Genomic DNA, 279,292 nt, shown 5'->3' with positions numbered 1-279,292 from the left:
AGTCTTTCCTTTATTCCTAAGCATTCCTGGTTCCTTCTTCTAGAATTCTGAGATTTCACATATTCATTTCTTTATTTTGTTTTCCTAGTCTACTTCAAAGCATTTGTATGCAAACCTGGGAAACTACCACATACCAAGCCTGACTCCCGCTCGCTGAACCATTCAAGAAAGCAGAGTTAATTGAACGCTAATTGCCTAATCAAGTAATCAAGCTATTCACTGGTTTCTTCTTTTTGGAAAATTCAACAAATTAAAGGAAATATGGTGACGTTAAGGTTATTCGCTAGTGTAGCAAGCTAGAAACCAGCAGAATACTTCAGAGTGGCTTATTTTTTTGAACTGTAAGTTCTAGTCTGCATATTTTTGTGTGGACTGCCCATGGAGGTTCGGTTTGAGCTATGACGTGGTCATGGTCTATTTGGCACACTGGTATTTTTCCTGAGTGTGTCTTTGGGCTCATGCCAGAGCAAGTGCAATAATTCTTATGTTCTAAAGCTCATCCAAAGACTTCCAGAGAGTGGAGCCATTGAGGGTCCCCTTAGAAGCACAGAAGACAGTTATGTTGTGATACATACTTGAGATTTCGCTGTTTGATCTGTAAGCAATTCATATTTTTCTTCAGCTGCAGAAATCAGAACAAGGTTGATGTGTGGCCCTCTTGATTAAGGGAGTAAGACATTTTAAAGATTTTTTTTTTTACTTTATATGTTTATTGGAATAGCAGAGATAAATTAAATTTTTTTGTGATTTCTGTTTTATAGATGTTTGGTTAAAATAGCTTATTTTTAAGCTTAACATTACTAATTTTTTTGTATGAAAATTATCTTTGATATGATTACAGCTTTTTCCTCAGACTAGGAAAAATTTCCAGCTTTTGGTCACCAGAAGATGGCGCTGTGCGGCGCCATTTGAAAAGTCCGTATCAGAACAGCCGCCTGGCGATAATGGCTTTTATGTCTTGGGAGGCTGATATTACCGGTGCCTTTCCACAGTGCTTTCTTTCGTTTAGCAGATGATTCATATAGGCAGTGTTTCTAATACCTTTACTGTAGAGTTAGTAGCCAGTTCCAAAGCCTGGCTTTGGAGCTGGAAATCTGGGAGTACCTTCCTGTGCTGCCAGGAGCTAAAAATTGAGCAATCTAGAACTATCAAGTGGCTGAGGCTGGAAGATGCCTCTGGAGATTGGCTGGGTTAACCCACCTGTTCAAAACACATTCAGCTAGAGCAGATTGCTCAAGAACACGTGTACCTGGGCTTTGGAATATTTTATCCCAGTGCTTAATCACTTTCATGGGAAGAAAGGTGCTTTTATTGATAGTTAAACTTCCTTGTATTTCAACTTGTGTCTGCTGCTTTGTGCCCTCTCACGGATGCCACTGAGAAGAATCTGGAACAGCTGGCTTTACCTCATCGGGTGCTTATACACACTGACAACACCCCTGAGATTTCTCTTCCTTGGGCTAAACCGTCCCAGCTTTCAACCTCTCCTTGCACCAAAGATGTTCTGGTCTCTTAACCATGTTTCCAGCTCTTCATTGGACTTGCTGCAGCATGTCCACGTCCCCTCTAGTGAAAAATGGAGCAAAGGGCACAGCACTGCAGCCCTGGTGATGCCACATCTTCACATCAGTGGAGCACCACCTCCCCTGACCTGCAGCTGAAGTGGTTTCTAGCACAGCTGATGATGCTGCCTTTGCCACAAGTGCACATTGCATGTTATGTATTTATTGCTTACAATTCATATTTATTGCTTTCCTGTAGATACATCACCTAGGAAATCACAATGGTTAACCTGTTTGCACAGCTACCAGGGTAGCAGACTGCAAATACCCACTTTGAGGAGCCACAGAATAAGTACAATATAAGCACTTAGAACACTTTCTGATGAAATTTCAGGCTATGTTTGATGGGAAAATAAGGGTAAAAATAGATACCTGGATTTGCTCCTGAAGTTAGGAGTATCTTTGATTTTATGAAAAAAAAATAATTGGGTTTTTTAGCATGCTACCCATATGTATTAGAAATCAAACTGTGAAGGCTCAAAACTGTCACATACTTGGAAAGATACTCAGCTTGACTATCTGGAGGAGCAGTAGCACAGGTAGGTAATAAAGGCATCAAGTAAATACAAGTGTGGGACTCTGCTTCATCCTTGCTTCTGCACAGACTGTACTGCAGCATTGCCTTCAGGAAGGCAGAGCTGCACTGGAGTTGGTAGGACTCTGTATCAAAGGAAGATTCACATAGGAGAAAGGTTAGGGTCAAGGTTCCTAAAAACCTTGTGACACACCTGGATTTTTTGGGAATGCGACTCATCACGCCAGGGGCCATCTAGAAATATTCAGGTGTTCACTTTGGAATTTTCCCAAGCTCATCCACTTTCTCCTGGTTTGAATTTTTGAGATATTGTTGTAGAATATTTTCTAGATTTCTCTCTGTGAGCATGCCCTAAGGCAATGATCTGAGTGGAATCTTTCACAATGCCTCTGCTAATGAAGCAAAATTATTCAGGAAAAAAGTCTCTAGCTCCTTCATACAACTGTTTATTTCAGTTCATGCGGACAGATTTTCTTAGTCCAATTTTGAGCAATTTGGGTCCATGCTGACACTTAAAACTTAATTAGGTGGGCTAATGGAACCTTATCACTTTGGTTCTCTGAGGTACTGTGCAGAAGAAATACTAGGTAGTCTACTAAATGCATACACATAAGAAGAAACTAGTGCTCTGCTTTTCTCATATGAAGCAGATAACCTCAAAAAAAATGCCTACAGAAATAGAGCAAAATGGCTGTGCTCTGAAAATCTGGATATTTGGATCTTGATTGCTAAGATTTGCTTGCAGTGGCAGAGCTCTACTATGATTAATGCTACCTGATGAAGAAGTAGGGATCCATTGATGAAAAGTGGTCAGGCAAAAGAAAGTTTTCATTTTAGTAATTATTGTTGAGAAACATGAATAATTACTATTGGTACCATGAAAAAACATCTGTGCTCTTCCTCTCTTGTGGCCTGTATTCTCTCCAGTGGTTTCTCCAGATGAGAGATTAGCTTGCCCACAAGAGTTTACTGCCATTATTAACATTGTGGGGACAGTTATGGTAACCAAAGGGGATGCTGGTACTTCTGCCCAGAAATTCTTATTTAACTGTAGTGTGCTCATGATGCAGCTGTTACCAGGTAACTAAAGCTAATACATAAGGTTGTAGAGAGGCTTTCATCTTCATCCAAAATGTTACATGAATCTTATGGGAGAGCACGGAAATTAGTCCTTGTAGTCAGAATTCAGACACGCACAGTGATTGAAATTGTGAAATGGACTTTCTTTTGGTTATAGGAAATAATGGTGTACATGACCTGTTTTTCCCACTTAAAATAGAAAGCACCAATTTATTCCTACTCTCAAGAAGATCCAGGAAATCTTCTGTGGCATATTATAAATTTTAATGGAGACTGATTGCTCTGAGTTTGCTTCCAATCTTTGTTGTGTGGCTGTTGCAATACGTAAGTGGATTCAATAATTGAGTGTATCAATCCGTACACATATCACCCAATGAGGGCATGAAATACTGTATTTTTGAGGGGCCTTTGTCAGCCTTCATGTTTGTCCTTTTCTCTGTGATGCCTCGTGTCCATTCTCCTATTTACTCATTCTTTGCTTGCTATGCCCTCTATAATTGCAAAAGGAAAGACCTTTCCTTTTTACATGCTGCTTCTCTTACCATGTGTTCTTCTTTCCCCACAGCAGCCCTCACAATTTTCATATACCAGAACAGTCATGAGTTGACCTCTGAGTTGCTGGTAAAACAGCCTGTCCTGCATGTGCAGTTCACTGCTCATTTTTCCCTCCTTCTGTAGGTTGGACAGGGAAGTAAAGCGTATAGTACTTTTTCAGACTTTGCAGATGTCTACCCATACATCTCAGGGAGTTTGACAGAAGGAATGTGTATCATGGTTGATTAGCAGTGATGAGAGACGTGCATGTAAAAACCAATTCCTCTGGAGAGAACTAATGGCTTACTCACCTTCTCAGTCTCTGAGTTCCCATACAGACCTTTGGGGCTGCCTACAGGGTGGTTAATTAGTTTAACCTGTCAGAGGCAGCTGTATCTGCAGTTTCTAAGTAGAAAGGGTACCACAGCAAAAATCGTCTTTATTACACTCAAAGCAATTTTTCTGAAATTGGCTATGTTTCATTGCCTTTACAGCATGTATGCTAATCCTGTGCTTCCATTCAGGGCATATAGAAACAGCATAGACTAGAATTGAGGTTGTATGCATTTTCTTAGACCAAGAAAATAATTTTTAGTTTGTTTTAATCATAGCCCTTACACTAAAGCATTTTAATAGGTGCTTCACCAAAAGTCTAGATGAAGAACAACTGTCTGCTGGTGTGATATCTTTGGCCAAGTATTTAATGTATTTGAATTTCTATCTCTTTATATGTAGCAGCTGTAGTATTTCAGAGGAACGTGCTTCCTGCCCAACTGATGTGCAGTGTACATATATACATATTTGCATATTTCTGTATTATATTTCATATTTTACTTTCCTTTTAAATGTTTTTCAAAACATATGCATTGAAATTGCTAGTTTGCATTTTGGCAGAGGATTTGAATAGCTGTGAAAACACCTGTTAAATACTGATAGAAAACTCCTTAGCAGTTGATATGCACCTGTGTCCTTCACTATTGAGAGAGAGTGCCAGGCCTGGCTCATCATTCTTTCAGGTATGGTAACACTTCAAGGACTGAGCTACCTGCCTCTGTGGTGAAGTGTGCACAGAGAAGTTCCCAGTGCTGCACAGTGATGAATGCCTAGGTCTTGGCTTGTAGTTTTATTAATGGCAACAGTTCAAATGAAATTACAGCTATTATGCTGCATTTTAAGTACTAAACAATTTACTTCTGCTGAAATTCCTGACAGCTCTGCCTGCCATCATCCATCTTTTGTGTGGGTATAGGTATTCAGGAGATCATAGCAGAGAATAAATCACTCTCTGGGCAATTTACTGAGTTCTATGAAAGTGAGAATAAAAGCTTTCCGGCATGAAAAGTAAATCCATGTTTCTTTTATGTCAGCTGTGTAGAGAAGCTGCTAAAATAACAGGGTGTATGATCTCATTTTGGGTTTTTTTTCATGCTGAAAAAATCAGAATGTATAAAGTATTTGGAACCACTACTGTTTAAAACAACTTTTTCTCTTGTTCTGTTTTCCTGTGGAAATTGGTTATGTTTAATCATGCATCTGTCTACCTTTCTAATACCTTTCTATCAGTCATTTTCAATGACTCTGTTGGCTGCTGTAAGCGAAGAGTAGGAGTTGCAGAGCAAATAACCTGGAAGTATTGGGAAAACCGCTGAATTAGTGGATTAGGATGATTCAAATGAATGCGTCTGCTGAGGGAAAGCTGGGGGGAATTCAGCTTTTATGCAGCATGTTTGAACATAATAGGCTGAAAATTTGGTATGGTGACTCCACACACTGGAGCCAGCATGTGCTGTCTCTGTCCTGCTCCAGTGCTCAGAAGACACGGTGGGTAGAAAGGGCTGGAATTACTTTATGAGAAAAATTAAGAGCAAGGGGCATGAGTCCCTAAAAAAACTTTGGTAGTTCTGCTGTTCATGGAACACATACTTAATGACAAATTTCTGTGCTTCCCAGTTTGTCTAAGTTTACAAGAAACTTGGGACTTAAGGAAGTTCTGTGTTGCCTGGTATAAGTCAATATAAATTAGGAAATCTATTTGGGATTTAAAAGAATGAACAGTGGCTGAAGGAGGGTAATAGAAGGGGATTTTTTTTGCTTAAGGCATTGGGCAAAGCTCAGCTGCCTAATAATTTCTGCAATCTGAGGTTTGGCAGTGAATTTTTGGAATTTTGGCGCATGTGTGCTTGTATCCCAATTTCCCTTCTCTCTTCTTTTCCTTAGAATATTCTGGCTTTGTTGAGGGTTATACTGCAATGTATTCAGCATGAGACTAACTTCTGCCATTCCTTTTTTTAACTTGGATTGCTTCATGCACAAAAATAAGGTCAGAATTTGGCCTCAGACAGTATTTTTGCACCATGGGTTTCTGGAATTTATACCACATCCACTCGTCTAGTTTTTCCTTCCAAAAAGTGGTTTGAGATGCCTCTTGCATGGTACATTACACAAACAGCAGGCAAGTAGGTCCTCAGCTTGAATTCAAGTGTTTGTCAGAGAACGGTATTTTCTTAGGAAGAGCACTGGAAAAGCTCAGGACTCTGTGCTAGCTCATTTGTTTATGGGATGCTGACCTAAAAAAAAAAATTCAAGTAGAGTATGTTTATATGAAATAAGGGACAGACTTAGCCATATGATACCAGTGGATACAGATTCTTCAGCTTCCAGTTATATTCTCCCATATGTAATGACAATGGAAAGCATGTAACAGACAATGTTTGTTACTTTACATTATCAGGCAATTCTTCATTCCTCTTAATGCAAATAATCCTGTCACAGTCAGTGCATCATGTGGATAAGGAATATCCCTTTTATTTGCAGATAGACTTGGAAGATTTCAGCACATGTAATATATATATAATGCTGGAAGTAAAGGTATATCTGACTTAAATTATTATTAATCAAAGTATTAAAGCACCTGCTTCTGTTCAGCTTTATTGAAAGATTTGTCTTTAAATGCAAGCAGAAAATTATGTATATGTTTGTGTGATATGGAGAGCTGAAGTTTTTGCTATTTGTTGCATACTTGAAATCTCAAATTTTTGTTTTCCTCTAGGGCACAAAAGTAGTCAAGTAGCAATGCTAAGTATATCTCCTGATGATGCCTATAACAATCTGTTTTAATTAAAGCAGCTCCTTTTGATATGTTAAGAAGGTATCTAAGTTTTTTTATGTTCCTAGAGAGTTTTTAACTCTTGTCGCAAAAGAAACTTCTGTGATTAGAAGCTGAGGCTTATTTCCCACTTGTCTGATGTACAGGAAGCTATATCTAAATATAAGGAAGCACTTCTTTTCTGTAAGGGTGATGAAACACTGGGCCAGGTCTCCATACTTGGAGATATTCAGATGTCCTGAGCCATCTGCCCAAGTTGAACCTGCTATCAGAAGTTGACTTGACTCTAGATGTCTCAGCATGCCCCTTCCAACTTCAGCCATTGTGTGATTCTCTAATTCATCTTGAGCAAGCACATGTGAAACCTGAGACTAGCAAGCATATTGCAGGCCATGTTGACCTGAAGCTAAATCTACCTGTGATACAAAACTTTTCTAATCTTCTTACTTGTAGTTTTAAGGCCTTGTGATGTACATGCAGAATGATGTTTTGTTCTGTTAGGAGGTCCATACCCAGACTTCACACAGCTGCATTTGGAATAAAAGTCCATCTTCAGAATACCCAGTGACATTCAGTGTTTCTAGCTGGCATAGGTTTGCCCTTTCATGTTTTTCTGAGGAAAAAGAACCAACTAAAATCACAAATCAAACAAACAAAAAAACCTCTCCTTAACTGATTATCAAGATTTATCTGACGCCATCTTGTGAAATTTAATTTTTGTTAGATCTACCAGGGGAAGCAATGTGACTGATAGCAATATGAATTGACAAATTTCTGCAGCATGCTTTGGCAGAAGTGGCTGCCAAAACACCCCCACAGTGAGAAGATAACAGGGTAGATGTTTTCTGCCTGCCTGGACTGTGGTTTCTCAAAGCCTCTAGTTTGGCTGTGTTCAGTCTTGTATGTCCTTAAAAAATTCAGAGTAGTCACCAGAATATTTCTGTGTGCATATCTCACAAAAAAGACTAAGCTGTAGGACTGGTTTTATACAGCATTAGCAAACACTACAGAACGCTTCAGTAGGAGCTGGCAAGAGAACAATTTCATATAGTCCTACTTTAGCCACTTGCAATAGATAGCTGAAATCCCTGGATCTCAGTGGAAGGATGCACCTTCAGATACTGATTTAGAGCCAGAGATCATTTTGGGAGACTGTCCAGTAAATGGTTGCCTCAGTTCAGTGTGAAATGGTTCTTTAAGTTGCAGGCAGTTTTCACTGTGTCCCTTACTGAACTTAAGAAGCCTCAATTCTGTGATTTATTTTTTTAAGATACAAATTCTTAAACCTGAGTTAATAAATGAAACCATAAATGCAGCTAGATAGTACCAATTTATTTAACCTGAAAAATACTTGAGGAAAATAAACAAGAAAGGTACTGAACTATATTTCTCCCTTTTAATAAAACAAGGATTTGCATATACTTTAAAAATAAATCCTCTCAGAAATTTAGTTTTTATTGAAAATGTCAGTGTTTGGATCCATTTTAAGAAATGTTATACATAAATAACTTTCTGAGAGGAGAATACATGATCTTCTTCTGTAATCACTGTTTTTAATTTTCTTAATGCACTTTTCACTGTTGCTTTGTCTGAATACATTTTATTTTCGTTCCTCCAGACAGGATTCTGCCACAAGCATTTTTAAATCAGACATTAATAGCATAGTTCACAGTTGTTACTGCCAGTGCTCAAACACAAATACTGCATTTGTGTTTGGAGGAAAAAGCAAACATCAGATCTTAATTATGTGCATTTGTGCTTCTGTGCTTAAGCAAACTGGCATAAGGAGTTTACATCACTATCAGTTAACTGTAGTCTGTAACTATGATGATCACCAGCTGTATGGTTTGCAGTGGTGGGGGGTTTGGCCTATTTTTTTGCCTGTTTTTAAATGGCAGAATTGCCAGGGAAACTTGAAGCTTTGTGTTTACTTTATCCATAAGAAAATTAGTAGGACTTTAGTACTGAATACCAAACTAAAACAATTTGATTTATTTGCAGGCTGTTTTAAACAGTTTTGGGGTTTATCTGTGGGATTCATTAGGATTGAGTAGGCTGAGCATTAGAGCAGAGATCAGAATTGTGGCAATCTGCAATATAACCTCTTGTGTTTTCCGTGAGCAGACAAATGATGAGTGAATTGTCAGCTCTTTGGAGCATGGATTGAGTTTGTCTGCCACAATAGGACCCTCTTCCTGACATTTTTAGGCACGTTTCTAGTGATAAGCTTTAAAACTTAAAAAATGTACATAGGGCATTCAGGCTTTGTATTGCAGGTCAGTTATTAAAAACCATTATTGTGATTCATTAGTCTCTGATGGATCACTAGAATCACATAATAATTCTTTCTTCCATTTTGTAGGGTGTGGGAGGCGCTGAATGTCAGCATAAGTAAACTCTCATATAAAGACATTTATTCTTTGCAAAGTAATAGAAACATGAATTCTTTATATGCTGAAAAAGATAAGAAAGGTCACCGAAAAGGTTCTGTTGTGGATTTTGGCCAGATCTCATTTGTAGAAAAAGAATAGAATTGGGCCTATTAGGAGTTAAGTGCCAGGGAGTGCTTAGAGAACATCCAATAAGGACCTCTGATCGAATCACTGCTGAGAACAAAAGAAATATCAGCTAAACTTAAAAAGGACTTCATGCCATGCAGAACCACAGGCCTTTACCAATAGAACTGTGGCAAATAAATCAGGAATGCTGTTACCTGAGATTCCAAGTAGATGCAAATTGTACCACTGAACAAATTAAAACTTTGGTGTATGCTTTTGGGTCTATATAAATCCACTATGTTTGGCTCTCATTTTAATATCTGGTCTTCTAATGTACTAGTATTTTGGTTTAGATCGATATTGTAAACAGTTGAAAATATTTCAAATTATTTTTTAATGTATTTAACTAAGAATATGATGCAGTTGACAGTGAACAGCAGAAGATTTAGAACTGGTTGACTTATCCCACTTTTCATATAAATGGGAGTTAGCATTTATTCTTTCAGTTAGAAGCTTGATTATGATCTGCAGACTCTTGTTAAAAGTGTTTGCTAAAAGGAATGTTACAAGCAAGATGTTTTCATTTTTTGTGCAGCTAGGAAAGTTTTGTTAAATGTGCTGTTGTCCCGAAGCCATAGGAATAGTTGCTTTTTTTTCTGCAGTGTGAAGTTGAGTCCAGCAGACTGAACTTTAACATCTTATTCTTGAGCAACAAGCATTGGTAACTTGGAGAGAGAAGTGCTTGTTAATTGTACTTCAAAGTTTTGGAGATAGAATGTTGAACACAGATTCTGTTTTGATCATTCTAAACCACAATGATACATCAATTTTATTGTTCTTGCCTGAAAAAAAGTATATACCAATCATTATTCACCTCTGAAAGGAATTTGTGTAGATACATCGTAGACTCCATTTTTGAGTAGTGGAAAGTTTAGTCTTTCTGAAATCAGTTCATTTTTCTTGCTCTTTCATGCGGAACACTCAACAGGAAGGCCAAGAGGCCCATCTTTGGAACATGAATTATTATTTAGGTGTTACTTTATAACATGGACAATGAATCTGATGTGGGTGGATAAAATGGGGCTAATGAAATACATCTTGTCTGTTTTCAATAAATACCTTTGTATATGCAGAAGACCTTTATTTTTAGCATGCTGCAATAAAGGAACAGAAAAAAGTAGCAATGTGAAAAAAATTAAGTGTGTGTATACTGGATATTTGTGATTAAGAAGTCACCTGGAGACAAGAAAGTTTGAGAAAGTAATATAAACTGAATTTAAATACTGATGGGGCAAGTGGATGCGTTATCAGTCCAGAAACTGTTAAGGTCAGATGGGTTCCAACAGGATAGGTTTGGAACAGCTAGAAACAGCCTTTTTTTTTTTTTTTTTTTTTTTTTTTTTAATAAAGATGTAAGAAAATGTAGAACTGATGAGGATTTTTGTTCTGACAAACCTGTTTTTCTGAAGATTATAGGTATTGGAGCCAGCTCATGTGTAATGAGTACAATACAGCTATGGACACTCAGGAATTGGCTTCACAAAAAGGAGATAGCAAGTGCTACCCAAGGCAGCAGGACAGGTGGTGTGAAAGACCTGTGGATGATCACTTTTTGCCCATGATGTGAAAATTGAACAAATGTGTGGCATGAAAAGCTTTAAGGATTAATACACTGACTTTGCATGAAGACCGAATATTTTTAACCCCATGTTCTTGAAAATACCTCCCATGTGTCTGTCCTCAGTCAGCAGAGATGTACTTCAAAGAATTGGCCCCTGACCATGGGAGGAAGGCTGCTTGGATGGCACTAGCTGGAATCACTCTGAAGGACTGTCAGCTTTGTGCTCATTAATGAAAGGCACTAGATAATTTTGCAAAAGGGAAAGCGATTTCCATCTCACTTTATAAGATGCATATATGTATAATCATGTATCTTAAACATATGGATTTTAAATCTTGGCATTGAAAAACTTTCTTGTATTGAATTGTGAAGTATATGAACATAAATAGTCCTAAATTGCTGTGTTCGTGGAAGCACAAATGAACAGTGTGAATCTAGAATAATTTCATGTTAATTACTGTGTTTTATTCCAATGGTTTAATTAGGGAATGGTGTCACATATTGCCATAGAATATCACAATTTACCTGCCCCCATCTGACAATCTTTTGGCTTTAGTAACAAATGAAAGCATAGTCCTTTTTGGAACTGCTTTGAAGATGTGAGATTAAAATCTTATTTAAAGATGGATAAAATTAATATATCCTTTTGGAAATTCACACAATGAAGTTAACTGACCTTCTCAAGATAGATTAGCAAAGTGTGTCAGTAGTCAAGAGCATTTAAAGTCCTGACTGTGTCCCTCTTTCTAAATCATTCTTTCCAGATCAGTCTACAGAATAGTGTTCTCACCAGTGACACAGGCAGTCAACAGAATGGAATTACTGGGTAAATGTTTTTCCTACAATGAGCTTTCTTCTTGTAAGTAACCTACCTCTTTAGAGTTTTCTGGTTTGCTTTTTTTTTTTCTGAGAGGAAGAGGAATGGAGTAGATAAAAAGGGTGGCAAGCTAAATCTGAAAGAAAATTTTTGCATTTCTTATTGATACTTATACTTCAAAAGGAAACGGACATCACTGCAAGTTAACTAAATGGAAATGTATGTATATTAAAAAAGTTTTTGTTGTTCTTGCCATGAATAGAATGCCTTGACTAACCATAATTGGTTTCATGTCTTGCAATTTGGGTCAGTGGCCAGGAAGAGCTCTTATAAGAGATTTGTAAGAAATTTATTATTTCTTCTGGGTGTCTAAAGCAAGAGATCATATGTTACACCTCCTTCAAATAAGCTCCATTGATGATTTACTTTTTGGGATATAAGATTGTCAGTCTGTGCCTTAAGTCCATGCTTTTTGGAGATACTTTTGAACCTTTGTTAGTTATAGTTTATGTAGCAGTGTTGAATTCTCTGCTGCACAGCAAATTCAAGTTGCTGTCTAAAAATCAGGCTTTGAATTCTGGATGATTATCTGTGAAAGTAGGCGTATGACCTGAAGTTCTTTCAAAAGATCTTATTTGCCTAGAATTACATGTAAGAATATAGTTTTGCTTTAGAGAATCTATGCTGTGTTGCTGTCATTTAGCTAGTGCAGGAGATGTTCTTGAATGTACTGCTGAAAAAAAAAATTGTTATAAATAATCCTGTGTTTAGTAGTCCTCTAAACCAGAGAGGGATTACAGTTAGGTGAACTGGATGTTGTATTAGCAAGGATACAATGACCCAAATTACATTTTCTATTGAAATACTGTTAAAGATTTCTCTGTTTTCATCTGTACAGCAAACTTAGACTTATTGAATTTCTAGATACTGATTCTGATAGAACAAAAGTACGATTTGCAGCATGGCCAGGAGTTCTGCTGACTTTCCTTTTGAATATCTGACTCTAATATTTTTTAGTATCACTGCTATTGGTTACTTTAGTTTCTTTTGGTTGTGAATGTTTAACCTATTTTTGTTTACTTGTTGTGTTTATTTTAACACATTGTTTACTTGTTATGTTTATTTAAACACATCCCTTTGCAGCTGCTTTTTAGCAAACATTCAGCAGATAAATAAACACCAAGTAGAATGAATCCAACAAACCTCTCAATATACCTTGGCATCTGGCAAAGTTAGTGCACTCCACGGCACAGGCACAGAACTCATTGATCCCACTCGTGCTGATCTCTGTGATGCTGTACCTCTTGTGGGACACTCCAATTCCTTACCATTTCCCTATAGTTGATCTTACCTGCTTCATCATTGTTTCTGTGCCACAGGTACTACATCAATTTTTTTTTTCTCTTGTCTGGTTGTTTAAAATAAGAGCCATATAAAGGCTAAAGTAAGAGACATGTTTTCTAACCTGATTTTGGCTTGCACTTTGCTTTTGCTTTGTCAGATCTGATACGAGTATTTTTCCTGAAGTCTATTCTGTTTAAATGTAGCCATTACTCATATTTTCCTCTGTAAACTTGGATAGCCGCTGTGGAACAAGCCACAAAAAATGCGAGTTTTGTGACAAAATTGTAGACCAAGAATTTTAAAGTTCAGGAGTCATCTTGAGTACTTAACTAGCATTAATTGAGGAGCTGGAGTTCCGAATATTTCTATATTGTCTGGTAACTCAGGCACTTCTCATACAGCGTGGTATGTTTGCTCTAAAACTAATCAGTGAAAAAGCATCTGAAAAATTGGAAAGATAGGGTTGTAAAATGGATCTAAGTTTTACTTCAGAATTCAAAATTCATTGAGGCAAATATAATCTTCTCAGGACAAATAAACCTCTTAGTGAAATCGTGCTTTTCAGAAAAGCACTGCCTTGAACAATATTATGCAGCTTCATGTACTTCATGATTTTCATCTCCATGTGTTTAATAGTTAACAAGCTAACACAGATGAACAAAGGCTGATGTGTGCTTTTTGACAACTTGGAATGAAGTGACTGAAAAGCAGCATAATTCATATGAACAGCTTACAAGGAGACTTTGAGTGTTGTCATAGCTGTTACCACTCAGCTGATCTCAAGAGTTATATCACCCTGACTTCAAGGGCTGGATGCATTTTGTGTCAGACATTCTTATTCTAGAAGTAACACGCAGGATATTTGGTTTCTCGGAGGAAATGAAATTAAAGTGTGAGTGGGGGAAGAGCAGAGAAGCTTTTTGTTTATTAAATTTGTGATGTACAACTTCTATATTTCTAATAATACAATTCATGGAATTGCTGGTCCCTTATGGTAGTACTACATTTTCTGAATCTTTATTTCATACATAAAAGTTGTCTTGTTTGCAGGTCATGTTAGTTCCAGTCATCTTTCCGTTTATACTTGGAGCATGGATCTCTCAATTGGTTATTAATCCTTTCTAAAACTAACCTGACCAGAAGAATAATTTGTTGCTGTGATCTCCTGAGCACTTAAGCTTTTCTGCCTTTTCAGTAAGGGAAGCAGAGCCTGGCTTTTACCCTCTTATTCCCTAGCATAATCAAATATACAAAGAAAAGCCAAGTAAGTGGTTACACTCACCCTAAGTGAATGCTGTTAACTGCTCCAGTACTTTTCCCAGTACCCTAGCCTGTGTGGTTTTCTCTAAAGCTGCATTGTCAGAGTTCAAGTCAACAAAAATTGCTTCTATTTTTGCAGTTTCTACTGCAGGATGTGGTTCCTTAGCAATATGTAAGTTAAAGCTGGTTATAGTACTGTGCTCCTATTTCTATTATTTTACCCTTTCCTACCAGTGGTCCTGGCCTTTGTGTGATTAGGGTCTCATTCTGCTCAAGATTAGTCACTCTTTTGTTGGTTAGTTTTCTCCACTAGAATTGAGTAAGTTTCTTGGGATGGAGAAATGTGTGGGGCAGAAGCAGTTGAGATTGAACTGCTGTGGGACCTCTCACTGAGAACACACTGATGTTATAACCATGGGAGAAACTATTCTCTGTTGCAGCATGGCATGGCTCAAACTTAAGAAGTTTTATAACAACATCTTTCACTGAAAAGGACTTGATTAAATTTGTACTGAGCAGTTTGGGGTTCCCAAATTTTGCTAAAAGAAGAGTAAAAAGAACAAAAAACAAGATACACAGATGGCAAAGCTGCAATTTGGAGAAAGGAATTTAGCTGTTCCCTCTCTTGCCATGTTGTGAGCAATTTACTTTCTATAGCTTAGAATTCAGAACCATTATTCAAATAGCTGTGAGCATTTGTTTGTGGCATGTACTTTGCACATAGGCAATTGCATGCATTTGACAACTCAGATTCTGAGCTGATATTTTTGATTGAGTGTTTAGGTCAGGTCACCCAATGTATTTCCTTTCTCAGACTGAATGACTTCCATTTCTTTTGACTAAAATTTCCTCAATAAATGCTTGGATCTTAATTTATCTATAAATAATTTTTTATACTTATAAAATTCCCTGTTAATCACTTGCTGACAATTGAAAACACTGCTAAGTATCCATAAACAAGGGCCATGACTGACAGACTGAGACAAATTTGAGCTAATATTTGTGGGTGAAAAACTAAAATGGATTTTCACTTGTCTCTACATTAAAGTGTGCTCTGGTTCTGCAGTGCATTTTCTATGCAAACAATTTGGTTTTCTGTCCTAAACCATTTTCTGTCCATGGAACACCTGTGGATTGTAATAATTTCATCTGAAACTTTCAGCTTAATATTGATTTAAGATTAAAATACTACTGTTGTGGCATATGGTATAAATCTTGCTGTTATGCAGTCTGTTACATATGTGCCTTGTGCATCTTCACATCTGCCACTGCAGAGCTGTCTGATAATACCAAGTTGAGATATGAAAGGTGAGGAACGTCCTCAGTTCTTCCTGACTTCAGCTGGAGCTAACACTACTCATGCTTTTGTTGACCACTGCAGCATGAGCAGAGCCATGCAAATCACCATTCTGTGTCTCACTGAAAGTCATCACTGTTTCACTGTCTTCATAGACTTTGAAGTAAAGAAAATTTCAGTAAAGTGTATAACAATGTACAATGACTTAAAAAAAAAAAGTAAATTTATATACAGCTTTAAATTTGAGACCGGGGGATAAATAATTTCTAAAAAGGAAGAAGTACCAAAATGCATGCACTACATTCTGCAGAAGCCATAACTACAGGCCTAAATTTGCACATGTCTTGCAGAAAGCATTTTGCACTATTTAGTGAATGCTTGGAAAACCAAATTAGACTAACGCTTCAATTTTATTCAAACAGCTGGGTACATTCTGACATGTATGTCCAAGCAGGAGAGAATGCAAAATCTCCATCTCATTATGACCTTCCCAATGAGATCTGGTCATGCAAGCAATTCCTGAATTGCGGTTCTTGGTTGTCTGAGAACATGGCAAACTGCTGCAGACTTATTTTGTACCGTATGTGGACTAAAGCAAACACTTGTTTTCCTATGGTATTTGATTTTGCTTGAAATTTTACTCTATTTTGATACTGAACTGTATTTGTAGTAGTACTTGCAGGGCTAACGTGGCTTAAAGCAGAAAACCTTGTGGTAGAAAGGATCACTGTGTATTCCATATAACATAGCAGACTTCTCCTTCAGGAAAGGTTTGTTTCTCATTTGTGTCTTATCAGCACAGGATGAGATGCACCCAGCTTTGCAATTCTATCTATTACTCTGATTACTAATTTTGAAGGTTGTTTGTGGAGTAAGGCACAAAGAAATGAAAAGCACTGGCCACAGCCAGTGCTTTATGAAATCATTAGAATATTCCATGTTGATTAGACCCACAGTTGGAACAGTTTTGCAGAGATTAAAGGAAAGGTAATGACAATGTCTGAATTAAACATGGCTGTATTTGCTGGCATTGTTGCAGCAAATTGTTTACCACATTGCACTGCAAACAATGTTTGAGCATTATGGAAGAAATCAAAGGTTTAGGGAACAAGAGGAATGCCAGTAATGTTTGCATTCTATATGCTGGTTACTTTGAATACTATACCCTGTGAGGATAGTGCATCTAGCCTGAACTGCAAGAATTGTAAGTTTTTCTAAAGAAGAAGAAGTGGAAGAAGAGTATATGCCTAGCTTAAACATCTTATTTTATTGATAAATTGTAGTAAGAGGCATTGTGTATAGGCATTCCTTTTATTGTTATTCAGTTTAAAGGTCCTTCAGACTTTCTCTGCTCAATCTTTCTTTTCTTTTGTAGATATTTAAGTCTCGTCCAAGCATTACACATTGTTATGGATAATGTCATTGTAGAGCTGATTCCAATGTTACGGCAGTGCAACTTGACTGATTCCTGCTTTACAGGGTCACTACTCAAAGTGTTGTTTCTCACATGCTGCCTGACTTGCTCAGAATATTCTTATTCTTTAGATACTGCCCTTCAGCATCTCTTTGGAGGAAAGTGCATTAATTCACCATTTGTTCTTCCATTCTACTTGCAGGTAAGATCTGACAAAAGCATCTGAAACCAAATAGAATTTACTTTTTGTAAAGGCTTTTTTTGGTTTTGTGACCTCGATTAGCTGTATCTTATAGAACATTGCTGGTAGCAGGGGTCTTAGAGTTAGTCTTTTGGTACAATACGCTGTGGTTCTGGAAAATGGAGGAACAGGTGGGGAGATAGCCCTCTAGACCAGAAACTTTGTATGATAGAATTTTTTATTGAAATAATTCCCCAAAATTATTATTAAAAAATATCTTAAAGTTTTCAGTAGCAAGAGGGGTTTTGTTTATCTTTCTTTTCTAAAAGATACTCTCCTTTACAATGGCAATTAATTCTTATGTTTTACTTAAAATAGGAGCCCATGGACTTGGGTTTCATATCAAATTCGACATTCTAGGAGTAAGCATTTAGATAAGTTCAGCAAGGACTCATTGGTAATTTTTTCCTTTATCTCAAATTTTGGCTTCTGTTTTGTCACCTGTGTTTTTATTTGCATGTCCTTGTTCCACTTCTGTAATTGAATTGACTTCAATGCCTCCTCATTTATATTTTTGCAAATGAATATTGGGACATATTTTGGGTTATTTTTGCATATGTTAGACTTCATTAAGATCCCAAAAATTAGGGTTGTCTTCTTCTCATTTTGCTCCTTCGTTGTGTCTTTTCTGGAGCTGAGTAGCACCGAGCACTTAACTGTGTATGTGGGAAGATGAGTAGCATGCTACTTCAATTGCAGTGCAGACTGCAGTATGAAACCCTTGCTTTGTCAGTCATTTTATAAATTGGTTTGTAGAGCTATGTGCAACTGTAATTACTTTCAGCTTCTCAGCATTTAGTAAGTCTAGAAAATGTCATTATTCTGGGGTCTCCGCATTTATGGAGCTGCCTCTCCTTTCGTTACATCAGAAGGCGGCAGCTGGCTCCTCGTGTGAGTCACACGGGCTCAGCAATCCTGCCTTTCCCCGTTTGTCTCCTTGCCACCTGCTGGCAAAAGGTGGAAGCCTGCAGCATGTGGAAATCAGACTTCCTGCTTTTAGGAAAAGCCTCTCTCCTGCTTACATTGGGCACAGTGGACCGAGTCCTACCTGTTTCCCAACAAATCTAGGCTCTTTGTCTCAAAGTAAAACACTAATTTAAAATCCACAAGGATTTCCAGAGGGATTCAAAGGTGTTAAGCCTTCAGCTTGAATGAAAAAAAAAAAAAAGCTTTCCTAGCTCTTTTCTCAATATCAGTTGAAAATGGTTTTGTGTTATGTTTGAGAGGTAAGTCTCTTTTTGCTGAAATAAAAAGTAAACTTTATGGTTTTGTGCAATTTGTTTGTATTAGAAACAAGTATAAAGTTTGCTTCTAACGGTTTCCATGTTGTGCAATAAAGTGGTCACATTAAATATTTTCTGTTTTTTTTTTTTAATGTTACCACACAGTAGCAGCTGAAAAGCATTGAGGGAATTTTTCTGAATTGAAACAGACAACAAGGCTGGTGTGCAGGATAGTGTACCCTGAGTTTGGAGGTGTTTTTTTTTTTTTAATGGCAACCACCATAATATTTTAATTCTCATAACTACTTCTAAACTACTTTTAAATGCAGCCTTCAGTTCACCCTCAGTTCTTTAGAGCGTACTAGTGAATCAGTTCCTTCACACAGTTGGAACAAATTCTCTAAATGTAGAATAACTGTTCCAGAATCTCTTGTGACATTTAAAAACTTAATGTTTGTTAATTTTTTTTCTGATTTTTTTTTTTTAATTACAGTATCCTATTGCTATTTAATTTTAACTGCTGTTCATACAGGGAAATAAGCTGTATTATTTTAATAATCTATTTGTTATACTACATGACTAACACAAGCCTTATCCCTTCCCTAAAGATGCTGTTACTAAGGCAGTTATAGGATATGCATTAATGACTACCAGTAGTAAATATATACTTATCTGATGCAATGTAAAAATGAAGCATGATGCAGCTTCTCAACAGTTTCCCGTATGCAAGGCTGCATTCTTTGAAATTTGGAATATAATGAAATGTGTGGTAGAACTTTTGGGTTTATGTGTATGTATAAATCCAAAGCATATGGGTAAGCATACAAATATTCAAGCACACCTCCTTCAGTGAAAACTATTACTTCATCATATGCTCAGAAATGCTGCCTTTAGTTAATGCTGTTTTGCTGTTGGTTCTGTTATGATGCTTAATTTTTAATGAAATTTAAATGTAGGTTTCTTTATTCTTGGACTATTTCACATTGAATTCCTCAAGGAACTGTGCAAGGGCAACATTAGGTTTGCATTAGTGTTATTTTTCAGATCATGCACATTTTGCAGTCATTGAGGGTTCAAAGCCCATGACACTTTAAATAAGGTGGCCATTTAAATTGTAGACCTGAGAGCTTTTCAATTTTTAATGTTTGGTTTCTGACTAAGAAGATGCTGATATAATTTGAGTTATTGGATGGAACCATCATGAGCGAACCGCTCATGATGAAATAGGTTTCACTGAGGTAACCTTGGCAGTGAGGCTGATGGGATTCTTGCCAGTTAATCAGTCTAAGTATATGAATTGGAATCCCCAGTTGTGTGCTGAAACCTGGACATTGGCTGTGTATAATTGTGTCCAAGATCAGATAACTGGATAACAATTATCAGATGGACAGGCTTTCTAATTACAAACAGTTACTGCCAGAAGGACATTCATTCTTCCAAAAGTATATAGCCATGCTGCTAATCTGTTACATTTGTTTGAACAAGACTTTCATGGCTTCTCAAAGTACTAAAAACATCTTCAGCTTGCAAAGTAACTTTGTAATTCCACAAACTGCTTAAGCTGACAAGAAGCAATGCTGCTGCTTGGAGGTAATTATACTCTCATTCCAACCATCTGATCATTCCAATCATTTTTCTCTCTCTTGCTCTATTTCTAACCAACTGTTTATGCACATAGTTCTCTCTGAACTGATTTACTATCTTTAGGAAGAGTGAACTGGCTGATCCTGGTATAAAAGGAGCTGAAGAAATTAGAGCTTGTAGCACGAATGGGGAGTTGCTTTCATCATGTGAAAATAGTGATATGGCCAATTTTTGAGTCATTTGTGTCATCAACAACCCCCTAAGATGATGGTATAATGATTAAAACAGTATTCATGCTGGTCTTAAGGAGACACATATTAGATAAATCACCTCAAAATGAGTTTTCAGTAAGTGCATGCAATAACTGACAATTCAGTTTAATGCTGCAACTACTTCATCTTAATATGGCAGGTCAGAGCCCAATGAAGGCATGTGTTACGCTCTGTCACCTTAATTGTCTAATTACTCCTCAATAGCAAAATTAAATTTTTCTTGACTTCTGCAAAGGGTAAAAACAAATAGAAATTTTGCTCTTCTTTGTATTTGCTGAGGGTGGGATGAAAACATACATGGTATACTGCAAGCATTGTGCATTGTACTTCCGTTGTCCATATTTTTCCAATATCTTTCTAAGTAATTTAATCTGGTGTAGCATAAATCAAATGACAAAACTGTCTAGTTCAGTGGACCCCACTGAATTGAATACCTGTTAGTTAAGGGAATAGCTCTGCTGTTCATTTTCACTGTGATTGGTTGGAGAATGTTGACTACTTTCATGCCAATATCAACTGGTAATTGTGCTTTTCTATTGGTGACAATGTAGTAAAACTCATCTTTGATATGTCTGAAACACTCTTGCAAGTCAGTCCAGTTGCAACCTAGAGTAAATTTGAAAAGTGAGCTGAAAGCTTGCTCATTGTTGAGCTGTATCCCAAAGAATAAAGAAAATGTTACATTGCACAGAAGGAGAATAGTATGTAAAGGTTAAAATGCCGTTGTAGAAAACTAAGACTTGCATTTATTTGAATTGCTGTGCTCTGGTTACTTTTTTGCATGAGAAAACTAGTGGGTTTGGAGATGAAACAGTTAAAAACCACAAAGTTTTTCACAGGAGAGGAGACTGGAAAATATTGAAAATACTGTCTTTAGTTTCAAATGTAGATGAATAAAAAAGTATGTGGTGGTCTGAAAAGAAATAACTATCATAGATTTAGAAGGTACAATCTTGTTTCCCATTTCTCATATTGAGAGGAATCCACTTGGTGTTAAGTAATGCCCTTCAAATGTGTAAGAGTAAATTTGTAATTAAACCTTGGAATTCTGTTACATGGTACTGAACAACTTGAGTCTCAAAATTTGAGGCTATTCTTTGGCTATGAGAATTATTGTTCCATTGCAGTGGGGAGGGGTACAAAGAAGAGATCCCTAGTTTTCAGGACGTGAACAGGATTTAGAGATCTTAAACTTTTATTGCAATCACCTTTTCCTGAAGTACTTTGAGTTCCAGCTACTATTAGACATAATTGCCTGTCCCAAACTTGTTTGAATCCTATGACAGTTGTATGTATAAGCATCTCATTTTATGGCTATGTGCTATTTTATTCCAATTGATTGACTTTAATCTCAACCCAAGCAATGAAAATAGTCTATAAAACTGCATTTTTTGTATTTGAAAATACATATTTTTCTTTAGTTATATAATCTGATCTGACCCAATCCCATTCCTTCATAATTATGTACCTGTGTGCGAATATACACTTATATTAGTTAGATATTTTTGTGTGTATATGTAGTTTATATATATTTTTATGTATGTGTGTATTTATTTTCTTGCAAGTTATTAATGGCTTGTATAGCATAGCAAAGTAAAAATGAAGAGAGAGTGTGATAGCTTTCTGTATGGAGAAACTAGAAATGGAATAAACACCAAAGAAGAAAAGTTATTTCAACTGAAAGTGTGTTGGTAAAGAGCAAAAAGACAATATGGAGACAAGTAAGTTCTGTCAGGTACTTTGTAGAAGGCTACAAACTGCCATTAGAGTGAGGCTTTGGAATGACACTGTTAGGGTAGTGAGAGTATTGAAACCCTGCTAATTTTAATTGAGGACTTGATAAATTCGAGTAGGATAAGATTAAATCAGCTATAAAATGGACCTGTGACCTAAAAGGTCCTTTCCCAATTCCCGTGTCCCCAAATGAATAGCTTCAAGTGCTTCAGTATGATGTGGATGTAATGTTAAATTCACATTTCATATTATACTGCTCTTAAATTAGTTGATACAACATACTGAAATTATAATTTCTCTTTAAATTTTATTGTTCAGCACATTTTTGTTAGAGGAGAGAACTGCTAGAACCACTCTGTAAAACTTCCGTGCAAGTTGCCATAGCAATTAAATCAGAGTTCTATGGTGTTCCTTTCTAAAGTCTTAATTTTGTTTATGATTTAAAATAACAAGCCAGTATTTCATATTTTATTCTCATTTTTCTGGCTTGTCAGAGAATAGATTCAGAAATTCTTGATTTCTTGTGTTCCTTGCCCTAAATATGCTTAAATATAGCAACCATTTTAATTTACACATAGTTTGGATTCTTTGTCTGCTTAGGTTGTTGGACAGCACAGGGCAGGGCCAATGATTTCCAAATATCTCTAAAAACTTGGGGATCTGTTCCTGTACTTTTAACATTGTCCCTCAGTGTGGCTCCATTTGGCAATACTTCTAAGCCATATTTCTAATTAAAAATAATAATTGACAGGTCTTTCCCCGCCCCTTTACTGTTGATCCTAACAATTATGAACTTTATTATGAAGAATTTACTAATAAGTCTCTGCTTAGACCTTCACTTATTGTAGCTTTTAGCAGAGGCTACAAATTAGCACAGAATAACAGGTAACTTCTCTCCTGGAGTGTTTTAAAATCATCAAAGAGACTGAGGGAGGGAGAAGGGAGAGTGATAAGGTCTGTATTCAGTATTTCTTCTGTAGTGACCAAGGGGGAGAAAGGTTTCCTTAGTTCAAGCCATCCCAGTTCATGCACCCTTGTTCATGGGGATGAGGAGCCCTGTGTTATGTGGACAGTCACTTGTGGTATGAATGGGACACAAACTACAACTGAGCATGGCCCAAAGAAACTGAAAGGAGAGTTAGTGGGAATTCAGACTTTTTGTTCTATGGAAAAATCCCCAAGAATTTCAGGAAGCTGCTGGAAGTTACGCTGTTTGGGAGGAAAAACAAAGATATCGTAAATCTTTCCACAGAAAGGGAATTCTAGAAAATTAATGTTCTTGAAAGCCCTGAAAATACAATTTGTTTTTTTCTTGTTACTGAAGTGGAACAGATAGATGTCCCCAACTCCTGGGAGACATCTTGTGAAATCTCCTTGTGTAAACAGATCCTCATAGCAAAACTGATTCTGAAGATCCCATTCTTCCAAGGTGAGCTGTCAAGAGAGTTGCCCGTGTTACAGCAGAACTTTGTTGAACATAAAATATTGTTTGAGGAAATTGTTTTTATGGATCAGTATTCTCCAATGAAAATCAATTAAATGAAAAAAATCTAGTTATATTTAATTCCCAGTTGAAATTAGAAATTTTCCTAAACGCCATTCAACAAATTTCTGTCAAGCTTGAGAAATGAAAGAAAAGCTTTTGGGGGTCCTTGCCTTCTTGGCAAGACTAATTCTAAACTGCAGGAAGTGAGAAAATAGCAGCTTCCCTTTGTATTCATAAGGTGATTAGTGATGACCTTTGTTGGAAAATGCATTTAATAGAAAACCTTTCCAATCTTATGTGGTAGGAAAGCAATACTAGGTTTTTTTCAGTAATTTACTCTGTATTTGGTTCTACTTAGCAGTTGCCTATGGTGCTCCTCAGAACCTGAATGGGTTGTTCAATTTATCATTCTGTAGGTTTTTGGTTGAGAGATTGTATCTTTATAGATAACAGAGCTCTAATCTTGTTTTCTAATGAGCTACTGTGTGTTAGTCATAGCCTGATGTCTTCTAGGAAATAGAAAGTACTTAATTTTGGATTTTGATTCAGAAATTTTTCTTATTGAAGTGAGAGCCTGTCTGGCGAAGAAGCTTCCTTGTCATATCTCAGATCTACATCTGTTTTTGGAATGGGTTAGATGGAAGTTCCTCTGATTTCCTTAGTTGCTGATATGGCCTATGTATTCTGTCATGTCTGTGGATCCCTTTTTGGCTGTGGAAAAATGGCTGCACTTTGCTCCAAGCCAGGCAGAAATGAATTTTTTTTTTCCTGTTTTGAATCTCAGGAGCTTGGTATGAGTGGCTCGTGTGGTTTCTGGCACAAATACTTCCAGGTGTGCGCCTTTGCTATTAAGCCATACCAACTGAGCAACAAAATAGGAAAGATATGTTTTTCTTGGATTATGTCTTTAGGAGGAGGGATAACTTGTACAAACCTCAAATTCTAAGCAAGAGAGTATCACGTGCCCTCCCCCTGCCTGAGAAAACAGGTAGGAAAGGCACTGTGTTTTGGCTTCTGGAGGGCCTTCTTTAAAAGGCTTTCAGCCCAGCTGGGATTCTTGGAGACTAAGCCAAAGAAGCAAAAGTCTGTTGGTGTGATGTGGTTGACCTTTGTAAGGTTAAAAATGGAAACCTTTTGTAAGGTCTGAAATGGAAATCCTTCACACTTGCCTATTTCTAAACTTCTATGTTGTTGGGCTTTTTGGAGTTAACATGAATTTTATCTGTAAAAATTATCTGCAGTGCATACTCAGTGTTTTTCTAGAGGCTAATGGTACAGATGTGTAGTGTTGTAAATATCAGTGATATAAAAATAAAACAAGGAACCATTTCAAGAGAACCATATGTACATTACTCTAGCAAGAATCACATGTATGGGATAGGTCCTGTTTTTATTGATGGCATTTAGGAGAGAAATGAGCTCCAGCTGGAACCATGCAAGTAGTCATTTCAACAAGTCATGTCTGACAATATTTGCTTGACAAATAAGGCACGTGCTTCTTTTCTAGCATTAACAGTGATGATCAGCACAAAAAATGGGGCAATTCAACTACTGAATTTGTTGTAAGAATAAAAACTGCTCTTTTCTGTCAGAACAAAAAAATTTCCCCATGGCAGTGCCAGAGAGAAATTCTTCTCTGAGATGTGGGAAGTGGCAGTCACCAGCCTCAAAACAGTGCCTGCATCATGTGGCCTCTGCTTTGCCATGCATCTCAGAAGTGCCTATTCCTGACCTCTTTCAGAAAATGGCTTAACAGCTTCCCCCAGTTTGGCCTAAGCACAGCTGGTGTTGCAGTCCCTGCCCTGGCAGGCCTTCAGCCAAGATATGGAATAAAAAAACTGGTCTGTAGAAGTGGAATACTCTGTTAGCAGAAACCAGAGTATGTAGCCACGTCTTCCCAAAATAACATTGTCTTTTAATGAAGTATCTCTACTGAACAGAGAAAATTTCTTAGCATAAAGTTTGGTTTTGGGAGTGTCATAGTCTGCTGAAGAGCCCAGATACCTGAGTACTGTATATTGCACATGTGTACGTGTTTATACATAGTTTTACATGTGTGCCTATATATGCACATACATACAAAACCAGATATAAATCATCATGTGTATGTATTTAGGCATCATCCCAATCTGTTTTCCCAGACTTTTTCTGGGAAGGAGTGGGAACTGAGTACGATTATGATACTGATGGCTTGGAGGAACCATCTGTTGGCTCCAATCCATTTTGTAAACACTTTTGTATTGTTGCTGTGCCAAATGTAAAACACATGTAAAGAGAGTGACAATTGATGCATTTACAGTAAGGGCATTCTTATGTGTAAACTCTGCTTACAGTTTAATTTTGAAATATAAGAAAATGTCTCTGCAGTCATCCAGTATAATTTTCTTAATCCAAATGAGAAATAATGTACTCCTCCATTTATACAGACTGTCAAAGGGCAGCTGATACTGTAGCACAAGGCTGATGGAGCTGAGGAGTGTTATATTGGCTGAAGACTTTGTCTTCAGTTTGATGTCATGCCAAATGCTTGGGTTGTTGCTCACAAAATAATTCTTGTGCAAAGATGCAAGCTCCAAGAAATGTCTCATTTAATAATGTTGTGTACGATCTTTTGAATTACTAAGGAGCATTCAGAACTACTCGTGAGCTTACATTATTTTATTTCTATTCAAATGATACAGTTTATCTCTGCACTGTAGAGAGACCATAATAGTCAGTGTGTTGGAAGTGACAGTGAACGCTGAATCATTTCCAAATAACTCTTCCATTAATAGGACAGAGACAAAAAATAGTTTGGAAAATGCAAAAAAACCCCCAAACCTATTGCTATAATATCCTTTCAGAGGTAAGTGCAAGTCCTGGTTTTCAGAACAAAGGAGTAGGCAAACAACAGCAGGCAGCTTCCTTGAGCTAAACAAATCCTCTTTCAGCTACCACCTCAGGAAACGTTTTTTTTTTCCTTCAGAATCATGGAGCTAGTGGTTATTTGAGACTACACTTGTCTCTAGAACTCTTTCTTTTCCTCATTTTTCATGCTTTGCTTGTCTTATACCTTTGTTCACAATCCCAATTTTGGATCAATGTTTCAATTGCTCTTGCTGAATAAGGTGCCATACAATTTTCATTTTGTTAAAAAAATATTGCCATTTCATAGCATGAGAGCAGCAGTCTTAACTTCAGCACTCTTGCACGTCACCCACAATGGCAATGTATTTTTGCAGGAATTTCTCAGTAATGGTGTGACAGTGGAATGGGAGATCTGATTTTTTTGAGGGATTTGACTTGACTCATGTTAGACTGGAATGCCCTTCTGTATTTGAAGCCAAAGCTTTTAAGGGAAAGCCTACTGGAGTCTGCAATATGAGAGGCGTGATCCAAAGCCACGTAGCTTGAAGAAGTAACACTCATTTGCAGGAGGCTTTGGGTCACCCACTTCAGTATCTTGGAGTGGTTAGAAACCTGGTGCAAATTCTTAATTTGGGATAGCTGGTTTTAAGGGCTTCTTAAAATCTCCTTGGTCCTTCTTTTGTGCTACTGTAAATTGTGCTTTTCAGTACATGTTTTGAATTTATAGCATTATTTTTCCAAATGGCAGTTTAACATCAAGCCAGTGTTGCATTCTGCAAAGCACAATACCATAATTATTAAGCATTTTTAAGGTTTTTTGTGTTACTGCACAGTTCAGTAATGTGAAGATAGAAATAGTTGTTGCAGGCTGTAGTATCAGTGGTGATATGCTGCAGACAGCAGTGCCTTCAGCACCATGTGCCTCTGAAGTGCTTTATTGTTAGACTGGAACTGTCATCTCCATCGGACAGCTATTTAACTGTGATTAACAGCCACTACTTGAGATGTGTTGTTCAAATATATCCTTTTGGACTTGTGACTGGCTGACTTAATAATTTTTCTCTCCGTGAAGCTTGTGCTCTTTTCAGTGAGCAGAATCAGTTGTTTAATGATGGGGAATCTAGGAATGAGTAATTTGTAAGGCAAGTGACCTTGGAGTGCTAAAATACCACGAGCTGTACAGTCTGCTTATGCTGTCAAAATACTAGGGAGTTTTGTGGTGGTGTACTCGACATGGCTGGTTCACAAGCTTGAAAGTCTTACCAGTATGCTTTATCTCCTGAGCAGAGTGAGGAGAGAATAAAAATGATACAAATGATGATGTACTCACAGCTGGTATTGAGAAGGGACTGAAGCAGTATCAATGGCCTGATCTCACAGTAGCTTCAGAAAGAGATAATGTGCTTGGTTGTCCTACTGCTTGGGCCTAAAGAAATCTTGATTTGTCATTCTATAGCAACAAAAGTGATCTTCCAGTGAGCTGTTTTCAGAGAGTTTTAGTTCTGATTTTTGAAAGCCTGTATTAGCAAAATGGATTGTATAATGACGGCCCCCAAATGCTGAGAACTGAAGATAGAAATTATTATTACCTTCTTTTTAAAGGCTATTGGTTTCAAAGCAAAATACATTATTTCAAGTTGTTCAAAAAAAGCCATGCCTCATCATTTTCCATTACAGTAATTTGTCCCAATTTTGGAAAGTTAAAGGACTTTCAATATAAAGAATGACTGTTTTCTATTAGTTCTGAAGAGCAATGGATGTTGTGGGTCTTACCATCTATGTGATAAAGGGGAATTTGCAAAGTTGGCTGGGACACAGGAACACTATAGGAAACCTATTTGTGTTGTCTGGTGTGATGTAACTCTTCCAGTCCATCAGGCCTGGTGGTTTAACCCCAGCTGAGAACTAAGTACTATGCAGGCACTTGGCCACCCACCCATTTCCACCCCACCTACCATGGGGAGGAGAATCAGGAAAAAAGTGCAACTTGTGGGTTGAGATAAGTACAGTTTAATAACAGAAACAAAACATAACTATTCTAATGATAAAAATAATTGCAATGAAAAAGAGAGAGAGAAGAATAAAACCTAAAAGAAACAAGTGATGCCCATCACAATTGCTCACCACCTGCTGACTGATGCCCAGCCCATCCCTGAGCCATCAAACCCTAACCTAACCCCCACAGTTTCTATACCAGTCATGATGTTCTGTAGTATGGAATATCCTTTTGGACAGTTTGGGTCAGCTGTCTCAGCCATGCTCCCTCCCAGCATCTTGTGCAGCTCCTCACAGGCAGAGCATGGGGAACAGAAATGTCCTTCATTTGTATAAGCACTACCTAGCAACAACCAAAACATCAGTGGGTTATCAATGTTATTGTCATACTGAGTTCAAAACACACCACTGTGCCAGCTAAGAAGAAAATTAACTCTCTCCCAGCCAAAATCAGGATGCCTGTCCTAGTGGCTTGCCCTTCTAGTGACTGTTTACTTTTCAATTTGAAAACTACAATTTGTAGCCTGCTTCTTCTCCATTCTTTCCCATTGCAAGTAGGAAAACTTCAGGCCAGATCCTTGTACAACAGATGCTGTTGAACACAAGCACTATAATTGTAAATGGGTCTATTAACTGTGGTTATTAATGGGTCATAATCTGTGAAAAGTACAGGATTTATCTGTTCTTCCACATGTGTGTTATGTAAGGGTCAACAGTGATCAAGAGCTGTGGAACCAGTAAAGCTTTCAGCATCTAAGCATTGCTCAGATGAAAGTGGCTTTAGAACCATCAGAAATGAGTCCCTAGTTTAACGTCCTTACAAGTCACTTTCATATAGGTTTATTCACTTTTGAAGCATTATAAATAATGCAAATTTAATGTCCATCTGGACACTAGGTTTTTGCCAACTGCTACCAGACCAGCTGCAAAATTCACTGACTGCAAGCTTTGCAGCTGCCATGTGCAGTCAGTGCCAAGAAGGAGCACGCTGCAAATTCTCCTTCGAGTGCTTGGACTGGTATGCTGTACTGGAAAACAGGTTAACAAGGAGTGAAACATCAAACAGGGAAAGTAAAGCTTTATGTATGGGCGTTCACCTTTGTTTTAAGAAGGCTGCTTGCAGAGAGAAGCCAGCTGAGATCTAATCACCTTTGTTTGCATTAGCCCCTGTGATTCGTGTTTACTTGTTTCCTATTGTAATGCATATTATGTGCACTTTGTGTTGCATGTTTTAATAATAAGAGCTACGAAAATGCATAGAATCTCTGTACAGCTATGGTTTTGATGCCTCCATCTGGATGCTTTTGTTTTTCAGTTTTTTTAGTCTTCCCTGGCTTGTAGGCTGCTTATCTGAATTAACTGGTAGACATTCTCTCTTAGGGACAGTTTCCTGTCAACATCTTTAGACTGTTTTGGCCTCTATGGTTTTGGATCTACCTGGTACTCTTAAATTTTGAGGAAACATCCCATTTCCTTGAGCAACTGGTCTGCTTTGTTTGTCACTCAGGATTTGTTAACTTTGATTTGTTCTTCCAACTGCTCAGCATTTTGGAATGCATGTCCCAGTAGACCTGAAGATGCTGATGAGGAGCCTAGGGCTAATGCTCTGTAAATTGAAACCCAGAGCTCATAGCAAAGGCGATTGAAACTCTGACAACAGGGGAAAATACAAGGTCTAAATTGAAGATGGATCTAAGATTATTGCAAGTTTTTTTCATTAAGAAGGTGTTCTTTACCTTCAGGGAGAGTCCATGCTTTTTGACCATTGATATTAAGTTGGCTAATACATTTAGATCTCTCCAAACACAAAGCCTATGCTTTGGACAACCACCGTATATATCAGTTTTATAAAGCAGTGCTCAGTTACACAAGGAATAGAGCTTTCTAATAAAGAGCTTAGCTGGACAATGGTAGGTAACTTAAATTGAAGTTGATATTCAGCCATGTTCCCAAGCTGCTTTAAGGTTCAGGGCAGATTTTCAGCTGTCAAAAATCAGTGTCAGCTTTTTCTACTCTATTGGATCTATGCAGGTTAACATGAGCTGAGAAGCAAGGCCTTACTTTTTCTTGGAGAGTGTCCCTGATGATTGTGCTGCTCTGTTCATGTCGTTCAGCAACCCTAGCACTTCACCTGGAAGTTTTCAAGGGCAGGAGGAGCAAGCATCTTGATTATTTATTCTGTCTTCTTCCAGACCACACTGCATGGTCTGATGAGAATTAGTCTTCTTTGCTGCAGAAAAGAGCATCATAGTGCATTAGTGGGGAGGCTTGTGTACATGTGTGTAGTTAACTACGAAATTCGTAACTATCCTCTTCAGCACTAAACTTTTTTAAAAGTCTGGGTTCTGGGAAGTTGGTATGTTATCAGTGAGTGATTCACAATTTTTCTTAATGTCAGTTACATACTTCATGAAAAGAGGGATTTTGTGACAGGAACTAGGCTAGGCTAGCATAAAGCTCTGGACATTTCAGATTTTGTGTTCGTCTCTCAGTTGCAGTGCTCTGGCTTTTCATACACTGATGATGAGGGCTACCCTGAATCCTAGACTTTAGAAAATACAGATCAGTATACCTCATGTTCATGGCTTGCGTCATTTCCACATTTTCTTTTTTCTTTAGAAGTGTATTAATATTTCATCATGTAAATACTGTGTCACAGCACTATTAATCAAATTATTTTTGGTATTATCTGGGTTTATTAATTTTAATAGACCTTTACAGCTAGAGTTGTATCCTGAATGTTTATAATTGAATTAGATAAATATTTTATTTCACTCAGAGAACTCAGGTGTTTATGCAGTGTCAGTTGATAAGCAGATGTGTAGCACAAATCTGACTTTACCAATACACAAAGAAAGGGGAAACTATGGGAATAATTGAGCTAGGTTAGTGTGAGTGCCCTCAGCTTTTAAGTTCAGGATATGTTTGCCTGTTACACTGAATGGGAGCCCCAGTTCTGCTATGCAGCTCAGGCTGAAGTACATTGGACTTCTCATTTGTGTAGGCTCAGTGAGGAGAGCATATAAAGTGTAGTCTGGGTAATACAAAACATGCGTATCAAAATAGAAACCAACAGGCATAAGCAGAAGTGATCTATTGATACTTCAAAGAGTGCAATATGGAGGTATTAAGAAATAATTTCAGTGAAGGCAAATCTTTCATTAACTCACTGTGAGCATAGCTGAAATGTTTACGTGAGCAGAAAAAAGGAAGGTGGAAAAGTTTTCTTTATGCAAACTAAATTAGACTGTTTCAGATGAACTTAAGTCTCCTGCAATACATGCTATATTTGCCTATTATTGTAACACAAGTGACTATGGGGAGAATGTTACTTTCTAATTAAGACATAACAAAATTTTAGTTCTTCTATTATAGTAATATTCTATTATAGTCAAGTAAAAGCACCATATAGAAAATCAACAGAATTCTTTCAAAACTGAACTCAACCTCAAAGCATTTATCCCAAGAACTAAGTGCTGGAGCTGACTGCCTTTAAAGATTCAGAACTTCAACTACCTCCAGTTTTATGGCATTCATACTTACCTGTCCAGTGTAAATGGAGAATGAAAGGTACTTTGGGCTGGTCATTCAAATAGTTTGTTAACTGAAGTTCAGTGACAAAACCGCTAAACCTTGAGATCTGTGCACACTGAGATTTTATAAAACCTTCTAATGTTTATGAGGGACTCAGCCAGCCCTAAGAACTGAACTTCCCCAGATGCATTCAGCTTGGCCCCATTTCTATTAAAATCCATTTTGTGACAACAGGTGCTAACATCAGCTTATTACTAGGTACAGCTAATTAGTTGGAGACACCCATCATGATGATGGGGTGAGTGTTGTAGTCCAGCCATGTGCCATTATGGTCTCTAATATGTGCCCTAGAGGACTTTATTGCAGCTGTAAAAATAGGACTTTTAAAATGTGAAGCTTATTTCTAAGAATTTGCAATTAGTCAAAGATTGCTTTTGAAGAAAATACTGCAATATAAAATAGCTAATTGAGCAATATAAGCCATAAACACCTCAGGGAAACTCTTAAAGGACACTTTTAAAGCTGGCTTTAGAAATCTGCTGGGCTTTTTTTTGAAGTATTCCTGCCTCTAGCAACACATCTTTCAAAACCTGACAGGCAGTGAAGGGACTGGAGATGGAACTTTGTTTCCATGAAAGGAAGTGGTAAATTCCCTCTGACTCTTACTGCTGGTCCGCTTTCAGAAAAACAAGGAGGTAGGGAGAAGGAATAACAGATATAGGGAATAGCTTTGGGAGCCTCAGGAGGCTTCCTTTTTATGCCTTTGTAAAATAACTTTTATAAAGTTATTTTCACATGAGCGGGGTGGTGAGGACAAAGCATGTGTTTTTCACTGCTCATTTTTGGATCCAGGTCTGTATGGCAATAGGACCAGAGATGATCATGGGATTGATATATGAATTTGAGGAAATCTTGCCTTCATTACAGTCATTGATGAAACTGGCTCTTCATCTCTGTAGAGCCAAGGCTTCACCTTTAGTTCATGCAGTATGTGTACCTTTGATCAACTTGCTTAATGTCTGCCTGCAGCACATGTAAAATGAAACCATATTTATGTAGTTCCCATGAACTAGTTTGCTGGCAACATTCTCTGCAATCAGTAGGTTGAAGATGTTACACTGTTTACAATGGGGAGTTTTTGCCAAACAGACCATTAATCCAAATCAGTGAATTCTAAAGCTGCTCAAGATTATCTAGTATTTTCCTCAATCTCTCTGTTCAACAGAGTATATTGCAAAAATGAATCAAAGTTTTTAACGTGTGCCTGTTTTTAAAGTATTTCAAAGTTGACTTCACAACTTCTAAAATATGTTCGCTAAAATTTTGCACTGTTTTCATTTTGTGGTTTTATTCCTTTAAAGTTTGTTAATTTTATATATTATTCCTTAACTACAGTAAGCTTTTAAAGTATATTTAAAATTTGTTCAAAACTGCTTTTCAGTTTTTGAGTTCTGTCATCAGTGAATGAACATTTTTGGACCAAATTTATCCTGTTTTCATGTAATATACGAAAAAAATAGCACTTCTACATCAAGTAATTTTTATCATACTGAAATACGATGGGCAAAAACATATTTTGAAAATGTTGACTGACATTGCTCTTTTCATGGAAAATCCTGTTCATTGTAGTGTACCAAAGTGGTTACTTTGGCCTGAACTGCTTTTCAGGAGTCAGTGTGGCTCCTCATGGGAGTACAATCAAGGCATTCCGTGGTGAAGCAATTCTTCCAATGGTGATTTTTATCACTCTTAAGGTTGAGATGTGCAAATCATAGAACACCCAGTTTGTTTGCATTCTTCCAGCTTTTGCTGAGTACAGGAAGGCAAAGAAGGTCTCTATGGAAATCAGTATTCACAGTTTAACAGCTGCTATGGGCATATTCAGAACACAAATAGAAGCTATAGAAGCCCCTGTGATATGCTGGCCCTGGTGTGGTGGTTAAATAATTCACCATCAGTTTAAAGACCTGATTTGATGAACATGAGGAACTATGGGGAATTGGGTGAGATATTGCTGGTGTATTTGACCCATGTAGTAGAATTAACTATAAATCTCAATCAAGGTCTCTTTGGAGACAATGCAAATTTCAAATGGGCCTAAAATGAGGCCAGAATTTGGGCTGAGATTTCCAATGCTACTTAAAGTATTTGTGAGTTCAAATCCTATTGAGATGAATAGAAACTGGGCATCAAACACTGTAGGTAGCTTGCAAATCAGAGTCTTGAATACTAACAGTGATCTTTTAGTCCTATTGAGTCTTACAATATGAGGTATTATAAAGGAAATAAATGGGCTCTGATCCAAGTCTGGCATCTTTGTTAAGACAGGCTATGCCAGAACACATGTGCAAAATGGCAGGCACATTCACGTACTCTGCCTAATGGTCAACCCCTTTGACTTCCAGTGATCTACTGTCTTTATTACAAAGTTTCTGCTTGGGCAAGGAGCTTTAATACATTAATAATCAGTGCCTTAGGCTAGGTATCAGGTGGCTTTTATTATGGCAGTCTGTGTGGTCCCACATTTAACTCAATGGGTAAAAAAGTAGAAAAACTACTCTCACCTTCATTTATTTCTCATATCAGATAGCTGAACAATTTCAAACCTCTGCTCCATTTCTTTTGGTAAGCAATTCCCTCCTGTGTTATTTCAACAAATTTATGTCTGGAGATGGTTAACTATTTGAATGCAGGCAATCCTGTTGTTAGCATCAAAGAATTGCAATTATTCTGTCTTTATTCTCTTTTTTTTAATCCCCAAAAGCAACTTTGCACTGTTTGATTTTAGTGCCTGTTAGCATTGGGTGGACTTCAAGAATTTATATCAGTTATCACTATATATGTCATGATGCATTTATATCTTGAAGGAAGCAGATAATGCCTCATGCCAAAATAATATTTAATTCAGAAAAATAGTAAACAAAATTGGAAATAAAGTTTTATTTTTAAATTAGTGCAGAACAGCACTAATTGTGTTGTTCTTGACTGTGTTGCTCAAGAACCAGTTCTGTAATGTGGGGCAAAGAGGGGATAACAACACATTTAATGTGATAATATCTTAGCAGTAGTAAAATAAGAGCATTTTTTTAGCAAGACTATTTCCTTTTTATCTTTATCCCTGGAGCTGCACAAGAATTTAATTTTTCCTTATGAGAAGACTCTAGTTCTCCAAATAAAATAAATTAATCTTGAAAATGCACATGGAAGTTTCCTAGTTACCGATTTATTAATTCCAAACTTGAAAATGTTGGCTTTAGTTTTCCAGGTTTGCGGGAGGAAAACGAAATTAACATCCTGAGGAATGTTATTGTATTTCCTGTAGTGTTAGGGGCTAGCCATTTCCTTCTCAGTGAACACAGTAAGTTAAGTTCCTTCTTTAATGATCTATTTCTTCAAATGACTCCTTTCATCCACTTCACTTTTGCATGGCAGTGCCAGAAAGTGCCAGGGAATTCAGCACCAGATGTGTCTCTGGACTGTTGTTCTCGCTATGCTGTTACAACCCTTTTTCAGAAAAATTACATTTGGAGCATTTGCTTGCCCTAACTCTTCAGGCTCCACTTTAGATGCACACAGAGAAGTGCCTTTTGGAAGACTGTGGTAAGGTTTTCACCTCTATATTGGTCTAAACACTTTTTGTTGCAAATAACCTCAAAATTCAGTGTTGCAGATGATACACAATTTCTAAGATTATCTGGGCTGTGTATTAAAAGGCATTAGTATCTTGTCAGAACAATAGCTTATTTTCAGACGATCATAATTTGGAGTTTATTTGAAAATGTTTCATAGTTTTAAACTGTCATTTTTCTTTGATTATCAGGAACAAATTTTGAAATAACTGGTTTTGCCACAGGTACAACTTCCTACTGGTCTGGGCAGACATTTGGTCATGTGAACTGCACTTAGCGGTCTTACTGCCATAAAAATACAATATTCCATAACTGGCAGCCTAGAGGTCTGCTTCTCCAAGTGCTTGCTGTGAAGAAACTGCTCCAAAGAGATCAGTAAGCATTGGGATTATGTGGGATTGGTGAGGCCGAGCCCACCAAAATAAAAACATTTGTGTGCTTTATGAATAGCTCCCATGACTATATGGCCCAGGGCGTAAGAACCTTGGTGATTTTGGCATATTATCAGTTTGTTTGCACATGAAACTCAAAGTAAACCTTGTAGGCTGTGAACACAGAAATAAAACCTTCATAGTACCATTTTAGGGAAGAATCATAGACATTGACAATTACTTCTGAAAATGCAATGATCTGCTTTGAGTGGTCAAAGGACCACTAAGGAAGGAATAGTGTCAATTTGGGGTCAGGAAAGAGTCCTCTACAAATTTGAGTGAAGCACTCTCAAATTATGATTCACATTCATGCAAGTCTGCTTCAGTTTAAATTCTTGCACTGGGTGAATGAGAAACTCAGATTCTGGATGGTTCAAAGGTTGACATTCCAACTGCAAGTTGGAATAAAAATAGTTTCTTAGCCTAGTCCTTTCTAATAAATGCTGGTTAAATTTGAATTATGTAAGATTAAAAAGAAATGTTTTGGTTTTCTTATTTTTCTTATTTGGAGATGGCTGTATAACTAGCTGCCTGCTGTCTGAGTGTCCTGAAGTTTCTGGGTAGGGAATGTCATGATCTGCTGTATTCGGAAGAGGGCAGCATCAACCTGAAGAAGTGGGAACACATTTAATTTAAGGATTTCAGTGTAAACGGGAGAGGCTCCAAAAGGTGATACAAATACAGTTAAGTTCAAAAGCAGAATTTAGTTTGTATTCTGATATAATAACAAATAAAATTCTCAATTTAGAATTATTTGAACATTATATTGTCTCTGCAATAACGTGTTTGTTGTCTTCCAATAGTAACACGTTTCTCAGAATATTGGTTACCACACCTAAGTTATTATGACACATACAGCCTTCTGTTTACAGGTATTTTGAAATAAAAATGGAACAAACTGAAAAAACGACGAAAACTCTGAGCATTTTGTGACTGATATGTTCTGAAGTCACAGCTTATACAAACTAGGTATTGATACAGGTGATGACACAGTGGCCCTGAAGATCTCAGTTAATAGGAAAACTCAAGGGCATCAGTTGCTGATGTATCTAGTTGCTTTGGATCTAGGATTGAGTCAGATGCAAGATTTGGACTAAAATGGGCAAGTATTTGTATAATTATATTATGGCCTAAGGCTTAAGGGAATTTGCTCAAAGTTTTGACTGAACAGGGACTGCACTGAGTGCAGAATTATTAGGTTAGCCACTCCTCACCTAGCTGCCCATGACCAAATTCTGTCCCAATGGAATGGGCCCATGTCAGATTTAGTCATTTTACGACGTGGTTTTGCTCAAACAAAAAGCTTGCAAATTTATGCACAAGTCCCATTGATGTCAGTGATGTTTCTGTGTGTGCTGGAGTGTTTTGCTGAGAGGAGAACTGCGAAAGGAAGTCCAAATGGTTAGGTCTTCAGTACAGCCAGACTGTCAGCCTGCACAGTGGCAATAGGTGGTCCAGGCAAAACATGTGCAGGGGCTTTTTTTGTAAGAGTTAGCAAACTGTATTCTGAATCAGGGCACTAGGAAATAAAAGTGTATATTGCAAACACTATTTTTCTCCTGCTGACAACGTTTTTTAAAGTATCTGGGTGATTACAGCTTTTTTCTCTGGATGTATTTAGAGTCCTTCGGTTAAGGAAGATGCATCATATTTCACTTGATTCCTTTCTTACAGGCTAAAAGAACTGGAACATGTAAACTCTTCTATTTTTTGAATCTCAAGGTGGATTGTTTAACCTTGAATTGTGTCAAGATCCTGTTTCAGCATAAAGACTACATGTGCATATGCTTAATGAATAAGACCCTAAAGATTTGTAAAGAGCCTAAGTTTATATACCCCATTAAATATGATCTTCACAGGCTAATTAGTTAGAAATTTTACCCTTGCTTATACTATACAACATTTTATGGTCAATAACAGTAAAATCTATGTAAACCATGCTCTCTATTAATAAACATTATATGCTTCTGGCTTTCAAATAAGGAAATTGATTACTTGTTTTTCTCCTGTGACTGGACTGCTGGCAGAGTAAAATCCAAGCAATTAACATTACGGGTAGATTGCTTCATGTGAGACATGAAGGCATTACAGATAATTTTGCTTTCTATCAAAATAAGGATACTAGTACTGTGAAGAAAACTTAGATCAGCAATATCCAAACTCAGAGATTTCAGGGAGGGTCCAAGGTCTCCAGGGGTTGATATTGCATGGTATTATTCCCCTGTATGTTACAGGTTTGTATCCAACCAAGATTACTACTAGCTAGAACTGGTTGTTAGGTACTTGTTGTTGGATAGCTCTTGTCCTGTTTTTAGCAGTCATGTGTATACTCCTAAAACCTCCTCTGTGAAGGACACTCTTGACCTTTCTAAAGGAGGCTCTGAAATTGAGTGAGCGGGGATGTGCACCACCCTCTCCATCCCTGCAGGGGCCTCTCTGGGTTAGCATTTGAAATACCATGGTAGGATGAATGATCTCTATGGAGCTGTAAGCTTATGTGATAAACTGTTGTTCTGCCAACACACACAGACATAATCATCTTCTATTCCAGTCCAGGAGCTCCCCAGATGATGTGTACTTTGGGGATGTATATAAATGAGCAACTCATTTTAACTTTTCGACTAATAGGATTTCCATTATAAGCCAGAAGAAAATACCTGAGCCCTAACATTTATGCCCCTTACGTTCCCATAGAGGGACATTGCTGAAACAAAACAGCCTCTCATCCTAGAGTGACACATTTGATACGTGCACTGTTGTATACAGAGGCGTACAAGCCTGGGACAGAGAACAAATATGTTAAATAAAGGTCTGCTGTGATAGAGGTCTCTTCTTTGTCCACACTTGATAAACAGATGCTGAAAATATTTTAGTAATTTTGTTAGAAAACTCAATCTAATGGATCTTCTGGTCATGAATAAGAATTTAGATTGCCTTTGTACTTTAAAAATGTAGTTGTCTCCAGAGGAAATCTTTAGACTAGATGAAGAACAATTGCTGTTTTGCAAAGAGCATGTCATATTGGTCCTATCTGAAGAAAGCAGAATTTTCAACTGATTTTTTTTTTTTAAATAGTAAGGCTAGCACTGAGTGCAGCTCCTATCTCCTTCCAAAGGTGTTGCCTGGGCACCAAATAGAGTTAATAAATATGTGAGACATATCTGATCTAATATCCAGCTGAAAACTAATACCTTCAATGCTTAGAAATGGAGCTGTTACATATGTGAGACTTCCCTCTCTCCTATATTTCGTTCTTCCGTTTTTGTTTTTATCAAGTACAAAGTATATTTAAAAGGATAGCAGTTCAGGAAGATTTTCCTACCTATTTCTGTCCTCTAGAAGTTCCTCCAAAATACCTATGCTGAATTTACTTCACAGATCACAACTATTATTGAGTTGAAAATCTTGAAAAGTATGAAAGATGAATTAACTTTTTCTGTGAGTGCTTCTCCCTCAACAGCTTTGCAGTCCCCGGAGCATCTGAAGATAATTTTTTGCATTACTGTTTTACTAGGCTGTGCAGTGGTCAGGCCTAGGCAGAACTGACTCATGTGGAAATGAAGATTTCACTCCTGGGTGCTTTGAGCCGTGCCTAGTCATGAAACCAGAATCTGCTTCTTGTATGATCTGTTCTCAAATTGGAGTGAGTCATTAACCAAGCTGATTTGATGCTCATCAGATTTAAAGGAAAGCTGCTGATTCTGAAAACACATTTCCATAAGTAAGTCACTTTTTCTCTAGAGAAGCAAAGGGAGGTGTTCAGCTCGCAGAGTTGAACTTCTATCTACAATGGAAGTTCTCTCAGTGTGCTAAAATGCGAGGGTTGGGGGCTTGAGTGAAGGCTTTTGTTGCTGAACGTGAAAGCAAAATCCTATTGCTACTTGGATGGTGGAGTTCCCTTAGGCCACCATCTTGTTTACAAGGAAATCTCAACCATTAGGATTTGTGCAAGCTGCTTATGGTTGGCTTTTAGCAGGAATGACCCAAACAACAAATGAGACATACATTGGATTGAGGTAAGCAATCTCTGTTACTACAACTGTATTACTAACTTATGTTTAATTGCTCAGCGTTTATGAGGTTCATAGTTTATTGTCTTTCTTGCCACACAATACGTTGAGCAAGTCAGGAAAGCTCCAAGTTTCAAAGGCTAGAGTTTTGGGTGCCTGCCAGCACTGATCTATTTAGCAAACAGGCAGCAGGGTGCTTTTTAGTCGGTTGTGGCTTGCAAACTGTGAAGCCTGTGGTGCCAGATGCACTGATCAAATAGTGAATCTATAGATCGGTAAACCCATTAGATGAAAAAGGGGAGCACCACTGAGTATAAAAATATTTTTCATAGGCTTCAATTAGCTACCATAAATGACTTTTGTAACTCCCTCTGTTGACCCAGCAGTCTAAATATTAAACATCAGTATAAGCAACATTTTTTCCAAATTGCTTCTCTTAGAATTTCCTAATGACTTATAATTATATACCACTTTACAGTAAAAGAAAAGTGCCAAATTGCTCTTGTTATTTCTATTTATTTCAGTGTAACAGATAGTGCCTACTTGTAACTCAAGGTGCTTATACAGTATTCATAAAAGCACAATAAAAATTGGTAGCGAATCAACCACTGTGTAAGAGCAGGTGATGAGCTGGTCTGAATCTGCATGGTTCTGTGGAAGCCAAGACAAGTCTGTGAGTTCCCTGAAGTCACTGGGGTTATGAAAATTTTCTAGTTGCTAAGGATCCTACAAAAAGACTCTGCAAATGACATTTCATCCTTTGAATTGTCCCGCTTCAGTTGGAAGGAAGGAAACATCAGTTGCTGTAACTTCAGCCTGAAGTTTCCAAGAGCAGACTTTACTATTTTAATTACTTGAACTTCCCTGATTGATTTTTTTAAATATGTTTCAGCCTGTGAATCACTTGTTAATTTTCTGGGATGGCTGCTCTTAAAAGTAGTTGATTTTTATGGTGTACCTCATTATTTAAGTCATGTGGCAGGATTCCCTCTTCCTGACCATTTACCTGCTGAATCCTGGAATGACTTGAGCATTCCCAGTCCTGTTCCTTTCTATCAGTGTTCTTGTGAACAGTTTTACTCCTATCAATGTCTGCAAGGAAGAAGTGAAAGATGTTGTAATGCCACTAAGCCATCACTTTTGTCATGCAAAATTCTGTGAATTCTTTTTGTAGAGAGGACCCAGTTCTGGTTTCAGTTGCCTCCAGGAAAGATCAATAGGAAAAAAAATACCTGAAAGAGTATTTTGAACATTAATCCAAGATTATTTACATAATAAATAGGAAAAAAATTAATTTCTACAGTGGAGAATCTTCTGCTGAAAATGCTCAGAAGCATAGAACAAAACTAAAATACTCTCAGCCTCAGAAGCATAAAACAAAACCGAAGTACTCTCCTATCACCCTTTTTCCACTCTGTTCTCTTTGTTTTCTTTTTGTTGAGTAACTCAGTGCTGCCCTAAATTTTGAGAAAAAAAAAAACCACGAAAGAAAACATGATGGCAGTATTCTTTCATTTATTGTCTCAAGCTTTGCATAGTTGATGTGAGTTAAGTTAGAAGGTACTAGTCTTTGGCAAAAAAGTATTCCTCATCTGTGCTTTCTATGTGAACAAAAGCACTAGTTTGTAAAGGAATTGTTATGAATATTATTGGTAAGGTATTTAGTTTCAGGTGTTTGCACACTGCAAGAGAAGCACATCCATGTAATATAAAAAGTAATCAGAACCCATTAATTGATTTTGCAACTTACCAGGTTGAATCTGTTTAAAAGTCTGCAATGACCTTAGTGGCATGCAGCTTTATTTTGGGTCTTGCACTGGCAAGATGCTTAAGTACATAACAAGTGTTATGTATTTCAGTAGTTCCATGCTGACATGCTGAAGAAAATGATGTGTATAAAATTCAGTGTAACCTTATATTGCTTAGGCTAGTGCAAACTGAGGCTTTGCACTACTGAAAGTGATGAGAGCATGTTTAGCCACAGCTCAGCAAAATTTGGAAAAAAAGTCAGGTTGGCATTTTCAGAATGTGTGATTTATTTGAATGTTTCTTGCCCTTCAGTTACAAGTCTACTTTAAGTCATATCATCTAAGGGCTACCTTAGCTCTTTTTACGTGGGAAACCAGAGTCTATTGTTCTGAGACTAAATTAGGACTAGAGGCCAGATTAATAAATAATATGATTCACTTTTTGGAATTCTTAAATGTCACCAGGCAAGCATACATCTGTGAGGTTTATTAGCCTCATTATTCCTGTACAGAACTGACATCTAAGAGCACAGACAAGAACAAAGACGTAACTGAAAAAGAGACTGGTGCTAATGCAGAAATCTTACATACCATTGAATATAGGGCAATCTAAAAGCACAGGAATCTACACTACAAGCATCTTTATTTTTCAAGCAGTAACATTCCAGGGAAATACAATTACTCTGTAACCCTTACATTAAGTTGGTCCTTAAATAAAGGTATTTTGATTTCCATTTTCTCCTTTTGAGGGCCAAGGTCTATAGTCCAAAGCCAAAACAAGCACTCACTCATCCATGTGCGTGAACACTGACAAGCCTGTTCCTCAGTCCAGTTTACAAAACATCTCCTTTCAAATCCTGTGGAGTTTCAGGTGCACTGAGTGGGAGAAGGGTAAGAGCCAATAGCCCTCACTGTGCTGGTATCCTTTCTTACAATATTCCCAAAAAGAACTGGAGGGAACAACTTTCTCTTTTGTTCATAGCAGAGAATGTCTGCAGATGGAGAGACTTTCTGCTTGTACAGCTGGAGCAATAGAAAGTCCTTACAAAACAGCTCTGCAGGAGTTAATGCTTTCCAGTTATTCTGGCCCACTGAAAATTATCCAAAAGAAAAAGCAGTAGTAGTTTTTCTCTGCTAGAATGTCTCTTCAGAATGAACAGGAGAACATTAGCCCCACACCTCTTCATGCTGATCTCTATACCTCTGGCTGTAGCCAGCAGTCAGTCCAGTATGAGAACCTCAGGTGCAGTAAGAAAGTGATACAGAAATTAGCTCAACCCATAGTCTCTCTCCTATCTCAGGCCTTGTTTGCAAGACCCCACACCAGAAAAGGGACAGAACTATTGTGAGTGCTTGGATAGAAAAGTCTTACACTTGTAAAATTTGCTGTAGCCTATGCTAACTCAGACTGGCTCAGCCAGGTTATCTACCTTAATTTAAAATGCCAGAGAAAGAAGGCATCTTGGTTTTTAGCTTGGGATAGTGCTTGCTTTGAGCTGCTCAGTTATCTGTAACTTTAACTGATAAGCTCAGTGTAAATCTTAGCTGTCTTCTTTTTGCTGCTGTTGTAGTCTCAGGTATAGCCTCAGGCAGGAAGTTACAGCAACCCCAGATAAGAATCTTCTTTTATTATTATTTCCCCCACAATTTATTTTTTTCTTTCTGGTAAGACATATCATTTGGCCCAGATTTGCTAAGGGGTGTTTGCAGCTCTCAGGGGTTTTTGCTAGGCTGGGGATGCTCAGGATTTCTGAACTTCAAATCTTAAATGGTGTATGGGAAAACCAAGGGAAACATTGACACTCTAAGAATGCCACATGCTGCATGTCTATAGAGAAAGAAAGATGAAAACTCTTTTCTTCTGCTAAACCAGTGGATTATAGCTAATGCCATGAAACTGGACCAATGTTTTCATGAAAACAAGTATTCTTTTTTGAATTCACGCCATCTTGCTTTGCCTCAAATGCTCTGTTTGGCTGAAGTTCAGCAGGGGTATTAGGAACTGCTGCTAGCTGAATGCAGAGCAAACTCTCACAGCCAAAATTAAGAACAGTGCTGTCTTCTGCAGGGTTTTAAAAACCTAATTAAAGTAAATACTTCTGAATGATTAAAAGGCACACACCATTTTAAGATAAAAGTTTATTATAGTTAAAAAAGGAAGCTCTGTAATTTAAAATGGAAAGTTTATGAAGCTTCAGGATAAACCTCAGCTAGGAAAAATAACAGGTTTCAGATGTTCCGAATATCATACGTTAACCCCAAATGATCGTTCTATAACACCAGTTTCCTTAGTCCATGCTGGTCGGAATTAGAACACCCACTCTGCTTAAAGGCACAATGCTCGCTGCCATCGGCCATTAATCACCCTGTTCCTGTCCCGTGTCAAGGCATCATGATTTTAAAAAGGGGTGATTGTGTATCTATCCCAACTAGATCTGATTTCATCATATCTAGGCCTGCTTTGAGCAGGAGGTTGGACTAGAGACCTCCTGAAGTCCTTTCCAATCCAAATGATTCTAGGGTTCTAGTAAAACAAATGACTGCTAGAGCAATATCTAGTGAGACCAAACAGCTAGGAAATGGCATGTTTTGCCATTCCATGTAATTCTTACATATGACAGAGAAAGGGGGAGGATATTCGGATGTTATTTACTTAAGAGTAGCTGTTATTTAATCTGCAGAATCAGATTTATTTGGATAGTTGCTATAATTAAATTCCAGCTGACTATTAGAAACACCGGAAGTTAACAACTATGTAATAATTCTAGGCAACAATTAAGTGTGTTGGGGAGACAGGTCTACAAATCTTTTAAAGGTACTATGAGAAAGGAGATGGAAAAAATAATACCAGAAAGCAGTATAGTTTAAACTATGGATTAAATTTTAAAAATCAGCCCTTGGTTTGTCCTTATGGGAGCACCTCCCTGATGGTATGCAACAAAAGACAGTGCGGGAGGGTGGTAATGGACGAACCTGCAACCACTGTTTGAGGCATTCCTTGTGCTGATTGAAATCTCCTAACACAAGTCACTGGAGCCTACCTGCTGTAAACAAAAAGGAGTAGTTAACAGAAAATTCCTATTCGGTAGGTTACTCAAGGTGTTTCCTGGCTCAGAATTCACTCCTTCAGCTTAGACCACTAGTGCCTGCCACTTCAGGTTGCGGCAGAGTGCAAACCCCATTTCTCTTTCTTTCCCTCCCCTTCACACTGCTTGAGTGAAAACCACCTCTCTGCTTTTAGCATCCTGTTGTTCTATTAGGCCTGAACTCTTCTGTTTCTACAGTGACACTTGATCAAACCCTCTAAGGAGATCTTCTAGTGATAGCCATTTGGTTTACCTTGCTTTGAGAAGGTCTGGCAAGATATATCGTTTCTTCCTCTTCCCATATACTGCTGGGATAACACTTGTCTGCCTAACTCACTTGGAAATACTTGGTGTTTCTGCATGGTCTTATGATTGCCACAAGTGGGGTTTTTTCCTCTGCCTTTGAAGGAGAGAAAATTACCTAGGCTAAGAGAAGCTTTTGCAAGAGTGAGATTTTATGAGTGACGTGCCAATTTTCAGCAATTTTTGCACTCATTTTTATTGCCCTTCATCATTGGTTGTTCCACTGACTATGCCTAGCTTAATGCTGTGACTGCTTGGCATTGGGCATTGTACTAACTGTGGGGAGGGACATCCTCACAGTAGTGAGGATCTGTATGAGTTGGCCTTTAAAATGTGATGTCCTTGTGGTTGCAACGTTCTTTCCATCTTTTGCTTCACACACTATGCTGTTTTTATAAGCAGTAATACACAGCAACCTTTTGCAGCTACAGAACTCTATAATATGTTGTCAGTAATCAATTACAGAAATGCACAATATTCAAGCACGCTATTTGTGTCATTATTAAAGTAAAATAAGCTCTCTTGCTTATAGGATAGTAATAGTAATGGCTTCTTTTTAATCCAGCCATTGCATTCCTACCTCTTTTTTCTGTGCTGCAGTCCCTGGAAAATGTGCTGCAAATCCACAGTCTTGAAGAAAGACTGTGGCACTGTGCCAATACGAACTTTATTTAAGGATCAGACCTTAGTCACCTGAAATTTTTATTCAAACTTTTAAATAAATGAACCCATTTCTCTGTACACTGTTTTAAACAAGCAGTTAAAATTGGTTAGGGTTAGGGTTAAGCCAGCATATCCTGACCTATTGTATCCACCTTCCAACTGAACTTTATGATGAGCCATGAATAATATTTGTTAAATGTGGGTATCAAAACACTTTCTAGCATGAGGAACTTGTGTGATGAACCCTGGAGATGATATAATCACTTCACAACAGACTCTCTTAACCTGATGAAGTTACCTATTGAAAGTACAGCCAAACATTACAATTTCTTGACTAAAACTGATAACTAACTTGAGCTTTTTTAAGTATACAATAATACAAATAGATGCTGTAAAGATGGTTCTGTGATTATCTAATAAGGCTACTCATTATTTGACACTGAAAATTATCCCTACTCAGAAAAATGAATTCTTATAAAGCAAAGGAGCAAGCAGTCTGTCAGATGTTTTTTCATACCTTTATGGATGATTTATTTTACAAATTAAATTTTCTTGTGTTTTCAAAATGTTTTATCATGAGAAGATGTGCTGTATAATTGCTAGTATATATTGTGGATAGTATAGTGGAGGCTAGTACTGTGTAAATGAATCTATATAAAATAGTGAAAAAAGGATCATCTATTTTAATTTCAATTTAAATGAGTTCCTTATCAGTCAGAGAACCGTACAAACTTGTCTCATGTACTTCTGTTTCACTTTTATAAATATTTATTTATATTTAAATGTTACACATAGTATAGAGAAAGATTTAATCTTCTTCTTTGTTGAAAAACATGCAATATTATGGCCTCCTGTTCTCTCTTGGCATGAAGGTTATACTAGCATCACAGTTTGGATGTGCTGTCAGAAGAAATGACACTGAGGGAACTTTTATTATTCTGGTTTTTAATTTGACCATTCTCAGTTAAAGTAGGGTCTTTGGAAAGTTGCCTGCTTGTCACTCAGCTACGTTTTGCAGGAGGCAGAAAGTTAATTTTCAAAACTGTTTTGTAAGCTCCACTTTAGGTTGTGCATAAGCATGTTTAGAACAGCTGACAGGTTAGATGAAATTTGGAAGTAGCTTTCCGTCTCTCCCATTCACAAGAAAGCAGGAGGAATTCACATGGAAGCCCTTTCCAGCTTATGAAATGTGATCAGTTTACTGTTCAATACCTATCACGACATATTTCCGTAGGCTGCTGACTTGAATTCTAAAATCAGCCTCTTTTATTTTTTTTGTCCTCAAAAAAAAGTCAGACTTCTCTTTCTCTTGAAAATCCACTTACAGACAAAAGGCCTCTGAATCTTTCTTTCAAGAGCAGCTGCTGTGCTTTCTTTAGTACTCAAGGAAATAACTTAAAACTAGAGGGGAAAAAAAGATCTAGCTAACCTACTTTGACCTAACCAGACCCTTCCCACAACTGCCTGCTTAGCAAACGGATTAGCTGTATGCAGTCTAGTTTAATGAAAATGTGAGGAATAGAGGTTCTTTACAAATTGTTTTAGAAAGCCAGTATGGTTTGATGAAAAATTAGTGTAATCATTATTAGTGTCTCTGCTTGTTGTTAATTTCCTCAGGTGTTTGTCTTGTCAATGGTAACTTCTGTGTTTGTAGTTGTTGGTCCTAGATTTTTGGCTACAGCATTTCTTTTAAAGTAGATCATCTATCAGTAGATGCTGCATGAGCGTATCACCAGTCAGTTATGATTCTCTTAGGGATCATTAAATTTTGGTTCTTTGACACTATAATGCATCTTTGGTGAAACAGCCTAATAAATAAGATACAGGCAAATTAATTGGATGTAGAAAGTATCAACATTCACGAAAACAGAACTTTTCTAGGTTTATTCTAATAGTTGCTTAAGATGGGCTGGATTGGGTTTTCGGACTATAACAACTGTAGCATTCTTTAGGAATTATCTTCCTGAATAGTTTGGCATCACTTATGCTGAATTAACTAATGAAGTGTAATTTTCTCTACATGTAATTTTGTATAATCTGATAATAAGCACAGTTTAAAAAATTGGCACATGCATCATGTTTTCAGGCATGCAAGGTAGTTTTAACAGCACTTCATGACCTGCTGTGAATTCCTGTGTGTCTGAATGGGACTGAGGACCATTTTGTCCACAGGATCTCAAAACACTTTACAGTGTCGCACATTTTTTGAAGTAACTCGATATGAACTGAGAACAGAACACTAATCAACAGGCTTCTGAGTTCTCAGCTTTATCCACTTGACTTCTCATGGCCTTAAGCATAAGGAGGTTTATTGATTTCTTGCTAAGAGCTTTGACACAGTTTGTATTATCAGTAGTGTTCACTGTGTTTGGAGTGGACATCAAAGTATTGGCCTGCAGCAGAATGAGTAGAAAAGGACAGTCACTTCCCCACCTCACAGATTCACAGAGAGAGCTTAGTTGAAGGTTAAGGCTTACAAAGTCCTTCTTCCTTTCTTATCCTGGAGTTTAGTGACAGAAGAAGAGGTAGTATTTCTGTCTTGGGAAAAGAGCCTAGGCAACCTGCTCTGTTGGCCTTGCTTTGAGAAGCAGTGTTGGACTAGGTGATATCCTGAGGTGCCTTCCAACATCATCCGTTCCGTCACTCCTTACCAGGGAGTAGGACTGATCAGTCAAGAAAAAGAACTTTGAACAAGCAATGATCAGGCTTTTGAGAGATGCAGTTAAAGAGAGCATCTCTCTAAAGGCTTACTGCCTGCAGCCCTCAGCACTACCAGATAATGCAACTGGAATCCTTTCTTCACACTGAAATGCTACTATTCTTCTACTCATTAATTTACCAGTTTTCTGGTGCAAGGTTTCTTAAGGTGTTTTAATTCAGTTTATATTACAAAGTGACAGAAGTTCATCTAAGATGTTTTAATTAAATTTGAAGTGGCCTATATCAAGCTGGCTAGAGAAAAGTGATCCCCAAAGGCGCAGCAATCTTATGTTGCTTTGTTTCCTGTATAGGAAGATAACTCTTGCAAAGGCTGAGCTTCACAGCCACATGAGCTCTAGAAGTCAAAAGCATAAACTCTTGTCTGACACTGCTGACAAGGAGTATCAACCATTATTATTTATGATGTCTTGTGTGTTAGAAGCTCTGTAGCAACAGTGAGATGGCAGTTTTTGTGCTTTGCTGCCACAGAAAGATCCATCTAAATAGCCATAATTTTGTAAAACAGTGTCTGCAGGGTATCATGACAGGCTTGCCATTTTTGTACTAGTTTTATGAACTAAATGTATGTCCTTTCATTATAAATCTGTGTTTTTATTTCTACAGTGTATTTATCAGAAAACAGCAAAACAAGTACCATAAAATAGGTCAGAGGAGGAAAAGGAAGCAGCGTTCCTAATCCCAAAAGGAAAATAATTATGGTTTAAGAATGACTAGGTCATAAGCTAGTTATTTGTTTGGGAAAATTTTTTAGGGACTTCAAAGTGTGAGAAAATTCTACTTTGAAAATTTCATGTTCTTCCATAGCAGACCTCAGCACAAATATGACTATAGAAAAGTTGAAAAAAAAATACTTCCACCGCATTCATGGAGAGAGAGAATAAATATAGTATATAAGACAGAAATTAATGGAGTACTTGAACTAATTTACAGAAACATAATAGTCCTTATAGTCCTCAATGCTGGGGAAGGGAAATTATGAACTTAATGGTGAGGAGGGCAATCCTAAGTGCTGGTAGATCAACAATATTTACAAGTTTCTTTCTGTCTGTAGTCCTCTGATCCCTGTAACATTATGAAGCTAATTCCTTCGTAATTATCTACTTTACCCCCAAACTCTAATAGCAGAGGGACATGATCTATTCCAGACCAACTCCCCTTCTTATTTCCAAATGGAATGACACAGCAGGAGACAGACGGCAACAGTGAAAGGGTATCCACTGTGGCATATAGAGTTGCACTGGTGATTTTGATTTAAATAGGAGTTGGTTAACTGACCTTTAAAAATAGCCACAAGGTTATATCTATGGAAGCTTATGGTTTCTGATTTAAATACTGGTTGCCACTGTTAGCTTATCAGTAATTGTTTGTTTGTTGCTAGCCTGGGAGGTTGCGAAGTTTTAAAAGTGCATAGCTACACCCTTGAAATTCCTTGAAGCAGGTTTTATGCCTTTCTTCTCTACCAGTGTAGAGCCTAACACAACAGTGATCTCTGACTTTGAGATCCTCGGTGACGTGGCCATACAAATGAATAGTTGACAACAGCTGGTTTGTTTGCATTTGAAATTAGTAGTTAGACTTAGTGGTTGAGGAGTTAGTATGTACGTTTATCTGCGTGAAAATACAGGGCAGGCAAGATGGAAAGCTGTTCATACTGCATTTACAAATAGTATTTGAATGATATCGGGTCTGAAGGCACAAGCAGACTGAGCAAAGCCATATATTCAAACTTCTCATGCAAGGATGCATGACCTTGCCTCTACCTTTTGTATGTAACAGCATTTGGATTTTCCATCTGCTAATGTTCCTAACTCATTTGAAGGAGTAGTTCTTAACTGTGCTGTTGCTGAAAAATGAGGGTTTTTAAAGAAAAGGATGTAGTTATGAGGCTGTGGTTAAAATCTTACTAAATATTAGTATAGAACTATTTATCTGGGTGGGAAGAGAACTGAGAATACAGGCTGTTTGTTCTCATTGGAAACCCTCCAAAATCCTGGGTCAGGATTTCATGGCCTCGGGCCTATGTGCAATCAGTGGACTTAGGCTAATATGGAGGTCACGTTTTTTGGCAGAATGGTTTTGTACTGCCTCCTTGGTGTCGTGGAACCTATGTACTTGCTCCCTAACTCAACTTAGGAAGAAGAAGAAGGTTGCTGGGGTTTTGAAATACTTTCCATGGTTAGAGTTTTCTTACTATATAAAGCGAACCATCGATAGCAGTGCCTATCAGCCACCAGTGCAGCTACAAAAGACATAGCTGCAGACTTTGGGCAGAATGCACCCAGTTCCACTTCATTCACTCCTGCTCTTTCTGTCAGTAAGGGGTTTATTACAGGTCAATGCTTATGCTTATCAGCCTTTGATCTGTGGACCCTTGGGAGGGTCTTTAAATATATGGAAAACACCTGCACATACACCTCTGCCCACAAGCAAAAAAAAAAAATGAAATGGGAAAAGAGAGGCAGAGGGTGAACCCTTTCAAATTTGTATTGCTTTGTAACCAGGAACAGGGTAACTTTACACAGGATGATGCTTGCTATTCCCACACCCCTGCCCCAAGGGTTATAAGATTTCTAAATGTTGAGAAACCCTGTGCTAGAGTTTGCTGGTACTTCAACAGCCCTTTCCATCTGTGGATACTTTTCCAGAGAGACGATATTTTAAAACAGGTGTACATATGCCAGAAGGCACAGAGATTGATATGACGAAGACGGCCTTGCGGCTCAGTGGCAGAGAGAGGTTTCCTAACGCTTGCCACTAAAATGCCCAGTTTTTTCAAAGAGGATCTGATAGTGTTCTCTCTTTTGTTTGTCACTCAGTAGACCTTTCATCTCTCTGCAGACTGGACAGCTGAAGAAATTGCAGTTCTCTGCCTGCCTTAACAAAAAAAAGCATTTCCTTACCCTCAGCATACCCTTAACCCTGGTGTGGAGGGGCTGCTAAGGGCAAATCAGTCTACATTGAGGATTTGATTTTTGGTTTCTCAGATGAGGCTGCCAAAGCAGGGAACAGTTAATGCCAATTATAGTTAATGCAAATTAGAGTCATGGCTTTGTGTGAAGAGCATTAGTCCAATAAGAGCTGTCCTGGTTCCACCAAGCTGTTTTACAGAAACGAGCAAACAAGCCACCCAATGGAAATGGTTTTTAGTTTTGAAAGTACAGCATCTTGCCAGAGTCTTTGAAAAAGCTGTCGAAAGCAAGAAATTCCTTGGTAATGTCTCCACCTTGAATTTTTTCCCTCATAATGCACTTCTGGTTTTTTACAAGTACTTTAACATGATCTTCTAAAATGTGATTAACTTGTGTATGTGCTTGAGGCTTCCATGAACAAAACATATTTTAAAGCGACTTTTCCTGTTAACATAAAGTTAAATGTAACCAAGAGGCTGTGGCACAGCGTATTGTGTGAAAGCTTCTGTGCCAGGTAGGTTCACATTTCATCAGGGTAGCACTGATTTCTTTTCACTCCTCGGTTTACATTTCCAAAGATATCAACACACAAGTACTGGACAATTAACTTTACATCTCATGAAGAGGTTGGCATTGGTCATGATAATACACAGCCTTTGGTATAATTACAGCAAGTCATGAGAAGGTTCAACTGTTTCATTAGCTGACTGGAAACAACGAAGCCTTGTGTTTCATTAAAATCAGATGTAATACTTGTGTTCCAAGATCAGTTGGAAACTAATAGGAATAATCCATTCCAACTAAGGCTGAGCTGTGCTAATCACACTGGGGATCATACCGCAGTGGTTCTGCATTAAAATATGTCATATCACAATCACAGCTTGTGGATGTAATCTCCTGGAGATATGAAGAGTTAATGCAAGATGATGTGTGTTTGCTTATGAAAGCATGTATGTGGAGCTCTTTCCTGCCTGACAGATTGCCTGAAGATGCACCAGCAGTTTGTGGGCTCCTTAGTTTGGAGGCTGCACAGAACCAATGCAGGGGTTAAACCATTAATGCCTGAGATGGCCACCTTAAAACAGAGACTAGACAAGAATAAGGGAATAAAGGCAGCTATTTATTTGAAGGGCCTTCAAGGTACACCCTGGGGAGTTAAAAGGGTACACCCAAGATGGACCCCAAGTCATGAGTTCTTAATAGTTTTTTAAGTTTGGTTCATTTGCATATCAGGGTTAATTCTCCAATTAAAACTTCTGTTAATGATGCAATTTCCCCAAGTTTACCCCCCTTCTTAGGATGTTAGTTCACACATTTTGGGCCTAGGACAATCTGGGTGTCCTTGGAGAGCAAGCTTGGAGAGGCTTGTAATGTCTAACCAGCATGAGAGAACAGTAGTTAACAGGCTACAAGAAACTTCAGAGTTACACACTAGGCAGTACAGGATTTGAAAAATATAGAAGTTAAAACCTAGGGCATCACCATGAGAGAGAGGGAATCCCTGCATCAGCTCTTTATGTTTGAAAGTCTGGACCTCAATAGCAACTCCTGATGATAAAGAAAGAGGATGGGGGATCCAGTTACAGTTACCCAAAAAAGGCAGAATCACTTGAACAGCAGCAGTGCTCAGCACTAAGCTTGTAGTTCCCCTTGCTGGAGTGGGAGTCATACCGTTGACACTAGCACAGGAAGAGGGATACACAGCTGAACAATTATGATGGACTCTTTCAACTGGATTTCTCTTGTCACTGTCTACTAAACTGAGGCAAGAAATATGGTTAGGGGTTAAGCCAAAAATTTAAACAGATAACTTTTAACTGGTCCCTACAGAGGAGAGAGCAAGGTCCAGTTTCCCCACCCCGATAGTTCAGGCAATATTTATCCTCCCTTATAGAAGGCTCGGCCTGTGAAAAGACAAGCTTTTAAAGTAAAGAAGGCAGAAAGATGTGGTTTTGTTCCTTATATTAAAAGGATTCAGGCTTACCCAGCCTGAAAGACAAGGCTATAACTGTGAAATGAATAAAATAATTACATATAACCTAAGAGGGGAAAAAAGAGAGAACCCTTTAAATGTTTTGCCTGGTTTTTTTTGAATATTTATTTAGCTTTAGTAGCTAGCACAGTGGAGGAAAGAGTCCTTGTTAGAGAGTGGAGAACCACTGTCTCTTGAGCTAAGTTATAAAAGCTTTCATTTTACATGTTCTAAGGAAATTCAGAGAAATAGGGAACCCCAGGAAATAAAAGTTAAACCATAACACATTTAAAATGAAAAGCCATTCTGATAGGAGGCGCAATAACCATAGCAATAATGCAATGACATTTGAAACACAACAGAAATCAAGAAGCTTATGACCAACCTTGTATCTCTTCCTTTCAAAAAGTTTGTGTGATTTAACTGTTTGGCCTTTGCTATCTGTCTTCTCTCAGGAAATCTCTAGTGCTGAAGTAATAGAGGACAATATAATTCACAATCTACCGGCTTTTTCTAGAAATAGATCGAGAACTCAGTGGAAAACTGTCTGAAATCAAGAAAAAAATATCCTAGAAACTGCAGAGGCTTGAATCAGATGCAAAATCACTTGGGGTCTTTCTTCCTAAAACTTAGGAGCTGGAATCTTTTCTTTTCGTTAGCTCCTACTAGGAAAAAGTCTGCAGTGAAGTGGAATGAAACACAATAGAACAAGTTGTGTCTGAACTTCAGCCAAAAACCCCCTTTTGGATCCCAAGGGAACTTTGATGTGCTGGTGGAAAACTGATTTGTTAGAAAGTGTGGCTGTGATAAAGGCATTTACACAGTGAAAGAGGCCTGACTGCGTTAGGAGAGAGCTGAGAATATAAAAGCAATGCAATGGAACCTGTGTTTTGATTCAAGAAGCCTCGCATGGAATGAGCTGAAGGAATTAAATTTCACAAAGTGTTACAGCCTTAGTTGTGTCTTGGTACCTTTCATCACACAAAATGATATTCTGCCCAGAACTAAAACATTAAATTGGGAGATATGAAATGAAAAAATAAGCAGCAGAAAACATGACTTTTGACTAAATGAATTGGCTGTAAAAACAGGGGTGAAAATGTGGTATAAAATTATCAAAGCTCTGTGCAATTTTTGCAGCACTTTCTCAGTCACAAATATGCTTTCTCACATAAGACAGTAACTTATTTCTTTGTAGAGCTATCATTAAGTACAGTAGAATGCCAAGTCAACGTCAAAGCTTTGAAAGCAAACTATTAGTGTTTTCTTTCGTCCTTCCTTCCTTGGGAAAAAAATGAGAGATTTGTTTCAATTATGCATTTTTAACAGATTCAGATTACAAAACAATCTATTCTATACACATATGAAAATGAAGATGCCAAGGATTTCTTTCAGTAAGATCTTTCCAAAAGATCTGTTCTTTCCTTCAGAATGTGTATATGAGACCTTTGGAAAGGTGAGGAGTATTTTCAGCATACAGATGGCAGTCTGCTTTCTAATTCCATTTTGCCTGACTGGCCTGGCTGAACTTTCTTACTGATCAGTAGTGACTGGATCATGCATGAAATGATGCTAATGCACAGTGCTGAAGCAATGGTAGTTGACTGAGAACAAGAATTACAACTGTATATCTGAGGTGTGTTTCAGTCTGCCATTTTTGGAGTCTTGTTAGCTTTCTTCTTCATAGTAAGATGTTGTGAGCAGCATGGTCTATGAAACGTAATCATCATAATTCCATCTAGGACTGAGATTGCATTACCAGAAATGTGAGTTATGTCTACATGACACTATGCAGCATTGTGTAGGTGTAGCGAGTTAGCTCTGGGGACCAGAAATATGGCCTTGTGAGCTGCAAATATATCGCCAGTGCTGTGCAGCAGGGGAAGCTCAGGAATGCAGGCTGGTGGCAAGGTAGCTGCAGGGAGGGATACTGGGCACTCTGTGTAGCCATGACCTCCCTCTTACTGCTCCGTTGTCCTGCACGATTTACTTCGATGTTTGAAATCAGAGAAAATGGCAGATACACACGCATGTTTTATCCACACTAAAGGTAAACCCTAATGCTGGGCATGCACTGAAAGGAGGTCTTCAAGAAGGTTATATGATATAGTGCTCAAGAAGAGGATTCTCTGGATTCATGGCCTGTGTTCCTCATGGTTACTTTGTGTAGCCCTGGCCTCTAAGAACTGACCTGGGTTTTTCATTACCTCTTGAGCTCACTGTAAAATCCAGTAAAATATGATGTGTTTCAGTGTCTGCTACTGCCTTATCTTTAGGAAACACAAAAGTTGAAATCTTTTATTAACGTACTGTTCTATTGGAACTGAAAAATCTAGCTGCTTTACTCACTGCTCCGTGTACAGTTTCAGCCATTAGACAAGGAATCGCCTTGCTGGAGAGTAACCACTTTGGAATTGGGGTTTTTTATGCATCAGGTCTCATCTGGAATATTTTAGAGGAGGATTAATCACTTCCCAGTTTTGTTGAACCTGAAACAAGACTTTCTGACTAAAATTCACATAACTTAATTTTCCTGTGGCTGCCTATAAAAACCACCAAGAAATCATGCCATCCAGCAAGGATACTTTAATTTGGTTTCAGGGAGAAAGAGACTCAGGTTGGCACAGAGTCACAGTGTAGTGTAAATATACAAAAATAATAGACTGACAATTTTTTTCTATACCGTATGCCCCTTATGCAGTAAGCTTATTTCTGTTTGTGTGGACACTTGTAGGGATCTCCTAGTTCTGAGGGAAGGTGGAATCAGTTGGCAACAATCAGAATCTTGCTTTTTCAGTTCCATGTTGCTCACAAAGGAAGAAAAACAACACTGATTCAGCACTGGAGTGAAGTAAGTGATTTGAACATGAAAATGATGTATTGAAAAGAGAAAATAATCACCCAAAATTTGGGAGTAGAACCTAGGTAATACAACAAAATGCTCTAGGGAAAAGGATGTTTACTGCTGAAATGTGCTGCAATACTCTTTATGCAATAAAGCACACTACAAACTGCTGGCAGCTCTCAGACTTTATTATTATTCTGCACCAATAAAGGATCAATAAGCTTCTAGGAGTAGAATTGGCCAACAGTTTCCTGTCAAAAGAATTTTAAACCTAGTATATTCTATTTTTTGTTAACGAGAATTTTCAGTTTCTGTTAAATGTCTAGTTTTTTTACCAAAGAGATGTGGTCTTAAGGAAAAAAAAAAGAAATCCTTGTTTTTCTAAAACAAGTGAGTATGAAATATCAAAACCTTTTCAGGGGAAAAAATGAAATAAAAAAGACAAATTGGATTCTTTGGTTTACCCTAAAAGATAGAACTGAAAATCCTGAGAAAACTGATTCTTCAAGTAACATGAAAAATATTTTCAATATTTGAACTTTTCCTGTTACTCTGTGTTGAGAGCAAGTCTTTATTTCATGATAACAATCAACAGGCATATGTGTAACCAAAGTGCCTTAAAAGCAAATGATAAATAGTTTTTATATCTGGATGATATCTCATTAACAAAATAGTATTTTAAAAATTAATTCTTTACCAACAGTTTTCCGTAATGTACCTGCTTCCATAAAAACCCAAAAACATGTCAGTAACTCGGTTTCCATCTCTTAAACTGCTGGGACATTTGTGGTTTAGTGTTAATAGCTTTATAGACATAGAATTCTAACTCAAGCAAAGTATCATGTTAAAGGATTTATACATTTAGTGTACTATCAAGTGCAAATACTGGCATTTAAACCTAGCATTTTCCAGACTGCCAGCCAAACCTGTGTTTAAGATGTCTGGATATAGTCATGTTGGGATTTTTCTACTATTCTGTCACAGGTTGGCTTCTATGACTGACTCTTCAGCTTGTTATGTCAGTATGAACATTGCTCTTTAAGTTTGGAATATTTGAAATAATTTTCTTGTTTTAAGCAAGCTGGATTTTAGATATCTGAAATAGATGGGTTCATGGTGTGATGCATATGGTGTGGTTCTGAGTGTCACAACATTTATGCCTAATCTGAAGTGCTTGAAGAAACTTAAATTTAAAATGTTTCAGATTGGCCACCGCAAAACTGAAACACTAAATTTACTTTATACACTTTCCATATAAAACTTTGCCTTGATCTACTATGCCTTGTGTTGATAAGTCTACCTGGAATGAAAAGATAAAAGTGGTGTTCATTACCCAAGGCAGTAAGTAGTGTGACAGCCAAAGGGCACATTCCGAACATAAATGAACTCCTTTGGCTCAGGATAATCGTGGTTGAAACAGGGGCAACTGAAGAGAGCACATTATGAGAAGTGAGCCTGAAACACAGATGTGTTAAGAATTATATGTATGTAAATGTTATTCCTTATGTGTGTCCCATCGGTAATGAGGGCCTTCCTAGCTTCCATAGTGGTGATCCCTTTCCAGAAGTCCAGAGTGTGGAGAGGAGGACTGTCCTGTGACTGTATCTGTGTTGATCACTGCATCAGTATCAACTCAAATTTCCTGCTTTTCATATACCTGGTATTTAGGTATGATGGCACCTTTAAGCAATTCAAGCAGATTGTGATGCTAAAATAAGATGCATTTCTAGATCTTCTCTCTTTCCCAGAACTATGCAGGGTATTCTTAGTGGTCATGCATCCTCCATATACATGGATAGTTCCATCAGACTCTCATCTACCCTCTGACTTCACATAGATTATTTGAGGTACAGATATACATGTGAAAGTATGGTAAATATTCTTTTTAATTGCATGAGAACTTGTACTTCTGCACAAAAATAAGAATATAAATTTCCGTGGGACATACCATATGCTTGCTTTGTTTCTGCCCAAGTCTCTGGACAGGTTTGACTGTATTCAAGAATGTAACAGATGATATTTGAAAAAAATGTTATAGCATTTTTAATACCCAAGGATCTCAGTATGAATGCAAATACACAGCACTTTGCTTGCTTTCTGCCCTTTTTCCGAAGTTGCTAAGAGCTGTTCTTTTAATAAGCTTTACATTAGTGTTACTGTAGATAGAAACCAGAATTTCAGAAGAGGATTATTTATCTTTTTAGACAATACCTAATGAACATAATTCCCATATGTCTTCATGTAGAGCCTTTGTGTGTGGCTTCCTTACTATGTTAAGACAAAACCCTTGCATTTCTAATGTACTGTGTGACTGCCTAAACAATGTTGATCACAGCCACTGTTGGGAGGTGAGAAAGCACCTCTGCCATGTTCTCAGCTGTAATAGCAGAAGCATGGGTTTGCTCATCAAATTCCTTCTGCAGCTGGTCCCTCAGGGCACCCTCCAAGTTTGCTAGTACTGACACAGCTGCTTTGAAAGTGGCAAATTAAAACATCTGCATGGAATCAGACTGCTGCCACCAGGGCACATGGCTTGCATGTGTCGTGGTGGTCTTGGGACCTCAGATCATTCTTTACAGGGTGGTAGCATGGGCCAGTCCTCTTTAGGATTGATGCAAGCAGGAGTTTCTAATGCTTGCCAGACAGCTAAAATGTTACAGAGAAATAAAAATGTCTGTGGCTTCCTGGAAAGTTTTCTGCATTGCCCCTAGCTGGTCTGACAGACCTCCAGTTGCTCCCTGGGAGGAATGTCAATGTTCTCCTAGCATCCAGCCTGCCTCTGGGTTTGTAAACTTGTGCTAGAGACATTAGCTGAATAGGAGGCCTCTAGAAAGTGCCAAAAGCATGATTTTAAAAAAATCCCCTTGGTTGCAGATACTGCAGATACTTCTTCCTGCTGGAGGGCATGAGACACTTGTGATACCAATTCAGTGATACAAAAATGCTTTAACACCCAGAAAATATCTCTGTCAATTACTTGTTGGAAATGTGTTTAGTATCAAATTAACTGTTCATGACAGTTCACCACAAGTTATTATATGTTATTTGATGCCACTGCTACATTGAAAAAGCCTCACTGATGACAGAGTAACATGACTTCATAGCATTTGATACAAAGAGTCTTTGAGAAGAAAGACGTGCAAAGACTTTTAGCTTTAAATTATTTTATTCCTGTCATTTCCTTAAACAGATATGTGAGGTGAATTAATCCATCGTTCCTCATCAAATCATTTCTTCCTATTCAGCGGTGGAATTTTAGGATATTAAGAAACTTGTGAGACAGGGGTGTTGATTGCCAAGCCAGCGGAAACTTTAGAAGTCTATGTCAAAACTAAGCTTGTTTGACATGCAGGACCAAAACATTCACAGTTGTATAATGATGAGGAGGCTTTGGCTTTTGTTTTCAGTTTGTTTTTTAAGTAGTTCTGGATAGCAGTTGATGTCCTGTTTTGCAAGACACTAATATTAGAGGTCTCTTTGATGTGGGGAGAAGACTGCACTATTTCTTGGGCTGAAACACTAGAGGTTGTTGCTTCCTAATGATGAACAAAAAGTAATGAAAACTATAGCAATCAGTGCGCTGGGATGGAGGCCTCAGACATATACAGTTCACAAACGAGCATGTGCTGCTTTGAACATTGCTTGTTATTGTATGTGCACTGCCTGTCTGACTCACACATTCCATGTCTGCATGGCTGACCCCTGGAAGGTGGAAGCTGGGGCTAACTGAAGGACATGCCAGTTCCTTGATTGGATTGCCTAGGCTGTAGGTTTTTAGTAAACAGCCATGAGGTGTTTTTCAGTATGCTAAACCATGAGGATTCTTAGTGACTGGCATGTTACTGGGAAAGCTAGAAACTAGTCTGGCAATGGCACAAGAAACTCTGGTTTTGGAAATTTTGGCCTGCTTTGTTCAAGTTTAAAATGAGTGCTTTTTAAAATTGTAAACTGTTAAGAAATTGTCTATCATAGGAGCTTCTCATGAGACACTACCTGAATTCCTGCATCTAGCTCTGGAATGCCCATCACAGGAAGGACATCAAACTGATGGAGTGAGTCCAGAGGAGGCCACCAAGATGATTAGAGGAATGGAGCACCTCTCCTTTGAGGAAAGGCTGAAAATTGGGTTTTTTCAGCCTGGAGAAGAGAAGGGTTTGGGGTGACCTAATTGCAGCCTTCCAGTACCTGAAGGGAGCCTACAAGAGAGCTGGAGGGGGACTTTTTACATGAGCATGTAGTGATAGGACAAGGGGAAATGGCTTTTAACTGAAAGAGAATAGGTTTATATTAGGTATTAGGAAGTAATTTTTTACTGTGAGGGTGTTGAGGCACCAGGCAACCAGAGAAGTTGTGGATGCCCCATCCCTGAAAGTGCTCAAGGCCAAGTTGGATGAGGCTTTGAGCAACCTGGTCTAGTTGAAAGTGTCCCTGCCCAAAGCAGGGGGGTTGGAACCAGATGATCTTTAAGGTCCCTTCCAACCCTGATTCAGCTATGGCATGTGTTCCAACACTACCTGTAACAGCAGTCATACCTGACACTTATTCCAGGCGACCCATGTATTCCGAGGGGAAGATGTTCTGGGAAAGGGAAATGAGTAGTGGTGGGTGTTATCCTGTCTGTTTTCATTGTTTCAAACAATGCTATCTTCAGACATATGACTAGTGGGATTCTGCTGCTGTTCTTATCTTCTGCATCACCCTCTCTCCCCTCCCTCCCACTTCCTAAGGAGCTTTCTCTTGGTGAGAGACTTGTATGAGGAAATAGGAAAATCTATACCCGGCATTTGTTCCCCTTGGCAGCAATCAGCTGTCAATCCAAGAAAGCCACAGTATCCTGCAGGACTCTGCTTGATGGTGGTAGGAATAGAAAATACTGTCTACAGTCTTTCAAACATCAGTCACCGATCCACCGACTCTGGGATTGAGCTCTGTTGTTCTGGGTAGGGGCAAATCTTATCACTGCTGGCATCAAACTGATTAAAACTCTACAAAAACAAAGTGGCAGAAAGGTCCCCAGGAGCGGTATTTCATCCACCAGATAGTATATGGTCTTATATAAGCACTTTGGTTAGTTTGTAAAAGGATAAAGTCATGCTGGTTCAAGTACTTCTGACTGCTTAAACAGAAGCAAAGCTTTGTAGCTAAGTTGCTGAGGTAGGATTCAGAAGATATGTGTTCATTTTGTTCTACTGCAGAATTCCTAGGTGACCTGAACAAATTCTTTAATCTCTGTTCCCATGTAAAAAGATATAGTGATTAGGCTCTTTTTGTGTAAGTTTTCATGTATGAGGTTCGACAGCAGGTATTTGCCTCATCCTATGGGGATACAAGGTATTCTTCAGGAGGGAACCTCATTTCAGCTGAGCATTACAACTGTCCTTCTTTGTTGCACAGCTAATCCGAGTACCTGCGAAATACAGTTGTCCTATTGTATAAGTTTAAGATTAAAGGAAAAGTTACATACTGACTCCAAGGCTTTTCACATTGGCAGGGCATTTATTACACAATTCAGAAACCTGTATTTTTACAGAACTGGCCAGAGCCAGAGCCTGAGAACCTGGAACTGCCCAACAGGGAAAATGAGAGAATAGACTCTTGGACTGAAGCAAATCCCATCATCTTGTCTGTGAGAAGAGAAGGGAACTGCTGTGCACACCAGAGCAGGTGGGTTACTGAATTTGGTGCACAAAGAGTCAAGATACTGCTGGAACACAAGCTGGCTTCCTTTCATGTTTTAGGTGGTAAATGCAGATGTAATTTGAGAGTCAATGTGTGGCTTTTGATTGAACATAAAGGGACAGGCAGTTCCACTTAGTTCTGAAATGAGATGCAATCATATCTGTGGATTGCATGGTGGCAATGACAGTAATCTGCCTTACAATGCCTCGTGCTGCTCGAAGTGCAGAGTCCTGCAGCAGCAGCAGCAAACCCTCCTCACTGACCTGGACTGTGTCTGCCCAAGGCATGGTGCCATACTGAAGCAATAACATTCAAAAAGGAGCACTTTCTGCCACAGCAAAGAGGAGTTGTACCAGAGTCAAACCTCACTAATCCAGGACTAGCATTGTTTTATTCAGTTTGCATGGCTGCATTTCTGAATAGTCATTATTATTGCTGTTGTTCTGCAAATAACCCAGCGTTTCCTAGGTTGGGTGTTTGAACATTAGTGGGGTACGCTTCCAGAGTAAATTGTGCTTCTCCTGTATTAGCTGCTACTTCTGATGTCTAGAGACACTATGAGAACAAATGGTTAATGAATCCTATGTGATCAGGTAGGAATAGGATCAGAGAGTACCCCTACAATTACCTTTGTAGTCTCTTCCTCAGAGCACTTATTTAAATCATTAAAACAGTAAATTGATGTCTGGTAAGCAGAATGTAACTAACATGAAAGCCAAGAGAATGAGTAATGAAGATCACAACCCTAAATACCTGCCCTTCTCACTACTTTCTCTAACTCTTTAAATAGTGGAATGGTATGTAAATATTACAGCACTGAAAGGAAGAGAACAGACTAGTCATCTAATTTCAAAACCTTGAACTCTTGAAATAAGAAAATTGAGTAGCTAGCAGGTAGGGAATCAGTCACAGAAATCTAGAAGAAATCTAGCAGGTAGAGAATCAGTCATAGAAATCTAGAAAAATCTGTTATTTTCTGATTCTTTTAACTCTGATATTTAAGATTATAGATCCTTAGGAGAAAGATATTGGTAGAAGTTTGTCTTTTCTCCAGACTGAAGATTGGTTAGAGAATTTTTCTATTGGAGTAGAATTTAAAATTATTCTGGTTGATGGAGTTTGTTGGAACATCAGGAATTTATTCTCTGGATTTTTGACCAAGTGTTGCACAGAAAAGTAGCTTTTGTGCAGAAGGATTCACATTTTAAAAATAGCAACATATAGGAATAGTATATATGTAAACCTGAATTTTCTTAATAAAAATACAGGTGTAGTTTTTTTAAAGTTTTTGAACAAAATACTTCATTGTGAAGTAAATATGTCATTTTTTTGCATTTGGCTTGATAGTGGCTATTTAAGGCAAAGAGATATATGGATTAGTGATGTAGAAAACAGTCCTGTGGCAAAGAGTACAGAAGATTTGTTTGCCTATGGGTAGTAGCCCTTTCTGGGTCTGTGTACCTAAATAAATGGCTAACATTTTTAGAAATATACGTGTATTCACCAATAATACTGATAATTAGCACTTGATCTCCTGCCTCCAAAACCCCCATGTCTACTATTTAAGCAAAAGTGGACATTGCTGTCCAGCCTGGAGGCTTTATATTTATAGTCTTTAGTCTTAATCCATGATCACATTTCCAAGTCACTCTGTTAGAGAGGATTGTACTTAGCACAATAAGAAACCAAGGTCTCCTACGTGTACATCCTTTTATGTTCTAAGCACAAGCCAAATAAATTGAAACTACAGATTAGGAGGGTGGACATTTTAGTACTACTTCTTTATTTGTATTAAAAAAAGATGCAAGTTAGCTAACAGCAAAAATATTTAGAGGTTCTAGGATATTAAGACAAAAGAGGGAGAAGTTGAAAATCTGCAAATAATTGTGAGAGAAGGTGTGATGCATTGAAGAGTACATTCATATGTAGTTCTAGATCCATGGCAATTGCCTCAGCCTGTTTGGCTTCACAGTGGAAAAAAGTATTAAAGATCCCATTCCAGCCTAGTCAGAAAGGTTGTCAGCTGTTGATCAGTCATCTTTGATCAGAGGTCATTGATCAATATCTCCTGCCTGATGGAGGAGAGAGCTGGAGAAGAGAGAGAGCACGTGACTATGGGTTTGAAAGGAAGTCCGCAGGACTGGCTTCTGATCCCAAGACCAAAACAGGGATGAATCTAACAATGCTGAATCTAAGCTTGTGGAGCTTGGTGATTAGTCCACATACCTGCAATGTCCAAACAAAACCAGGCCATTGCTGCCAAACTGACTTGCCTGTGCTGCAGCGACAGGAACAACCTCCCTGGGAGCCACAGATGGCATTTCATGGAGGCCACAGACTGTGTTTGGGCTGAGGCTTGCCTACTTCACAGTGTTGACATCAAAACAGTAACCTGCAGGTCCTGTTTTCTCCAGTGGGAGATATAAGGGAAGACGTAAGGAATAAAAAGTAACTGAGAAAGTTCTATTCTTGACTGGAATCCAGGATGTTACATGAAGGTCTTTCAAAAAGGAAGTTTTCTGTGGGGTGTAACAGAAGTACACTCCCCTAGAGGGGATTCTGAAGGCTCTCTCTGATGGTGGGGGTGCCTTTGGCCATGGGATGCTCACTAAGAATCAGACAACCACACTAGAATTAGAATCTGATCAACTGTTTTCTTATTTCTAAATTACTGACTGGGATGATTAACAGGCAGCAGCTTCATTACTGTGACTTTCTTTTTGTCCTTCCTTCCTTTCTTGAATGCTGACATGTACTTTTAGTGTGTGCTAGCAGTGCTGCTTTAAGCTGTTGATATGATGTGAAGTACTTTCTGATCCTGCAAGTAAAAGCAAGGTGTGCCAAGCCAGCCGTGTGTGATGAGCTTTTGACATGTGCTCCTCACTCAGGTCAGAGGAAGAGTCAGTGGCAAAACCTTGTATAACTCTCTGAAGGTGCAGTGTTGACTGCTGGTAGGAAAGCGGATGGAGAGTGGATGGCATTTACTACAGATGGTAAGCACTGAGGCTTTATGGCTCTTGGAGTGCACTACTGCAACCCTGCAAACTTGTACAGTTTTGTCAGGCCACTGCAAGGCATGTTCCGTACCGGTGTGGAGCATTTGGTGCTGTGGATGCTGGAGTAGCACCCTGGTGTAGAGATGCTGTCAGCTGGGAAGGGTGCACACTTCCACCACTGAGAAATTTTCTGTAATGAGGCAAGCAACTATTTTATCTGTTTAACTACACAATACAAGTGCCTCTTGCCGAGAGCCTGTCTTCTCAGTTTAAAGATGTGTTAATTGAGTAATAGACAATATTTGTCAAGAGGGAACTATATGTCTCAGGAATGTCTGCCACTGAAACACAACAAGTTCTGCAAAGCTGTTTTTTTTTTTTTTTTTTGTAGCACATCCTTGCTGCACTGTGTGGGTTCTGTTGTGGCTATTGTTCCAGACAGTACTGGCCCTAACCCCTGGAATAGATCAGCAGTGTGAGCCTTGTTTTGTTGTTGTGGTAACCCTTGTAACCTAAGAAGTCAATAGCTGACTTTTTTATTTTAATCTATCTTATAATAAAGAAATGGCAATGTGCTTCTGGTAAAGAAACCCAATTCTGTTTATTTCTTACAGTCCATAAAGAAACATTGTGTTCACCAGATCTTGCTTCTTCAATAATTTTGAGACCACAGTCTTGAGATTATGCCCCTCAAAAATCCTATGAAGGATTGCTCTGTCTAAATTTTCACGGAATCTCAAAGTAATTATTGTGTGTTTTTAGTGCCTGTTTCCATCTAGGATATTAATTCACTAATCTTAAAGAACTTTTGGAAATCAGATTGCAAAAGACTATCTTGAAATGTCTTAGGCAAGTTTGGCTCTCTAATTATAGATACTAAAACATAATACAGTCAGTCTCCTTTCAGATAGATCAGATCAGATACTCAAAATCACTAGTCAGTTTTGAAAGCTAGAGACCCTCAGTGAGTGCTTTTCCATGATGTATCGTGTTGAAATATTACTTTCTAAAGCTCATAATAATTTAAGACATCTAGAATTATATGAGCAATAGTTCATAAAAATGTATTTTTAAAAATTGAATTTAAATTAAAATCAGACTACTTTTGCTTCTAGCATACATTTAAAAAGCATTATACTGAGTTTCTATGAGCAAAAGTCTCAGCTGATTTTTATGTTAACTTCCTATCTGCTGTCTGGAAACATGGAGGTGTGTTTACTACTCACTAAAAACCACCTTGCTTGGCCCAAGTAGCAAACTATGAACAAGTCAGTAGATTTCTAAACCAAATTGGACACATAGGCACAGTTCTGAGGACCTGTGAGGAGACAGAAACAAAATGCAGAGTCGAGTAGGCTTTGGCTACAGCAGGAGCATTTGGTCAAACTTCACAGCTGTTGTCACTGTTTCAGTCATGAGAAGCTTGTGGGGCAAAGCCCCTGTTACTGACAGTGCCTTAATTTCTGCAGGGATGTGTTACTTGACCTTGGGTATAGCTTGATGTGGGGAAGTTAAAGTAGAATCACGTTGCTGGAAACAATGAAGGCAAACTTCTTCAGTTGAAAACCAGACTTGCTTTTATATGGCTGTTCCTAAAACCGGCTTGTTACTACGTACATTTGATTTTACCTTTTACCTAATCAATACTGTCCTAGAGGATGTAATGTGTTCTCATCTCTGCTTTCATGGTGTCTCTAACGCGGGAAAGTTTTGATGTAGATATTTAAATGTTGTTTTACAGAGAAAAAAACCCCACAGTGCATGTCTTTTAAAACACAGGAAAAGGAAATCACACTGCTGTGTAGCTGGGTCAGCCATGTAAAATGAATTGTAAGAATTTTCCAAAATCACAAACTTAGAGGTTCACCAATTTCTAATATTAAAGCTCTGGTTTGTCCAAGGCTGAATGTGTTTCTGGTTTGTGTCCTGGCTGACAAATTGAGCAAGAGCTTCACGAAGAAAGAGCTTTACTAGATGACAGTATACAATCCATTTTAACACTGCATGTTTTATATCTCCTCTTTTTGAGACATACTATTTTTCTTAAGAGTTGTCTAAAGACCACAAATATTCAGTTAAAATAATTAAGTCTGGAATGTGCTGATTATTTCTAGACTGTTCATAGCTGGACCACTCAGTTAAACAATTACAAATTTGAAAGTGTGTAACCTCTCCCATTTAGTGTGCCTGAAAATTACACATCGGTCCTAGTAGCAATAGTTCCTTTTTATTCACTTTTACCTTTCATGTGCCACTGACCAAATGGCTTCTATAATGCAACAGAGATTATGAAATGACATCAGGGCAGTACTAAGAAACATTTTGAGGTCCTCTCATTTTTGAGATTTGTTCTGAAGGCTTCCATGGTAGGTATAGCTGTTTTATCAAAAATACTTTTGCTTTAATTGAACCAGTTCCTTAATTCATGAAGGAAAGAAACAGGCTTTTTCCAAGCTACCCTGTAGCAATTTACGCAGAGAGAAGAACTATACTATCTTAGAAAAATTCACTATTGCTGTTTATTATTTTCTTTAATCCTAATTAAGCTCTTCACTCAAAAATAACTGATATTTTAAATCGGCCTTATCATTGAGGTGACAGAAAGGTTTCTGTTGCCCAAGAAAGTTTTAGTGGTATCATCTATCTATTAAGATCTGGTGTAACAGAACAAGCTTCTTGTCTTTCAAAGGGAATTTCCTGCAAGACCTATTAGGTTCTTTTTCTTAAATCATACCCTCGAATGAATGATTAAGAAAATTATGAGATTGGGGGTTTTCCCTCACACACTAGAGTGGCCTAGATGATGATACTGTGAAATCTGACTTCAGAAAAAGAATCCTGATTTTCTATTTTAGCTTGGTACAAGCTGTCCACATATATTTTGGATCCAGATAGATAATTGAATTACACAGGTGTATCAGAGACTGATTCAGTTGCCTCCTGAATAGTCAGAGGAACTTAAGCTGAGAGGGACCTTTAGAAATAATTGTCACCAAGTTCTAGAGCTTCAATTATATTCAGAGTTCGAGAGAAGCATCAAAGGTGAAGAGATGGCCAGCACTACTGCAGGAGTTACTGTGCATTATTCCTTCCAGCTGTGCACCTACACGAAACTGGCTGCTGGTGGAAGTGGAAAAGTGGGGAGCAACAGAGTGTGGAACCTTTACATTGTGTACCGAGGATGAAAGGGAAAGAAAGTGTGAAGTAGCTCATAACATTGCTGTGTCATTAGTGAAAGTATAATATATTTAGAGAAGAAATTATATTTATTCTAATACTTAAACTAAGGAAAATGGTTTAGTTTGATGCTGGAAGTATGGAAGCTGTGGCTGCACCATTCTGGAAGGGATGTCTAGGACCAGTGCAAGGGGCAAAATGTACATGTCAAAAGATTAGCTCTTTTCTTCCCCCTGCTGCCTCAAGTCCTTCTTTAGATTTGGGCAGTTAGACAACACTAGTGGGAGTCTGGCTTTTGAATGTGTTCTTTATGTTTTATTACACACAAGCATTTGTTAAATTGAGAGCTATCCGAGGCATGCTCACATTTTTTGGACCCAAACGGATCCATTTCCAAATGGCTTCTGACACACTTATTAAGACTCACAATTTGAAAGTCATGAAAACTCAAAGCCATGCAAGGTGTTTCTAAAAGATGTGATCTGTTTTACATGCTGTGGCGATAATTTTCACTGAGAGAGAAAAATTGAGTCCAGAAACAGCTGTCTGACTCCTGTGACACTGCTGGGCAGACTTATAAGTGATTTTGCTTCCTTTGTGGTTCATCTCTGTGCTGGCCAGTATTGCTAAATTTGCTCTCCAAATGCACTGGAAGCACTTCAGAGGCCAGCAGAGCAGGACTTGAGCTTCCAGAGAAGCTCAAAGGTATTCACCAGCCATGCAACTTTTTTGGGGAATGCAAGCCATCAGATCTCATGGCAATGAACAATAATGTCTCAAGCAAAGGGTTGGATTGTGTGGAATGGAAATGTATTTTGTGAAAGGAAAAAAAAAAAAGGGAAATAGTTTTGTGCCAAGTCAGTGAGGTGAATTAGCTCACCAAGGAGTCCACCAAAGGGTCCCTGGCGAGGAAGGAGAAAAGTCTGTGTGGTCAAGAGCAGCGGCAGGAAGGAGTCTGGTAGGATGAGCAGTATCTTTCCTTTTCAGTGATGCAGAGCAGCTAGAATGGCATCAGCTTTAATGTAGCCCTTCACCCTGGTATAACATAAGGAACATAATAACTGATGGGAATGAATCCTAACGGAAAAATAATGACTGGAAGCATTAAGATGCTGGGAAAGCAGTGTTTCCTAGGCAGCCACGGAAGATACTTGCTGGTTCAGAATGTGTAAGGTCCCTGAAACCAGGGAATGGAAAATGGATCCACAGCCACTTCTCCATTGATGGACTTTATTATTGCCGTCTTGATTATAGATATGAAAAATTATGTGGTTACAGATACAAATCTGACACATGGAGGAAACATCTTCAACTCTCTCTTACCTCACATATTTCCAGTGCTGCCTTGAGGAATTCTCACTCGTTCTTTACTTCTTCCATTGACAAATGGTCACTAGAAACCATAAAAATTCTCTGTTTCATGGAGTGTTCTGAAAATAAATGCATGAGAAGTGGAAGGCACTCAGACCCTGTGCTAACAGTGACCGTACTAGGGCATTAGGTAGCTAGCACTATGCATTAGTTTCTGCTCAGCAATGATGAAGAGGATTTATTTCTCTAACCCTTTTAGCATTTTTGCTTAAGTATTGTGTTGTCTCAAAAAGACGCATTTCTTTCCATCAGGACTTTCTAAGCTAAATGATTCATGGAGGAGGGGAACAAAACCCCATATTTTAATATGATTATAGATAATTCAATTTCCATGCTGGTGATCAGCAATTAATTAGTAGCTGAAAACATTAATCCAGTCTGTGAACCACAAAGCTACAGTCTATTCCAACGGCTCCAAGATAGAGCAAATCTTTGGAGCCAGTTTAGTAATATAAGTAGACCATAAATCTGACCAAAGTGATCTCATGAAAAGTTCAAGCACGACCCAATGGTCTCTAGAAAGTTAGAATTCCAGAATAATTGAATTCAGAGTAATTTTATCCATTTGTGTGGGCTTCTGTGAAGTGGGAGATGGACAAGAGTTTTATTTCATTCTGGCTCTTCTAAAGAAATCTTAGACATTTCCTTACTGATCAGATTACTTTTAGTTTTCTGTATGACATTTTATTAGAGTTTGCTGGGACTGTCTGCTATTGTTCCTCACGTAATCTTATGGAAATTCTGGGCAGCGGTAAGCACAATGGTTTTACCACCATGATTGGTACACATTTTCCACACATGATAAATGCAAGTGATTTGCTAAATGCCTGCCAATTAAATACTGTAACTTTCCCTTTTTACGCAATTATTCATGTAAGCTAGAGACTTCAATCATCACTAGTTCCCAATTCTGCCTTTATAACAATTAAACCAGTTATGCTATTGAAATGGCTTCTTGTATCTTCTACTGGCAGCAACAATTTTGGTTAAAAGGATGGCGAATATAATCTACAACAGTTCCAAAAGCAGGAAATACTTCAAGCAAATTCCAGTGTAGTTTTTTGTCTGGTTATTTGTGAAGTTCCCAGCAACTTCCATCTGTCTCCCCTGGCTTCCATGTAATAAGTTAATAGTGCAATAATAGCTGATGAACGGAGAGGGAGCAGAGGAAACAGCAGAGTTGTGCTAAGAATGGAACGATGTGCCCTTACGATGATAAACAGATCCCATTCCATTAAATCACAAAGCTGTCTCCACTCCTCTCTTCATCCCACATGAGCGGCTGAAGAAAAAATCATGGAATTGCTATCGCTCACTGCAGCTGTCAGGAAATGATACTAATTAGTTTAATTTGCAATAACACAAACACTTAACTCTCCAAATAATCTAAGTTAGTAAGTCAGTTTTTATATTATGACAATGACATGTTTAAGAGCCTCTGGAGCAGTGATTTCTTTAACCTCTGACTCAAATGTCTTTCAAAGGAGCACAACAAAACTCTTTGTCCCATGTTATTCCAGTACCTGCCTGTGAGGGCAATTACTTGATAGGAAATCGTGGCAGCATTGCTTAAAGAGGAGAAAACCTGACAGCTGGTATATGCTGGTATTTTGCAAGGCAGTATAACGAAACATTATTTTAAAAAATGCCTGTCCTATGGAATTAATTGCCAGAAGATGATATCAAAAAAAAGACGGTCAAACTGACTTGGTTTCCTCCTTTCATGTCTTTGTGATGTTCCTGGATTTGGCAATACCTTATTTGTTTCATTTTCTGACATTCATACAATTTTTTGGTATTGTGTATGAGTTTCCAATGCTTCTGGACAAGTTAGAAAATATTGATAAAGCATTTGGAAATACTAGTCAATTGCAAAAGAAATAAATATCACTATATTGGCTTGAAAATAATGAAATTTTTAAAACCCACCTATAAATAAAGTTGGGTTTCCTTGCTTTCTCTCTTTAGACCTCTCATATTTCACTCTGGACAGTCATAGGAGGTTGTTTGACATCAAGAAATTCACTGATATAATTAGCAATTTAATGTAACATCAACATGCTAGCTTTAAAGTTGTAGAGTAATCAAACCTTGGAAATGAATGGGACATTTATACCTCTCCAAGCTCGTGTTTCAGGCTCTATGCAAACTCAAATAATACATTAAGGCACAGCTTCTGATTTTGATGATTACTTTGTATTGGCTTAACATATTGATGATAATGATGGTGTGGAGAAAGCCATGACAGTGTATGCCCATTCCTTCTCTATCTTCACTTTTTAGTAATGACTTACATTTCAAAACAGAGTTCTTTACAAAAAGAAGAATTCAGTGATAAGTTCCTCAGTGATGGAATTGTGGAAATAGGTGTTTCCTCAAAACAAACACATTAAGCTGACTTAGAAGTCTTGACTGAATTGTCTTTTAAAGGCTTCAGTCAGACCTTGGATTTTAAGACCTTTATGTAATCAGTACAGTTCCACTGTACAGAATCAATCACCTCAGAATCTCCTCTGCTTCACAGACTTCATTTCAAGACATCACTTCGAGACATACTCGTCCCAGTCTTTACAGTCCAGTGAATTCCTGAATTCCAGGAACAGTGGTTACAGTTTTAGAAGTGTATCAGTACAGTAAAGAGGAAATAAAGTCTCTGTAACTGGGGAAGGGGGGGGGGAGGGTGGGAAACGGGGACAAGAAAACAAAAGCTTATTTACTTAAAGAAAAAAATCCTAGAACTCTCAGTTTCTTCAAACTTCATAATGGAGTTTATCAACTGTCAATAACCAAATGCATGTTTCTCTTTTCCCAAGAGCTGATTAAAGCTGTGGTCTCCTCCTGTAATTCATGGCATTCCACTGTGTTTGTTTCTCCTGGAATTTTCAGGCTGAATTACTGTAACTAATATACCACTAACTCTGTACTGCAAGAGCCCTGACCTCTTGAATCTCTACTTCTTAGCAGAAAATTGACATAGAAAATTTCAACACAATAAATGCTTTCAATGTTTTACTTTATTTTGATCCAGAAATACATACACACCATCTTATTAAGTTAGTTTGCCACCAGTATCAGATTGGGTTGGAGAGTTCTGAAGATAAGGGGATGGGGAAAGACAAACTATTCCATTTGCAGTGGATTAGCAATACCCAGGAAAAGACCAAAAACTTAGTCCTTTTGGCCTCACTCTGAAATGGGACCATACTTGTGTACAAGTATCCATACACACTGATCACAAGTCCTCCCAGAAGTTCCTTCCTTTTGGAAATATTCAATTTTTCATGTATTCTTCAGAAATGGGGAGAAAGGTTTTGTAGCTTAAAAAATTATTACCTGAAATGTGGTTCTGATTATTCCTTGAATTCAAATAATGACATTACCTCATTAGACCCTGCACAAATTGAGAAAGTATTCGAATTACAGGCACTAAGTATCTTTGCAAGGCAAACAGATACCATCTTCTTGTGGTCACTGGTACCATGTCAAGACGTCTGCTTACAGCAGAGCCTTAGAAACACGGTGCTGCATGATATGAAATGGAGGCACTGGAGGTTTGCAGAGAAGAGAATGTCTGTGGTAACTGGAGGGGGTTGTAAAATTATGATTATCTCGGGATGCTTGTGTGCTGGCTGAAGCAGTTTAGGAAGTCCATGTTTCTGTTGAGGCTGCTTTCTTTTCTCCTAATGGTGTGAAGCAAATACTGGTATTTTTCAGGCTGTAGTTCTGTAGTACATTGCTTTTGCAGACACATCCTACACTGAGACAAGCACAATAAACTTTTGATAAGGGTGGCAAAAAAACCAAAATGAAATTACCCTTGGCCAGGGACTTCTGTGCTTTCTTCAGGCACAATGGCACATATTTTCTTGTGGCTTTTGGATAGATGGCAGGCATGGTGTGTGGAGAATAGCCAAGTTATCTCTGTATGAAAAAGCGATAGCCGGATTATGCTGGCTCTCTATGGCAGCACAGAACCACAAGATCCCTGTGAAAAGTAAAACCTTGCTCAGAATGTGACATGGAACCTTCAAACTAAAGGTGGGTTGCCCCTGGAGGACCTCTCTGCAGAGGACCAAGAATAACAATATGCTACATTTTTCCTAAAGAAATAATTTTTGACACTATCCTCTTTAAGCTGAAGCTAGTAATTTCACATAGTAGTAGGAGTAGAATTGCTACTTTTCCCTCACATCTCTTCTTATCCATTGTTGCTGACCCTCATCCTCAATATACCTGTTTGCCAGCGCTGACTTCAATGTTACAAAGTATTTAGCTTTTTGATGCTAGATCAAATAAAACAAATAAACCACAGCTACTTTGCAGCTAGACTATACAAATTCCTGTACAGATGGATGTTATGAAAATGAACAGATCACTCAACAAAATTAAAAATAATAAGATTGTTGACCAATAACAAAAAAAACATTCTTTAAATACAGGATTTTCAAAATTCTACATTAAGCAGAGTTGGGTATTTTAAGGGAAAAGCTTATTGTAGCCTTTGCATTTCTTGTACATTTAGCTAGAACCAAAGTGAAAAGCAGATTTTTTTAATGAGTCTGAGGACAGCAATGTAGCTGAATTGAAATACCCACATTCTTTCTGCTGTTGTTTTTTTTTTTTTTTTTAATAGGTTGTTATGTTCTAAAACCACAATGAAAAATATCTTCTTCTAAAATGTGTAATTATACTCTGTTGCTCTCAAATCTCCTCTGGTTTCTGAGCTCATTTAATAATAGTGAACAGATGAGCAAAAGTTACAAATAAAGGTACTATCAATTTGATGCTTAGCACATAAATACCTATAATGATAGTGTGCTTGTCAGCAACCATTGTTTCCAGTTCTGCCCATTTTCTATTTCTATGGAAGTTCCATCCTCTTATGCAGACAGTAAGAGATTATCAGGGATTTCAGACTAGGCAAAAAGGGCCCCAAGAATCAGAGAGTGTGTATATTAGTCTCTGTATTCCCTGAGGTTTTAGATTGCCAGATCAGAAAGTTTTGCCTTGGAGATTCACATCTGCACAGGCTGCCCAAGTCTGGCAAGTACAGATTGATTTGCCTACTAACAAGAAGTTTGTTGAGTGAATTGGGGCAAAAGGTACAGGCTTACCCCTACTTTGTCAAAAGCACAAACCCATTTTGTATGTCACATTCCACTTAACCAATTTTGTATCTAAATGGACACACCACGAGGAAATGTTTGTAGAAGCGCAGTGGAAATCTCTGACAAAATGACTGTAGGGAGATTCATGGACAGCATTATGTTGTATAGGAAGGAGGGAGTGAAAAGATACAAGTCAAAGGGATAAAACAAACAATCCCTCATTATCTCCCTTACAGATATTTCGACCTATGACTATTGTCCTGTTCTTGCCACCTTTCAAAGCCTCCTGGCAGCCACTATGCAATTGTAGCAAGCAGTAAATTGTAAATATTAGAATAGTGGTTTTGCTGTAGTAGGCTGCTCCTCTGATAGCTGTGGGAATGTTTGGCTTGTTGTGTAAGTGCCACACACTTAGAAAGTTGCATGGGCATATGGAGTTTTTCTGTATGCTCAGTGCAGGGCTGGGACACACTGTGGTAGAGGGAACCATGCTGCCTTGCAGATTATACACAGGAGTAATGCTTTAGCCAATAGATAGACCTGGAAGGTTTTGTCGGGACAAGGTTTCCCATAGCCCATTTCAAGTGTCTTGGTCTATAGAGGCAGGCCTGATAAGGATCTTGGCCTCTCATGTCATCCTGGCAGTGCTGTACAGCTTTGAGTTTATTCTCCCTTTCAGACATGCTAAATTTGCATCCATATCCTACAGTCTGTTCAAAGAGGAAGCCGTAAGTTGCACTCCAGAGTTCGCTGGAAGTGAAGAGACATCACAGACCCAAACTTATTTTGCTCTTACACTTTAGATCAAATGGGTTTTATGACAGAGGGACCATGGGGCACACATATGGGTGTTCCTGGACCCTACCACACCCTAGGCCTCCCTTGCTGGAAGTACTTCTTGTGCCAAACCTCAGGTCTTCCTACATCCAGTAAGGAAACAAGGTGGGCCAGGCAGGGCAAAGTTACTGGCTGCAATTCTAGTAGAAACTGTGTGGTTTGTGCGAGTGTATGCAAGTACACTCATCATTTCTCCAGCTGAGCCCCTGTTTTCTTTAACCTTTCCTTTCAAATGAAGACAGGCTCTGAATCTTTGCTGATCTGGCCCTGCTACATTTTTATGGGTAAAGCACCACACTGTGCTCTGCTTTTAATATATCGATTTCTTAACATTTTAAATGGGGAAAAAACCTGCCACTGTTCTATGTAACATTTAAACATCACTATTTACAGCACAGGCTTCTCCAAACGGGTTGCACTGATGTTGCCCTGAGAAAGCACAGTACAGATGGGACAAGGCTAGGCTGTGACATTTTTTATGAGCAGTGGGAAAATCCCCTCAGGGCAATCATTTGCTTTGCTACACACAGACATTCCAGGGCAGACTCAACAGCAGTCTCTAGAATACCTTCCTCTGGAATACATCCTTGTTATTGGGATGTAAAATGGAGGGCTTAATCAGTGCTATATAGGCAGTGCTCCCATAAAAATATTTATCCATTATATTTATCCATTATACTATAATTATATACTATTTACTCTAAGGAATAGTACTATTTATACTATAGGGAAATACCCCATGTATCTTAGTTTTGAAAGGAAATCCAGATTGTCCTGGGTTGTTTGCCCTATTGTGTTTTTCAGAATTGAAGGTACTTTTCCCTTGCTTTTAGTAGTAGTCCCTTAAAATGTTTGCTATAAAGCCAAAACTCCTGGCAATTAAACAAAGGGCATTCCTGCCTTCTGATTGAAGGCAGATCATTTCCATTGAAACCTGCCCCTGCTCCCTACCCATCCTTTCCTTGGCTGTCAGAACTTCAAGCTTGTGATTTCTATTGTAGGATTAAAGAAGGATGTTTCAAGGAATCAGGCTTTGAATAAATCCTTGAATTTTGGTAAGAGTGAGGACAAGGATGAGTCCTGCCTAGCAGCAGTCCTGCTCACAGCCCTTGCTTCTCCCCATCTCTTTGAGGGTTCCTGCGTGTGGGAATGTACACTCTTGAATGTACATGCATGCACCGCCATGGGAAATTGAAGCTGTTGTGTTCTTCATTCACTGTATTCTACCAACTTTAATTTAATTTCATGCGGTGCACGAAAGTAACATAGATAATAGACTATAAGATATATTCACAAAAGAGAAGGATGAATAGCAGCCTTTATTCTGTTTCTCTGTCTATTATATCTTCTCTCATTTTGTATCTTTCTTCATTTTCAGATCAAGTATATTTTGTAAAAGCTCCCTCTGCTTTTTTTGTGTGTTAATTTTATAAGAGAATAAGCTCTTTGGACACTTAAGTGAGTTGGAGTGAAGGTTAAAAAATTAATACTCTGCCTAATTTGATAAAGATCTTTTTTCATATCTGTTGGGATTATCATGCATATCTGATTAGCCTGCTGGGACTAAATCCAAACTCATGGCCTTGTCATGCAATCCAAAAGCAGCCCAGGTTGTAAATTCCTGGTCCCAAGGCCCAAAAGCCACAGACTTCCAGTGCTTGCTGCTATGCAAACACTCCTTACTAGTCCTGTTTCCCCCACCCCCTTTCATTGCAAGTTTTGACCAGGAGGAAAAGGCTGTCACGAGCTCTTATCTGAAGAATTTCTCATTCAGCATCTGTCCCTGCTGGTTAGCACAGCAGCACCAATGGCTCAGCTCACAGTGTGAGAAAGGTGATAGAACCACACTGTTCTTTGTGCATTGAGCCGTTCCTGCTGCAAACAGCATAAACTGCAGTGCTTCAATTCATATGTAACGTAAGGGTCAGCAGACTCTGAGACTAGGTTATGTTTTTTTATTGAAATAAACGACTAGGTTATGTTTTTTTATTGATTGAATAGATGTTCAATCAATTTAAACCTGAGGCCAGATTTGTGTTGTAGCTGAGCCCAGTGATTAGTATCACAACTGTGAGTGCCACAATCAAATTCTCACTGATTTTAGACAGTCCTTAAAAATAACTTGTGAAACTACAAGGTGATATTAGCTTCCTATAGATCTTTCACCTTATTGGTTTTTAGGTTTAATTATATTCCTACTTCTTCTATATCTCTCCCAGGCCTGCCTCCCCATCTCACAAACACGTGTACAAATGATGTACACAGTATATTGAAGACCCAAAGGTGCTTTGCAAGTTGTGAATTTTATTCTCTCTTTTAAGCCGTTACCTTTTCACCTGTGGACGAGTGTGATGAGCCGGCTAAGCCAGTTGTCTGGCTGTGCCACATAACTGCAGCAGTTCAATGCATTTGAAAGCAAGAGAAGGTTTGGTACTTCAAATCTTGATGTCTTTTCCTCCAAAGAAAAGGTCTTTTCCATCCCCATTGAAGAAATGTGCCTAAAGAAATGGCTAGAGTTAGCGGCCTTTATATGTATGCACACATGGGAAAACAGATGCCAGGTTAAAAAAATAAAAAAGCAACTGTGAAAAATGATGGGAAAGTCATCTGTTTCAGTGACCTTCTAATTCTGCTGTACTGGTCCTCCGGAGGACATTTCTGTCAGTGGCATTTACATCTCTGAACTGAAGGGGGTGTGTGGCGTTCATCTCCTCCTTGAAAGCGTTAGTTGACTCAGTTCCCCCAGTTCCCAGTTTGCAGCAGAGGAATACTGGTGTCCCAGAGCATTTGTAAGATCTAGTTTTGTTCTCTGCAAAATGTAAGTGCATGAGAGACAGCTGTCAGGCTTCATCGTGGTCTTACAAATAACAATTGACCAGCAGTTCTAGGATGAAAACAAAGCAGCTCAAATGAGGGTGGGGAAAGTACGACAAGACTGTCATGACACAGGCGTGTCCCAGGCTGGCCACGAGGACAAAAGCCTTATCTTTCCAATGGTAATACTGTCATCAGGTGCTAGCCAAGGCAATGTACAATTAGATTTTCCATCTTTCAGAAAAGAAAATCAGAAGATAGAATTATGTTTCACATGCAGTTTCAGCAGTGAATTAAATCTGTTTCTACTGATGTATTTGATTTTTCTTTTAATTATCCCACAGTTTTTATGTTATGTAATCCTGTCTCCTGTGCCACAACAAATTCCTAATATTCTCTTTTAGGTAATTCTTTCAGAAATCTTGTTTTCCTGTGTAAAGAAACCAATATAAACATCTTTTGGGGTGGAAAGTCCAAACTCACTGTACAAGTCCAGGTAAGGTTTGCTTTGTAACAATGACCAGATTTTGCTAACTGAAGCTGGTGTATGTCCAGTATATCTGAAAAGAACAGTTCTTGCTATTTAGAGTTAATATTTTGACATCCCATTTTACTCCGGGAAGAAAAAACAGTTTAAGATTTATTTGAAAAACTCTTCAAATATGATTTATCAACTAGGAAAGCACTCAGCTATCATTTGAGATTATAAGGTTTGTGCAAGTTTGCATATTAATAAATAATAATACATCTGCCATGCAGGTCTTGTTTCTGGGAGTTGGAGTGGAAGAGCTTATATTGTAACCTCTGCAGTTTTGCTTTTGCCTGAGGCAAGATCTTGGCTCCATGGAAAGCAGTGGCAAATCTTGCAATGACTGTAGGGACACAGGATTTCATCTCAGATTTTCAGTATTATAGTGGGCATCATGCACCACTGATCAAAGTCTGTCTTAGCCTCCACAGCATTTAGAATTGTTTTCTATCGGGATGAAGTTCCTGTGCTCACATTACCAAAGAAAATCCCTCAGGTAGATTTATTAATATTGAGGCTAAAGATCAATATTACAGTGCCTTTCGACCCAAGCACAACATGCTTATTCACATGTACTCCGCATCTCACCTGGTCTAAGCACTTAATGAGTGCAAAAGTACACATTGCTTCCAGAACACTGAAATTTCTTTTTCAATTTTACTCTTCAGTTTCTTTCCACAGTTTAGTGCTAGATTAATAACTGTCAGGGCCCTGAGTGCCAAAAGGGTTTATGCACCATGATCAGCTTCACCTGGGGCTTCCCCTTACATGGCCTGCCCATAGAGACACAGAACCACAGCAAAGGCCAGGGGGCTCTATTTAAGCTCAGTCCTTACTAGTTCAGGCTGCTTCTTGAGAATAATAAATTTTGTGAATCAGGAAACAAACACCCCACCCAGGAAAAGAAGCACTTAAGATGCGAAAAAATTTTTGTGATGGTTAAAGAAATAGAATTTAAAAAAAAGAATAAAACTAAAAAAAAATATGGAGAAGGTTAGCCTAACGTATTACAAATGAGATGAATACTGAAACCAAAGAGTAAAATTCTTTTTTTTTTTTTTGCTTGTTGTAGCTGTTGGCCTCACTTTTAAATAATTTGGATTTTTATTTGGTTACATTTTAACTGAAAAAATCACATCAAATGAAAAATGATGTCTAGAATATATTGTGAAGAAACAGTTGCTTCTAGAATGGTATTTGTCTCCAAATACCTTATCTGGCTGGAGGAACATAGGGAAAAGGCCAGTAGTGCAAAGATCTCTTCACCTTCCCCATTGTTCCTACCTACAGTAGGAGCTGTATGGGAACTTGATGGCTCCTGACCTGCACACTGCAGGCTTCTATCTTCTCTTCTCTTCTCAAGATTTTTTTTAACTGAAGGCTAGATCCAGCCCACTTCTTTACAAGTTCAAGAATACAGTGTATTATACATTCTGAATAATGGTTTCTCTATGTGTGTTTTAGCTTCTGTTATTCTTCCTATTTCTTCATACTGTGGCTTGTAAGAACAATAGTTTGCAGCACCCTCATCTGCTGCCTCCCTACTTGTCTTTAATAATCTTATTGACTGACCATTCTGGACCTTTTTCACTAGCAACCAAATATTTGTTAAATATGCGAATGGAAAGAAGATGAGAGTAGAAATGCTTTCTTGAAGTAAGTATAGTTCTATTTTTCACATGAAACTGCTTTAGTGGATGTTGTTCTTAAAATATACAACTGACATAAGCCCAAAGCAGCTACAAGAAGTAAACTTCTCGCAAAGGATGCCAGCCTACAGAAACATTACAGTGAGCTAGAGCATGTTTTTTTAATCACAGATACCCCAAACAACATGCAATTGCCTTATTTTTGTACAATACTTATAACTAATGCACTGTCAGGAAAAAAAATCCAAATTCCTAAAAGTAATTTTGAATAATTAATTATAGCCACCTGTTTAAAGGGAATGTCTCAAACACCTAAGGCAGCAGAATCTGCAAGAGAATAATTCAGCAAAAACAATAGTATCCATCTAAAGTCAAGGTGAACACATGCTGGAAACTTGCAAATGCTGAGGAGTTTATCCAGGATTTGCAGCTTGGCCAGTGGCACAAAAAAGAAAACTGATGATGCCTTCAAGGCACCCACGGTGAGGCAGTGCTTTCTGAATGCTGTCTGAATGGCTTCATTTATTATCCTACTGAATAGTCTAGGCGAATAAAACTCTGCATGTCTGTCAAGGAGCCACCCTTTTGAGGTCTTGGATCCCTCTGCCAAGGCTTTGAGTTTTTTCATAGCTGAACATTATTCATCTTGCAATAGAGACTGGTAAACAAGTGGGAATTTCTTCATTGTGTGGAAGATGGCCTTTTCCAGCCCTCCCCCACCACCCCCACTCCCCACCCCCTGCCACTTTGTATCTAGTTAGGTTTACCTGATTTTTCTTTCTTTTTTATTTTCTTTTGCAGTGATAATATTTGTTTGGTGTTTTTGTAGTTTATGAGCTGAGGGAAGGAAGGATGGACACAGCAGTCAATGTGCCTGCAAAGTTTGTTTAAAATCTCTTCTCTTTGGTATTGGCTACTGCTATTCCCTGTGTAGAAGGGGGTGCATATGGTGATACCTACAGATCATTAACTTCTTTGATTTAGTAACAGCAGAAGTAGTTTTGTGTTAGACAGAAATGACTCATTGAGTCAAGGAGGCCTGATGGAGTAACCCAAAATACAACAGAAGGTGGGAAGTTTGGGCAAAACCTTTTTTATGGTGTTACTTATTCTACTTGACTTTCCAACAAGGTTGTTTTCATTTGTATCAGGCTGCAAAAATCCCAGATTTCAGAAACAGAATAGATGAGAAGGGAATCATCTGAATGCTTATTCAAAGTTTGAATGTTCTCTTCAGCAACATTTGTCAATGTAAAAAGTAAATACGACTATATTTATTGTCAATAAACCTTCAGTGAATGGTTCTTAAAATCATTGAAAGGCAAAGTTTAGCTTAGTTACTTGTGTAACAGTGCAGAAGCTACTCCTAATGCAGCTGTAGGAATGGGACTTTTGCCATTGATACATGTAAGATTCAGCCCTATTTTTGAAGCTTCTTTTCCATGTTGAGTTATCACTGATTCAAACCAGGTGATGGGCCAAATGAAATTTTATAATTTTTGAAATGTGTGAAAGAAGAGATAATAAGCACATGCTATTTTTCCTAGGGAATTTCTATATGTTGCACGTTTTATCGGTCTCTTTTTATAATAATCTAAATACTTTTGTCTCAACTAACAGTTCTAAATGATCCTAGATACAGAAAGTTTGCAGATCATTCAAAATGTTCTGAGAGTCTGCGTTCTGCCTTGCATTTTGGAAAAGTTCTCCCAGATTGGGAAGTAGACTGGTCTGGAAGAATGCACAGAATAGGGGGAACCAGGAATGACTGGGGAACCTTCCAGTAACCCGCTGCATAGCCTTGGGAAATCTCTCGGCTCCTTGCCTCTTTTCCTTCTTGTGCTAAATGACTCTCCATGCATGTGAGGGCAAGAAGCTGGGAAGCAGCACAGCAGGATCCTCGGTGCCTTTCTCAAGTCTGCCTTTATGCAGAACAGAAATGTGACTGTTCTGGAGGCACTTGGCTCCTCCTTAGACAGGGAAAGGGTAAGAGCTGCCTTAGCGAGTTCAGTGTTAAGACTTTACAATTTCCAGCAAACAGATCCTTACAGATCTTTCTGATTGCTACGTGGATCAGGTTTGTTTCCTTTTACAGATGTAAAAAAATAAGAGGTGACTTGAGAGGTTCTCAGTTGTCCTTTTGTGTCTTAGGAGGATGTGTCCAGCAGACTATTAGTCATTCTTGTTCTCTCAGATTAATAGTATACTTCTAAAACCACACTCAAGAAGTCTCTCTGTGGAAAGAGATCTGGAGCAAAACTCTTTTCTGTAGCCCAAGCCTCTGAGTAGCTGGTTTGTGCACTAAACTTTAGACCGAATCTTTCAAATAAGAGCTAATGAGCCTTAAGCTCCACCAGACATTAATAAGTAAGTGCTCATGTGAAAGTTGTCAAACATGGCTACTGCATCTCAGAGGATAAGTTCTATCATTCGTTTTGTAGCTTCATCCTTACTAAGCCGTTACCTGTATCTGGTAAATCTTTCCCAGACCACTCTGGCTCTTATTGTGTGGGGCATATACAACCCTTCATATCACTGCTGACTCTGGGGCATTCTTGATATCTTAAGGCCAGATTTCAGTTGGTGTGGGCTTGCTATCTTCAGTGACTTGTGCTAGAGAGGGGAAGAATAGGTCCAAACTTGGACCAGATGCATTTCATCTGCTTTTATAATATTGGAAGGGAAAATGTCATATGTGTTGTTCCTAATTCTTATCATATCTTGCTTTACTGAGAATCTGTGTGCTTTTAAGTATGTGAGATACCTAGCACCTCCTATCTCCAACCCTCTCCTCATCCATCAAATTCTGGAATCCTTCTAATGAACCATAAAACAAAATGAAGAATGAACTACATGTAATGAACTCCCACAGCAAAGTTTCTGCAGCCTTTGCAATCAGGGCCAAAAAATGCACACTAGTCTGTCTCTTCTAGTATGACAGGAGAAATAATAGATCAAAAGTCTCTGAGATGATTTTAAAATGGATCAGTTTGTGAAAAAGGCCTGATTATGTAAGTGGTTGCCAGTGATTATCTGAATGGTGAGAGCATTGACAGAGGAGTGAAGACCAATGAAGCCTTTGTCTTGTCTACGTTTGATGAAAAATAGAAGTTTTGGGGTTTTACTTGTGTTCACAAAACTACTGAAGTAGGTATGTAGTATGTTTTCACTAGACATACGTAACTGCTGTACCTGAGAAAGGACAGATGTTGTAATGACATGAAGAATCAAATATTGATTCTTCACAACAAAGAGCAAAATTCTGATTTTGTCTGCTTTGCTACAGTCGTACAGAAGCATATCACAGCCACACTGAGTGGCCATTTTTGTTCATCTTCAGCCAGTTTATATGCATGGCGCTGTACTGTGCATTTTTACACACTGTGCAGGAGCCTGGAGTTCAAAAACTAGCACTGATATTTGCCTCGTGCTACTCCACCTTCCTTATGCAGGACTGGCAGACACACTGTCTGTGCTGGTGTGTCAAATCGTTCTGCCAGGAGGTTCTGTAGCTTGCCCACAACAGTGTCCATTGACACTGTTTTACAGCCTTGCCCACCAAAACAAGACAGCCTCAGGTGAATTGCCTATTGACATTGAAGTCTGGCCTCAGACAAATCTGGAGCTATGCCCAAGAGCTGTTTCAGATAGTGCCTGTTGGCTTACTCCAAACTCATGCCAAGCATCAATTTCAATGTCTGGTGGCACAGACTATTGTGTTATGGGACCTAGGAACATTCCTAAAAATGCAAGGTATTTCCCATATTGGTGGATCCCAAGCTGGTACAGAATTTGTCTTCAGAAAGGTGTTTTAAAAATATTTAAAGAGTATTTAAAAACGTCAAGCATGTCAACAAATTCAGTTTTTATTGCAGTGGAGATGGACAAGTGTAGCCAGAAAATTGAAATATGTAGAAAGTAAAAACATTAAGAGCTTTCTTGTCACTCTAGAACTCAAATGGGTATTGAAGCTTTCACCACCTGAGCTGATGGTAGGAATAATTGGATGTGCTGCTTTATCATGGCTGTGCATGCCTTTGTGGGAGGGGCTTTGTGCTCTTCTCCTGAATTACAGGAAAAATAGAATAGAGAAGGAAGGATATGTAATTTGGAAAGGACTTGCAGTGCAAATTACTTTTTTTCCCTTAAAATGATGAAATACTCAAAATCTCAACTTTCTGTTGAGATTTGAAATGGAAATTGGGTTTTATTATTCCGAAACTTTGTTAAACCAGGAAAGCATTTTCTGCCCAACTCTAAGCAAAGTATTGCGACAAAACTTCAAACAGAACATCACCAACAGGCCAAAAGTGATTCTGCAGCCCACCAGAAGTCCTAGAGAAACCTTGGTCGTACAGAAAAGGTTGACTTTAATTTGCAAGAAAAGAAAGTCTTCATTACTTTAGAAGTGATGAAAGATAGCTGAGTAAAGGCTCAAGGAGCTGTGACTGCAGCAAGGGAAGTGGGTGGACAGATCCCTATATACAATAGTGCTGTGAGATGTGAAATTGCTAAAATAGCCCCTGCCTAATGTAATCACCTTTCAAAGAATATTTGAGAGGCATTTTGTCAGTGCAATATAAACAAAAGCTATGTTTGAAATTCAAAACTTGTCCAAAGTAATTTTTCTTTCAAAGGCTGTTTCCCCTGCTTGTGCTTGTTCTAGTGTTTTGAAAAGGCATCTTTTTAGAGGACAAGCTATTTTTAATTGTTTATAAAAAAACCAACAACCAAACAAAAACGTTTTACAAAGCAGTAAGGAAAACCAAATGCATCTTCGAACAACTTTACTTTTGTAGGAGCAATAGTAAGCACAATAGAAACTGCATAAAAGTGGCCATTACCCAAGAACTTTTAGGCACTTTTTCTAGAGCAGAGAACTCCTGAGAATATAGAGAGAACAGCAGGCATGGTACCAATAATTTTTTTGCCATTTACAAATAGGCTGTATCAGGACAATAACTTCAGATCTCAGAATGATTTCTCATTCTAAGACATTCCAGATTGCATTACAAACTAGTAGCACAATCCCTTAGCTGTGCCTGTGTAAGACTCCTGTTGGCTTCAAAGGCAGTGCTGTGTTCAGGCTGACACAGGATCATGACCTTGACCCAAAGACAAATTATTTACTGTGGTCACTGCAACTTGTGCTGAACAGGAACTACTGAAAGAAAAGGGAGTAAACTGCCTAATGTTGTCTGCCTAGCTGTTGCTTAAGGCAGGAAAGTAAAAACCATAAACCACAAAAAACCTCACCTCTTTCTGCAACTAAAATTTTGTAGGGTATTGAATTATGGAGGACGTAAGTCAACAGTTGAGCTAGGATTCTGAATACAGTTAAATCTAGGGTGTCTCAAGTATCCCCTGATATCTCTTACAATCACTAATTGGCATACCTTCGGCATCTTGAACCCTGAAGTTTATGAACACCAGGGATAGTGACACATGGTTTCTCATGGCTTGTGTCTGGTGTTGGACTACGAGTCATGACAATGAGTTTTTTGCTGCAGGTGGCCCATTTATATCTGCTTTCCTTTTCAGTTGATTCTTTCTTGTCTAATGAGAGTGTTCATCTTGCAGCTTTTCTTATGGCAGGTCACACTGGGGGAGAAACGACAGGACTGCCCTTCTCTGCCTTTCTCCTTATTGTTCATTGCTGGCAGGGACTTACAGATCCCTTTCACCTCTGTACTTCAGGTCTTTCTCATAAATTTTAAACAATTGCTTGTTTCAACAATTTACAAGTTTTTAGAGGGAGTTGTGAATGTATCATGACTGTGTATAATTTGATTTACAGGAAACTGAGGGGGCAGAAAAAGTCACTGGTGTATTTGCAGGCATTGGTGGAAATTATCTCCGAAAGAAACATGTTAATTGTGGGCATTAGCATAGTTTTTCTTCGTTGCAATGGGAATCACCAAGAAGTTTCCATTGTATATTTTACCCTTGTCTTGCTTGGAGCGTTAAAAAATGTGGGAGTCTTATTCCCCTTGAGAGAGGGTACACACCACACACGTCCTCAGACCCTTTATCATCTTCCTAGGAAATCCTTGATCATACAGAACTGGGGGCAGAGACTGAATTGTGAGCTACCAGGGCCTCCCACTGCCATCTCCAAGAGAAAAATCACCCCACTTCCACTTGATGGCTTTATCCTGCTATACATGACCACTCGGACAGCTGCAGCCTAGGCCAAATCTTTAAGAACTTGTGGAAATGAGTTGCGTGTTATGCATCAGCCATGAATACAGGAAAAGAGGAATCCAGCCTGGCAGTTGAACAGTTACTTTACATGCCTGGTTTCCCATGAAGCCTACCTCCTATTTTGATTCTTTGTTCGCTTTTGTTTCTAATTTTTGTGAAGGCTTCAGGAAGCTTGTTTTAGCTGCAGTGAGTGAATTGTCTTGGCAGAAATGAGGGAAATGTTAAGAGGAAGGGTCTGCTACATTGTGCAGACGTTGTACATTGACTTAATCGAAAATATATTAATATAAATAGACTTCAGACTTCCTCTCCTCTCTCTCTTTCCAAGCTGAAAGCCACCCAAGGCCACAGGGATGCCGAGGGCTGTTGGGCGGCGGAGGAGAGGTGGCAGGGCTCAGGGTGCAGCCCGCGGCTGTTTGCTTTGGGGGTGTGGACAGGCCCTGGGAGTTCGTTGGGATTTTACTGTCGAAGCTTTCGAAAGTGGTGTAAATGTGTGTGCACAAGCTGCCGGGCAGGCCTATAAAAGCAGGACCATACAATCAAGGTGAAAATTGAGAAAGTGATTTATTTGGTTCTCGTCCTCGTCAGCACCTCCTGCTCCGCCCGCCCGGCCGGAGCTCGGCTTCTCCCGGCGGTAGCGGGGCTGAGCGCTGGAGGCGGCGAGGGGCAGCAGCCTCTGTGCCGCTGCGGGCTCGGCCGGAGCACCCGAGCTCCGCGGGGCTGGCGTGCAGCAAGCCGGGCTTCTACCTGCGGTCGGAGCCCGCCGAAGGTCCGGTTTGGTTCGTACGCTTCAAAGTAGTCCGCAAACATGTTTGTCTGTGGGCGCCCCATAGGCAAATGTGCCGGGAGGTGCTCCCAAGGCCCTCCGTTCCGAGCCTTTGGCGGATCTTGGGAACCCGGCAAACCGGAGGGCTCCCGTTCCTCCGGCGCGGAGCCCCGCAGTACACCCGGGACTGTGAGGGTGGAGGGCTGGACCACCTCGGTGCCATGGCTGCTGACGGCACCCTGACACAGGCACGGGCCAAGGCCCGGCGAGCTCTGCCGTGGGCAGGGAGAGGACAAACAGGAGCGAGAAGCGGTGGGCCCGGGCGGATTGCGTAGCAGAGACATCGATGCCTCCATCCTTCTTGAAGATAGACTGGCAGTGCGATCCCCCTGCACCCCTCACCCCATTCTCCAGCTGATACAGCTGCATATTCTGCAGATCGGAGCAAAACACCTGACTGTGAAAACCTGGGAAAACTGCTTCCACTTCTTGATATACAGATGCTGACATAGCCTGCCAGAGGCACGCGGAGGAGGCCGAGGGCAACTGATGGATTTAGCAAAGCTGCTCGCACTCTCCCATCCAGTTACAAGGATCAGCCTTTGCAGGGAGAGTCGACGCGCTGTCATAGTGGCGGTAGCGTTTGAGGAGGTCAGGAAGAGTCCACACGAGGGAGAGAGTACACGGGGAGAGTGGGAAGGCCCCGTGCCCCAGGCACTTAACAGGGTCGGGCACTTAACAGCCTGATGGTGCTCGGTAGTCGGGATCTGCGGAGTGCCGGGGGGAGGCTGCCTCGGTGCCCGGGTTCAGCCCTCGGGCCCTACACAGGTGCGGGGAGTTACTTATCTCCAGGGGCTGGGGACAGACCCTCTCCCGTGGCCCTGCGGTGTGGCGGCGTGCGCGAGGAAGGGTGCGGGAGGGCCGTCTGGCCTTCGTAACCTCCAGAGGAAACGACGGAGGAGACATGCAGCTCTCAGCGGGCCGGGAAGGCTTCTTTTACTGTCCGCGCCCCGGCCCACAGCCTTGGGCCACGCCCGACCCTCTCTACTCTTGCCTGAGAGGTGACGCCAAGTGCGAGCGGGGCGGAGGGTCACCACCGGCCCCGAAAGGACGAGAGTCGCCTCCAGCCCTGTGTATCGCCTTGCTGGCCTCTCCTCCGGCCGCGCCACGTCCCGCAGCACCTGCCGCCCTGCCCTGGTCCGGCTCCCGCGGGCAGTCATGTCGCGCCCGTGCCGCCCAGAGTTGCCGAGGCCAAAACTATCGAAGTCCGGATGCTACTAACACTTCCCTCCTGGGGTGGCAGGAGCAGGTCCGTCCTCTCCCCACACCGTAGGAGTCGAAGCCCGGCTTCACCTGCGTGGAGGCTTCCCCGTCAGTCCGTTGCCGGACGAAGCTCAGTGTCCCCTCCTTATTGCGGCAAGCCGGCAGGGCTGTGGGCTCCCTCCAGTAGGAGCGGCAGTGACTGCCTGGGAAGTGATCGCTGCCACTCTCGCCGATCGGCTGTCAAAGACTCGGCTCGGCTTGGGACTGGCCTGAGTGGGTGTCTGGAGCTCTGGGAGCGGGTCAAGCAGGGCTGGAGCCGCCGGGGCGCGGGGTGCCGTCAGCTCGCCCCTCCGAGGCGTGCGCTCCGCTTGCGTCTAGGCGCCCACTCGCGGTCCCTCAGTCGGATCGAGACAGTTCTGTGAACTCCTCGGGGCCAACCGTCAGGGTGACCGGTCTGTCTTGAAAGCGACTTAGGAAAAGCACAGGGCTGAGAAACTTTGAGAAAGTTGGGCAAATTCGTCCCTTTTGTGTGAGGGGAGACTAAAGCCGCACTCCATGACCCTCCCTTGAGTGAGAGCGCCCGCGGGAGCCGCTGCAACTCCGCCTTGTCCTGGCTGCGGAGGGAGATGCTGCAACCCGAGAAATCCCGTCATATCTCGTTCAAAATAGGTTGATATAAAGTCAAGACGCTGACAAACAGGCTTTCCCCGGTAGATACGGCCAATGACGCCCCAGAAACTGAGAGGCTGTTGTTGTTTATGTCCGTCTTAGCGAGGCGGGATGTGTAGAGCTGTTCCCAGGGATAGAAAAAATACCTGCTAAGAACCAAAGACGTCGTAAGTTGTACAAATGAATTGATCCAGTAATCGCTAGGGCTATAACACCCTTATTTATGCTAAAGCATGTGACACAGTCTTCAAAATGTGGTAGCTCCAAGTTGCCACCTCTTTATTACTTATACAGCTAATAGGTGAAGTGACTTCTACCTTCTTTACTTGAAGGAAGCACAAAGAAGCAGACAGGTAATTCCGCGCTGCTAATTATTGTGATGTGATGGGTATGGAAGGGAGAGATTGTAGTGAAAAATGGGAAGACCGATTATGAAATCTCGCAGTTTAGCTAGTAGTGACCATCTCAGATCTCATGATTGTTTTTTCTTAATGTGCCAGCTTTGCCAACATATTGGCATCCGCAGTTTATCTGCCAGAGTGTGAACCCGTTTATTCTGTCCGAAAGGATGAATTGATAACAGGCTTTCGTTTTTGTTTTTTTTTTTTTCCTGTGTCTGATTTTGAATTCGTCTAAATGTTAGCGTTTTAAATCGACTGTTTAGCTGTTGAGTTTCACGGTGCGGAGAGAGGGAAGCGGTAGCTCTCTCTCCCGCTCCTGGGTTCTGCGGTGCCGGGGAAGATCGCACTCAGTGCTGAGAGCGGAGCGCGGAATTTTGCCGTCTGCCGCGGTGAAGTTGCGGTAGTGTTGCAGTTCCGCTTGTGTGAGGCTTGCCAGGCTTTAGGCAAAAAGTGTCCCGTATACAAAACGGTCAGAATATTTACAGGTAATTGTGACTGTCAAATACTCCGTTGCGTTGACAAAACGCAGAGATGTTGGAGCGTTTCGTCTTTCGGGGGGTGGGAGGTTGCGGGGGCTTGGGACCCCTGCGAGGGGCAGCGGCTCGGGCCCGTTCGGCCGGGGAACCGGGGGGCTTCTTGATCCCAGCGAAACGCTGGCAAGGAGGAAGTAACAGTGTCACCCCGCAGAGGCGGCGTGGCTGAAAGGCTCTTCCTGGGGCAGAAGTGCAGCTGTTCACGGAGCAGAGTAAGTGAGAGCTGCTGTCCCCACTGGGGACAAACTCTCTTGTTAGCTGCTGGTTTAGTTGGAGCGGTTCCGTGACGGGGAGCACACGAGCACTGCGTTTACTCTGGTTTTATAATGGGATTTCAAACGGTGGATACCTCTCACCCGTCCCTTTACAAACCTGAAATTTGTCACGGGAACGCACTGACTGCGCGCAGGCCGGCGGCCCTTCCGGAGGGGAGGCGGGGGGGGGGGGGGCGGGGGGGGGCGAGAGGGGGCAGGGCGGCCGGGAGAGACGCAAAGGCTGGAGGAAGAGGAGGCTTTGGGTGGAATTGCTCTCGATTCATGGCAGCGGTGCGTGGCGACAGCGGTGCTGTGCCTGGGCACGGTGGCCGCGCAGCCACCGAGGCCACGGCGGCTCCGCCGGCGGCTGCTGAGGCCGCACTGCGGGGCTGGGAGGTGGCAGCCCCCGCCGGCGGCCGAGCACTTGCTGCCGGCCCTCTTCGCGCCCTGCTTGCCTCTCAGGAACGGGGAGGGGAGGGAGGGGCGGGGGGGTGGCACGGAGACAGCGTCGTCAGGGGCTGTGGAAGCAGAGGGGGATCAGCTCCGCGGAGCCCAGCGGGCGGTAGGCGGTCAGGCTCAGGGCAGTGTCCCCAGTTCCCAGCTGCCCCGGTAGGCTTCTGCCTCGTTCCGTTGCACCGAGGAGCCACGTCCACGTTGAAGGACGCCACCTTGGCAAGGCTACTGGGGCTGCCTCGGGCGGCGGGCCACCTTTTGGCCACCCTTTAAGGTGCTGGGAGCGGCCGGACAGCCCCGAACCCCGAAAAGCTCTTTCACGGGCCAAGTACGAACTCAAGTATCGAAACTCTTTTTAAGTGTTGGCGCATATTGGCTGGTAAAGTTTTGAGGTCAGAGGAAAAGACGATAGGATTGTTTGCAGGAGGAAAAGCGACAGGATTTGGCCCTTTCCTGCCCCTGGGCCCCATGTATGACCCCTCTGCAGAGAGCGCCCTGCTGAGCCCCGTAGGTAGCAGTACAGGGCTTGCGAAAGCCTAAAAAGACTGAGCGTTACTCTGTCAGCCTCTCGCAGCTTTCCATCTGCGGTGATTCCGCCAGGGACAAGCTAGGTTCGTGGCGCGGCCGGGAGGATCTGAGCTACCTTCTGCTTGCTGGAGCCAGGCTGAGGGATGTTTGCGGCTCGTGTGTATTAGGATGCGTTTCCTCGATCTGTTCAACGGCGTTTTCAGCCTTTATAGTTCAATAAACCCATGTTGTTTATCTTCACTCGAAATCCCCTTCACTGTCTGCCGTTTTTTTCTGAGCAGATCCGCAGCCTTCAGTGACTTGCACAGAAAACTCTAAGCCCGCAGCCGGGCACCCCAACTGCCGGCCGGGCTCAGTTTTGTCACAGGCTGACCTGCCTTTGGTTTCAGCCTAGCGGCGGGGAGCGAGAGCGGGAGCTGGGGGCCAGCGCCGGGGCCCCGTGCGGTCCCGCCAAGGCTCTACTCCCTGAGCACCATTTCGTGTGGCAGCAGCCGGCGGGAGCTGCTGCCTTGTGCCGCAGAGCAGAGGGTTCTCCCTACGCGTTTACTGGCGTTTTAATTTACATGGGCATACGAAGATAAGAGTGTCTGTTGAGAGGCAAAGTTTGGATTTAGGAGGAAAATGGCATCCTGCTATGTCAAAAGGACAGTCGCTAATGACTGCCGCCGTCCTGGGGAATGAGTGCGGCGCGACTGGGGCTGAACGCTGCTCGTTAGGAAGCTCACGGGGAGCGCGCTCGGAATCGGCTCTGTCTTCCCGGTTCTGTTGAGGTCTTTACTTGCATATGGTCTCTACCGGCCGTAGGAACTCGGAGAGCGCTTGGGAGGCGATGGTGTCCAACGTGGGCGGGTGATGTTTTACTTCTAGGTCGGAGCCTGGCGGGGCAGAAAGGATGCTATCTTGCTAATTTAAGTTGTAATCGTTGTAATTAAAACGATTCGTGCTTCGGGGTACGAGTCCTCAGCCCTCGGCATGTCCTGCAGAGCTCCGCCGTCACTCGTTCTCATATCGGGCGAGAGGGCGGTTGGAAGGGAAGAGCGGGGTTCCCCGGCACTCCGCGCCCCGTAGGCACGTTAGGGGTGTAAAGGCAGGCGCTGGGCTGGCTCCCGGGCCGAGGGTGACGGCTCTCTGCTGCAGCCCCTTCCCGCATTCGTTCACGCCGCAGCTCGGGCAGTGCGCGGCAGGCGGGACGCTCTTTTTCTTGCGTGGCGCGGCCACCTCGGGGTGAAGCGGGGGACACCGCCCGGCCTGGGGCAAACAGCACTGGAGTGGCCTGAGGCTGCGGCGAAGAAGCAGCCGCAGTTGGTGCTCGGGTGGAGGATCCTGTTAGTCACTTTTCTCTCGGATCTAGGGAACTTTCCTTAATTGCAACGAAGGTGGCAAAACCCTTCCTTCATTTCCAGCTATAAGCTGCTAATTTGAAGGAAAAGGGCCACAGGGCACAGACGCTTCGGTCTGTGCTCTCTTTTATCTGACAGTTTACAAATCGGAACGGAACTATTTTAAAGAATCCATGCAATACGGAAGAGTCTTGCAAGTCTATTAAGCTGAGGTGGGTCGATGAGCTTGATATCTCACGGAGGAAATCCCTTGCGGTTAGCATTGCAGCGTGTGATTGCGGGAAAACGCAAGCCCGTGGCTAGGGGGAAAGCCAAGAGCTGGAGATGTGTGTGAAGAACACGGGGAAGCTGCAAATCGTAGTGGGGAGCCGGAGGGTAGGAGAGAACCTAGCAGGACTCCAGCAGCAGGCAGCTCACCCCCGCACCAGGCGTCCAGCCGGCCCGGCCTGCCGGTGAGCCCCGCTCCCTGCGCCCGCCTCGGCCGGGGCTGCGCAGCCTTCTGGGCACCGAAATACGGTGTAATAACGTATTACGTACTACTCTGCTCCGGCCGTGTCGTTCCCTTTCCTGTATACGCCTGGCTGTAGAGATTGCCTCTCTGTTGTCCGCAGCTCCTTCTCCGTATAACCAGCGTTAACAGCAAAAGGCTCATCAATAAAACCGCTGGGGGGAAGGATGGAAATGAGGGTAGGTCTGCAGAGATACTGCTGTTCCGAAACTCTTTGGTCGGAGCTCGGACGCCTTAAAGACACTTTGGGTTTGATTTTTTAAAATTACTTTTCCTATTCCATTGGTACAGCACGAACGAGCCGCCTGGATCCCGAAGGGGCTGGAGGCGGCCGGCGGTGCTCAGGGGATGCAGAGCCGGCTCCCGCGGGGCCGAGGCGTTGTGCCGCGGAGCCGGGGGATTCGCCAGGCGGCCCGGCGACCGCCCCAGCCGCCGCCGCGCTCCCCCTCCGGACAGCCGGCGTTCTAAGCTTGTGTTGCCCGGGTAAAGCAGCGGCTTGTGGCTGGGAAAGGACGATGGCCGGCGCCGTGCTCCCGCCGGCACTGTCGGCTGGAGCCAGAGTTCTCCCCTCGAAGTGCTGCCGGCAGAGCCGGGCTCCTCCCGCCCTTGGGCTCAAGGACATTTTTGTTTCGTTTCGGCTTCCCCTCCTGAACCTGACGCCGAAAGAGGGATCGCGGTAGCGCGGAGGGACAGGGACCCCTCCTACGGCGACAGGATTAGATGGCTCGTCCCCGACAGCGAGCGCTCGATGGCGGGGCCGCCCCGCAGAGGCGGCCTGGCTCCTCGGCTGGCCAACGCCTTTCCCAGTCCACGAGGGCAGGGCGAAGAAGGCGCGGCTGGGTAGGAGGTCGGTCCTTACGCGCTGCCAGTCGCCGGTCTGCCTGTGCCACCGCTCTGCCCTCTCCGGGCCGGGCCGCGGGAGAGGAGAGGATGTCGGAGCCTCGACGGCATGTGGCACGACGGGCAAGGTGTCAGGGCGGAGCGGCGCTGCAGGGCCGAGGGCGCAGCGAAGGGCGGCGGGAGGGGCCCGCTCAGCCCCGCGGCAGGTGCTGCGCCGTTCCCGCACCGCCGGGGCCGCGGGCGAGCGGGCGGGAGCAGCGGCCGCCTCGGGCTGCGTCGGCGCCAGTGCCCGCGCGATGGCGCTGTGCAAAGGGGAAGGCACAGGGACGGGTCGGGCGCGTAGTCCCGGCCGGGGCCCGCAGGAGCGGCCGCGGGCTCGGGTCCCGCCGCGACGGAGCCCGGGCCGAGCGGGGAGACCGGAGCCCTCGGCTGTGGGATCCGCTCTCCCCTCTCCTGCTGATCCGGTGTCCTGGCAGTGCCTGCTCCAGCCGCCACCCCGAAGGGACCCAGAGCTGCCTCGCCGGTCCGGGGAGCCACCCCCCTCCGATCCCGCCGGCCGCTGTGCTCTCGTGGCAGCCCGGGGACGGTGGGCCGGTGTCCCCCGTCACCGGGCTGCGCCAGGGACCCCGCCTCCGCCCGGGCCGCAGCGCTCAGCCCCGGCCGAGCCTCGCGGTGAGGCTGTCGTCCCGCGGGCGCCGTGGCCCCTGGGAAGTTGTGGGTGGAAGGGGGAGAAAGGAGGCGAGGAGGGCGCCCGGCGGATCCTGCCAGCCACGAGGGCCGACTCTCGGGCCGGCTGCGTGGGGCGAGAGCTGCCCCGGCCCGGGGGGCGGCATCGCGGGCAGCCGAGGCCCGGGAGGTCGCGGCAGCCCAGGCTGCAGCCGCTCGCCTCTGAAGCCTGTGTGGGCACAGAGCTGCGATCACTTCCATGCGTTTTGGCTTTAAGAGCGGTAGTTAATGAAAACCAAACCTTTCCAAGGAGGTGTTTTTGTTCAAAATTTTTTGGCAATCAACGACTTTAGGCGTCCACAAACTTCAGTAGCGCTGGGCACTCGGAGTGCATCTACTCCTGCTCTCATCAGAGTGCGAGAGCAGAAAATTCTCGTACCGGAGTTCGTGTTAGAAAAAGAAAAATAGGTTATTAATATTATTAATAAGTTTTTTTAAAAAATAGGCTTGGGGTTTTTTTTATAGCGACATTGAAGACAGGTGAGGAAAACGATGGGAAATAATCGTCCTTTTTTTCCAGTGTAAATAAGGAAAACGTGAAAATCATGCAACAGGGGAAAAAAAAGTGTTTGTAATTCGAAACAGAGAGAAAGTCTTTTATTGGGAAAAAATATGTAAAACAAAAAAAAGCATCATGCTTCATAAAATCCGTATAAATTAAGTGATGTTTGCAAAACAGAAGTTACCAAACATTTCTACGAACTCGGTTTAAGTTTCCCTCAGTTTCATTAACCAGCCCCTTTGCTTCCGTGTCGAAATTTTTAAATTATTACGGCTCCCGATTTCAAAGTTATTTTCTAAGAGTATTTATGTAAACATTCAGTTTATAAATACGAACTAAACACATATTCGGTAATCCTGATATTCCAGTGAAGGCACAAATGAGAAACCAGCTGCCGGTGGAGAAAAAACGAAAGCAACAGAAAGGTGCAGGGGATTCATTGCAAATGAAGCAATCGCTACATATATATTTAAATGTATTTAATTGTATGCATTATTCAAATGCCCTTCTGACTAGTTTAATAATTTAGAATCGATAGTTTTCCTAAAAACTTTATAAAATATTTACACTTAATAAAATATTAATCGATTAACAAGCCAGTCGTACTCTTATAGGAGCTTTACTAAAGTCCTGTAATCGCGCTGTCGCCACACGTCTCCGCTGTTAAGGAAAGGATCACTGACAAAATGTAAATTAAGATCTTCAGACGGTGGTGTTTATAAAATACCTCATTAATGGGCTTGGATTGAATCTCTCCATCCATCCACATCATCAGATATAATAATAGTAACGAATCAGACAGGGAAGATCCTGGCTAAACCATTGGCATTTTTTTTTTCCAGAAGTACTGAAGTCCTAAATCACCAATTCTTCTAACTTTCTGGCCATTGATCCGCGGGCATTCGTAGTTCAACATCAAAGGTAAGAACAAAACATTATTCAATCATTCGATAGCTGGCGGAAAACGTTAACTTCCATGCTGCTGAGCTTTATCAGATTTTTTTTTTTTGGGGGGGGGGGGGAAGGAGAAAAGTTAGATAGGGTTATTTAAAAAGCAAACACAGAGTTCTCCAAACTTTGAGGCTCCTTTCTGAGAGGGAAGGCAGGAGACCTGGCTGGCGGCAGCCGCTGCGCTCTCTTCTCCGCAGCCTGCGCGTTCCCGGCACCGCCGCTCGCTCCTCCGAACGCTCCCGGAGCCCTGGCCCTGCGGGGCCCCCGGGCCCCCCGCCCTCGGCCTTCCGCTGTTCCCCGTATCTTCTCTGGCTCCCCCAGACTTCAGCCGGCGATGGGACCCGGCTCCCACCCGCGTTCACTGCATGCTGTCCCAGGGAAAGGCTGGCACCGCGTCCAGACTTTGGCGGCGGGTCCCCCTGCCCCAGCCGATGCGGGGAGAGACACGAGTGCTTCGGCCGAGGCGGGGAAAGCCGCACTTAGCACTGCTTTTCGGGGCCGGCCCGGAGGTCGGATGTGGAACGAAGGGATGATTTCTCTTACCCTGCCCGGGGATCCGCTGCTTTTCCCGGCACTATTTTCAGGGGCGGCCCAGAGCTCGGGACACCCGAGCGCTCGGCGGGCGGGTGGGCTGTCACTGCCACTCGGAGGGCAGGAGGGGCGCAGCGGCAGCCGATCTCCTGTGGGGACCTGACCCTCCTCCAAACCCCGAGTCAGCGCTGGGACGGCTGCATGCAGGCTCGAGGCAGCCCCTGCTGCCCACCCTACTCTCCCCGGGCGCTCCCAGGACTAACGAAAACCTGTCGCCAGGGCTGCCCGGTGGCCGTGATGCTCCCGCCGGTCCCCAGTGTTGCCCTGCCCGGGATGGGGGGGCTCTGCTCCCCACTAACCCCCCCGTAGCCCCCTTTTTTTTGACCCTCCGGCGCCACCGTAAAAGGCAGAGCTCTTAAGGGAGCACGGCAGGGAGGGCGGCGCCGCGCAGGGAACCAGCCGCGGACGGGCGGCGGGGGAGGCGGAGGAGGGGGGTGTCGGGGCACTTTGGGTGCCCGCCGCCGCCACCTCCTTCCCCGCCGCCCGTCCGCCGCCCGCCCCCCGCGCCAGAAGGGATTCCGTCGGTCCACCTTAACACGGGTCTCGTTCCACCGCCGGGCGGGCGGCGAGGGCTCAGCGGCGCGGGGCCGCCGGCTCATTCCCCCGCGCCCCCCGGGCCGGGCAGGGGGCGCTGCGGGTCCTCGGGGCGCCCGCCGGGCATGGCCCCGCCGGGAGACGCGCCCGCGCCGCCGCCGGCCCCAGGGAGCGGCGCGGTGCACCTTGCATCAGAGAGAGAGAGCCTGTCTGCCGGGTGACCGCTCGCCGCCCCGGGACTGGTGAGGGGCTCGATCCCGCCCCACTGCGACTTCCCGGCCGGAGCTTTGCCCGCACCATTGGCTGCACTTAGGTAGCGCTGTCATGCTCTACCCGGAGCTCCGCTATTAAATAATTTAGCGGTGGCGGCAGCAGCTCTTCTCTGCCCGCTTGTCACCTTCTCCCGGCCCCCACCATCAATTATTCAGGACCACCCCGGTAACTGCCTGGAGCCGGGCGCGGAGAACAGGGCGACGGCGGGGCCCTACCTGGGGCCGGTCGCTGGCTCTTGGCGGCCCGGAGGAAGCGCGACCGGCCCTCGGGGCGGTAGCCCCCCCTACACCGCGAAAAGTTATTGTCGCCTCGCCCCGGCGGGGAGAGACTGCGGGAGGATCCCTGCCGCCGCTCGGCTCCCAGGGGGACGGGGGTGGGGGGCGGGTGGCAGGAGGCGTCGAGGCCGCACGGGCTGCATCGGACTAACCCGGGCGTCTGGACTGAGCGCCGGTAGCAGCTTTGCTCCTCGTCGGTCAGTTCGGCGTCCCCAACTCCGACTTCCCCACTATCCCACACGCCCCCCCTCCCCCTCCGCCCTTCCTCGTCTCCCGGCTCCTCCTCTCGTTGCCTCTCGGCCCTCCCCCAGTCCGACTGCCCCTGCCCTTGCGCCTTTCTGCCCTGGGTCTCTCCTGTCACCACCGCGTCGTCCTGCCACGCTTCCCCTTCCCCACCCAGCCCACCCTACGCCCTCCCTTCGCGCGGCACCGCGCTCCTTCTTCGCGTGTGAGATGTATTATTTATTTATTGGTGTTTAATTTCCTGCCAGGTGGGTTTCTGCCTCCCACCCTTGCGCGCAGCGGGGCCGGGGCTCCGCGGGGCGGGCCGGGCCGGGAGGAGGTGGGCTGCTGCGCGCCCGTCTGTGCCCGATTCCGAGGTAGCAGCGAGACTTGATTTTTGCGGGGGGGCGGGGAGGGGGAGGGGTGTCAAGGCGAGGAGGGGTGGCGATGTTTGGGATGCACAGCCCTGGGACGGGAACGCCGCGCAGACAGACAGGCAGACACACACACAGAGGCATGCACATACACCAAACCCGAAAGCAAGGACAACCCCAGAAAGGACTCACTTTGCCTCGATGACTCAACGCAACTAATAACCGTTTCTCCGCTCTCTGTGGCGAGTCCCTCCTGCCGCTGCTGTCGCTGGCAGAGGAGGGAGCGATTGAAAGTGACACACCGGGGGCCGCCGCCGCCACTTCCCCGCGCCGCCAGGCACTCGCCGCCGCCGCGGAGCTCGGGAGAGCGGCGCTCCCTCCTCTTCTCCTCCCCCTGTCTCCCCCGGTATTGATTTTCTCCGCTCAAGGTGTGAGAAGTCGGCTCCCTCTCCCTTCTCCTCCGCGCCGCAGCCGACGGCCCCGCGGCTCCCCGCCCCCTCGTCCCGACCTCCCCGCTCCGCTCCGCTCGCCACCCGGGACCCTCCGGGACGGGGCTCTGCCCTTGCCGCCCCGCGGGCAGCCGCCCCGGCCCCGCCGCCCCAGCATCCCCGGAGGAGGGCGAGGAGGGGGCTGGGGGTGGGGGGAAGGAGTAGAAGCGAAGAACGCGGCGAGAGAGAAAGAAACAGGAAAACTTTCCACCCTGGATTCTCTACTTCTGATCCATGGACAGAGCCCAACTCAGCCAACTTACAGACAGACTATAAGCAGTAAGTACAGCGGCAGCTCGCGGGAGCCGCTTGCTAGAGGCTTCCTCGCCAGCCGCCGGCTACTCCGTGGCTGCGCAGCTGGCCGGCGCGGGGGGGCCGTGCCAGCGGGGCCGTCTGGACTGGCAGCCTTTCCCCGCGGCCCCCGGGGGCGGGCCGGGACCGTGGCCGGACCCGGGGAGCAGCACCTGGCTGCGGCGGGAGGGCGGGCTGCTTGCCTACCGAGCGCGATGGGAACCGGGACGCCGCACTGCCTGCCCCCGCCCGCGGCAGGTTGGCGCCGGGCGGGCGAGGCGAACCGCTCGCATCCAGCGGGGCCGGCTCCGGCGGCAGGAGCGGGACGGCATCGCACCCGGCCGGTACTCGCCCGGCTTCACGGAGCTGAACCTCCCTGGAGACGCACAGTGGGGGCCCGGCCGGGTGAGCGGGGCCCGGTACTGGCCGGCGGCCACTGAAGCGCCCCTTTTTTCTCTCGCCCTAGGTCCGTGCTCCTTCTACTGCGACCTGCCAGCGGGAGCCGCGTCTCCGAGCATGGAGCGGAGGAGCGAGAGCCCCTGCCTGCGGGACAGCCCCGACAGAGGCAGCGGCAGCCCCGATGTCAAAGGGCCCCCCCCCGGGAAGGTGGCCAGGCTGGAGCAGAACGGCAGCCCCATGGGCACCCGCGGGAGGCCCAACGGCGCCGTCACCAAGCCCGTGGGAGGTAACCGTGCGGCCGCGCTCACGGCGGCTCCGCCGGCCGGGGCGCGCAGGGCGGCGGGCCCGGGGGAGCGTGTGGCGGGCGGGTCGGCACCGTGCGCGGAGGGACCGGCAGGTCCGCGTGGCAGCTGGAGGGCCGCTTCCCGCTTTCCCGGGCAAGCATTTGTCTGCTCGGCCCCGCTGCGGTGATGGGGATCCGCGGGAAGACTTGGACCGGGCGTGTGGCGCTCAGCCCTCCGGCGTTAGAAGGCCGCCTGCCGAAAGAGGCCACCCCGGGCCGGGCGGCTCTCAAAGGGCCAGGCCTGATCTTGCCGGAGGGTAACGGGGTGAGAGCGTGTCCTGCGCTTGGCGCTTTCTTCGTGCGGATCGCCCTGGGGCAGCCCGCGGGTATCCCCCTGCCGCCGGCGGTCCTGCAGGGCACGGCAGCGGCCGGGCGGAGAGCCTGGGTAGCGCCTGCAGGAGAGGGCATCGTCTCCGGGCTGGGTGTGGGCGATCGGGCTGCCTTCATGGATGCAGGTGACACCACTTAGGTGTGCTACACCCACCATCACAGCTTTAAGAATGGGGTCACCGGGGTGGGAAAAAGAATAGCGTTTATGGTTGCATTTTAGGATTTTATTTTTATTTCAGTAAGTAGCATTTTGTAGCAGTTGTTGTAAAAGAGGACAGGGCAAAGCATGTGTAAGGTTCAGCTCTTTCAGCAAACATATTGAGCATTAGTTTTGCACTTCTTCTGCATTTCTCTAGAATACTTAATCTTTCTTACTTTGCTATCAAGTTGCTGGTCAGTTTTGTGTTAACAGCATGGTAAGCGCGTAGTTGCTTTTTCCCCTCCTTTTCCTCCAAGCAGATAAACTTTACAGTCACTTCTCCTAAATGCTTTCTTTTTTCCTCTTAACTCTGATGCTGTCATGTTTAAGGGAGTGCAGCCTGTTGTTAGGAAAAATATATTTTAAAATCTTGAAATTAGCCAGGTGTTGTGAGCAAAATACTGCAGGAAAGGCCACCAGTAACTTTATCTTAAAAAAATCTTCCGTATTTGTGTTTTAAAATGAGCAGAGTGGTAACACATAATTGTAGTTCTTTATACACAGTTTGTGTAAATGGCATTTCGAGAGATACACTGAAATGGTCGTCACATGACTCTCTATTACGTGAGGTTTATTTAGTGATTTTACCATTAGATGCTTGTTTTAGACTTCTTTGGCTCAATAGGCTTCCTAATTGCTGAAGTTTGCTAAGGAGCTGCAGATTTTATTTTAAAAACTTAGGATTCATTTATATACCTAATGAAGGGTAAGAGAGCTCACTAGTTTTTTATGTTTCTTGGATAACTATGTATCTAGTTTTTAATCCTCTTCTCTATGTTCTTCCAATGTATGGAAAAAGAAGAAACAGCTTTGCAGTGAAAGACTTGTAATACTATTCCACTTAGAAATTGGTGAAGAAATGATTTGTTGAGTAATTGTAAAAAGGAACTAGTTAATAATATAAAAAGGAGTATATGTAGTTTTAGATTACTTTTTCGAGACTTGGGCATTAAAGCTGCTTGATATTAAAAAGAATGTTAGAATTAGAGCAGAAATGTTTTTCCTTGGGGCATTTATAGAAATATACTTTAAAAGAATTCTTTAAAATGTTTTGGAATATGTTTGCTTTCCAGTTGCAGCTGTGTTATCCAAGAGAAATTCAGTGGCTTTTATAATTATATCGGTGGTTCAGCTTGAATCTGGCCTGTTAAGCTCTGGAAGATTTCTTCCACTTAAGAAAAAGACTTTCATTTCTGAAAGCAAACTTTTAAGAGCCTAAGTTTTCGTTCATTACTCTTCAGCTCATTTATAAAGGTGTTGTAGATTGGAGTGTAGAAATGTGGGGGAATAAGAAATGCAGGAGGAATTTTTATTTTCCTTAGCTAGAGTTCTTTAAACAGTCTCAGTCTCTTTGGTTTTAGGTTGTTCATAATAAAGGTTATTCATTACTCCTTATTGCTACTGAAAGCAAGAAGAAAATTATTCTTGTCTGAATACTTACCTAGGTTCTGTAATACTCAATACTAAATTAGTTAAGGTAGATTTTTTTTTTAATAAGATAATGGTACTGTTTAAAATTGATTTATTTTTTTTTCTCCTGGAAATACTCTCACAATAAATCAACATAGCTAATTTCCAGATATTTTTCTTCTGCTCTTTTTCAAGTCTGATCTTTAAGAACCCGTTATGATCAAGTGACCTTTTCCTGAATGCAGATCACACCTATTTCGGGTATTTTTGGAAGTCTGTATCTTTGCAGTGATTACTGTGGTGTTAGTAATTCTTCCACTGGAGTTGTGAAATGCAGCTGTAGACATTTGTGGAAAGGCTTACTTTTAATTTACTGGCAAATTAGTATAAAAATTATTTGAAATAAATATTGTTAGGGGCTCTCCTACTATTGTGCCTAAAGCTTGACAAAAAGGAAACTATTGAAAGTCATAGTGAAGTGGCATCCAAGGCTTCGGTTGTGAGTGTTTCAGTTTATTCTTATTTCTCGGGCTTTAACAAGTACTCATACTTACTGAATGTGAATTGCATTGGGGACAAAAATGGAAATGCTTTACTGAAAACTAGAGACCATTTTAGGTTTTGTTTTGTTTTATTTTTAATTTCATAATGTGTATCTAAACGTTTTGAAAGCAAAGCCAAATGCTAGTAATTCTTTATCTCATCTCATTTTGGGCCTTAGATATGTAAATGCTGAAATTCCTTCCTACTTGTCAAGTGGCTTTTTGTTGTAATAACATCAGGTTCTGAAGTTAATTTCTGAGAACAGAGCAATAAGCTCTCAACTACCTGCTGCTATGATGAGCCTGATGACCTTTGGTAACCAGTTTTATAATCATACTGTTTGCTGCAATTATTTTTCTAGTGACTTCCCTGAGAAATAGAGAAATATAGCGCTATCAGTGTTTCTAGCTTTCTCTCTAATTTTGTGAGTGAAAAAGTGTTTTAAAATAAGCTTTTGTAGTGCAGACAGAAAATCAATTGTTCTCATGAGAAATTTTGCCTTATGATTTTCCTGATTTTTTTATTCCTAACATGAATGTACTTAATTCAAAGGGCCATTACAGCAGGTATAATAATCTAGTGAAGGTCACTTAAAAGATAAACGAGGTCTTAAATGTTGTGTTTATTAGGGGATTTAAAAGTTTTGGTACTGTTTACAATGTTGTTAGCGTCAGTTCAATGTAATAGAGTCCAGTTTTGGTTTGCCTGACTAAGCCAGTGCTTTCTAAAATGTTTCAACTGTTTTCTGACCAGTCTGTTTTAAAACCTGTATGTAATAAAACGCAAGTGCTCAGATTTTAAGGAGAGTAAGGTTCCTTGGAGAAAAAGGCTAATATTGCTTTAAAAAACATATGAAGCCTGGGAGAGAGTTTAGGGCAAGCAAGAGCACTATGGTGTTGACAGCTTTATATCCCTGTTGGGTAACATTCACTTACTAGAATTGGCGTCTCCTCTCAGTTAGTAATTCACTCCATAAGGATTAAAAAAAAGAGGGATGATTAATGACTAGGAAACTTACGTTTACAGTATTGTTGATTGCAGTTCGTGAACCTGTTTGTGTAAGAGTGGATGTGCAGATATATATGTGTGTGTTGATTTGAAGAGTGTAGAAAATAAGCGTCAAAAGCTTCTGAAAGCAACTTAAAATGCCAGTGTGCAGAATGAGCTGTTCTGAAGTTTGGTTTTGCCGAAAAAGAAACATAGAACCAAATTATAGCTAAGGGAACATGTTCAAATTTGGAGCAGGAAATGATTGCAAAACATTTTTTGTTTAGATTAGCTTGATGCAGTCTGATAATATGTTCATATTCATTTAACTGTTAAAAACTGTAATTCAATTTACAAAATATTAATGGAGGGAAAAGCTTTCAGGCAAGTCAAACCAAAGTGTATGATCAGGATGTTAATCAGTAGCTGTAGTTATGGAGCTTTTACAAAGTCAGATGTACCAGAAATGTGGATGCAGTGACTCTTCGGAGTGCTGCTGCTGATTGCTGTAAGCCCCCTAAAGTTCAATGTATTGTGGCTCTGTCTGCTTAGGTGTACTTAGAAATCAGTTTTACTATATCTCTGGGGTGACAGAAACACAGGCTGATGGCTAAAGAGCTGTTTGTCAAAGTCCATTCTAAATATTTCTGCAAAAATATTGTAGGGTTTGTACTACCTTTTATATCTTTACAAGGATTTAAGGTACTTGACTGGAGTGAAAATTCACTTCTGTGCAAATGGAAGAGTACAGCATGATCAAATTTGCTCCTGTGTTCTAAATGGTTAGTTAATATGGCATGCTCAACACAGTAAGGAAGTATGTTTCACTTGTCCTTAGGAATTGAGTGAAGCGAAAGGTTAAAGTTTTAGATTCCTGCCCAGATCCTAGATGAAGAATATGTTCCTACTGCCTGAAAGAAATATGTAGCTGTTCTAAAGAATTAAGCGAATTGAAATACAGAAGCGTGAAATCTGCAAGTCCATGTTAGATCAGGAACCAGCAGAGATGCGCTTTTGTATTTGTGTTTTATATTTTATCTGTGGCAGAATAGTTGGAAAATGTTGCTTTGTACTTTGATATAATTCAGTAGGGATTTGGAAGAAATGTAAAATCTTGAATTTTATGTGTTTCTGATACATAATGAGGAAGGAACCTCTAATTTAACAGGAACAGTAAGAAAAGCAAGACAGTGATTTCTTTTTTGGGACTGATAGTTAAAAATGAGTTTCTGGTCTTTTTGCTGATTTTTTTACCCCTCTCTCCATTTTCCAACCAGGCAATGTCATATAAATAGAACAAGCAGAGCAGTCATTCCTGAAGGGTCATGCAGTGTATCAGCTGTATTTTTGCTGAGGTAGAAAAATAGTCTTTCTTTATGTGTTTTCAGTACTTGGTCTGTTATTAAAATAAAGACACAGTTGGTTGAAGTATGTGTGCAATTGAACATACGCATTAAACAGAATATAGGGTATCCACCCATTCAGTGACCTAGACATAATTTGATGTTTAGAGTAATTTTGGAACCCTTAAGTTGCATCTGCAGAAAGCCACCAACAATTTTGAATTCAAGATTTAAGATTAGCGGTAGTAAGATGTACTTTTTTCCCCCCCCGCAACAGTTCCTAAGTCTTTCAAGTCATCTCCCTGCTTCCTCCCCACACCCATGGCCATGTTAGTTAACTGTATGCTGTTATTCTCATCATAAACCAAAGGAAAGAAAAAGCAACCAACATAATTGAAATAGTCCACATTAATTCTGTTTTCTCCTCCCTTTATAAGTTGGTCCTGCCTTTTCTTAGTGTCACTGGGATAAAACGTAGTGTATTTACTGTCAGTTATTTATAGGGCAATTCTTTGACAAACTCACCTTAACAGGAGTTTTCAGTGACTCCCCAGAACTGTTTTTATGCCTAAAGAAGATGGCAAAATCATATTAAAAACTATAAAAATGCCAAAGAGGTAATATATTTTCAAGAAATTTAATAGTGACATATCTTACACTCAGATTTAGGTGAAGAACTTGGACATCGAAGGAAGGCCAACAATATTAAACTTTTATTGTTATGAATGAACACTCTGAGGGGAAGTTTGAAGATTCCTTTCCCAAATACTTAATTTTGTGGAATCGTTATATCTATTTAAATACTTTTAATGTACTGAATATTTTATCTTGATTCAAAAATAGAAAAAACCTGGTATAATGTAACTGTAATGAAGTCATCATTTCAGCAGACAGCTATGTCATATTGAAACTTTCTAGTTTGTAGCACAGACTTTCAGATGGTACCACTTAACTTTAAAATTCCTTTAAAGTATTTAAGTTTAGTACTCTTCATGGAGATGTAAGCCTGAATATTTATTTTTGCAGTTACTTTCTATTATTGATGTTTTCTTTAAAGCTGTGTATGTAGAATGGGGAGGAAAAGGGCCACAACGGTGGTCTGGAGCTTAAATAAAATACTTGAACCAGTAAGATTTTTGTCACTCGCATTGACACAGAACATGGTAATAGGATATGGCAACTATGGTGCTGTAAAATGAAGAGTTTTATTGCAGTCATGTATTTATATTTCCCAAACATCTGTGTGATCTGCTTAGGAAAATTCTTGTTTTTGTGATTGAGCAGTCCGCAACCTGCTTTTAAATCTTATTTTTAAACTTTTCAAAGTAACTGAAAATCTGTAGAACTTGGGAAGATTTTCTTTTGAATCCCAAATTGCAAGGCATAGCTACGTTAGGCCTTTAATTACTGCCCCTCATAATTTAGTTAAATTAGTAACTACAGCTGTGTTTTTAGGATTAAAGGCCCAGTTTTTCAAGGTATAAAGTATTACCAAGTCCCTTTGAATTGATATGATTGTTCGAGATAACCTGTGCCTGATTCATACTCTGTAACTACCGTTCGAGCGTGCTCTCCTTTTGAAGCTCTCAGTGCCTTTGAAACCAGCCCACTGTGTTGAACGAGGAGCCAGAGCCCTTTCTAGCTCAGAAAAAAAATCACCTTGCGGTAATTGGTTCCTACTGTACAACATGTCCGGGGTCAGCTGCATCAGTCCTCATGGTGGCATGTGTCACTAATGCAGATGTAAGAAATAGTCACAGCAGACAAAAGGCAGCTGAGTATCTGATGGCTTTTGAGAAATGTTTTCTAGCCTCTAGCGATACTAAAAAAAATTGCCCTCCAACAAGCTTTGTACTTGTTGCAGAATGCTCATCAGCAGCGTCTCTGCTGCGGGGCTACAAATGAGTTTACATTGATTAGTGGTATGAAAGACAGAAAATACTCTTTGCCATTTAATTTGGGGGCAGTTGTTAGCCCATCTAGTTGAGGTTCTCATGGCCGTTCCCGAGTGTTGACTGCTTTAATGTGTGATACGTTCTCAGCCAGCAAGGCATGTTGTCCATATTGTCGCTGCTCTATAGTTAGGGATTTTTTTTTTTATCCAGAGTTCCTGCGCTTTGTATGAAAGCATGTACTGCAGCTGTTGAGTATATTTTGTCCCTGTCTTCCATTGCACTGATTCAAATATTGGTAAGGGAAAAAATGTTTTATATTGCCAATGTTATTCCTTCTATTTCAGGGAACTTTAAAAAGGCAAGAAATACTATTTTTAGTTGTTTGGTTTTTTCCTTTTAAAATATATTTACTAGCTCTGCGGGTATCCCCTGAGGATTTACAAATATACAAGATTTTGGGATTTGTATATTAGCAATTTAGGGCTGCTGACATTGAAAAAGTCTTATAAAAGATGTTGGAAAGGTTTTTTTGTTTGCTTTGTTGGTTGGTTAGTGTTGTGTTTTGCTTTGGGTTTTTTAAGTGTAATTCTTACTCTGATTTTTAAAGGTGTGAATGTCGATGTCGCTAGTATCTGAGGACTTACGTAAAACCTCCTTCCAGGAGGCACTTCTACTTAGAATAAAACTACACAAATAATTTGCAGATTGTTTAAAAAATGGAGTGTGAGCCCTGCGTTGATGTTATGGTAAGTTGGATGCTAGGGCAGGAATACTGTTTCTGAGCTAAAGATATATTTTCAATTTCCTGTCAAATGCTGAATGATTATTGGTGTTTCATGCGGCGATGTTTGGAAAAAGAGAATTGTCATTATTTGTAGAAGCTGCATGAAGGGAACAGAAAGAACTTGAAGAAAAAGGACAGGTAGCTCTAGATAAGAGTCTAAGCATATGACTTGTTTTCTAAATAGAAAATTATCTGGCTAATTACCTGGCTAAAAATGTTTAGTCCTTGTGCTCTAGCTGATGTCCTTGTATCAGATGGATATGCAATATTAAACAATTTGAGCACAGCTCTACCATGTTAATAGCAATGTCAGCAAGGTAAAGAAGCTCAGAAAAATCTTGATACCTGTCAGACGCTATTTTATATGAAGCTGCAGCATCTCTTGAGATAACCATATGCCCGCTGCATTTTCGGAATGCAGTAGAAATGTCTCCCACTTAAATATGCTCCCTCATTTGTTCCCCAAAGACACACACTGAGATGAAAAGATGCATTGTTGACAGCAAATCTTTTCAAACGTGCTAAACCTGACATGGAATGTTGGGAGGGGAGTTTCTTATATCAAAAGCATGATTTGTATGGCCGCATACAGCCACAAGGTTACTTTGTCTCTCTCTTTCTCAGCTGTTCCATTCTATTTGTAATGTTGACAAGGGGCTGGATTAGTCTATCTTTACTTGTGTATCACCAACACGTCACTCTTGAGAAGTTGCTGACTTTGTCAGCATTTGGACGGAAGCTTCAGATAAGTGAGGAAACTCACAAGTATTTACCATCTTGGTAATTGAAACTCATGGAGAATGTTTTGCCATAAATTTAACTGACAGGCATATATTGGAAATGAAGCATGTTATTTTCAAAACTATAACCAGCCTATTTTTTGAGAGTAATATAAATTCATATTTTGAGCATATTTTGGTTTATATTCATTTCCATTATTTATATATTAAACTTAGATGTGCACAATTTCCAGCCTTATTATTTTGAATGGTTATTAAGAAATGTAGTTATAAGTTATGAGTTATACAATACTTTGGAGTAAAAGGTGATTTTCATAATGTCTTTTCCCAACTTACAAATAACTTCTTTGCCATAATACAAACATGTTAGTGGAGCAACATGATAGATGTCTCTTTAAGTATCGTAGTAAAAGAAAATGACTTGTATTCTGAGGCTGTGGATAGTTTATGTTGTTTTGGACCCATTTCCCAAGCAGTGATCGAAAACAGATTACAATAACAATTATACAGTCAGAAGATGCAATATCCATTTCTGTTTTAATTGAGTGAAAGAATAATAAAAACATCATTAAGAAAAATGAGGTGGACCTGTCATACACACTACCAATTTTTAGACTTAGAGAAAATGCAGAGTAACAGAAGTGTGGGCTTTTTTTAAAATTTTCCTTCTTTTTTTTTTTTAAGTAGTTTGTTTCTCAAGCTAGAAGTCTAGATAGTAGACTTCATATGGGCTCCTGTGAGCAAGTATGCAGTAAGTAGGCGTATTGCCTGACAGTAGTGCTCAAGTTAGGCATTATCTAAGTGTCTGGGTCTGGCTTAATAATGACTGTATTGAGCCTTTCTGATTGCATTAGTATGATCATAGTGTCATACTGGCCTGCCAGCTAGATGAGCTTTGAGAATGCCATGGACAGGTAGAAAGTAGTAAAAATGACTTCCTTCTTTTTCAAAAGGAAAAGTGGTGCTACTTTATGTGGGGGGGGGAGTGTTTTGTGGGTTTTTTTTGCCCTCTTGAAATCTGTGGGCATGAATGCAAATAAGAGTACTTGATCTCTTAAGCCATCACTACCTGGGACTAACTCTTCTATGGCCCTTTAGCCACCTCACCATCTCAGGGTTCAGATTAAAACCCAAAAGGCAGAAAGGCCCTGTGCTGGGGGGGCATGCATCTCTCTGTGCCTCTTGCAAAGGGACCAAACTGTAGTTGAAGGCCTGAGGTTGAGGGATCCCGGCTCTCCCATTTTCTCAGACTCCTAGAGCTGTAAGCAGAAGTGTCCTTTTGGCTGTACCATACACGGAAAGAGAGAGCCTTGTTACAGTAGCCTTGGCTCTAGTCCTATATCATACAGCTTTATAAATCAACATTTGGAATGGCATCTGAAAGTGAACTGGGAGCCAGTTTGGCCTTTGGAGCACAGATGTAATCTGCTTTCTTTGGCTAACACCTCTCAGTGAGCACATGCATTTGCACTAGCAGAAATATCTAATTCTTTGGTGTAGCTCTGTGTGCATAGTGTAGCAATTCAGCTTGTTGAGCCCCAAAAGCATTGCTGACTTTTCACAAGTGAATCCACACACAGTAGGTCAGCCTGTAGGTAGGTCATTTTCACCCTTGCCCAAAATTATTATTAACTGTACGAAGTGTATTGTGCATACCTGAGAAAGAGAGTGTATCTGTTAACTTTTATTCCTCGACCTCATGACTCATTTGATAAAGATCTGGTAGTTATTAAAAACCTGCTGGCAGATAAATGTAAATATTCCTAGAAGAGTAATGTTCCAATTGATAGCTGTTAAATGTGCGATCTTGTGTTGGTAGAGTATTCCCCCACAACTGCTCTGGTCTTGAAAAAGAGAATACAAGAGAAGGCCACTCTGAAGTTGCCCTCTCTGCACAAGGGTGTGAAAGACTGGAGTTGTAAGTAAAGGCCATGCCCCAGAGGCCCATAATAGGCCATAGGTGCAGACTGTCTGAAGACTGTATTGACTGGTGAATGGGAGGCAGAGAGGGAAATTGGCTGCATTCTGGGGGACAGAATGGCTTCTACTTCTTCTCATTTGTGGTTCCCTCCTCCACTTACTTTCCTGCTGAAGATGTGATGAAGATTTTTGTGGTCTCCTTCTCCTTCTGTCATCTAGCAATGATATTGCTGTAGCAGTAGCCTTACCCTTGCTGAAAGTCAGGCAGGGTGCAGCGCTTCATCAGTAACCATTGAGTTTGACAACGTTTATTCAGAGAGAAAGTTTGATGTGGCTTGTCCTCTTGTGTGCGTACTTGTAACTTTTGCCCATAGCCAGTTCTGCCATATCTGTTGACATTGTCACTTAGAAGTGAGGTTTTCTAGTGCTGCCAGTATCTATAAGACAGGAGGGAGGGAGGCAGTGGTTACAGTGGTTGCGGGTAATTCAGCTTGTCTCACTATTGGAGCCTGCAAGTGGGTTTGAAGGCAGAGTTGTAGGTGCAGTAGTTACTTTAGACTCTCTTGGCAGACATTTATCTTGTAACACAGAGAAAGGGTGAACAATTTCTTTTTCTTCCCAGGGAGCGGTTCACAGAGGGATGGACGTGAAGGAGAAAAGTACTTGCTGGTGGGTCCCAGTGGAGACCCCAAAATAGGCCCGAGTGTGGTCTGCAGCACTTCTCCAGGAATAAAACCTCAAACCAGCTATGAAAGCTTTTCTGTTGCATTCCAGGGGACTTATCCCAGTACCGGGAGACTAGTTAATAGAACCTTCATTAAAATGCTTTTGCTAGAAGATGTTTTTTTGCTTCAAAAATTACATAATATGGTGGCATCTGCTAGCACCACTGAATTTAAGGGCTTATTAGCGGTTCCAGTTTTCAGGGTTTAAAAGTGTCGGTCACTAAAAATAATTTTGGGTGGAACTTGGCACAGAGTGTCTTAGCCCCGTAGGCGAGTTTTGTTACATTTTTGAGAGAAGAAACATAAAGTAGTCCCCCAAATTAATAACCCCTCATGAACCCTATACTTGTTTTTGAGTTAAACCAAACTCTAAAACTTATAGGAAATTAATGGCTTAAGATGATTTTTTTTAACAAAAAGTCAGCTGATTTTAGAAGTGTTTCTTCCACTGATTTTGAGGGAAATGAGTGTATTTTCCATTTAGTTTATATTATGAAGTATGGCTGTGGGATATTTTTTCTTCTTTTATAACTGGGAAACAAGTTGAACCAATTGAGCTGTTTTATTTAGGAAAAATGTAGCTATAGTGTCTTCACCTTTGCCTTTCAACTGATTCTATGATTCTATTCCATGGATTGGAAGGCCTGTGTGTGATTCTGGTGGAGAGCATGGTGCTGGTACCCCACAGGATTCCTGCGTGCCGGGGGATGCTGCTGGCACCGGGGGGCCTGAGCTTTCTGCTGGAGCAACCCAGACAGCTATTTGTGCTGCCTTCTCACTCAGGCTCCCTCAAAACAGTATTTTGAGCTCTGGGCTATCATTGCTCTCAGTTTTGCTCATTTAATTGGAGACGTGGAAGTGCTTTATTCTCCTGTTTAATTGCTCCTGCTTCCTGGCTGCCCTGTGCATGGCTGTCCTTGGGCTAACAGGGTGGCACAAGGCCCCAGTGGGGCTGCTCCTGTTCCTATCCTGTGAACCCAACTGGTGCAACAGGCTCAAACTTTGGGTTGAGTTAAAGCAACTGGTTTAGCGAAGGGGGTTTGTTACCAGAAACAGCTGATCCACTTTGGCCTCATCTCCTGTGAGTAACACTTGTGTCCCAGACATGCCGCAGGAGAGGCTGTGCCAGAGGTAAATGCTTGGTGTTCTTCTGTTTCTCATTTCTTGTTTGTCACAGCACATGCTCTAAATATGGCTTTTCTTTTATATCATTTTTTTAGAAATTCAAGTATTATCAAATCAAGTTATGAGTTTCATAATATGTTTCTGTGGTGGGATAGTGGCCTGAAATATTTTGTGTTAAACAGCAAGGCTGTTATTTCAGCTAGGAGAAGGATTCTTTGGGTAGTTAAGCTGTCAGAAACAGAGGACATCTGCAGAGATGGTAGTGACTTATTTATAAGACTTCCTGAGATCTGGGATAGCTGTGATGGCTGGGAGACTGAAGCCACAGAAAGGACTGGAAGCTGAAGAAAGATGTAAATAATATCTTGTGGTTTGCATTTGCCATTGGCTAAAATATAAAATGTAGAAATGCATTTCCTGCCTACAGATTTATTGAATATGTAAAGCCAGAAAAAATAGCTGAGGAGGAGTAGAAAGATATTGTCCTTAGTTTTACTTCCTCTGGCCCTCCTAAGAAGAAAAATTCTACAATGTAATGTTATTTAACATGATTTTGTTTCTTTGGCAAACATTGCATTAAAATCATCTGTGGACTGAGCTCTTCTTTACCAAATTGCATCCTGGAACAAATTATTTGCAGCGGGCTTATAAACCCATGAAGAGTAGGAGTTTAACAGCATCACATTACCGCTTATATGCAAAATCAGATATCGTGCATTTTGTCTAGAACACACTGGAGAGCAGAGAATTAGCAGAAAGTAGGGTCCTTGTTTTTAAACAAAACCTTTTGCTGTAATGAGGTGCTTGATCGGACCGTACAGTTGCAAAGATCTTGATGCAGTCTCCCGTATTTGACACAGCGATTTCCCGCTGGCCGCCTGTTAGTGTGTGCACACAGCTTTCTTCACGTGGTTCCGAGTGGTTAGTGACAAACAACTGCAAAGTCATTCCTCCAGTCCCCATTAAAAAAGATTTACAGTGAAAGAATTCTCAGCCTCATAATGAGACTGTTGTAAGCTGGTGCGCTTGATAAGTAAAAGGCTGAAACACAGTCCATTTACCCAAACCAAGCATTTATTGTAAATAAGTTAAGTGCCAACAACTTATATTCTGTCCGATTTAATTGTATTCATAATTTATGGGGTAACTTGAAAGTGAGCCTTAATGGACATGCCTAATGCTTGCTGAAATGAGGGAGCTCTGTCTCTTCCATCGTATCACGGAATTGCCCCGGCATGGGCTGAACCTGGGATCTGCTTCAGGCCAGATCCTTCTTGAGTGTGAGCAGTCATGTGTGTGTGGCCCTGTGGAAATGGTGTGATTGTGCTTGGTTAGCCTGTCATTGTGTCCCCTGAGTCTGCAGCCCTCAGCTGGACTCTGGAGGATTTTCTGGAGAAGATCTCACATCATCACCAGCTACAGCTACGCTGTGATTTAAACAAAAGTGATGTTGAGATCAGAACAACCCCCTTTTCATTCAAATACTATTTGGTGTCTTTCCTCTTGAAAAAGCCCCAGCCAACTGGACAAAATACCTCACATTTTGGAGTGTAGTTGATTTTTCTGAGTACAAATGTATCTTCTATTGTTACGTGTGATCTTAAAGCTCTTTTCCAACCAAAATGATTCTCTGATTTTATGTTTGTTCAGCTAGTCAAGTCTTGAATAGAAACCTCCTGATTATTAATGTGTGAACTAGGTTTTAATTTCCGATCGCTTCAGGATTTGCAGTTTTCACTGTTTTGAAGAAGTGGCACACTGAGGCTTTAAAGCTTCCCTTTTTAGTTTCTTTTTTTTTTTTTTTAATTAGTGGTGGGATTAAGTTTTTCAGAAAGGAAATCATGGATTTGTGTTACACTTAGGGTGCAGGATAGCATCTTTGCTGCAGAAATTCAGGTATTTCTGTGTAACTGAAAGCTGTCAAACTTAATTGGCTTCTGCCTTTTCAATTAGAGCTGCAGGATGTGAAAAGGAGAAGTGGCAAACCTCTCCTGTGCCGATTTCTGCCTTTTAAAGCATTTTTCTCAGTTTAGGTTCATTTCTCAAAATCGTTTAGAAGAAAGGGAAAGACAGTTAAATACCAAATCAGTATATGTAAGGTCAGCTCTACTGCAGTGCAGACAGAAATAAATAAATGGACTGCTTTCCCTTCACTGCCTTTGCTGGATAAAGGTCTCTCTCTAAAGAAAAAGCAGAAGCAGATTAGGTTTAGGAAATGTTTGTAGTTTGATTGCTTCCTGTGGTTTCTGCCAGTTGTAGAAGCATGCTTTATTGTTAAATATATGGAATCTTTACCTAGATAATGTCCTTAAGACAATCCATGCTTTGCTAATTGTGCTTCTTAGTTTCTGTTGTAGGGTAAGGGTCTCATCTTAGAAGTCCAGGCAAAGTTGCTTGCACTCCAATGGTTTTTAGGTGTGTGTGGAAATAAACATTTGTGGATTCTTCTCTTGCTATTGCCTAGATTTATTTTAATTTTTTTTTTCTTTTTTTTTTTTCTGTACTGGAAAGGCCAGCTTAGAGAGTGGCCCATGTTACAGTCTCTGCTAGGGAAAATGTTTTCTACATAAAGTAATGAAGAATTTTCAGTAGTTTATGAATTTTCTAGTCGATGTCCTGGTTTCTGATCTCCAAACCATAGAAATTTGCTTTGTCTTTGAGGGAGATTACCCTGCATGTGTGTCTGTGTTCTGTTTAAAACAAAACAAAAAAAATAGCCGACAAACAAAACGTAAAAACCTGAAGCATAACAGCAACAACAAAAACTTTATTTTCCACTTTCTTCGCTTGATAAAAATCTCTCCACTGTAGAATGATTTCCTTTGGGTTTGACACCACCATTTGATCTCAGTTTTTAATAATTTTGGTGGGTTTCACTCCCAGAAGAAAACATGCTTGTGCTGTGAAGTATTCCCACTAGAAATCTGGGAAGTCTTAAAACCTCATGTTACTCAGGGCAAAGAACTGGCTTCTTTATTAATTCCTTGCTAGACAACCCCTGTACAGTAAATCTTTCCATAACACCATGCTGTTGAAATTAATCAACCTGATGTTTGGAAATTGTTCAAATTAGATTAAATTAAATAACACCTAGATGGGACTCAAAACTTGTCCTGATGGAAAGAGATTTTAATCTAAAAAGACATGAATTTTATTGGAGCCTTTTCTTTCTAGTTGATCTTCATTTTATTAGGACACACAGGCACTGCTCCGTATTTAATGGCTGGAGTGGGTGGCTGTAAGAGCAGAACCTGCTCCTCAGCTTTCTGCTCTGCCTGTGATGGTTCTGTGGAACCAGACCATGCATAGAAGTTCAGTGCCAATAGTATCACATTTATCACTTAAAAAAGCATGGACTGGACAAAGTATTATTTGCAAATGAATAAAAGAAGTAGTGCAGGACTTTTTAATAACTGCTCTCTTCTCGTCCTTCTAGTTTGTCATTAGAAATCTGCAGCTTTTACTTGGAAGTCTTACAACTGGAGATGTTTTCCAGGGAGCTGTATGATTGCATATTGATAATACTTTTAACTGTCTCTAAGTATTTTTTTTGTAAAAATGAATGCTTTATGTAGCAGAGTATCTTGGGTTTTAACTTCTCTAATGAAATATCTATTTCTCTTTCCTTCGTTTTTAAAGAATTGATTGCTCCCTAGTGAAATAAAACTATCGATTAAAATGGGCAACGAGGAGAAAATGTGCTTTTGGTCTCTTTGATACATATTTAATTTCTTCTTAATTTCTCAGCCCCTTAGGAGAGTCTTGGCAAAAAATGCAAGTGTGTTTACAAAGACTCTCTGTACATTGCAGCTTTGCCATGAAAGCAACAGCAGAGCTTAAATCTCATCTCTGATTTGCTTAAATGTTTATGTTATACAAAGGTACTGGTTGCTGCTAACCATTCCCTTCTTCTGGGTAATGGTGGGAACAGTTTTTCACTGCTCTCTTTCATGGGTTAAATGGAATTCTTGATGTGTATGGATGTCCTTATAAAAGCCTTTCTGTAGATCTTGGTTTATGCTCCCCTGACGTTTTACGCAGATGGCATCTATATGGGGTCAAAGCTCTGTGGGAAGCGTGAAAGAGCTGTTCATGAGTCAGCTACGTTAATCAAAATCAAGAAGAAGAAGCCTTTACTGTGATTTGTGATTGCTGTTAATGTTTTGTGTGTATAGTAGCATTGTGTTTGTCTTTAAGAAAACAAACTATTTCCTTTTTAGCCCTCGGATTACTCCTCGTTTTCTCTGTGTGTGAAAATCAGTGCCATGTGTCATATACCATGAGCTGTGCAGCATCACTCCCCACAGCCTCTCTAAAGCTGGGAGAGTGAGTGCACACGAGTTCAGTGCTGGGGGACCTCAGCCTGCTCCGTGAGTGTGCACAGGCGAGGGTGGATGACAGGGATTCTGGCTGATTGCTCGTTAGGGAAAGAGCTGAGGAGTTCCAGGATTTATGAGTAAGGCTGGCTTGCACTGCAGTAGCACTGCATGTGAGACTGTTATGGATGCTTGGTCTCCAGCTCTCTGAGTACTGCTCCAAATTCTTCAACTGGAATGACAGTGAGTAGTGACTAACTTGCACTGCTCTTCTCTAAGGGCCCTGTAGCAAGCTGGAGGTGTAATATATGCATGTAGGAGCAAGCCATGGTGTATATCAGCATGTAAAGAGCATGTTAGCATCTGCAGATGTTTTTCCTTTTGATTCCAACATACTGAAAGTATGTTTATTTTCAGATAACATTAGGAAACAGATAAGTTTCAGGCAGTAAATTCATTGGAGATACGACAGTTTAACTCTCTAATGCGAAATAGAGAGCAAAGTGGTTGAAACTTCCTTGGAGTGAGACTGTCTTGAAAATAAGTTTGATTACTGTTGCTTTTTATTTTATTTTTTAAATCAGTGTGAAGATTCCAGATGCTATAGTGAGAAGCATGAGAATGGGTCAGTAATGACAGATGTGGTAACCTGCCCTTTGCTCTCTGTTTTTAAGGTGCTAATAGCAGCTTATCATCAGTTACTCTGGGTCACCGAGTTCAGTGATGTTTTTTCAAAAGCTGTTTTTTAGCAGGGTTCCTGCAAGCATGGGCAGCAGGAAGGGGCAGGAAAGTCATCATGGGCAGGAGTTGTGTGGAGTCCTTTGTGCTATCCATAAAGTGATATCATGTATGGCATCAGTTCTAGCATTTGAGATCCTGTTTGTACTCAGACAGTAAAGGATGAGTGCAGAGAATAGGTGCAACTTCTGTGCTGGAAAGGAGAGATTTTTGTATGACAAGGAAAGCATCCAGCAGGAGCATAAAAGACAGTGTGACATCCTTCTTATCAGTTTGCTTCACCACTTTTTCTGTCTTGCCAAAATGTAATTTACACAACTGATATTACAGCCTCAGCATTTGGCCAATTATCTTAATCTTTTGCTAAGACATTAATAGCCGCATCAAAAGTGCTGTGACAGCCTGTATGTTCGACAGGACTGGAGGTTTGTCACTTAAAGAGACTTATTTTCATTTTAACTAGTTAAATGGTGTATGGAGAAATAGAATTCAAGTTTTAACCTTTGATAGGAAAAGAAATTTTGTCACTGATTTCAGAGGAACACGATCACCCATGTACTGTCTCTTCAGGAAAGCACCTAGAGATTTTTTTTCACTGAGATTCCTTTTTAGCACTGTGTGTTAGAATTTGGCAGCTTGAACTTGAAAAATGCATCAGTTTAACCCAGAGTCAAGCAGTGAAGAGGCAGCAGTATCAATGTGATGCTGTAACCTTCTTTCATGTTACTTTGCGGTGTGTTTTAAAGCAAAGAATTAAAACACATCAAGTGGATATTGTAGCTTGTAGCTCCTGCAGCTAGAATGTCAAACTGAGAGCCACTCTGTGCTAGATAAGTCATTAAGTTAGAATTATGTATCTAAAATATATTTTAAAGTAGATCTCGTCTCTGGAAATTCAAGACAAGGCAGTTGCTGGTATGGCTGGATTTATTTCAGGGCAAGATGACTTCTCTGAAGGGATATATATCTGTTGGTTTGTAGACACTGAAGCTACTGACAGTAGAAGATCTCAAAAATATTTAATAGACTTTGTGAAGGAGAACTGAAATGTGGCTTTCTCCTCTTTTTCCCTTAAAGAAGTGTCTGGTCCAGAAATACAGTGATTTGTGTCTGAAATTCATAAATATGCTCAGATATTTTTTGTAGTTATTGTCTACTGGAAATGGTTATATTTCATTCTGAAGAACAAGATTTAGAGGTGAACTTTCTGGTGACATTATGAGCATTAGATGGCACATTTGGAAAACTGCTTTAGGCTGAGGTTGTTCTCTGCATCAGTATTTTCTAGTTTACCTAGAGACTAACAAGTTGTATGTAACCAGTTAAAAAATTTCTGTGGCTGGAGGTAGCCTGGCCTGTAGCAGGTGGTGGAAATGGCCGTGCAGTTCTGTAGGTTTTCCGTCTGTTCCCTCTTCCTTCTGTGAATGCACTGTAGGGCTGTTTCCTGTAAATTGGCATGTTTCTCTACTGCCTGTAGTATTGAATCCCTTAAAGTTCATGCCTCACAATTTATCTAATGCCGTAGATAACTTGATCCTGTAACCACAAAAATAAATTTAAAATAAAACACAACAAAATTGAATCCAGATGACCCCCTGATTTTTCTACTTCTGTGGTTCCCCCTCATCCTTGATCCTTTTTTGAAAAGAGTTGTTCTCACACTCTTCATGGATGCAGTGGAAAGACACCCATGGGTCTCTCTGGGTCTGTGTGACCGTCAGCTGCCAACACAAGATTATAACTTTCAACAAAATCAATGCGAGTATTTTCCTTGTACAGTGAGAAGACTGGCCATGGTCTGGGTCCCCCAGGGTCCCCCAAGGGGACCAGCCCCTGCTGATTTCTCCATAAGTTCACTGTGTAGAGAGAAGCAGAAACGGCTTTGTGTGTCAGGCTTTTATATGGCTGAATGTGGAAAAATGACCTGAAAGAAATAGGGACATTCATGGAACTGTAGAAAACTTCTGCAGAGTTGAAAAAGTCTTACTAGGAATTCTTGTTCATCTTCATGCTGACTATGATTCTGTTCCTGAACTGTATTCTCTAGAGCTTTTAGTGTGGTTTTTAAATGAGTCAAGTGATGAGACTTTAGTATTTCCCTTGGAAAGAAAACAAAAGTTATCCCACAAGGAAGAAAGGCAGATTTCCACTTATGATGAGTCTTCTAGGTGTGTTAATTTACAAGTTTAATCAGAGATGTATGACACAGTTCTTGTTCCTCTTATTGATGCTTTGCTGGTTTTTTTCTTGGTGTTTTTTCCATCTAGGTTTGATGATTCCAGTCTTTTGTGTGGTGGAGCAGTCGGATGCCTCTCTTGAATACGATAATCGAGAAGAGCATGCTGAGTTCGTTCTGGTTCGCAAAGATGTGCTCTTTAGCCAGCTGGTGGAGACAGCGCTCCTGGCTCTGGGGTATTCCCACAGTTCTGCAGCTCAGGCACAAGGTATTCAATAAAGTTTTTTCCCACTTCTCTGCACTGCAGAAGACAGCGCCTGAGGTTGTTAGATGTAAGGAGAAAGCAAGAAAATTGGTGGCAAATCTTGGAAGTGTTTATATCAGTTGTGTTAATTGCTCAATACTAAACTAGGTGTACAACAAGCCCTACATTTTTAGCCTGCCTAGAAAGCATTAGCCAGATCTTGCTGAAGTGTGAAATCTGGTGATAATGATCAGTCAGGATATTCATGACACACTTGTTCTGTACCATGAGGCAGGTTGCTGCTTCAAGGAAATCGGCATAGAACCTTTAGGTGTACAGCTAGATGGTATTCAGTATTCCTCTTTGTAGCTGGGCAGTTTTGAACAGCATATTGTAGTCGTTGATTTTTTTAAATTATACACTGTAGCTAATGGTTACATATATATACATGCTCTCTTTATGGCAAAAAGTTGTAGGGCTAAATGTGCAGGCTGATTTCTGTTTTCACTTACCTACTATAATGCTGCAAAGCGCTTTGTAAAGCTCTACAGTCCCTTCCACTCAGATGATTCTGTTAGCAGCTAAATCTTAAAATAAACAAAGCTTTCCTCTCTACCCAGAATATCAGCTTAAAAAAACCCCAACCTAAAATCATAATCTTGAGGGAGATGGGCAGGAGGTGGTGGGTTGGGAAAAATCTTTCCAGAATGAACTTTGAATTTCAAGAGGCTTTTTTATACTAAACAGGTTATTTCAGGGCTTATTCTTTTGGATGAGAAACCTGTAAGTTTGTTTTATCTCCGTATTGCCAATAAAACCTGTGCACATTCAGAGTAGTTTAATAGCAATTTTCTTGGGGATTTGGTTTTTGTCTGTTGATTTTAATTGTTCTGTATAGGTAGGTATTTAAATGTGGGAACAGAAGGACCAATGGTGGTGTTGAATCCAGGAGTTCCAGGGAGTGGTTAATCGAATGGGCTCCTTGTGCAAACTTCTTTCCAAGCAGGGTGATAATGATTCATTTCCTCTGTCAGCCTCTGCTCTGTGAGAGAGGCTCAGGTTCTTTATACAGGCAGAGCTCATGTGTTTATTTACGCAATATGGTAGTAAAAGCCCTGCAAGAAAGTAGTTGTTTTGGTTTTTAATATGAAATGCTTTGTGTCATCTTAGGGACTCTTTTTTTCTGAATATAAAAGGTCAGAATATCCCACTGTTTCCCTCCTGGTGAGCCAGCTTTCTGTTTGACAGCACTATCCATCTCAGTTAACACAGTTGCTCAACGTGTTGCGAGCTAACATGTGGAACATGCTGCATTAGGTGGCCAAGATTTGTTTCTTGGCACTTCCAAAGGGGAATGGGCTTTGCAGAAAACCTGCTCCAAGGAGGCATGCCATCCAGTGCAGTGATCCACACTGCCTGAGCATCTCACCTGGGGGAACCTTGCTTTTGTGGCATTGCTCTGTTGTGAGAATAGAGAGGAGGAGACAGATTGGCTCCCGAAGGAAATTAGTCAATGTGCCCAGAGGAAACGGCCACTTCGTTTTTGAGCTTTGTCAATGGGCAGGTTCAGATACTGATCTGTTGCTTGATGTGTTGGTCAAATAACTCGACTAGAAAATAGAAGTTGAATCTCTAATTATTGCAATTTGTCTAAAAGAAAAGACTAAGGTATTTTCATCTTTAAGGCAGCAATTACATTCCTCTAGACAACATCATATGGTATAATGTTTAGAATGACAAAAAATACCTTAAAGAACCATCAGCCAGTAAATCTCTTGGTCAGGTTATTTACCTTCACACTGAAGGGCCAGTCCACCAAAGTCTTTTAGGCATCTTGAACAAATACTGCAGGCCATGCTGATTTTGAGATATGAAGCTGAAGTATGCAGCATGTTCTGTAGTATACTGTCTCTGTGGTCACTGTCTGTAAGCTGAGGGGTGAGGTACAGGCAGGGACAGCCAATAGATTTCTGAGATTGTTTTGTTTAATGAGAAAATTTATAGTCTATAGGGCTCTGAATTGTTAACTAAGGTTGACAGAAGTGTGCTGCTAAAATGCTATTATAAGGATTTATTTGGGAACACAACTTTCTGATATTAAATTGGTGAAAAAACAAAGCTATTTGCTTTATTCATTATGGTTGTAGGACAAGTCTGCTTCTGTTCTAGTGCTTGGAATTGATTTCCATTAGCAATATATATTAATAAACGTCACTTAGTCCTTTTTTATGATCAACTGAATTACAGGATCTGCATGAGAAGTTAAGGTCCTCAGGTGCATTTTTCAAAATGGTAAAGCTTTGGACATCATGCTGTGCAAAACAGTGACACAAGTAGGTGTCCTCCAGGGACAAAGTAAACAAGTTTGTCAAAGGTTTGGTATTGTAAAAGCTGTCTAAGCTGTAACTTCGCATGTAGTAATTGTCACCTTTTGAGCTGAGAAAGTATTTCATTTTGGCCCCCTCTTTTTTTGGATGATGCTGAGAGGAGCAGCAATTTCACTTCATCTTGCAAGAAGCATCTTGCCTTTGCCTGTTCCTTTTAGAGTAGGGTCTTCTGTGGCAGATAGAAGAGCTAGTTAGGGGGGAAAGAAGAGCTGTGGCAGCAGAGAGAATTGCTGTGGGATTTCACCCCACCTTTGCTGCGGTTCCCCATGGCAGCCCTGCAGAGCTGCCGAGGCCGGGTTGGTGTCTTGTGTGCAGGGCCGTGCCTCGCGCTTCCCAGCTGTACAGCAGCACAGCAGAGACTGGCTGGTGGAAAGGAGATGTGGCACGGAGTGGTAGGTGGTATGTGCCCCCCTGAGTGGGCTGCGTGCCCAAAGGGGCCCTGCCATAGGGCTGCTGGCCTGGGCTGCAGCCTGGAGCTGCAGAGCTCCCCCAGGGTGTGATGCTGTGTCCGAACATTTGAGCTGGAACACGCACACACACAGCTGCCACCTGGCCTGGGCCTCATGTACTGACTGGCTTGTGGTCACTTGGCTTATTATGGATCATTTTTATTCCTGGTTCTAGGTAAATTGATAAGTCTTAGCATAAACAATCTTGAGACAAAAATGTATCAGGAAGTATATGTGAAGGTGGCCCCATGCCTCCCTGGAAGAAACTCTTTATTCCCACGCTGTTTGGGCAGGACACATTTATTCCACAAACAGCTGGTTATGATTTTTTGTTGATGGTGGTGGAGCAGAGAGTTTTCCAGCAAGTGCTGCCCTCATGAAACTTCCCTTTTCTGACAGGAGCTGTGAAATGTCTTCTGGAACAGCATGGGAATTCGTTAACAGCTTGGCACTGGGGTGTGAAAGTTGGTGGTGTAAATGGCAACAAAGGTTTAATAAACATTTATGTATTTTTCTTTCATCACTCGAGTCTACACCTGACAGTAGTGAACCTGCTATATGTGCCTTTTAGGGAGGAAAAGAGTCATGCTTTAAAGGGGCACCTGTTCTTATGTAGTTTAATAAAATTTACATGCCCTGATGAATTTTTTTTTTTTTTGTGGGTTAGGTATTCTAACATGGCTATGCAAAAGAAGGGAACTGGTAGGAGGTACATAGAATACACAGTGCTGAGTGCTGGAACCAAAGTAGTATAAAAGTAGCTGCAATCTGGTGTACCCTGTGTGCAGTCCTGTGGCTTTGGGACCTGCTGTGAAAGATGATTCCCTCCTCAGTGTGGGGTGGAAGAAGAACAGTGTTAGTTTGATGCTTTTCGTATCTACTTTCTTAGAATCCATGTGAAAAAGAAAATAGTGTGATTTCCTGTGGATATATATTTTTTCTTTTGACCAGTTCCTTGCTAGCTGTTTTGAGTATGTACGTAGAACTGATGTGCATTGTCTGCAGAAGTTAGCAGAGCTGATTGGGTGATGGAAATGGAGTTTGCCTTCTCAGGTACTTGAACTAGGTGTATTGGCAGGGCAGTGTGGAGTGCCTGCCCTGACTGCTCTCTGGGGGCAGCTTTAGCCAGGCACTGACAGGATGGTTGCTTGGGTTAGTTGCTGTATGTGGCCATGACAAGGAAAGGGGTGTACAGAAGAGTGAAATGCTGCTCAGATGTCAAGTTGAACAGAAGGAGGAGTGATAAAACAGTGGAGGGAAGTTAACACAGAGCAAGAGATCTTTCCCATCCTTGTCACTGTAGAGATTGCCAAGCTCTGGTTCTTAAGCAATGCATTACCTTGAGCAGAGCCATTGGAAGAGGCAGTGCCTTGCGTTTATGCCTCAGAGGCCTCTCTTGTGCTCAGTTTCTTCTAATGCTGTCTACAGACTGGAGAGAGGGGAAGACTTGTGTTTGCAAAGAGCTGTGTGTGGCTGGTCGGAGTGGAAGGCTGGATGGAGAGGCTGGCAGTGATCAGTGGGGAAGGTGTAGTACAAGAACAAGAAAGGAGAAGGGTTTAAGTATCTTGCCTTGCCACGTGGAATTGCAGTAGCTGGGCACAGAGGTGAGTGATGCTCTGTGGAGATTGTGGTTTAGTGAGCAGAGATCAGACGGCTCAGCCCTGTCAGCCTTGCATCACTGCAGTGGGAAAGAGGAGAATTTTGTTGAGCCGATCAGTGCCTGGCCAGAGTAGCTGACACCCAGAGGTGTACCTCAGGACCTACTCCATTCCTACTCCAGCTGCCTCGCCTGTGAAACTCTGATGTTGCTTGCAGCCGCAGGACAGCTTGGCTTCAGTGCTTCTGCAGAGCACTGTGTTCTGGAGCACTGATGCAGCTGTCTTTGCAGTGAGCTGCAGCAAGAGAGAAAGGTGGCTCTCCTGACTGTGTAGGAAGGAAACCAAGGCACAGACATATGTTAAGAGTTCTCCTCTGGATTGATAGTGAACACGGCTGGGGTGGGAAGCAACCCAGACTGCAAGTGTGTTCATTTTCTTAAAGGGTTTAAATGCGTGAACTCAGCCCTCCTCTCTGCTGTTAATTGGAAGCCCCTTTCGCTTGTGGCCTGTGTTTTAGTATTACTTCAAAGCACAGACCAGATCTGTGTGATACGATGCTGTTTAGCGAATCTGTCCAAGCCCCAGGCTGTTGTGTGTAAGAATGTGGCAGCTAGAGTGCTGTGCTCCTTCACCCAGACTAGCCTTTGTGAGAGCAGCATGACCATAGTGCCCCTTATGGGATTATAACCGTGTGTACAAATATTTGAAAGGTGTAAATACCGATGAAAGAATGGATTTGCCTAAGCCGGTACAAGAGGGTAGGGCTCTGAGGCAATTGGAAGGACCTGAGCAGATGATTAGTAGGGAAAGATCCTGTGAAATATTCCCATCTGTGCTGTCTCCAGAACCACAGTAGCTTCCAACTGAGTGTCAGGTAAAGGGAGAACATACCAGCTGGGGGCTGTATTGAACACACACGCACAAGCTGGTTTATTTCTGTATCAAGAAAGGTACAGTAAAAGTGTGGCGAAACCCTGCTGAACTGTGCTTGATATATACAGCCAAGTTTGCTGTAGCTGGGAAGACCAGATATGCTATTTTCTACGGAAGTGCAAGGTAGCAGTATGGGAAAAACTGAGAGGAAACCTGAATTCAAGTTTCTCATGTGAGTAACATGCAATAAATTACAAGGCTGCTATAATCTGGGATCCTCTGACCCTTCAGCCCACTGTCACTTGTGTCTGAGTCGTGGCTCCCTATTCATGAGATCAAAGACCTTCTATTGAGAAGAGTTTAATAAATAGGAGGGACATTGGTGATATAATGGCTTAAATAACAAGACGATACAGTGATCAACAAGCTAAATGGATACAGTGATCAACAAGCTAAATGGATACAGTGATCAACAAGCTAAATGTTGGGTCACTTCCTGACTGTCACTTCTTTCTGCTACTTTTTTCTTTTTCGTTTTAACAGAGACAGTGTATTGGTCTCACCTAACAGAGTTGTCAGTCCATGTAAAGCTGCTGTTATTTCTCTGAGCTCAAACTCTTTTGACACGGAGTATTCTCACCCTGCTAAACCATTTCGATTTAAAACAAAACACCCCAAAACAAATGAAAGAAACCCACCCAGCCCTCTTCACACCTCTTTTCAGCAGTTCCGTCTTACACCATCTCTAATTAACAGCTCCTTACCTTTGGTAATCCCCTTTGTCCCCCTTGCTTCTACTGGGGATACTTAAAATGGGTGAACTCTTCTTTCTTCTCTCCAGTTGCAGATGACATTATAAAAGGCCCAAATCAAATCGTTTAACAGTAGTATGTGTGAGGGGTGGGGCTCATACCGACATCTTGCAGTAAACTCTGCCCGTGACAACTTGTCTGAGATTGCTAAACAGACTGGATTTCTTGCAGTGATACTCAGCCATCCAGATCAAAGTTTTCCCTTGTAAAAGCTGCTCCTTCTTGACCTGTTCATTGCTTGAGTTGTATTCTTTGTCTTTCTCCCTGATGTTTGAAGAAAGAGGGCTAAGAACTTCTCAAATATTTGTTTCCCTCCCTATATACATCATTTACCAGCAAATCACTGTTTTGTCTACCCTACAAAACTTCACAACTGTAAGTGAAATTCAATTAGCCAGAACCATGAGAGAGTCAGATTTTAATGAGAATATTGAAAACCTCTTCATTCTTTGTGGGTTTTGATAGGCATTTCTATGCATAATGGACACAGGAGTTGAAAGACACTGTTGTTAAAGGTTCAGCATCTCATGTCATTTCAATTAAAGTCCTAGAATTCTCTTTAAGAGTTCGTCAGAACTCTTAAGAAATCTTATGTAAAAAATAAAAGAAGCAACAAAGATTGAGGCTCCTTATATTTGTAGGATTTGCTAAAATTAGTCTTGCATTTTTTATGGAAAATGTGACATATAAAGAAATGTTAGAATGTCATATTTATAGATATATAAATGGAATGTATTTTAAGTTTTACTTTGGTTTATATATATAAACACATATATGATGTATTTATAGTTTAGTATATAAACACACATTTTCTACATATACATGCGTAGAAATATATATTTATATTAAAGTATAATATATATGTGGAAGCAAAAGCTCAGAATTAAATTAATAAATTAATCTTTCAGATTGTCATCCTTATTCTCCATTTGTGCCGTTATTTTAAGTAACCTCATTATCCCAACAGCATGAACACCAGTGAATACTTGATTTTTTGATAAGCTCTCTGTGAAAGTTCTTAACTTCTGACTAGTGGTCAGTAAGTGCCTGTCTTTCCTTTTCTTCCCTGCCACCCCCCAAGCTGGTGTATAAAAGTTAGCATGTGGTATTGGCATTCTGATCCCAATATATTATTTACAGGATTCTTGTGATGGAGCAAAACCTTCTACACATAATAATCTATTTTTCTAGATGGCAAACATCTGGGTAGTATAAGTAAATGGGTAATTTATTAGTGTTTGAACAGCTTAAAGGAGGGTAAGTAAAGGTAGTCCTGAACAGCTCAGCACTTCTGACACCGCTTTCCGTCTCATTTGCGGTTTGTGACTGAGCACAGCACGGCTCGTAAGCAGGAGAGGGGGCAGGGGGAAAGGAGGGAGCAGGGTGGACACAATGGGCTTTGGCTGTTCCAGTGAGACACCCTTTCATCCCTCTCTCAGTGAGACCCCACATACCTGCAAAGGGACTTTGGCGTTGTGTGCTTTGAAGCACATCATGTTTTGGTGGCAGCTCTGCGGGCTCCAGTGAACTTGTTGCAGTGGTGTGTGTGTGTGTGTCGTTTGTTTGTTCCGTGGTCATAATGGATCAAACTCGGACTGTGCTATGGGAAGAAATCATTAAACCTTTCGTTCTTGTCTCGTTTGTTTCTGAGCAATATTGCTCAGGCTGTAACAGTGAATCGGTGCTTTAGTTTGATGAGGGCCATGTTCTTTAATGCTTTCCATTCACTTTGTGTTGCAGGCTACGTGCAAAAAGGTAACACCGCAGGACAGAGGTTTCTTGTAGCTTTGTACTCTTCAGGGAAAGATTTTTCTGTATTCTGCCAGTGTTGTAAACCAGTGGAGAAATGCTGGGGAAATTGAGCCACATGCTTTTTTGTGTCACAGCAACCATTACAGTAGTTTGGGGTAAAATAAAAAACAAGTTCACTCTGAAAGGCCTGTGTGTACTCGATTAAAAACTTAGACCAGTGTATAATAAATTCAGATTTTTCCTGTCTCCCTTCCCAACCTCTCAGCTAAACCCACAAGTCCAGGAAACACTGGCAGTTTTGAGTAAAACTGAGAAATGGTCCTTATTAGTTTCAATTAAAAAATTTTGTTGTCTCTTTTTTTTTTTTTTTTTTTCTTCTTCATGAATCTGATAATGAAGCAGTGCTCTATTTAAAAGTGGAAATAAATTAGGTTAGGCTGGGTCTTCCCCTGTCCAGAGAAGGAAAATGAGGTGCAGTTAACAGCCTGTTAGCTAACAAGGTAAATATTTAAACATTCAGTAGGATGAGCAGAGCAAAACCTGGTGCTGGTTAACATGTTAGGGTAGCTTTTTTTTTCCTTCCTTTTTTTTTTTTTTCTCTTTTCTTATTTAGATTTTTAAAAATATTCTCATCTGCTGAATTATTTTTTCCCATTCTCTCCTGTAGATAAGGGAAGCAGCATTTTAACCCAGTGGCATGAGGGGCTTGGCTTTTTGTTCCAGCTGCAGATGGCTGTGCCCCATCTGCCTTCCCCACAGGCACAGAAAGCTGTGCCCACCCCCAGCCGCTTCTTTCTTTAACCTAACAGAGGTAGGGCACATCCTCCAGATCAGCTTCTGCTTATTTAGAAGTAAATCCCAACTTGAGAATCCCTGGTTTGCCTTGGGTGTAGGTTCCCTATGCAGCATTTATAATGGCTGTGCTGCTGGGGAGAAAGCAGAGCTCTTCCTGCTGCCTGGTCCACCTGAAGTCCATTTGTTGTCAGCACCCCGGTCTGGATCTTGCTGCATGTGTTTGGGGGAATTGGTTTGAGCCTGCAGAGAGCAAAGGTGCTTGGCTGCAGGGCCTCTGGCAAGCTTGTGGTGTAGGGCAATACTTCTCAGTCCTCTTTAACCAGGTAGACAAACTAAGCATGAAAACCATTTTGTTCTTAAACTGAAAACCTAACAAAATAGAGGTAGAAAATCTGAAGGAGATAAACAGAAAGTGCCTTCTAGTTTAAAAAAGCAAAAGAGAGGCAAACACACTGACCCCTGTTCCGTGTCTTATTGTCTCTTCAGGAGAGATCCTCCTGGCAGCAACAGCAAGGGGTCAATTCAGACGGTTTCTCACTGCTGCACGTGAGCATTGTAGAAAGGACCTGGCTTTAATCCTCCTGGTCCTTTCTGGAATATAAATGAAGCTGTCAATCAGCAACTGTATTTGATGTTTGCGTCCTTTCATACCGGTTGAATTTTACAAGGGCAGTCTGCCCTCCTGCATTGTTTGTGATCGGGGGTCTGCAGCGGATTAAATGGCTACATTTAATGGAATGGAATGGGAAAGGATGAGCAAAAGACAATGCTATTAGTGACCTCCTTTTACCTCCTATCCTGCTCACTGGAAACCCACTCGGAGAGTACCCATGAAGGTTCAAATTCAAGCTATGTCCGAGAGAAGTGGGTGTATGTGCCCTCCTCCCATCTGCTGAGCTCCCTGATTATTCAGGGTGCGTGTCTCTTCCTTGCTTTACTGGTGGAGGCCTTGTGGAGAATTGCTCACACTCTCTCTGTCTTTTGGCCAGTAAATACCTTTGATTTATCCAGACAATTTAAAATAATATATGTTTATACAGGTGTGATTAAAAAAAGACATTGCATGAGGTTGGATGATGAGATGAGGTTGGGGCATTTTTCACTGTGTATTTATGGGCAATTTTACTTTCAACTGAAATGAAAAATAAATGAAGTTATTCCAAATGAAAAATAATTCTTCCCAATGAAAAATAATTCTTCTAGAATGAAGTAACTGTCAATAAAGCTAGAATAGCCCTGGGATCTGGGGTCTGTATTTTATTCTGTTTTTACTTCCCGTACTGTTTTGTAAGTGTAGCACTTTTGTCTTCACCTGGCTGTTTCCAAGTTACCAACAAAGAGTTAAATTCAAACAAGTAAGCTAGGAGGAGGATGCATGTGCCAGTCAGGATTCATAGCTAAATTGCTTTCATACTTTGTTTTTATAATATATTTGCTGCTTAGCCACATTTTGGCCTTTTTCCTTTTTCTAACAAAAATCATTCTGTGGGGTAGCTGGTAGATAATTCCTACTTTGACAGAGACAACATCGTGCTAAAAATGTCCCTTGGCATAGGGATCGTTAACTGATGGCAATTTGTCTGCCTTTCTAAGTAGGTTTTTCTTCGGCACCAGCTATAGAATCTATGAAATAGTCTGTGGGGGGAAAAAGTGTTTATCTTATGTTGAAACAGAGGATGAACCAAATGCTTGAGGAAAAAATTGTATCAAATAATGAGCTATAGATAATACTGTATCTTTTCAAGATCCTGGAAGTAGATGTTTAGGCAGTATTATGTGGCAGTCAGCATGAGAAAATTGGCATTTTCTGAAAAGCTACCATAGAATGTGCTTCAAACGTCACTCTTTATGTATCCATGTATATAGATAACATCAATTACATATTTTTAAATGTTGATGATGAGTCTAAAAGCTACATGCATTACAAACATAAAAGTTTCCTTTTCTGTGGCTTAACCGTGGAGAGCAAGTCTTACTTTTCTCAATCTGAAAAGCGTATTTGTTTGAATAATAAAATGAAGAGTGGTATTTTGTTAGTAATATTAATAGAGATTTATTAATAATTTATTGTGGTGCTTTCAAATAAAGGACTACACCTACTAGGGTTTTTTTGGGGGGTGGGGTCATTTGCTTTTTTTGATATATCTATTAAAAGAGCATAGCCAACACCATATATTTGCATTTTCTGATCACTAAAATTCCTCCCTACGCATAAATGCGTATGTGAAATTGAGAACCTAATTAAAAGATTAACAGCATGTACAGTAATTTACCCAAAAGGCATGTGTTAATTTGTTAAAACACTAAAGATCTTTATGCTGTCTTTTTTGATGCTATCAAAATATTTTCCGTGGAACTGGTTGAACCTGGTCTCTTCATTAGAAATTCTTCTGTAGAGTTAAAACAACTTAATTTCATATCTAATTGCATAAGGAATTATAAATTATCTTTTCTAAGAGACCTATGACACTAAAACACAGAATGAACAAATAAAATGGATTTGTTCTAGTACAAATGAAGATATATGGCAGTATTTTTATTACAGACACCATTTGTTTGGGCTGAGCATCTGAATATTTTACTATAAGATGCAAAGTGCTATTTGTTGAGCAGTCATTCTAGCAATGCATCTTAAGGTGTTTTGCAACTAATTGCCGTGCAATGAAGAAACCCAAATCAACAAAGCCCAGGCCCACCCATAAAATAAAATCCTATGCAGAACGAGATAAATCTGTTCCAAGGGAAGTGCATTTTATGTGCATTCATAGAAGCAGTGGGATCTGCTTCTTGGATCAAACATACAACTTTTCTTTTGTTCATGAGGAGAGACCTGTTGATTCAAAAAGTGTGCTTTAGCTCAGCAAAAGGGTGACTTGCTGCACGTAAAGTGGTTTCCAGCTAGTTAAAGCATGCTGCAGTGTAGACTGGAGCACACAGGTGAAGGATTTCATGTCTGGTTTCTCTTGGGGATGAGGTATAGAACAGTTTACTGAAGGTGGGGCATTTCCCTCACGTAAAGGGGAATGTAGGTCCTGCTCTGACTCCATTAGTGTCCCACAACCTGAGGGTTGCCATTCTGCTGCACAATTAGGATGTCCCTCCCTCTTGGAGACTTCCGGTGGAATCCTGAACGACTCTGCCTTCCTGCCTTGAAAACACAACCAGTAGGTTGTCCTTTAGGAAACAACAGGGTGTTGAACAGTACGAAGTGACACAGTAATCTGAGAGTTGAGTATTAACCTTATGGCAGAATTCAGCAGAAATGGGCAATTGTTAAAGATTTGTCTTTTGTAAATTCTCATAGAATTGTATTCTGGCATTGAAAGTTTAAAATATTTTATAGTACATTTAGCATTTTGTAGTGCACTGTGTCAGTGTTGGTGCCAAGGCTGTTTGAATGTTGCTGAACGTCTGTTTGACCAGATTAGATTAAACCCTAATACATTATTTAGTGCAAGGAACAAATTAATATTATACTGACCTTTGGAGGGTTGAATTAATAAATTTATCACAAGGATTAGTTTGGAATTGCATAATAGAGACCTTCTTTTGTTTATTTATCCAGAACTACTTTTATTACGAAGTTTACTAACACAAAGCTGCTTCCATTAAGCTGATTGTTATTCCTAGATAGTAAAAGATCAATGCCATATTGTCTATATCCCAATGTATGGATGGATTTATGAATTTTTGTAGAAGGGCACCAAAAGGGTAGTATGGCACTTCATAAAGTCAAGTAGAAAAGAAATGTAATATTTTTTAGCTGGAGAGCTTCTGTGGTCTGGTTTGAGTGGTATGAGACGAAAACTTCGGTATTTATGGTGAAATGTAGATTACCCCTTAAAAAAAATTTGTGCCGAATAATCCCAAGTGATTTCAATTACAAGGTTGAGGAACATTTTTGTAATCATCAAAACATGAGATTTTTTTTTCCCTTAGCTTTCTGTAGCTCTGTATTAAAACTTCATTTTGCAAGAACTTCTTATGCTTCACAGTTTTGAGTGTGTGTCAGTACAGGAAAGTGGGGAGAGAGAAAGCAGAAAAGAAGAGAGACAGACAAATTTTCCTGCACTGTTCGTTATAACAGTGTCATGACTTTGTGAGGGACAGCAGTGTGATTTTTTGGTAGTGTAGTAAGCACCGGCACCACGCCACCGAGGTTCAGCAAATCCCTGTCCCACTCTTCTCCTTCCTGACCAAGGTTGGGATGGAGTTGCAGGTACAGCTGTAGCACTGCATGGCACTGTGATGCCCCAGGGTCACAGTGTCAGTTTTGTGGAAGGAGGGACTGTTACACAACAAAATTGCCATCATACATCTTCAAGGCTTCTCCTGTTTCTTTCTCTTTTTTTATCTGGGTCTCTTGTGCACAAATTCTCATTTTGCATGTAAATGTGAAGGAGATGGAGAAATCTTAGCTGCAGATGGAAAAAAAAAAAGTCCTCCAGTGTCTTCATATTTTAAAAAAATCCAGAATTAGAAGGAGATAAATTTATGTAGCCTTTGCACCATAATAATATGGCAAGACCTGACACAAAGCCATAAGGCTTTTTTCACAGATTTAGTTGTCTGGAAATTGTGCAGTGCTGTTTAAATAGAATGTCTTTTAATAGATTGCAAGAAATAAAAAAAAAAAAAATTAAAAATCATGTTTTCACCAAGGATTACATGATGGCAGTGTTAACTCCCGTGCAATTAATAGACAGCGTGTACTTTGTTTTCCTTTGAGTGCTTAGCATTTTCTGTAGATTTCATCTGGTCACGTATCCAGGAACTGGGTATGGATGCAAGCTGCTGTTAATTGAACTGTATTTAGGACTATTAAAACCATCATATGTGCAGTATGGCAAGATGTGTATCTAAATGTGCATTTGCAGCAATGTAGCCGTGGCATGCATATCCTGTAGTAGATAGGCAGCCCCTAGTCCACATATTTTTAGATACAAAACCTAATTGGTTTATGACAAAATAACTTCCTATATTAGCATAGCATTTATCTTTTACAAAACCTGCAGTTATTTCCCCACAACAGTTGAGAAGTGCAGTTTGTAGCTTAACAGGAATATGTTCTAATTTTGTCGTGGAGCATTGGCCCATTGAGTCAGGTCTTGTGTTGTAGCAATTTCTTTATATAGAGGAAGGCTAGTCCTGGTTTCCCCTATCTCATACACCTACTGAATGTCTTTTTACATCCAGCTAGTTGTGTGATGTAGTATTTGGGGGGAACAAGATGCTGTTTTATGCGAGGAGTGATCAGTTCAAGTCTGGAAGCAAAAAAAAAAAAAAAATTCCTTATTTCCGTGCTTGATGGATTAAGTCTTTTATATAACATGTTTTATAGAAAAAGAGCTATGTTTGTACAGAAGGAGGTGCCAGAACGCTAATAGAAGTATAGTAGCTCATCTGATGGGTGGGACAGATTTCTTCGTGCTGTTTGGAAAAAAAAAATTAACCCCGTGTGGGAGTGTAATATCTGGCATTGTTAATTCTTGACATTTTGTTTCCCATACTTCTGGGGCTCTTGACAAGGGGAGCTTCATCTTCTCTGTAAAAATTTAATTTGTAGAGATAAAAAAAAAATTCTTAGAGGATTCCATCAGAAGCTTGTTAGCATGATCCTGTCTTTGGCATGAGAACATGGAATAGAAAAGAATCCAAGCATTTTAATTTGCTGGGAACAAAAAGAAGCTGGTTGGTAACTTTGGGATGCAGTCTTGCTCTCTGAAGCACATTACTTTGCGGGCGTGCAGACACGTGACAGTGTGATCGTACATGGGGCTGGGTTGGTTTCAAACGCGCCTGGGGCCTCCTGTGGCCCTTTTGTTATTTCTCAGCCTTTGGCACCGAGTGCTGGTGGGGGATGTGTGGAGATGGGGAAACGAGAGAAATGGATATTAGAATTCAGTAGCCGATTTAAATTAAGCAGAAACCTCAGTATGTTATAAACTTGTAAGGCTATATATACACTATGGCATGTGGCTGGACTGTAGTCATGCTCAGAAAACCACTGAATATTATAGGACAGTTCATATGTTTTCTAATTCTTCCCAGAAAAAAAGAGGGTTTATGGGGATATTACTAAGTAATATCTTGTTACTGTATTCCTACTGTTGGCAGTACAGCAATTTGAACTTTCAAAAATTGCAGATTAGGTATTTCCCTAAAACTATATGTACTATTTAGCATCTTACTGATGTTCTGGCAGAACAGCACAGGGATTGACAGAAACTGGAGCTGGAAGTGACTGAAGGGAGCTAACGGAGTTTAGTGAAGGTTATGGAGAAGCAGTTGTTTCCAGCAGATGTCCTGTGAAGAGAGATGGGAGAGGGAGGGAGATGCCAAAGCAGGAACTACTCACCCTGAACGTGACTTTTTCAGCCAGGAGGAATCCAGGCTGACAATGTCATTTGGAACTTTGCTTCCTTAGTAGGAAGAAGTAAGAACAGGAGTGAAAAAGCTGGTAGTAGTAGAGATAATGGCCTGACCTCTTAAAACATAAGCAAGAGGTTCATATATCAGAAGAAAATATTCCTTGCAATGGTAGAAACTGAAATGCAGGGTTCTGCTACTATTGGAGTAATGCCAAAAATGGAACTAGAAAGGTTTGTCATGGTGTGAAGACTATGTGAAATAGAAAAGTTAAATGGGCATCCAGTGCTGTGATGTAGGGTCCAAAATCAGCTCACACAGTGCTGTTAGTGTTCATAGTTATTGGTGCTGTAGCCTCAATAAGGGATTCTTTACCAGAAAATTAAGTTATATTTTCAGTTACAGAACTGTAAATAAAGTCAAATACTTCTGAAGTCAGTGGAGTATTTGATTTCCACTGATGCAATTGAGGACAGAGGTTGAAACATGATTTTTGTTTCCATATGTATCTCAAGCTGTATTTCAAACTTGTTTTATATGAAGAAATAAATAATGTGTTGTGAGGCGGGTTGGGAGCATAGACGACACAGGTTCACATAAATTTATGTATATTAGTATGTGGTTACTGATCCTATACCTGATTGTTTGCAAAGAGCTTGTTTGGGGTGTTCTATTCATGTAATTTTTTAGCTGTATCCTGATATGGAAAACGAAACTCAATGCTGCTATTCTGGAGTGAGTTGTTTAGCTACAGGAGATATAGGCCAAAGCCATTTTACTACAGAACATTTTTCCTTATTTGAAAGCCATCCTTTTGCAGGATATTTTTTGTTTAATGATGTTCAGAGTAATTTGATTGTTATTTCTAATATATCATCGAAGCTTGGGTTTGGGTTCTTGCTTGCTTATGTGAATACCTGAGACACAGTGACTTAGACTGGAACAACGAAATAGGGATTACCTGTAGGAATCCTCCTACCACTTCAGGGTCATGGACAAAGATGCCCTGTGTCCTCAGAGGCCAGAAGTGTGGCAACTCCAAGACTGAAAGTAAGGAGCTATGTGTTTCTTAATATATACAAGATTTGACTTGGTTTCAAGTACTTTTCTTAAGACTGGAGGAAGGAGAAATCTGCAGAGTAGGGAGACACATGAAGCCTGGATTTAAGAGCCTTAAAGTAGGGTATGGTGTTGCTTTAGTTGTGTGTCTGTGTGTGTTTGATTGAAGGTGGGGGATAGCAAATATCCACTGTTTTGGCAAGGACTGAGAAGTTGGTCTTTAACTTGACTAATACGTATGTGTATGTAGGAAGGTTTTAAAAGATGGGGAAAATACTTGTTAATTTGGACTATTTGTGGTTGAAATATGAACACTTGGGTGTAATAAGAAGAAATACAGTAACTTTTTGTTTTCAGAGAACTTTTTAGAAATACTACTTCAAATTAAGATTCGTGTATTTTGTGGGGTTTTCACATAGGGTGGAAAGCAGGGTACCCTGTCTGACTGCATCCATAAATCAAGATGGTGCCTTTTTTTCTGTGAAGCTTAAGGTAAAAGACTTTTGGTTTTAAAGCACAAGGTGGTTAGTACTTGTCTGTAGACTTCTAAATAATATATAAATGCTAAAGTTTTTTATTTGATTAACTCTTTATTCATTAACAAGGTGCTTATGGAGGAACATTCATCAGAAGCTTTAGAAATTGTGGGAGATTTGTGTTGTCATATGATGTCATTACAGCAATACGCAGCATTGTAAAACTTCAGAGCAACCACTGCTGTACCACCGGGGTGAATAATGGAGCATTCATTCACTCCTACCAAATCCCAACATCAAATATTCCACAGGCTCTCTTAAAACAGAAATTGTGCCTGTAGGAACATGTACTGAGAAGTAATGTTTCAGAGGGTATAATCAGAGTACCCCAAGAAGAGTGGTAGATATTTCAATTCCCAGAAGTTGTTGTGTTAAAGCTGCGCAAAAACTAGAGATTCTTGGAGGTAAAGGCTCTTCATATGGGAGTGGCTCAAAAAAAATCTTGGCTATCTCATGCGGAACTGGTGAGAAGGAACACTAGAGGCCAAATGCTGCTCGGTTACACCATCCTATGTTTGGAGTAGTGCCAAAGACGAGCGCTTTCCCTGCTGCGACTGGACTGGGGGGAGTACAGCTCTGAGGGGTCTGAGCAACCAGTGACTCTACTCTAAACCACGCATAAAACAAGTTTAGCAATCTTGGACTGTTGAACAATGATTCATTTTATAATACCACCGCAAAATGTAGCTGTGTTGGTAATGATTGCTTCAAACAGCTCGAGAAACTGAATGAGCAAGGAAAGGTTGGGATTACCCTTAGCCCTACTAAGTGTCCTTGTTGGGCCGGAGGTCAAGGTTTCCTGGTATAGCTTTTGCCCTGGGCTGCACAGACAGGCAGGGCAGAGCTCTGCTTGCAATAGACAGACAAAGGTCTCATTCTTTAGTGGTAAATGTACTTTAACAGCTACCACTGTATACTAATACTTAAAATGAAAGGAAATGTTAAGTCTGCTGCATGTTACTTGTTCAGGATGTTAACAGCTGTAGGCAAATACATCTATAGTAGAGGAGGGAGAGGAAGATACAAGCAACTTTCATAGCCATCCTTTCATATCTGTAATTACATCCAGACTTAGCAGCAGTGTCATTTCGTTTTGCAGAGGAGCGTGGCAGCCCTTGAAGTGAGATTTGTTGGTGTTCAATCCCACATGGTAGAAAAGGTCCATTGTGCTCTGACCCGCTTTAAAACAAACCATACTAAACCATGCATGCATACTCAAAGAGTCCCCCCTTTTTATAGACAACTGCCATTTGTTGCAAGGGTTGCTATGGCAAACCAGGGCAGAAAATCCTGTCTTGATGTTAAAGCGAAATACTTAGAAATTGTAAGGAGACAGATTTTGAGAATATAAATTAATTAAATGGCAGTAATTGCATTATTGCACTATCTTGCCAGGGAAATAGCTATTCCTGTGAGAGTCTTTTACTGTGCTAGGTCTTGGAGCAGAGTGCAATTTTTTGAATGTGTGCTAGGTTTTCAAAATCTGTCTTTGTGCTTTTATTTAATTCTAACTAGTGAAAAACAGCAGCTTAGCCTTGCAAGGTTGGTCATCGTCTGGTGTGCTTGAGTTGTTAAATCTATAAGAAGGCTGAATAAGCATTTGCAGTTTGGGCTTTAAACTGACAGAAATAGCTAACTATAACCTCACCAATTTGGCCTACATAGCTGCTGGATAGCTTGCCGGGTTGGGATCATTGTCTTTGGACAGGAATTGTTATGTTTCTTCCAGATAGAAGTCCTAGGCTGTCTAATGTGCCTTTTGCTCCTTGGCTGCTGGAGGTGCAAAGTGTCAGGCAGGAAGGAGACTTCTATGGTGCATACTTCATTTGAGATAAAAAGGAAAAAACCAAGGCTGTTTTACGTTGCTTGTCTTATTTAACCCCCTGTGTCCTGAGTACTTAACAGGTCTGACCTTACTGCTGTTGTGCCCTTCTTCAATTTGCCAATGAAAGGATGAAGAATAAGCTTCAGAAACAGAATGGATAAACTGGATGCTGCCTAGCATCTTTTTAGTGCAATTAGAAAAGCTGCTTGGACTTTCTTTTTGCTTTAAATGCTGAGAACAAAACGGTTTTCTCTCCTTACATCTACAACACTTAGTCATTAAAGTATTGCCGTACATTTTTAAGTGGGACTGTGTTACTGTCCTTTGATAACATTTTGGGAGAAATGAAGACTAAAATGCTCGTTTCCCACATCTGAAATAGGAGATTCAGACTTAAAAGGAGAAAGAGAACAAACCACCATATAGGAAAAGAAATGAAAAATGTTTTTTGTAAATACATTACCTTGGACCATGAAGAACCTTAGGGTGACCTGGTGAGTGAAGTCCTTTCTGTAGGAGTTCTCCAAGCATCTCTGGTCTTTGCTCAGTTGATCTCAGTGGATCAATCAGCCTCTGCTGCTTGGCTGAATGTGGGCACAGGCCAATGACTCTGTGTTCATTATGCCAGTATTGCCGGTCTTATGAATTGACCATCTGCTGTTTGCTTTTGCATGCACTTAAGAATCAGGTAGGAAGAGCACTGGCAGTAGCCTAGGATTAGTCCCTACATCAAAGTTCAGGAGATCTAGAATCTTCTCAGATTTGCGCTGCCTATTTGTCTTCAAAAAGTCATTTTTAGCTTACTAGTACAGCTTGCTGCAGGTGATTGTGCTGGTTAACAAAGGTAAACGCGTGCTTCGGTCGAACGTCTGGAGTTCATTTTAGTACACCGAGAGTGTCGTTTTGTATGTTCCCCTTGGGTTCCTGAGTAGGCAGCAGACTGTCCAATGCATCCAAGGAATGGAATGTGACAAAGCTTCTGTGTTGTGGATTGAATTTTATAAGTTTGGGAGAGGGACCAGCAGCTTCCTAAATGGGGATTTAAAAGAAGAGAAATGTAAAGATGTTTCTAACTAGTTCATGTCAGCATCTTAGTCTGGAACTGGCCATGTCTAATGCAAGATCCTTTTCATGCCATTGTGTTTGCCAGCTACCTCTTAGACTAAGGCATCTGTAGTGATTCAGGAGTTCAACTTTGTGTTAGAAAAAGAAAGGCATTTGTGCAATATCATTAAATGCTGAGCCAATTTTTTTTTTTTTTTTTGTATTACTTACTTGAATCCCCTGTCTTTCCTAGTATTTAGTGAGGCATTTTTCTTTCTTGTTGCATTTATCGTTATTCAGTCGAGAGATTTTTCACTGCATTACCTGCCTTAAAATGATCTTATGTTCAAGGCTAAAATTAAAGAGTTTTGAAAACCTGGATATTCTGATTGTCACCAGTGCAGAGATTAGGTATAGATGACTGAGTGCTTTGAAAAGGAGTTTTGTATCCATTTATCAGCTTTTCTTAATAAAAATGACAAAGAACTAAATAATTTTAAAAATACAAAAAAAAGGTTAATTGATAAATACTTTTTCATACATGTTGCAGTCATTCCTTACGGGTAAACATATGCATAAAACACTGTAGCTACAACCACAACATTCATGTTTATTAGATGCTTTTTGATGCTGACAAATGAATAATATTTATCTTAAATGCTGTATTTTTCCTGTATGGTTACAACCAAAATTAAACAGATTCCCTGTGTGGAATTATATTCCCAACTACTTTCCCCCAAGGTATTTTTAAACTTTTTGCCTAAATTATGTGCATAATTTTAATTACCATACATAATAATTATCTGGACAGTATTGGTTATTATGTCAGTCCGAGGTGCCACTTAAGTCCTTTTCTTCTCACAATTAACAGAATAATAATTGTTTCAAAGGCAGGCAGGGATATGAACCCCAGTTAAATCCTAGCAGGCATGTCATTATCGTAGCAGGGGAAAGCAAAGGAGCAGGTCCCTCCCTGGGCGAAAGCATCGGGAACAAATGGGTGGCTATATTTGTTTTGGCAGGCTGAAGCTGTTGTGAGCCTGGAGTCCCAGCCAAAACCAAGTGAGCTTGGAGTTGACTTGAGCCGTTTCTCAAATGTTTTTGTGAACTCTCACTTTTTTTTTAAATTCCCCATGTTGTTTTAATTATATTTCTCAGTGCTGGGAACGTCACACTAGATCTTCCATGTTTTGGGATTATTTGTGAAAAGATTTCTTATCAGCTAATAGCAACTGTTTAACAAAAAATCTTTGTTGGTTAGGGTAAAATCTGAGCTCAGATGTGTGATCACATAAGGGAAAATTCCATTGAGACTTGGAGTGGAATGAAGCCCCCTCCTTAATACTTTTGTCTAACATATGTCACTGTATAAAAAATAATTACTTTGGTTCCTTAGAGGGGAGGAAGAAGGGTTTTTCTAAAACCTGGAATTTTATATTGAGTAGGCAAATAAACTCCTGAGATTTCTTTCATTGGAAAAGGGTATTTTAAATGGTACCTTTTACTTGAATGTTGGCCAGTTTAATTTAGATTATTGCTTCTGACAATTAACCTCGTGTTGGGCTGCACTTGTCTCATTAGCAATGTGGCGAGTGATGAACTTGGATCCATGAGAGCTCAGCTCTCACCTGGGAAACTCCCCCGCCAAGGCTGTGCCACTGCTTATTAACGAAGTATTAACAATTTATTAGCAAATCCACCTAAAAGCCGTATGTGGAGGGCTGGGGCTAGGGGATTAAACAAATATATTAGTAGTTTTATAAAATTCTTAGAATAGTTTTGCCAAGAGAGAAAGTTAAACAGCAGAGGAGGCATGGACATAAGTTTTAAAAATACGTTGTTTCAAGATGATCTGGTTTGACGTTTTCCTTTTTAAACTTTCTCTAGTTTGAGACAGAGTTTCTCCTTCAAAATTTATCTTTTTTAAAAACAAGTTTTTAAGTAAAAAGGGAATAGAGTGAGAGAGAGTAAGAATATGGCTAAATAATTAAAGAATCAAATTCTTAAATTCTGTTTGAGTGTAATGCTTCATCTGCCAGGAAATGATCAGTTGATTTGTTTTTCATTTAAGCAAAACCAGTTACGCAAGTTGTGGTTTTATGAACTGATTGTCTCTCTTTTTCTCCCCTGATTTTTATCCACCAAAGCAAAATATCTGTTATTTCTACAATCTGCTGCTCTGTGTTACACAGGGAATATTCTGAAAAAATGTCATCTTTTGGTGGCGATTTGGCAAACAAAAGGATTGAAGATAATTTTCTGTAATAGGAATCATGACTTTACGACTTTGTATATCTTGAAAGCTTCTCTTAGAAATATTGTCAGAGAATAACTACTACTGTCCATATCCCAAGATGAAATACGAAGAGTCTTCTGGCTTTACTAGGAGAAATAACTGAAAAAAAATTGTTTGTTTTTCAGATTTTTTACATCTGCTGTATTTTATTTCTGCGTTATAACAACAAGATGCGTACTTGTGTCGAAATTTACATGCATGCATATCAAATGTGTAGTGTCCAGAATTAACACAGCTACAGATATCTTTATGTGCAGGAAGGGGGAAAAATGTTAGTTCCTGAAAGTAAGTTTTTTACTTTTTCCTTTTAACTTTAATTCACTTTGCATTATATTGTATCAGCTCCCTACAAATACTTTACTACGTTTACTGTGAAAATCAGTAAAGGAAGCGGGATTTAAACTGACTGCTGTGTTCTTTCCTTTCATTGTTGCTATGCACATAATGTTTGCATTCACTTAAAAGATATCACACCTGTTATTTAGAAATAGTTATTCCATTGAGTATCTAATAATGCATACATGAAAACTAATCCAGCAGAGAATATATCAAAAAAGATTTGCTCTGGCAGTAAAGTGGGTCATTTTAGTGGAAAAATGCAGTCTCTTTCTCTCCATGGCTGCAGTGGGAGAGGGGTGTGTGCAGCTGGCCATTTGGCTGTGCAGCCCATACGTGCACAGCGAGGAAGGCTAATGCCGAGGTGCCTGCCACGTTCTTTTCTCATCTACCACGGCAGCTTTGGCTTGCCCTGGGCTTTTGTGTTTTCTGGGCTGCCCCACTCTGCATGAGCTGAGTGAGCACCCTTGGGCATGGCCCTTGTGGAGCAGGCATCCCTTGCTCACCGCTCTCATGGCATCTCTAGTGCTCTCTTCCACTGTTTATAAATTTGAGTAAAACGCATGGGAAGAAGATGGGAGGAAAAGTCGTGACTCAAGCTAACCAGAGTGTAACTCATTGCTTTGGGGGTAGGAGGAGGAAGGGATATTAGAGGTTTGTGGTCTGGAGATTTATTCCTGTAGAGCTGGGAGGTGCTGGCTGTCATTCAGAGACAGGAGCAGAGAGGTGTGGGCGGGAGGAGGAAGGTGACAGTGATGTGGCCCTGGGTGGGTGGGTGAGCAGGCACTGACCAGCAGAGCTGCTTGCCGTGAGGGATTCTCAGCCAGGGTTGTGAAAGCATCTTACTCACTATGCCAAATCTGAGGTCTATTTTAGCAGGAAAGAAATCTATTCATTGATTTGCAAGCTAAAAATTGCAATTATTTTCTTTGTACACAAGAAAGGACCTAAAAGGCTGGTAACAAGGTTGAGACCATTTTCTGGCCGGGGCAGTTGTTGATGAAGGGTTCTGCTGTCCCACTGAGGCTGAGGGAGAGTGTGCGTTGTTCTTGCCCATCAACCTGTCAAGTCTTCCTGTCTTTTGTGAGACACAGCACTGCAAATTCCCTTTCCTCTACTGGCAGAAAACTTCTCAGCCATAATAATCATATAATTTTGCAGCTCTACCAAGATTGCTCAAAAGGTTTGGTTGTGATACTTAGTTACATTGGCTGATATTTTCCTTCAAAATAAAAATGACTCAAAAGATGCTTCAGGTACGACATTCCTTTTGTTTATGTAGGACATATGGAGGTACTCACCACAGTTAATGGAATATGAAGCCTTTTGTACAGTACATACCTGGATAAAAGCCCACTTAAGTCCTTAATGCTTGAAATTGGTGCCTCCATTTCATTTGTAAAGAGCTTGTTAGCTTAGCCTAAACACAGAGTATTTCCATTTCAAACTCTTACCTTATTTTTTTTAAATTAACAGTGTTCTTTAGACATCTCCAGATGCAGGGCCTCTGTATCTTCAGTTCACTTCTTTGAACATGTGATGTAAAACCTTTCACCTGAGAGGTAGAAAAAGGAGGTAACAAAGAGGCCACTATTTTGGGCCTCCAGCAATAAAATTATTCCTGATTGTGAAGATTGGGTAGAACTTAATTTTCAGCATGGCTTGATTGAACAACTTCTTGAATTTCATCAGAGCAATATGTTTAGTCTAGAACAGTTCATCTAGACTAAGCCATTTCTTACAAAATCCTATACATTAATCTCTAGTTTATCAATTTTATTTAATATTTAATTTTATTCTCCTAGATTGCAATTTTAACGGTGTGGCTTTGATCTTTCCCATCTACACTACAGTGATGACTGGTCACACTGGTTGGGACCTTTACTGCATGAGCTTTTCAAATGAGTTGATTTGTGATAAACTGTAAACCAGGGCCATCACCTGGGGAACATGAGAGCTATTTTAGTGCTGATAGGCTCCCCTGATTGGATTTTCATCCACCATAAACTCAGATGTCAAATGAAGAAAGGAGGGTATTTTTTTGCTGATTAGAAGAAATTTCAAATAGTTTTAAGTCTGAATTTTTATAGTATGTTAGCCATCTCATATTTTTAAGATAATTCTTCTCAGAAAGTCTTTATTTCTTTGGTGTGTATACCTGTCTTAAGACCTCCAGTATGAAACAGCCAGTAATACTCCATGTCTCCAAATGAACAATAGGCTTTGGGGGAGTAGAATAAACTTCCATTAAGATGCAGATACCCACAGTGCAGCCCACATCCCACCACCTGAGTGAGTGCCAAGAGCAGAGAATAGATACTGGCTGTGGGAAACAACTGTGTCGGCAGGAACCAGATTGAGGCTTTTCCTCTAGGGTGACCTTTGAAATCAATCAGATTGTGAGAACGATAAACTTCCCAAAGCTGCCTCGGTGCGTTGGGCTGGTTAGGCTCCCTCAGTGCTGGGGTCTGCTCTCGTTCCCTGTGCCAGTAAGGAGAAGAGAATATATCTGGATTATTGAAGGGCTGTTCAGCCTATTCTTTTAGGAAGATGTGTACAGTGTCTTCACCTTCCTACACAAGAATTCGTGAAGTGGTTATTTACATCTTGTTTTCTCTTTTAGCACAGTATTATTAGTTGAAATCCCCAGTCAGTTACTCTGTATTTGTGGTACAGAGGAGAATGCTGGCAGCAGTATAGGTTGTGCCTTATGGTGAAATGGCATCTCTGGTAGATTCCAGGGATTTTCCAGTGTTGGTGCCATGTTCTGAATAAGGCATCATCCCACTGTATCTTTCCTTAATTATATTCCCCAGAACTGAGAATGGGCCTCTGGATTCCTTTTCTGATTTCACACGTAGAAGCTGTGCATACGTGGGCCCAAGACACCTGGGGCTCTGGGAGATGATTAGAAATGACAGTCTTTCTTCCCTTTTCTCTTGAAATATCACCATGTAGCATTTTTTATCTCTTTGATTTGAACATGAGATGGAGTTTAGGAAAGAGAAAGAAGTGGTGAGAGGAGGTACTAGAGCTCTCCACCATCTCACAAGGGTGTTCACAGTGCCACCAGTGCTTGAGGCTGTTGAGTCTTGGAGTGTCTGAATACTGTCCATTAAACATTCATGCTGGTTTTGGCTGGGATAGAGTTATTTTTCTTCAAAGCAGCTCCACAATTTCTATATGCTGTGATTACGTGACAATCTTAGCTGCTACTAAAGAAGTGGTGAACTGGAAGTGCTTCTAAGCATGATGTGTGTGTGCTGCAAACCTCCGGATCCAAAACATGAACAGCTCTTTCCAGTCTTTGCCGTGTGCACAGAAATTTATCATTTAAATTAAAAAAATAGTTATTTCTGTCTTTCTGTTTCTCGGTCTCTTCTTCACAAAATGACTAACGTGAAGTTAAAATGCTAACAGGATCCAAAAAGGATCTGGTGGCTTTGTAAGAAAATAGGTTCAGTTCTAGGAAGATGTGGGCTAAGAAAACAAATCTAGGTTGATCTCAGCATTAATGTGGGCTCATCAATGGTACAAGGGAAAACTGTTTTTTCTGAGTCTGGTAACAGTTCCTGCTTGCTCTGAGTCATCTCCTCTAGTGGTGAACTAGTCTTTTTTTTTTTTCCACTTTTGTTTTCTCTTGATAGGAAATGTAGCATAGTTCAGTAACCAGCAGAGCTTTATTTAGACTTGTCAGAAATGCAGAATTTTTTTGCTCTTCCTGGGAATAAAAGAGGGAGATGGGGAACTTGAGATCAGATTATCAACTGAAATAAGTGTCAGTAAAAGAAAATTTCTTACTTAATTTAATCAAATTTATCTGAATTGGCAATGCTGCCCAAATTAAGAACTAGGGTTATTTAAAAGTATTTTGAAAAGAAATACTGCAACCTTAAGGATATTATTCTCTGTCTCTCCCTAGCTGATCAATTTGTAAGGGAAGGGTAAGGTTTAGTCCCTTACCTTTTACCTGTTTATGCTATGAGTGAGACCAGAGTATCAACAGTCTTAGGTCTGTTGCCTGTTCTTAAATACACATGTGCATGCAGATTTTCATGGATACTTCTGCTTCCATAAAAATTTTCAATATAAAAATGCCAAAATTCAAGTACTAACTCCCTTGTTAACTGCTTTGTGGTGAAACTAGTCCTTAACTGAATGTCGTTAGAGATACTGGGATCAAGCCTGTGCACATTTTTAGGTCCTGTATGGACCTGGATGTACTCTTACAGTAAGGCAGCTACAGAGAGCAGAGGACTTCAAGGTTGAATGGTAAAAAATACAGCGACTGTATCTTCACTTATTGCATTCATGTTGAATTAGTGGAAGCAGTTGTTTGAGATTATCGGTAAAGTCCTCAATCCCTCTATTTCCTCAGCAATACTTAGTTTTCTGCCCTGATAGTTAGATGCTGTCCTACTAGTTTTCAGTTGTTCATGTTGTTTTTTTCTCATGGAAGTCAAGAACTGAATGTCTGGTGGGAGGAAAGAAAAGACAGAAGGCAAACCAAAGGTAGTAATTTAGTGAAAAAAACATTCTGCTAGTCTTTATACAGTGTAAGGAAAACCCCAAGACACAAATCTTAAACTAAAGAGATTAAGCTGTTAAACTACATAGGCCAGAGTATGAAACTACATTAGTTTAGGGGTTCGTTTGTGCAGCACAGCATGCTCTATGCCCTTATTTTTCTTTGGACTTGAGACCCATGAATTTTTAAATCTACTTGTAGTTGACTCAACACAAAGATAGTTGGCTACTGTATGTTTGCAGTTTGAGCCAGACTTTCTGTGCTCTCTGTAGCTGTTGCTGTGAGTAGGCAGGATATTCAGATTCACACAAGGCCAAACAATGTCTGTAGGCTTAATTCTAAGCCTATTATCCTCTACAATGTCCTGTTAGCAATGCTCTTTTATAACCTTTAAAATGTGTTTTATGTGTTCAGCTGCAATGCCATGTTATTGTGCTGTTTCTCCTGCTCAGTAGACTGACTTTCCATGTGAAGCTTATAGGCAAGTATTGAAGCTGGGTGAATTGAAGGAGTTTGGGGCACTGGCATCTTTTTAAAAACAGATGCAGGGCTTTCCCCAAAGAGGGAGAACGTCTTCTACCTCTCCTTCATTTGAAAACATCATATAAAATTCAAGAAAGGCTTCTGGAGGGTGGGGACCATAGGCTGTCTGCCCAGATACCCTGTTTTTGCTGAAGATGTCAGCCAGGTTGTGTTGATGGCATTGGGCTGGCAGAAAATTGACGAAGAAGGTTGGACAGCAAATGTTTGTGTAAAGCTCTGGTCTTTGTATTCATGTGCAGCCCCTTAGAGGTAGTGAGATGGCAATATGGTCACCAGGTCCAAAATTTGTGGCGAGATGATCTCCAGGCATTGTTTATGGCTGTTCAGGAACATGTGCAGTGGAGAAAAGCACCACCTGTTGAGTACACTTGCATTCATGTTTCTTAGCAACTGAGGCAGCTACACTAAAGCCCCAGTTCTCAGTCTCTAAGGCTGAGCTGGAAGCACGTTGCAGGTCCCCACTAGCAGTATCTGCTTATGTTGGCTCTCTGGGAGGCACTAAATTAGAAACAGGTCCTGGTGCCATGCTGGGATGGCAGAGAAGCAGCACATTTTGCCAGAGACCCTGGGACTTGAGGAGAGACAGCTGAATCCAAAGCAAGGGGAACAGCCATGGTTTTAAGATGGCAAAGCAAACCTCTACTCATGGGAGCAGCTAAAGAAGCTCTTTGATCAGGGAATAAGCTGAGTTGTGACACTCTGGATTTCAAGGGTGTTCAGCAGCCACTGTCCCCTGGGAAAAGGCACAGCCTGTGCTCCTATGCAGCTGAGCAAGCTCAGGTGTCGCAGGACTAAGCTAGAAGCAATCTTACCATAAGAGCACAGGTTGCCCAAAAGACAGTAATTCCATGCAAAACTGGGGGGAGTGCCCTGCTTTGGGCATTATGTGGGGATGATGTTAATGACATGCAGCAGGTGCTGCAATCCTATGGGCATTGGGGCTACTGAGTAATACCACTGAGAAAGCCCCAGTGTGAGGGGGCCTCTCAGGAGAGGGCAGCCTGATGGAGGATGAAGCTGAGCTCCAGGCTGGCAGGGTTATGAAAGACACCTGGATGCAGTAGCCTTTCTGTCATGAGTTGTCATGATTTAAAAGACTTTGTATTTGTGCCATGGAAGTGATATTTGGAGGAGTGGTTCTCTGTCTCAGATGAGAGAAGCGGACTCCTCTCTCTTTATGCATATTCTTGCTGTCCCAGGTAAGTGCACACTTACCCCAAAAATGACAGAAGAGAGATGTTATTCAGGGCCAAATATGGTTTTCCTCAGTGGAGGTGGTAGTTTTATAAGTAATATAGGAGATGTAAAAGATACTTCAGAATTACAGAATATTCTGAGTTGGAAGGGACCCACGAGGATCACTGAATCCACTCTAGAAACTTAAGTGACTGGCCTGTTGTTTTGTTTTTTTACTAGTACTTCCTTTGCTTCCTTGCCCTTCCATTTATTTGTGGTATTCCTGTTCTATCATATAACAGTTTTAAAAATAATCCTCTGAAGTAAATAACATCAATCTTTTTTTTTCCTGTTTCCTTACCAGTTATTGACTGTTTTTTCAAACAGAATAGGGGTTGGAAAATTAAATAAAGACTTCCAAAATAACAAGCTCCAGAAAATTTTATTTAATTTGTGGGCTCATTCTGTTTGCTCTCTCTCTCTCTCTCTCTCCTTCTTGTTTTTTTCTTTTTTTTTTAAGAAGATCTTTATTAATTTAGTCTAGTAACTTAGTGCCTATATTAAATTAATCTAATAAAAGTCAGGGTCCTCACATAATGTTTCCCAAATGTGAAGCAGCATCTATTACACGAGGCACAATCTTTTTACTGTAAAATGTAAACCCGATATGTAGAACTACAAGCCATTAAACTGTTTAGTGTATGTTATTTAAGTCAAATACTTCAGTACAGTCATGCTGGAGGAAAGGAAGGGGCAGTGCTAGCATTCAAAAAATTAAAAACTCAAAACCAAGCTTCATGTATCAAAGTGATTTTCATCTATGAAAGTACTCTGAAGTTTGGCATTAAACCTTGTAACACTAACAGGCTTTCTATTGGTAGTTACACCCATGATTCCATAAAATTTTTAATATATAATCATATAAATATCGGATATAATGATGTAAATGCATCGTCTATATTAAAATCTGTGTGCTGATACAGATGTGCAAGCCAGAAAGTGTTTAAATTGACTGGCTCATAGATGTGTTGTTGCAGCACAGAATTTTGTGCTCTAAACCATCACTGGTACACAGAGTTTATGACAGCATTTTTAAACAGCAAGAGCAAGGACTTCCAGCAGCCGCAGTTCAAGGGGCTTTGTGTTGCCAGAGCTTCGTGTGGCTCGGCTGTGCTTTCCCCTTGGGTGAAGGTCACCCTTTTGTGCAGAGCCCTGAAGTTGCACAAGTCTCATGAGCTGGGGTGGAGCATTCGTCATTCGGGGATTGTGGGTGTTCCTGTTGACTTGTGGATGTGTACATCACAGTGTAATCACATCGTTTATTCCTGTTCTCTCACTGAATTATTTATTATGGACTGAAATGAGGAAAGAGGGAGATTGTTTTGTATTGGCATAAGCATAGGATTATGTTCATTGTGTGCTTTCAATCACTAAATCACCGATATGTCAATGGGCAGAATACAGTCTACCTCACATGTAGGATGTTGCAAAGTTCAGTTAATTAATGTTTTTAAAGTGCATTGCGACCCTCTGATGAAAGATGCTTTAGAAGTACAGGGGAGGATTCTGCTGATTGTTTTTTCCATCTATTACCCCAATATGTCATTGATTGAAATTCAGTAGAGTAATACAGGCACCCTTAAAACAATGGGCAAAGGCAGCATAATGCTTTTTTAGATTTCCCAAAAAGATAGAAAAGACAGCTCAATAATATAGCACAAAAAATTAATATAATCAGTTTATTTTCTTTTAATTTTTCCTGTTAACTTTTTCATCCTTTCTGCTTAAAAAATCATTCCCTTTGCTGGATTAACAATAATAACTACAAATTACGGCTTTAAGTTGTTACAATGTGATGGTATACTACAGCCAGTATAGAGGTAAGAAATACAGCCCGAGTTGTTATGTACTGCAGAGTAGTAGTTTTGTGCAAACTGATTTATGAATAAGTAATTCTATATACTTATTACATAGGACAGGCAGTTTTTAATTTCTGTAACAAAACACAGCTCAACAAAGGAAAATTACATGCTAAAGCATAGGGACAAGATGCCTTTGAAGGGGATAAACAGATGCAGTCACTGTCACAAGAGCCTACCCATCCTGGAGGGGAGTCCTGCAGTAGTGGCTGATAGAGAAATGCCTTGGTGGTCCCAGAAGTGGGGCTTTTATTGGGTGTCCCACTGAGGTCTTACATTTGGAGCTATGAAAGAAATCAGAAGTGTTTGGGTGTTAATGCTAACCTGCAGTTTCTCCTGAGTGTCTGTTGTGTTGGTAAGAGCAGCTGTCAAAAAGCACCATGCTCGATCAAAACTACTTGATTGCATTCGGAAGGCAGCAGCAAATGTTGGTTGTGTTCTTCAACCAGCCTTGTGTTTGCAGTCCACCACTCTTGGGCTGTGGTCCTGGGATCCCTGGGATGCAAGGAAACAAATTCTAGGACACCTGACTATCTTTTAACCCTGGCAGATTAGCATTTAAAATAAATCACATTAGTGCTGCATATGCATTTGCATTAATACTACAAGTATCCATTTAAGATGTAATTTGGCTATGCTCAAATTTGTGAAAGATGAAATCAGGAGTACAGCTGTGGTGGGAGCAGGGGATAGTTTGAAGGGAGCCAGTGACGGGGTGAAGCATGTTCTGGTCCTGTTTGCTCTGTTTAGCCACAAGAAGGAATTTGGAAAATGCTTCGTTTTAAGAGTTTGATTTTACAGCAGTGATATATAGAAGAGTACCTGAGGTGCCCCCAGTAATTGTTATGGGGCTATCCAGATTAAAAGTTACCTGTGCAGGTGAGTGGGAGAAAGTTCCCTGTGAGTGGGAGATGCAGGACCCGGACTTCATTCTGTTTAGGACCAAAAAGTGTCATAGCTAGACTGTGATATATATGTTCTAAACCCCAGATGTGGCATTCTTAGAATGAGTGTACTGTGTGGCTATCTTTCCATTTGCAATGACAAGTGAGGTTTCTAGCCTATAGAGATAAATGATTTTTATGGGACAATGTAAACTACATAATAATGTAAAGGGTTTGCCAGCTTATTTTTCTAGCAAGCAGCTTTCTGCCTTTTGCTGTTTCATTCTCCTGATCAAAGTAGTTATTCTGGAAGTCTGCTTTAGCTTGAACCTTGCATCCATTCAGTTCACATCTCACTAGGGTGACATCCCAGGAATAATCCCAGTGCTTTAGGTCCGTCATTTTTTCTGGTGATACCATAAAATAAAGCTCATGAGGATCCTGTGATGAGTTCTGCTGGGTATAGAATGGGTCAGATGTAGCAGGTCATGGCTTCTGTTCAGTGTAGTGTTCTGCTCTCATTTGTGTAGTTATCACTTTCTTCTCCAAAGGAGCTGCTTTTTAAAGGAAACTCAGTTGGAAACATCCTGGCAGGGTGGCACATCGTTGGCCTAAGTAGAGCGACAGCAGTAGATTGCAGTGGTTGTTATGTACAAATCTGACACTTGAGCTCACAGAAGTTTGCCAGTGGTGTGTTCCGGCATTCTTGTGGGTAAAGGGAGTTACACACATTTTACACTAAGTTTCTCTGTCTTTTTTCCCTGTGTGCATTTTGATGAAGCTGAGGCTTAAACTTAATAAAAGACCTGACTATAGAAGTACATGCCATTCAAGAACCAATACTCAGCATAGATAGAGGATCTCTTCTAGAATAAGTTTTGAAAAAAACTTTTGAGAAAACTGGTCTCTTTATTGTCTTTAATGGCCTAACTGGCCTGGGCTGCATTCAGTCATTTCTAGGTCAGTTGAGAGCTGTTCTAGTGTATGGCCGTTTCTTGAGTGTGTGCAAGCACTGAAATCTGTTAGCTTTCCCTTAAAAACTTTTACAGGAAAAAAGTCCCAATAGATACAGGAGGGAGAACCAGATTCATTAACAGAAGGGTTTTGGGAACTCAAGAAACACGTTTTTGGATTTCCTGAGCTTTCTGATCTGCTTTGCATTATGCACACATAATTTTGAGAAGGTCTGGAGCGGTGAAGTGATTCTCCCGGAGCAGTAGTATATTCATTAATAACACAGTGACCTTTGCTCATTCGTGTCTCCAGTCCCAAGTCTCCGTCGTGTTAGGATAAAAGCTCAGCCAGGCCAGTTAAAGTGATTTCTTTAAAGGCCTGAGCTGTACCATTTGGAGTCAATGAGAGGAACAGTCAAAAACTGTGTATGTGGAAGTGACCCCTTGCTACCAGGCTGCTTTCATCTCGAGGTTGCTGTTATGCTGGAAATGTCCAGCCCTGGATAGGAACGGACGTTTTTAAGGGGAAATTTTGGACCACTCAGTTTTTACTGAGGAGTCATTCAGAGATGTCTTCTAGTGTGCAGAGAACGCATTTGCTCAACAAGTTGGCATCATCTTCCCAAACACAGCCCAAGAGTTGCCTTAAGTACACTGTTGGTGCCGTGAAATAAGCACCTGTAAAGTCTGCTGAGGAGCTGAATGGAAACCATGGCTTCTGGCTATCGTTTGGACCAGCTTAATGTGCTTTGGAAAAAAATATTTCACACGTCATATCACACCGGCTGAAAAAATAGCGTGCATCAGCAGTGCTGTAACACAGAGTAAAGGACTCTCAGCAGGTGTTAACGTGCAGAGGCACTGAGCATTATGGTAACACCTGTGTTTGTTTAAATCCAGCCAAAACAATTTCCTCTCCAGTTGTAGAGGAGGATAAAAAAAAAAACCCTCCCTAACTTCCAGTAGTAGCAGACATTCCTGTAAAACAATTTGCATAGTATTTCCCATGGTGCACTCTGGCTGCGCTGGGCTTTTTTTCTTTAAACCCTTTTAGTCTGGGGACACCTTTAGTAACTTCAGTGCTTCCTGACCATCTCTTTGTCCTTTGCCAGCATTTCCAGGCCCGAGCAGTTGCAGATGGTGTGCTCTCTGAGTGCTTTCCTTAATTGAATGAAAAATAAAGCCTCTTGTAAAATATTACCAATTTAGATGTGACTTATGGGGCACATATGATGCTTATTTTTTCAATTACATGAAAACTTGGCGAGATTAAACATAGGAAGCCAAGTGTTCTGTGAAGCCAGTATAGATTTCTGGATTTTTAGGTGATTTTGCTTTAAATTATTATATAGCAGGAGGAGGTGGAGGATGTCAGCAGCTAAACTGTTTTCCCAGCATGTATTTTACTCAGTGGACCCTTGATGCTCATTTCATGACTAATATATGCTGTACTATATGCATTTCTTGTTGTCACCAGAGATAACATTAAGTAAACTATCCCCTTAAGAAAAACAGCTTTTCTTGGCAAGTGGAATATGACTCAAGGAGCCAGCACTGGAGACATACGGTGCTGTGAATGAGTGCTGTGTGTTACTCTACTGGATCTGAGTCCAGGCACTATTTATACTGCAGCATATTCAGCACCAGATTGTTAAATCTTAATACTGAAACAGTGCATCATTTAAATGTTTTTGTTCTGTTTATGTCCCATTTTTGAGCACTGGATATCAAGCAACACTTACTAACTTTTTGTTTCGTTTGGACAATATCTCTCCTTGCCAAAAACTTTGTAATCTGCTCTTGAAATATTACCCTGTCTGTACCAGTATGTTACAGTGCAACTTTGTGCCACTGAGGATGAACTAGGTCACTTCCAGCTTCTTTCAGTATGTGGTGACAGAATGCCTTGCAAAGCAGTACGTCGGTGGTAAATGCAAAGATTTAAGTGCTACAGAAAAGGAGTTGTGCTAAAATTATTTCCTCTTCAATCTGTGTAGGAATGGGGAATAATATTCTGTAGCAGGTACTTCATGGGTTCATTGTGTTCTGTTATTGTCTCTGTGCGAGAAGCTTTGTTTCAGTGTTTCGATGTGGTGTTTATTTTATGATCATTTTTGGGAGATCCCGATAGAAGGTTTTTGTCATTTACTGCAGTTCAATTAGTTCCAGAGCTGGTGAAGAGCTGGGAGTAGAAAGTGAGGAGGAGATGGCTGAAGTTTCTTGGCATCACAACATCCTTCCAGATACCCAAGAGGAGTTCTTGGCGCGCCTGTTATCGCAGAAGAAGTAGTTTTCTCATGTATTAGCGTATTAAGTTTTTTCTGGCAGTTGAGTTTATGGAAGTCTTTTCGAAGATCAAACAGTATAAAACAAAACCTCAGAAGGCATCAGTTTGAATGAGAGAATAGTGTCTTGTAGGGCTGAGCTGAGGAAAGTTAAGTGAGCAGAGCAGTGGGAGCACAGTGAAGGAGGGAATAAAAGCAGTACTGGCAATAGTGCAGAACAAGGCTGAACTGCTTTGCTGTCATGTAAGATGGCACTGTGGCTTTCTTTGTTTGGTGTCTTCCTGGAAGTCATTCCTGGGTATTAGTCATTGTTTTTGGTGTGGGTGGGCCCTCTGCAATTGTCTAAACAGAAATAATACCTCTGCACCAAATGGTTTACCATCCAAGTTTATTGTCTTTGTGACAAGCTCATCCAGAAGAGGTGATGATCCCTATTAAAGAATGAACAGAAGTAGAAATAGAACTTACAGCATTCTCCCCCGCCTCCAAAAAGCTATTTTGGATCTGCGGTCAGCAGCTTGCAGTTGTTTGGTTCTTTTTCTTTTTTTTTCCTCCCCACAAAGAAAAGCAACCATCTGCATAGTGCAACTTGTATCTGGGAGTGAACTCTTCCTACTTGGTGGGTTTCCACTGGCATCCATCCACACTGGGAATCGTACCATGCTTAGATTGTAACAGTGCTGAATGCCCACACATAGGAATTTTCCTGTTCCAGACAAAAGTAATGCATTTATTTACTGAAAAGTTTTTGTAGACTGCAAAATCAGAACTAGAGGGTACTTAAAGCTTATTCTAATTTAAAGAACTAAACTTTGGAGCTACAGTGAAAGATGTGAAGGGAGGAAGTCTCCTGTGCTTCCTTGAAGTAATTTAAGAGTCAAGAACATGTCAGCAACTGTCTGCTAAAAATTTTGAGTCTATTCCTGCTCGTCCCCACTGTTTGCCTCAAGAGTCAGTAGAACATGTCTTTCTGGGCAAGACTGCAATAAACCTCAAGGCAGATCTTGAATCTTGGGAACAATCAATCTTGCTGAAGGGTTTAATAAATGGCTGATAAAATATAAAACATGGATTTTTTGTTTTCTTTTCAGGAATAATCAAGCTTGGGAGGTGGAATCCCCTCCCTCTGAGTTATGTGACTGATGCACCAGATGCGACAGTAGCCGACATGCTACAAGATGTCTATCATGTTGTGACATTGAAAATCCAATTACAAAGGTGGGTGTTTCTGAACATCTGTCCTTCCCTATTCTCTGAGCTGCTCTGTTGGTTACAGCATTACTACAGAGATTAGCACATCCTGTCTTCATTAATTTCTGGTCTTCTGATGAAATGGAAAGAAAATTAAGAGAAGGGTGAGTCACCTGGCAGCTTTTTGGTGCACGTTCCAACTGATACTGTATATTTTCTAAAGTAGCAATATAGTAACAGAGAGGGGGAGGGCAGAAACCCAATCAAGTAAAGATGGATGGGGCTTTTAAAGGCAGATCTTCCTACAGTTCATAATTTAATGGATTCTTAAGTTCTAATTGTATCAAATAATAAACTCCTTGCCTTTTCTAGGGGCTGCATTGTAAAAATCCAGGTCTTCTGCAGCCAGTTGCTGAGATGTGATGGTGGAGAACTTTTTTTGACTTTTCTTTTTTTTTCTCCAGTGGTCTTTCCAGCAAGCAGAAGACAAGGAAGGAAAGTGTCACTGCAGCTCCATTTGGCATTTGGAAAATATTTTCCTTCTCCGAGGGCTAGTTCTGATTAGCAAAGCAAAAGCTCTCAACACTTTTACACTTATTTGCCCTCCTTGCTTCCCACTCTTCCCTCCTTTTTTCTTTCCACTCTCTCTATGGGCCTTCTAAAGAGTCCTCAAATAGTTCCTGATGTAAAGTCCCCAGCAGTTCATGGCATACTCCAGACCTGCAGATAAGCCTACATTGCACAGCCTCTTGTAGCTGTATGGCCAAGACATGACAGAGGAAAGAGTGAAAAATAAGACAGTCTGGAATAACTTGCTGACAATTCTTTAAAGCTTTGGCTTGAACAGAAGGAGGGGCCCACCGGGATATATGTGAGTCCTTTGGTGGTACATACCCTCCAACTGTTCATTTCAATTTAGAATTTGGAAGTAGTTGATGCCTCACTGACATTAAACTTCCAAACAGCAACATTTCTTTCCTATTATATCTCTGATGGTGCTTGGGTTTTCTGATTCCCATGAACAGATCTTTCCTTGGTTTTATATACTGTTACAATTTTTCAGCTGGGCTGCATCTCTGCTATGTACTTGTAAAAGTGTGTCTAGACCCTACAGACGCTGTGAAACAAGTGTAATAACTCGTTTCCTCAGAAGTATGAGTTCATGTAGCCTATTGTCACATCTGTATTAGCAAAGGGTGTCAACCCAAGATTAAGATCTCATACTTTATCTTCAGAGTGCCTGAATGCCTGGATGCCACGTAAATAAAAGGTGGTCTGTGACTTTGATATAAAGATGATCACTGACTACCTGAACTCCTTGAGTGCAACTAAAGGTTCATCTCAGGGAAAAGCCGGGCTGTAAGGGCAGAAGGCAGAACCACCTCAGAAGCCGTTGGAGAGCATGCATTAAGTCTGCACCAGTAATGGCAGTGACAAGCTTCTCCCACCTTTTTGATGTGCTTCTTGGGTCTGTCCCCATGCATGTAGACACAAACCATAAGCTTGTTAAATTAAAAGAGGCACAAGTCATATGAAGACAAAAGCTTCACTACATATGCAGTTCTTCTAGAATGAAAGTGAGAATGAACTACGTGTGACAGATGTTGGGCATATGGCTTAATGTGTTTCTGAAAGGCTCTTGGATACTTCAGTGATAAGGGCAGTATAAGAACCTGTAGAAAATGAAACTAATTTTTCAAACTGTTGCCTCCGCACAATGAGGGCCTTTGCTGTTCAGGGATTTTGTTAGTGGCAGTGCAGCGTATATGTTTGTTTTTCTACCCCAGCAGGAGTATCTTTGTCTGGAATCGATGGCTTTACTCAGCCATTCCTGGGGCTTGCTTTATGCAGTTTCTTTGCTCTCCATCAGGCCCCAGCAGGGATGGTTATGCACACGTATAATACCATAGGAGGATTAGCAACTGTGTTGAACTGCACATCTTCTGGTAATCGTGCTTGGTGGGAGAGGGATAGAGGGGAGAAACACCTTGATGGGCTGGCCAAGCAGGAAACTCCAGGGTTGTGCTTGTTGCTTAAAGGTCTATAGCACTTGCATGCAAAAAGTAAGCATCTGTGAAGGTGTTATTTCTATCTGCTTTTTGCTTTCTGTTTCAACAGTTGTTCAAAGTTGGAAGACTTGCCAGCAGAGCAGTGGAACCATGCCACAGTTCGCAATGCCTTAAAGGAACTGCTCAAAGAGATGAATCAGAGCACATTAGCCAAAGAATGCCCTCTCTCACAGGTCAGTGCTTTCAACAGGCTTAGGGAAAGAAAGATTTGCAAGAACTAAAGCTCATATTTGTTCTGTAAAGAGCCTACACAAAACAATTCCATAAATACCGAATAAATGTTTCATTTTCTTTAGAAAGGAGAAATTCTAATTAATATGTTACATAGTATCTTTACACCATGTTTTCTTAGTGGGTTGCCAGGTAAAAATTATGAATTAATTGATTGGTTTTCAGAAAGATGTAAATTCTTTATGTAGATTTTAATCTGAACCTATTGCAATAGGACTAATGATCCTCAAATGCAAGATTTGAGTGGCTTCTTCCCATTAGCAGAGGCTTGCTTTCCCCCCTAACCAATGGGTAGGTCTCATCAGCCTGCAACCATGATAAAAAGTATGCAGTTTTAACAGTGGTGCCCCAATTTCTAGGAAACAGCAACAAAAAAATGTATATGTAATTATGTTAAAAAAAGAACAAAAACTCAGTCTCATTCTTCATGACTGCTTTTTAAACGCCAGTGATGTCATGTCTAAGACACAGGTTCCTACAGATGTCATGAGCTCTATTTGTACTTCAGATAGTCATAATGAGACATTCATAAAATTTTCATAACTTAGTTCTCCTTGCCTCTCAGAAAAAACTGAATAACACTTTAGCACCCAGACCAGGTAACTTTGCTAGGCATGAAAAATATATTGCTTTCTAAAATGTGTACTAGAATCAAAGGTTAATCTGTCCACTGTATCTTTTAAAAGTCAAAACATGAGTAATCCCTGCTTCCTAAAAATCCATTGCTTTGCTTGCTCATATCCAACATTTTTCTCCTGTGATTGTCTGTCTTGCATTGCACTGTATGTTCATCCTACAATTCATGATCCAAAGCCTCCATGAACCAAGGGAATTCTCTCTATTCACCACAAATTTGCCTCGGTGTGTTATGATTATAGCTCCCGGGCAAGCACAGAGGTGAAATACAGAGCTGGTAGGAATCACATTCTTTTAGCAATGTGGGATCTGCAGAAGTAACAGGAATGGAAGGGTTTTGTAAGGAAAAGCCACAGAACTTGCCTTATTTACTAAAGGAGTAACAGTCACTGTAGATATGCATGGTGTTGAATATGCATTGAATACAAAAATGTTTTTCTTCTCACACACTTTAAGTGTAATGTCTTTAAATAGAATTATCTGCGGAATCTGGTCAGCTAATGATGATTGCAGCATATGGTTGTCTCTGCCCAGTCTTCTTCAATATCCAGTATAACTAAACTATGCATCATTTCATATGCAGAATTCATTTGTTGTCTGGGTCTGTTTCTTCCCACTTCAGTTTCAAAGCCTACCAGGTGGAAATGCTGCAGTTGGTTTACTCCTTCTATAGCTTCAGTCTGACATGTATTTACAAAATTACTGATGACGGAAGTGTAGCAGCCAAAATCCTTGCCCCAGTATTTATTTAGCGGACAAAGCTAAGAGGAGACCCTTCTGTGGAAAATTGAGCTTGCTTACTTTTAAACACAGGTATAAATGACCTTGGGTAGTGACTAACCCTTGAACTGAGACTGCAGAATGCAGCTTGTATTACTATTATTATTGCCACAAAAAGTTTCAGTCTCTTTTGGTTTAGCTCACAAAATGCAGAAGATACAATGGAAGGTTGTACAGAAGCTGTCTATTGCCATCATCTGAATATGCCTCTAATACAATTCCTTCTCCCAAATCAGTTTTAAAAAAATATCGTGCCAAATGTGAAATGTCATTACAACCCCCTCGTGGTTAATATATTATTGACAGCAGCAAATTGCAGAGTGGTCTCTTAGGAGTCAAACTGCAGAGTAAATGCTGCTGTTTATTAATGTGTTCACAGTGCCTCAAGTACAGAAGTGGAGAGGGGCAGCGCAGGGAGCTCCCGCTCCCACCACCGACGGTGCTCCATCTCTGGTTCTCAGTGCCCGAGCTCTCCAAGCAGCCCAGATGGGGATTCTGATTGCTGCTAATGGGAAATGTAATCATTCACTTTGATTTAAAATTGTTCTGGTTTTTTTCTGCTAGGTGTATTACATGTCTGCAGCTTAGCTACCCTTAGCATACGGCTCCTGTTCAAACAAATAAATCCCAGTTAAACAAGCTGGGGGAAAGGAGGGTAGGTGGGGGGAGTGTGTGTGGCAGAAAGAAATCCAATTATTTCAGCATTTCCATCTTTTGGTAGAGATCTCTGTCTTTCCTGTGTATCGTATAACTCATTTCAGCACTGACTGTGCATTTTGTCTCTTTGCTGGAGCAGGCTTTCTTGGGATATGAGCATGTCCCATATTTTTCTCCTTGAACTTACTGCACAAGATTTTCTTTGTGTGGATATTTCTTAGCTCCTGGTCTAAGTAGTTTTCATTCCATATGGCTGTCATGGCCACACACATACCAAACATAGCTGCTGCTTTATTCCTTCCTTAAGGATTTTTCCAGAAATATTATGCATTATTTAGAAATTTGCAACTAGTGAGTGATTTTTATTTTTTTCCACTCTCTTCTAAATGGGTATTTCCTTTCTGCAGACTTACCAAGATTCCTAACAGAAATACCCCTAGTGTTGCTTTACATATAATAGTGAGGATATGTGGTTTCAAAGTTGTAATAGTTCTTTCCCCTGCAGAAGAGAATCTGTCCTGGGATTTTTTTACCAATGGTTGATTTACTGTTTGATTTTACTATTTAGTTTAAGTTTTGCTTTCTCAAGTAAAGATTAATGGGTTAATATATTCTGTGATATTGAATAGCCCCATGATTTCAGTAATATTGATTTCTTGTAGAGCTAGATAATTTGGAGGAGGAAACCACCCTGCGCCCCAAAAAAAAAGAAAAAAACCAAATTGATATGTAGACAGAGTTAAACAATTTCCCCACCCTTCCTTAGTGAATGGAAATTTAACTAAAATGATGCAAAAAACCCCCCAGGTTAGCTCAAATTTGTACAGAAACCTTCCTCAGCAGAGGCTATCGCCGTGTCAGGCTTTCAGAATTCTATTGCTTGTTAAAATGCTGTAGAGCAAGGGAAGATTTATGGGCAGGGAATTGCTGCTGACTGCCACAATGCTAGGTTTATGTCTCAAAATATTGATTTTAATTAGAAAATTGGATCTCGGTTTTAGAAATTGGAGTTGCTACTTAACAAAGCTCTTACTTCATAGCCTTCAAAATCTACTGCAGTGCACCATAGCACCCTTTGAGTGGGAAGGGCAGTGAAAAGGCAGAAGAGCCTCTTTACTGAAAGTAAAATTACCTGTTGAAGACTGAAAGTAATCTGTATCACTCAGTTATCTTAATTCTCTCAGTTTTGCTCACGTTTTTTAAATTCTTCAAACTCAAGAGTTAGGAACAGAGTCCTGTTGTGTTTCAGTGAATATGGGACAGGAGGCTGGATAAATCTGGAAGAGGGCAAGGATGATTTTGTTTTTAAAGCATTGTTAAATTCAGTGAGTCAGTGTGTAAGCCTTGTAGCTTTCCAGAGATGGCCAAGAGCCTGCAGAAACCCATAGGCCAGAGCTTGAAGCCATGGTTTGAGTTGTGAGGTCATCCTTGCTCTCTCCTCTTGGTGCAGAAAGGTCGCACAAGGTGCCACGGCTTTCTCTGAGCTTTGATGAAAGTGCAGAAGGAGGGCATGAGGCAAAGATGGTCTGTGGAGAAGGTGCATTGGCTGCTGTGTGTTGGTGCTGTTAGATTGCATTGCCTTGCTGGCAGTGTACATGTGCTGGGAATGATTTGACCCTGGAAGAGTTCAAGAAGGGGAAAAGGAGAGCAAAATCGTTAAAAGGATGCCTCCTCTGTAGCATGGAGGAGGGGAAGGGAAAAATAGAATGGAAGAACTACCAGTAATGAGGCTGTTAGCCATCCTATGGACAGAAGCATCCCAGATATAAAATATCCTTTTTACTGGTGTCAGGTGCTGCAGAACCAGTCTGCAGCTCTCTCCTCAGTTGGCTTGTACGGAGTTGCTTAGGGGGAATTTGCAGAGTAGGGAAGGTTGCTGGTTAGGCAAGTAATATTTCAGTTTTATTGAGCTTTCTTGTGGGTTTTGACTGCTCTGTGTTGTAGTTTGTGTATTTCCCTTTGCTCTGAATGGCACTGCTAATTTCTCTTCTGGGTGATTTTTCACACAAGGGCTAATCACACGTTTCTATAAATTATATTAATTTAACTTATTTGCCTAACTGTTGTTCTGTAGCAAGTAGCACGGATGTTCTCCAGTTCTTGGCTGTGCAGACTTGCTGCATTTGGAAGCAGAACAGAGACATCTGAAAAGCATTATTTGGATTATGCATGCTGGAGCATCTAATCTTACCTTTAGGATCTGGTCCCTAAATTCTGCTTGGTGCAGTGAGCATGTGTTCCTCAGCACGGCACTGCCTGTTGTTATGCGAGTAAAGTTTAGCTTTTGTAATATCACAAATACAAAGCAAAGTAGAACTTCCCTCACAGCCTGAGCTGCAGGTCTCAGTCTAGGTTTGTACTACATCTTTTTTTCACATAATTGTACAAAATAATTGTTTTGTGATTTTATTTATGGCTGGGCATATAGACTGGAGAATAAAACCAAATTTTTGTACTCATCAGATGGTTCTTTTGGTTTTAAAGTCACAAATGGATGATCATTATGCGCTCACATGTCATTTACTTTCCCTGGAAAAGATTTCTAATTGTGGAAGATATTTTAAATCACTTTTTGTCTTTCTTTCTATACTTCCAGAGTATGATTTCATCCATTGTAAATAGTACATACTATGCCAATGTGTCAGCAACCAAGTGCCAGGAGTTTGGGAGATGGTACAAAAAGTACAAGAAGATTAAAGGTAAATTGATTTTTTTGTTGTTGCTTTCCAAATTCTTGAAATTCTGCTGACAGTTTGAGATTATTTTCTTTAAATAAAAGTAATAATAAGGTATAATAATATTAGTGAATTTGTCTACAAAGAGGACACAGTCACAGCACATTTGAAATTAAATCTGATACTTTACAAACAAGGCTGGCATGAAAACACAGGACACAAAACATGCTCAAAATATCCCATTTAGCTGTGCTGAAAGATCAACTGTGTTTTGAATTAAGCTAAAACATTTTGGAAAGAAAAAGTTGTAGTATCTCAGAATTTAAACGTTAAATTGCTATGTAAATTGCCTTAGTTTCGTGTTGTTCCTGAAAGCTAAAAAACTGACTTTTTAAGTTATAGTGCCCTTGTTCTCTGTTTTCAATACTGCAAAGTGTACTGGCATTCCTGCTTTTATCCTGTAGGCATTTTATCCTGTAGAATCTGGATACAGAGGATTTAATAGATTGTTAGGAGACACTTGTAAATAACAAGGTGCAGCACCCGCTGAAGTTAAGATAAAAATAGCTCATTGTTTGTCTTTTTTCTACAACGAAATTGTATTGGTAGGTCTGCAGTGCCTGAGGGAGTAAAACTGAAATTCATCCCATTCTCACCACTGAACTGTCTGATCACCTGTCAGTGGTGCACTAAACAATGTGACAAGCATCCATCATGTGTGGTTGTGTGGTTTGATCTTTTGTTCTTCCTTTCCTTTGGCAAGGGACTTAGGTGTGCACTGGACCACTTGTTTTTGTAGGTTTTTTGTAGGGCTTTTGTTTGTTTGTTTGTTTAGCACTGTGCTTTAAATGCTCAGGAGTTTGAGGATAGTCAAAAACATTTTCATAATTCCACCTGGCTTCTCTCTCCCCAAATGTCCATCACCCTTGGAGGTTAGCTGTATCCTGGGATAGGGCTTTTTCATAGTTTTTCTCTCTTACACCACTGAAAGGAAGATTCATTGTCTGAAAGAAGGCTATTTGACTATTATTAGTCTAATAATAATAGACTAATTAATAGACTAATAATAATGTCTAATAATAGACTATTATTGTCATTTCTGTTTGTGATACTTTCACAAGCCAGAAAAATCATAACAGAATTCAGAAACATTATGAAGAAATAGGGTAATGTCATGTCCTTGAGAAACCATTGTATTTTTAGTCGTGTGAAGATTAGCACCTTTCAAAAGGAGTGTGCCATCTTTTCCTTGTAAAAGGCTGGCAAACATAAGCTACAGAATTTTGCTTGTTTTGTTTCCTTAGGACAGGCTAGAAATCTACATAATAGTACCATAAAGAGTCTGCTGCTTGAGTTAGGAACACATGAAACAAAATTGTGTGAAACATCAGAACAAGTTCTGAGGCATCTGGTTTTTCTCTGCACATCTGGCTTGTGCAGAGCATACCTGTAAGACACTCATGCCTCAGATCTGCAATGATTAGATTTTCACTAGGGGGAAAAAAGAAAGAATGTTCTCCGGTAAAATTTTTTGTGTCTAGAAGGAAAATTGTCCAGGCAGAATTGGGGTAACAGTGCAGGTAGGGAAATGGAGATGTTGCTTTTCACCTACTATAATGGTTTAGGCTAGAACTAAAAACGTTGATTGGACATTTTAGCATGTGGTTACCCTCGTGCCAGATGAACTGGATATTTTCTTTTCTCTCTAAATTGCCATTGTGTAACTCAGAAGTGTTTCTTTTCTCTAAATGGCGTCTCTTAATAAAAGAATTTTACTCAAAGTGCTTTAACATATCCTCTTGGTTAAAAAGCAATCAAAGGAATCAAACAGATTTGAGGTCATCACCATTCGCTTTTACTTGTTGTTCTGGGAGAACAGAAATAGGCTTTTTTTATTCATTTTTCTTCTTCTTTTTTTCAAAACTGGGCAAGGGTGCCAGTTGCAGAGGCACTGGAAGCCCTTAACTGTAGTGTTCTTAACTGTAGAGATGCTACTACAGCTTCGGAGTATTTCTAGCACACTGTTTTCCACTTTTTTCCATTCTTAGAGCTTTACGCTCTTACTTCTTTTTACTTAGTAAGTGCACAGTTAAATTGTTAAGTGCAATAAAAGCAGATTGAAACCTCAATCAAAAGGTCAAGGATCCAAACCCGAAGAGTTTGCCAGATAACTCTGTATCTGTGCTATTCAGAGACACAGCCAGTCGTTGCTGTTTGGAAGTTTGTGTGTGTTAGTAGGAGGAGAAAAAGGAAGGTTAAGGTATGTGTGAAGTAAACACAAGCTGCTATAAAGCAGTTCAAGTAGTGTTGATTCATCAACCATATGAGTGGGAGAGAAAACAAAGAGTCTGTGGCAGGTACAGTGGTGCATGGAGAATAAACAGTCACGTAACTTCAGAGCAGTAATCTTAACCGCCTGCAAACAGGAAGACTTCTGCAATTCTTTAGGTGGTTTCAATTTCTCATCATCTCTTGTTTCATGTTGTTTTGTTTCTTTTCTCTAGGTAGATATTCGTGCAGGACAGCTCAGTTAGTGTGTAAAATCAGTGACTCGAGTTACATGCATCAATCATCATGTACTCCTTTAATAATAATTTTAAACAAGGCGAATGGATGATGCACCTATTCGTTTTTTTGAGCTGTAGCTGGGTATTATTAGACAAAGCTATAATTTAGAGTCTTTAGAACCAGCACCCCTATCCTTGTCTAGCTCTAGTTGGTTACTAGAAAGTAAAAGCAAAAAACAATTCACATGAGCTGTGGTAAATACAAAATAGGAAGGGGCTTCAAAATAACTTCATTGACGTTGCAAACTAAATGCAGCCTACAGTGTTAAATGTGTTTCCTATTATCTGCTAATGTCTGTTTTAATAAAACAGTGGGAACTAAATGGTTGCTTCTTAATCAAAACCATGATTTCCTAAACATAAGCTATGTGATTCTGTTACAAATTGCCACATATAGATCTACTAGGTCAAACTTTTTTCCTTTCATAGAAATAAATAAACAGTAAATTATTTATGCACTCTGGAAGATCAAAGTAATTACAACCAAAGACAGACAGAAATAAAAACTTCTCTGGAAAAAAAGAAAAAAAGAGAAGCATCAGGTTGCCGAGTGCATAATTAATGCTTAAATAATATAAGAAAGTGAACAATCAATAATTTGATATCATTAGCCACAGATGTAAAAGCTGTACACAAATGGAATTGTATCAAATCTCTCAAAGTAAAGATTCTCAGTGTGCATTCTGCTGAACTCACCAAAAAGACAGCTAAACTACTTAGGCTCATAATTTTAAAAAAGTTTTCAGTTAGTTCCGCTCAGCATGGCAATTTGGTTGTGTGTCAGATGATGCTAGAATAAAATTCTGCTTGAATTTTTTTCTCCCACCCTGCCTCATCCCCTTAAGGTTTTAAGACGTTCACAGTTTACTCAGCAGCACGAGAGTTAGTGTACAGCCAGGCTTGGGAATTGGCTGGTGTGAGGATGAAGGCTTTTTGTCTTCTCCTGGCCCTGGGCTTGCCATGTGGAATGTGTGTGAGAACACGAGGGAGATTATAACAGGATGTCCACTCTTTCCAGTCTCTTTAGGATACACATATCTATTTGAAAGAGAGCTTATATTAAAACAATTGTAATGGAATGTGTACAGTGGTGGGAAACAAAAGGCTTATTGGTTCTTCTGTGGACTTCTTGCCCTCATGGGTGTCTGTAGTCACTTAAGGTGCTAATTAAGCTCTTTAGTATGTGCTGTAATTTTGTTCAAAATATGCACCATGAATTAATCTAGTATTACTATATGAAATTTTTTTTTTCTTTTTAATTTTACTTTCTTATTTTTCTTTTTGAGGGATGCAAGGCTTTTTAGTACAAAGTTGTGCATACATGACAAGGCTTAAGTATGTTTAAACCTGCCTTAATGAAGATCAGAGATCCCCCTTTTTTACTAAATAATACATACTAATCAATGACAACTATAGACCAATGGCTTATTCCAGTGGTTCTCAAACTGCCTTTCTCCTGCCCAGTCCCATGGGGATGCTTCTCTCAATCTGAGAAATGCTTGTCTGATTTCTCTAGAAGCTAAACTTGCTGAAGCTGGGAGAAGACATTCAACATTGTTGAAATGCAGGATTTTAATAATTTCTTGAAAGGTTTGCATTGATTCTAAGTTTGATTAACAAATAGATACAGAAATAAAAACACCTTGTAACTATGTACATGTATATATATGTATGTATGGAGAGAGGTATTTCAGAACTTAGCCATGCAATTCAGGTAATTGTCAAGGTTACCTACTTGTGTCCCAGTGATTTGGGTTTGTAGCATTTAGAATATTTTTTAGCTCTCTTTCTTAATAGATATTTCACTTCTAAGTGTCATGCTTTCTATTTTTATCAGAAGGACTCTCACTGTATCAGAATTCTTTCACAACTGAAAATCTTAACTGGTGTGAATATTTTCTTTTTGCCTGATGACACAACTTAGCTTGGTAGGAGGAAGTCAGGAAGGCAGCAGGAAGAAATAAATACATTGCGGACTTAAAAATAAAAAGACATATTTTTTTTGTCTGCATATGAAGAACATGTCATCTTTGCTCCTGCCATCAGTGTCTGTCAAAATATAGCTTTCTGTGGATGTGAGTTTTGAGACTGTGGCTGTCTCAAAGTTTTTGTGGAATGATGAGGCTTTTCAGTTTAAAGGAGGAGGGCTCAATTATTTCTGTTTCAACAGATCAAGAATGTAAGAAAAAGCTTTCATAGCTTCCTTAAATCGAAAATCTGCTTTGGCTGCTCTTTGATTTTTCCAATATTACTGATTTGTTGTTTATGTGCTGTTTTATTCTTGAAGGTTTGTTTGCTTACTTCCAATAATGGATAGACAGAGCAATCTGTTTCTCTTTTAATGTGTTCCTAGAGGCCAATGTAGGTTGAGAGAGGTTAGAAACAGGATTCAGAAGGGCTCCCAGCTTTCTTATTTCCAGGCTGAAGGAACTGAGAGTTGCAGCACAGTGATAATGCCAGTGCGAGTCTGGGGAAAATTGTCGCTATGTGCTTGGAGGAATAGTTTTTAATTGTTCCTCTGAAGCAGATGTTGGGGAAGCCTCATGAAAAGGCTCACCAGATCTTTCCCAAACAGTGTTTCTGACTTCTAAAAATACCCTATTTACTGATATATGCATGTATATTCCTCACTCTCTGTGTAAATAGAGGGGTTTATATATGTATATATATATATATAGATGTATGTGTGTATATATATGTATATAATGTATTTATATGCGTATATCTTCACCTTTTGCAGAAATGTTAAGTTTTTTAAGGGAATACATTTCATATCTTGACTGGATATTAGTCGTGGCTCTGGCACTAAACCATTTAGGGTTGACTGTGAGGCTCTTGACATTACTGTAACTTTTTCATACTTTTGCATCCCTTACTGTGTATTCATTTCACTAAAAATAGAACTTTTCTCACTTTCTTAAATAAAAAGGAAGGAAAATAACATCACGGGCAAACTTGTCAGCATCTAGGTAACATACATGACCTGAAGATTATCTCTGACTTGGAGACAGCCTCTCAGTGGCCTGCTGTGCTATTTCATGAGGAGAGTAGTTCATCAGTTGGCACTAATGATGAGGAAAAAGTGGCCTCTCTCTTTAAATATAAGTTAAACGTGTCAAGATTCAGCAAGAATTATAGACCCCTTGACTACTGTTTTCCCCACCCACATTAGCGTTTTGCATTTCAGCATTGTCCGTGGTGTTAAGTGCCAGTTTGGGGGAGTTGTGCGTGTATATTGTTAAAAACCAGTTTACCTGCTGCCATGCGTTCCAGGGGTGTAGGAGTTGTGGCCCTCTTGCTATTCCTCTCTGTAAAGAGAATTAAAACACACCCTTTGGGTTTATATTTTAAGAGTAACTTTCACCTAAAGTAAGTGCGTATATGAATCTCAGCTTTACAGAATGTCTTCCCTGGCTTCTGGCTGTTTTGGAGCAGTGGCTCTCTGTGCTCACCATGCCTGTGCTGTGGCACAGGATATGTGAAGGTTGCTGAGTGCCATCTCCTGTGCCTGCATATGGCTGGAGCTGCAGCCAGTGCTACTTTAGGGAACATAGGCCAGACAGTAAAGCTTGGAAACCCTGCTGTGGAGAAGCTGTCTAGCCACTTGCCCCATGTCTTGCTCAAATGATGTCACTGAACTTTTTAAAAAAAATGTCTCCTGTTTCAGTACTGTGCTTTTCTCAGGGAGGACCAGTTGTGTGCTGCAGCTGGGACTTCTGCCTTTTTGAATTCTTAGTAAAGAAGGGTCATCTTCATTTTTTAAAAAGTAAAATGTTTTTGTTTTACCCTTCAGAATCTCAAAATTAATTTTCTTTCATATTTAAAAAAAAAGTGTGCTGCCAAACAGCGGCATGTTAGCTCAGACAAAAAGGTATTTTTACAAAGTAAGCATTAGTGGAGATTAGTGTGAAACAGGAGGATGACTTGAAGCTTAGGTACAGGCATAAGCTTTCCTATATGAAAAGCTGCAGTGTGTCTCTCTGTGATCCCATGGATTTCATAGAATATGTAACTCTGAGAGCAGAATGGTATTCTGTTCACTTGAAATATCTGAAGAGTTTATATCTCTGTCTTAATGATGTTTGTGTTCTGTCTCCCTCCTTTCACCATCTCTGATGGTACGAATCAAGAAGACACACGTGTATCTCCCAAAGGGATTGCACAATTGGCTGGGTCATCTGGGAGGTTTGTATCTCCCTTTCGAGATGCCCACAAAGGATTGGTTCTACTGTTACAATAGTTTGACAGAAAGGGAGATATTTTTATATCAGATGAGAACATCAGTCCATCTAAACCAGTACTCCCTGTATTTCTGTCAGACAGCTCTAACGAATGATTCTGCTGCTTCTCCTTTTCCATTTCACCTGACCAATATTCATGGATTAGAACAAGTGGTCACTAGAGCACCTTCAGTGTAATGGTCTTCTCTGCCAGATGGATCTGCCATGTCCTTTTGACAAACAGTGTTAACATGATTATGAAGAACTGAGTTTATGCTTCTATGTGCCTCTTGAACCTATACACAAACCCAAAAATAAATCTAAAAATACGATGATGATGCTTGTCTTCTGAGAAGCACCTTTAGAAGCAGTGCAGTCCAGGGGCAGCCCATGTGAAGAAGATGATTTACTGTGCTTAAGCAGAACTGGCAGAAGACATGTTAGCATCTCTGTGTCCCAGGGGATGACTTAGTAGTAGTCTTGAGGATAAAGGATGAGAAGGTCAGCTGCTCATCAATGTCAGTACACTCTGCTCAGTTTATCTGAGATTGGTGCTGGTTAAAGGCCCACTTTTTATGATGATTCAAAGTAAAAAAATAGTGATTTGTGCTTTGGTGGGAACCGAATGGTTTGCAACTCAACAAAGAACAGACAATGGCCTTTCCTGTCTGTTTTCCATTAGGCTTGGATAAAGGCCTTTGGTACCCACAGCCAGCGGCCAAACAATTTCTGTATGTGCTCTATAGCTGTTTTGAGGTTCTGTGCTGTCCTGCAGGAGTAGAGGAAGGGAAAGGTTTTAAAAGTTATGACTTTTTGTCATGTCTGCCTCTCCAGTCAACCTGCTTTTCATCCAGTCCTGAGTGCAGGAACAAGTGGCCTAGGCAGAGATCGGGCGCTGAAGCCAGGGAATGACTACGGGTAAATACAAAGATTAGATGTTGAATGAAAATGAGACTCCTCAGACCAGCCCTTTGCGCTGAAGTGGTTAAGTGCGCTGTGATTAAAAGAAATAAGTAATTATCCTAATTATAGATAAAAAGATACAGAATTACCACTTTAAAAGCACCTCCTGTGCTCTGGAGTAGTTCTGTGATTTACAAAGGGGTAGTTCATAATTATGTAGCATAAGCAAGAGGGCACCCTCTGGGTGTAGTGCAGCAGCCCTGTCTCTCCAAGGTGGAGCTGGTGCTGTGCTTTGTCCCCCAAGCTCCAAAGTTCAAGTCTTGCTCCAGTGAGCAGGATGCTGCTAAGCCAAGAGAAATTGTGGGAACCTTTCCGTCTCAAGCTTAGTGCAGGGTATACCAGAGTTCACAGAGCTCTCCCGGCTTGGCCACAACTACTGCTAGAAATGGCTTTTATGATCACCAGGTTTTAAATAATAAATAAAACAAAGAAGCGAACTGAAGCACTGGAGAACAGCCCTGGGTGGTGACATCCTGTCACAATTGAAACATGGCAATTCTGCCGGCTAGTAACTTATTACAAAACGTTTCTTTACCAGCTTCTTCTTACTCTGGGGCAAAGTGCCTGTATGCCTGTGGGACTGAAAAGTTCCGGACACGCTGGGTCATGGATGCTGGCGGGTCCTCTGTGTCCCCGCTTGCAGTGCAGTGCTGGAAGACATGTTACACTCTTGCTCTCCCTGCTGCATCCCTTATTGTGCATAGGAATTTGGTTTCCAGTGCTGTCAGTCAATTCAGTGCCACGCATAAGCCCTAAATGCCCCACAGGCTGTTTGTCAGAATGTTCCTATTAACAACTCAGTGCAAATAAAGTGTGAGGGGAAGGGAAGGTGGAGAAATAAATCTTATTTTAAATCTTTTGAGCTGGTTTTATTTTAAATGGAAAGTTGCATGCAGACCACCCCAAGCTATTGTGCTGTGGTCTGCGTCAGCTGCTTGACTGTGCAAGGAAGATTGGGCTAGAGGTTAAGAGCATCACACAGGGGAAGGGTGCACTGAATTCCTTTTGTGCTGTATCCAGGAAGTTTTAACTCAGTTTGGAGTTGAAATACATTGACGCACATGGTAATCATTATAGGATGAGAACTGAATATTCGAATACAACAATTTGTTGCTCCCATTCTGGGGATTATGTTGGTTTCTGACTCTTGTAGAGGTAGAGACATGTTGTAGGGAGGTATAGAAAAATGAAGGGCAGATTCTATCCTGGAGTGCTGTCAGAGCTAATTGCTGAACTTAGCACAGTACCTGTTGTCCAGACACAAGTCTTTGCCTACCTAGTGGTGAGCTTCAGAAGGGTGGGTGGCTCTGCAGTATGACAGTACTGTTGTACTTGGTTTAAATGAGCTCTTCAAGCAAAGAACTGCAGCATTGTACACCAAGTGAGTGATGCAGAGAGAAAATGAAAACACTGGAATGTCTTTTGCTGTGGTCACACCACAGATGGAGGTAGGTAACAGCCTCCTGAACCAGCTTTTATTTAACTACCACAGGCATTGCTAGCAGAAGTAGTTTATCAGCAGTACTTGAATGTAGACAGCACACATCCATTGAACCCCTTCCTTTCCTGTGTAAGGACCTGCTGCTGTGTCCTCACTGCTTTATATTCCAGTCAGTACAGGACTACAAGAGCTCTAAATGTATCCCCAGTTTCAGTAGAACAATAGCAAACAAAGGAAAGACTGTAACTGGGTGTGAACATGGGAAATGGAGGATGCAAAGGTAAAAGCCCTGTCTCAGGAAGATCTGAGGCAGAATGCTGGTGGCACAAAAGCTTTGTGGCTCCTGTATCCCTTTTTCTTAGAGCATTGCTGGCAAGCTGGCCTGTCTCTCAGGACAGTGCCAGTCTCCATCTCAAGGCTGTCTCAGTCTTGCTCCTGTTCAGCCCCACAGAACCCTACCAATCCATAGTTAACAAAGAACAACAGGGAATCAGATACGGGAAATGTGTTAGAGAAGGAAAGAGTCTTGAGGAGTTGAGTAATGCGCATTTTTTCCATCCAGCGTAACTGCTAATGGTAACCTTTTATTACTGAGGTGGTTGGAGTGACTAGAATCTGGTTTGTTTATAGGGAGTACATGCATGGCTGTGTAGTCTAATGTGATCAAAAAAGGAAACTGATAATAAGGGAAAAATATACCTATGGAAGCAAGTCAGGTGATGTTTCTGTGTAATTCCAAGTAGCACTGCAGAGATTAACATCCTGGCAGCCTTTTCATCTTAAACTTTATTTTTATAGGGGTTTATAACTTGGCATTGAAGTCAGGAGTGGGTGGAAACTTGGCAAATGTGGTTCAGCCCAGAAAGTGAATGTTATTTATATTTATTTCTCACCAAGTTTTCAAAAACACTTGGTTACTGTTTTTATGTTCTAACAAGTAATAATTTGTTGGTTTCAGTGACTTATTCTCTGTGTACTCCTCAAACTACAAATAGTTCAGAACTTTTTCAGCTCTTCTGAAACTCCTAGCAGAAGGACTCTAGATTTTTAGGGTTGTCAGTGATGTAGCAGGATGCTCCAAGTATTTCATTACACTGAGCAACAGCTTTATTCGACTTACACCTGCTAAGTAGCTGTTGTACATTTGGAATAATTGCATTTGGCTGGCAACTGTGTGTATTTAATGGCATTACTCAGGTACAGGCTTAGTGCAGAGAGGCTGAGGAGGTGACAATATGGCCTTGTGGTCTCTGAATCATCGGTGTTGCAGACAAAGCAGCCCCTCCTCACTCCCCTGCCCACACCCCTGTATCACACAGTGATGGGTCCATCCCTGGAATTAGCACTACTCCTATTGCATATTTCACATTGATTTCGTGTCTGTTCCTAAAGTGGTATAGAACTTTCTGTACCTCATTCCAGGGAGGCCTACTGACATCATGAGGAGCAGCTTTTGAATAGGGATTTTCCATATTTTCAGCAAGATGAAATACTGCGTTATGTATCTGGCAGCCTGTGAGTAACACAGCAAAACGGTCATTTGCTGACAATAATATTTATGTATCACATGTATTGCATTGGCTTTCATAGTTGAAATACAAGTAAACGCTTACTTAGAAAATCAGTTGAGTTGAAACATTAGCTTTTGTGGAAAAGTGGAATTCATAGTTTTCTTCAAAATTAATTTTTATTTTAAAATTTTAAAGCAATTATTTTACAGAAGGCTAAAGATGTTATGGGGTTTTCCTTTAAAAGAATGGGAAGAGTGAGTTAAAATTTCTTACAAGGAAGTCCTGGATATTAAATCACCTAGTTGTAAAATTCAGTACTAGTGTTGTTCCAGAGTGACAGTTCTAAAGATAGTAGCTATGTGTTTGTATGTGTTCAGGTCATGAGTCCTTCTTTGTCTTAGAGTAACTCTGGAAGGTGAAAAGAGCTGTCTTTCTATTGAGAAGGAAACAGAACAAGCCATCAGTAAGCTGTCATTTTGAGTTTTAACTGTGTAAAGCTTCAAAGCTTTATACAGATTAGGTTTTTAAAAAGAGTTCAAAACCTCCTACAGTTGTTAATCATTACACAAGTTGTAATAGTATTATGGCCTTTATGAAATAAATCCTATCTTGTTATTTGCTGAGACCAATACGGGGATGAGGTAGTGGTTTTCTATGATACACTTCTCTGAACACTTTCATATGAGATCCATATAAAAATGCCTATTCAATTGCATGTAGGGAGGCTCACGGACTCTGCAACCTACTGTAAAATGACTCCTGATTGCTTAAAATTATCTAGGTAGGGGTTATATTTATGCACTTTTCAAACTTCATTTCCTATTTCAAATAGTACTTTAAGAGGAAATTTTCTTTTTTAATAAGTGCATTTAGTTTTGCAGTTACATGAAAAGATACTGTGATATTGCTGACATAAGATATTTAACAGGGGGACAATACACATCAGTGTATAAAACTATGAAACTACAGTGTATGCATTTTGCGTGTGCTGTTTAGTTTTTTGTAACATGATGTCACTTGGAGATCACTGTTGTGCTAAACAAGGTTTTTTTTAAGAGAGTGAAGCCACTTTCTTTCAAGTGGGCATTCGTGCAGAAGTGCTTTAAAGTTTCTGGACAGACTCATGGTGGTGAGGCTTTGGCTACAGGAACCATTGCTTTAAACTTTTCTCATGTGTGAATTTCATTGTTTTGTAATATGCTTTCACACAACCAGCATGAGTCTGCTGTGGTGCACCTGGGTGAGCTGATGGTACCAGATAGCTTTATCCACACAGAGTGCAAGATGGAGTTTATGTGAAAAAGATAACAGTTGCTGAGTTCGGAATGAGAAGCTGTGCCATGAGCTGCACAGGGAATGGCCTTGTTTCTATTTGGTTTGTGTGAATGGATGCCAATTCGAGTTTGTTTCCTTTACATAGATACCAGTGATTCTGAAACACTGACCGCTTTTAAAGGTTACTCAACAGATTCAAATGTTAGTAACAATACAAATGGAAGTGTCCAAGCTTGTTCCTTTACGGAAGGAGGCTGGAGAGGATACCTGCTACTGGTTTATACGGACTCTTCATGAATTGTGGATGAAGCCTGAGAAGTCCAAAAGAATGTTAATTATTCTTGTTGCTTTTACTTCGTGTTTCTTTCGCTTATGTTTCTGTGATATTTCTATGCAAGTGTAGACTTATAAAGTAAAGTAGGTGCTGTTGTGTACAGTCACCTGCAATATAATCCTTGCCCTGAGTGCAAACTGAAATGACAGCAAGCTAATTTTTCTCTTTTAACAGTGGAAAGAGTGGAAAGAGAAAACCTTTCTGACTATTGTGTTCTTGGTCAACGTCCCATGCACTTACCAAATATCAACCAGCTGGCAACTTTGGGAAAAACTAATGAACAGTCTCCTCATGGCCAAATTCACCACAGTACTCCAATCCGAAACCAAGTGCCAACGATGCAAACAATGATAAACCCTGGGCTCCTGTCTCCTCAGCTCAGTCCACAACTGGTGAGGCAGCAGATAGCGATGGCCCATCTGATAAACCAGCAGATTGCTGTCAGCCGACTGTTGGCTCACCAGCACCCACAGGCTATCAACCAGCAGTTCTTGAATCATCCACCCATCCCTAGAGCTGTCAAACCAGAGCCATCAAATTCATCGGTGGAAGTCTCTCCAGATATTTACCAGCAAGTCAGAGATGAGCTGAAGAGAGCCAGTGTGTCTCAAGCTGTCTTTGCAAGAGTAGCATTCAACCGCACACAGGTATCAATTTCTATTCTATAACCAAGAAGGGACAAAACTGTGGCTCTTGTGGGGCTGATGGTTGTTGCAGATCAAGGCAGGGGGTGTGCCATAGAAACAGGTCAAACCACTCTCAGTCTTTTCCCCAGTCTCTTTGTCAGTTTTGAACAAGGCTACTTCTTCCTGGAAGAAACGCTGTTTGTTTGCATTTGGCCACTCCTGCACCGTTACCTGAGCTTTGTTCTCTAGCAGTCATTCCGCTCATGGGAGTTCTTCCCTGAGCTCCTCTCTGTGGTTATAAACTTCCACATTTGCTCCTGCCTGATTGCCAGGAAGAGGTAATAAGAGACTGAGAGTTAGAGGTGTTTTTGGGCTTCCTTCTTGACACTTCCTCAATTCGTTCCTGTGGTACAACTGATGCCACAGCTAGTGCTGCTCCCACAAGAAATGTGTAGGGCAAGTGTGCTGGGAAAAGTGTCTGCCTTTTGTAGCAGATTGTGTTTGCTTTCATACATCTGACACAGGTTTTCTCACTCACCTAGTGAAATGCAGATGTTGAAATGATTGCATGATAGTATCAGCTTAAGCCTGGCACCTGGGGCACCCAGGGTGAATGTGTGCTTGGAAAGACAGGCCATTTACATTTATCCTGCTGTCTTTGGAGCAGGGTACAACATGTGATCTCTCAATTGTGATACTCTGTATCAAGGCTTAAGAAATGGAAAGTGGCTTAATATTTAATATTGGTACAAATTCCTTTTGCATAACTGGAGTTGTTCTTTGAGTTAAGATTTACCAGCAAGAGAAGAAAAGGGGGAGTGTGTATCTCTTGGAGGCCTGTCCCTTGTCCCATACAGTGCCTTTGTCTGTTCTCCTAGATTAATGATTTTCTTTGGCACTGCCATTTTGGAAATGCCATGTTATGAGGGAACTAATTAAAGTATGGAGCACATTTTATTACTTCCCTTCTTCCATTAAATTTGTAAGATGGCTGCACTCAGAAAAAAACCACGAGTTCTGGGATTAGCCTTGAGGATATCAAATGAAAACTACATAGGAATGTATGAGTATTTCCTCTTTTAAATGCTGCTTTTAATTTGGAAAAGCTTTTCATCCCTCTGGGGTCATAACCTGTTGTATATAAAGCCTGCTGTAATCAAGGTAGATGGTATTGACAGAATGACATATTCTGAACTGGAGCAAGAGGTCGGCAATAACGTTGCCAGTGAGGGTTTTGTCACTGTCACCAAACATGAAGCTCTCCTTTAGCCAGACTGGGAGACTTGGGTTGGTAATGCCCAAGTCTGCTATTAAATCAAAGGCTCATTCCCCAACAAGAAAGGAATTACCTGCTTCTTAGCCCTCCGTCGTAAGTAATACGATGTACTCTACAGTTCATGATACTGACTCCAGAACAGGCAAGTCTTACAGCATCCATAAAAGATTCGCCCATCTCACAACAGTTTTGTTAGTCAACAGGGCCCTAATATAGAGGACCAGTGGTCTTACATACAGTGCATCATGCCCCCAGGAACCATCACTGCAGCAGAAGAGTGTAGATACACGCTTAGGTTTCCTTGTCCTCAGCTGTTAATTCCAACTCAAATCAAGCTCCCCTCACATCAGGGACTACTCAGGATATTAAGAAGAGGGGCTCAGACAGTCAGTGTTGCACTGCACAGTAGAAGGTGTGGGATATTTCCACACGTCCATGGTGGAGAAGCAAACTCTGTTAAAGGCACTTGGAGTGGAAAATTCAAGTCTACTCTCACCTGCTTGCATCCCCCCTGCTGCCTCCAAGGTACAGAGAGGTGTGTGTTTCTCTCTGGAAAGGTTTGGGTTTGTTGCATTTCACAGAAGTGCCAGCATTGGAAACTGGAAGTCTGTTGTTTCTCATGATGGTACCAAATAATAGATGCTGTGTGCCAGCCAGCTAATAATGGTATTAATGACTGCATTATGGGCCACTGCTTGATCTTTCTTCATGGTAGCTCTGTGGTGTACATTAGCCTATAATTAAGTATAGCTTCATGAAATATGTACTGTGAGACTTGTTTAATAGATAAATTATTCTCTAATTTATTTTAAAGTCCAGTGACCTACATACTCAATGCTGAAAAGCCCCTTCTTACTAACATTATTTCTCCCCTGAGACCTTCCATCTGAGCAAATCTGTTAAATGAAGTAGAGGAAGCTTTGATCCAAACTAGGCTAAATCCATCGGAACAAGTGGCTGACAGTTGTATGTATGCACGTGTGTGTGGGAGGGAGAACGTGAGGAGGGTCAGAAGGAGAGATGAAATTGTATGGTTTGTGAAACATCCAGATCTTCCTCTTGAAGGTGGAAGTACGTAACTGAAGACAGTGTTTCCTTACACCTCTGGCCATGTTGTCTGCACACATGAAAACAAAGCGCTTTGGGCTCTGTGACAAGTTCTGAACATTTCCTGGAGCACTGTGCTCCCACTGAGGTGGAGACTGAACATCAGGCAGTTTAGTACCTGCCGTATGCAGAGGAGAGCTGCACAGAGTGTTTGGTGAGGAGCTGGCCCAGGCTGAGTTAGCCATGAAGAGGGTTTCTTTCAAACAGAAAGTTCCAAAGTGAACATTTTCCTTTTCATTTGAAAATGGGAATGAAGAACCCTCAAAGTGTATATGCCTGATTTTTAGTAAGTGTCTTCGGCTAACCTCTGCTTCTTCTTATATTTAGAGATTCACTGTCATAATTTTAATTCATGCTATTGTGGAATCTAAATGCCTATTTGTTCAGCATGTGGGATGGGTAGAAGCACACCCACAGAGACAATATAATTATTGCAGGTGGTTTTAATGACACTTTTCAGTAAGTATGAAATTCCTACACAACTTTCAAAATATTTAAAATGGTGGTGCACCATACCATGTTTGTCTAAGATGGTGTTGCCCACAGTCTGCTCAGCAATGGTAAGAATGGTGTCTGTTGTAATGACACCCTCTTGGGCTCTGCATAGCCTTCCCTGCTCTTGCGGCCTGGAGAGAGCTTGCCACGGCTAAGGCAGTTAGCAATGTTACTGAGGCAGGAGGTTCAGTTTCTTGCTTATGTAATTGCGTTGCTTGTGCCCAGGTTTTTTGCAGCCAGGATCCTTGGCCTTGGCTCCCTCTTGCCTGTGACCCCTAAGTCAGAAGAATGTGTTGTTTACTGAAACAGTTTGTTGCTTCTGCTCAGACTGTTGCTCTGAACTAACAGCTCACTAATGGAAAGTTAGGCATCCTTATCTGGACCTAAAAAACTGCATGCGGGAATGTGAGTGGGTTTGAATTGAAGGCAGACAGCTTTATGAGGCCTATCAAATAGAGTTAGATAGTCATATCTGATACCTTTAAAATGGAAGGCATCTTTGTAAAGCACGTAGGCATGAAGCCAGGCTGTAAGCTGAAGTTGTTATTAAAACAGTCATTAGTGAAAGGCTTAATTTCTGTAAGACTTTGGCACTTTTTGATTGCACAGAGCTATTCAATCTTGAGGAAAAAAACAAGGAAAATTCTGATTAATACTGCAAATCTGTAAGAGAAGTACAACTGTCAGAGTCAGAGCAGGTGAACCTCACACTTGGAATTGCCCTTTGTACATTTTTAAAAGCAGTCAAAGCTTGTGAGTGAAGTGCCTGCAATATACAGACTGTAGAGGGTGAGGAGGCTTTAATGCACAGAGGGAGCTGATGTTTCTTGTTGGTCTCAAACAGTGCAGTGAAGTCAAAAGGTTGTCAGGGCAGTGCAGTACTGCTCCAGTACTGGAGTTCTCAAAAAATTCCTGCCTGGCTGAAGCATGGATCATCTTTACATCAGGATAACTTCTAGGTGACAAATGGCCTCTAAAAGCATGAGCACCCTCCATGTTGGCCAACAAAGATGCTCTGAAATGAGAGGCAGGACAAGGGGCCGGATGGTCAAGGCTATGGACTTCTTCCTAGAGGAGAATACACACATGGAGTTTGGTCCATGCTCAGGGCAGAGTCCTTGTACCATCCTGCAGCAGTATATTATCTTCTAATACAGCATTCAAATTGCAACCAAAAGGTAGTAATAACCAGAACTTGCTTAATGAAGGTTGTAATGTTTTGATAAATTGTTAGGTGGTGTTGGTTACAGGAAAAAGTAGGACTGACAGGACTGTTTTAAAGGGAATGCATGAAAATGCTCTCTTGGATTTACCTTGTCCTTCACCGGAAAGCTTTTCAGCAAATCTGGAGGAGCTCAAGTGATCCCACTCCTCAAAATTCAAGCTGGAAAATAGGTAATTTGAACCCTGTTCTGCATAAAGAAAATGAGCATATTATTCTTCTCTTCGTTTGTTCAGCATCCCTCTTTGCTGCAGGCTCATGGAGTTGTAGTCAGGACAGTTTATTTGGCTCTTTTTAAAGAGTCCAGACAGTTTAAATCACTTGATCAGTGAACTGCTGCTCTCCTTGGGAGTGCCCAGTGGACTGCAAAGCCTTTAGACTGAAGGAGTGTTTCAGTTTGTATATTTCTCTTTTTTTGAGCATCTTTTTTTTTTGCCAATGTTGTGAAATAATAGCCAAAACTAGTAAAATGCTTGGGCAAGTGGCCAGTGCTTGTTTTACTGAACAGCCTCCGAAACTGGAAATATCATTGTGAGGCTTTTAAAATCAAGTCGTTGTGGGGCCAGATACAAAGAGAGCTGGATAAAAACACCAGTGTGTTCAGGCTGCTTGTAACTTTATTCCCAAAGAGCACTGCTCCCTCCTTCCTGCCCTGAGTAGCTCCATGTGGGAGCGTTGGCTTCCCAGCCTGCAGATGGGAAAGCAGCACACACCCAGCTCAGCTCCTGCCTGGTTTAGTGGCGCCAGCCACGTCTCTTTGGATTAAAGGAGTAACAGCCTGAGGAGGAGGGAACTCCACCAGCTTCAGATGTAGCGAAGTTTATGATGAAATAAGCTGCAGCAATCCTCCTTGTTCAAGGGATTTGGTCACAGAAGTGCACAGGAGTCCTTGGCTGCAAGAGTGGTTGAGGCATAGGGGAACACAGGATTGAGTGGTACCCCAACTTCTGGTGCAACTGTAGGCAAGTCCAGGGTTCTGCAATGAGGAAGAGGGAAATAACATTTCTGTGGCATACAAAGGTGTCACTGGTCACCTGTAGAGGGTTTGGGGGCTCTGACAGCAGGAGGGTGGTTGTTAGGGTAGTAAGGCTATGGGTTGTGACCCCTCATTTTAATTCTTTCGTTGGCAAAATTCCCCCAAATGGAAGTGGGTTCAGAAAAGAGTCCTCTACAAGGCATTAAAATCAGAAATATGGTTTGTTGAAATAACTGTGTCTTCCACCTCTATTTGCTTGTGAGCCAAATCCTGGACAGAATTCCTTTTGCAAATAATTTTCCCTTTAACTCACATGAGAGGAACACAAGCAGCTTTAATTCTCTGCCTGGTATCTAGTGAGACAGTCATGCTGCATTCATCGCTATGGTGTCTGCCCCATTGTGCACAGACTTTCAATTAGCAAGGCTTCTGGTTTGGGTTTTCAGGGGGATTTTTTGTTGGTTTTTACCCTCTCAGAAAACTCTCATAGCATGAAACGCTTTCATGCTGCCTACTTGTTTTATTCTTGGGTGTAATGTGGCACAAGCAGCGTTCTGTTGTACTCATAGGAAAGAAGGCAGTCTGTAAGGGAAGTGCTTAATTTAATAAATTGCAGATTTTTGGTACATGGGATATTTGTTCCAACAGTGGGTTTTGCACTGCCCAAAATTTCAGTTTCAATTAACTTAATTGTATTCAATAAGCTGAATGAAAAGATCTTAAGTAGCATGTGAGTCAGGCTTTCAGAATGTGTGCTTGTAGGAGGTGGCTGCTGCCTGCTCAGCTGATACACAGGAGTCCTGAGCCTTGGAAGCAAAGGCATGGACCTGCAGTGTGCACAAGCTGTGTGTCTTTGCTAATTTTCCAGCATATTTCAGGATAAAGGTCTGACATGCATGTCATATAAATGGTGGCACTTCGTGGCTGCAGGTGGTCGGTCTTTCTCTGCCTCGTTTTCTGCATGCATCCACATTCAGATCCGCATGCACATCCTGTCTTCCCTCATAAAAACAGATACCATAATAAAAAAGAGGCTTTATTAAACTAATGCAATAAAGCCGTTTTCTTTGAGGATTTAAGCACTTCATTTTTAATAATAAAAATCAAATTTTCATTGTTGCACCCTGTATAAGTTTTATTCAAATCAGTCTCTAAATGCTTTGTGCCTAAGCAGCTCTCTCCTGAGATGTATGTATTTTAGCATTAGCTAAATGAGTTTAAGAACAAGGCTCATACTCTGGCTGAATCTGGAGATCAGAAGATTTCTTCTAAATGAAGGACTTATGTGATGTGTACACTGAAGGATGCTGGGAGGCTGTTGGTCTCCCATTCACAGGGAGTCAGACTCAGTCAGAGTCCTTCAGGTTCTGAAGTTTGTAAAACTGATACAAATGTAGCACCACACATTTTTACCATTGACGGAGAAGAGCTGGTCAGGCAACAGGGTACAAAGACACTTTTGCCTGATGGAAACTGTGACAGAATGGAGATGAAGGTGCTTGGTTTGGCTAACCACTCAAAATTTTCCACTGATTATCTAAAGCAATTTTGCTCAGCAAAATTGGACGGGACACATTTCCAGGATAAGCATTTCTGATAGACTTCCAGCACTTCTGCTTCATATCCTATCTGGAATTAGGAAGAGATGCAAGGGATTGAAAACAAAGCAGTGAGCATTTGAAAATGAGCTTGAGTCCCAAGAAGCCTACAGGTACTTCATATAGAGGTTCTTGTTGAATGCTGTCTACTTAGAGGCAAAGAGTAGTATTTCAGAATTATTGAATGTATCTTGTTCAGCCCCATAGACAATGCTGAAGGTGAGACTTGGGGTAAATGCAGAGAGGCGGAGAGATGTCACGGTAAAATCCTGCCTTGATGTGAGAAGAACTCAGCGGGTGGAATTGCTTTATTCCTTGAAGGGTTGTGAGAAGTCAGTGCTTCTTCTGCAGAGCTCCTGGACTGACCTGCTGCCTCCAGCTTGCACTTGCAAGTAGCAGACAACTGTAAATATAAATGGTCATTTTAGCCTGGCAAAGTCAAGTTTGTTGTTGTATTCTCAAGGTACAATTACGGTGTAGTTCAGTAGAAACGCGTAGCTAACCGGGGTGCTGCCTTCCGTGCTGGAAATAGGCCTTGTGTGCTGAGAGGGGACACCACTGACCATTAAGATCCGGATATTGAAACTGAATAAATGTCTACATTTTCTCATCCTTTCCTTGATGGAAAACAGAATATCTTTTCTGTTGAGACTTGTCAGTACAAGTGCAGGGCTTAAAAGTACTTGGAACTTTAAGCACTGCAGAAGCAATATTTTTCTAGTATTTCAGCATTTTCTCTGTTGCTTTTGGCCATAGCTGAAGTATGGAGAGGCACAAATAGACTGAAAGTCTGAAAAAGTGTTTATGCTTTTTCAGTCCTTCATATATATATAATTTCCTTATACAGAACATATAAACTGAGGTTTAACACATTAGTTGGGTTTATTTAAATTTTTGCCTTGGCCAGTGCTTTGATTGTCCAAAGCCTGTTCTGAGCCCCTTTAACATTGGTGCCTGGTTTTGTAGTCAAATGGCTTAGGTCTGTAAGAGGAAGGAGCATGACTTCTATCCAAGTCATTGAACCTGATGTGTGTGAGGCCCTGTGCAGCACTTGGGAGTCTCCTGCTGCCTGATGGCCCTTGTCCTCCTCTGTCCCCAGCACACGAGTGTCTGGGCTGCACTCCAGCAGTACCGCCTTGCCCCCATCCAGATTGCTTTTCAAAAGTTCCTGTTGCAAAATCATCCTGCCTTTGGTCACTGGTAGTGCAGTCTGCTGTCCCACTGAGATGTCACTGACACCCTTTCTAGGCCTGAGCAGCAGCCCTTTGGGAAGAGGGCAGAGAGGCCTTGCTCCTCACCTTCTGTGGGCTTTGATCAAGCCTTTGTTTGCCTCGAAGGGTGCTCAGTTGGTCCACTGGATGCTGGAGTCAGTTGGAATAACAGTCACTCTACATTGCACTGCATCATCTCTCAGAAGCTGCTTAAAAAAAGATTAGTTGCCAGTGAGGTTTGGGTTGTTTGTTCTGGAAATCCTGTAGTTAATAAAAGTAAAAGAAGTTCACAAATGAGGTTTCACAGAATAAATGCAAAGCAAACCCCTGTGACAGTGACTTCGCTGGCCTGAAGGGACTACGTTTCAGCTAGTTTGAAAAAACACGGTCAAAATTACTCCTACCTTAAATAGATTCAGTAACTTTTTTGTTTTGATTGGACGTGCTTTTTTTCTCCACCACAGGTATTATTTTCTTAAAGTCAGTTATGGATCCAGCGTGTAATTTTAAAAATAGTGCAAGTTCCAAGGGTAAACCAGGCTGTGCAGAGCCCTTGTCTCAGGGTGATCACACACCTCATTTTCAAGCACAGCCTGTGTGAACATTAAACTTCATCAGTTGCCTCTTCAGCAGCCGGCTTAAAAATGATGCAGAGGAGTGGAAAAGCAAAGATATTATCAAGCTGCATGTCCTAAAATGTATCCTGGGAGCTGTGTTCTATGTAGAAGATCCGTTTGGCTATTTAAAGTCACTGAGACTTTCTAGTCCCTGAAGATGATCTTTTAGGTTTGCAGAGTTGGTTACTCTGCAAATTGCCAATTTTTATTTTTTTATTTTTTAATATGCGAGATGTAAGTAAGTCAGAATGAGCTAATTTAGCTGATGGAATTTTATAAGAAATGTATGAATGCTGTGGGTTTCCCTTCCTCACCCCCTCCAGCAGAAACATAATTTGCAGAAACGAAAACAGTCTCTGGCTGGCTTTAGGGTTTTCTCAAAAATAGAACCAGTAGGGTTTGTCTGGCTGGGCCAGTTTCCTCACCACACACCTGGTGTATATCACTTTAAAAAATACATTATGCCTCATTAAATTACAATTAAATGAAATCATGATCATTTGTTTTTCTGGAAGGAAGATGTTTTGCATATTGAAAGCCTAATTTGTTGCAGGTGACAAAAAGGCTGAACAGATTATTTAATATCACTTTATTTTTTATAATGTTGCTCACTGGTTAGTTTGTGTATACTTCAGTAGCTCAGAATTATATTATTGTAAACGTTATTGCTCTCAAGACACTTTGTTTTATTGTCCTTCCCTATCACTCAGCTATCTGCTGCTGCTGTTTACTGGCGTTGTTTATCTTCAGTTGCAGGAGGACATGAGATTTTTCCCTCATGAGTCAGTTTTCTTATTAGCTCTCCTGCTGTTTACATGGTTCCTAAGCTGCCAAAGCACTTAGAGGAGCTGCAGAAAAACCCTCTTGGCAGCCAGGTTTCCTACCTGCCTGGAGCAGGGCACAGGGAGCAGGGCTTGCCCCTGCCAGGAGCTGCTGTGTCGCGGTGCTGGGGGAAGCAGCAAGTTACCCCCTGGAGCAGGTGCCTGCCTTAGGAGGTGAGGCTCCCAGCCTGCTGATGGAACAGCAGTGCTGCAAAATACTGCTGCATCCCTGTAGCAGGTCAGGATGAGACCTTAGTGGAAGCAAGAGTGCAGGCACCAAATCTACCCCATGAGAAGATGTTTCTGGTGATAAATCAGAGCCTTCGAACACAGGGGTTGGTATCTCAGACAGGGAGAAACCTCTTAGTGCCTGAGATACCTCTTAGTGCCATGACCAAGCCACTTGTACCTGTGAGCCTCTGATTTGCATACAGAGTCAATGACTGCATGGAAAAGTAATTGCTGGCATGCTTTCACATATGTTTCTGCTCTCCATTTTTGAAATTAGACCATAAATTTACTGAGGCTGAAATGGGAGGTAGAAAAAACTGTCTTAGGGTCAGCTCCAGTAGCTTTCAGGTCCCTTTCTTTTATACTAAACTCACTAATTTTTGAAGTTGAGCTTTTCTTTTAAGAAGGAGTTTTATATATATCCTTTCAAAGACACAGGGAATTAGGGATTTAGAGAATTGGTGGAACCAGTATTTCATTTATTTACTGCATTTGAAGAATTTTTCACTGACTTTAGGGGAAAATTTTAATAAGGACTTGCATCAATCTTGGAATCATGCGGGTTGTGGCACCAAGCTCCTGTATGTCCTTTTTTGGTTAATCTTCCCCAGCCTATGAGCCTGTCAAACTTTGGAAAGCTTTTCAAAATGTCCTTAGCTTCTCTGAGGGGTGGTAAACTCTGAGGAAGAAGCCAAGTACGAGCATGCAGTTGTGTCGAGGTCACACAAAATACCAGAGGACAGCCCAGCACTGCAACTTCTTCAAACTTTCTCCCAGTGCAGACGTTTTTCATCAGCCAACTTCTCTCTCCCATCCCACTTCTGAGTGGAGCTCACCATGGTTCCATTCCCAGCTCCAGTCCTTCTGGTACCCACACTGATAGTTGCGGAAAAATGTAATTGGGAGTGTCTTAGCTTGATCGTGTAGATGAGGAGCTGAAAAGATGGAGCCTACCTTCAGGCTGTGTGTGGAGCTTGCTTTCAGCACTTGTGGTATAAACTCTGCTGAAGCAGAGGTTTCACGTGTGTATTTTAGTGTAGGTGTTTAATAGCAGATAAATGCAGGTACAGATACGTCCTTTGCTGGTCAGTTGGTTTTGTCAGGAAGACTGGTAAATAAGATCAGTATATTCTAAAGATGTTGGCATTTGGTTAATTGGCCAACTGTAGTGGGAGGGCTTTTACGAAGGCTTTTTGAAGGAGACTCTGATATGAAAGAAAATAAATGAGAACTAAATATTATGGGGCTTGGAATATGTGGTTGCTTTCTAGTAACATTTTTCTGACAAGAAAGGAGAAAGCCTTGCCTGTCCTTGGGAATCAGCTTGCCTGGGTCCTGGCTGTGAAGTAACTGCAAAACACTGGTGTCAACAGCCACAGCGGGGCCGTGTCGGGGCCTGTGGGGTCCCTGTGCACGCTCTTGCTGAACTGCTCCTCTCCCAGACCAGGCCAAGATGAGCCCTCCCAGCTTGGACTGGGATTTCACATGGCTTTTGTGGCTGGCATTCCTGGGAGCAGCGGTGCAGACAGCCTCCAGGTTGTGACAGGAGGGAAGCAGGAACAGTGTCAGATGGCTCAGGGAAGCATACTGGCAGAATAGCCTTTTGAAATAATGAGCACATAGCCTCGCATATTAACGTAAGATATCATTTTGATATCATAATGATATGTTATGTTAAGATGCAAACAGTCTCTATGAGCAGAAATGCTCCCTCTCTGCTTCCTTGCATACCAGTACATTAAAACAGGTATAGTTCAGGAATTTGCTGTTCCTGCTATTTGGAATGAAGTCCCAGTTTGTGAAGTGTTGGATATGAGGGAGTGCCTGGGGGAAGCTGGTGGCACACACTGTGTCCTTGACAGTTTCTGTAGGCCCTGATCCAGGCTTGTGTGCTATGCTTTAACTTTTCGATAATCCATGGAACTATTGAGTGCGAATGCGTGCACTTACGCATAAATTTAATCCCATCATTAGATTTAAGCCTCTTCTAATAACATTTCCATCTCTCAAATTTTTTTTTTCCCCTCTTTATTTTTTGGAAATGCTGTGTTGTGGCTTTTGCAAAAACTACATTAATATGGTGTTCATTCACAGTTGCAATGTGAAGCCTGTGGTATTTTCAAATGAGGCATGAAAGAATGGGTTAAATCCCTAAAGCTAGATTCTCAGGTTTTATTATTGCTTCATTTTTCTCCTTTCAGAAATGACTGTCCAAACTGAAATGAGCGGACTGTAACATCAAAACCCAGCCAAACATTTTTCTTTATAAACCTCCTGCACTGTTTAAATGTCGAAACTAAATTTACCAACCTTGGCAGATTTGTCAAAGATGAACAGGATTGCCAAGTGTTCCCAGCTTCAAGTAAAAAGAGAAAGAGAGAGAGAGATCTAACAGCTCCTAAAATATTTGCAGCAAGCACCTGGTGATAACTGCAGTTTCTTCTAACCAGTGCACCTACCTTCCTATCCAGCATCTCCATACTAAGAAGCTTATTACAGTGCCAGAATAGGACAGTCCCAAAATAAACCCCAGCCCCCAGAAGACAAACACTTTCCTACAAAATATCCCCTCAGGGAGAGCCCATGAGATTCTGATGTAGATTGTCAGTATTGCAACCCAGCTGGTTACACTAAACAAATTTTTAAAAACCAGAGAAACCCATCAACACATGACTGGCTTTTTTTTCTTTTCTTTTCCTTTTTTTTTTTTTTTTTTTTTTAAACCAGGGTTTGTTGTCAGAGATCCTGCGTAAAGAAGAAGACCCTAGGACAGCTTCCCAGTCCCTCCTGGTAAACTTAAGGGCAATGCAGAATTTCCTCAACTTGCCTGACTCGGAGCGGGATCGTATCTATCAGGATGAGAGAGAGAGAAGTATGAACCCAAATGTGAGCATGGTGTCTTCAGCTGCCAGCAGCCCAAGCTCCTCCAGAACACCCCAGGTAAGATGCACTCCCTTGTTACCTGTTTATTGTGTGGTTTATTCCAGGGAAGGAGTTTCTTTCCACCCTTCTCCTGTCTGTTGCTCCCCTTGCCCAGATGAATTGTGGAAAATCTTTTGTAAGGTTTTGGAGTGGCTGTTAAGAGACATTTAGTGGATTTCAGCAAGACACTGTGATGATTGTTGTAGCTCTAATCAGTGCCATAAATGCAAGAGTATGTAACATTAGTGCCTGAAAGAGTACATGTGGGCATTACATACAGGCTGTTGATACATATCCATTAAATGACTATTATAGAATATATTACAGAAAAACAGTGCATGTAGCTTTTTAGCTGTGTCCATTACCTTCTTCAGAACGCAGAGGAAATTTCTGGGCTTCTGGTTCATATATCTTGCAATAAAAAGTGTCTAGTGAACAGAGGTCGATAGTGTATTAGATAGAAGTTGTTAGAAAACACTGTGCTCCATATTTTGCATAGGAAATCAGTCCTTGAGTTAGAGGTTTTTACGAGTAAATGTTTGAGGTACAGAAAGTGGGGATGGACAGGGTGCTGGGAAGGAAGATGTTGCTTTAGAGTTCCCAAGCAGCTGTTATCTCATTGACTTAACTGCATGTGTCTATTAAGGTGCTGTTGCCGCCCACTCTTCCCTGGGTAGGTTGTTCCTTTGCACTAAGAAAGAGCATCCACATACTACACTGTAGTAGTCATCCCCCTGTGTACTAGGCTGATGCAGTCCCAGATGTTTACTCTGGAAAGTGAGGGTGCTTGCACAGGGCTGATGATGAACTCCTGTCATGAGATTTGCCTGACTTGAGTCTGAACTTTCTAACAATGCAGTCATGATGGGTCAGTTCTAGCACTTTTCTGATCTTTAGTAAATGGGCCCGTGTAACCCTTTGAATAATAGCAATGAGCACTTCTCATTGAATTCTGCAGTCACAGCTGCTAAAAGTAAGCAAGCAAGCAAGCACTGCTGGGGGGAGTGAAGTTTTACATTCAAACTGACCATCCTTAGGGAAGGTGCGTTGATTTTGTAGAAACTGTTGAGGTTGTTCAGTTTAACCCAGACATGCAGGTGCACTTCACTGCAATAAATGATGAAAAGAACTGTTTTCACTGAAAGCAAGCTTCTCCTGCCAACCCAAATTTGACACTGAATTTTCATTACATGGGAAACTCATTGTATGTTCCTTACCTTTTTTAGTTACCTTCAAGTGAAAATAAAAATCGATAGGGATTTTAATAATGGGTACACTATTTCACTATTTAAATAGTGTACCCACTTTCTGCATTGGTATTGATTCATTAAAGAATTAGCTTACTACTGCTTATATTTAATGCAATACGTTTTGCACTAGAATCAAGCACTGAAAGGAAATTGAGAGTTTAGATGTGATGCGGTGAGAATAAAAATTGTATCTCTCGCCCCATTTCATTCCTGTGTTGAAATATGCCATTTTCTCGTGCTCTAGCCACAGCTAGAACATAATTTAAAATAAAGGAAATTTTGCCTGCCTTGGTAAGAGCTAAATGTTGCTATGCTAGAAAACTGTACTCTAGAAGTATAAACCAGCCCATACTTGCCTTATTTCAGCTTAAAGAATCCAATAGAATATTGTGAGGTTTTTGATGAGCAAAAGCAGCACACAAAGGTTTGTGTACCCAGTGCTCGCCTTGTGCCCGCTTGATAACGTTTCCCCAGCCCTCAGAGGGCCAGCATCAGTCAGCACAGGTGCTGTTTTGACAACTTGGACACCTCTGCAAATGAGGCTCTTCCCAGCTCCTGGGCAGGCAGCACGGCTACTGCGCTTCCCCATATGCCTGGTATTAGTTCTGACGAGACAAATGCCGTCCTCACAGGCAGCGCGGCGATTCCCGGCATCGTCAGCTCCCCAGGCAGCTCTCTTACCTACCCTGGAGCGGGGTGCTTTGGGGCAGCAGTGGTAGGAGCTGTACCAGCCTTGCAGGAACTGTGTTAGTGTGCCAGAGAAGGTGATGGAAGGGCAATTGGAAACATGGTTTCCATAGATACGAATATCCTGCGGCAATGCTTTTGGGATTGAGTGTGCTGGGTAGCAGAGGAATGGCAGATACCTGTGGAAATGCTTGTGCTGGGGCTGTCATGCAGGCAGGTATAAGGGCATGCAGAGTAACCCAGCTCAACTCTCCCTGACTCAGCCCCAAAGCCACCGTTTTGTGATACCCCTGTCTCAGGACCTGCCTCAAGGTGAGAATGGCAGATTGATCCAGAAAATGGGGTACGGTTGCTGTGAGGAAAATGCTCTGAGCTGTTGGGGGTTGTTGTGGTCACACAGAACCCCAGCAGTAAGGGGCTGGGTTGCAGTGCTCTGGCACTGTGGGTGCAAACACTTTTTTTTTTTCCTCCCACTGTTTGCAACAAGATGTTTCAATAGTGGTGAACTCCTTCTTAGTATCAAGACCAATTTTGAATCTAGGCCTTTAACATGAAATACTTTATTTTAGTGACTGTGATACTTTCAGTTGGTACTTGCCCCTCCTATTTCAGTGATTAAATAAAAAATGGTGCAGCTTTCAGAGTGTGCAGAGTAGGCCTTTTTCTGATGTGTGGCTGTGGACCTAGAAGTGTGGGAGACCCACGCAGGATGGAGTTATACTGTAAATCTTTCTTTTACATGCTAATTTTGTTCTTTTCAGGATCTCAGACATCCATAACAGCCTTTGAGGCCATTGTGACCTCGGCTGCTGTGCTAGCCAAAGGCTCCAGTGCCTGGGAAGACTTTTTTATACCTGACAAATCTCCATTAAATCAGTCCTGACAGACTTGGACAGTCCTTTTCCTTTCCATGAACTCTTTGTTGTTTTCTTACATTTCCCACAATGGCCCTAGCTCTCATCTATCTGTAAACATTGAATTTCAGGGCAGGGTGTCCCTGTTGGTCCCTGTGTTGGACTGTACCCAGCTCATGGCCTGTGGATGGCAGTGGTTTAGCCTGGGCCTCCCAGGGCATGGTGGTCATGCTCTGCTCCAGCTGCTGTCCAGCTGCCTCTGCCCTGCAACACGGGGCTGGCCTTAGGGAGCAGGAAAATCTTACGCCCTTTCTGCATGTGTCCTGCCTATGACAGGAGAGGAACAAGCCTAGAGCAGTGCCTGCTGAGCCCGGAAGGGGAGAAGATTCAGGCTTTATCTGGAAGTGATAAGGAAGAGGATTAGTCAAGAGTGTTGTCTTGATTGGATTTTGGCTCCATTATTAATGTGGCCTTGGTACAAAAGAGAGGTTAGGAAGAGGAAGATTTGGAGAGTTAACAAAACAGTAAAAGAAGTTCAGAAGGTTTGGTTTTGCCTAGTTAACGTTCCCATTAACAAATAAACATTTGGGCATGTCTGCCTAGTTAAAAATTAACATTAGATGTACTCTAGCAGACTTCAACTCTGACACAAAAACAGGATCCATCTGAAAAGGTTCATAATTGGACCAAATATGAGTGTCACTGGGGTGTATGGGTGGTTTGGATCTATTGGGAAGTGTGAGCTTTGCCATTTAGGTTGTGTTCTTTCCTAAGAGCTTTACATCTCAAGACAAAACGAAGATTTTATATCAGTAACCCATATTTCCCTTAAAAGGTGTAAGGGGTGCAGTGATCAGCCCTGGTATCTCTCCTCTTTGAGCTTGGGAAAGTAAATGAGATCTGTCTCCAAGGGGCAGCTGGTGCTGGGAGCACTCAGAGAGCATCACAGTGCCCTCACTCCCTCACCAGCCAGTGCATTCTGCGGATCCCCAGTCCAAGGGGCTTTAAAATTAACATCCTGTAGCAGTCTTCTGAACCATGTTGATAGAAGCCTTGTAGGGGTGTCCAGCCCAGGGAAAGTACTGGCAGTGTCTGTTATTGTCCTTCATTTGTCATAGAAGCTGATGGGAAATCATTCAATTAAAAGGAGTGCAGTGGAATACACAGAATCTCAATATGAGTTTAGGAGAGTGAGGGCAGCACATCAAAGGCATGCCAAAGCCCAGCTTTATGAAATGATTTTTTTTTTTTTCATTTCCACTGATTTCCTAGGTGAAATTAGGTGACTGTCTGGCTAGCATAATGATGATAAGGCTGGGAAACCATACATACTCAAGTGACATACGTATAGTTTTAATAAAGGATGAGGGAGACTTGAGAGAGTACATTAAATTGAGTAATTTATTATTTAGAGACCTCTACCCATTTACTCATTTTTTCTGGGAGAATTGGCTCTTCCTCCAAGGTGTAGGCCACTTTTAGAGAGGGGGGGAGAAGGTAGAGCCTGATGGCTGTGCTGCAGTAGCTGGCTGGCAAAGCCAATGTCAGCGCCTGCCTGCAGCCCAGTGCCCCAGCTACCTATCCTGTTGTTGAGCTGCTCAATAAACATGCTGGGAGAAGGAGAGGGGGAGAGTTGACAGGGCCTTGCATGTCCTATAGGAATGCACTGCAATTATTTCCAATCACAATTAACCTGATTAGAATAATGGACAGGAAGTGTCCCTCTGTAGCTAATGCAGTTTGGCATCAGCTGACTGAAATCCTTTGATAATTTCTGCACAGATGGCTGGGCTGAAAGCAGCACTTTTATAATTATTATTTTCATGGTCTCTTGGTAGGCCAAAACCTCGACACCAACAACAGACCTCCCCATTAAGGCGGACAGCGCCAACGTCAACATCACAGCTGCCATTTATGATGAGATCCAACAGGAGATGAAAAGGGCCAAGGTATCTCAAGCTCTCTTTGCCAAAGTGGCTGCCAATAAAAGTCAGGTGAGTGGTATAGAGGATTTCATTGTTGTGGGGCTTTCTGGGGTTTTGTTTTTAAAGCAAACTCTGGGGTTGGGACTAGATCCATCTCTTCCTCCCACCAATAAAATTACATCTGTTCCTACAATAATAATAATTTTCATCTCTGGGGAACCTGTCATGTTTGGCTTTTGCCTGCTTAAGTGGTTTCCTTTTCCCTTTTAAAAGAGGCTGAGGAAAGGGTCAGCTCACAGCCAAGCTTTTTCTCCCCTTTTGTACAAACATGTATGTCTTTTCCCACGTGTGATATATAACTTACACTTCTGCTAGAAGGACAGGGAACTTCCAAAATGATGGTATCCTGCTCATGCAGCAGGTAAGGAAATTGCTTTCTTAAGTGGCTAACTGAGGGAAGGCAATGGGAAACGGCGTATTAGGCAGGTGTTTCCTTTTTAGCATGTTCTATGTGCTGCATATGGTATTGCCATGTGAATAATTCACATTGGATCCAATCATTTTTACAAAAAGCCATGAGAAAGCACTGCAGTGAGTTATCCTGGATTCATTTCTACCTTGGGTGTAAAAAATACATGTGGGCAAACCTAGGCTGGGGTGAAATTCTTGAAGAGAATCCATTAATTTAAAAATTTCATCCAACTCTTTAAAAAAATATAATTCACCAGAAGGGATTTTGTGGAAAGGAGGACAGACAGAGTTCTTTGAAGGGCAGCAAGTGGATTGGAGATTGTTGGAAGGAATTGTTTACTCAGTGAAAAGAGCTGCTTCTGATCCTGGATGAAATTATTCAGTTGTGCTAGGAGAGAGCATCAATATGCACACAAAAATGCACAAATGTGCATGTGACAGTGAGAGAGTGGGATAGGAGTATCTAGGTGCATGCACTCTGAAAAACACACACTTTCCCCTGTGCAGGGAAACAACATTATAGTCATTAAAATAGATGTAAAATAAGCAATTGAAAGGTGTAAAAACAAAGCATCAAAGGCTATCAAAACACATGGGAAAGCCTTGTCCTTGTTACAGGTATTTGTGCCCTGACACATGGAGATCTGATTAATCATTAATTTTCTTTGCCTTTTGCTTTCTCTTGTCAGGGTACAGGGGTTACAGTCCCTCTACCCCCCAAACCAAATCCCAGGCTCACTATGAAATACATAAAAGGAAAATACCATGGAACCCTCTTAAACTGTTAAATGCATAAAAATCTCATGTACCACATGGCAAAATATAATGAGAACTGGAGCTGTTAAACGAATAAAGCTGTTAAAAGCATAATGCCACTTGGCACAACTACTGTGCATTTAACGGTTTTCCACTGTGTAATAAATGACATATGTGGTAAACGTGCAGTAAATATAAAAACTGCACAATTGATTTTGCAAACGTGCCCCTTATTCTTTACTCCATGCAGATATCAAAGTTCCACCCAGAATCCGGACTGGACAGCTTTTAATAAGGAGTGTTTAACACAGACTGAATGCCAGCTTCTCTGAGGTTTGCCTTAAAATTGCCTGCAAGCTTCCTGTCATTATACCCAGAGGCTTCTTGAAATAGAGAGGGACTGAACCACCCAACAATAATTTGGGTGGCTCACCAGCTTTGGTCTGTGCCAGCTTGAGTGTACTTCTCTGGCAGCATTGCACACCAGCGCCAAAACAAAAATAAGATCCGTAGTCTTTCACGTGGAAAAAAAGCAGGGCAGATTTTGAACACCAGATGCAAAAGGTTAAGAACAGGATCCACAAATGTTATTGTTTAAAACAAAGTTACTGCACATAAAGGTTTTGTTTCTTCAGCAGCAGCGAATAAAGAAGCGTTTCTGAGGCTGATGTTTCTTTTGTTTCACAGCCTTGCCAAAGCAGTACTGGCTCCCTGGGATGGCCCAGCATTCGCCTTGCTGAGATGTCATAGCGCTCTGCTGGAGCATGAAAGTAGTTTATGGGGGCACTGGAAGGCAGGGACAGAGAAGCCACAGCCAAGAACCACAGTGGTACAGGGCCTCCCCCTGCTTCAAAGCCCACCTGTGTGCCTGCCCCTGGCCTGGCTTGGTGTGCCTGTGGTGTCCCGCCTCTGGCTGGGGGATTCTGTGGCCCGGAGCAGTGCCAAAAGCAAGGACACAGCTGCTTGCATAGGGGAGAGCCAGTGTCATGGTCAGCGTGTTGCCCTAGGTCTAGCTTGTGTGTAAACCAGCAGCTGGGTGTCCCCAGTGCTTGGCACAGACCAGCTGTGCCAGTTGTGGGCATTTCTGGTGAAAATGATGCTGATTCCAGCAGCTGAGTTACATGGTGGGAAGCACTCATTGAAAACTGCCCATGTTTGCAGAAGAGAGAGTTTGAAAGGGGGGAAAAAAGAACTAGTCTGAGGCTTTGCTTGGACTTTCCGCCAAGGTTCGTTCACTTGCCATTCTCCACAGGCCTGGCTTGTGTTGCATTGGCTTCCTCCTATTATTCCCTCACCCCAGACTACTGAGAGGCTTCCAGTTTGCTAACAAGGCATGCGTTATGTTGGGCGCTGCTGTTCTGTCAACAGCAATCCACGGTGCTGTGAGATCTTCACAGTTTTAGCAGGCAGTGAATCTCCGAGAGGGATGTTTTGACATTTTATACACAGGGCTGTATGTCATGTACCCGAGAGAACATCCAGAGGCAACGGAGGCCTCATTTCCTCCTCTGTCTCCATACAGGAAGAGTGTTACCCACTGAGAACAGTTATTGCAAGTGGCATCATCTGCTGGTGGAGTTAATTGACCTCTAATTTAACAAGTAACCATCTTCATTCTTAAGTCATGGCAGAGTCTCAGCAACTGAAGAGCAGGGTAGTTTCTAGAAACTGAGGCTGCAAATCACAGAGCTCACAAGTCAATATAAATGCAAGTTTCAGGGCCTCATGGAGGTACCAAGGTAGTATGGTGGGAATTCTTTAAGGGAATCCGCCTTCATAAAGATTTCAAGCCATTTAATTTAGACATTGACTTTTTCATCACTTATTTACCTTAATAAGCATTTTTTTCCTTGCAACTTACATCTAGGTATGTTTAGCCTTTGTGAAGTGCTGTGCATCCCTTTGAATTTTTGAAGCCAGCAGGAGCTGAGAGCTCAGTGCCCTCACAACACAGCCTCCAAAGCTGCCCTCCTGTTTTAGTTGCCAGCTGATAGTGATATACCTGGTGGACAGCAGGATTATCTGGGGATACTGCCTGCTAGTGCCCTTTTTAGTGGCTAAACGTGGGACCTGTATTAGCACATTGGGAATGTTTCTGAGTGTGTCTGGAACACAAGGATTTGGTTTCCAGTCTACACTTTGGGCTCCCCTGGTTATATTTAATTCGCAAGAAGACAGGTTTCTGGTGTGCTGTTTCAGAGAGGTTTGGTCGGCCTGTGTGTGTGCAGAGCTGGGCAGAGGGACAGGCAGAGACTTTGGCCTTGGATTACTGCAAGTTTGGACTGTTGGTCTTTAAAATGGGTTTCTACATTCAGTTCTGCAAATGCTCTACAGTACAACTCCAGGAAAACCATTTCCACCATGATTGTGTGGTTGCACTGCACTAATGCTGAGCAGCAGCATCACCCCTTTGACCTCTGCTAGTGAGAGTCCTATCAGAGGCTGTGCTGTGCTCAGCAGACATTGTTTTTCTTAGTCTTTGCAAAATGAGTTTAGGAATGTAGTTCTGTTCATAATAAACAGTCACTATCAAAATAAATAGTGGGCACAGCTGGCTGGAGCCCTTGTTGACAGTCTGAGGGAGGGCAGAGTTTGTATGAACATGGAGATCAGACTTCCCACAGTTCTCCCAGGGCAAGAGACTCTTCTTAATCAGCCTGGGGTGGTATGGGGAAGCAGGGTTCCTGTTGCTGGGGATCAGCCCTGGGAAGGGCAAATGGAACTTTCACCAGTCCAGTGAAAACAAAATGTATAGCCTTGAAACTGAAATTCTTTTCAAGGGACTGGAGTTTGTTCCAGTTGCACCACAGTAAAGCAAGAGAGACCCCTTGGAGCAACATCTGAAAAAATGTTAAGCTACTAAAGCTCGGTCTCTGGGTTGTATCTTTACCATGTTAAAAAGTAAGCAAACAAATGATAAGCTTGAGGAGGGTTTGAGTTTGGGGGTAGAAAAGCCCTTCAGTTGAGGCCTTTCAGGTAAAAAAAACCCCAGGCCTATGTATGGAAATCACTATGACAGTTCCTTGCCTTTCCTCTGACTTTTCTTTCTCACGTCAAGATCCCTGCCTCATTGCCAGTTCTCTGGCCCAGGAGGGTGTTAGCCCACAGTAGGATCTCACGCTAGGTGGGATTCAATACCATGGCCACCTTCCCATGTCCTTACCTCCTTCTTGCCCTCCAAGAAGGAAGTACAGGCACTGCAAGAGGAATGAGCAGTGTCACTCTGAGGAAGGATTAGCGCTAGAAACCCTTAATTTCATCCTTCCCTCTCTCCTTCCCAGCTTACATTCCCTTGTATTCATTTGATAGGATGGGATGCCTTCTCTCTCCCTTTTAGCTTATAATAGGTGTTTTCTGTGGCCTTAAACTAATTAGCTTCCAGTGATGATGAACAGCAGCTAGAAAAACCAGCTGGTGGTGAAGATGTGTAGTGTATATAGTGTGTGTGTGTGTATAGGGCACTTCTTACAGCCTTTATGATGCTTTGAATCTCTACATCTGGGGCGTATCTGCTGTGCTGATATTTCGATGTTCTTGTCACATACGGAGGAAATACAGAAAGATATTTCTCTCCTTGACTGAACTTAGAATTTCTTTGAAGTACCTTTGGACTAGAGCTCATTTTTTACAGACTTGTATATGCAGTCACAGCATGACCCCCATCCAGGACAAGAGAAGTGGGCCCATATGAACCTCACGGGGTTTGACAAGGCCAAGTGCAATGTCCTGCACCTGGGTCAGCCCCAGTATCAGCAAAAGCTGAGGGATTAAAGGATTGAGAACAGCCCTGCTGGGAAAGACTTGGGGATGCTGGTGGATGAAAAGCTGGACAAGAGCTGTCAAAGGGTGCTCTTAGCCCAAAAGGCCAACTCTCTCCTGGGCTGCAGCCAAAGCAGTGTGACCAGACCAGCAGGTTGAGAAAGGTGATTCTGACCCTCTACTCTGCTCTGGTGAGACCCCACCTGGAGTGCTGTATCCAGCTCTGGGGTCCCTTGTCCAGGAAGGACTTCAATCTGTTGAGGCAATTCCAGAGGGGGCCACAAAAATGATCAAAATGCTGAAGCACCTCTCCTGTGAAGTCAGGCACAGAGAGTTCAGCCTGGAAAAGAGAAGGGTCCAGGGAGCCTTCATTGCAGCCTTTCAGTCCTTAAATTTGGCTTATTTAGCAGAGTTTGTGTGACAGGGCAAGGGGTAATGGTTTGAAACTAAAATAGGGTAAATTCAGACTAGATATATAAGGAAGAAACTTTTTACAATGAGGGTGGTGAAACACTGGAACAGGCTGCCCACAGAAATGGCAGATGCCCCATCCCTTGAAACATTCAGGTTGCTCAGAGTCCTACCTGATCTACTGAAGATGTCCCTGCTCATTGCAGGGGATTGGACTAGAGACCTTTAAAGGTCCTTTCCAACCTAAACTATTCTGTGATTCTGTGACAGCATCTGCAGCAGTGCATTGGCCTCTCAACAGCTGAATGAATAAGGGACATTGTAGAGCTGGGGCTTTTCTCATGAAGTCCTTGGCAGATCTGGGAGCTGATGGTGGGCTGCTTGCCCTAACCACAAGCCCACACTTCCTCTCTAGTGTGGGGAGAAGCTAGTCTGAACTTGGAATGCTGGAAATATCCTCAGTGCACAGCATCCTTCCCTCTGAGGCCAAGAGCTGTAAGCAGACTTGGCATTTCCATGCATCTAAGGTACTTCAGGGCTCATGTATCTCATTCTTTTTTTGTATAATTTTTGTATAATTTCATGCTTTGTGAGGCTAGTGAGAAACTGGCCTTCATGAAAGTGTTTTGCATTTTGCCTTGAATTTTCTGGGGAGGAAAAGTACCAAGCATTTCAGAAAATCCAGACTGTTGAGTGATTAACCTTGAACTGTATCAAAATGCTCCCAGTAAAGCTTCTCAGGTTCAGTCCCCCTCCCCCGGCCCTCATCAAGAATTCATTGAAGCCATGACAGAACTCTCCATTACAGTTGGTCTTTTATCCATTTCAGCTTTCTTGATTAGGTTATCTTGAATCATTAGGGGGTTTATTTATTTTAATAGACACTTATTGGATTCATGGTAAGAGAGTTTGGCGACTAAGGTACAAGAGCTGCATATTACCTAGCTAATTTCACACTGTAGGGTCCCAAACTGAGCAGAGAGAAGAGATGCTGAGGAAGTTTGTCCAGAGGACTCCTGTGATCCCATGTGGGAAGGGAGCCTTCTCTAGAGAATGCAGCATTTCTTTACTAATCTTTCAAGACTTGCGTCAATCATTGCTGCTTTTTTTTATTTTGTCACATATGTTGACATTTTCTGCACTGATGATGTGGGTGAGGAAATGGCCTTTTACATTTATTTTTGAGATTTATTCCTGAATCACTCTTACTAAAAACTCTTCATTTGCCTACTCATGCTTTCACTGGAGACCCTAGAAAATGTCAGTGAAGAAAACTAACTGTATTGTTGTTATTATTATTATAATTGTTATTATTATTGTTATTAATTTTGATGTAAGTGCAGGGAAACACAAGGTCAGTTAAGCTGCGGGTTTATCCATGCTCAAAGCAGAACAGCTGCCTGTGACTAAGTCACTGTGGACACCCAACTGCCACCTCCTGCAGTGGCTTTTGGCAAAGTGTAAACATGGGCCTGTACCCCAGCATGACTGTGAGCCTGAACTCTTCCCATGTGCTTGCTTTGTCCTTGGTCAGAAATTCGGTCCTTGGCAGACTGCAGGGCAGCAGATCTGCAGGAAGCAGTTTTTGGGGTCAATGTGTTTGTGCATACCTTCACTGAGTACTGGAAAAACTGACCTTACTGTAGTCTGGTACCTCTGGCTGCCAGGGCAGCCTGCCCTGCTCCAGGGTAAGCCCAGCAAAAGTGAAAGGGTCAAGCTGCTAAACAGGGCTCTGGGATGAGTGACAGAGGATATGGCTCAGGATTGCTGCACCAGCTAGCTGTCCTCGAGGGGATTTGAGGGCGCCAAGGCTCATGCTTTGGTGTTCTAAGCATGCTGTTTCTTTAACAGCATAAAAGCACAATGGGAATGGCTGGCTTTCTGCAGATTTTTGTTGTTGTTTGCTTAGCTATGTGGAAATGTATTTGATTAGAAGACAGAGAGAGAGGTTAAAAATAGGACATTAATATGATATTATTTTCTTTATCAAACAAAATGCTTAGAAAATGTTTATCTTGTCTCATGAGAACAGCAAGAATAGAGGACAGCACTTCTCTGCAGCTCTCTTTAATGAGCTAAATTGGGCTGCATTCTTGATGCCTCTAGAAGTTTTGGGGTGAAATGAAGGAAGTTCTGAGCAAAATTCCTTGTAACCACAAGCACTGGGTGTGCCTGAATGTAGAGGCAAAAGCATCCTTTAATAGTGCTGTTTTTCCTCCTCTTATTTTTAATGGCAGACATTCCCATTTGAGAACCTTAGAAGCTGACATTAAGGGCTGGATTCTGCCGCCCATATTGACACTGATGTGTATCAAACTCTGGTAACTCTCTGGCAGCCAAGGGGGCTGTTTGTGCAGTGGAGCAAGACCTGTGATGTGCAGGGGAGGCAGGACCAGAAGCACGGTGTATTATGGGTCTGGGGAAGGGTGTGGTATTTGTTAGATTTTTCAGGATATGTTCACAGAAGTTGTATTTACTTGCAAGGCAGTGAGCTCAGATGATGTGGATGAGTGGGGGAAAAGATTGTGAGATAGTGTCTCCTTCACTTTTACTCCTTCATGCCAAAAAATTTAGCTATAGATGAAAATTCACTGTGAATGGCTGTAGCTCCAAAAATTTCTGTATGTTAGCATTTCTCAAATGAAATAATTCTCCTGGAAAGCTCTGTGTAACATACACAGACCCCAAAGAAATAAATAAAAGAAAATAAAAAAAATGTAACCAAAAAACGCCAAGTTGAGATTTTTAACAGTAAAAGGAGATTTTATATATTAATAATTCATGAGTTCTCATTGAACATGCACGAAGAAACGGTGCTATTCAATAGAGAATACTGTCATCTGTCACTGTTTTATTTGACATTTACACTTTTTTTTTTTTTTTTTTGCCTGGTACTGCAAAACTTTCTTGGATGGCGTGCTAAGATTATTTAAATAAATAATTTTAAAAAGCCGATGCAGATTTTTCATCTGTGCATGGGGAAGGGAGTTACTTGCAGCCGTAAAGAACGTGTGAGTAAGCTGCGGCATGCTGTGTTTTCCCACATATTAGTCAAAGCTATTGCCTAATAAACAGCCCCATAGATGGATAGAGAGGGTCCTGAATGAATGCTTGAATAAAGAGAGGGAAGGATAGAAAAAGATTAGTGAAAGGACAGACTTGATGCAGATAAGTGTACACATGCATGCAGTGGGTATGCGTGTGTATGTGTGGGGGTGAGCGAATAATGGCTCTTGTGAAGAAAGCTGACACAAATACATTGTGAAAATAAATATTTATAAATGGTGTTGGGGGAGATCCAGTCCCTCACAACGTGAGGGAAGACAGGGCATTTAGCACAATGACAATTCAGTTAGGCGCACCTTGCAATTTCTTGCTAATATTAGGCTCATGGAAATCTTTCTGCTCTGTAGGTTAGTTATTATTTATAAAAATCACAGAACCAGCTGATACATTCATAAGCTAATTATTGTAGCAGCTGGGTACACATGGTGCAATATGTCTGAGGCTGTGAAGTATCACAGATTTCTTGGGGCCTGCTGTGGTGGGGGTGTGCTGTTGAAGGCTAGATCCCTTAATCTGATCAGCCAAGCAAATACTTTGTGGGGAAACTGGATTAATATCTCTCTAAATACCACGGATGTGCTTCACCTTCAGAACCAGGCTCCTTTAAACGTGCCATTAGCTTATCTCCTTTGGGGAATGGAGAAGTTCTCAGGTGTCCTCAGGATGGCAGGGTCCTTGCCTGGTTCTCCCTTTGCCAGAAATTAATTTGGTTTGCTCATGTCTGCACACATGGTCACACTGCAGTCTAATCTTTTCCCTAATAGCTCCAAGGTCAGGACCTCGCATGTTGCCAGGCAAATTGAGCGCTATCCTTCTTAAAGACTAATGGCAACGAGTGCCTAGTCTGTAATGAGGCCTGTAGTGTTGCTCTAAGTGATTGTAATGAGCCCTGATTATAACGGGATAGATAAATCAAAGTGCGGCAGTCGCCATCGGGCTGCCCTGTCCAGCCCTGGGAAGGGGATGTGGCCCTGCCGAGCTGTGCTTGGTTTCTGCCAGGGCCAGGCACAGCATCCTCCTACAGACCTGCCCAGCAATGGGCTCCAGCTCCACCAGGTGCAAGGCTTGTTCTCTGTTTTCTGTTACACGATGGGTCTGCATGCTGCAGCATCCCCCAGGAGGTGTTAAACATACCTGCTTGAAACATTTTGAAAGAGTTCGGTTGAAGACTTATTCAGATCACTGAAAACAGGGAGAAACAGGAGCTGATTTTTTCTACAGATGGTTTATTTTCCGTTTCAAAAATTATTTCCTTTGTGTGGAGGAACCCCTGAGAAAACACTGCAGAGCTGGGATATTTTCTTCCTATCTTTCTCTAAAAGAGAGAAAGTTTGGGGAGATTTCTGAGCAGTGGAAAGAGGAGAACTGAGGGTAAGGGATGTGGCCAAACCGCATTAAAATGCAGACTTCACCTGGCTGAGAGATTGTCCAAATACCAATCAAAACACTTTGAAAATATAACACAGAGGTTTTTTTCCCTAAGTAAATGATTAGATACCTTGTTTTTTCCTTGCCCCCCCACCCTCCAGACCTCCTAGTTTATTGCAAGAAAAGATCAGGTCTGCACAAATGTGGCCTCTCACTTGTAAAAACAAGGCAGTGTTGTGTTACAGATTAGTTTATAAATCCCTGGTGGCTTCACAGTTCAGTGCCTACAGCTGCTGCAGATGGGCCTGGGTTTTTGTCTCTTTGCTGTGCTGCAGCCGGCAGTTGAAGGAGAAAATGGAATGATCAGGTTATTAACATGTAGGCCGTGAGGAAGAGGCTGCACAATGAGAACAGCTGGTGTTGCTGTCTTGGCTGATGCAGCGGAGATAATCAAATCTTGCCTTTTTTGGGGGGGTAAAGGCAGAAGACACAGTGGAGAGTAAGGCAAACAACGGCTTATGATATTATACACGGGGTTTAGAGTGCACGGTAGAAGTTGTCAATGGCTTACAAGTTGTTGCACAAAAAAGCAATACCAAAAAGCCCCCCTGTGGGCTGGTAATGAACTCAGCTGTTCAGCTTGCTCTGGTCACTGTTCAGAAAAACACAGTTTTGGCTACTTCTTGTACCAAACATTTTTAACATCGATCAAGCTATCTTTTAGGTATTGTAAGGTGCCTGTCAAAATGGTGTCAGAATGCTGAGCTGTAGTTTGAAAATGATGGGTTATAAAGCTACTAGGTAAAATATTTTGACAGGAGTCAGTAAGGCGCGTTGACAGCATCCTCGGCATTATCTTCTCATCTTCTGTCATTTGCATTGCATTTCCTGTGCAGGCACTGGAGGGGAGCCACTGTCCCCAGCCCCAAGTGGGCTGGCTGCTGGCAGGCAGGACAGGGCTGGCTGTGCCCCACGCCGGGCAGGAGCAGCAGCAGCCGCAATCCCTGGCTCACCTGCTGGGAACACCGGGTCACGCTCTGCGCACGCGGGGCTGTCCTCACCCAAGCAGCTCTTGCCCTTGGGCTCTCCTCGCCCTCGGGGTTCAGGTGGTTTCCTCTTCCTGGAGCGCTGGTGCTTTCCCCTCAGAGGTCTGAGCAGTTGGTCCCTGTGGAGAGGTCCTACAGCTCCTTACATATAGCTGTAACCTTTTAAAGGCATTTCAAACTAACCTTTAAACAAGACAGCAGAAATAAAATTTATTATTATTATGATCTGTAGTTGGGTTTAGAATTACCTCTGCCTAGTATCTCTAGTTACTTCTGCAGGACCCTGTTTGCTGCTTTTGTGCTAGATACTAGAGGATTCCCTTTCTGTATGGTTGCATCTTCTCTAAGATTTTATTATTTAAAGATGTAAAATTTTAGTGGGGTTTAGAGCTGGGGGAGTCAGTGCAACATAGTGACAGCAAAACAGAGGTCTTGATAGTATATTACAGTAGACATTTGGAGTAGTGTTGAATTTCTGGTTCTGCAGCTGCAGGTTGCAGTGAGGGTTGTTTCAGCAAGTCTCAGGAGTTATGTCTCCTTTTCTCTTGCTTGGATGAAGAAATGAAGGGGCTCTGAAATGGAAGTGATGATACATCTCTGTTTCATCTTTGCTTTTCTGTAGGAAAAATATCCATATTTGAATGTTTTAAACACTGTGTGAATATGATAGGGGACAAGATGCTGTGCTTCCGGGTTTCTGCTAAGCACTGCTACTTGTTTCAGTTTCTTCAGCTTGCAGGAAATAGAATATATCATGGATTTGTTGAGATCAAAGGGCAGCTTGGGATGGTGGGGGTTTATGTGTGAGATGAGACCAGCAAGACTTTTCAGCACAGAGCATTAAGTCTAGCTGACCTTCTGCTCACATCTGGTTCCTTGGTGCTTGGTGAATTGACTGTGCTGACCCTACCGTTGCAGGGCTGGCTCTGTGAGCTGCTGCGCTGGAAAGAAAACCCCAGCCCGGAAAACCGCACCCTTTGGGAGAACCTCTGCACCATTCGCCGCTTCCTGAACCTTCCCCAGCATGAGAGGGATGTGATCTATGAGGAGGAGTCCAGACATCACCACAGTGAGCGTATGCAGCACGTTGTCCAGCTCACACCCGAGCCTGTGCAGGTCAGAGCACCCTCTGCCTCCTCAGGGTGTCTGTGTGGGAGGACTGCGTAACAGGGGGTTTCAAGAGTGTAACATGGAGATGGGCTTGTTATGTATTGACTGAAACTGCAAAGTGCTTTCTGAAATGACCATGGTGAGCATTTTCTGAGGAATGGTCCTTCATTTCACAGCCTTCTTAGGTTTGTTTTGCTCCTCTATACATTTGTGACTAGCATGAGTTTTTGGTTTGTACACCCTTGTTCTACTCTTGTCTCAGGTATTAGTAGAATGAGAAATAAGTAGCTAGAAATATGTGTAGGGAAAACAAAGTGAAAATACTACAGACTTCTCTTTTTTGCAGTTCCAGCTTCAGTCAGAAGAGAAAATGAGCCTAATGTGTATTCCTAATAACTAGTAATGCATGTCACAGACCCAAACATCTACAGATGGTCAAGAGAGGCTCAGGAGGTATTTCTTCAGTCTAAAAAGCTGAGGCAACACCCTCCACAGCAGCCCTTTCCTTCAGCCCTCCAATTCAGCCCCTGGCACTCGGTACCACTCACCTGATACCGGATTGTGTGACCGCTCTGGGGATTGTTTGTACAGCACATTTCTCTGATAATCTCGCAGTTCCTCCTCCCACCTTCACTCTCCCTGTTGTTTGATGGTGGATTGCACTGCTTTGCTACTCTTGCTGTGAATCTTGGCATTCAGCCTCTATTCTTTGTAATTGCTCTTGTGCTGCTGCTACCCCTGCTGCCAGCTATCTAGTCACCTTTTTCTAAAAGCGCGAGGTTTCTCTGTCTTGCCGCATCTGTTGTCCTGCCCCATCTGAAACACATAGGTCTCACTCAGATTAATTATTGCCTAGTTCAGTCCCCTTTGTCTATTCTGCTAACTACTTCTTCCTTGCTTTCCTTTGTGTCTTTGCCTGCAAGAAAAAAATCTGTTTCCTGGGGTTCAGGTTCTCAGAATGATAAAGTAGGGGAAGCTCTCTAAGTGATTCATCTTTGCAAGCTTTGTCTTCCATGTTCCAAAAAGTTTATGGGATCTTGGAAGCAAAGAGCTACAAACAGGTAAAGGGCCAAGCTAACATGTGGGAAGACAACTAGACCTGTGTAGACTTGAACATATTAACTCAGCTCTGATGCCCACAGCAAGTGGGAATATCGTCTAAGGGACAGAAAAAGTTTCCCAGGGATCTTGTGAGTGACCTTGATGGTTAGCCTACTTTCCGAAGCCTTCTGCACATCACTTTTCTGCATTCTGCAGGTTGGCTCTTGTGAGTGACACATTACACTGTGTTGGAATGCTGTGCATTTGTATTTGTCAGCAAGTTACAAAGACATGGATTAATTATTTATTACAGTCAAAATATGAAAAATGAAGAAAAATAAATGGAACCAGCTGGCAACTACATACAGCAAAACTCTGGAGACTCTGGTATGCAGTTGATACAGTAGGCTTGTGTTTTGGGGGTGCTGCGTTTTAAAGCTATGCTTGCCCATCCAAAAACCCCAGTAGGTTTTTGAGTGACACACTACCAGTGCCAGGCACAGGAGGTTTGCTGTCCACCTGCTCCCTACTGTCAAAAGATACCCAAGACCAAGCAATTTTTGTGTAGTTTTTGGTCTCTGGGACTTGAATTGTTTCAAGAAGCAAGGTTTGTTTTTTGGCTTTGCTGCAAGGGTCACTATTAGGTAATTAGCCATGAAGAATCAATGACAGCAGCCAGAGATGTAAAGCTGAGGTCCTCACACTTGCAGTCATTGGAGATTTTGTGACACTTTACATAAGGGTAGGGGTCTTGGGCCCCGCTTCTGGCTGAACTCCAGGCCAAGTAATTACATTCTGCCTATCTGAAATTCCCCCTGTAGTGTCAAGTGGGAAAGCAACTCTCATTTCTTTCTCAAAGCAGTGGTGGGTGCAGAATGTCTGCCACGGTGCCTGGCTGCATTTTAGCAGGGGGTGGAAACATCCAAGAGCTGCAGTCACCGACCTACTTTGCTTTGCAGGTTTGCTGGTGAGAAGTGTGCTGTAAGTTGAGCCCTTACCTGCAGCCTTGATAGCGAAATGACAGTCCTTTGAAGAAGCTACAAGCAGCAGTGCTGTGAATAACAGCAGGCGCAGAACTGTAACACAGTTACACAGGCTCTTACCTCTGTTCTCTCTCTCTGCCTAGCCCACCTTTCTCTTTGCTCTGATGGCTTAGATGTGTGTATAGTAACTTCTGTCTGGTGCTTGAGTCTCCTGCTGCTCCAGCGAAGAGAGTGGGAGAGCCTGAAAACAGCCAGTGGCTGTCCCACACTGCTGCCAGAGTTCCTAGCCACCATGACCAAACCCTCTCTGGGCTGGGAACATCCCCCTGTCAGACTATCATCACAAGAGGCATGACCAGGCAAAAGATAGTGGATATATTGCAGCCTTTTCCTCAGTATGGCTTCTTGGAAATGGCAAAGATCATTGTGATGGGTTTTGTGTAGTTCAGTTGCTGCTTACAGGGCTGGGGATGCTTCAGTGAGGGAATTACCCCAAGGCTGGCTATGGTTTCTGTCTTCTAAAAGGCAGGGTGTGCTCCGTGGAGCAGTTGTGCTGTAGGAGATCAGCTGGACACGGGCTGGTTCTTCATGTTTAAGGGATTGTTGTTTCCTTTGTGAGAGGTTCTTGCCCTCACTGGTTTGATATTACTAGCCTGCACCTCACTGTTTAGCTTTAGGTTCAGGGTTTTAAAAACAAACATTTTTATTTTTCTCTCTTCCATTAGATTTTTCTTGTCAGCCGTATATTAATCCATTTAATCAATTATTTTACTGTTTCTGAAATGAATAATGTCTATAGTGGAAGCTCAGTGTTCAAAAAATTCCTCCCTGCACACTTGATTTATTTGTTATTGTGCTGAGCAGTCATAAAATGTGGGCCCTGTGGAGCTCTGTGACATGGCTGTGTTCTCTGGCAGCACTGGGTGTGACCATATGGACGTGTCGGAGTGTGGATTTTCCTTCACACGCTGGTTATGGAGCGTCCTACATGCTGCTGTGCATGCAGGGTGAACTTGCCACAGCCTCTCATTTGGTTTTTAATGAAATTGAGGTGTGCATTAAGAGGCTCTCCCTCCATTCCGTGCAATGTCGTGTAATAGCAAAGTGCTGCTAAGAAGAAGAGCAGTGAGGTTGTTGCTAGCTGGGGTACCACAACAGCATCACCTCTGGATTACAGAGTGCCTGAGCCACAGGTTCCTGGAGGGTGGGAGGGTATCCTGGAAAGTATTATTACATTTTTGCCCTGTTCTCATCCTCTTCCACCACCACCACCACCAGGAGTGGGATCTGCCTGGCCTGGCCCTTAATGGTGTGCAAAGTAGTCCCTTTGCAGCAAGCAGTCCTCGTGCTTCTTCATTTAGCTCCCTGCTCTGCAGAGGTGAGGTTTCCTTGTCTTACTTTCCATCCCTTGCTAAATCCCACCATTCCCAGACTGTTTGCTGGCATCGGACCTTTCTGGAGTGTTAATGCTGACAAGTGCCTACAGCTGCTTCCCATTGCCAACCAGGGATTCTGTGTTTGTTACAGACATGCTGGGACACAGTAAATCTAATTTCTCTCCCTTCTCCCACTATTTGTCTGCTGTGTCCAAGGTGACCACTCCAGAGAGTAACCATCTTGCCTGACACTTTAATATAGTGCTAATTCGTTGTTAATTGCTGGGGCAGAGAAACCTGACTCCATTGGGAAGACCATGAAGCAGGCGGTTGTCTCTGGAGTGTCCGGGTGGATAAGCCAGTTCTCTGGAGTAATGAGCCACCACTGCAGCAAAGTACCTTCTATTCAGAGAACGTGGAAACCTTGTCTCTCATTTTCTGTAAGTTTACAGGTAGATCTGCTTCAGCTGGTAGGTCCAAACTTATTTAAAAGCAATCAAATATTGCTTTCTGATACACTGTTACTTTTGTCACTTTTAAAAAATGACATCCCTCCACCCTTTTATTTCTCAGAAGCTTTGATTTAGACAAATCTGTCAATATATAATAGTTCAGATCATAAATCATGGAGGAACATGATTTAAATGAAAGAAGGCATAGTAAAAAGCTTTAGGAAAGCTCTTCTGTATTGTGTGTTCACTGCAAACATTGTCATCTCTCTTCAAATATGCAGAAAATAACATACCACAGAAGTAAATGAAATACTAATTTTGTAATTTTGTGAGGGATAGAAGGGAACGAGTATTTTAGAAATGACAATGAAATACAAAAGAGAACATGGAGCCCTCGTAAAAATGGGTCAAGGCAAGTGGTGATGGCAGTCCAATGAAACTAATTTCATATTCTCTTTCTAGAAATAATAAAGAGGGGGATGAACACCACAGTAGTACTTCCTAATGAAATATTTGATTCTAAATAATGTCTTGGAGTTCATGGGTCACATAATGCACAGCACGCAGATGGAAAAACCAGTGAGACTTAAAATTTCTTTTAAGATAATATTAATTAATAACACTTAGGCAATCATAGATGATGAGTGAAGCAAAACTGTTATTCCATAGGGGAACATGGTGTGCTTAATGATCTATAGGATGATGTGCACAGTGAGGTTTTTCTGTGTTTGTGTGAGTTACACCAGGGGATTTTTGCATACTGGAAATTAGGACTGAGTTGTCAGTGCAACTTGGACAAAAACTACTTTCCCAAACCGTGATAGCTCTCTGACTCTGGTCCTTACTGTTTTGAGATAAATTTTTTGTGGGGATGCTGTGCCCTGTGATTCATTCTTAATGGCTGCACCATGATAGTTTTGCTTTTTGATCATTTCTCTGCACCCAAAAGACAGACCATAGATTGATACCCACTGCTTTTTGACTCTCCAGCCCTTTAATCCATGGCTGGATGTGATGTCTGCTCAGACAGGGGTGGCCAAGACTGGTGACACAACTTGTACTCAACAAGCTCAGATGGACTTCAAGAGAAATTAGTATTGTAGGTTGTTCAGTACACTCAAAATGCTCAGAGCTTTGATTTGGGAGTGTTGCACTTAGATTATTTTTTTTCTTTGATTTAGAATTACAGAAGGAAATGTGTGTCAGAACAAGGTCTGTGAATTTTTGAGTGGAGAATATCTGTCTTCCTTAGTTACCTGGAGTTTCATTCTTTCTCTTATCAAAATTAGACAGCAGTCAATTTCAGTATCTCCTTTCAGCCTAAACTATTAAAAACCACTGAAAAAAGTCTCAAACTATGTAACTTCTGTTTCTGTGCGGTGTTAAAGCTGAAAGCAATTTGTATTGTGAATTCCACTCACGCTGCATTTATCTCTATTGTGCGTGTGACTGCTGTTGGGTGGGGGTGAAGGGACTGTCTTTAAGGCGTGTGGTACATGCAAAACAAAATCTCAGGCGGCTTCCGCTTCTGAGCTGCTTTCTCATGCTTCTCCAGTACCTGTGCCCTGTAGCCAATGATGCTGCATTTTGAAACACCAGCTGTGGCTGCGTGCTCTGGTTTTCCATCCCCTTGGTGCACACCATTTTTCTGATGGGTCACAGTAGCTCAGGAGCTTTGCACAAGTTTGACAAAGGCAACAGAGGCACAAATCAGACAACAACCCCCTTATATTTGACTCTGAAGTGTCCAACAGATCTTCTTGTGATTGATAGTTACCACAATTGCAGGGAAAGCCGCTGAGCTGTGCCTGCTACAGCCAAACCTGCCTACTGCGCCATCTCAGCTGTTTCTGTTTAGTGTGGATATCTAATGTGGCTGAAAATGCTGCTGATTTTTATTAACGTTAGGCCTGTTATTCCCCTTGAATGATAGTGGGGAGTGTACTTGCAATTAAAGCCAAACTGCCTCTGTTCTGAAATTAGTTTAGGTTTAGTACTGTTCCATTTAACCCCAGAAATGGGAGATCAAGTAAACTGCAGAGTTTCGAGTTTTTCTGTGGTGGCGAGTTCAGTCTCGTCGGAGTAGTACATCCTTTTCATATTTGTACAGAACCTGAAACCATGAGGCCACTTCAGTGACACCTGTTCCCAGACAGCTTTCGTTTGGTCCAGGATCAGCTGAGGACAGGGCTGGAATGAGGTGGAACTCTTCCATGAAGGAGCCCTGAGAACATGGCTGGTGCTTTTCTCCAGCAGCATCTTACAACAACGATGACTCTGAGGGTACATCTTCTGTGAGGCTGCCCCAGAGCAGCTCTGCTTGGGCTGCCCTGGCTCCCATGGCAAGATGCTCCAGGCAGAAACTTCTCTTAAAATCTGAATGTGCAGATTTAGCGCTGCTGAGACTTGGCAGTAAGCAGCAGATTGGTGGTTTGTGTTGGTGTTGCTCTGACAAGTTGTCGTTTTAGCAAATGACATCACTGTAGCTCTGGCCCCTGTTGTCTCACCCTTTTGCCTTTCACACACTCTTTGACCAGATTTAGCCCTCATTTCTTACAGTCCTGGCCCTATTATAAATGCTAAGCTGCCAGTGTTGTAAGGAGTCGTAGTAGGTTGAGGATGAGCAAACATTTAGAGCGAGATCACTAAATAAAGCTCTTTAAATTCACATAACCTTTGAAGTTTGCCAGCAGCAGGCAAACCTTGAAGACTGAAAAGCTACTAGAGGAGCCTCTGTTCCATTTACATTTGAAAATTTTTGCAGTTAAAAATATTGCTCTTTTAAATTTAATTTTAATGCTCCCTAATTACTCTCTATCCCCCACACTTGTTCATAAGTTACGATATCAGGCTTCAGAGATGTGTAAATGTTTATAGGCTATCGGCTCTATGCGACATTTTATTCTCAGGCTCTCTACAGAAATCTTAGGATAAAGTTAGAGCCCTGGATCATTGCAGCTGGTCTTTTTCTGCAGATAGGCAATTGTAAAAATAACATGGGAAGGGAAACCACTGAGTATAGTGCTACCAGAGCACTTTGCACCGCTTGGCCCTCAAAGAGAAGAGAGCTACTCTTCCTCCTGTGTTGCATGGCATCCTCCAGGGAAATGGTGCAGCTTCTGGGCAGTGCTGGGAGTTAGGCTGTGACACAGCAGGACATAGATGGTCAGTCTCCTTGCCCAGGGACAGTCTTTTTTTGGAAATTCTTTGGTGTGTTCTTTTTTTTTTTTTTTTTTGGTTCCCTGAATGCTTGGAAATACCCAGAGACTGTAATATGTGCAGAGATAGGGGGTTTTTTTCAGGGTCAGTATATTGTGTATGTTGTTCCATGTTTGTATGGACTTCTACAGGAATTGCAGATTGAAAGGGGAAGTGTTTTTGTGTGTATGCACTATTCTCATGCATCAAGTATCCAGAAGTACAGTAGCACATATTTTTTCTCACAGTCATCTATGCTTACAGTGTTTCAAAGAATATTCCAAAATATCTTGGCACAGACAAAGCGAAGCTGTTTGCAAGATCCCTAGCTGTGGAACAACAAAGGCTACATTCTCAACACACATCACACATGACTTTTATTAAAGTCTTAAACAAAAATCAGATAATGTATTTAGAAAATTAAACTCTTCACCATTTATGATGCTACTCACATTGTGAAAGGAAGTTCGTATCCCCTTGTGCCTCCTTTCCAATGACTTCTCCCCCAGTTCTACTCACTTCCTCATGTTGCAAATGAGAAGATGAAAATCTTAACTACAAATAAGTACATTTAAAAACCAGCAGTTTGGGACTAACTCCCATTGTGGTGCCTAACTTAAAAAGGATTTGGTGTTCAGAAACAAAGGAAGGCAAGCATATATAAGGTGCCTCTGGTGGAACATTTGGAAGTTTGAATCATCTAAAATCATTATTAACCTTACCATTACATATGGCAAAAAGGATCTGGTAAATCACAGAACACATCCTGGATATTACAGACCCAGCCATCTCCTTAAATTTGTGTAAAGAAACATTCCTCCATTTCCAGTTGGGGCTAAATTTAGTTTTACACTATTGTACCATTATAGTCCAAAATAATGTTGATACCCTTGAATTTTCTAGTTGCTTTTTCCTCACATTTATGGTTTGAACCTCTACATTTTGCACTTATTAGGCCATGCCCATTTGATGTGCCACACTTGCATCCAAGGCATGTGGGAAGGGAGAGTTGTGAAGATCCCCCTTCCTTCCTGCTGCAAGTCCTATCACATGGATATTGAGGAAGGTGAGCACATTGTGCAAGAAGTCTTAATGCAGAGCCATAATTGTTCTGGGTTTTTAAGAGTGATGTGTGGCTATGTCTCACGGTTAGGTCTGGAAAACCTTGGGTATTCTCAGTCTTCCTTGCAAAAGCTTGGCAACCAGGATTTCTTTTCTTGGGATTTTGGTAGTTCTTAGAGTTGAGCCGTGCAGGGTATCACAGAAGTCCCTTGTACCCACAAGAAGTAAGAGCTGGCTCCTCTTTCTATGCTGTGTTGAAGCTACCTCTGTGCTGAGGTAGCAACTGTGAATCCATCCAGTTGCAGCAGAAAGAAAGAGACACACTAAAATTTCAGGACTCAACAAGCCCCATAAAAAGATCTGTCTGGACAGCACTTTACTAGTTAAGTGCTAAGTTATTATTATTATTTATTATTTATTTCCTCTCCTATTTTTCCTCTTACTGAACAAGCAGGAAATATCTTCGTTCTTTCATTTTAGAAGTGAAATAAATGTATTCCCTGCAGCATTTGAAATTTTAATAATCCATAATAAATAAAATCATATCTAATAACATAACTGCTTTCAATTGGCAACACGATCTCCTAGATGCATTGCAATGGCAGAAACATAAATAGTTGCAGCCTCTGAAAGCCTACTTCCTATTTGCTAAATATACTTGGCTTGCTTTAAATTCCTTTGTGTGCAGTCATTAATACAATCCTCTTTGACAGCATTTAATTAAAGTGCTTTTCTCTATTAAATTCATTAAAACTTTTTTTTTATATACAACTGTTTCCCAGACACTGACTGTTAAGGACCTGTAGGCCTCTCTTTAAATAACTTCTCTCTCCTTGTTGTAAATTGTTAATTAAATTTAACTTAGACTGTTTAAAGATGGCTTGGAAAAGAAAGCCAGATTTCAGGATATGGTCTCAATCATGGCTGATTTTTTTTAACACAGTTTTTTCCATGTAGTTATAGACTGCGTGTTATATTGTTTGTGAATGTTGCTGTACTTTCAGCTGGAACCAAGCAAAGAAATACCCTAAAAAGCTCATTTCCATCTCACTTCAAAAATTTCCATCTTTTTAGTGCAGTTTCTTAGCCTAAGAGGATTTGCAAGGGGGGAGTAAGGAGGGAGGAGCTGTTTAGCATTAATAGATTATTGACAGCTTAATGTCTTGGCACCTAGACAGCCCATAAGGTATAATAAACAGGAAGCTGTCTGATGTGAGCGCAGTCAATAGCGTATTCAATCAGAACCTTTCAGTTAATTGCTGGTTGACCTCAGACATTTCCTTTAAGTGAAACTGTCCTTCGTTCAGATCTCATCTGGGTTTCAGGGTTTAATTTGAGAATGCCCTTTCCATATGGCAGCTTGTGCATACATTCCTGGTGGAGTTTTGCTTTGCTCCTATGCACAGCATTGCGAGAGCCAGTGTGTGCCTGGAGCTTTGCAGATCTCGTAGCCGTGCGCTGGGCTGCCGGCGGGGCTGGGAATACCGTGGAGCTGGGCTGCCGCCGGGCACCGGCACCACGCTTAAAGCAGGCAGGGTTGTAAACTGACGTCAGGGGTATTTTCAAAGCAGCTGGGCTGTTGCCGAGGGTGTTTTGGATGGGGTTAGGCTCGGCTTTGGTGCCTAGAGAGGCACCGCGGCATTAACGAGACCTGCCCCGGCCCCTGCAGATGTGCGGTGCCGCAGCCCAGCGTGGCTGCCCCGGCAGAGGGGTCGGCACCGGTGCCTCCATCCCACCCGCGGGCACAGATTCCCCTGCTCCTCTGCACAAGTGCAGACCAGGGCTCATTTGTATTTAGTTTCCCTAATTCCTGTACTTAGCAGTTCTAATTTTTTTGGACTCTGTATCTTGATGAGGCCTAGATAAGCTACAAAGGCAAGCCGGCAGGAAACCACACGGGCAGTCCCTGACCCTGACTAACTGGAAACCATCTGCTTATTTGGGGAGGAAACATCCATGTATATCTCTTCTAGCAAGTCTGCCGCATTTGGGTTTTTCTTCCTTTCCCTCCAACTGTTGACTCTGAGCGTGTGTTTTCCATAGGCAGGATCAGGGAGGGTCAGCTGTGGCAGCTCTCGTTTGCAGCAAATGAGTCTGGGTTTCCCGATGGCAGTGAGTAACTGCCATGTGAAGGAAATACTTCTGTACCAGAGCAAGTTTAATTTACATTTCATGCAGTCAGGACACGTTTTGTCTCAAGATCTTGCAGTGATTGTGTCTTTTAGCCACTTATCATGCATTCAGACTGTGGTTTGCTGGAAGGAGTATTATCACTTTTAATCTCTAATTTTTCCCTGGTTTTGATTCATTTCTGTGGTTCTCTTTGTCCCTCTGCGTCAAACAAACAGCTTATGCCTTTTTAATGGCCTGATTAGCACCAGGGAAGCACTGCTGACTTGGGATAATGTTACTTGTGGTGTTCCCTTGTTTAAATGAGAGGAGGAGTAAGAATGCTGCGTTGCTATGTTTGGGATCCATTAAAGTCCAGTCTGGACCCCTGCCTGAAGTAGGTTGTTAATCTTTTGGCTTCATGAATGCATGTTGGAAAAGTGAGGGGGAATGGTTTTGAGATGATGCCCCCCTTTTGGGAAGATTCAAGGATAAGAGCGATTTGGAATAATTTCTGGAGAGAACGGAACAAAACCATGGCGAGACAGAACAGAACCAGTGAAGAAATCCCAAGGTACATGTGTGACCCTGGGGCCATCAACTGCAACACTCACACTTTGCTCCCAGGTGTCTCTGCCCAGAATATATTTGAAAGTACTTTCTGGTTTTATCAGACTTACTGGCCAAGCTGCTAATCAGTGTTACATTGACCAGAGGACTCCCACATGCAATAAAAATCATAACCTTTATTGGATTTTGAGATAGAAAAGATTCACATCCATCTCCTTTTATAAACTGCATTACATTTTGTACTTTCAGAGCTCCCATCAGTACAACCCTTTGTAAATATGATGGTGAAGAATGTAGGTAGGTAGATAGATGGCTGTGAGTTGCTGTTCCTTGGGTGGTACAGCCTAGAGCTATAGAACTGCTTGAGCTTAGTTAAAGGGGTTGCTGACATTTCTGAAATACTGAAAGAAACAAATATGTCGGTCCTTTCTAAATTACTATTTTAAGTTCAAATAATAAAAAAAAAGGTTTGTGGCAGTTTAGAGCAACAAGCAACATAATGCTTTGAAGGAAAATAGGAAGAACTTGAAGAGCAAAAGTTGTTCTGAATAAAAGCAACCAGAATATGCTGTTTCATGAAAAATGCCTAAACAACTGCTTGAACTTTGTCAGAATATTCACCCCTCTGCTGCCCCAGGCAAACAGCTTGGCAAAGGAGACTTCACTTAGTCAATAGTTTGATGTCACTCAGTCGACATTTTTGACCGAAAGATTTTTGACTGAAAAATGCCACACAATCCTAACCTTATTGAAGCAGAGAGTGGTGTTTTGCATTTCTGGCAAAAGCCTGGGGCTCCTTGCACACAGACCTACAAGCTGCAGGCTTATGTTAAATGTGAGCTTTACCCCTGTGATTATGTGTGTGTGGCCAGCTGTGGACAAAGCAGTCCATGGAGTTCCCCACAGCAGCCAGGAGCAAAGCTGGATGGATCCCAGGGCCATAACAATGCCATCTTCTGCTTTGTCCTAATACTGCCTCTCTGGCCTTACATTAAACTGTTTCATTAAAAATGAACAAAAAAATGTGAATATAAACTGCACGTGCTGTTGACTTTCCATAAAGTCATTTTCTACCAGCATCCAAAGTCTGTAAAATAGGTACAGGTCAGAGTAGTGAGACATAGAGCTCAAAAGTATGGGAGTGAGATGCCTGTGTAGCTTCCTCTGTCTTCTGCAGGTGCCCACCTTTTCTAGAACTTAATCAGGAAGACAAAGGATTTCAGATCTAATTCTCTGAGGCATCCTGTCTTCAGTGACCTAATCTGTGCAGGAGACTGTACTTTGGCCATTTGATTTTTATTTACCCAGTTTCAAGCTAAGGGTATAATAAAGCACATTATGCCAGTTGTGTGTGTGGTAATACTGGATATTTTGCTTTCACCATGGTAGTTGATTATAATGCACTTTTTAAGACTTGCTTTCTAAAAAAAGGAATATTTATACTTTTATGTGTTTGATTCACACAGTATAGTTTGCACAAGTCCTGTTATTAAGTGCATTGGTGGTTACATCTCAAAAGCCAAAAAACATGCTGAGTAGTGTTTTATCAGCACAAATCTGCTATTTTCACTAACCATAACAGTCAGGTTCTCCTGACTTCTAATTGCTCCCATTGTAAAAATTAGCAGTAGAGTTGGGTATTCTTGAAACCCCAAATAGCCATCTGTAAGGACCTAAAACAGTTTGATGGGACAAATAATTACCCCCCCACCAGAATCCAGCATCTAATCCAAACATATCCTTCCTGAAATAATGCAGTGCCTACTCCTGGTCTGAGTAACTGGAAAACAGCATGATTATAGTGGCGCCATGCGTGCCACCATAGTTAGGGGTTTAGAGCTTGACCTTAAGCACTGCTCTAGGTTGGGGCTTGTCAGGGAAGATCTTGCTCACACTGCCCGCAAATACTCTTCTGATTTTCAAAAGAAAAGGAGAACATGTGTAGTGTTAATTAAACAAGAAAGGATAGAGGACACCCAAAGTGTTTTGTCTGCAGAAAACTAAACCAAAACCCCTTTGTTGCCCCCTTAGTTCCTGTGGCATTCTGCCAGCTCCTCATCATGATTATCCGGGTTGGGATGGGGAAACGCAGAACTGACCCAAAATCTTTGGCAGACCCTCCTCGGCCACAAGCAAGCTCAGGCTCTATTTGGAAACAGCTAAGCAGAGCTCTGCACACCATAGCACCCCAGAGAGCCTTGCTAGGGCTGTGAGAGAAGGCACAGGAGAGACAACTCCGAGGCCCACAAAGCTCATGGTCTTGTTTTGGAGGTGAGTGTCAACTGGAAGGTTTGTGGCCCTCAAGGTGCACACAGATGTTGAAAGTCCCACTTGAGGGGACTCCACTTAGCATCACCATGCAGAAGGGTAGTGTTGATGAGGCTGTTGCTGTTGCTTTTTGCCTTGTGGAGGAGGCTGCCTTGCTACCACAGGTTAGAGGCAAGAGAGACTTGCATGGCTTCTCCAAGGCTGGCAGAGTCCTGCCTGCCTGCCAGGGGTGCAGCAAACTGGCCCCTGTGCCAGCTGTGCTGGCTGTGCCCCATCCCCAGACAATGGAGCCATCCATCACCGATGCCTTCAGGAGAGAGTCTGCAGTGAGGTTGTGCAACACTTCCTGACCGCATCGGCCGCTCTGTCAGCAGCACCCTGGCTTGTGCCAGCAGCAGCCGGAATGGATCCGGCCACTTGCATGTGGACACAGGAGGTACGCTGCCGGCTCCACCTGCAGGCTGATGCAGGAGCTGCTGACAACTTCTCCCAGGCTGCAAGCCAGGTATTAGAGAAAGAGATACCCAGCGCTGGTCACAGCTACTCTGCAGTGAGCCTAAGGGTCTGGCTTAAACCAGCCCAAGATGGGAAATTCAGAGCTAATAACATGAATGTTCAGCAGCATGAGCTTCATTTGTGCTGCCCCATAAAATCAGCCAGTTCTCAGGCACTTGCACAGCAATGAAAGTTGTGCCTGTGCTTTTGTGGGAAGAATTGAGTTAGTATTCGAGGGAGAGCAGTTACCCCAGGAAACACCGGGACACTGTTCTGCATTGTCAGAGTTTTCTGATTTATTTTTTTAACATTATACAGACAAAATAGTGGCTATTGTGTAGGCACGTGCTGTCTATTAAACAGAGATCAGGAAAGGGAAATAAACCACCGCATTACTGAAGAATAAGATCATGATTGTGTCAAGTGTGGCAGAAGTTTTTTTTCTCTTTGTCCAGCTGATTTGTAACATTCTTCAAACAACTGTGCAGACAGCAGTGCCACCAGCTTCTTGAAAGGAAAGCAAAGACAAGGAAAGATTCCTCTGCACAGATGTTTTACAGTAACCTCTTAGACCTGTCCCAAAGTTATCTGGTCATCTGAAGTTGTCATTGCGAGCTATGCTGCACATGTGGCCTCTTAGCAGTGCAGTGTAATCAAGCTGTAATTTATATTTTATTTCCAGTGATGATAGCACTTAAAAATGTTTTGTGGTGGATTTGCTCTTTGATGCATGGTAGCTCCTGTTAGCTTAATGGGAGCAGTGTGTGCTGGGGATGGGGGAGAGACACCTTCCCCTGCCTTCAAGTCAAGATTAATTGTGTTTTGCTTATGCTTAGCACTTTGTGTGGGATGCCAAAAGCAATGTACAACTGAAAATTTCGTTGTTTTGTTTTGTTTTGTTTTTAATTCCTGTTGTCTTTTTCGTCACCTTTTTGACCATGTTTTGATAGTTTGGTCCTGGAGAATTGCAGGATAGGGCTGCTGTTTCAGAGGCTGGGTGTTCAGTGTCTTGCCATGCTTTCAATCCCTGCCTATTTCCTGCCCTTGAGCAAGGCAACCACCGTAAGCAAAGGTAAGCATGTGGTGAGTGTGCTCCAAAGATGTTGAAATGAATCACTTCAGCCAGCTTGCATTCCAGCCTGGCAAACCAACTGCCTTTGACTTTGGGGTTCCCTGTGGAACTCCTTTCTCTCCTCAAGAGTTCTCTCTAAGTTCCTTTTGTATATCTCAGAGTGTGACTTGTACCTCAGAGCTGATAGATTTAGGACAGGGTTGTCTGATCCAATATTCTGGCTCCAGTGGTGGTCAGGGGCGGATGAAGGGTGATAGGAAAGGCCTGAATATTTGGGGGACTTTTTTATTATGTGACTGCTTTGTCTTTGCAGACAAAATGAATGGGACCCAGGGCTGCTGGCTTACGAGGTGTTGTAGCCACCAGTTCTGGTGGCTGGTTTCATCTGGCTTTCATGAGATGGGGGTACTTCATATCACAGACAAGCATTGTAATTATCTTTAATAAGGGTGTTTTACTCTTGTGAAGCAATTACTAAGCTGCACTGGAAAATGCACAGGATGTGTGGCCAGCAGTTGAGCTACAAAATTAAAAGAAGCTCAGACTGAAGTTAGATGAAAGTGAACATATTTATCCGTGTCAGACTTCCTACCATTTTGCACGCTCATATTGATTTCTTTTGACACGGTCTTCTTTTATTGAGTACCATATATTTTTTTAAATCCCTTACCGATAACAGTACCTGCTAAGGGCAATTGTAAAAGGAAACTAAAGTATATTAAACCTGCCTGGAGTCAAAATGTAATCTAACACCTGTAGTCTGCAATTTGTCATCACTTCATAGATACTTTTTCTTTTTTAATAACAGTTTTGGATTTCCCTGAGTTTTGACCTTAGGATAGCGTATAATCCAAGAAAAGCAAGGAAACTAAACCACGGTCTTTAACACAGCTTTATGGTGTCAAGGTGTGAAATCACTCTGAGAATGAGTCCAAAGAAAATACTTCCTTTGGTGCTGCGACTAGTGCTGCAGCGTTTACCCAAATGAATGTATTTTTGCAAGGGAAGAAAAAAAGAGTCATCTAAGAACCACATTTTTAATAAGAAAGAAATGAACACAGGTGCAAATTGTAACTTCTGCTACAGTTTCTTGTACGGACATTCCTAGAAACCTGTAAAGAGTCTTGGCACAGTGACTGTGTGTAATTAATGTTCTTATCCCTGCGAGCCCTGGCCTGGGAGGCTGTCACGAGCCTGGTTATGGCAGCTGCTGCCTCTCTTCTCTCCTTGCACATTTCTATATGTGAAGAGAGACCAGGGCTAGGGAGTGTAAGGCTCTTTATTTGAACAGATAATCTCCTGCAGATTATTCCTGTAAACTCTGCTAAGAGGGACAGTGCCTCCTTCTTGGTATAAGATTTTGTTGCAACAAAAGGGAGTTTGTCTCTTCAGTAAACTCTTACCAGGATAGCTAGGCACTGCCAGGGGGCTCTCAGCTTACAGAGGTGAGGTGCTGCTCAGTAAAATGCAGCTGAACACCTTGTTTAGGCCTGTCCTCAGCCCTGCCTTTGACTTCAGCTGGCCATGGGGAAAGGAGCTTTTCCAGTGGCTTGCTGACAGGAGGTGTGTGGTGAATTGTTTTTGCATGGAGTCAAACTGGTGGCAACTCCTGCTGATGAGCCTTGAACGCTTCCAAGGGCAGTAATAGATGGCTGGTGTTAGGTGTACCAAATGAAGGTTCTGGACCTGTGTTTTATAGTATGTGTCTGTTCTCTCTGGCTTTTCTTTTGGGGTCCTTAAGCAGGCTAAAATCTTGCTGTCTTTGGCATGGAAGTCCTTGATGTGATACAGTGTTATGGCTGGCTGTGAGAACAGTGTAAATACGAAGAAAAGCTGAAAGGTTTGACTGCTTCCCACCACTGAGAATAGATTCACAGAATTATCTGTTTTGGAAAAGACCTGTAAGATCATCAAGTCCAACCATTAACCCACCAATGCCAAGTGCACCCCTAAACCATGTCTCATATGTGTAGATGTGGCACTTAATTTAAGTACCTCTAGGGACAGTGACTCCACCACTTCCCTGGGTAGCCTGTTCCAATGTTTTACAACTGTTTCAGTGAAGAAGTCTTTTCTAATACCCAATTTAAACCTCCTCTGGCAAAGAGAAGGCCAATCCATTCAACTTTGCTTCTTGTGGGTTTGGGTTATGAAAATTGATATTGACCACCACATGCCATCAAGGTACCTGTCAGTGTTCACACTGTCTGTGCACAGACGAAGGTGGTGTCTGTTCAGCAAGGGCAGTCTCTATTGAAAATGCACAGTCTTTCAAGAATGTAACATTTTTGGTGCCTCTCTTAGCAAGGGGCACCTCATTATCTCAGCAAATCCCAACGGAAGGGAGCTCACATGACTGATCCTCTCTGCAAAGGGATGGGCAGGACCACACTAGGAAACAAAAGAGCTTGAGGTTTTCACATAGAACTGCAGTTCCTGATTCCAGTGTGCTGCAAAGGCTGTCCAGGCAATGGAGGGTGACATGTCACAGAGTCAGTGTTGTCAGCTGGTGTCTCACTGCTGGTGGTGCCTGGGGGTGTGTGTGTGTTCCCCGCTCGAGCGTCCTGCTTAGCTCCCTTAGCCACTCACCAATGTCACGTGTGTAGTTCTAGCTAGAAAGTGGGTGGAAATGGAAATAAACACCAGTGGCATAGTGAATCCAGCCAAAATTAAATACAGTACAGGCACAGACTGCGATTACATGATGTTCATCTTTCAGTTTGGGTTCGCTCACCTCTCTCTTTTCTGTGGCAACGCCAAAGTCAGGTTTTTCCTGTGGGAGCACCCGGAGACGTGGGGAGTGGATAAGTGTAAAACAGTGCAACAGTCCCTTCCCCTGATAATTCTTGGCTTTGGATTTTAGATAGACCACAAACCCTTAGCTTATTACAAATAATCCTGATCACTCCCATAATGATACACTACATTATATACTCCCCTAAATTTAATCATTCAGTATCTCACTTCCTTCCCTGTAGGCATGTACTATTATATTTTACACATGGCTTACAGCTGCTTTTCATTGTGGCCTTCAAATCATATTTCAGTACAGTGCGATCTAAGACCAGTCACTTAATCATTTAAAGTCAACTTCCATCACAGTCATTTTCTTGCAAGTTTTCTACCAGGGCTCTTGAATTTATTTCAAAAAGATAAGTTTTTCTGTGAGGAGAAAGTCTACCTGATTGAACCTTCATGAAGCAGCATCTTCCAGAGATGCTCTGTTTTCAAATGTTGAAAGGCAGCCATGTCTATAGAGTTTGAAAATTAAATCTCTTGAAGGAATGGAAAGAGTAAGTCCTCTGGGCATGGAAGGAAATCTGTATCTTCACATTTGATTTGAAAGTAGATGAGAAGTCAGGAAGGGGAAGGAAAGTCAGCTCCAGATGGTGCTGGCTGTGGAGGAGGAGGAGGCTGCCCCACCTGTGGCTGGGGAGCAGTGGGAAAGGGCGTGGGGGATGGAGAAGGGAGTGGGGAAGGGGGGCATGGGGCACCTGTGCCACAAAGTGCACCTTTCTGAGCCCAGCACCAGCTTTCCTGGGAACAGGAGAGCTGAGCGTGGCCATTGTTGTTATCCCTTACCTCAGAAGCCCATCATATCTGCAGGGCTTTGTGGTAGGTCCGGCCACCACGGAGGGTTCGCCTGCGCTGGGAGATGCGCTGCACCCTGTACACAGAAGATCAGTGATGTTTCCTTCTTGGCAGTGCAGAGGCAGAGCAGCACTGACCCAAAGCTATATGGCAGGGTGTGCACAGCAGTGAGTGAAGCTGCTGGAAATTTTACCTGCAGATGTAGGAGCCTGATAATGACCCAAGATCTGAAAATCTGGATCTCCAAATATGGGCCATTTCCTCTGTGAGGCTGTGGCATGCAGAGCTGGATATGAAGTAAGCCAATCACTCAGATTGACCAGCATGCTCGTCAATCAAATGTAGTTTAAAGCAAATATTTAACATACAGGTAATTTAGATTTCGTATTGTACTGTGTGCTCAGCAGTTGATCTGGTTTGCATAGAAAAGCATGCTCTGTTGTGCTAAATAGCTTGTACTGTCAGAAGGAGTTGCAAAACTGACCACAGCCCAGATCTGAAGGACATTCTGTGCATTTATTCATCTGTCTGTATATGGCTAAAGTTCTGTTGCTGACAAATACAGTGTGGCCGAAGTCCTTTGTTAATCCCACTGGCAAACCAGAGGAAACCCCCAGAAGTTAGTAAAATAATGAGATTTGTCTGTTAGAAGAGCAGCTTTAGTTTTTTTTTCATTACCTAGCATAACAGGAGATGAAATAAAATGCAACCTTTTTCTACTATTTTACACTGATAACCCCCAGGTTTTGCATTTTCTCTTCTGGAGAAGGTGGAGAGGTCACTCTGGAAAAGGAAGGGTTAATTGAAATTATTCTTTCTCTCCTGCTCTCAGCCCTCTCTTTGGTTGATTGCTTTATAGATGCTGTAGGCATCTCTTCATCTCCTTCAAATTAAACATTTTACTGCTGCTGATCCCGTATTGTTGGATTTTTTTCATCATTATATTTGATTGGAAGTCTTGTAACATTTTTCAAGCTGGATCATTTCTCATGCTATTTGTCAACTGAAAAGGGAAAAAAAAGCCCCCTTCCAACTCCAACAAGAATGAACTAAGTAATTCGCACCCTTTCTGGATGTGTTTCTATCTCTGTTAGCTGCTACTTGAATCCAGCTTCTGATTAGCAATGCTACTTGCGGCTTTTTGTGTGACGCTGTCTGTAAGTTCCCTGGCAGTTTATTTGTGGTGTTAAATCCTTTTGATTTTGGCTGCTCTGGGCCTTACTTTGTCAGGTGACAGGACCAGAAGCCACAACAGGGGAGATTAGGTAGGGTCTGTGTGACAAATTTATGGGGCTTGGTCCCTGGCTAGAATCAGCGATCCTGGCTCTGCTGCTTTCAGTGCTCCCTGCTGACGTAGGTACAGATCCCACCCTCATCTGTAACCCTCTATTTGGAAACGTCAGCCCTTCTCTTTGAAAGCAATCCATGGACAAAAAAGAAATCCTCAAAGAGCAGCTGAGCGATTCCATTCATTGGAACATTATGCTCTTTTATTACAAGAGATGTAATAAAACATAAACCAGAGTATCTGTCATTTCCATCTGAGCTCCCCCTTTTCCCCCGCTCCCTGGTTAGCCATTTCTGTGGAACCCTCAGTATTTACGTGCTTGGGAGGAAAATGTACGTATTGGCACCGAAACAAGTTTGCAGTGTTTCTGTCCAGCAGCGGCTCTTGCCCGCGGTGTGGCAAGCCCTGTGCTGGCACCTGCTCTTGGCTGTCCCTGTGGAGCTGCTCCTTGGTGGGATGTTCCTGCCACTGTCCCGGCACGGCAGTGCCCGTGGGGAGAGCGGGCAGCGCTGCCGGCGACAGGATGTGCAGCTGTGTCCCTGCACTGCCGGCCCTCACTCACACCCCGCTGCTCACGGAGGCACCGGGACGTGGTGCCGGGTCCTGCTTCTGTGCCCGGGGAGCTGCAGCCCCGCGGGGAGCAGAGCCCTGGCCAGGTGCAGCCGGGCCACCGTCACAGCATCCCCGGCGGGCTCAGCTCCTCGGCCGCGCCGTGGTGGGCAGTGCCTGGGGACTGCGATCTGCTTCCCAAAAGCTGGGACTGGAGATCGCTGACGTTACAAATTGTTATGGCAGGAACGTTTGATGAAGGAAATGAGGAAAGGGCTCTTCGGCACAGAGCCTTTTTATTTATTTGCATAACAGGCTGATATTCCACAGCGGGCTTCCCTCTTGCGGTAATAACTTGACTAGTGTAGCATTTTACGGGGGGCTCGGTATGTGTGTAAAATTCAGTGCAAGTTCTCAGCACATTTCCATTATTTATCCTTGGGTTTTTTTTCCTTCAGAGAGCTTTAATGTAGGGTTGATTCTCTGGATATTATAGTTTGCAACAAAGACGTTTTCTTCTTGGTTAAAGAGCCAGAATTCCCTCTTACTTGTGGAAGAAAATAGTTATCCATATTGATTTTGTTAGCTTTGAGTGTCAAGCTCTAATAATTATTTCCCTGCATCTGAAGAAACCTCTGGGCAAATCCAGCACTCAGTCCTGTAGGGGATTTTTTCCACTAATCTCTCTTGTATAGATTTGGTTTTAAAGAAAGCATATGGAGCTCCTCTGTGTTTCGAACAATTCAGAGCAGGTATTTTTTCCCCTGGAATAAGGGCTGCACGAGGCCCTTTCTTAGTCATTTTAAGTGGCTGTTAGGAAGATTAAGAGCTACATATGCTTTCTTTAAACTTGCCGAAAAGGAGATACTGTGGGTGAAAATCTGTTACAAGACTGCAAAGTGTGCTTGCCCAGAGGGTTTCTCAGAATGGAGGGCTATAATTATTTGAACTCAGAACTCCTCAACTAGTGAAATTACTGCAGATGTAATATAGAGAAATCTGTTCAGGAGACACATTAAAGCCACCTATGCGAAGCAACTGAATTGACAATGCTGTCCCTCTTAAGGGAAAGGGAAGAGAAATCTTAGCAAATCTCTGCACTTCTATTATTTTTTTTCTTACAAAAAGTAGCTGTGATGGATTTTAATGCAAAATCATTATTCATAAAGTAGCACCTGACAATCCCACATGTGCCTAGGCCTTTGTGGTACTTGACATCTTGAGGAAATGGTCAAAGTGTCTAGCCTGAAAAGATGAGAGGAAACAAGAGTGGGGAGAAGAGGAGCAAAGCAGGAGAATGACTTTTCTGAGATGGGGCAACTGGCCAATCATCATGACCACAAGACTGTAATACCTTTTGACTTAATTTTTATTTTGGCTATTTTATATTTCTTTTTATTACTTGCATTTTTTATTTCTCATTTATTTTGTGGGTTTACATTTATTTTATAACGTTTGCCTTTGATATCACTTTCTCCCTTCAGTCTGTAGTTACTGGTGTAGCTGTCTTACAGGTGAGAAAGGTAGTGCACAATGCATATTAATTGTACTTTTCTTGACCAAACCAAAGTGGGTCCTGTATACAAACCTGTACAAGTGCCCTTATGTCAAGCACCGAGGGGTCAGCATGTGAAGTGTGTGTCTGTTTGATCTTATAGGTGCTGCACAGACAGCAGTCCCAGCCTGCCAAGGAGAATTCCCCACCTAGAGAAGAGGCTCCTCCTCCACCTGCTGAGGACAGTTGTGCCAAAAAGCCAAGATCCCGTACCAAGATCTCTTTGGAAGCTCTAGGTATCCTTCAAAGCTTTATTCATGACGTGGGTCTCTACCCTGATCAGGAAGCCATCCACACCCTCTCTGCTCAGCTGGATCTCCCCAAGCACACCATCATCAAATTCTTCCAGAACCAACGTTACCACGTAAAGCACCACGGGAAGCTAAAAGAGCACTTGGGAACAGTGGTTGACGTGGCAGAGTACAAGGATGAGGAGCTGCTGACGGAGTCGGAGGAGAACGACAGTGAGGAAGGCTCTGAGGAAATGTATAAAGTAGAGGCGGAGGAGGAGAATCCCGACAAAAGCAAGGCGGCTCCAGCAGACATCGACCAGAGATAATGTGAGATAGAAGTGCAGAAAGCAATACATTGATCCAAGGATTTTCTGGTTTTATTTTTGATTTTTTTCCTCGTTTTAACTTTTGTTTGTTTGTTTCCGTTGCGCATGATCCATGTGCAAACCGAATGAATTCAGCATTGCCCGATCAGACATCGCCTTGACACAGACACTCGAGTGTTACACTTCCTGCATTTGACTGAAGCAATCGTTGTAGTCACATAGGATTATGCCTTCATCAATCTTGCACTTATGAAAGGGACAGCTAGCAAGTAAATTGGAAGAAAAAGTCCTATGAAATCAGTGAAGGGAAATTTACAACTTTGTGTGTGTATATATATATTTACATAATATATATATATATTAAATTGCATGGGACGGAACTTTACAACCTGAAAGTATAGACTGTGAAATGAGTTCTTTAAAGATGAGACTTGTTTATGTATTAAAACCACTTCAAAATGAGTTGCTTTGGCTTTTTGATAAACTGCCGCCTGCTCTCAGGGTGTGGTGACTATTTTTGAATTCCTATTTATTTTCTATGTTTATCCCTGATTTTTTTTTTTCATTATTATATGGCGTCCTATCTGGCAACTTGATGGGTAATTTTTGAGGTATTTAAAGACGTAAATCAACACTGCCAAAAAAAGAAAAGAGGAAAAAAAGAGAGAAAATGGAAAAACAAATCAGGGCACCTTAAAAAGAAAACCTAGTAAGTTAAAAGTACTTTGAACACAATGCACACTTAAAAGGATACAGCATGTTCCACTCTCCAGATAGTCCTTTCCGTAGTGAACAGATGAGTTTTCATGGGATTCAGAATGACTAAAACTGAAATTCAGTGCGTAGAAGACTTGTCCATTAACGAGGTCTTTATAGAAAGAGAAAAAAGATAAATGTGTTGAGATTTGATGTATGGAATTCATACTATCAACCACATTTTACTGTGGATTTTATTTACCTGTTCTTTGTTTCAGATCTTGAAATTTAAAAGCTTCCTTCTTGTTGTTGCTTTTTGTTTATACTGAAGTGAAACACACACACACACACACACACACACACGCACATGCACACGTGTAAAGTTACATTGCGACACAAAATGCCACAATCCCAAGAATCCTGTCCAGGTGAATTGCTGACAGACTGAGGGTTTGCGCTGGTGACTTCCCGCTCGCCCTCCTCGTAGCCTCCCCCGTGTTTCTGTTGTGCTGGGCTTCCTCGTGTCCCGCGTTCCGTGCCAGTGCAATGCAGTGTTTCCAGCCGCAGGTCCCCGCTCCCTGGGGGGCCCAGGCGCTGCACTCCCAGCCAGGCCCTGCACTCCCACCCCTCCTGGGCGAAGGCTCTGCAGCACCCAGGTAGCAGCTACGTTACATAAAGCAGAGCCAATCCCGAGTGACTCTTCGATGGCCTGAGCACTAAAGCTGCAATAGCATCCACCCGCTCTGAGGCACCCTGTCGAGAGAGACGCCAAGTAGCATTCACTTTTCACTTCTGTGCAATGATTTCTGAGACAAAGACCTCACCTTGCAGCTGGATTGATTTCAGACGCCTGTAAACTGCAGCCGTAATGGTACCAACAAGGCTTCTGGCTTTTTTCTTCCTTTTTTCACATGGGCTTTTCATGTAATCTTGACCAAGACCTCATGCAATATCACTTTGAAAGTTACTTTCTGTTTACTACACCAGGCAATGTAATATAACTGTTAATACTATTTATATATTTGAAAGGTATAAAAGGTAGGAGTTAAAAACGAAAAACAAACCTCTACGTGTAGATATTTACTCAGAACAGACAATATACAGGGAGAAGACGTTGCAATACAAGCTAATTCTAGCTGCTCAGTAACCTCTGGAGTTTTTATGAGATTTTTTCAGAGCTAATGTTTGAAACATGAGTATCTCTGCATAAATTTCATATCCCTTTGCAAAATTATGGTGGGTTGCTTACTTAATGCCCCTTTTGCTCTTCATCCTTTAGTTCTGTAGTGTGCTGCAGCTTTACTCAGAATTTTGATGGTTGCTGCTTTATGTTTCTCTCAGAGCTACGCTTTCAAAACTGTCTTCTTATCCTGTAGCTGAAATCACTCCATACATTTGAAAGGAAACTGAATTTTGCCAAGCTATGTAAGTTGTTCATCTGATGATGGCATCAACATTTGGTATCTTTTACACTTCAACCAAAAATTTTATTAGGTATTTTTTCAATGCTGAGTCTTGCCTTTTTATTTTTAATTTCACTGCCAATTTTGCAGTGGTTCTAAGTGAATCTGTGGGCATTTTAGCCTGTGGTCTTGCCAGAACTTTGCGAATTACAATGCATATATGTCTATTTATTCAGTATCCATCATATAATATCTATTTGGAGAAAGAAACTTTTCTTGTAGTGCCTCTTAACAAAGCACAATTTTCCGCCTTTTTTGTGAAATAAAAAATAAAAAAAACAAATTGTGTTTTATTGCGGTATCAACAATGTGAATAAGGATTAACATATTGTAAATGTTCATTTTTCCATGTAAATCAACTTTATCTTCGTTATCACTAAGTGATAATTAATTTTTAACTTATGTGCATTGTTAGGCTGTTAGAATTTTTTGGTTGTTGAAATAAAACGCATTCAATAAATATGAATAATTTGTCAAGTAATTTACTGGGCTTTTTTCTTTTCTCCTGAGCTCAAGTGGAACAAGGTATGCAAGACAGAGGGGGCGTATTTGCCTGTTGAAAAAAGGTTTGATCGGTGTTGTTGGGTCTTGAAAACCTGCACAAGGCCCCTGGAGCTGGCACAGGTGACAAATCTGTATCACCAGGACTAACCTGTTGTGTTAGTGGCTTTCTGTGCACGTGTAGGTGCATGCACAGGATGTTTCTGGTGGGATCAGGAGGAGGATGGGGGTGCCTTCAGCCTGCTGGAGAATATGCTCAAAACACACACATAAAGATCCACTTCCAGTCTGCTGTCTTCTTTTGCTGGTAGATTTTTTCTGTTTATAATTAAAAAGCCACAAATGACTGCGTGTCAGGAAACTTTTGGAGCACACATGTCCATGGTTAATGGACATAATAAAAGGCTTTATTATATTTATAGCAGGGCATCCTACTGAGTGTGTAGAGGAATGCCGGAAGGATTGATGTATCTGAGAAATGTGTGAAATGTTTTTGGGAAGAATACAGATAAATGGAAAAAACTGCTCAAAATTCTTAAGCTAACAAAGTGGTAAGTGCCTGGATTCAATCCTAGCAGACAAATCATATACTGCATGTCAGACTTGAGTTGTCTAGGAATTGAGGTAGAGCAATTTTTAAAAGCATTTATTACTTTTCCTATAGTTCCAATACAATAGTTCTTCCCTTTTTGGTGGCTTATTTATATCCTATAAAAAACATCTATGTGCTCTCTTGAGAAAAAAAATAAGGGGGGGTGAAGGAATAACCACATCTTTGGGTACCCAGTCACCTGTGGGCCACTTGTATTTAATCTGAGACCAAATAAAACCAAACATCTTTCTGTGTGCTCAGGGAATGTCTGGGCACCTGGAAGCTGTGCACAGCAGCATTTCCTGGAGTGCTGTTTGCTGGGGTGCACAACTGCTCTCCATGCACTCACCTTGAGGGGGTCCTGGACTGCCTGTGCCCTTCCCATGGGATCAACTGGCTGGCTCAGGCAGATCTTGTGCCTGGCTCTGTACTGCCTCTGCTCTGAGCTCTGGGCAGTCTTTTGCTGGTCGATGGCCCAAGGCTGGGGCTCCATTGGCCTTCACAGGTGTGGGAGGTGACTGAGGGCGTGAACTGGCCTTCAGAACTGCACCTGCAGGTGCTGTGAAGGTGCTGAGGTGTTGGATTGGGTGTCCTTTTTGCCTGACAGTAGGAAAAGAAACAAAAGGAGAAGCAGCTTTCACTTCACTGGGGGGGAATTTTATACATGAGCCCTGTGTGTGTGTAGCTAAATAGTATTTAGAGAAAGACACACTCATACATACATATTTTAATTGGGGGGAAAAAATCCTATAAACATATGGGTTCTTCTTCCAAACCGTAAAAAAAAAAAAAATCATTTAATAGCTGCTATAGCAGAAATATTTCTATTAATGCTTCTACTTTTCTATACTTTACATGCTGCTGCTCCTATTTGTTGTTCATGTTTTAGTCATCCAGACATATGTATTTCCAATTTCAAACCTGTGTCAGTGAAAAATAAACATGTTATGATTAGTTTAAAATGTTTTAAGATGATGAACATACTGACTAGTGTCTCAAGTTCATTGTTGCTGAGGTAAAAGTATCCACTCAATCTCTTTCCACTTAATAACCAATTATTTACTCTAGACTAAATGGATTAAAATTCCTCATTGATGAAATTTTGTTTCTATCCCGAACCTGTTAAACATGGAGGGATAAAAGCTGCATACATTTGACAGTGAGCAAATGGCATCTTAAAATCATAAACGAATCATTACAAAAAATCTCCACTTACAATATAAAGTGCAGTGATTAATTAAAGATGCAGTTTTAACTTATTTATAGCCATTAAAAAAACATCTCGGTTTTAACACAAAATAACATAAGCCAAGTCATCCAGGGGAGAGACACTGGCAGCCTGAGACTTGGGGAGCAGGCAGTGTGACAAAGCCAGCAGGGAACAGAAAATGCAGGCCACCCTTGAAACCTTTGAAAAAGTTCACAGAAGCAAGGATGGAAAGAGATGGCTCTGGCATCCCTGCCAAGACCCCCTTCTTTTTTGCTCACGTACAGACAGTGCAGGAGTGTGAAAGCCCCATCTCTCTGGGATAGCAGGAACCTGTGTGCTCACTCCTTGGCGGTGGTGCGGGTGGTGGGGAGCTGGCCAGATGCAGAGCATGCTCTGGGTGAGTCAGCCCTGCCTCGGGCAAGGAGAGGATTCAGGTGAGGGAGAGACAGCAGCAGTTCAAGTGCAGATTTCTGCGGGCTTCCCCCTCCTTCCAAAATTTTTGGTTGTTGTTAGGCGAATGCTCGTACTGCTTGACTGGCAGGTGTGGCTTGACAGAGCCTGGAGGAATGAAGGTGGTGGGAGGCAAAGAAAGGCTCACCTGCTGAGCTGTGAGTTGGGGCTGCTGCTCCCCGGCAGGTCTGTCTTTGGAAGGCTCTCCTGAGCCGCTCCCCTCTGCCAGGGTCAGGGACACACACCAGGCACACCACGCTCCAGCCCTGCAACCGCTGGCTCTGCCTGCAAGGCACACTTGCTCAAGGCAAGAGTCATCCCTTCTGACCCGTGGTACAGTTTCAGGAGTTACAGCTGGTTCCTCCTAGGAGGAGTGGTGTAATTTACCCTTCAGAAGGGATCTAGTCTTGATTTGAAGACCTCAGGAGCTGGAAAATCACTGTTGCCCTCAGTAGTTTGTTTGAATGGTGGTTTCTCTCCCTACTAAATCTGTACCATATTCTAAGGGGAATTTGGCTTTCCCTTCCTGGTTTTTTCTTTTGTTAGGCTTTTCTGTTCTGGGTGAAAGTTCCAGGTAAGGGAGGGTATTTTTTCCCCTCAGAAGTAGCTGACCTGATCAAACAAATTTTCCTGAATTGAGGCCTTATTGCTCAGCTGAGGCTGTTTCAAGGAAAAATTTGCTTTGGCTAGTGACAGAATTCCCTCTTATGCTCCTTTTGAGAGTCCATCGAGATAATGACAGAAAGAGAAGCTTTTGCTGAGCCTGGAATGCTCACAGACCGTATCTGTCACTGCTAAGGTATCCATAGTTCTATTCTGCATAAATGCTACATAATTGTAGATTTTCATCTCATAGCCATGAGGAATGACATTCCTTGGCATGGGGTGAAGATCTCCAATGAAATGTTCTCAGAAAAGAGACTTTATTTTTATGACCAATCTTAACATTTTAATTTGCAAGAGCAGAAACTCAGGTGGTGTTCACTACTCCTGTTACAGCACAGACTAAATGTGCCACCAGCCACTGTCTCCTCACTGAGTGACTCTGGACACAGCTTTCGACCTGGGGTTTTCTGAGGAACTGACTTCCTTCAGGGTGGGAGGGGCCAGCCAAACACAAACTAAGTGCACATGCATGGACCACGACCCTTCTGAGACAGAAAGATAAATGTCCTCTGTGTGAACCCCTCCAGAGGCTGACACCAGTCTGAGCCTTATTTGAGCTGTTGTCAGTAGGCCTGTGCCTGTTTCTTAACCCATGTGCTGCAGGTCTGTGATCTCATGTTTAAATGGGTGTGTTTCATGCCACGATAGGACTGGGAAGCACTGATTTAAATGCTGGCATTGCCCCAAAAGACAACCACTCACAGAAAAGCTATTTTCTATTGCAGAGCTCATCTGTTTCCTGTCACACTTCTCTGTGCACTGCAGAGCTGTTGAGGTAGCAGGACACAGTGCTGAGGATGATGCTGCACCTTCCTCAGACACCCAAACTCAGCTGAGCCATTTTGTCCACAGTCACAGGGAGATGTCAGCCCCTCTGTCCTACTTTGACACTGTGCTTTTCTTTACAAGGATGGAAGTGGGAAAAAGTGGAAGGACCCCATGGAAGCTTGAATGAGCTGGAATGATGCTGAGAGCAACAGAGCTCCACTGTCACATCCTCGGGACATCTGCTCCTGGGATGAAATAATTGAGTAGCCTGAGCATCAGCCATGGTGCCTGAGTAGCAACAACCACCCATGATGTCCCCTAACTGCCTTCCTTACAGATACACTTAAGAGGTGACCTCTCCATGGCCCAAGTTTGACCAGGTCAGTAGGACCACATTCCCTTGGCTTTGAGAGGAGAGAGCACTCTTTCATGCCTTAACAGATTGCTCCCTGTTTTACAGCCTTGGTCCATCTTTACTATATGACGAAGTACATGCTGGCACTCCTCACAGTCTCAGCTATTTATGATCAGAGATGACCAGAGAAGTGTTTGGAATGTGTTAGCCCTCGAGAGGAAAAAATGCAGCAGATTGGTCTCATTGACATGAAGGAGACTCTTGCAAGGGAAGTGGAGCAGGACGTGACCAGCAAATGCAGTGCTTCACCACAGGGTTCAGCCTTTGGTTTCTCAAACCGACCAAGTCTCCTCTGTATTTAAAGGCCATTTGTCTCTCCTATTTGTATTTAAAGGCTGTTGCAGAATATCATTCCCTTAATGGATCTATTTTCACAAGCCATTTAGCATCATTTGTTCTGTGTCAACATTGTCCTTTCATTTAATTTCCCCCACCCAGCGTCCCTTCCTGACCTCTGGCCACCCACCACCCCGTATATTCATAGACAGCAACTGCACCCCCTTGCAAGCTGGGTGTCCGTGCGCCGAGCCAGCGAAGCCCTGTCCCAGCACGGACATCTGTGGCTGCTTGGGTCCGCAGTGACAGGCACGGCTGCTGCTCCCAGCGCTGCCCCTCGGCGGCTGCTCCCGGCTGGGCGAGCCCACCACCGAGCTGCTGTGCTGCCTGCGGGCAGGAGGCTGCCGGGCCCCGGGGGTGGCGCAGCCACTGCCCCATCCCACCAAAAGCCCTGACGAGCACTGACAGAGCCCTTGGAAGGAGGTGCTCAGCCCCAGGAGAAAGAGAAGTGCTTGCAGCTGCCCCGGTAATGAATGGCTGGGACACAGTCCAGGCAAGCCCCTATTCCAGCAACCCCCTCAGTACGCAAGAGAAAAACCAAAATGCCCCATGCAGGAGACGTAATGAAAGACCACAGCGAGTAGCTACCAGCAAGGGAGGCACATGGATTGATCACAATGGACTGGGAAGGTAGCTGGAGCCATTAGCTTCTCTCCAGATTCAGGGAGATGACAAAACATGGGCTATGAGCATACAGGACACAGACCATGGTGCAATTCCCCAGCTGAAGCCAGCTGCTCTGGGAGGAAGTGAGCCCCAGCATAATGCAGGCAGATGAACAGCATCACTCAGCCCTGCATGACCACGGGTGCTGGGTGCCCTGCCCAGGCAGCTGTGGCTCCCACACCAGCGAGCCTGGAGCTAAGGAGTTTCCATGCTGGAGAGTGAGCGGGACTGTGGGGCTGAGAGAAATAATTGGGATCTTTTCCTCATTCTTCTTGTCTTTAAAAATACTTGCATGGCAGCTGGGTGAATGCTGGTTTCATAATTGATGGACATGGTCTTGGCAATCTCCTTTTTAAGAACCGTTCCTTGTCACATAAATATCATCTATCAGTGCCCATTGTCTTTATAGTGATCTTGAGCAAACAGTTTTATTTCCAATCAGGACATCACACATTGATCTAAACACTCATCTGTAATGGATCAATTTACATTAGGAGAGCAGTATTGTAGCATTGTTGTTCATTATATTGGAAGAAGTATATGTTTAGTTACAGGCTAAAATCAATTAAACAGCCCTGTGCCTTTTGCTGTGAGAAAGTCAACAAGCCAGTCTGTCTCGGACAGTTATCCAGCTACAGCTCCTCTAAAAACGGGCTTCAGCATCATCCCCTTCCTCCTGAGTTCTCAGTTTCTCCTTCAGAGACTTATTTTGGAATGTTTTTCTTCTTGTGCAGTCTAGTAAAACCCTCTCAGCTAAAATGCACATGACTGAAATGAAAGCAGTCTTACTCTGCTCTAGTGGAGGGGACTTTCCCAGGGCCAAGCAAAGCCATGCATCCAAAAGGGAAACCTACACTCTCACCAGAAGGCTGCCTGATAACACATAGTGGAATATATTGGAGATGCTGAAAAATGTAGATGATGCTGTTTGTATCTTCATAGGTGAGATCATTATCTCCAAGAGTCCCTGATTTCACTGGAGGAGAAAAGGAGGGAGTGGGAGGCGGGGAGGAATTAGTACATTGGGCTGCTGTTTCTTGCCTTACTGCAAGAGAGAAGACTGCAAGGAGTGTGGGAAACTTTCTGACAAAGGGAACATGATTTGAGCGGGTGGTGTAGTTGCAGAGAGAGCTGGAACCTGCAATTTCAAAAGCAAAACACATAGGGGAACTGCAGGGCAATACAATGATGGGATTTGAGGAGCACATCTCTTGGGGCTCTGGTGGATGTGATGGGGGCAGAGGAAGGTATTACCTGCCCCAGCCTCCTGTCAGAGGCCTGTGGCAGAAGGGAGCATGTGCTTGTGCCCTGCCTGCTGTGCTTTGTCACCACCATAGGCCAGAAGCAGCTGGACTCTGGGCTGCCATGCAATTTCCAACTGGCTCCCACTGCTGTCTGCCAGCTGCCAGCAACTGACCAAGCTCTCGGGACAACGTGGTACTGTTGGGAAGGCCAGGCTAAACCGTGACACTGTGACACTTGATGACTGTAATCAAGGTTTTTGCTTTTCCTTGTGTAAAACCCGGTAAAAGTTATCAGCAGGGGTAGACTCTTATTTTGTGGTCAGAATCCCCTCATGACCTGGCCTGTGCTGTGAAGGGCTTGTACAGCATTCCTGGTTTATATATATATGTGTGTGGATGTATATATGCTTTTTTTTGGCTTGAGGCTTCGCCCACTCCTTTCCTACCACTGAGGCCATTCCAACTAATCTTACTCTTTCATTATATGCACAAAACACTGCTGCAATGCTAGTAATAATAATGAGAAGGAATAGCAGATATTACAAAGCTTATTAGGAAATTGATCTTTGATTTGCTCTTGAATAAAAAGGCAGACCTCAAAACTGCTGGAGCCATTCAGTTAATTGGTTATTGGCTCTCTTGAGTGATTATATCCACCCTGGTTCCACCAAGTTCAGCAGGTCTTGTGCTGGTCAATTAGCCTTTGGCATCCATGAAGGGAAATGCTTCATTCAGGTTTTCTCAGAGCCTGTTTGTGTAGCATAAGGTGGACTGAGCAGGAGAGGTTCCCCATGGTCTGAATCCTGCTCTTGAACTGGCACCAAAAGGGCATTTTTGCTGTACCCCAGCCCTCCGAAAAGGTGGATGCTGTTAAGTGGGAGACTCTGCCCCAGGGAGTGCCCTGCAGGAGGACAGCAAAAGCCAGAGGGTTTTGGGAGGAGCACAGCAGTTTCCTCCAGGGTGACCTTCACCCAGCGCGCCCATAGCCCGGCGCTCCCGCGGGATGAGCAGTGCCAGCGTATCAGCGCTGTCGCCGGCTGTGCGGATGGATGCCCTGTTGCTTGGTCACAGGAGGTCTGCAAACTCACTAATCACTACTGCTCTGATTCCTGCAGCATTTCCAGGGCTGCGCAGAGCCACACAGCTGACGCCATTTAGTGGCTTTTCCTCCAGAGTGCTCCGTCCTGCCCTCACCGCTATGGCTTGCCAAAGGGTTCCAACACTTGCATTGCTATGAGGCAGACACTGTAATAATAGTTGGTTACATACAGAGAATTCAGTTCAGATTTTCAAACCTCATCAAATAGTTAATGACTGACTATTTCAACACAGCAGTTCCTGCAAGACTTGGGAGAGAAGAGAGAGAGGGAGATGGAAAAGTTATTCATGTCCCATCTGTCTGGAATGCTTGTCCCCTCCCTCCCACTCACTGAGTCACTTCCTCCCTCTATATATCACTTAAATTTTTTCCTTTCCCCTTTACCTTATGATTAACAGGCATTTACCCTCTGCAAATTGTTTCTTTTTTAATGATGCATGATCAATGTTAGTTAAGGCTCTATGGATAAAAAGAATGTATTGTCTTGCAAATGCATGTATGGGGTAGAATGCAGCATATACTACACGTATGGCCGTGTAAAGGAACACATCAACCCCTGCAATACCCAGCTGGTGATCCAGCCTTCCCAGCTGAGCTACAGAACTCGCAGTGTAGTGCCCTGGCTATTTTGTCCCCCTGCCCAAAGAACAGCGGTGCGCTGGGAGAGGCACATTGCTCAAACTGTGAGGTGAAGGTGTTTTAGAGCAGCGGCTCAGCCTAGGAAAGGGTTCGCTCAGCTCTAGAGCCTGACCCAGGTGGGGCTTAAATGCCTCACTTAAGTGCCTCAAGGTGTGTTTGTGAGGAGGCTTGGCTCGCTCAGCCCACTGCCTTGCTACCAGGGCTTGAGGCAGCTCTCTTAGCAGGTGGTCAAGGGCTCAGAGGAGAGTGTCAGGGAAAGTAAGAGAGAGAGGTGATCTCCTGGGAGCTCTGCAGCCTGTGGATATGTGCTGGCCTGCCACGGCAAGCAGGGGAGACTGGGATACCTACAGCATTCTGATGGAGGAGCAGGAAAGGCTACAGAAGGTGAGAATGCTGGCGGGTACATCCTGGAAGCAAACGGGGCTAAGAGGAGGAGCCTGGATGCCTTCTGAGCACAGATGTGAGATGGTGGGGGTGGCTCTCTAAGCTGTAAAATAGCTGAAGGCTAGAAAAAGAAAATCCTCCTTGGACAGGTTATTTGAGTTACTTGAAGTTTCCCAGTGAAGGGAGAGAATATGAGGTCCTATGTTATGTAGTGCAAAAACATTGTATGTGTTCATGTGCTTCAGCCATTTTGCATGTGGCTCAAAGGGAGGGCGTTTATCTTCCTGGCACCTTGTTATTGTGATGATACAGGATGGTTTTGTTCTCCAGGGATGTCAGGCTGACACTACTCATTAAAAAAAAAAAAAATGATTTAAAGGCAAACGCTTGAGCAGCTATCTGTGGCTGGGGGGAGTCCCCATCCCACAGAGACACCAGCATCACTGTGTCCAGCTGTCAGTTGCTATTCTTTTTGTGATCATCTGCAATAAGGTTCCACCATCTTTTCTGGTTCCTGTCAGCTGTCCATAAGCTGATGGCTGATGCAATACCTAGGTAGCGCATCCATTCTGGGATGCACTGAAGGATGGGGCACAGATGTGTCACAGAGCCTCTGCAAAGAGCCAGCTTGGCTCCTGCTGGAGGCTTTAGCTGTGTGTGGGTCCTGCTGGTTCTGTGCCTGCCTCCCACTTCAAGAAGCTCCCTGCAGGGGTGCCTCCATGCTGGGCTGGCACTGATCCTTCAGTGCTGCTTTTTTTTTTTTTTGGCTCTGACTTTGTGTCCTGTGAAAGAAGCTGTCCTGGCCCCAGACCTGTGTGTTCTATGGTGCTGGGACTGGGTACATGAGCTATGGCCAGGCCTCTGAATATTTGGTGTCTGAGAAATGACTTTATTTTATACATGTTGGTGATGCTGCAGGTGGGCTGAGGCAGGTCAAGGAGCCAAGGGTGGGCCTGTATTTACTGTAACTTCACAAATCATGAGCTGAGTGCACTGAAACCCCAGGAGCCTCCCTTGAAGAGCAGGACCGGAGAGGAATATGTGGGTCTTGTAGCTTTTATGACACCTAATAGATTGTAAAATGGCCACTGAATTTTATTGCATTTGTGGGAGACTTGATGAGTCCAAGGATGGCATGCTGTGTTACTGGAAGTCAAATAACCACTGATGCTCCTGTTGCAGAGTGGCTTTTTAAAAGGGAAGTTTGTTAGTTTGTTCTCCCATGCCTTTGCTCTGATGGGTAGCTATACATTCTCCAGAAATTCTTTCTTCCATTTTATCTATTCTTCTTCTATTTTTGGAAACAATTCTACGTATATGAATGTGGGGACAGTATGGCTACCCTTGTATTATGTGGCAAATTAATTATTTCATTTGCCCCAGGGCAACCATTGGAAATAAGACAATAACCTCAGTTGTTTATTTCCCTGAGAGATGTTAATGATTAACTCTGAAAAGAAAAGTAATTCTTCTATCTGGCCTACATAAACTTTCATAGTTCTATGCAACAGCTAGATATCTTTAGGTAGTGTATGGCATGCAAAAAGCTAAGCTCTGTAATGTTACTGTGCAGATAGATTTGGCTCCTGGAGAACGACTTTAGCCTAAGATTTTAGTACTGCCAGCTGGCAGAAGTGATCATATATGTGAAACTTTAGGCTGAGCCAGAAAAACCTGAGTTCAAATCTCTTGCCAGGGATTGTAGGATAGAATGATTAACCTGATTTTATATTTTTGGATAACTATCAAGTGCCCGAATATTTGTAGTAATAAATGCCTTCCATATGTGCTGATACTGCATCCATGGAGTGCAATAGCATGATACGGTTATTGTCTTACTTGAAGACACTAATTATAACTAATCCTATAGGCATGCGAATCATGAAACACTGGCCCAATTTCTGCCAGCTTCTGTGAGATGCATCTGACTTTGCTCATGGGAACAATGCAGGTCAGCACAGAGCTCAAGGCAAAATTCCAAGAGAGCTGGGGATCCTGAGGTCTCTTTTCAGAAGAAATACAGGTGCTTGATATTTAAGCACTTAAAGATGCAGGTGGGCACTTCACCAGCTTATACCTTCTGAGACTTCCTTGTAGGTGTCTTACAGTGTCAAGATGCCACTGAAAATAAAATCCTAATCTTACAAGCCACTGTTACGTAGCCGTGTGATCTGCCAAGTCAAAATTGGCAAGGGGCTCTCAGGTTCCTTAATTTGTTTGGTGCTTGCTAAACTGGCATGATAACCAGGCTTGGAGCACTGCTGGTGCCCATTGGGTTGTGTGGTACTGAGGATGCTCAGCTACTGCAGGGACAGTGCTTCTCTGGGAATGTGATGTTTTGCCAGGTCAAGCTCTGAAACACACCTTAATGGAAAAAACCTCTTCAGTGAATGACCATAGATCTACTTTCTGGTTGGTAAGGAAAAGCAACAGAGGAACTGTATGAAGGTTATAATGTTGTAATAAGAAGGCTATAAAAACAGAGAAAGAGAGACTAAACCAGCGTTCCAGTAGTTTTCCTCTGAAAGAGGTAAGCCCGCCCAGCCGTCTTGCTTTTAAATACTGACTACTGCATATGTTTTAAACCAAAAATAATACCTTTTGATTGGAAATGTTTCAATAACATTATTTGTGCATTTTATTGAGGCAGAGGTTACAATTATTAGAGTCACCAGGAATTTCAGACATTTAAACACAGCCTTTATTCCTCCAGAGTAAACCACATCCCTGTGCGATTATTCTTCTATCTAAATGCCTTCAAACCAAGTCTTAAACCAGATCTGACATTTGTTGCTGGTGGTCCCTTGTACAAATTGGCCCTTGAAGTGAACATGCGGGGTTAAACAAATGCCAAGGAGATGGGACTGGATGCTGAGGGATCCCTGTGGGTGCTGAGGGAGGCAGAGCCTGTGCAGGATGCAGCAGGCAGCCCTGGGTAGATCATGTGTCTTTGAGAAAGCTGCTGCCAGTCTGGTCAGGTACTGTAGTCTGGGCCCTGCAGACTTTGAAAGAATAAGGAGAAGGGTTTGTCTGGTCATGGAAACTGTTCCTTCAGCCATGCAACCTCTTTATGGCTTTTCTTTTAGCTGGCTTCTCTCCAGGAAGCCAGCAACTGCATCTGTGGCAGAGAAGGGACTTGGCTCAACAACCAGAATGTCCCACCCAGCATGCTCTGTGTTTCCCCCTAATCTTTTCAGCAAATGTTTTTGGAACTTTGATTAAAAAACTGAGACTCTTAAGGGGCCTCTAAGGCCTGAATCCCCTTTGTTTTCTGGCCTTCCTACATCCTCTATTGGCAGCAGGGAGACAGGCGTTTAAGCAATTTCCATTTCAATTTTTTGATGCTTCCAGGAGAGCACATGTAAGAATTTGGGTCTAAAAGTCCATTAACAATGATGACGACAAACTTTGAAGCCAAAGGAAGTGTCCAGCTTACAACCTAGGTTGGGACATAAGGAGGTGAGAGTTTGTTCAAGAGGTGACTCGAGAGAGCCGTAATACAAGAGGAATTCTCCTCACCTGGCCAAGGAAGTTTCAGCACCTGACTACTTAAATCTCCAGCAAATGCTTGCTGACTTGGAGGGAGCAGGATTAGGCTCATGGTGGAGTGCAAGAACGATAATTATGATTTCTGCCCTCTGCTGTCTGTATCGTCTGAATGTGTTTTTGCCTATGTACTCTATAAGAAAAGATGCTGAGAAATCTGAACTGGGATGTTGGTATCCCCAGAGAGAGGACATTGGGGTTGCCATCGCACCCTAATAGTCTCGTCACATAGCACTTTGTTACTGGTTGTGCACTTCTCCAAGGTCTGGGCTTTCTGATCCTGTCTGAAGTGTGTGTGACATCTTCTTTTCCCCAGGACAGCATCACACTGACTGCTCAATCCCTACCCTCCTCTTCCTCCATAAACCCCCAACAATTTTTAGGAGAAAAATTGTTCTTTCTTATTCTTGCGGTGATGATGAGCCTGCAATAATGAAGGAGCAGAGCAAAATACAGAGCTCTTGCTCTAGTGAAAAAGGTGAGTGTGCAGCCATTGCTCATCTGAGGGCAAGCAGGTTTCTGGCAAGGCTGTGTGTGTACTAGTACATAGAGTTTAGTCTACACAGTGGGCCAGGTCTGGAGTGCACTGTCAATTAAGAGCAGCAATTCAAAGTGATTCACAGCAGATTACACCAGCCTCTCTCTTGATGGAGCACACTCTGGTCCTGTGCCTGCAGGTGCTGCACAGACTGCCAAGCCTGGAGCTAGCCTGCAGTTATGCTGTCAGCCTTGCTCAGATCTAATGCTTTATGACAACTGTCTACCTGTAATGTGATAATGGGCTGAAAACCTCTGCAAAATTGATAGGGTCTCTTGCAAAGAAGGAGAAACTTATAATGTGGCAGGCCTGATCCCTTTCTTAAGGTCCGCATGAACTGCAAAGATTTCTTTGCAGCTGGCAAGTCTGACCGCTCTTCCGCTCCTGACAGAGCGTGACTGTGTTGGTGTCTGTGAGGGTGCTGACCTCCTACTTTATTCCAGTGCAGGGGAAATGACCTGTTGCATTTTCAGGCACTTTAAATCTGTTTTTAACTTTGAATCCTAAAATACTGTTGGTGTCTACCTGCTAGAGCTTCATCCATTCTGTACCCATACTTTTCATATTCTAGATAAAATCATCTTCTGCCTGCAAAATGTTTCCAGGGTTTATACAATAAGTTCATTATGTTTAATCCCTAAAATACAAGTCATTATCTAGAATTATTAACAAGTAGTGTTCTAAAAGAAATTATGCTTAACATTGTGTAACACAGTCTTTATAGAAGAGGCCGGATTCCTACCCACCTTTTTCTAGTGTGATCCAGGAAGAGCAGCCATGACTTTGTGCTAGATCGGTGGTAAGTGAGAGCTGGGCCTCAAACATCCTGATGTGGTTTCAAACCCTCCAAGCTTGCTATCCAGGTAAAAGCACTGCAGCTAGGAAGTTGCAGCTGTGGGAGGGGTCATCTTCCTGGCTCTGGAGAGGCCCAGGTATGTTCCCTGTGAGCTCTGCAGCTGATGACCAAGATAGTGACAACACTGTGCCTAGTTCCTGGTGCAGGACTTGATGGCAACTGAAAGCTCTTTATGTAGCCAAAGTGTTGTCATTTTAGCTGATGTAAGTAGCTGCAGCTGGTCCTGTTCCAGGTGCCCAGCTTCCACCCCAGCTCAAGCGGGCCCAGGGCTGGCACAAGGTACTGGCAAGGCAGGCACCTGCGTGAGGAGAGCAGAACAGCTGTGGTCTCCTGAGGCACTTTGCCGGTGTGGGGAACTGGCCAGCACAGGTGGGGGTGGCTGCCGGAGTGAATGCCAGGGCTTTGGGAGGGATCAGGGAGATGGGCCCTCAGGGCCTGCGCCCCACACCAGTGCTCCGGCCCTATCCTTGGGTGTGCTGTGGCAAAGCCAGGAAGCAGCTCTCGAGGCTGTGGACTGTGCTCTCCAGATCAGGGTCCCCTCCAGAGAAAACAGGGATGTTTACACAGAACACAGCTATCCTAACAGCCATGTGATAATTAAGAGGCTGGAGGCTGCTGGACAAACCCTTCCCTGCAACCTCCTCATCCTCCAGAGTGTAGGCCCCCATGGTAGCTCTGACCCCTGTGCCATTCCCTGCCACATCTGTGGGCTTATCATGCTTCTTAAAGAGCCCGTAAACCCATTAGCTCTGGGTAAATGATCCCTGGGCTGTCTTTAGAATAATTAAAACCACAAGGCAAACAGTTACTCTGGACTATCAGCAGCATATCAACAAAACTTGTGTCTTGAAATGTGTGTTCAATTTCTGTTATTAAAAGGCACAGAGCCATATGTGAAACGTTATCATGCATCTTTGTGAAATTAGCAGAAGTATTTGGACAACCATTTTGTCTCTATCAAAACAGTGCCTTATTATTTTTTCATACTGTGTAGGAAGGTGAGAGAGCCTTATGAAGGCAGGAGGGCATAGGCAGGCAATTTGACTTCTGCAGCCCCTGACCATGTCTGTCTGCTGCACAGAGGCACACACTGTCTGAGGAGCCTGGATGGTGCTGGCCGTGAATGGGGAAAGAGGAACAACATGAAGAGTCCTGTGCTGCTTTTAATCCTGAAACCCAGGACTGCAGGTTTGATAAACTCCTTAATTGCTTTAATTTGAGTGAAGCTTTTACAGTATTTGCCAAATTTAGTTGCCATAAGGGTCAATAGAAGCTTGACTATTGATTCGGTTGGAAAAGAAAAAAGACCAATGCTGAATGTGCTTTGAAATTCCCACCACTTCTGCTTAAGAACATATGTTAGAAAAAGTGATGTCACTTCTGACTGCTTATAAACTTTCAAAATAGCATTAGACCTTCTAAAATAAAAAAATTCTAGTCCTTAGCTTTTTGAACTATCTCTTGAAAATGGCATCAAAACTGCAAACTGCTTAAGAGCAAGGTTTCCTGAAGGAAAGGGAAAAGGAGGAGGAGCTGCTTCTGATTAATAGTGACCAATAATTGTGGGCAAGGTCAATATGTGTCATACAGCCAGTCTTGAAAAAAAATATGGTGTGAAGTGTTTTTGCACTTAATAAACATTTTAAAAAACACTTCTGAAACTAAAAAGGCCCCCAGATTATTGATCTGTTCTGTCAGTGGATTTTGCAATTGACACTAGCATACAGGTCCTTCCTGTGGACCAAGTGTCTTTAGTTCTGGCTTTGTGTGGCATAAAGAGGACATAGTTGGAGTCTTTCTTGCAACTATCTGGTTTCAAGGGTGGTGAAGACAAGGAAGATCATATTTGGAGAAGATGATCTTCAAAGAAAATGCTGGGGCTTCTTGTTAGGCCTAGTTATCAGCCAATGGGTTGAGATAAGGCAAACAAAACTGTCTGCTTAGTCAAATTGAGCAACAAGATCCCTTGATTGTCAGAGCTGAATCAGCAAATATAAAAAAGCTAAATATAGCCAACCCTACACTTACAACCCACTTGTGGTTTTCACGCTGACAACCTAGTCACTAAGTATAAATGGTCCTCCCACTACTGGTTTGTCTGCGTCTCAGGTTATATTCAGGGGTATGACTGCATCTAGCAGTCTTAGCTGTTTTTTTTAAACTGAACAAGTACATTGGAGCTTTCTAACAGTGCCAAGTATTTCTGCTAGAATATATTCTGGAGGGTTCATGTAATAACAAATGCATGAAGGATTTCTGATATGAAAAGACGCTTGCCTATAGTAATTTCTTAGCTCCAAAGTAGGATTAGTTTAGTTCTATAAATGCTTAAAATCTGAACCCGTATATCTCCAAACATGCAGTGGCCAGAACTTCAGGCTGTTGATACATCTATATTATAGACAGTAGGTTTAGCATACATAGTAATATGTGATATGAGCCCTGATTACACCAACTCAACTCTCCTCTTTATTAATGTAGAGCAGTGGCTTTTCTCCTTTCTCTGGAGAGCTGTGGATCCTGACTGAAATTTGACACTTTGCCTTTCTGAGAGAACCTTTTGTGGATCCTTACTGAGCAGCTCACAAATGCATAAGGTTTAGTGGACCAAAGTGAATCAGAAGACCAGAGATAAGCTTCCGAATTAACAATTTAGCTATATTTGTGTGTTAACAGCTGTTGATATGTAATTTGCACTGGTTAATGAATGTATAGTCATTGTTTTGTGCATCAGTCTCTTTTACACATTATGCAGTGCCAAATGCAGTGACTTTAGGATTTTTGCTACTTGGAAAGGCAACTGAACAAAAATGTTTTCAGAGACACCTTTGGAGTCCATCACAAATACCACCTGAAGCTCATATGAAATTATACAATAAGCTGCCAACACCTCTCTAAACATCATGGTTAGCAAAAGGTGGACATGTTTTAGGGTGTAGAGAGAAAATCATACTTTGTGTAAGTTCTGGAGGCTCAACAGCCATTAGACTCCCGTGCATTCCCTTGTGTGACATCAGGCTAACTTGCAAAATGCAGTAAGATTTCTGCTTTCACAGAAAGACCTTTTCTCTGGTGCTGCCACCATAGAACTAAGGAAGGGGAAACACAATCCAAGGCTGTTGCAGCTGTCCACCAATCTGAAGATGCCATGGCATGAAGCATGTTTTGGTTTTCACCAAACCAAGCTTACTCAAATAGTGTGCCTTGTCCAATGTCCTTGTACTGCTCTCAGGTATTTCGTGTGCTGCTTACCAGTGAGTGCTGTACTGCAGCCCATTCTCCCTCCAGCCCAGCCATGAGAAATCCCTCCTTGTCATCCATCCTGTAATGTGACTGAGTGGTAATTAATTGGCAGGGGTTGTACAGGAAAGCTGACTGAACAGCTCAGGGACAGGACCTAGGCACAAGACTGCATTTCCAGCCTTGGGAAAACGTGGGGAGAAGAATCAGGAGAGAGAGAGAGAGGGAAAAATCCACTGAAGTCTTACAGGGTAAATCTCTACCTTCCTTTTCTACTGGGTGCCTAGGCAATGGAACTGGAAATAGTTGCTGAAGAACAAATACTTTGGGAGAAATAAAATGCATGCAAGGTGTGTGTTTCAAGTAGCTAATGCTGTAGTTGGCAGTGAGCTCTTTCACGGGACTACCAAGCAGGAAGGGGACAGAGCTCAGGCCTAAAGAAGCAACTCTTACGTTTTCCACCTACATCAGGGAATGATCCAGTCACCAGTTTCTGCAGCTGTTCCAGCTTCTGCTGCCTTTTGAATGCTTCTCCACAAATCTTTTCCATGCCAAAAGTTTGCAGCTGCAAGTTGTCTGAATGCCTTTGCAGCTGGGAGATGGTCCACCTGGGTTTCAGCCCACCTCTTGCCCCAAATGCAGGCACTCTGAACAGCATGATCACCTCTGGTATACTGGCACTACTGATGTGGGTTCTGTTGCTCTTTTAGCCTCTGCAAGATAAGTTTTGCTCTGGGTGTGGTGTCTCAACATGAGTATCCAAAAGGAGCAATAGCTTCATCAATTTATCTATTATAGAACTTAAATGCCTGAAGTATAAAATACCATAATTCCCAAGAACCGAAGCTGAAGTGTCAAAACATCTCCAGCTGGGACAAAGTTAACAGAGTCTGATAAGCTGCAGTTTGGCTCTGTTTGCAGTGGAGATACCAGTCTGGAAAACTGCCCAGTGTGCTGTTGCAAGAGACCTGTAATTAGCATGTGACCACCACTCGTAGCGTATCTGAGGTAAAAAACCCTCCTGACAAACCTCATCTCTCTTCAGTTGCTGCAGGCTCCTGATCTTTAGCTATTTACAAAGCTGTGGGTAGTCTTTTAATTAAAGCTCCCAATTATGCATTTGACAGAGATTCTGAAGGCCAGCCAGTTGTAATGTTGGATGCCTACTGATCATGGAATGTCTCTGCAAATTTACAGCCCTGTGATCCACCCTGTAGCAATATTATAGTTGGATGTCTTCTGCAGTTGTGTATAATCAGCATCTTATTAAATCCACAGCATCCCTATATGCTATGTGTGATTGTTTCTAGAGAGCTGGATCACAGTGTAAGTGCTGCATGTATGGGGGAGTGGAGGCAACTGTTACTGGTAGCACCTACAAAAGGGATTAAGCCTCACAAGGGGACACTAGGGAATCTCTCAGGGAAACAAATCCTTTGAGATGCTCTAGCTGGACCAGCTCTTCTGCAGCAGGCTTGTACTTAGTAGGAGTGAGTAACCAAGGATGTCAGGGGTGCAGTGAAAACACCGTTTTCAACACAAATCCAAAACACAGCATGTTAAAGCTATGATGCAGAAAATTAACCCTATCCCAGCCAAACCCACTATTGCCTTCTGAAGGGAGAACTTGCAGTTGCTGCCTCTGTTTTTGTTCCGTGAGTGCTGTAGTTACACCCCAGCTGACCTGCAGGCAGGCTGGGGGCTGGCTGGGGTTTGAACACATGCACAGAGCAGCTTGCTGGAGCAAGATGGGAGTGGGACAGCAGCAGAGCTGCCTTAGTTTTTTGCAGACCAAGTAATAAGCCTGGACAGAGCACCCTGCTGGATTTCAGGTCCCCAGAGGTCTTGGGTGTCTGCCCTAATCTGAATTGCACAATTCAAACATTCACCACCTTTGCCAAGTGCAACTAGGTGATGGAGAATCAAAGCTAGAAATGTTCTGTATTTCTCTGTTTGGGGTAGCTGTAGATTCTGCTTTGCGTTTACAATGTAGGCACCTGGAAGTAAAGGGTATAGAGGCTTTCTCTGCTCTTCCCAACAAAGGAAAGTTTCAGGTTCTCCCAGCCAAACCTCAGTATGAAGCAGGAGAGCCCTGGTAATGTTGCAGCTGTATCAATTTGCCTCATTCAGAACGTATTACAAAAAAGTTTAGGGTTTAGAAAGAAAAGATGTGTCTAAAAATTATCTCTTCATTTGTGTTTATTATAATATTGTGTAAAATGCATGCTCAATTGCTGCTGAATTGTTATAATTAATTACATTATACCTTGAACAACTGGTAAAAATGTGTACGTGTTAGAGCTGGACCTGGAACTTCATGTCTGAGGGTGCTTGTGTTGTCTGGGAATTCAGGCAAGGCTTTGAGGCACCAAGTGCTTTGCAGTAAAATATCCTTTGAAATAATTTGGACTCCAGCAAAGGAGCTAATACACACCACCACCATCCTCAGAAACACCCAAACCCCACATTGAGTATCAGTCAGTGCTGTCAGGAATGCACTAGCAGGAGCTCTGGTTCTTTGATGCTACTTAAAGCCAGACATATTTGTAGCTTTGTTTATAGTTCTTTCATATATTTGAAGGTGTTTCACCAACTATTGACAAGAGAACCATATCTCTGCTAAAGTCCTAGCCAGAATGTATTTTTTCCTCCTACACTTGTTTCTTTGGGGATTTGGCTTTCCTCTTCCTTTAACACAAGCTTTAAATCCTAACAACTGAGTACATCAACGGATCACCAGGAGAACCAATGTTTAGGCTGTACTAAAGCATAAACTAGTCTTCCACCTGCAGAGCTGTGTAGAGCTGGGAACCTGAATTCATAGCTGCTCCTAAGTTATTCTACAAACATCTTGTGCTGCACCAGGGAGATAGCCAGCTCCACTTGGCAGGGGGGTCCCACTGACTGCAATGTCCCTTCTGGGCCTGCAGTGGCTGGGGGATACGTCTGCAGTGGCCCTTAGCGCAGGTGTGGCACTGTTCGGCTCCTGCAGCCTTCCTGGCTTCGGCAGCAGATGTGGGAAGTCAACACAGCCTGAGAAGATGGCTAAAAGGATAGTAACAAACAACAGAATGTTCAATGAGGTCCCACCTACAGCCCTATATCTGACTTGCTGAAATGGTCTGGCTGTGTGTGTGTGGGTGATGGATGTGCCCCTGCACTGTCTCCTAGGCACACACACTCTCCTAGGCACACACACTCCTAGGTCACTCTGGAAGTCCTCCCACTGGGTGCCTGGCTCCCTGCACAGACCTTTGGGCTGTTGTTGAACTAAGATAGTTCTGTTACAAAGGCAAGTCCCTCCCTTCTGTGTTGAGAATCCCTGTTATCCCCAGAAGCCTGAACTGCAGTCTCCTTTACTGATACTTTCCAAATTTCATGCTTCAAACTCTGTTTTGGAGTTTTCAGTTGTCCACTTCCCATGCCAAAAGGGGGAAGTTGTTACTCTGTCCATTTTAGAGTTGTCCATTGTCTGACATGAGACCTGTAGCCCTTAGCAACTCTCAGCAGTTCCAGTATCTCAGAGTGCTTCTTGGTACAGGAATTTTGTAACATCCACCAGACATTGCCCCTAGCTGGTCAGCCACCACCAAAGTGCCAGCTGGCACAGTGATATTCCTCTGGAAGCCAAAGGCTTCCAGGTAGTGTGACAGTCAGCCTGGCTCTCAGTTGGGCTCTCAGGCTTTGGGAGAGAAGGGAAATGGCAACTTATGCCCTCTTCTGCTTCATGCTCCGGTTCGCCTCAGATCTCCCATTTAGCAGAATAGGTACTTTTAATGTGGTTTCAAATTGAGGGTCACAAATTACTTGTCAAGCGATTTGCCCATATTATGTTGCACTTTAGACTTTCATTCTCAAAGGTGAACATTGGTATATTTACGATCTTCTGAGGGAGAAAACCAGAATTTAATAGGACTTGCTAAATAGAGCAAATGAGGCTGCAGTGCACTTTCCCTCTGTTATATATTAAACTGGTGTTATTAAGTGTTAACTTAACAATGCATTGTATGGACAGCTAAAAGGGGCCAGGAAAAGTCTTTGTGTAAAACATGTAAACAGCTAGGTTTTTGGTTTTTTTTTTTTTATTGGAATCATTAACAGCACTGTAGTTAAATCCTTTGTTTTCAGGGCTGGTTTAAATAGCAGCATTGTGTTTTTTTTTTTTTTTTTTTTTCATATGGAGGCTTTAATACATATAAAAAGGTTTAACAGAATAATTCAACTATGTATGTTTTAAAGGTTTTGTAGTTTTTTTGAAAAAATGATTTATTAAAATTTTCTCTGGTAAAAAGCTAGGATTGTCTAAGGCCAGTTCAGGAGAAGCATGTTTAACGTGTCAATTTCAGTGATGCTAGTAATACAACCCAGTGGTATTCACTCATTTTAAGTACGCACATAAAGGTGAAGATGCATAGGAATTGAGAATGAGTTCTTGAGATGAGTCCTGTGGGACTTAAGTGACCAATGTCCATTAAATTTCAAATATTTGGGTATGTAATGCCACAGGTTTTCTGAGGGAGTGCTCAGCTAGTTCGCACCTTAGCATCTGTACCTAAGCAAAGAGCAGATTTAACAATGCAAAGATATGTATCATTAAACCATAGTGCATTACACTCAGTCCTGAGGGCATTCCCTGTGGTTTTTATCCAGACCAGACTCCAGGCATTGAGTACTTATGGATTCTGTCTCAGTGCAGCTTTCCTTTCCAAGAGGAGGGATTTTCTGCTCTGGTGTAGCCCTGCTGCCCTTGAGCACTTGTCATGTTGGCTTCCTGGTCAGAGCTGAGGATGCCACCTTGGGAGTTCTGACTTTCTACTTCAGCTTTAGCATGTTTCAAAAAACCTCTTTCAAACTGAAATGACATATATAAGTCAAACTTAAAAAGTAATGTTGGGGACCCTGTCCCAGCTGGTATTCCCAGACAAGTTTGGGGTCTGGCCACTCTGAGGGCTACTGTAAATCTTTCTCTGGACAGACCACTTGCATGTCAGCGGATGGCAGAGAGGTGGACCAGGATGTTTGGATTGGTTTTTTTGATCTTTTTCTTCTTTTTCCCCTCTTTCAGGCCCCTGTTCAATCCCAGTGAATTGCTATGGCCGTCACAGCATAGGCAGCCCACAGGGCTGCCAGACACACTCATGAATGCCAGGCTTGCCAGGGCCCAGCATGTTGCAGAAAGCCCTTGAAGACTGAAACTTGATGGTGGTGGGATTGCAGGATCCCCACCCACAGCCCTGGAATTGCCTTTCCACTTCACACCAGCTTTAGCAGTGGTGACACAGGTCAGCCCCATACGTGGCTGAGACACAAGACGGTCTGTCTTCTTTCCTTCTCTGTACATCCTTATGTTGCACTCACTCTTATTCCTGTTTTTTTCCTCCTTTCTTTCTCCTACACGTGCACCTGGCCGTTGCTGCCTTCCCCATGTGCAGATGGGGCTGTTCAATAGCCTATGTTTGTGGAACGAGCTAATTTAAACACACACATTTGTCTCTTATATAAATGTGTTTATATTGTTTTTATGTGCTTCTGCATAAAAGCTGGATCAAATAAACCTGAGCCCTGGGAAGGGTAGTAGCATCTGCTGGATAGGACAGGCTGCTGGGACTCAGTGGCTGGGGTTAAGGTAGAAGCTCCTCACCCGAGCAGCTGCTGACTGGGCAGTAAAGTACCTGCACAACCTCATCAAAATGCTCTTAAATAAACGTAGGTTGAGCTGGTGAAACCCTTTCTGGAATTGGTCAAACATCGGAGGCTGTGTTGTACAGGCAACTGGGGGAACTCGGAGCGCTTTTCTGGCAGGAGCTTTGAAAGGGTGATGGTGTAGGAGGTGGCTTGTGGTCCCTTCTAGAAGCACTGGTGTGAGTTACCTCTGCCAGAGGTCGTGGCTCCCCTGTGCACTCCTACAGCAGCCACTCCTGCACATCCCCCTAAAGCAGCTGCCAGGGAGCAGTAAAGGCACTGGTGGACACCAAGAGGCAGAGGGAGAGTGAATATTACCCTCTTTCACTTGGAGAGGATGTTTGAACACCTAAGAACAAATATCTTAATGGTGCAAGTGGAGGAAAGACAATATAGAAAATGTCCCTGTCCTTTCTCTGCCTTTCTGGAAACACTTCAAAAGGAATGAAATGGGCAATCAGGAAATGATTCTGCAAAATACATTCCTGATCTATCAGCAAAGTCAAATGAAATTACCTAAACAATTTAGAGATTAGGAACATTGCAGAGCTCAAACCCTTCCTTGAGGGAGGTACACTCACAGTTTGTATTTACTGGAGCATGAAAATACAATTTATTTCAGTAGGAGACAGACTTTCCAGGCAGGGCTGGGTTCCCTACAGGAGGATCTGAGATTTCTACAGAAGGTGTTTGACGGGTGAGGTCTGTGTTTCCAAGGTTATGCTAAAGGAGCCAGGACAATGGCAGTAACTGATATCCCAGATAATTTTAGGGACTCGCTGCAGAAATACCTCCCCACAGAGCTGTTTACTGGGTTCCCTGGACTTTAAACAGACTTCATTTCATGCTAGAGCCAACAGGATTCTTTGTCTTCTGTGTTTCTTTGATATTGGGACTGTCTTTCTAGCATGTAGTTTGAGGTTCAGAAATTTACCTAAGGCTACTCTCTTCCCATGCAGTAGTTAATCACAAAGAAACTGTTTAAGCAACAGACTCCTCAATGCCTTCCTTCTGTACAGGAGAATGTGGAAACATAACTTGGAGCTCAGGCAGGCCCTGATCCCTGCAACAGGACATTGCAGGCAAAGCATTCATGCAATACCCTCACTATCAAGAAGGAGCTCTCCTTGAGCAAAACTGCTCTTTGTCTTGGTGTCCAGAGCCTTCAGTGATGTTATTTTGCTCCTGCTTCAGACACAGCAAGTGAAACACTGTGGTAGGCAGGGCAGGCATTCAAAAAGCTCTCTGGGCACTTGCAAAGCCTGAAGAGTAAAAAGTTCAAATATCTGTGATTGGTAGGAGAGTACTCCTATTGCCTGATGCACCACTCCCCCTTTAATTCTCATTTCATTTTCTGAAGTTGGCTCTAAAATTGGTGGAAGAAAATATCTGAAGGTACCAGTAAATATGGTGGGAGCAATGTTCTGCTTTTTAAATTAATTTAATTTTTAAGAGTAGCATCGAGGTACTACAGCGATATATTTAATGACTTGTGCTGCTCTTGTCAAGAACCAAAATATTTTAAATCTTTCTTCCCTTATGCTGTGTGCAAAAGCCTTGGTTGGCCTGTGCAGGGGGAATAATTGAAACAAATATTTCCCTATTTTTATTCTCCAATACTTTTCCCACACAGAGGAAATTTCCTGTCTTCTGTTTTCTTCAAAGCCTATCTTGAAAAGTTTTATTGAGAGATGCTTGAAGAGAAACAGAGAATTCAGATCCTGTGCTTTGTGGATACTGCAGACTGATTCAAGTTTACCTTCTTGCCATTTTTTTTGTTTGGTTGGCTTTTTTGTGGGGAGGGGGGCGGGGTGGTGGGAGGGAATTGTGTCTATTTTTCCCACTGCAGTTAATATTTTGTTGCATGTCTTGGAGGGCGGAAGTTCTTGCCTAGAGGAAGTGTCCTACCTTTTTTGATGGGCATGGGGACCAATACAAAAATATTATTTTCTGATTTAAATTGAGATACTTCCCCCCCCCAAGACACTCAGATACACGAGAAAAGTGAATCAAAGCAATGCATTGCAGTAAATCCTGGCTACTGTGCTTTCCCTGTCACTTCTTGCCTCTTTGCCACAGTGGGTGTTGGGTCTCTTCAGGAGGGGTCCTGAGCAGGCCAGCGAGGTGCTGTGGCCTCCCTATGCTGCACTTCCCTCCTCTGCCTGCTGGCCATGAGCATGGGCTGAGACCAGTGGGTAGACAAGGATTTGGCAGCTGCTTCCATCCAGCCAAGGGCTGGAAGAATGGGGTGCCTATTTCATGGAATTGCAGTTCTCTTGCACCATCCAAGGCCAAATTCTCCTCTTGTGTGCTCAATGTCCATGGAGTTAATCCCAACCTACAGTGATGCTGGAAAACTCTGACCTCTACAAGTAATTTCCAATTGTAATCCTAAAAGAAGAATGGTTGGCTAGTTTGGTTTTTCTGCCCGTGCTTAAGTGCATTTTGCTTTCATTATGGGGTGTCAAGTTGTTAATATTTATGGAGGACACAAAAGAATGAAAATTCTGTTTCGTGTTCAATCTGACATCTTTTGGAACTAAAACCCTCTAGTCATGGTAGTAGTTCTGTTTCAATTCAGCAGAGCTCTTTCGAGATGAAGTTCTTTAAAGTGTGGTTTGGCTCTGAGGAGGGGTTCTATGCAAATAGTATTCAGGGGGTCTGCCTTTGTCTCAAATATTAATAATTTCCAGATCAAATGCAGTTTGCCTTTGAGTTGTTTTTTTTTTTTTTGGTTGTTGTTGTTCTTTCTTCCTGTTCTCTCAGCTTGGTTAAATGCATCATGATGCTTTTAAAGTCAACCTGCTTCTTTCCTTGGCAAATGTCCCCCTGCACAGTGAGGCTCTGCAGGTCTCCTCCAGCTCAGTTACCCCTTTCACTGTGCAGAAGGCAGAAGCAGCAAGAAGTGGCTCCTGGGAGCCATGTAGCAGAGGAATGAGCTTCCCCAAGTGGGTGCACTGAGGCTCCAGGGCCACGCTGTGCTCTGCAAGCCTGTGGTGGGACAATATTCTGCCTTGCTCCTAGAAAGCTCTGCCTGACCACACACCAGCACCTGTCCAGATCTGCTCAGCCCAGTCCAAACTTATGAGGTTCTTCCAAGAGTTCACTGAGAGGTGATGTCATTGCTGGCATCATGCTGAAATGCCAAGCCCTGGAGGCCTTCTCTGCAGCTCCAGCAGCACAGCCATGCATACTAACATGAGTGAAGTGACACTGCCTTGGAAGTTCTTGGGTCAATGAAGCTTGTTCTTGTGGAAGCAAAGGAAGAAGACAGAAGCTACCTTATACAGCTCTAATTGTGTGCATTTGGCAGCAAAAATAATCAAAAAACAACAAAAAAATTCTCCAGAAGGCTGTGGGGAAGGAGAGATTATTACTGAAAAGGATATTTAATTCTCTTGTTAAAACAGCCCACAGATTCTCAGGCAGTTAAGGGACATTGAATGCTGCAAACTGTGCCTGCAAGCACAGGTACCGTGCATGTGCTCAGAGAGTGGATGTTTACAGATAAGGTACTTGCTCGTGAGCATACATCATTCGTGATGCACGCTTTGCATGCAGTGCTGAATCTCTGAAGTATAGCAAGGATGCACTATGAAGAAAAGTTGACTCTTGAAGTATTTTATAATTCTAAGGTTGAAATCACAGTTGACTGCAAAAACTTTCTTCCAGTAAGTGCCCTATGTTTCCTGCTAAGATTTCATTCATTATTTGCTATACTAGCTTTGGCGTACATTGCATATCCATAACCCACCACATGTGGAATACTCATCTAGACCAGACCTCTCCTGGAATAAAACCCTTTAGGACAGAATGATAGCTCTCTGAGTACATGCTAGATAGTTTCAAATTCTCATTAATTTTTTCTATAGTTTATGACTGCACTATATTCTACTATTGATCAGATACTCTGAACAGGTTTCTCACTGAGGATCTGTGAATGAGGAAAGAAACACGTGTCAGTAGTAGGACGTAAGCACAAATACAAATGAAATAACAACCTTTGAGCTGGAGGCTTGGTTTGTCAGTCACTTAGACAACCACTGCTATTTCCAGTGACCCTGTAAGTACAGATGTTCACATTAAATGTTCTCCATCCAGTACCCTCTCTGACACACTCCATGGTAGCATTTAATGCTCTTCACGCTGGCTGAATGGAGTGGAACATAAAAGTTAATTTGCAAACTTTCACGTTTTCTACTATATTTCAAAGTCCATCCAGACACTTTAGCTGGGGTTATTGTGCCAATGGATAGTGCCCTTTGATCCAAAGGAAACCAAGCTTAACTTCCGCCATGTTCTCCTCCTGCTGCAGTCTGTGTGAGCCACCAAGGGCTGTGCCTATCATCCAGGAAAAGAGAAACCGTGTCTTGATTTAGCTCAGTATAGAATCCTGATATAAAGCTTGGGATGAAGTGTTATGGGATGATTACAAAGTACAGTTGTCTCTCCACATTTTAGTGACCAAATGAAATGGCAGCCTGGAAGGGTCTGTCCCCCAGCGTGTGGGCAGGATGCCAGTCTTCCCACCCCCAATAAAAAGTATCAAGAATTTAATGGATCTTAGCACCATCTTTCTTCTGCTTTCTGACATTTGATATAGAAAATGCTTCTAAGTGTGTGATCAATGCTTGCTTTGCTGCATGGGAATGGTTATAGTTTGAGGGGAGTCTAGGGGATACTTTATGGGCTATTAAGTAACTCATTAACTGGCAGGCTGTGTACTTGACATCAGAATCCCAGGTAGGCTAAGGTGTCTTCTGATACAGTGTGCCAGAGTTTAAAAATGCAGTAAATAAATGTTCATCTAATAGCTCTCATCTCTTCTCCTGCAGACAGCATGTCATTTTAAATGGCAGAGATGCAAATTGCCTTTGCTGCTGGACCTTTCCTAGAAAGAACACCTGTTTCTGATATCACTGACATTAATGCTATATAAAGCTTTCTATGGAAGTGGAAAATGTCTTAGAAGATGGTATAGTTCTATTAACACCTTTCTCTTTTTTCTTTTGTTTTTCTTCCTTTTTCTTTCCTTTTTTTTTTTTCTTCTTTCCCTTTTCTTCCTTTCTTCCTTTTATTTTTTTTTTAGTCTAAAGCAATAGGTCTGAACATATAAGGTACTTCTGTCAATCAGTGGTGGTTCATCCCTTTACCTGGAATTCCTGAGTCAGCTGGAGAACACGTCACTGCTGTGACTCCTACGCAACCCCCCATGTTCTGATATCTCAGCAGCTGTAAATAAGGTATAGGGAAATATTAGATAGGCTATATTTACAGATACCCTGAGATGGCCCATGCCTCAGTTTATGCTGCAGCTGAAGGAAGAGTGTGAGTGTACACACCCTCATTATCAGCAGCTTCTTAGGACCCTTAACACAGTGGTAGCCTGTGGGAGCACAGACAGCAGGTTTACCTGAATACTGCAATTGCCTGTTCTCTCTTGTAGAAAGTTGTGCTCCCTGGACTGGAGCTCTCAGCAGGAAGTCCATGCAAAGCCCCTTGATTGCATGCTCTGCTGCATTCAGTCCAGAGAGCCGGCAGAAGACTCTGTAGCACCTCATTTAAGTCTTCCCTTTTTCATTTGCCAGATTAAGGAATTATTTCTGCTCCTCTGCTCAGGCCGAGACACCCCAATGGCACAGGAATAACTGTAAGGTCAAGGTCATAGAGGACCAGCAACAACAGAAGTGTGGTGTTCATAGCTGTGTCAGGCCAGGGTGAGCTGCCTGAACAGGGACGCAAAAGCCTTTGCTCCATCCCACACAAACAGTGGTATGCATCTTCCTGGGGGAAAACCAAATGTAAGCATTGCTTTACAGGGTGAGCAGGAACAAGAAGAGCCCAAGCACAGTGCAGCTCAGCTCACCAAGTGAGTGCTGGGTGAAGCCATGTCAGTGTCTGAGGTGCTCCTTCTGCTGCCTATGGCAGCTCGCTGCCTCAATTCCCTGCCATCGCATCTCACGACTGCCCCTGGATGCTGGCAGGGAGCAGAGTGGAGTAGGCAGCTCTGTGCCAGCAGGGAGAGTGGACTGGATGGCACCAGGTGGGAAGTACAGACTGTATTCAAGTAAGAAAGCTGTCAGGCAAAGATGCATTGGAAGCATTAAGCCCTGCTTCCTTGTAGATTGTTGTGATTAGTGGGAAGTACAGATGGAAAGGAAAATAACGTACAATATGATTTCATGGTCAGTGTAGGGTGTTGCAGGCAAATTCTCTTTAAAAATTTACAACCTGACTGAACCTACAAGCATCAGGGATGGCAAGGAGGGCATCTATACTACCTGTGATTTGTCATTTTCAGAAGTGTCTAAGGTGGCATGGAGGTATCTTCAGAGTAAAACAGGCAAACCAAAAGGTGTCCTTTTCATTCCTCCCATGAATAAAATATCAGTAGAGACAAAAAAAGTAGCATTTGGAAAAATATGGAAGTTGTTAACCTTCACCATGGCCAAAGCAGATTTGGGATTATACATATGCAGTTTGGTCAGGAATGCCCTCTAGGGTACTAGATTTTTGGGATCTTGGCATAGTCACAGTCCTTTGGCGAAGTAAGAGAAGAGAGAAAAGAAGCTGCCCAAATTACCCTGCAAATACCAGGAAGTTACCTACATCTTTTTCAGCCTACTTTGAGTCCTAGGTTTCCTAATCCAGTTGAAAGATTTTATAATGTGTACTGCATGCAATTCACAAAAATGACAGTTATAAGGCAAAGCTATTTATTTTATGTTATAATGTTCCAAAACATTCTCAATTGATAATATCAATATTCTCAAGCCCAGCTATTAGTAAACTCAGGCGCACCAAATAGAATAGTAAAAATTATGAGAGTTTAGAGTAAAAGACCCTCAAATGCTTCCCAATTTCTGGATGGTTTTTTCTCAGGTGCACTTGGCTTCTGTTTTAAGCACATACAACCCACTCCAGTAAGTGGGACAGCTTACCGATGTGTGGTTTAAACAAATGCAAGTTAAAATTCTCCCAGATTCACTTGACTCACAGTTGATGCTGTAAGATGCTTGACAAATACTGCAAGACTCCTGTTAAATATTTTGGCAAGATTCCCAGTTGCATCCAGCTGATAGATGATGCATCAGGTTTTGGCTGTAAGAAGTATTGGGAGGTATTCCGGAAAAGGCTGCAGCAGCAGGTTGTGAATGAAGCAGGAAGAACAGAGGTTTTTCCTTTGGAAGTAACAATGTTTTATTGTTTAGATTTTTCTCCCACATTGGTTTGGTTTTGTTGTGAAGGAAAGAAGGTGAGGCTGGAAAGGCCCTCTTGAGACCATCTGGTACAACTTCCATGTGCAAAGCAGGATCAGTTAGAGCATTTCTGATGAAAAATGAGGCTGCTTATACCAGGCAGTGCACTTGGCATTTCAGAAAATTGCCAGACGGCAAGGAAGAGAAAGAAAGGGCGATGGGCTCTGAGAAAAGAAAATGTGGCTGGCTTCAATGACCACACTTCAAGTGTTTACTCTAAACATGCTTCGAGTGCCTCTGATTGAACACCTTTACATGCCCACCATTAAGGGAAGAAACATACTTCTGGGATTTTGTATTTTGCTAGGCTAAGTGATGACAATGGAGATGTATGTATATATAGTTGTATACACTTTATATAGCTAGAGATAAGCTTAAGTGAATGCTGTACTTAACAAAGGTAGACGGCAACTCTGCAAAATGTTTTGAAACCTTTTCTTCAGGCAAACTTCTCTAATGACACATGGGTATAACTGTGGAGCACAGCAACAAGCTCCCTATCAGGAGAACTCAATTTGCAAGTAAGAACTTCAGCTGCCGAGAAGTCACAACAAATGAGCAGCCGGTGAAACAAGCATCATCCATGGTAGGTGTAATACTCAGAGGTGGTGGCTGCCACCTCTCCCTTGGCCTGTGCTGCTGAGGCTAGCAGCTAACATGGTGCTTTGAATGATGGATCTCCCAGTGCACTTGGATGAAATGAGGTTGTTTTTAATAATGTTTGTGACACGTACAAGATGGAGATCACTGGCTGTTCAGCAGTTAGAAGGAAATAGTAATATCTTCAGGGGCAGACTGACAAGCTGGGGCAAGAGATGAAAAAACTGTGGTGGTCAAACACGTGTCTCCAATTGCTCCTACATGATGAGAGGCCATTTGGCAGACCCTTTGGGAGCGTGTTCTAGGAGTAGGCTCTTGCCAGTAGTGCTGTCTTTGCCTCTTCACTTGTGCTGTGCTGAGTATGTCAGCTTTGTGCTGCAGCAGCTTTGCCCTGTGACAACCTGTTCGGGGCACCACCTCCCAGTGGCTCCCACAGGAGCAAGAGGCTGGAGGTGTACCAGCAGTTCTAGTAAACCACTCTGACCTTGGACTGTTGGTGGTGAGGAGCCAAAGTTCCTGTCTGGCAGGAAGTGTTTAAAAATTAAAATTCACTTGTAATTGAAATGAAAAATTAAAATCTCAGCATCTTATGTTAAGCAAATTCAGGTAAATGTTGATTATTTCCCCAGAAATTGTTCTATTAGTTTTAATGTTAAATTTAATAGTCATGATAAATATTGAATGCATGCTTACAAAGGGTCAATGTAAATATTTACTGTAGCATTAACTATATGATACGATTGCAGTGGAATGTTTGGACTCTTTTCCCCATTGCAGTTTTATCATAATCGACATGTTTCCCCAAACATTTTGGTTTGAACAAAACAACACTGATCTTTTTCAAGAAAAACTGCTTTAGTCAGCATTTTCCCAGGCATCTGTGGCACACAGAGTAGAAGTCAGGCTGACCTTGTCCCTTCCAACATCCTGCAAACAGCTCTTCTGTTAGGTTGCTCCTCCAGAGTAGAGTCTTCAATAATGTTGGGGAGACATTGTGCTCCAGGGGTGCTTGGACTGAATCAAGTGGTGCTGTGAAAGGAATCTAGGGCTGCTTAGGAGGAGAAAGAAAAGCAAAAGCCATTTGCTATGGACTTAATAACAACAGAAAAGAGAGATGCTAGAGGCAGCTCCCCACAGATATTCACCTTGTGTTTTGTGAGCTAAATCGATGGAGTACGGCCCCAGGTGCCTTTAGGAATCCATCCCTCAATGTGTTGCAGTCTTTTATGGTTGTGTCAGGACTAGCCCAGCCAGACGTGCTGGGGTGGGGTTGTAAACTATGCTGGAAAACCCTGGACAGTGGCTCCAAAATTCTGAAGTGTCAATTTGCCTTAAGCTCAGGCTGCTGGCTCCAAGTTGTTCTGATGGGGTGGACCTCAGCAATCACCGAGCAGCTTTGCTGCCAGAGCTCCATGACGGGCTTGGTGGAGTCTTGTAGGAATGCTGGAGCCCTCTTGCACTTACCTCTTCCCTGTGCACCTCGAGGCTTCTCTCCCTGCATGTCCCTGGCTGTTGGCACCTTCCCATAGATGCAGGTGTGTACCTCTCTTGTTCCCTCTGAGTCCTGCCTGCCTCAGGGGCAGCATCTGGGCTAGCTCACATCCAGGCTTACCCTGTCGAGGGATGAGCAGCTCTCTGTGCTGGAGCAGCTGCTGTAGGAAGAGGTACAGGCAAAGCTGCTTTGTACCAGTTTATGGTGGGTTTAATAATTTTCCACTTCTCAAGGAGGCAAAGTGTTTCCTACTGCTCCTGTTGTCTGTGTGTGGTGGAATAAACATCTGTTGGGCAGTCCTAGTTTTCAAGTGAGGGCAATTACCCATGGCACAGGTGTGTTATCCTCTGGAAGCTTTTATTTCTCTCAAATGTGGACAAGTCTGCAAATAATTTGAGGCATTGCTATTATATAACCTTACACTCTATGGAGGATGATTACTGAGCTTTTTTCCTTCACCTTACTGTATCTTTGTTTTATTCACCAGAGGAAAACTCCCACTTATGCCCCTCCCATTTGCCACATAAAAACTCTCTTTGAAGTGGGAATACAAGTCACAATAAGTTTATTGTTAAAGTAAATTAGCACTGAATGAGAACACAGTGTATCTTTATAAGCCAATATGGTTTTTGGAGAATGAGCCATTAAATTCCAGTAGTTTGGCTCCTGTTTGTGGCTCACTGCCAGCTTGTGTGAGTGTCTGATAAGAATCAGTGGGAGAATTAACTGACCATCTCCTGCAAACAAAACACTTTTTTTTGACGTCTCTATCTGCAAAATGCAGAACCTTTAGGGTTCTGTTTCCTTTCATTGCAGGCTGTGTCTGCAGATGATTGGAAACATACCTATAACTCCCAGGATGTTCAGATAGAAAGCCTTGGAAGTTCAGTTCTACATCAAACCCTTTGAAGTTCATTCCCATCTCTGCAAATGACTGATGGAAATGACTGATCATCTGAAACTTGTTAAGAATGTAATCCATTAACTCCCTAGTGGCTTTTGGATCAGGCCCTTGCAGTGAACTCTCCTGAAATAAGGGACATTAATTTTCCATCTCAATTTTGCTCCAGTATTGATTGGTAGGAATCTGAAATGGCACAAAATCTAATTTAGATTTCCTTTTTCTACAGTAATTTAAATGGCCTTTAAATGGCAGCCTGGCATCAAGTGATGCCTAAAATAAGGCAAAAATAACAAACAAATTTGTGGGCTTAAAAATTCCAGAGGAAGTTGATTATCTTTGAATCCTATCTTTGAATCCTAGGCTCATCCTATTCTTGAATGTGGCAGCAAGTTTGCCTGAACAGTGGACAGAGAGAGCATGGAATTGCTAGCTCCATGCTTTCTGGCCCAGGCTTCACTTGTTTTGGCATGTCTTTAGATCACACTTGCAGAGCACTCAGCAGAGCTGGATATGAAAATCTCCTTATCACATGGCTTTCCTGTATTTCCCAACTTCCCCACGATCTTTGCAGGAGACCTGAACAAATTCTTACTGCCTGCTGTCCCTGGCTCAGGAGTGAGCAGTGGAGGGGATTTGCTGACCTGGCTTAACGTACTGGTATGCAAAAAGCAATGCCAGGATCTGGTGAGCATGGCAGCATCTTAAAATGGCCCTGTGTGCATCTGCAGTGAAAGCTTAGGAAAAAATTGACAACTTTACTACTTCTCGTTCCATGGGCTGTTTAAAGCTGGCACGGGAAAAACTGGAGAGTTTGTCTTTTTTATTGGTTTAGACTGTGAACTCTTTACATGTGCACATATATCTCTTGGTAGGGCTGTTACACACAGGGTGGAAGAAACCTGGCTCTGCCTATCAGAGCTCTGTGAAGAAACAGCTTTCCAATTTTTTACAGTTTTCCCTGAGGTAGTACATTGGAGATGGTATGAACACAGAGTCCTCTTAAAATCATTCTGTAAATTCACATTTTAGACTAGAATACATTGATCTTGATGGATGAAAAAACCAACCTGTCAGACTATTTATGAAAAAAAAAAGAAAACAAACCTCCTGAAGTGAAATTGACTTGCTGTGGGCAGTGTTGAAGCCAATGCCTAGAGATGAAAATGTGAGTCTTCCTCTGGGCTAGGAAAGCATCAGCCCTCTTGGTGTGGTGGTTGCCCACAGGGTCCAGTACCCTTGCTCTGGGGACACTGTGGAGGCCACAAACACAAGGTTTGGAACCCAGTTCTGGACGGTGTGAGCTGATTTTTCTTGCACTGTGACAGTTTCTTAGAGCTGCAGTAGCCCATGGCAACTGGCAGACATTGCTGCAGCCCTCAGGTTGCTCTAGTTAGCACTGGGAGATCTATGCAGTGAAGTATTTCATGCTGTAGGAACTGAAGTGCTAAATGCAATCCACTTGGGAGCACAAGGCCAAGTAAAGCATTAACACCAGAGTTAAGACAAACTAATGCAGGAATAACTAATATTGTTGACTTTGCTTGCACAAAATGTAACTTTCTTTGAGCTTTTATTTTGTCTCCCAAGACCAGGTTTAATGGCAAACACAAATATTAGTCATCTTTCTCCTATTAATTATTGTTAAAGATTTAAAGGGTCATAGACTTTGAAGTTAATGCCCCATTCAATGTGGGAAAAGGCAAAACTGTACATCCCCAGTGGTGTTGTTCTTTCTGGCTGGCTGCTTGATCACAGGCCGACTGTCCTGCCTTGCGACATCGGCGGCACATGGTGTTACCTACGGGCAGTCATTGTGAGAAGAGGGTTTCAGATGAACAGAGTGAGCACACTGCAGGTGTGCAGCACACGTGCATGGGTGTGCTCTCCTGCACATGTAGGGGAATGAATACAGCACAGCTCCTGAATGCTGCTCCTAAATCTTGCTGTGCCAAGGCCTGCTTTCTTGCCCTTGTGCAAGATTTTATCTTTGCTTATCCTGTACAGTGATCTCTTTCATGTCATATATACAAAAAGACTTCTGAAATCCTGGATTAACTTTGGAATAAAGTTTTGATTTCCTTCAAATGTGGGTGGTTTCCATGGCCTGCTCCACTCTCAAAGTGACTCTGTCCAAATGGCATTGCAGGACTCCTGGATTCTCATTTGTCAGCTCAAGGTCAGATTTCTTTGCTTTAGAAAAGTAAGATGTTTTGTAACCCTCTGCCCACTTCTTTGGATAAAGATGAATATTATTCCTTTCTCAGAAATCTCTTCTCTTGCTTGTGTGATTGCCTTTTATCAGCCCTACACAGATATTACATATATTATGAATATGGAGTTTGGACTCATATTTAGAGCTATCAATGGGGATATGTGTAGGAAAAAAGGATCCAACCCTGCTAACAAGATTTTAAGAAGATTTGAAGAATGGAACAGCTTTTGTAAACTTAGTATGTTTGTAACACCACATTGAATGCAATATTGAATTTAAACCCATGAAAAGACAAACAACTTGGCTAAAAAAATTTATTATTTTTACCTAATCAGTTTCATTTGCCACAAATGCAATCTTCAAGCAATCAAAGACAGCTATTAGTTTGGATCAAATTCAATTAATAGTTTTGGCTGTAAGTGTTGAAATATTTTGTATTATACCAATATAGCTATACCTGTATCAAAAAAACCTGCTCTGCAGTTCTCAAAGCGTTTCAGTTTGGGGCATTTGTAAAGTAGAAATGGGCTTTTTTTTCTGCAGTGACAATTCAAGCTTAAAAACTCAGATTTATAAATGGACATATTTTTTCCTGCTGTCTAAAGAAAAAGGATAGAATGTTTTGAAAGATTTTTCTTTTCTTTTAAACCTAGTTGATTTTTTCTGTAAGGGTTAAAAAAGGAAACATTTTGCCAAGAGCAGATCTTCTTAAAAGTCCTCCTGTTCATTGTAAAATTTAATTTTTTTAATATTGCTGCTGAGCCACTGAATGCAGGTCTATTTGTAGTAAAGGCCAGGGAAAAAACTGCCTAGAAGTGGGATTTGCTCCCACATTGCCTGCCTGCTCTGAGTACCACTCTCCAGGGCACTCTAGGGTATCTGATGCTCTACCTGACTGGACTTGATTGGACATTATAAGAAGGAAAGGTAAGGACTCACTCTGTACCCCGGCCCTCCTTTCCAGTACATGGGTGTCCACAATGCAAGTCTTTCCCTTTACTGAAAAGGTCTGTGAAAAAACCAAAATCGCCAAATCAAAACAAAAAAACCCCTCAACTTTGTGCCGTTTGAACGGCTATCCACAACCCTGTTGTGTGCAGCAATATTTGTAAAAATGGAACAGCACTTCTCACTTGTTTCTGAACTCATCTGCCTCTTCTGTGACAGTGACAGGCTCAGAAATGACTGCTGATTACAATAGGTGGAAGTCATGAATACAGAGGGACTGGGAGGAAAATTGCATTGCAATCTGCCATCCATCCTGGAAACCAGAAGGGAGAGGATGCCGTGCCAGCATGTCCTCTGTACCTGCTGTTTAAGGGCAAAAGGGGAAGTGGACTCTCCCAGGGGTCAATGCTGAGCTTTAGCACCTTTCAGAAATCAGCTCTTGAAGCAAACAAGGGAACATCGTGAAGGCAGCACTGGTTCCACAGCAGGGCTCAGGGCAGCAGGAGACCATCACCTGGCAGTCGGCAGGTTGAGGCAGCACTGGAGAGAACCACTTGGCACCGGGCAGGTGGACCAGACAGCAGGAGTGCAGCACCATTTGCTCCATGACTTGGCATTAATGAGACACCTACTGGAATTCTGCACACTCTTTAAAGACCTTCTGTGTGGAAAATTGTTACATTTACGGTAATCCTTTGCAAGTGAAAAAGCAAACTGGAATCTTCCCCACTGTACTTATTTGTGGACTTCCTAGGAGGCTTTTGGAGCTGTGCAAGTCACTTTGCTTTCTGGAGAGAGGTGCTGAGAGGTAGACAGCTGCTGCAAGTGATGTACTAACTGGAGAGTCTGGTGCACAAAGTGGGGAGGGTTCAGCATTAAGGGCTGCCATTTGACTTGACAGTCAGAGTTGAGTTTTTCCAAGCAGTTTCCCCCTGTGTGCGCACACTCTGGAAAGCACTGGTGCTGCACATGCAGAAGAGACGTAACATGCCATGGATGGAAGCATGCAGTGGAGAAGAGCACTTAGAAATGCAGGCCCCCAAGACTTGGACTCTATTTTAAAGGATCTTAAATATCTGTCATGCTGAGCTGTACTCAAAAGACCATTCCAGGCTGTGTTTGGAAGTGCTTTCTCCTGGACCAACTTAAAAGCTGTTGGCTTCCTCAGTGGCAGTGACAGGCATTCTGTGGAAGTAGTCTCTGTAGTAGGACCACAGTGTTCTCTGGTTTATGATGCATCTGGACTGGTGGGAAGGGATCACTTAGGGGGCCTTACTGTTTTCTTCCCAAGGAGACCTCCACTGCACATACGCTTTTGAAGGAAATGGTTGCTCTCCTGCCCTAATCCTTTGCCTGTGCTGCCCTTTAATGATCATAGCCCTGATCTATAACCCTTGATGGTTCAAATTTGAAATTGTGGCTCAGCAGCTGGAGAATTTAAGTTTTGCTCCTGGAGCCCTGCCCCAGAAAGCTGACTGTTGCTGAGGCAGAACTAGGAGCTCTCTCCTGACTTAATGTGGGCTTCACTGGTTTGCAGCACCACAGGAAATGACACTGCACCCTCAGCCTTGGCACCTCTCTCTTTGACCTATCTAAAGAGAAGGATGGACAAGAGAGAAAAATCAGAACAGCAGAGGAACTATTATTTTGTTGGGGGCTGGGATGCCCTACTACTTACTGTAGCTGAGAACAAGCATAGCATCCTCTGTAGTACCAGAGCCAGGAGGCTGCAAGAGAGAAATGTATAATCTTGTGCCTGCTGTGGTAAGGGGGAGGGGAAAATGTCTTTTAAAGTGTAATAACACCTAGGTTTTATAATCCTGCCCAGCTCAGGCTTGACAATTCTTCTGATAGCCCAAATACTATAAATTTAGTTGAAGATAACAGAACAGATGGGCAAAACATATGGTTTGTAGGTAGTGTGTGGTGGTTGATATTTGTGGTACATTAGGGGAATTTATTTTATTCTCTCTCTTTCCTTGTATAACTTTTTTGATACTTTCTTGAGTTCTTTGTGCCTTTAGGTGAGCTTGGGGCTTTGCAAATGTCTTATAACTTAGCTTTGTTCAACCAAATTATCTGTTGCTTTGTAAATCTTCTTTAGAGAGTTTATTGCCTGTACATGTTATCTTTGAGCTCCAGTTTGAGCCAGTAGAAGCTGAATCACCTAGAGACCATCACTTATCCATCTGTCCCGTTAATATCTGTGGAGAACATGAATGGACAAGTGATACAGTACTGAGACTGCCCTTAGCTTGGCTGCTTTCCCAGCCCTCACCATGTGCACTGGACACTGAGAGTTTGCCATGGATGCAGAATGTGACTGCATGGGCTGCCTGGGAGCAGTGTGGGACCAGCTGGGCAGAGGCCACATTTCCTCCTGTGCTGGCCTTTCCCTGCCTGGGACACAGCTTCCCACCAGCTCTGTCTGCAGGAGGGGACACTTCAAGCAGTGTGTGCTGCTGCCAGCAGCATGGATGGCTTCCCTTCTGGTTTTGTTTAGAGAAAGCCTGCCTGTTCTGCAGGGGACTGCTGGAAAAACACCAGAATATTAACCCCCTGGTTCACCTGCCAATCTCCTCCCCCGCAAATCTGAGCGTTATGCCAGAGCTAGATACAGCACCCATCTTTCTATATGATGTTAGACCTAGGCAAGCCAGATTATGTTCAGTGCACTAATATACAAATGCTTCAAGTGTTTGCTTGTGGAAATCTGAGAAAAGCTGAGTAAGAATGAGTCATGGTTACAGCACAAACTTACATTTAAGGAAAAGGAACTTCAGAGAAATGTAGAGGACACAATACATTTGCCCATAGCTTTATGATGGTTGAAAAGAGCCCTTTTTTCTCTTGTAAAGGACTTTTGAAAGCTGGTCTTTTTATATGGCCATAATTTGAAAGGAAGGTGCATGTTTTTGTCATAGTGAATGAACAGGATAAAGTCCAGCTTCTGATAAAGGATGAGATCAGGCTTGAACCAAACTCAGCTTCAACTGTCAGAATTTTCTGTCCCTGAACCTCACCTAAGTGCTGTGAGTTTTGAGACAGGGTGCTGAACCACCCACAAGTGTCTACCTTGTGTCTTGAGTGTACTCTTGTGGTGTAGGTACAGTGTCTTGGACCAGAGCTTCTGAATATGTGTAAGCCTTTTTTTGTTCTCCACTGATCCACCTTGGTTCATGACCTGCATGCCTGCCTTCCTGCGTGCCCAGAAACTGCAGGTATCTGTACTCCTTCTCACAATCAGTAACAAAATCCCTTGCAGTGGTATTCTCAAGATATTGCTGACCTTATGTGTCCTACTTCAGTGAATCTATCTGAAAACCATCTATAGGTTTTTGACCTCAGCTTGAGCCTAGGCTCTTCCCTATTATCTCAGACTCCTTAAAGCAGCCTGGTGGTGCATGATCTGTTATCAGAGATGTGGAGTCTGTGGACATCCTGATCAAATGAATAAAGTAAATATTTTCTGTTTTTCAAACACTGTAAATATGTTGCCCTGTGCCATAGATGACATGAAGTGCATGGCATTCAGCTTATCCTGATGAGAAAACCAAATGTGCCATGGGGAACCAGATGAAGCTGAGAGTTTAGATCAGTTTAACTGAGCCAGGATTGGGTTGATGACCATGCTGCTGAGAGCAGGATACTGAAGAGCTGTGTTTTTATTCAAACTGTGGAAAAATGAGCAGAAGATTACTACTTTAGCTGTCTGGAAAGATGCACTGCAAATTAATGGGAACTAAGGATATAATCCTGCAACACATTTGGCATTTCTATAATCAGTGTATGCTTGATGCATAAATCTGCTCCAGCCAATGGGATCAGTTCTGGGCTCCCATTGACAAGGATGGGTTTCAGGATTGGCTTGTGGAATTGACTCACTGATTCGTACTTAAGGAGCAGTGGTCACGTTCCAGCTGGCAGAAGGTCAGTGTGAGTTGTCACTGAAAGCACAGCTCAAAGGCTAAGGGAAATTGTAGGAGAAGGATTATCTTGGCAATGCAATTTGGGCCTTCCCAAATTTTAGGATTATTGCAATATGCACATGCTGATCAATGAAGATCCTTAACTCTGGCATCTCCCCCTTGAGGCCGGACTTTAAAATTACAAACTTCTGAGAATCAAGGGAAATTCCAGAACCGCATTTCAGACCCAAAGCTGCAGTTCCTTGTGCAGGCTTGTGACTCCCATGATAGCTGGGTGCATTATGGCTGCCTGGGCAACCTAGGAAATGGGAGAGTCAAGTTGTGGACAAGGAGCTTTTCATTAGTATCTGTTGATACCAGAGTGAGCAAAACTGGGATCCAGAACTTGGAAAGGTGAAGGCTAACTAATGAGCCTGATATTAGTGGAGGATAATGTTGTGCCATGTTGCTTTAGTCTATCTCTGAAGGTCTATGGAGAAATGCTGTGGCTGGGGACAGGATGACTGTGCCTGGGGAGCTCTAGAGATTGGTCTTGTTCTTTTGCTTGACTGGAGAACACTTCTGCTCCAACACACAGCCTTTGTAAAATCATAATGTGTTTACGAAGTGACTTTTCAAACCTAGAGTACATTCTTAGGAAGGGATTGCTCCATGGGTCAGAAGTTTTAAAAGAATTGTTACTGAGTTTCTGATGGTATTTTAATACAAATACACCTTAGAAATGTTTCTTTTGGAAGGTTGCAGGAAGCATAACTATTCCCTTGGTCTTTAAGTGAGGTGTTTTTTTAGCTGTAATTGTGTCTTTTATTCTTAAACTCACCTTTATAATTAAAACGGTATGACAAACTTCTGCATTCCTAAATGCTGACCCATTTAAGGTGATTGGTTGTTCTTGATGTATTTTTTCCACTTTTCTCTTCCCCGATTTCCTAGTTCTCAGGTAGCCAAAATTATCTGTTTGCTACCAATAGCTTTTCCACCCACTTGCCCCACCTAGTTAGAGGTTCAGCAATGCAGCACTTTAAAATTAGCCAGAACCTGATTTTGCTTTGGCTTACACTGTGTGGCTGTAGCTCCAGCAAGGAGGATGGAATCAGTCTCAATCTATAAACATTATTTCTCTGAAATATTTGGCAGTGGTTTCTTTTAAACTTAGTGCAGAAATTTCCTTTGCAGGACCATGCAAAATGTATTTTACATCTGATAGGGCATTTAATGAACCCTTGGTTTACTCAGAGTTTCAATAAATGTGTCTTGCTGAAAACTTTATAGAAAGGCCCTTTGGCAAGGGAACGGGACAGAGCAGAGCTGCAGCCTTTAAAGGCCTGAGGCTGGAATCACCATTGCACCACATCTGGCTGAAGGGGGATGGATGCCTGCAGTGCAGCAAGCAAGGTAGCAAATGCCATCCTGATCCTGAAGCAATTTTCATCTGCTTTGCACTGGTATAAATGACTGCATGTAGCCTATGCATACTTCTCTGGGTGCCAGACAAAGTCGCAACTGAGAAGGGAGATATCAGCCCCAAAGGATACAAAGAGGAAGAAGAATTAATGCTTGTTGGCATTGCTGTGGAGGAACAACAAAATCATTAGTAACAAAAACTGCACTGGAAGAGGATTTAGCTGTTGGCTTCATAGGCAGCTGTGGCTCTCAGAACCCTTTACTCCGGTGAGTGTTTAGTAGCAAAAGTACCCAGGGCTGCAGCTGTCCCTGGTGTCCCCAGTGTGCCTCTACTGAGTTCACCTCTCCCTGAAATCTTTCATGCAGCTGTTACCTCACAGAGCTGAAGACTTGTAGGCCAGTTTGCTTGTTCCTTTCCCTGGATATGGTGACTGTGATTAGCTAATAAAGAGGCTCCATTGTGAGAGAAATGTGAGCTAGTGAATGGACAGAAAATGTTGACTTTCAACTCCATAGTACTTATAATCTATTCAAGACCAAAAATGTCATTTGTTACTAAAGGCTTGTGATTTTGCTGTTCTTGCTATTGTTGCAAAGGCAGTCTAATTATGCCTCTATTTGGACTTATTTATATTGCTTGTACACAGGCCTCTCTTCCCTGCCCTTTTAAAATGGGAAAAGCCAGGAGAATCTAGTAGCAGTGAGGCTGTCTCTGGGGAGACAGCACATGGGGCAGCCTGTGCTCCCCACAGATATCCTGCCAGCAATGCCATTCCCTCCATATTAGCAGGAATGCGTGACTGGCCCAAGGCGACGATGGGCCTTGTTTGCTGTCAGACCTGTCTTGGCTTATTTTGGCCACAAAATATTTTCCTCTTCTCATAAATTTATCCTATAGCTTGAATTTAGTCAACAAAAAGTGAAGGGGAAAACGGCATTCAAGAAGAGGAGGAGAAAAGACAAGTTTATAGAGGGGGAAATGGTGTTCATGGCTGGCACTCAGGGTAAATGGAAATGAGGTGAATAAAGCAAATCATCAGCATCTGGCTGATGCAGAATTTAGGGCATTTAATTTAATGTTTGGAGACGTGGGGGTCTGGCTGAGGCTCAGGGCAAACTCACTGAGGCCGTCTTTGGGTTCTCATTGTACTGGCACAAGGAACCATAGTTCTGCTGTTACTGGATTTCTGTATAAAAGTGAATCTAAACTGGGTGTTTCTGTCCACCGTGAGTAAAATGAAGGCATAATAAATAAGTCAATAAAATCTGTCTTTGTGAGGAATTAAAACAGCCCCTTTGTGTATGTACATGCCAACGCCCAGAGCACCCTTGTAAAACAGAAGCGGCAGCTCTTCTCCCAGTCCCTTCCTGGTGTGAATGTGAGAGTGGGTGCAGTCTGCACCAGGCCTTTCTGCTCCTGCAGAGCACCAGGAGAGTTAAAACAAAGAGCCAAACACTCTTGAAAATGAAGAGGCAGCAGGAGCTTGGCATCTGTTTTGAGAAAGGAGGAAGTATGAGTAAATATTTGAGGGGAACAACCGTTTTAGTCTTTTCGGGGGCCCAATCTATTCGGTTTTGCTGAGGCCACAAAGATGAAGACCTGTGTTTGTCATTAGGACTAGGTACACATGGTTCCGTGGATTTTGTACTTTTACAGCTGCGCTGGGATAATTTAAGAGAAAAAAAGAATGCTTTATGGTCCTTGATTATCAGGTTACAGTTTATTAGAGATATAAGTGCTAGCAATTTAAATGACTCTGTATTAGATTGTCCTTGAAAAAACAGAATTTGTAACTAAAAGGACAGTGCAGTGAACTTTTTATGAAACAATAATGCCATTTTAGATGGAACAAATACCGTATATTTTTAGGTTTTAAATCATTGAGTACTTTTAAGCAATGTATCTGTGCATTGTTTATCTTTCTTCTTTATGAACAAAAATATTTTATTGCTAGCTATTATGAGCTCACAATCTCTGTGCCGAGATTATAATGGACTAGATACAGGGCGTTATCCACAATCTTAGTTAAGGTTTCAGTTCTATTAGCTTACTACACTGATAGCATTCACTGTGGATTGAATGACAGTCAAAAGCATACCACAAGAATAACTGGAAAACATTTACCTGTATGAAGAATTATTCTGCAGGGCTGTATGCCACACTGATTTCTGAAAGTATGGCTGCTCTTTATATTGCAGTTTGCTGCTGCCATTTCACTGTGCAAATGATTGTAAAGCTGGAGGGTTACAGAAGGATGCTTGTGTGAAGCTGTATTGAGTGCTGGCTGCAGTGGCTTGTCTGTACTTGATTGTCTTCCAGATCTCTGGGGTTGTGCTCCACCTGTGCCAAAGAGTGTGTCGTCTAGTGGTTCCCATCCTTTCTGGAGCCAAGCCTCATGTTCGAACCCTGGCAGTGTCCCACACTTCCTTGTATTGAGCTCCAACTGGATCACGGCTTGGAGTCCTAGTTTGCTGCTTGCGCATGTACTCGTGCACCTGCTTTTGGATGTGAAGTGTTAGCAAGTACAGTTTGGTGTGTTAATGCAAAATCTGTTAGAGCAGGTTGCCCACCTGAAGTCAGTTTCTTAAATGTATGGCAACCACATTTCTGCTGTGATTTCTGGAAACCCTGCTGCAGTTTAAAAGGGAGAAATAGTACTGTTTCCAGCTCTACTTATAACTGGACTGCTTTTAGAAATAGTTTTTTCCCTTTAGACTGGTAATTGGACGGGTTTGTGAACTGCACCCTCTGTAACCCGACTTCTTTCATGAATATGTGGGGTGTACATTAGAATAGTCTGGGGTTTCCGTGCCCTTACTACTGTCCTCAGAACTGTTCTGGTCAAAATCTCTGTCCCTCACATGCCTGAGCAGGGAGAAAGGTTTATCTTGTCAGCAGCTGCAGCATGAGGTGTTAGTTGAAGGCCTGCCTCTGGAAAGCAAGGTTGAACTCTGGTTTCTGGATAGTGCTGAGGGAGAAGCTGTAGTGTGTAGCTGGGCTTCTAGCTGAATATTGCAAATATAAGGTCCCGTTTTCACTCGTGTCCAAAGGAGTGTAGAAGATTTTGCCATGCAAATCATGAGTATCTGGATTTCCTTCACACTTGCTTTATTAGCATTGTTTTTCTTTGCCAAGTTCTAGCTTGAGCTGAAACCATGCTGCAGAAAGGCAAATTATCTTGTGTTTGCTTTAGCCCAAAAGAGTACACAAAGCACTGGAGCTCTCCAAACCCACATCAAAGGTAAACTTACCCTCTGTTGCTCCCGACACATCTATCAAAAATGGTAAGCATTTGCCACTCCATGGAGAGATACTTAACTTCCCGCTAATGTAGCAAATTAGTTTTCCCCTTCTTGCTTGGAAAAGACACTTGAAAATTAAACCTGTGTGGCTTGGGCAAAATGCAGAACAAACCTGGGTGGCAAACAGCTCCATGGAGAGTATCAGAGAAAAAGGATGTAAGAGAGACAATGAATGTTCTGAAGTTACTAGTTGGTGGTAGTGTCTTCAAATCTGCAATGAAAGAGGATCAGCTCAACAGGGAACTTGCTCTGCTGGCGTTTACTGTACCTGTGTAGGAACAAAGTGTGGAGGCCTTCTAAGTACTGCCTAAAATCTGTCCCACTCAGTTACTCTTGGGCTGAGAACTGGACTTTGCTCAATTTGTACAGGAAGCCTCAGGCTCCTGTAAACTACGTTGATCTGTGTGGATCCCTGAGGCTCTCTTAACTTGTGAGTTGGGCTCCTCAGCCTGTTCCACGAGATGGGAAATAGTGTCTTACTGACAGGGGTCCTGCTGCCCCTTCTGATAGCAGCAGCCTGGTTCACACTCATAATCGTAGCTCCTGGTGCTTCTCTGAAAAGTGGCTTTTCAACAGCGTAACTACAATTAACTTAGCACTCTAAATGCCATAGATGAAGCCAAATCATCTATTTAAATTAAAAATTTATATTATTACTTTAAAAAACAAATACTTTCTTTCTAAAATCATCATCCCAGTTAAGGTCTATGGCATTTCTGCAAACGATGACTAGCTGGGGTTAACAGCCATTTGTTGTACCAGAGGTTATCATTTCTCAGCAGGGTTTTAAATGATTTTTTTTTTCTTTAGGAAATTTCCTGTCTTTAGGTCTGTATTGCCTAAATGGTACTATTCTTCAAATGTCAGTTGGCAAACAGGGATGCTCCTCTGGCTTACTCAGTTTTGTCTGCAAGCAGGGTGGGAAGCTTTCTGTCAGTTTTGTTTCTCACAGAAAATACACTTTTCACAACATATATTGGCCTCTGTCTGGGAAATGTTGACTTCAGGGGTTTTTGGTTTAAAGGTTGTTGGCGTTTTTTGTTTATTTTTAGTTAGCTTAAAGCTTAGAGCCAAAAGCTTATATTTGTTTTCTGTGTGGGAAATACTAGTTATCCTGAAGGTTCCCTACCTCACATTTTTGCAACAGGAAAATATTATATTGTAAGAATTGATGGAGAAAAGGAAGATTAGCAAACCCTAGTGTTTTCTGCAGAGAAATAATCAATTTTTCTGTAGCTGAAATGTTTATTTTCTATGGTTGGACTATTTTTTCTGGTGGAACTGAAGTATTTTCCTGTGGGGGAGTGTGAAGTTTTCTTGGGTGCAAGTGATCTCTTGGTGTCCCCTGGGATGTCAGGTCTTCAGCCCATGTATCCAAGGGCAGTGCTAACCCTGGGTTTGTCCTGCCCTCACAAACATCTTCCACCACCAGCCCCTCTCCTCCACTAGTGATGTGCTACAGGGTTTTATGGGAAATTCAGGTGAGCCAAGCAGGCAAATGAATTCTTTGGCTCCTGAAGCAGCTCATAGCTTGAACTGTTTTAACTGTTTTGTAATGAAACATTTTTGCTTTTCTGAATAGAGTAATTTGGATGCCAATTATTCCACAGGTGTTTTCTGTAGGCCAACTTGCAAAAAAAAGAGTGATTTCTGTATGCCAATTTAGCAACATAAATTATGAATACTGTCATTTTTCTTAGGATTAAGACTGTGCTTTTCAGCTAAGGGAAGAGCCCAGCTTTACATGATGGAGTAGTTGTGGTTTAGCTTCCTGGTTCCACTGTTGAGGATTTACAGTACTGTAAATCTAGACTAACGTCATGTAAATCCACAGTAATGTAACTATATTTATTTCCCTTCATGGAACTGTCCAGGTTTATACCAGTGAGAATAAGAACAGTATTTGGCCCTTTAATATCTATCTCCAGATAATAAAAGTCATATGAGGGTTTCACTAAATATTTGGCAAACCTACTAAAACAAGCCCAACAAACTATGCAGGACGTAGATTAATTTCCTCCACCAAGCATCTGGGTTCAGCATTATAATTAGCAGCAGATCTAGTGATATGCCAAACAAAGAGGTTTATGTCAAATAGCTATTTCTGAGAAGGAAAAAAAAAAGGGAGAGAGAAAGGGGAGCTTAAATTAATTGAATGTCATTGAATGAGTCCACATGGCTAGCCTGAGTGATAAGCAGTTACTGCCAGAGGTGTTTACAGGTGGCAGCTAGCAAAATTTTCAGTTACATTATTCAGTTTGGTTCATGACTGTACAGGCATTGCAGGGGCGTGGGGAACTTTAATCTGTCTTCATTTTCTTACCTCTCCTAATGGCTGCTTTTCCCACTTGAAATTTTTTTGGATCTCTTGACATGTGAATCACACTTGTTCACTTGGATTCACTTAGACTTTAAATCAGCTCTGCATGCTGAGTGCACCTCACGTGAGTGACAGGCAGCACTTAGAGAAGCTGGCATGGAAGCTTCCTCAAAATGTAGCTAAAGCAGGCATATCCACAGCCCAGTGAAGTTTCTGCATCTCCTGAGCTGCCACAGCAACACTACACAGAAGAAGAGAACAAAGTTCCTGTTGGTATTTTGGAGCCCATAAGTCCCAGTTGCTGCCTGAAACCTGGGGAGGGGAAAAGAATGGCTTATTCAGACCTTCGAAGAAGTTTGAATTGAGCTCTGCTTCTAGAAAGAGATACAGATCTTTGTGTGGACTTGATAAAGGAAACTGATCTTCCTGAGATTAGGCAGTCACTCTGTAACAGCAGCAGAACTGCAAAGAGTTCATGTAATGTGGAGGAATTCCACGAATTTCTAGAATGACTGAGTGAAATCGCTGTCCAAAATGATCAAAAGTAGTCTGAAGACAGATTTGGCAACTCTTCTAGACTGTTTTACCACAAAATGACCTTGGGTTTATAGCTGTGACATTATAATGTTTGAACCTTCAGTTTGTGTGTGAGAGGACTGTACTCCACCAGTGGCAAAGGATGCTTTCACTCATTTATAACCTAGAGATATTAGACATCATAAAAAGTTCAATATACCAGTGTGATGATAGTATATCTGTAGTCTGCACTGCAAACTTCCCAGCTAGCATTCTGGAATTATTTGTCAGGCAGTAATTAGAATGATGCATTTTAAGTCTTCTGAAATGGTGCCAGGAAGAGAATTGCTTTCTGTTTTGAACAGTGTTAGTAGTGCAGCTGGAAATGCTGCCTAATGAAAATACTTTTAAACATCTCTTGATCTGCATTTGGTCACAACTTGCCCAAGGAACACGGGCAATCTCTTATGTTCACCTTGCTGGGCTGAGGAAGAATTATTTAATAAGTGGTCAGTGCTGAAGTGGGAAGCACATAGGGAAGAGTCCAGATTTTAATGCCACTGAACTGAACTTCAAGGAGATCAAAATTGTACCAAAGAACCAAACACTCAAAATATTCAGAGGGATTTGTAATTCTACCTGATTGTCCCCTGCGGCCAGTGTGACCTCCAAAGACACCCAGCAGCTTTGAGACCCAGTTCTGGATCCTCATTTAGAGAACAGCCATACTGATTAGGATGTTTGTCATTTGGATTTCAGTTCAGCATATTAAAAAAAGGACATCTGTTTTTTTAGATCTATGATTTCTAAGTATCAATACAGAGATACGACTGGAAGGTTGATTGACTTGGCTGGATTCAAACTCTGGCAGAATAGGGTTGAAAATTTAGTATTAAATTTTGTAATAAAGCTTTAAAAGGTAGATTTCATATTGTTTACTTAACTTTTCATAAGGAGCTCTAGTCTTTTGTGATCAAAACTGTTATGTCTACAATGAAAGAAATCTTTTTCATTTGTTTATAACCTACACCTGGGACTGAAGGCTCTGGGTCAGTTCATGCTTCTGTGATTGGGGCATTAAGTTACAGTAAATTCTGACTCTAGCTATATTATCTCCTGCTCAGGCTTCATAATAGTAGTCATCTATTAATCCTGGGATTTAGAGAAAGTTGATGAATGAACAGATGCCTACATGTCCTCTTTCCTGCCCAAATCAGTGGGACAAACTCTTGGCAAAGTAGAATAGAAATAAATTTGTCAGTTTAAAATATTCAGATGCTATCTTTTGGTCACCCTAGCATTTCTCAGAGTGGAAGTCAAATTTATGTGTCACTGTGTTTTCCACTAGGCTGATCTTGAGATTTCTGCCTTTCCAATAACCAGTTTTTGGGAACATTGTAAAGGTTTATCACACATTCTTTATACTGAACGCCAGGTCCTCAGCTAATGTAAACTAGCACAACAAAGTCAACATGCTGACTTACTGCAACCCTGGGTAAGATTGAAGGAGATTAAGAGGAAGGCATTATCCTATAGAGTAGAACTAAACATATGCATGTTGGAAATGGTTTCAATTCTTAGCCCAGTTTTGTTGTTCTGCTCAGGAGTCCGTGTGCATGGGTATCTCCAAAGGTGAGAATCCATGTGCTGCACTGTGAAACTTGCTGTCACTAGGAAGTATTTGCAGGATAAATCCATCTGCAGTCACTCTCTGGCTTTTGATCTGGAGCTGGCACACTGTTTAGATTCTTAAATGTGGCTCCTGCTCTAGCACTGAAATCTTTCTTGGGGATGTACTTCCCACTTTCACTTTGGGTTACATGATCTCTATGATATCTAAAATTGCTTCTGTGCCTTTCCACTTCTTTTCAACCGGTTCCACAGAAATTGTGCTGGAATAACAGTGAGGATGCCTGCAAGATTTTTGCCCTCAAACCATGGGAAAGAAGCAGCAGGCACTGCTAGGGCCAAGGCTGTTGCTGGCTGCTGATGAATGAAGGTCCTCTCTCACTGCCTTGTTCCTGCACTGATGGGTTTTCATGCTCCCATCTTGGCAGTGCCCTCAGCCTTGCAACTGCTGAACCTCAGAGGCCAGGGTGACCTGCTGGGGGTAAGGTGTGACAGTTCAGATGTGTCTCCTCAGGACCCTGACCAGCAACAGCGCTGCTGGAAGATCAGGATGGTGTCCATCCCTGCGCTGAGAGAGAGACCCTGTCTCTGTGTGTTTGAAAGGTAAAGGGGAGATGTGGTTCCTCTTTGTCTCTCTTCTACAGGGCAAGGTGAGTCCCAGTTTGGTAGCTGACATGCAACTTCATTCCTTCTGCTTTTTTTTCTTTCTTCTCATTTTCTCTCCATAGTGCAAAAATAGTATCAGTAACACATTTATATCCTGCAGGAAAGGTAACATGTGGACAATGTTGCACAACTCCAGGTGGGAGCTGTGGCTGTCGTACAGAAATGACATATGTACAAGTTACCGAATATACACAGAAGCTTTGAAGGAGAAAGGTGTGATTTCAGAGAATATTATTTCATGATTCCTGAGAAAAATGGGAAACCAGGTTCTTTGCCCCTCATGGGAGTTTTCATGGCACTGGATTACGTACAGTTAGTTCTAAAAGTCCTTATGTGAGGTAAAGGACACCTTGCCTTCTGTCTTCCCTTAGTAGATATGAATATTGCTCTGTATCTAGGTACAAGTGAAGATTAAGATTAGGTTTAGTGGTAGCAAGGAGAAGGGCAAGACTGTCTTGACAGAGCTCTCTGTGTTCCCAGTCCCCAGGACTGAGTCAGTTCCTGCCCTGCAGA

The 279,292-nt window shown here is 41.8% G+C and overlaps 1 protein-coding gene across 2 annotated transcripts; it reads left to right on the top strand.

Annotated features, from left to right (window-relative positions):
• Positions 1–96,108: 96,108 nt before the first annotated feature.
• Positions 96,109–226,606, top strand: SATB2 (SATB homeobox 2). Of its 2 annotated transcripts, none has more exons than XM_032114898.1 (11): positions 96,109–96,369; positions 99,914–100,132; positions 119,512–119,688; positions 155,175–155,301; positions 157,393–157,516; positions 162,244–162,346; positions 174,808–175,280; positions 187,541–187,753; positions 192,365–192,520; positions 204,247–204,444; positions 226,151–226,606. In XM_032114898.1, exons 2-11 carry the CDS (start codon positions 99,964–99,966, stop codon positions 226,604–226,606), a joined length of 2,196 nt encoding a protein of 731 aa, XP_031970789.1. In that variant the 5' UTR covers positions 96,109–96,369; positions 99,914–99,963. The 2 variants fall into 2 exon arrangements, with proteins under 2 accessions (XP_031970789.1, XP_031970788.1); XM_032114897.1 differs by lacking the exon at positions 96,109–96,369 and adding an exon at positions 98,961–99,435.
• The last annotated feature ends 52,686 nt before the right edge of the window (positions 226,607–279,292 follow it).

The sequence above is a fragment of the Corvus moneduloides genome, chromosome 7 (genome assembly GCF_009650955.1).
Source record: "Corvus moneduloides isolate bCorMon1 chromosome 7, bCorMon1.pri, whole genome shotgun sequence".
Classification (NCBI taxonomy): domain Eukaryota; kingdom Metazoa; phylum Chordata; class Aves; order Passeriformes; family Corvidae; genus Corvus; species Corvus moneduloides.
Note: the sequence above shows the minus strand (reverse complement) of the source record. Positions and strands in the feature narration are given on the sequence as shown.

Coding starts and splice junctions, on each gene's coding strand:
- SATB2 (XM_032114898.1), top strand. CDS start 99,964: ATGGAGCGGAGGAGCGAGAGCCCCTGCCTGCGGGACAGCCCCGACAGA. Junction 155,302..157,392: donor TTGAAAATCCAATTACAAAG/GTGGGTGTTTCT, acceptor CTGTTTCAACAG/TTGTTCAAAGTTGGAAGACT. Junction 192,521..204,246: donor TGGCTGCCAATAAAAGTCAG/GTGAGTGGTATA, acceptor CTACCGTTGCAG/GGCTGGCTCTGTGAGCTGCT.